We start from the raw sequence: 288,358 nt of genomic DNA on the forward strand, positions 1-288,358 counted from the left end.
TTTGGAGAAAATGAGGGCTTGGAGGATCCTGGTTAGTGTCTTTTCCTCCGCAGCTTGTGTCCCTAGCTGTGATTGAACTCTGTCCTCGAATGATGTGCCTCTTCATCCAGGCCTTGTGTCCCTAGCTGGGATCGACCTCTGTGCTCGACTGCTGCGCCTCTTCATCCTGGCCTTGTGTTCCCACAAGTGTTTTAACTCCGTTGCTGTGCCCGTTCCTGCAGGCCTTGTGTTCCTCTGGGGATAGGGAAATACATACAGTAACTGAGTGTAAGCAAGTATGATTTGCATTGAATACAAGAATGTCAGTATATAAAAATGACAAATAAATATAAAAATAAATGAAGTGCTATAAACTTTTAAAAAAAAGAATATAAATCCATAAAAAAAAAATTGTACTATCCGAGTATCAGTGTTCATCCATGTTCCTACTGGTGTTTTAACTCCATTGCTGTGCCTGCCTGTTCATCCAGGCCTTGTGTTCCCACAGGTGTTTTAACTCAGTGGCGGTGCCTGTTCATCCAGGCCTTGTGTTCCTCTGGGGATAGGGAAATACCTACAGTACCTGAGTGTAATCAAGTATGACGTGCTAGAAACGTTTTCGAATAAGAATATAAATACATTAAAAAAACACATAATTACTATCTGAGTATCCGTGTTCATCCAGGCCTTGTGTTCCCACAGGTGTTTTAACTCAGTTGCTGTGCCCATTCTTCCGGGCCTTGTGTTCCCACAGGTGTTTTAACTCAGTGGCGGTGCCTGTTCATCCAGGCCTTGTGTTCCCACAAGTGTTTTAACCTGGTTGCTGTGCCTGTTCATGCAGGCCTTGTGTCCCTAGCTGGAATTGACCTCTGTCCTCGAATGATGTACCTGTTCATCCAGGCCTTGTGTTCCCACACGTATTCTTATTTGTGAGAGATCCTAGGCTCCAATTCGTTTGTCATCAGCTGAAGTGCGTAAGTACAGTCTGAATTCACTAGACGCCAACGGAATTCACTAGACGCCAACGATATTCACTAGACGCCAACGATATTCACTGGACGCCAATGAAAACACCGGGTACACACAACTCTAGGGGTGGACCCGTTCCAGGGAGTCCTTCCCTGAACAAGCATGAGGGTGGAGGTGGGCTTTACTGCACACCCACCTGACGGACCATGCCCATACCGCTGCCAATATTCTAGCATGCATCAGAAAGATGCTGGCGAGCTACCAGTGTTTTAACCTAGTTCCTGTGCCTGTTCATGCAGGCCTTGTGTCCCTAGCTGGGATTGACCTCTGTCCTCGAAGGAAGTGCCTGTTCATCCAGGCCTTGTGTTCCTACTGCTGTTTTAACTCCATTGCTGTGCCTGCCTGTTCATCCAGACCTTGTGTTCCCACACGTATTCTTATTTCTGAGAGATCCTCCAATTCCTTTGTCATCTGCTGAAGTGCGTAAGTACCGTCTGAATTCACTAGACGCCAACGATATTCACTGGACGCCAATGTAAACACCGGGTACACACAACTCTAGGGGTGGACCCTTTCCAGGGAGTACTTCCCTGCACAAAGGAAAGGGAACTCTCTCCTGGGCCAATTGATAAGAAAACCACAATTCTGCAGCCAAAAATAGGCTGGAAATCCTTCCCCCATTGACTTTAATGGGCGACATATGTACATATACCCAACTCATTAGATTTTTTTTATGTCCATATTGGCCGCAAGTGGGACCCCCTTTCGGACATAAGAAATATGAACATAAAATTTTGCTCTGCACATCCCTACTAACCATCTCTATGACTCTATTATTCCCCATTCTGAATACATATAGGAATATCTCATTTATGTAAAAAGATCTTATCCTTGCTATTTTAATCATTATAAATTCTATCTAATATCTCAAGATAAAAATTATCAATTATAAAAAAGTTTACATTCTTACCTGAACTCTCTCCCACCTTATCATCAAGGAGCGAGTCAGAAAAATCACTGGGTTCAATGTTGAGTCATGGCTAAATCCTTCAGCTTCAATTGTAAACACAATTCATGTTTCTCAAACCCATATATTCACCTAAAATATTTATATACAAAAAATCTCATCATCCCACTATACCCAACCGCCTTCATTCCTGCTATTTTAATTGTCAATTATCTTGGCTCACAAACAACACTTTATTGCAGCTGACGACTAATTAAACCTATCCCACATAACTACTTACTGACAAGACCAATCTCTTTGACTGTGTCGGACTACTTGTAAAATACTCCTGATATCGCGAACGCTCTCCAATAGAGCTATGAATCACACATGAACGATGAGTTTGAAGATGACCTGTAAAACTAATATTATACCATAAACCTAAGACACATGATACTTACTTCTAATGCCCACTAAAAAACCCCCAATCTTTAATACAGCCAGTCAACATCCTCATACCTCAGAACTGGACACAAAATGTTTCGGATAATTGATGAGTGACAAGGCTCAAAGCTTCCAACTAACGCTCTTTCCATCAGCCATCCTGGTCAGCCGCCAGAATGCTTACTCTTTTAATATGCTCTATAACAAACCAAAAAAAATCCATCACCACCTTATATCAACATTCAATAAAGAAAAAGAAAAAGAACAAACTGGCTACTGACTCTCACTTGTCCTCTTTTGTCCCAGGACTTCCATCTTATGAAGATTAAAACACTTACCCCAAGCATGTTTCTTTCAGCATTCACTGGTTTAAAAAAAGTTTTTCCACATTGAGGCTCTCTCCCTGAAGCCATCCAAATTTAAATAGCTCCTATTACCTCATCAACATCCAATCAAATGTAGTCTCCTGTTGAACACCCAATCAAACACTACCTGAATTCATCTCTGTCTTAAACCACTCCTTCATCACTCCCCCTCCGTATCTGCAATACTCAGGCTGCTTACTATTTATTTATTTATTTATTTATTTATTTATTTATTTAAAACATTTTATATACCGGCATTCGTTGTGGACATCATGTCGGTTTACAGTCAACAAGTTAAGTTTGGAAAATTACATTTTAACAGGGAAGTTCAAACTGGGAGGGGGGGTAACGATAGGCAGCTAAGAAAAGACAGGGTAAACAAAACAAGGATCCTCGCGGTGAGGAGATGGATTATAACAAAACATAGTTCCTCAATATGAGAAAAAGGGAGTAGACGTATTGTGGTCTACATTGGCACGGGTTGATGACTTTTTATTCTGGGTAAGCTTGGTTGAACAACCATGTTTTCAATTTCTTTTTGAAGTTGTTAATACAGGGTTCAAGGTGTATGTCAGGCGGTAGTGTGTTCCAGTGGGTGGGACCTAACTAACCCTCTAGCGGTACATACAGGGAGGTGCTACTGTAGGATCACTGTCTAGCGATGTCATACAGGGAGCTGATGTGTGAGCTTACAGATACCAGCTGTTATGTACCGCTAGACAGTGATCCTACAGTAGTACTTCAAAAAATATAGCACAGGTACTGGAGGAGGGTTTGCTTCAAAGACTGATTACCATTAAGGAAAAACAGTTTTTGTTTGAACCATTTCCCAACACTCCTATTTTTTATGCGCTCCCCAAAATACTTAAGTTCTTGATATCACCACCTGGGCACCCAATAGTTTTTGGGATCCATTCAATGTTGGAACCACTGTCAAAATATGTTGATTCTTTTTTGAATCCGTTGGTAAAGCATTGAATCCGTTGGTAAAGCATTGAATCTGTTGGTAAAGCATTTTTACATCACCATGTCCAGTAAAAAGAAACACATGGTGAGTGGGTTCAAGGACTGTATTTGTGGAAGGAGAATATCCATTATTTATTTATTTATTTATTTTTATGTACCGGTGTTTGGAATTACTGTCACATTGGTTTACAGCAATGTACGTGGAATACACATTGACAGCAATAATATAAAAAAACACACAGACACAGGGAGAGCGCGATCGGGTGTGAGACTAGAGGTCCAATGGAGCAAGAAGGACCAGAACAGTGTAGGTGATGACAAGGCAAGGAACAGAGCAAGAATCTAGAAATGAAGTCAGATGAGCAAAGGTCAGAGTCCAGAGGTCAGTCCGTGGAATGGTCAACAAGGCAGAGGTCAGATACCGGAGGTCAGACGAGGTCACAGGCAGGCAGCAGGCAGGCAGGCAGGTCAAGGGACAAGCTGAGGTCTTGAGGCAGGCGACAGGCAGATAGGTAGGTCAAGGAACAAGCTGAGGTCTTGAGGCAGGCGGCAGGCAGGCAGGTCAAAGAACAAACTGAGGTTTTGAGGCAGGCTGCAGGCAGGCAGGCAGGTCAAGGAACAAGCTGAGGTCAGTACCAGTTAGACAGTCCAGAGGTACTACCTGGGATAACGTACAGACAAACACAGGAACAAGACAAGCAGGAACTAGGATGCAGGAACAAGGCAGGAACAGGACTGGAACAGAAGGATCCTGGAACGAGACTTGGAACAAGACAAGAACAGGAACAAATGCAGAGGCAATCTAGCATACCAGCCGACCTGATTGCCAAGGCAAGGAAGCACAGACAGGAACTTCCTTATATCGGGGGATCAATCAGGGTGCCCCATGGAGCTAAGGCCCACCCTTGGCCCTACAAGAGACTGGGCGGTCTGCGTGTGCACGCGTAGGAGTGTGGCCAACATCGCTGAGAATGCCGAGCCTTGGCGTGAGGCCTGGCGCGCAGAGGAAGACCCAGCGACCTCCGCCACAGGAAACCAGGGCCTAGAGGAGCTGGCAACTACTGCTAGGGAGGCCGACCTGGGACCTGTCATGGGACCGTGAAGGTGAGCAGGCTCATGCTCGGGACGGTCGCGGATGGGGCGCATAACACACTCCAGGTCACAAGTACCTGGCAAGATTCCTAAGTTTAATCGATTCTTTGCTTCTTATCCCTTGTAAAAGCAGTGGACTTCTCCATTTCACAGTGGTTTATGGACTTTTCTTCCAGGAATTTGTCCAAACCTTTCTTAAACCCATTTACACTAACAGTTTTTATCACATCCTCTGGCAATGAATTCCAGAATTTAATTATGTGTTGAGTAAAAAAGTATTTTCTTCTACAACTGGATGGTGCTCTGTACTCACCTCAAATCTATATCAAAGGTAATATCAGCTTTCCATATTAATGAAGCCATTGTGTTCTCTATGTTGTTTTCAAAGCCAAATTCAAATGAAGATGAGACAGGCCTGTAAAAGAGCATTGGCTTACTATAAAAGAAGGACTCAGCAACATTATCAGGCTTCACAAATATTCATCTTTTACGACCTAACAGACAGGGCATAGCAGTGGCCAAACACACATTGTCCAGCAGACTGGACAATTTGTGGACTGCAGTGCACATTGCATATATTAGCAGGCCTACAAATAACAGACACCATTAAGTTAGAGCCATGGCTACATCAGTGACTCATCTGCAAATCTGTAACATGGTTGTCAACACAAATTTTATGTCCCATTACTGTCTGGACAATCTTTCCAAAAGCATCAGTGAATATGGACAAACAGTTTTGTGTAGTCTGTTCACCCAATAGTCTACACTCCACAGTGGGTTTCGGGTTGCTTATTCAGTAAACGCTCTGCTGCAACCCTTAGCTTAGGATTTCTCACATGTAATGGCTAATTTAACCTTGCTTATTGATGGAAAAAACAAATTTGATTACCGTAAACAGTGGATTCCATAGAGAGCAGGATCAATTAGCTATAATAAATACCTGCCTGCCTCCCTGGAAAGTTGACTAGCTAGATAAAATTAGCTTATATATCAACTGAGGGGGCTCACAAGGTAATGCCTGAGCAGGAATTTCCTCATATGCTCAGCAGAGTAAAAGCTGTACTAGCTAAGGAGGTAATTTTAAAAGGAGTTACACATGTAAGCATAAAATACTATCATAGCAATTTTAAAAAGCCATTTATCCATTTAAAGTGAACTTGTACATGAATATCCTATGGGCAATTCAATGGCATATACTGCAGTAATTTTCAAAAGCTCACTTTTTGTTGTGATTGTGGACCCTTTCTCCGTGACATTATAAAGTTTGTCTCAAGGGAAAAGCCCCTGAGAATTTGTCAGCGGAAGGCAGTGCAAGCAAAGAAAACTAAACAGAATATTAGTTCTTACCAATCCACGTTCCCCTGAGACTGTCCTTAGAAATTGGGAACGTTAGCGAAAAGTTGTTGACACATGGAAAATATTGGATCTGGAACAGGCTGAATCAGAAACAGACTGAAGTTGGATCTAGCTGAAGCAGGATCTGGACGAAACAGGATCTCGCTGAAGCAGTTTCTGAATGAAGCAGGAACAAGCTTCAGCTGGTTCTGAACGAAGCAGGAACAAGCTGAATTTAAAGAAAACTGAAGCTGGAGCAAACTAGCAGACTTCACTCACCCTCAGCTGTTGCCAGGACAAAGGAACACCAGACCCTTGCAATTTTAAATAAACTTCTAATCTTCCAATGCTAGTTCTAAACCTCGAGCCTGTTGCTGCCTCTTTAAGACATCAATGACGTCATTAGTACGTACGTGCGCGTCCCAGAGAGGGGCGTCCGCGACGATCCCAAAAACAGCGATCCGAGCCTGCGATCGGCCCGCAGCCCTCAGCGAGTGCGGCCGACCCCCGAGGCCAAAAACAGACTCTCCAGACCCACCAGAGCAGGTAGGAAGGCCCGGCTGTGGCGAATCGTGGCCGGGTTTTCTAACACTTTTACATAGAAACATAGAAATGACTGCAGAAAAGGACCAAAGTCTGCCCAACAAGCGAATGGTACCATATGCCGCACCCTACGGGTCACCCCCATGCTTAATCAGTTTCTCAGACTGTAAAAGTCAGGGACTTTGTTTATTGCTATCTGAGTCCAATTTACCATTATCTCTTGCTTTGAAGCAGAGAGCAATGTTGGAGTTACATCAAAAGTATCAGACTTATTGGTTAAGGTTAGTATCAGCCGCATTAGCAAGTTACCCCCATGCTTATTAGTTTCTCCAGACTGTAAAAGTCAGGGTCCTTGTTGGTTGTGTCTGAATCCAATTCCCCTTTTCTTCTTTTTCCCCTGCTGTTGAAGCAGAGAGCAATGATGGAGTTGCATCAACAGTATGAAGGCTTATTGGTTAAGCGTAGTAACCACCACACCAGCAAGTTACCCTCATGCATTCTTTTCTTCATTTCCATCCTCTAGCCTTTAGGGATCCACAGTATTTATCCCATGCCCCTTTGAATTATTTCATTGTTTTTATCTTCACTACCTTCTTTGGAAGGGCATTCTAGGCATCCACCATCCTCTCCTCTCCTCTTTCCTGACGTTGGTTCTGAGTTCTCTCCCTGGAGTTTCATTTTGTGACCCCCCCTAGTTCTACTGATTTTTTTCCAACAGAAAAGGTTTGTTGATTGTGCATCATTAAAACCTTTCAGGTATTGAAGGTCTGTATCATATTTCCCCTTCATCTCCTCTCATCCAGGGTATACATATTTAGGTCCTTCAACCTCTCCTCATAAGCCATTTGATGGAGAACTCCCACATTTTGGTCACCCATCTTTGGACTGCCTCCATCCTGTCTCTATCCTTTTTGAGATACGGTCTCCAGAACTGAACACAGTGCTCCTGGTGAGGCCTCAGCAAGGATCTGTATAAGGGGATTATCACCTCTTTTATCTTACTGGTAATTCCGCTCTCTATGCAGACTAGCCCTTCTTCTGGTTTTTAGCCAAAAAAGCATCCATCAAAAATTGGAAGATACATTCATCTGAAGAAAATAGGATAAAGCATAAACATTGTCAAGTTAAGTGTAAGATATTGATAAGACAGGCGAAGATAGAATTTGAAATGAATTTGGCCGCAGAAGCAAAAACTCTTGATAAAAGCTTTTTAAAATATATCCGAAGCAAGAAACCTGTGAGGGAGTCGGTTGGACTGTTAGATGACCAAGGGGTTAAAGGAGCTCCTAGGGAAGATAAGGATGAAATAAAGAATAGATGCCTGTAGTCTAAAATCAATCCTTTATTGAAGTGGAGACACAAGGGTAGCCCGACTCTGGCCGAGTTTCGCTGTTTCAAATGGCTGCCTCAGGGGCTAAAAACACAAATAAAAACTTTAAGAATAAGAATGAAAATACTAAAAGTGACATCATCAATAAATATATAGTTAATTAAAATAAATCAACTACATTGGTGAATCAACAATTTGAAAACTAGATAAAAAAAGGGATAATAAACTCATGGTGACATAAAGAGGGTATGTACACTAAAAAAACTTATAGCAAACCAAGTGAATTTATAATAAGCCTCACGGTTGAATGAACTACATAAAAACTAAATTCAAAATATTGGTAAAAATGTCAACATTACCTTACAACAGTCTTCTTGAATTCATTAGTTATGTATGAACTAAGAATGTAGGGTGATCATATAGAGAGCTGTATGATCTCTTATACTGCTCCGTCTGTAATGATGCAGAAATAGATGGCAACATAACATGATGTATTATGCACTATGATTAAAAATGGATCTAAATAATCAGAACAATAACTGTACATAGCAATATATCTCTATTAATATTTTTCAATATATCACTTTCTATTGTATGCCTTATGTGATTGATCTGTGTTATAATAAAAGAAATATAAAATGTAAAGTATGTATATTGCAGATGTTTATATGTAAAGTATGAAACATTAAGACGTTAAAAAATAAAAAAGGTGAATGAATAAGTAAAAGATATAAAAAGCAATAAAAAATTAAAAACTGTGTGTGTGTTGTTAGAATCTATATACTATATGGGAATATGTGATGTGTGTGTGTGTAAAATCTAAAAATAGTGAATAATGAAAATACTACTGTATGTGAGTATAAATGAAAACACTTATTGTGAACAATCCAAACTTGAGAAAAAACTCCTCATAAGCATGTGAATACAACAAAGTGAACCATGTGCACAAGATGTACCTATTGGAAAACCTGCTAAAAAATGCTACTTCACTATGACATAGAAACTTATAAAGCATGAGTGCTACAATGATGAAATCCGATCAAAAAATAAAACCATTACATCCCTTTTTTTGAAATAACTCCAAAAAACAAAAATGTGATCCTGGCGAGCAATACTAAAACATATCAAATACAAAGGCCATTACAGAAAGACTAAATTAATTCTTTGCTTCTGTGTTTACTAATGAGGATGTTGGGGAGATACCAGTTCCGGAGATGGTTTTCAAGGGTGATGAGTCAGATGAACTGAACCAAATTACTGTGAACCTGGAAGATGTAGTAGGCCAGAATGACAAACTAAAGAGTAGCAAATCACCTGGTATGCATCCTAGGGTACTAAAGGAACTAAAAAATGAAATTTATGATCTATTAGTTAAAATTTGGAACCTATCATTAAAGTCATCCATTGTACCTGAAGACTGGAGGGTGGCCAATGTAACCCCAATATTTAAAAAGGGCTCCAGGGGTGATCCGGGAAACTATAGATCAGTGAGCCTGACTTCAGTGCCGGGAAAATAGTGGAAACTATTCTAAAGATCATATAAAGCATGTAGAAAGACATGGTTTAATGGAACACAGTCAACATGGATTTACTCAAGGGAAGTCTTGCCTAACAAATCTGCTTCATTTTTTTGAAGAGGTTAATAAACATGTGGATAAAGGTGAACCGGTAGATGTAGTGTATTTAGATTTTCAGAAGGTGTTTGACAAAGTCCCTCATGAGAGGCTTCTAAGAAAACTAAAATGTCTTGGGATAGGAGGCGATGTCCTTTCATGGATTACAAACTGGTTAATGTTATGTTCTGTGTGTCTTGAACTAGTAGTGGGCCCTTGGGTCGTGGTGAGTGAAGACTCCACCCACAGGGAGGAGCCCTGTGGGCCCTTACCACAACAGGCAAAGTCTCAGCAGTGATGGACAACAGAGGAAATAACTTTATTATACAGCAATGTAGATCCGAAGAGCGAAGTAAAAGAGTCAGTACTGTAGCTGGTCAGTCCACTAGTAATCCACAGCGCGGAGTGGTCCGGCGAATGCCTTCTCTAGGCTTAGCTTGTGCTGGCAATCCCAGTAGTGGTCTGCAGTGCGGGGTAGGCCGGAAGCCGCTGGTATAGTTGCACAAAACAAGAGGGTTCTGGAAGTGGCCTGCAAGCGGGGTAACCCGAGAATCCATGCCACGAAGGTAGTGTACTCAGTACAGTACTCGGTACTGTTCTCGGTACTGTAGAAGCAGAAGGAGAACAGAAACATAGAAACATAGAAATGACCAAAACGGCCCATCCAGTCTGCCCAGCAAGCTTCGCACTTTTTTTTTTCTCATACTTATCTGTTACACTTGGCTCTTAGTAACCCTTTGGTTCTATTTCCCTTCCACCCCCACCATTAATGCAAAGAGCAGTGTTGGAGCTGCATCTAAGTGTAATATCTAGCTTAATTAGTTAGGGGTAGTAACCACTGCAATAAGCAAGCTACACCCATGCCCATTTGTCTACCCAGACTATGGGGCGGATTTTCAGACTCCGCGAATAGGCCTACTTTTGTTTGCGCTCCAGGCGTAAACAAAAGTACGCTGGATTTTAGTAGATACGCGCGGAGCCGTGCGTATCTGCTAAAAACCTGGATCGGCGCGCGCAAGGCTATCGATTTTGTATAGCCGGCGCACGCCGAGCCGCGCAGCCTACCCCTGTTCCCTCCAAGGCCCTCCGAAATCGGAGCGGCCTTGGAGGGAATCCTCTAACGCCCTCCCCTCACCTTCCCCTCCCTTCCTCTACCTAACCCACCCGCCCGGCCCTGTCTACACCCCCCCCTTACCTTTCTCCGGGGATTTACGCCTCCCGGAGGGAGAAGTAAATCCCCGCGCGCGAGCGGGCCTCCTGCGCGCCGGGCCGCGACCTGGGGGCGGGTACGGAGGGCGCGGCCACGCCTCTGGACCGCCCCGGGCCGTAGCCATGCCCCCGTACCCGCCCCCAAAACGCTGCCGACACGCCCCCGAAACGCCGCGACGACCGGGCCCGCCCCCGACACGCCCCCTCCGAAAACCCCGGGACTTACGCGAGTCCCGGGGTCTGCGCGCGCCGGTAGGCCTCTTTGAATGTAGGCATACCGGCGCGCAGGGCCCTGCTCGCCTAAATCCGCCCGGTTTTGGGCGGATTTAGGCGAGCAGGGCTCTGAAAATCCGCCCCTATGTGACTCAGTCCCTGTTGGTTGTTGTCTGTATATAGATCCACTTTTCTTCATTCCCCCTGCTGTTGAAGCAGAGAGCTAAGCTGGATTTGCACGAAGTATCAGACTTTTTCCCCTGCCATTGAAGCAGAGAGCTATGCTGGATATGCGCGTAGTATCAGACTTTCTCCCCTGCCGTTGAAGCAGAGAGCTCTGCTGTATATGCACATAGTATCAGACTTTCTCCCCTGCCGTTGAAGCAGAGAGCTTTGCTGGATATGCACATAGTATCAGACTTTCTCCCCTGCCGTAGAAGCAGAGAGTTATGCTGGATATGCACGTAGTATCAGACTTTCTCCCCTGCCGTTGAAGCAGAGAGCTATGCTGGATATGCACGTAGTATCAGACTTTCTCCCCTGCTGTTGAAGCAGAGAGCTATGCTGGATATGCACGTAGTATCAGAATTTCTCCCCTGCCGTTGAAGCAGAGAGCTATGCTGGATATGCACATAATATCAGACTTCCTCCCCTGCCGTTGAAGCAGAGAGCCATGCTGGTTATGCATTGAAAGTGAACTATCAAGCTTATTTGGTTTGAGGTAGTAACCACCGTAACAAGCAAGCTACTCCCCGCTTTTTGTGAATGCAAATCTTTTTCCACATTTCCTCTTGCCGTTGAAGCTTGGAGCAATGTTGGAGTCGCATTAATCATGTGTATGTTTATTGAATAACGGTATTATCTCCAGGTAGTAGCTGTCATTCCCGCGAGCCACCTGCTCTTCATTCATGTCCTCTAGACTTTATGGATCCACAGTGTTTATCCCACGCCCCTTTGAAGTCCTTCACAGTTCTGGTCTTCACCACTTCCTCCGGAAGGGCATTCCAGGCATCCACCACCCTCTCCGTGAAGAAATACTTCCTGACATTAGTTCTGAGTCTTCCTCCCTGGAGCTTCAAATCGTGACCCCTGGTTCTGCTGATTTTTTTCCGACGGAAAAGGTTTGTCGTTGTTTTTGGATCGTTGAAACCTTTCAAGTATCTGAAAGTCTGTATCATACCACCTCTGCTCCTCCTTTCCTCCAGGGTGTACATATTTAGATTCTTCAATCTCTCCTCATAAGTCATTCGATGAAGACCCTCCACCTTTTTGGTCGCCCTTCTCTGGACTGCCTCCATCCTGTCTCTGTCCAGGCACCAAGGATGACTGGAACAGGAACAGCCGGAGTGAGGACAAAGCAGGAACTCACTGAAACAGAGAGTGACAGAGAATGGCTCTCCAAGGAGCAGATAGCCCTGAGTGCAGCAAGGCCCTCGAGGAGTGGGTACCTAGGTCACCCAGAAGTCAGTGAGGCGAAGTCCCAGAGAGGTGGAACTAGCAGGATGAGATTCCTTGCTAACTCGTCTTCCAAGAAGTCAGATGAGTTTAAGTATGGTAGGCAGATCATGTTATACATTGGGGATGCCTCCGAGGTTCCCATCATGACCCGTTTAAGAAGGGGGCAGGCACATGCGCACGTGCCTTAGGTAACCCCGGATGTAAGATGGCTGCCGGGAGCGCTCACGCCGTCCCAGGCAAGCCATGAGAGTTGGCGTGTGGAAGCGGAGGCTGCCATTCTGCCCAGCTTCGGAGCTGCATAGAGAAAGGAGGTGAGCAGCAAAGGTCGCAGCTGCCTGCGACCGACGGGTGCAACAGTTAAATGACAGGAAACAGAGAGTAGGATTAAATGGTCAATATTCTCAGTAGAAAAGGGTAAACAGTGGAGTGCCTCAGGGATCTGTACTTGGACTGGTGCTTTTCAATATATTTATAAATCATTTATTTATTTAACACTTTTATATACTGATATTCATGTAAGAAATTACATATCACTTCTGTTTAATCATCTGGAAAGGAATACGACGAGTGAGGTTATCAAGTTTGTGGATGATACAAAATTATTCAGAGTAGTTAAATTACAAGCCGATTGTGATATATTACAGGAGGATCTTGCAAGACGGGAAGATTGGGCATCCAAATGGTAGATGAAATTTAATGTGGACAAGTGCAAGGTGTTGCATATAGGGAAAAATAACCCTTGCTGTAGTTACATGATGTTAGGTTCCATATTAGGAGCTACCACCCAGGAAAAAGATCTAGGCATCATAGTGGATAATACTTTGAAATCTCCAGCTCAGTGTGCTGCAGCAGTAAAAAAGCAAACAGGAATTATTAGGAAGGGAATGGTTAATAAAACGGAAAATATCATAATGCCTCTGTATCACTCCATGGTGAGACCGCACCTTGAATACTGTGTACAATTCTGGTTGCCACATGTCAAAAAAGATATAGTTGCGATGGAGAAGATATAGAGAAAGGCAACCAAAATGATAAAGGGGATGGAACAGCTCACCTATGAGGACAGGCTGAAGATGTTAGGGCTGTTAAGCTTGGAGAAGAGACAGCTGAGGGGGGATATGATAGAAGTCTTTAAGGTCATGAAAGTTCTTGAATGAGTAGATGTGAAATTGTTATTTACACTTTTGGATAATAGAAAAACTAGGGTGCATTCCATGAAGTTAGTAAGTAGCACATTTAAGACTAATCGTAGAAAATTCTTTTTCATTCAATGCACAATTAAGCTCTGGAATTTTTTGCCAGATGATGTGGTTAATTGCATCAGTGGCATGAGATGTTCTTGGTGTTTGGGTACTTGCCAGGTTCTTGTGGCCTGGTTTGGCCTCTGTTGGAAACAGGATGCTTGGCTTGATGGACCCTTTGTCTGACCCAGCATGGCAATTTCTTATGTTCTTATGTTCTTGACACATTGCTTCATCATCTTCAGATCGCTAGAGACTACCACCTTAAGGTCCCTCTCTTTGTCCGTGCACAACAGCCTTTCACCCCCCATCACATACAGCTATTTGGATTACCGCAACCTGGATGCATGACTCTGCATTTCTTGGTACTGAATTCCAGCTGCCATATTTTCAACCACTGTTCAAGCTTCCTTAAATCACATCTCATTATCTCTATTCCTTCTGATGTGTCTATTCTGTTTCTGTCTGGTGTGTCTATTCTGCTGTGTCTATTCTGTTGCAAATCTTAGTGTCATTTGCAAACAGACAAACTTTACCATCTATCTCTTCTGCAATGTCGCTCACAAAGATATTGAACGGACCCTTTCCCGACACTGTTCTGTGTGGCACTCCACTTAACACTGTTCTCTCTTCAGAGTAGGTTCCATTTACCATTACATGCCGTCTTCTATCCCTCAATCAGTTTGTAATCCATGCCACCACCCTGGCACTCACTCCCAGGCTTTTCATTTTATTCACAAGTCTCCTATGTGAGACCATATCAAAAGCTTTGCTGCAATCCAAGTAGATCACATCGAGCACTCTTCCTCGATTCAATTCTTTAGGCACCTAATAAAAAAAAATCAATCAGATTTGTTGGCAGGAATTTCCCTTGATGAATCCATGCTGTCTTGGATCCAACAATCCTCCTGACTGTAGATAGTTCACTATCCTTTCCTTCAGGAGAGTCTCCATTAATTGACACTGAAGTGAGGCTATCTGGCCTGTAGTTTTCAGCTTCCTCTCTGCTACCACTCTTGTGAAGTGGATCACCACCACTCTTCTCCAATCACTCAGCACCACTCCTGTTTCCAGGGATCTATTGAACAGCTTATGCAGTGGACACACCAGCACTTCTCTGAGCTACCTCAGTATCCTGAGATAAATCTCATCGGCCCCATGTCCTTGTCCACTTTCAGTTTTCCTAGCTCTTATCATACATTCTCTTCTGTAAATAGTTTCATCTATCCCATCTCCAACTTCAGTCTTGTCAACCAGCAATGGTTCTTCTCTAAGGTCTTCTTTAGTGAACACTGAACTGAAGTACTTGTTTAATATTTCCATCCTTTCTTCATCTCTCTCCATACAGTGCTTGTTATCACCTTTCAATCTCACTAGACCACTGCAGGCCTCCTTTCTTTCTCTAATATATCCAAAAAAATGTTTTGTTTCCTCTCTTTACCTCTTTGGCAATCCTTTCTTCTGGTTGACTTTTTGCTTTCCTGATTTTTTTCTTCGTTTCCCTCAGTTTTAACAGATATTCATCCTTGTGATCTTTTTTTTGGGGGGGATCCTTTATACTACTTAAATTCTTTTTGCCTTAATTTTTTCAGCCACCTCCTTTGAGAACCAGATCAGTTTCTTTTTCCTCTTATGCTTCTTTACTTTCCTAACATATAGATTTGTTGCCTTTGTAATAGCTCCTTTTAATTTGGCCCACTGTTGGTGCACCTCACATGTTTTCTCCCAGTCTTCTAGTTCTTCTTCCAGGTATCTCCCCATTTTGACAGTCTGTATTTGTGAAGTTCAAACTCGGGTTTTTTGTATGACATCTCTGTATCCTATTTGAGATATCCAACCATACCGTCTGATGATCACTAGTTCTCAGGTGAGCCCCTAGCCAAACATCAGAGACATTATCCCCATTAGTAAGCACTAGATCGAGGATCACACCCTCCCTTGTGGGTTCCATTACCATTTATTTGAGTAGAGCATCTTGAAGGGCATCCAATATCTCTCTACTTTTTGTAGATTCCGCAGAAGGGATGCTCTAATCCACATCCGTAAGATTAAAATTTCCAACGAGCAACAATTCTCCCTTCTTTCACACCTTGTGGATGTCATCGATCAGGTCTCTATTCAGTTCATCCATTGGGTTGGAGGCTTATAGATCACACCAATTAAAATGGAAGCACTATCTTCTCTTTTTAGGATGGTCCATAATGCTTCTTCTTTACCCCACGACCCTTGCAATTCAGTTGCTTGTATATTGTTTTTGACATAAAGAGCTACACCTTCCCCTTTTCTGTCCTCTCTGTTCTTCCTTAACAAGTTATAGCCTGGGATGCCACATATCAATCATGAGACTCAGTGAACCATATCTCTGTAACAGCAACAATGTCCAATTCTACCTCTACCATTAGGGACTGCAGGTCTGGGATTTTATTGCTCAAACTATGAGCATTTGTGGTTATAGCTTTCCAGTTGCTCTTCCTAGTTGCCTTTTCTGGTTCATTAACTGATTCATTTTGTTACTTTCTCTTCTCACTTCCTGTATTGCTAGGGTTGACATTCTAATTTCACTGGCCATCTCCTGCCACCCAAACTCCCTAATTTAAATGCCTGTTAAAGAATGATTTAAATTTTTCACTTAGCATCCTCTTTCCTGCCACAGACAAATGTAGGTCATCCTTACCATATAATCTTTTATTGCTCCATATATGGCCCCAACCTCCAATATATTCAAAACCATTTTTCTTACACCAGGTTTTGAGCCAGACATTGAAATTATCTATATGGCATAACCTTTCCTTTCCCTTTCCATGAACAGGTAATACTTCTGAAAAGGCAATAGTCTTTGGCATGTGTCTAATCTTCTCCCCTAGATTTTGGAAATCTTCCTGTACCTTGTGGACACCGTTTATTGTAAGGTCATTGGTTCTCAGATGGATGATAACATTGATATCAGTGCTCTTACTTCTTCTATAATTGCATTGACCATTTGGTTTGGGTTTCTATTATTTGAGCATCCTGGAATGTATTTAACTATAGTATCCCCATCAGACTGAATTCCCAAATTGGTTTGTCTGATGACCAAGTCTCCCAGAAGAAGCAGCTTTCTTTTATGACATGTTTTGTCAAAGGGTTTCTGGGTACATTGGATGTCTACTTCCCTTTCAGATATCACTTCATGTTCTGCTGCTGGGGCTTCTTCATTTTCCAAAGCAGAAAAAGCATTATGTAGGGGCTAACAGTTGTGAGTGGTGTCTCTTCATCATAGGCCTTATTCTGTCAGAGATGATTGTAATCCAGTTATTACAGGGATTCTGAATGTTGGATGTCTTACTTCTCTGCAGAAGTGAGGTTGGGTATTCAGGATGCTGTCCAGTTAGGGAGATTGGGTGTCTTATAGTCACATGTCTTGTTCTACCATATCCCACGGGTAAAGAGCTTTTTAAAATCAGGCCCTAAGAGAACAAGCTTCATTTGTTCTCATCCTCTAGTTTTTTGCTTTCCTTTTATTTCCAGGCTACTCTAGCCCCCAAGTTCTATCTCCCTGTTATATGTAACTACGCTTCGGCCTTCCTGTTATTTGGTTATGTTTAGTTAGCCCCTAAGTTCCATGTAAACCAGTCTGATATGAATCTTGCCATGAAGTTCGGTATAGAAAAATGTTAAATAAATAAATAAATTTGGTGCTGCCAGATGTCTTCACCCACATTTAATAAATGGTTAATTCATCTTGTAAACAAACTTTCTTTCTGAGTAGAAACATCTAGGATATAAATAAAACTTGTGTATCCTGGGGGGAGGGAAGGGGAAGGAAAAGAGGTGAGGCATTGGTTGTGGATGGGAAAGGAGGTAGAGTGGAGTCTGGCAAAAAGAACCCCAGTTTGTTGCAAACAGCTATATTCTTGCAAATGTATTTTGGAGAGTTTGGAAAGAGCATCCCTTTTTACGACGACAGATATTTGGGAAAACTTGATAATTGCCTCCTGGAGGCCAAAAAACTGGAGATGAATTGTCCTGCAAATTTTATTTAATGCTATGCCAAAATGTTTGTACTAAAGGTAAAAAATGTGAAAACTCTGAATTATTAGTGAATTATTAGTGAACAATAATTTCTTTTTTATACCACACTCAATAAAATGAAAACTTAACTCGCATAAATATTTGCAGGCGATGAGCAGTTGGAAAAGTAATGAAAATTTCTCAGAGGCAGATTCAAACTCTCTTATGTAAAACATATTTCATCACTGCCATCTAGGAGATGGTCATTTTACATCAATAACCATATACTGATTTACGAAACATGAAAATGTGCTTTTTTTTGGTCATTAATTTTTGTTTTGCATTTTGGTAAGGTGTGTTTAGTTTCTTTTCCCATTTAGAATCTGCTTCAGTCTGTCCAGTCTGCTAAATATACCTGTGGCAACATTCCTTTCCCATTAGCAGAACTCCCCCACCCCTTATCTCTGTTCATCTTAATATCTCTTCATCATAAAATGAAGCTTAGATCATGTTTCATCATGCCAACAGAGCTTATTTTAAGCAAAATGACTTCTCATTTTCTGTAATGAGTAGTTACTGACAGCAAGGCTATTAAGAAGGCTCTTGTTTTTATGAAGGGAAGGGATTAGTTCCTTTTTAGGGTTTATTTTTAGGACTCTTGTCTAAAATGTATTTTGAGGCCCTTGCATTTATGCTGTGTAACATGAATAGTGTAAATCATTGACCACAAATGAAAAATAAGTATGTTAAAACCGCAACTCTCGGATATTAACTATGTGGAACAGTGACTTCTACTTTTTACAGACTGAGAGGCTATGCAAAAGGATGCTAACTCTGCCCTATGATATGAAACAGGTTAATCCAGGCCTTTCCATACCCCATGCTTGGATTTGTTGTTCTGATCTTCCCACTGATTTCCCTAAGAAAATTAGAACTACAAATCCATACATGCAATAAAAACCGGGACTGGATGAGTCTGTTTCTTATGACATGGCGCTGGATGACAGCCCTAGCTGTACACCTCACAGAGAGAACATGTTTTGCAGTTGAGGAAGGATGAAGGTGTAAGAGCTCAACTAATAAGTTTGTAGTCCATAATTACTGACATATTTTGCAGAGCTTTTAGTTTCTGTCAACCATTTCAGATCATAGTATCATACTCTGTAGTAATGCTGCCCTGGTTTATGTTGTGTAGCCACAGGCGGAAGCGCTAGGGGGTGCTCCCGATTCTGGGAAGATGGGCCCAGTTCTACTTAGGGCCATTGTCAACTGGTGCAGATGAGAAAAGTGTGCTCCTGCAGTGAGACAGACCTTGTCTTGGAGGCTGGAACAGGCAATGAAAGTTCTTGAAGACTTGGAGAAGGTGAGGAAAGTCCTTGAAGATTTGGAACAAGTGAGGAAAGTCCTTGATGACTTGGAGAAGATGAGGAAAGTCCTTGAAGACTTGCAGTAGACAAGGAAAGTCCTTGAAGACTTGGAGCATAGACATAGGCACAGAGGGGGAGAGCACGACCCTCAAGCGCCCTACACAGCCCTGAGGTTGGTCATGGACATGCTGTCCCCGACATGCCCTACTCAGCGGATGGCTGGTCTTGGACAATGTGGGGAGCGGGACAGGCTCGAGAAGTCTTATAGCACAGGAGTAAAACAGTCCCTTGGATTGTCCGGAGTCGGGACTGGATTCAGGAGCAGATAAAACATGGAACTTGGAACTCGGATTAAAAGCAAGGAATCTCCGGAGGCACGGGTTGTTCAGGACCTGGAGCATCAGGACCAGGGCGGGACATCAGACATCAAGACTGGAACGGAACACCGAGACATCAGGACTAGAACAGAATATGAAGACATCTGGACTGGAGCGGAACATGGACCAGGCAGGAGCGGAGACGAGAAGTCCACAGGAGCCCAACTCAGGGAAAGCTAGCTCCAGCAAGGAACTTGCTCCTTGCCAAGGCCCTGAGGAATGGCTGAAGAGCCCTTTTATAGGGCAGGAGAGGCAACTTCCTGGGGGAGCTTGCAAGTGGGGCCAGAGGGACCGCTCTCTACTGGCCCTTTAAATCTGGAGAGAAACCGCAGGTTCACCCCTAAGGGGAAGCTGGGCAGGACCTTGGACAGCGGCCATGCTGCCGCTGTGACAGAGGAGCAAGGGATGCCGGAGGAGGGCCGCAGAACAAGCCCTGACGTCATTGGCGGCGTCCTGCCGTGAAGAGAAGGTCTGGGGGTGGCACAGCTGCAGCAGAGGTCCTGGCTTCGGCGGCCACTGGGCCACAAAGTGAACACAGTCCCAGCAACCTCTTGCCACATTGGAGAAGCACGGCTCCTGCTGTGCCGGCAAGATGGCGGTTGGGCCGCGGGGATTCATGGCATCAGTTGGCCAGCTGGAGAGGTCCCGTGCTCCTGCGACCTCTGGGCCATAGAGGTACGTGCCTCCCGTGGCACCAGCTATGGAAGGAACACAACAGTTTAGATGCCTGGGTTCTAAAGCCTAGAGATTTCTATACATTTTAAAATCAATCTAGATCTCAAGGTCTGCATGGTGTAACCCTTCACCTTTTAGTCAAAAACTGCACCTCTAAACAGTGACAGTGTTTCCAATTATTTTTTTTCAATAAATGTTGGTAGCAATTGTAGTAAAACAATATAGCAAACAGTTCAAGCACAATCCTATGAAGTTCAGCTAAACTGATCTATTTCATCTGATGAATTGGACACTGGAGGTTCTGGATTTCAGCTTTCTACCTAAAATCCTAAATTTGGCTTCCAGAACCTCTCTCCCATATTTTCCTATGTCATTGGTGCCCACATGTACCATGATAGCCAGCTCCTCCCCAGCACTGTTTATAATCATATCTAGGTGACGTGTGAGATCTGCCACCTTTGCACCAGGCAGACAAGTTGCCAGGCTGTCCTCACGTCCACCAGCTACCCTGCTATCTACATTTATAACAATTGAATAACCAACTATGATGGCCAGCCTAACCCTTCTGTCCTGGGCAGTAGCCCTGGGAGACTTGTCCTCGGTGCGAGAGGACAATACATCACCTGGAGAGCAGGTACTTGCTTTAGGATCATTTTCTCAACATGAAGGTGATGTTCTTCAACTGGGAGACCTTTCTGATCCAAGGCAGCACTGGGACTGCCAGACTGAATTTGGGACTTGGCTACTAAGTCCCTGAAGGTCTCATCAATGTACCTCTCTGTCTGCCTCAGCTTCTCCAAGTTTGCCACTCTAGCTTCCAGAGATCGGACTCGTTCCCTGAGAGCCAAGAGCTCTTTGCACACCGAGTGCACACATACAATCTCTCACTGGTGGGTAAAAAATCATACATGTGACACTCAATGCAAAAGACTGGAAAACCCCCCTCTTGCTGCTGGACTGCTGCCTTCATCTTAATTTTGTTGAGGTCCTAGTAAAGTTTAGGATACTAAGGGAGTTGGAATTAGAGTACTTTAAATTTACAGATGTATTTACTAATTAATCTGCTAGTTAAGTTTAGGATACTAAAGGAGTTGGAATTAGAGTACTTTAAATTTACAGGTGAATTTATTAATTAATCAGCTAGTGTCCTACAAGGGGATGATTAAACTTTTTCAATAAGGGCTGGTACAATAATATGATTTATATAAGAGCCTTATTGATTTTTAATGAGAAAGTGGCAGACACTAGAATTAACTATTTCTGGCTTGCTTATTATCTCAGACACACACAAACTAAAGACTATATCCCACTATTTCACCTTTCTGGAGCTCATAAGGTTTAATATGCACAGACAACATATCAAGGTACACTTGCAAGTTCTTTTTAATCAAACCAGTATCATTCAATACACTTGGGACTATTTCTGATTCTTTCTGTCACATTTTCTTGATTGTTGCATTTCTTGGTACTTGATGATCTTCTGTCTCTCCATACATTGTACAAGTAGTTGCTTGGTACTGGCTCTTCTATTAGTAACGGAAGGAGTGTAACAGTGTTTAGAGCAGGAGCCTGCAAACCAGGGAAGCCAGGGTTCTAAATCCCACTGCTGCTCCTTGCGATCCTGCGCAAGTCACTTTGCCCAATATTGCCTTAGGTACGAACATACTGGGTATTGGGTTTTACCCCATTGCATGTTAAAATTTATTGTGATTTTCCTATTGCATTCCCTAGGAAAAGCAATTCAGTAAACACCTGCATGCAGGTCAGTAAAAGCAGGACTGGATCAACCTGTCCTGAAAATCTGGAGCCAGTTGGCAATCCTAATCAAGCTGTGGTAATGCTCTAATGTGCATATCACAATTTGCACAATAATTTGCATGGTCTTGCCCAGGTTCTCTCCCTTACTAAAATGTCAAGATTTGCATGCATGAATAATGAAGATCACTAATAGGCAATTCTGTGTTAATATTTTATTGTGACTGATTGAAAAAAATGTTCAGCCATGATAAAATAGCATCTCCTGACAGTATGATAAATGTAAAACTACTCAAAAGATCCATGACTCTATAATTATGGTATCCAGGTGGTAATCAATCAATGAGATCACCTAAAGTATGGTAACTATTACACCCCAAAATTCACATGTAGACTATGATATCTTCTTTTTAAATGACCATCATACTGGGCGTCATCATAAGTGAAAACAACTTGCTCAACTCTGCCATTCTTTATAATCATCCGTCATTTTTTTATATTCTCATTCCTTTGTGCTAAAGTGTCTCAACATTGCAATCTTCCTTGATTACTTAAAGTCATAATCTTCCCTAATAATGAAATTGCTTCATATATATAAATTTCCTTCACTTATACTTCAACAGTATTTTTTGCTCGATATCAGATCAAATCAGTCTTTTGACGAGTCTTATTCATACTTTTAAGCTTAAGTAACAATACACTTAGCTGTATGAAGACGTGCTTATTCCATCAACAAAAGTGGTTGTGGTGGTCTTCACCCGAATCCACTTCAAAATGCCATCAATCAAAATGCCCAAAATGCCGTCAATCAAAATGTCCGGCACGGTCCGTGTTTTGGAGAGTCTTCTTTTGTCATGGGGCAAAACGAATATCTGTGAATGTACCACTAACATATCAATGCATAATCTAACCTATATGAAATTTGTAAGCAGAACGGAGATAGGAAGTTACTGCAACATATCAACCTTTTTGGCTCATCTACTTCAGTTTCTAGTCACATCTACCGCAAACAATTGTCATTGGTTGAATTTAAAGCCCTCTTAAACTGTCAATCAACAGAAGTGTGTGTGTCTCATATAATTGAATACCACTCAATAGCCAAATTCAATCCTTCAGGATGCATACTATTCAACTTGTAAATCCATTCTTGTTAAGTTCAATAAAAATTGAGGATTTCAGACCCATAGTAACTACTATAGGTTCTTTGCTAGAACCATTCTTCATGGATCAGTTTTTAGAGCCATTGATCCCAAAGATTTTGTCTTATGTAAAAGACGGTTTTTGGATTGGATTGGATTGGATTGGATGAACTCTTTCCAACAAATTAATTTTTTGGATATTCTCATCAAAAAAGACGGGGACAAACTTGTTATGACCATTTACAGAAAAACTAGTGATAGAAATGTTTTACTGCATTTTCAAACTTTCATCCTTATCATCTAAAAAAGAATTTGTGGTCTGGCAATTCCTACAACTTTGTCGATTGTGTTCCACAAAAGAAGAATTCGTGATACAAGCAAATTTTTATTCCATAGGTTATTCCATCGTGGATACCCTTTTAAAGTTATCAAGAAAGTGTATAAGAGGACCAGTAATGCAGAACGCCAATGGCTTCTTTTAGAAAAATCTAAGATGATATCTCCAGTTCCATTAGTTTGTTCATTATGTTACTCTTTGAGAGCAACGCAAGGTGCCAAATTACTTCGACAATATTGGCCTATACTTAAAGTACACCCTGTTTTCGAAGAACAGCTTCTGATTGCTTACAGCTGGGGTGAAAACCTCCGTGATATTTTGGTTCATTCCTTTTTGACAGCAGAGTCATCTTTAGAATCCGACCTCCCGTTAGGCCATTGGCTGTGTCAGAAATTCTCTATGTGCCAACAGACACTTTCTGGATGATCTTAGTGTGATCATGCTGGTTTTTCCTATCAGGGAAGAGCATATTCAGATTGCCCCACCACACACGTTATTTACATGATTGTATATCCATGTGATACATACTACATCGGTAGAACTAAACGATCGATTTGTACACGATTGATTGAACATCATAGCTGCTTATCGACAGCTAAACTACAAGCCCCTATAGTGGCTCATTGTATCCAGCATTCTCATAGTTTTCAGGATCTCAAGTGAAGGGTGATTGATAAGATAACAATTAATGCAAGGGGGGAGATCTTCAATTTATATTGAACTTATAAGAACAAGAATGGACTTACAAGTTGAATAGAGTGCATCCTGAAGGACTGAATTAGGCTATTGAGTGGAATTCAATTACATGACACACACACACTTCTGTTGATTGACAGTTTAAGATGGCTTTAAATACAACCAATGACACTGCTTCTGGTAGACGTGACCGGAAACTGATGTAGATGAGCCGAAAAGGTTGTGTTGCATCTGTTGGTCTCAGATGGCTTCGACCTCTGTACCTTACCTTTCTTCCTTCTTTCTCCACAAGCCTTGGGAAAATGGCTGCTGCCACGTCATCATGCCACTCTCTCCGGTGTCCCCGGAATGGCTACTGTGACGGTGTTCACCATGTTTCTCCTGAGGGCCTCCTAGGATACACGCACACATGCCACCCACGTCTTTAGCTACGTCATGGTGGGAACCTCAGGGGCGGCCCTTTGTTTGCTAACAAACTGAGTTAGCAAGGATTGGATTTGCCTCTGGTGTAAGCTGCTCTGCCGCTTCCTTGCTGCCGCTGGAATTTCTCTCTGCCCTCCGGGGCCATTCACCTCTAACCTGGGTACCCGCTCCTCGGGGACCCTATGCTTTCTTTCAGGTGCCTATTTGGGATACCGGGTACTCGCTCCTCGAGAGTCTGTTTTCCCTGCCTTGGTGCCTGCAAACCAACTACTTCTGCCTGCCAGGATCATCATCATATACAGCTATCTATTCAGTGAGTAAACTAACATTGTCAGCTTGTCTCACCTTCAGCTTCAGTGCTGCGAGTCTACATCCAGGACTCTTTCTTCTACCCAGCACAGCCTACCATCATTGGATTGTGGGACAGGTCTCCTCTGCTGAGGACCCCTGGACTACTCTACTGGGTTACCTCACTGCTGCCACCCCCTGGGCAGTACCACCAAGCTGTATAATAAACACAAATTCTCTGTGTCTGTGTGTATAGAATCTAGCCTAGTACTGTGGTTCCTCATGGGGCTCCTCCCCATGGGATTGGTCATCTCCACAGTACCCAAGAATCCACTCAAACACCTCGAAACCATAACAGATTGCTAACTCCATGGATTTGGCTCAGCTCACCACTTTGCAGGCCATTCCGGGCCTGGCCCAGTGAATCTCCGAACAACATAATTTGTTGGATTACCTGACTGTTGCCTTTAACAAGCTACAGGTACAGATGAATACACTGACTTCTGTAGGTAAAGAAGTTACACCGCCTGAAGTGACGGTCAAGACTACAGTGCCTCTATCTGCTGCAACACACTTCTCGGGTGAAGTGTGGAAATGTAGAGGATTTATCAATCAATGTTGCATGCACTTTTCTCTGCAACCTAATCATTTCCCTACAGCGTATTGTATATATATTACCTGACTGTGCAAATGGCGCTTCTCTGCTACAGGACACAAGGATACCACAAGGAATTTAATTGAGGCAAATATAAATTTTTTATTGCATATCCTTGGGAGATACAGACTGTCAGACCTTCAATACAGAGAAAGCTCTACAGCCTGTGTCTCTCAGTATCTTGTAAGAGCTGTTATTTTATAGGTTTAAACCATACAGAAAATACTTGTGACGAGGATCACTTACGCAATATGACAGTGTAATAAGCTGACCTTCTCTAGCCTGAGAAATCTCCTCCCACCTTAAAAGTTCCTTTGCTTAGCATTGCTTTGATGTGCTCTGTTTCTTCTGAACTTCTTTATTCTGTCGATAGATCAATCATTTCATCTCCAAGGGGCAGGGAGAAACTCTGATTTCAGTTGAAATCTCTTGGAGCCAGATAAGTAAAAGAATGCAGTTTCAGCCATCTGCCATCGATAACCTCCTGACCTTTAATTATAGGCTTTGCAGAGCCTACAGGTCTTCCAGATATCTTCCAAATTCTTGAGTCTGAGGTCAGTGAAAGGTTCACTGTATACCAGCAGGTTCAGTTAAGGCAGACAGCAAAGGACTCTGGGATAAGCTGAGTGAGCCAAAGGCCTGAACAAAGTCTTATGTTACGCTGACATATATCATTATGCCAAGACCACCTATATCCTTTCGTATCTAGACGGAAGAGTGCTGGCTTGGGCCTCACCGCTGTGGGAGCACAATGACCCTATCCTGAATGATCTTGCCGGGTTTCTTGAACTGTTCAAATCAGTATTCTATGACCCTGCCCGGTATACTACAGCAGGATCCACTTTCGTTCATCTGAAACAAGGTAATAAACCTTTACCAGACTTTGCCATAGAATACAAGACGTTGACTTCTGAATTACATTGGGACCCTAAATGTCTAAAGACCCTCTTCTTTGAAGGTCTGAACTCCCGCTTGAAGGATGAGCTTGCAGCTCGAGAGATGCCCAAGACCTTATGAGAACTGATGAAGTTGGCAAAAAGGATTGATCGCCGGCTTCACGACAAGGTTCAAGAAGTCAAGAGCCCCAGAAGACCACCTCAGGGAGAGACACGAGTCAAGTCTGTACCCAGGCCTATACCTCCAGGTCCTGTTGCTGGCGAAAAAGAACCAATGCAATTGGGCCACAATCCTTTGACTTCTAAAGAGAGACGAACTCAAAGAAGATTGGGACTATGCATGTATTGTGGACAAGCTGGTCATGTTATTCAAACATGCCCTATATGTCCAGGAAACTGGCAGACCTAAGTCCTGTGGGAGGACTCTTCTTAGGTCTAACTGCACCCTCTCCTCCACTCTCTCTTCCAGTATCCTTAATCTGTGGACCTCTAGAATACCAAACCCTTGCCTTAGTGGACTCTGGGGCAGGGGGAAACTTCATTTTGAAACATCTAGTGGACTTAGTTTTTGGGTACTTGCCAGGTTCTTATGGCCTGGATTGGCCACTGTTGGAAACAGGATGCTGGGCTTGATGGACCCTTGGTCTGACCCAGTATGGCATTTTTTATGTTCTTATGTTTATGTTCTAACATTTGCGGATCCCCATCACTACCATGACGTCTCCTCTACTCCTGTCCTCTGTTTATGGAGAGCCCTTACTGGGTGAAGTAACCCTGCTTACAGAACCAGTAAGCCTTCGTACTGGTGCTCTTCATACAGAGACTATTTCCTTCTTTGTGCTAGAGAAGGCCATGCACCCTTTGGTACTTGGGTTACCTTGGCTGCAGAAACATGTGCCACAATTCAACTGGGGCCACTTTGGAGCTTTCACATTGGGGTCCAGATTGTCACAGCAAATGCCTGATGGAAGTTTCTCCTATACCATGCATGCCAACTATCCCGTTGTTGCCTGGGTTGCTGCCTCAATATGCATCTTTTCAAGATGTGTTTTCTAAAGAAGCCGCTGCTGTATTACCTCCACACAGATCCTATGACTGCACCATCAATTTGAAGCCTAATACAGAACCACTCAAAGGAAGGGTTTATCCTCTCTCTGTTGTAGAGAATAAAGCGATGTCAGAGTACATCCAGGAGAATCTCCAGAAAGGCTTCATAAGACCTTCCAAGTCTCCTGCCAGTGCAGGCTTCTTCTTCTTGGGGAAGAAGGACAGAACATTACATCCATGCATTGATTACAGAGGCCTGAATGAGAACACTGTAAAGAATCGCTATCCCTTACCACTCATCTCGGAGCTATTCGACAGGTTACAGGGAGTCAAGATATTCTCCAAGCTTGACCTCAAAGGAGCATATAACTTAGTTAGCATCTGCTCTGGCAATGAATGGAAGTCAGTTTTTGATACCCGGGATGGGCACTTTGAATACTTGGTGATGCCCTTCAGCTTGTGCAATGCCACGGCCGTCTTCCAAAACACGATGAACGACATTCTGCATGATCTACTCTACCAATGTGTCGTTGTCTACTTAGGTGACATCTTGATATTCTCACAGGACCTGCAATCCAACCAGGATGATGTCAAAAGAGTTCTGCAGAGATTTCGTGAGAACCGCTTATATGCCAAGTTGACTAAATGCGAATTCCACAAGGAATCCGTGCCCTTCTTAGGGTACATTCTCTCAAACAAAGGTTTCCAGATGGACCCTCAGAAACTTTAGAGTATTCAAAAATCGACACAACCCACTGGCCTAAAAGCTCTAAGATGATTTTTGGGATTTACAAATTACTACAGGACCTTCATCAAAGATTACTCTTCATTGACTATTCCATTAACAGCGATGACTAAGAAGGGGGCCAACGTTGCCATTTGGTTTACGGAAGCTGTGACAGCATTTCAGAAGTTAAAAGACGCCTTCTCAAAGCAAACCATGTCTCTGCCATCTGGACCCTACAAGACCCTTCATTGTGGAGGTCGATGCCTCTGACATTGGTGTAGGAGCCGTGCTAAGCCAGACCAGTGAATCTAAGATCTTGCAACCCTGTTCATTCTTTTCCTGATGCATCTCACCAGCAGAGAAGAACTACGGCATTGGGGATAAAGAATTGCTGGCAATAAAGATGGCATTTGAAGAATGGTGCCCCTGGCTTGAAGGTACACAACATCAGATCATTGTCTTTACAGATCATAAATATCTGGAGTACCTCCCTCATGCTCAATGCCTTAAGCATAGACAGGTGAGATGGTCCCTGTTCTTCAACAGATTTGACTTTGTGCTGAAATATCGCCCTGGTGATAAGAATGTCAGAGTGGGTGCATTATCTCGCTCGAAGAGGTCTAGAACGGGTAGATGTGAATTGGTTATTTACTCTTTCGGATAGTAGAAAGACTAGGGGCTCGCCATGAAGTTAGCATGGGGCACATTTAAAACTAATCGGAGAAAGTTCTTTTTTACTCAACGCACAATTAAGCTCTGGAATTTGTTGCCAGAGGATGTGGTTAGTGCAGTTAGTATAGCTGTGTTTAAAAAAGGATTGGATAAGTTCTTGGAGGAGAAGTCCATTACCTGCTATTAAGTTCACCTAGAGAATAGCCACTGCCATTAGCAATGGTAACATGGAATAGACTTAGTTTTTGGGTACTTGCCAGGTTCTTGTGGCCTGGATTGGCCACTGTTGGAAGCAGGATGCTGGGCTTGATGGACCCTTGGTCTGACCCAGTATGGAATTTTCTTATGTTCTTATGTTCTCTTTGAAGACATACCTGATGAACCCCAGCATATCATCGACCCAAAGAGAGTTATGCTGACAGCTACACATCCGGTATCCGCAGGCAAGACATTTGTTTCCCACAATTTAAGGAAGAAATTGCTAGCATGGGCTCACGAAACCGGCCAGACACCCTGATCAACGGTGAACACTGGCTAACCAACAGAAGTACTATTGGTGGCCCACCATGAAGGAAGACACTCTTGCGTTCATAGTTTCCTGTTCCAATTGTGTCAGACAGAAAGCTCCACCTGGACATCCTTGGGGCCTGCTTCAATCCTTGCCAGTACCAGACGAGCCCTGGACCCACATTGCTACAGACTTTGTGTTGGACTTGCCACTTTCCTGTGTTAACAATACCATCTGGGTAACAGTGGATCGATTCTCGAAGATGGCTCACTTTGTGGCTCTCCCTGGCTTGCCTTCAGCCATGGAACTTGCTAAACTATTCATCAGTCGCATCTTTCGCCTACACGGCATGCCAAAACACATTGTTTCTGACAGAGGAGCTCAATTTACAGCCAAGTTCTGGAAAGCCTTGTGTAAGAAATTCGACATCACACTTGACTTCATCTCTGCGTACCATCCTCAGTCAAATGGCCAAACTGAGAGAATGAATAGAACTCTCAAACAGTTCCTCCATGCCTATGTTGGTACACAACAGAATGATTGGGCTGAACTGTTGCCCTGGGCTGAATTCGCCATCAATTCGCATTCAGCATCATCTACTGGATCTACCCCTTTCAAAGTGGTCTACAGATGACAACCCTTACTACCTTTACCACTTCCACTTTCAGTATCGTTCCTGACAGCTCAATCTACTGCCAAAGATATACAGCAACTCTGGAGAGAGACTAAAGAGATGCTCCAAAAAGCAGGACAAAGAGCAAAGAAAGGCTATGATGCTCACCATTGCAAAGCTCCTGAATTTCAGCCTGGTGACAAAGTATGGCTGTCTACCAAACATCTAAGACTCAAGCTTCCATCTGCTCGATTTGCTCCACACTTTGTCGGATCATTTCCCATCCTCTGAAGATTGGGCTCACTTACCTACAGTCTGAAACTTCCTCTAGCTATGAAGATTCATAATGCGTTCCATGTTTCGCTGCTGAAACCACTTGTTCTTAGTGGGTTTTCCACCAAGATACCTGAACCTACTCCTGTTTATGCAGAAGACATTGAGTACAAGGTTGATGCCATCCTTGATGTGAGAAATAGAGGCAGAGTTTGGGAATACCTCTTGTCATGGGAGGGATACAGACCAGAAGAAAACTCTTGGGAACCATTGGCTAATACCATGGACAAAGAGATGCTTCATCAATTTCATCGATTGCATCCTCAAAAACCAAGACCAGGTAGGGGGGAACTGTTGCATCTGTCGGTCTCAGACGGCTTTGACCTCTGTGCCTCACCTTTCTTCCTTCTCTCTCCACAAGCCTTGGGAAGATGGCTGCTGCCGTGTCATCATGCTGCTCTCTCCGGCATCCTCGGAACGGCTATGGCGACGGTGTTTGCCATATTTCTCCTGAGGGCCTCCTAGGGTGCACGTGCGCACGCACGCCACCCACGTCTTTATCCACATCATGACGGGAACCTCGGGGGCGGCCCCTCTGAGTGATGTCATGCCATCCGGGTTTTTAGCCTGCCCTTCGTTTGCTAACAAACTGACTTAGCAAGGATTGGATTTGCCTCCGGTCTAAGCTGTTCTGCCACTTCCTTGTTGCTGCTGGAAGTTCTCTCTGCCCTCTGGGGCCATTCACCTCTAACCTGGGTACCCGCTCCTTGGGGGCCCTATGCTTTCTTTCAGGTGCCTACCTGGGATATTGGGTACTTGCTCCTCGAGGGCCTGCTCTCCCTGCCTTGGTGCCTGCAAACCAACTACTTCTGCCTGCCAGGATCATCATCATATACAGCTTGTCTCACCTTCAGCTTCAGCACTGCGAGTCTACATCTGGGACTCTCTCCTCTACCCAGCGCAGCCTACCATCATTGGAGTGTGGGACGGGTCTCCTCTGCCGAGGACCCCTGGACTACTCTACTGGGTTACCTCACTGCTGCCACCCACTAGGCAGTACCACCAAGCTGTATAATAAACACAAATTCTCTGTGTCTGCGTGTATAGAGTCTAGCCTAGTACTGTGGTTCCTCACGGGGCTCCTCCCCGTGGGAGTGGCCATCTCCGCAGTACCCAAGAATCCACTCAAACACCTCGAAACCATAACAGCTTGTCATGTTGCTGTAAGTTCCTATCTCCGTTTTGCTTACAAATTTCATATAGGATTGATTTTGCATTGATATGTTAGTGGTACATTCACAGATATTCGTTTTGCCCTATGATGAAGGAAGACTCTCCGAAACACGAACCGTGTTGGGCATTTTGACTGATGGCATTTTGGGCATTTTGACTGATGGCATTTTCAAGTGGATTTGAGTGAAGACCACCACAGCCAGTTTTGTTGATGGAATAAGCACGTCTTCATACAACTAAGTGGATTGTAACTTAAGCTTAAAAGTATGAATAAGACTTGTCAAAAGACTGATTTGATTTGATATTGAGCAAAAAATATTTTTGAAGTATAAGTGAAGGAAATTTATATATATGAAACAATTTCACTATTAGGGAAGATTATAACTTTAAGTACTCAAGGAAGGTACACTATATTACACTATAATACACTATATTATAATATTACTATGTTCAATTGGCATTCTGTTCTATTGTTCCTTGTAAAGCCCCTACCCCTTTTTTGGGCATTTCATTGTTTTATGTAAACCGGAGTGATTTCTATTTCTTACAAGAACATCGGTATATAAAAATTAAAAATAAAATAAAATAAGATTGCAATTTTGGGACACTTTAGCACAAAAGAATGATAATATAAAAAATGACCGATGATTATAAAGATCGGCAGAGTTGAGCAAGTGGTTTTTATTTATGATGATTCCCAATTTGATGGTCATTTATAAAGAAGATATCATAAACCATACTACATGTGAATTTTGGAGTGTGATAGTTACCATTGCTTAGGTGAGTTTGATAAATGTAATCTGGGAGTACCCTGAACATTAATGCAGGTCCTGAGGCTCCCGCATTACATTTAAAGGTCCATGCAAAGGTAAAAAAAAATTGCCGTGGCAAAAAAAAAAAAAAAAGGTTGAGCAGAGATCAGGGATGATCTCCAGTTCAACTTGGGGCCACCACTCGAAGCAGCCCTGTCTCCTCAAAGTAAAAAACAAAATATCCAGTTCACTTGTGACAACAGCTACCTCCCCACAAAGGTAACAATAAAAGTGTTCAGGGTGATCTCCCCAATTCCCCCATTGCAAAGGTAAAAGAACCATATTGTAGTATAATGCCCCCCCCCCTTATCTACTGCCCTCCCAAAGGTATAAGTAAAATCTTTGGGGATCAGGGGGTACCCCCTTCTCCCTCCATCTCCCCTTCCCCAAATGCAAAAAAACCCCCCTTGGTGTTCAAGGAGCCCCCCTCTCAGGCACCCCCTGACCTCCCTTCCACACCCCCTTAACCTTAAAAATAAGATGAAGTTCCTGCAGTGGGGCCGGGGCAACCCCTAGCACCCAACCTAGTCAATACCATTTTTCAAAATGGTGCTGATCTGACCTTGTCCCTGGTCCTGACCCCTGTCTTATCCTTTTTTTTTTCTGTGGCAATTTTTTGTTTTTTGGCCCCAGCCTTCTAAGATGATAGCAGTTCCTTGAGGTTGAGGCTGCCATTGCTCCTAAAAAGCCGCTAGCTTCATTCTTTTTGCCTGCGGTGTTTGGCTGCAAGACAAAAGAATGTGCCTGGGAGGCGCTATTTGTTTGGAGGGGAGGGGCCCTGCTATTGCAGCAACATCCCCCCCCCCCCGCAGTAGTGGGCCGGGCCCCTTCTCATGAAGAAACATTGCAGATTAATGCCTCTAGGTGTTAGTTTGTAAGCCCTCTGGGAGTAAGGAAATACCTACAGTATTTGAATGTAATCGACTTTGAAGAGCTAAAATCAGAATATATAGCTAATAAATGACATCAGGCTGTTGTTATGATTTTTCTCCTTTACCACCACTGCATGTCTGGTTTTCTAGCATCACGCTGTTTATGGCTTGAAATGGGAATATTCTGAGTACACATTCAGTCTCTTACACCTCTTTTTGAAGGGTTTGTGTTTTGTATATTTTAGTAGAGTTTCCTTAGCTGTTTCCATACTCTCAGGGGGCACTTTTCAATCTGTTTGCATTAGGCAAAATCTTTGGGTACTTTTTACGTACAGACTTTGCACCAGTTTGTTTGTTTTTTTTAAAAGAAAGATCATGCATAATTTCACTTTGAAACCTGTTACAGGTAAAAACTACCAGTGGATGGAGGCCGAGAGGAGAAGGAATAGAGATTTCCTGTGACATTTCCTGAGAAGCTGCTCACCGGGGATGAGTTGAGATGCCCTGATGGAGATTGACATCAGCAGCTGGTTTTTTTTTCACGCTGGAGACTGCTATCGGAGGCGGGACCCAGAAGTGGAATATAAATCGCAGCATCTTGCTGCGCGTAGCAGAGCCGGCGCGTCGCTAAAGTTGTGTGCGCTTAAGGGGCGCGCGGTAAAGCGGGCTTTGCCGGGCTTCGCCGGACTTTGACGGATTGGAGCTGTTTATCTTATTAAGAATTGAGTTTTGATTCATCTGAGTCTTTGATTGCTCGCCTGACTGACGTTTCAGGTAGGAAAGTTTCTTTAAAGATATCCCTCTCCTGAAAAGCCTCTCCAAAGTAAAATCTTCACAGTATAATATTATCTCTCAGACATAACCTTGCCTGGTTATTTCCTAAAGTTCTGACCTTCCTTATAAGATGCCGCACACCAAAAGGAAGGCTAAACTTAGGCCTCCAGCTGGTGTGGCAGTACTAGAAATAGGTCAAAGGACTGTGTCTGAGTGGCTGACTCCTCAAACTACTCCCCTATAGGACAGATCGCTGCAGGAGGGGCAGCGGAGCAGAATTCCCCTCCTTTGATCGAGGAGACATCTTTAAGTCCAGGGGCACCGGTAACCCCACCACCACCTGGTAGTGAAGGAGGTGTAACTCCCAAGAAACCAGAGAATGAGCCTGAAGGGATAGTAAGATCTCCAGACTTGTCAATAGATGAAAATCCAAAAGAAACAGATATGAATACATCTAAGCAAGTAGATCAAGGTTTATTACACTTGAGCATACTGGAGAGAATGTAGATGTCTCTTCCAGAGGAACTAGTACCCCGAAGTCAAGTATCCCCGATAATGGGATACAGAATGAAGTTGATATAATAATTAAAACAGATAATGTACCAAAAAACCTGTTAATATAACCTTGGAAAATGTGTGGAATTATCTGGTTAAATTAGATCTATCAATTAACAAATTGACAAATGAGGTAATGGAAACCACTAATTCTTCCTTTCAGAATACTGCAAAAGTTGAAGAACAAAGGAAAGAAATTCTTAAGATAGACAAACGGGTTTCACAAATTGAGAAAGTACAAACTTACCAAATGGATGTTGAACAGGAAACAAGTAAAAGAATAGAAAATCTTGAAAACTCGATTAGATCTCTGAACTTAGGGTCAACAATTTTCCTATTATTAAAAAAAATGGAGTCAACAGAGTTATTTAGAGACTATTTGAAACAGGTTCTGAAGATCCCAGATAAGTGTTTACCTGTGATCGTTAAATCTTTTTATTTGGGATTGGGAAATAGGGGAAAGAAACAAGATCAATTGGATAAAGAGATGAAGGAAGATGATAAAGAGTCATTAGAACAAAATGTAATACAAGGTGAATCATTGGAGTTATCTGATTTATTGCAGAAGTCTCAGGATGAATTGGTGGTTAAAACACGTGGAACCTTGCTGGTCCAATTTGCATTTGTTATAGACAGAGAAAATGTAATGAGATTATTCCTTCGTAATCGCATTGAAAAATATTATGGGGATAAGGTATGGATATTTCCTGACCTTGCTAAAAACACCCAGTTAAAAAGAAAGAAATTCTTATTATATAGAAAAGGGGTTATTGACAAAGGATATGGATATGCTCAAATATCCATATAGATGTATCATAAAATTAGATGGGAAAAACTACATATTCACAAATCCTGAAGATCTCAAAGCCCTTATAGAGGTAAAAGATAAATATTGAAGAGAGGGTCCTAGATAATGATTGATTATTATTTAATTACCTAATTTATCGCTCATAGAAATTTGAAGATTTTACTTTGTAATTTGCCTAATATTAGTGGCTGATTGAGAAAATTATACATTCAGATGGTAATTTTATGTTAAATTTTAGTTATTTCTTGAATTTTTTTTCTTTCTATGTATAAAATATCAATCAGAAGCCATGACATTGTAACAGATAATTATTTGTTGTTTATAATTTGGAAAGCAATAAATAAAGAATTGAAAAAAAATAAACTACCAGTGGACAGTTGTACCTGCTGTTTCTATCTGTACGTTTTCTATGGAAAATAATCACAGAGTTGAAAATGTAATTTATGTATGGAAGCAGCAGCAGGAGATCATCTTGCTACTCTCCCCCATAGTTACTCCAGATGTACAGTGACACAGACAGGACAATCTGTGAACTTTCCAGGTGACCCAAAGCTGGGTCAGACTCTCAATGTTCCCAGTTAGATGCTGGAAAGCAGGAGGTTTATGGAACTCTGACAATCGGGCTGCCAGTTTCTGCTGACCATTGGCCTCACTTACCTGACATCCAAATACCAGCTACTTGGCAACTTTAGCCCAGACTGATTTACTTCAGATCAAAGGTTCCAGAACATTGTTTCTTCAGAAAAAGTGTTGTGCAGGAGTCGCAGACAAAGAGTTTTGTCTTCAGATAACTAGATAACCTTGGAAGTTTAACTTAGATATTTATATGTACTGAATAGCCCCCTTATCTGGGAAGACTGACTCATGTCTTATTCATGGTAATTCATGGTAATTCATGGTAATTAATATCTCTACCGCATAATTAATATCCCTACCTCACAAGGACAATTCATTAATGCTTTAAGCACATTGACTGGCATTTACGTTCTCTCTATTTAATCCCCAGCTTCTTTTCTATGCTCCAAGTTGTATTACTCCCTTGTTTTATTGTAATTGCATACCTTAACCTTCTCTTGTTTAATGTTTTTATCATTATTATTACTACAACTATTATTATTATTATTATTAAGATAAATGTTAGTTTTTTACCTTGTTTGTTACCTATCCACTTGTTAATTGTAAACCGACATGATGCGATATCTATTGCGAATGCCGGTATAGAAAAACTTAAAATAAATAAAATAAAAATAAATAAATGTCTATTGCTGGCAAAGCCATTATTAAGATGAAAAGCTGCTTTCTAATCAATATTATGTGCTTTTTCACTATGTTTATCAAGTTAAGCCTTTAACATAGTGTATCCTTGAAGAAGGGTTTTAATTACAGAAGAACTATTGTGAAAACAAATAGGACATTGTCAGTTTTGTTACTGAGTTGGTCCTGCACCTGCCACTGCATTATCACAAACATATAACCAAGGACCCTGGTCTCCCATAATTCCATAGCCATGGTAAGGGCTGCAAAATCTGGCCCTTGCTCTGGAACTCCCTAGACCCTGCAGAATCACAGCAGATTTCTGGGAAACCAGGAGGGGGGTTGCAGCTGGCTAGTGTTCCCCTCTTCTCCCTGTATGGGGATCCAGTGGTAGGAGTAGAAGGAAAGCAGCACCACAGCACTATAGTATCTTATGTGGCGAAACTGTGAGTCTGGCCCAACAGCAGATATGGTATGAAGCACCACTTTCCTCCTCCCGCCAGGCAGAGGAGAAGATGAAGGCAAAGACAATGGAAAATTGTAGCTCAAGAGAGATAGAGAGGTTGAGGTTGGGGACTTAGGTGAAAGAGAAAGAGAGGATGAGACAGTAGTAAGGAGACAGAATTGAGGGAGGAAAAGAATGAGAAAGAGGATTGGCAGGGAAAGGATGCAGGAGAAAGAGGATATGAAGGATGGAGAGAAATGATAGGGAGAGGGAACGGAAGAGAAATGCTAGGGAAAGAGATAGAGGGATGAGAAGTTGGGTGATGAGGCCACAAGTAAAGGCAGGGGGTGGAACTGGGAGAGAGAGGGATGAGAGACTGGAGGGAAGAAAAACTACAGAAGGGATCAAATTAGACAGAGGCGAAGGAAGATGGTCTGTGAAGAAGAGAAAAAATAGAAGAGTGGTGGAGGCAGGCAAGATAAAAGGCACCATTAATAGAGAAAATGGCATGCTGTAGTGAGAGGTGTGAAAGGACAAGACAGAAGAAATCAGAGAAAGCAATGGACAATAAAGATAAAAAGAATGAACAGAAAGCAGAAAGATTGCAAAATTAGTGTATTTTTCTAATGTAAAATACATTTACATCTTTGTACATTTTTCTTTCTAAAACATACAAATCAAACTGCATTAAAGTAAGAATTTGTTTCAGCTATTATGAAGGATTAAGAGGAAACACTAGGGATGCATGACTCTATTAATGTAGTTGCTTGCTGAAATTTTATTCACAGTTAATGAAAAGAGTCATTTTCTTCAGAGCTAATATTAGACTTCTAGAGATGATATACAAAATCTGACAATATTGTTTAGAATCATACAAGATTTAACCTTGCATCTGCTGTTAATGCAGTAAAAGAGAAGGCTGCCTCTTCTGCTTGATCATGCAATGTTTTTGTGGGCCACTCATTATAACAGAATACATAAATTAGATATAATATTGTGAGATAATTTGTCTCCTGTGTTATCACACAGATAAATAGCTAAATAAGCACAGGTTTGAAACTTGTAGGCACTTAGGAACCTACTAGGTATTTATGTAACTCATGCTTTCTGTTTGCAATGGCCCAGGGGCACATAGGGTTCTTGTAGCCAATTATCCAAACTCCAATCTCTCTCTCATAAGTCTCTCAGTCCCAGGGCCAGGTTCTTTTACTGGCGGAGCAGGTAGGGGAGGAATTTCTCCTCCAAGATCCTGGGCAACAGAAGTGAAACTGTCTCTTTTTACCTGGGAGAGGTATAAGTTCCTTTTCTACTTTGAGGATATGAGTACCAATAACCCACACAGGAAGACTCTGGGTGAGTGTCCAAAAATATAAAACATTACTGTAGAAATCTTGCTTGAATCAATGGCACAGCTCACATCAGTTCTTTACTTGACAGATGATATACAGTCCTCACTCTTTCCTCTATCTGTACAAGGGTCCATCTCTCTTCCAGGTCATGGGAAAAACTCACCCTTGGATATAGGAAAATGAGGATCCCAAGTGGCCAAAGGTCAGTCGCGTACTAATGGGGGGGGTGAAGGGGTGGTCTGCCCTGGGTGACAGCCAGGATGAAGGTGCCATCGACTGTTTCCTCAAACCTGTGTGTGTGTGTGACTGCGCACAACTTTTGTTGCACCTGTGCAGGAAGATCAGTGGGGCTATAGTGGAGCTCATCCCACCATGGCCCAAAGAAAACATTAAATCTCCAGGTACTCCTTCTCCTTCCTGCCCGCATGGCCCCATAAGAAAACATTGCAGAGCCGGTCAGCCCATGTACAGAAGTGGAACTGCGTCTGTGGCAGGGCTGTTGCAGATCCCACCTTGCAGGAGCACGAGAAGAGGAGGCCCAGTAGCAAGGCTTCTGCAAATCCCATCTTGTGGAAGCTGAGAAGATCAGGGCCACTGCAGAGCCCATCCTGCAATGACCTGAAAAGAGAAGGCCCAGAGGTGAGACGGAGGCTAACGCCCTGTAGAGAGTGTGTGTGTCTGTCTATGTGTGTGCGTGTGTGAGAGTGATTTGAAAGAGTGAGTTGAGAGACTGTGTGTGGGAGTGAGAGCCTGTATGTTGTGAGAAACAGAGAGACAGCATGTGAGAGCCTCTGTGTTTGTCTGAGAGAGCATTTGAGAGTGAGAACCCATGTGTGAGATAGCATGTGAGAGTGAGAGCCTGTGTGAGAGTGAGACAGCATGTGAAAGAGAGATCCAGTGTGTATGTATGAGAGAGAAATAGCATGTGAGAATGAGAGCCTGAGTGTATGGGTGTGTGTGTGAGAAACAGCGTGTGAGAATGAGAGCCTGATTGTGTTTGTGAGAGAGTGTGCAAATGAGAGCTTGAGTGTATGTGTGTGAGAGAGACATCATGTGAGAATGAGAGCCTGAGTGTGTGTTTGAGGGAGGAAGAGAAGAAGACAGGTGGAGAGAGAAGAATCAGAAAGAAAAATATAGACTCTGTAAAAGGAAATGGGAAAAGATCAAGAAAGGGAATGTGGAAAAAATAGCCTAGGACCAACCAATTAGAAAAGTAAAATCAGATAGCAAAGGTAAAAAAAAAAAAATAAAAAAATTGGAATTTTTATGTTTGGCATATGTTATCTTTGGGAGTATTTTGTATTTTGTTCTTTTGGGCTTTCCATATTATTTTTGTCTGCATGTTTCTGTTTCTAATTTGTAGTTCCTTATTCTGTATTAGCTATGGGACTGTCTGTTTTCTGTGTGTGTAACTGCTGGCATGTAGTTTTTCTGTAAGGCTTTGTAGCTGTACGGCTTATTCTGTTTACCCCAGTAGGTGGTGTATTAGAGTTCTAAGGCATGGTATAATATTTGCATTGCTGCCATGTCATAGATAATAGGGATGTGCAGAGCAAAATTTTATGTTCATATTTTTTATGTCCGAAAGGGGGTCCCACTTGCGGCCAATATGGACATAAAAAAAATCCAATGAGTTGGGTATATGTACATATGTGCAAAAAAAAAATTAAACCCCCTCACCCTCCTTAATCCCCCCCCCAGACTTACCACAACTCCCTGGTGATCGAGCGAGGAGTGAGGACGTCATTTGTGCAATCCTTGCCGGGAATCACGTGACGTCGCGTCTGAGTGACGCGGCGCCACGTGATTCCCGGCTCGTTCGCGCCGGACGGCTCGTTCGGCCCAAAAAGAACTTTTGGCCAGCTTGGGGGGGTCAGGAGGCCCCCCCAAGCTGGCCAAAAGTTCTTTTTGGGCCGAACGAGCCGTCCGGCGCGAACGAGCCGGGAATCACGTGACGCCGGCGTCACTCGACGTGCCGCCGACGTCACATGCTTCTCGCCAAGGATTGCAGAAATGGCATCCTCACTCCTCGCTCCATCACCAGGGAGTTGTGGTAAGTCGGGGGGGGGGGGGGATTAAGGAGGTTGAGGGGGTTTATATTTTTATTTTGGCTCAACAATCGCGATTTCCAACATATCGAACATATCTATGTTCGATATGTGGGAAATCCGATCGTTTATGTCGAATCAATTTTTTAAGTAAAAAAAAAATATGAGTTGCGTTTTACTAATGCGGTCAATCCGAATGCACACCCCTAATAGATAAGTCTGCTGCTGTTTGAGTCCTGAGATAGTGCTGGTATGGTATGGTATGGCAAGGTCCTAGGTGTCTTTTTTTTTTGTTTGCAAAGGTTTTGGTTCTCAAAGTGTTTGGCAGTGAAGCGTTTGCAGATGCATCAAACCCTGTGGTGGTCATGTGTTCAGTATGTCACACATCTGTCAGGTGTGTCCCAACAGAAAAAAGGTTGACAAACATTGCTCTAAGCTGTGAGCATGCACAACTTTTTTCGGGATCGGATCAGGCAAACCAAACCTTGTCCGATCCAGTCAGTGGCATCACACCTCCCTACATCCCTTCCCAAGCAGCAGGAGTCATGTTTATCCAAACATTATCTCCTGCTGCAGTGGGGCCAATCTCGCAGCTCTTACCAAGAGATTAGCCCTGCAGTAACAGGAGATGATGTTTGGGTAAGTGTGACTCCTGCTGCCTTCCACCCCACAACTCGACAGGTCATCGAAAAGAGAAAGAGGTAGAAGAAATGGAGGAAACCAGTGGACCCCATCCCATTGGCAGCTGAAGAGAGGATAATGATGTGATGGCCGCTAGTGGACTCCATCCCACTGTCAGCCTAAGAGAGGAGGAGGATGTGAATGCTGCCAGCAAACCCCATCCTGCTGGTGGCTGAAGACGAGGCCCAGACCCTGTGTGCGTGTGTATGCGTGTGTCTATATATATATATGGCTGGGTGAGAGCTTAGATGGTGGCATGGTGACTGCTTGCGTATGTGTGAAGATGAGTACGTTATTGTCAGGGTAAGAGCCAGGCTGTGTGTGTGAGAGAGAGAGAGAGAGAGAAAGCCGGTATGGTGGATTGTGTGTGTGTGTGTGTGTGTGTGTGTGCAAGAGAGAGAGAAAGGGAGCCTGTGTGAGGGTGTGTGTGTGTGTGTGTGTGTATGTGTGTGTGTGAGAGAGAGAAAGAGCCTGTATGATGTATTGTGTGTGTGTGCAAGAGAGAGAGAGACAAAGTCTGTGTAAGGGTGTGTATGTGTGTGAGATAGAAAGAGCTTTTATGATAGATTGTGTGTTTGTGCAAGAGAGAAAAAGGGAGCCTGAGTGTATGTGTGTGTGTGTGTGTGTGAGATAGAGAGAAAGAGTCTGTATGATGGGTTGTGTGTGTGTGTGTGCAAGAGAGAGAGAGTTGGAGTCTGTGTAAGGGTGTGTGTGTGAGAGAGAGAAAGAGCCTGTATGATGGGTTATGTGTGTGTGTGCAAGAGAGAGAAAGAGAGATAGAGAGAGAGTTGGAGTCTGTGTAAGGGTGTGTATGTGTGTGAGATAGAAAGAGCTTGTATGATGGGTTGTGTGTGTGTGTATGCAAGAGAGAGAGATGGAGTCTGTGTAAGGGTGTGTATGTGTGTGAGATAGAAATAGCTTGTATGATGGGTTGTGTGTGTGTGTGTGCAAAAGAGAGAGAGAGAGACAAAGTCTGTGTAAGGGTGTGTATGTGTGTGAGATAGAAAGAGCTTGTATGATGGGTTGTTTGTGTGTGTGCAAGAGAGAGAGAAAGGGAGCCTATGTGAGGGTGTGTGTGTATGTGGGTGTGTGTGTGTGTGAGATAGAGAGACAGAGCCTGTATGATGGGTTGTGTGTGTGTGCAAGAGAGAGCGAGAGAGATATGGAGCCTGTGTGAGGGTGTGTGTGTATGTGGGTGTGTGTGTGTGTGTGTGAGATAGAGAGACAGAGCCTCTATGATGGGTTGTGTGTGTGTGCAAGAGAGAGCGAGAGAGAGATGGAGTCTGTGTGAGGGTGTGTGTGTGTGAGAGAGAAAGAGCCTTTATGATGGGTTATGTCTGTGTGTGCAAGAGAGAGAGAGAGCGAGAGAGAGAGAGAAGAAGTCTGTGTAAGGGTGTGTATGTGTGTGAGAGAGAAAGAGCTTGTATGATAGGTTGTATGTGTATGCAAGAGAGAGAGAAAGGGAGCCTGTTTGAGTGAGATTACTGGAGGGGGGGGAGGGGGGAGAATGGAGGAGTGAACATTGAGTGGGCATGGAGGTGCCAAAGTAAATATCTGCCCCAGGTGCCAAATACTTTAGGTACGCCACTGCCAAAGGTATCTTTGGGCAGGAAACCATCTCCAAAATGGTGAAAAAAAAATGGTAAAGTTCAAACTCTGCACAGAGTCTCAACTCACAGTTCCCCAGGATGAAGACTCCTGATGAGGGTTCACAGAAAATCTCAGAATGATCTTACTCACAGTTCTCCAGAATGTCTCTGTCACTCAGGATCCATCGCTGGAAAAAGGATGCAACCAGTAACCCCACAGCTCTTTCAATGTTCCTCCTTCAGGACGGGAAAGAAGCTGCCAAATCATCCTCCCCCATCTTCTAATACAAAAATCTCTTTCCTCCCCAAAATCTGAGTCCAAACACCGGAATACACTTGCATCGGGTCACCGCCATGCCATCACCCTCAGATTGAGGAAAAAGGGGGCAGAGTGTTCCCTATCCTGGCCCCCTCCCTTCCTCCCAGGGAAATAATTCTTTATTTTAATAATTATGATTGTATTTTGTATTGTTTTATTTAATAATGGATGTAGTATCATTGTTTTAATTATGTTGTGATCCACCTAGCATGAGTATCCATTATAAGTGGAATATAAATTGTTTTAATAAATCAATAAATAATCTCTCTCCAGGCCAAAAACCAGGGGATCTCACAAGGATTCCTATCATTAAAATGGAAAAGTCCCCAAAACAACCCGGAAGGCAAGCCCAGCCAGCCAAAGAGTGGACTGGAAAGGTAGCTTCCAGACGTTTTCTCCAGGAACTACAGGCAGTGTGTGAGAAGCAGGCCCAAAAACCAACTGAGGCAAAAAAACTCCCGACTCCTCTAACTCCAAAATCAAACTGCACTGCCCCACTCTCTCAGGGAGAGAGCTGCTTTTATACTACAAGGGGATGGCTATCACAGCACCCCCAAAAGGAAGGACTGTACAGAATGGTGCCTCCCCTTTCATCTACTAGCACTGCCTTTTCTAACTCAAGGAGTTAACTGGGGCCTTACTGGTAAAGAACCTGGTTTGGCCCATTGTCAGAGACAGGATGCCAGGCTTGATGGATCTTTGGTCTGTCACGGTGTGCATTTCATGAGTTTTCATGTAACACCAATTTCAAAACGTCTGTCCTTGTTCTTGTACCGTCACTCTGACACCTTTCAGAAATATCACGTCTTCCACTTTTCTCTCTATCTTGTTCCTTTCAACAGGATTTTAGAAAGAGAAAAGGTTCAGGAAAGAAAGGGGAAGGCTTAATAACGATAAGTCTCTTTCTCTGCAGTGGTGTACGCAAATCCATAGCTTTAAGCTGCAGCTCTAGTGCCTGAATTCAAAGAGTTAAATGGAGTCATCTAGACAGGGTGGAGGAAGGTCAGGGGAAGATAAATGTACACACTGAAACAGGAGCTCGGTTTGGCAAATGGCTGTATTTTCAATGGAAAACCACATATGGGGTGTCCCTTTGAAAATGAACTGGCAGGCTCAAGGGGATAATGTCACCACATGCCTGCAAGCCCCATGGCTAATCTCAAAATTAACCGCCAAATTAGGATTATTTTGTTCCTATGTGCATCATCTTACACTTGTCCACATTACGTTTTGTCTGCTAAGTCCTTCTACAATTCCTCACAGTCTACTTATGTTTTAACTGCTGATGACCTACAGTTGCTTTTGGGTTTTTTTTTTTTAACCTTAAATGGAAATCCAAATGCTGCCCTTAATTGTATTTTTGTGAGTATTCAGTTGATTAATAATTGGATGAAAGAAAATCATTTAATACTGAATATGTATAAGACTGAAACAATTTGCTTGTCACATGATTCTGACTATTTGGCTAAATGCATCTTGAGTAAGCATGTAATAATAGGAACCATGGTCCATTTTAAAGACTCAGTGTGGAATTTAGGTTTTATATTTGATTTGAGACTTTCTTTTAAGAATCAAGTGTAATATATTTTAAAGTCTGGCTATTATAAACTTAGATTACTGAGACATTTAAAGCATGTTTTAGATAGGACTGACTTTTGGACAGTGATCCAAGCTGTCAGTTGTCAATTACTGTAACTCTTTGCTTGTTGGATTACCAGTAGTCACTCTACGAGCAGTTCAGGTTCTGCAGAACTCAGCTGCTTGCTTGGTACTGGGAGGGCAGTGTTGGGAACACATATCTCGATGACTGCGAGAACTACATAGGCTCCCGGTAAAACATTGTATAGAGTTTAAAATCTTAATTCTGGTGTTCAGGGTTTTAAAATTGGATGGACCCTCCTGTTTTTGAAAATATTGATGCAATACGTCACCACTCATATATTGTGCTCAGGAGATAAGAATTTATTGGTAATTCCTACAGTTAAGACAGCATGATTGCAGGAGACATGTTCAAGGCTTTTTTTTGTAATGGGATCAACATTATGGAACTCCCTGACTAAAGGTTTGCATACCAACAATGTTATCAGCTCTTACAGAACTCAATTAAAGGCCTACTTGTTTAAGCAAGCTTTTAATTTATAGGTAAATGTTCTGCTCTTTGGTGTGACCAGTCCTTTAAGATGTTCTGAGTGAGTTTCTTATACACTTCCTCACATACCCTCCCCCTCAGCTCGGCCTTGTCAGGTCGAGCATCCAGCCATGCCCGGGCTAACTCCCGACTCTTCCTCTGTATCTCAATCTGTGGACAAGCTGTCCTCTAGGATGTCCTCCCACTGGGTGGACTGCCCTGAATACCCATGAGCTGGCCCCACAGGGTTGCAAACTGGGAACAATCACATTCCAAAATGACAGGATATGGGAGTTCGGGAAGGTCTCCCACTTCCATAATGGCTTGTCCTACTGGGGTTGTCAGCAAGTCCTGACTGGTTGGATACTTCGGTTTGTCCCCATATTTACAGCTAAGTGTCTCTTTCCGCTTATGGTCGATGTGTTCTTTTTGGAGCAGGTTCTCACAAATTAGAGTCTTGCCAGAACTTGAATAAATCAAACCTTGGGTGCAAACTTCATCCACTTCCACCTGGATCACAAACTCAAGCCCTGAATAAGGAATGTCCACAAAGTTGCAGCTTTGGAGATTTGAAAAAGTTTATGCTGCCACTCCTCATCTTCTCACCATGGTCAATCTTGACGATGTGCTCTTTTGCTCCACTGTGAGAACATGCTTTTGGCTCCTGCAGATGCCGACAAAGAATTGTCAGTCTCTCCTCTCCTATAAGGGTAACCCTCCTCCTCAAGTCCATTTTCTGCACAAAGGGAACAGAAGGAGAAAGTATCTGTATGCTTGTTCCTGGGTTGTGCTAGTGTCTCTGACGCTCATTTTCGCCTTCAGTTTTAGGTGCATCCTGCTTTGGAGATTTACTTTTATGCAGGTTGACTTTATCCACTAAGCTGATGTTCATAACTTTGCTTCCCTCATATTGACAATACCTTGCCAAATGGCCTCACCTTCCACAGTTAAAGCAAGTGGGAGAGGCTGTACTCAGTGGCCTGGGTAGAGATGATGAGCTATGTGCCTCAGAGGATCATTGCTGGGGTCTTCCACTCTTAGCAGACTGTGATACATTACAGGAGGACCTTGCAAGACTGGAAGATTGGGCATCCAAATGGCAGATGAAATTTAATGTGGACAAGTGCAAGGTGTTGCATATAGGGAAAAATAACCGTTGCTGTAGTTACACGATGTTAGGTTCCATATTAGGAGCTACCACCCAGGAAAAAGATCTAGGCATCATAGTGGATAATACTTTAAAATCGTCGGCTCAGTGTGCTGCAGCAGTCAAAAAAGCAAACAGAATGTTAGGAATTATTAGGAAGGGAATGGTTAATAGAACAGAAAATGTCATAATGCCTCCATATCGCTCCATGGCGAGAGCACACCTTGAATACTGTGTACAATTCTGGGCGCCGCATCTCAAAAAAGATATAGTTATTTTATTTATTTATTTATTATTTTTACTATACCGGCTTTCATGACATGGATCACATCAAACCGGTTTACATTTAACAAAGTGTGCAAGATAAGAAATAACTCAAACAACTGTAACAAGAGCTTTGTAAGGAGAGTGACAGTTACAATAAAACAGGGAAATAAATAACTGGGAGTTGGAGGTGAGAAGAGGGGGATTTAACTGACAGCAACTTATTTACAATGTAACAAGATTGAGTCCGATAAAATGTGATTTGTATAGTATTTGTATAGTATTTGTATAGTTCGATAAAATGTGATTAGTATAGCAGATGATAAAGATAACAATGTGGAGGTGATGACAGCGATTGACATAGTTTGTTATTTAAATCCATTTTTGATAATGTGATTGAGATGTCGGGTGTAGGTCTCAGTCCGTGATTGGAAAGGCTTTTTTAAAAAGTCAAGTCTTTAGCCTTTTCCTAAATGTTGGTAGGCAGGGTTCTTGTCTCAGGTCCGCTGGGATGGAGTTCCATAAAGGTGGACCTGCGGTTGAGAATGCTCTGGCACTGAGAGACTTATGATGAATGGTTTTTGCGTGAGGCACCTGGAGAGATTCTTTGTAAGATTCCCTGATGGGTCTGGCGGATGTGTATTTTTTGAAGGGAATTTGTAAGTTTGCGGATGATACAAAATTATTCAGAGTAGTTAAATCACAGGCAGACTGTGATACATTACAGGAGGACCTTGCAAGACTGGAAGATTGGGCATCCAAATGGCAGATGAAATTTAATGTGGACAAGTGCAAGGTGATGCATATAGGGAAAAATAACCCTTGCTGTAGTTACACGATGTTAGGTTCCATGTTAGGAGCTACCACCCAGGAAAAAGATCTAGGCATCATAGTGGATAATACTTTAAAATCGTCGGCTCAGTGTGCTGCAGCAGTCAAAAAAGCAAATAGAATGTTAGGAATTATTAGGAAGGGAATGGTTAATAGAACGGAAAATGTCATAATGCCTCTGTATCGCTCCATGGTGAGACCGCACCTTGAATACTGTGTACAATTCTGGTCGCCACATCTCAAAAAAGATATAGTTGCGATGGAGAAGGTACAGAGAAGGGCAACCAAAATGATAAAGGGAATGGAACAGCTCCCCTATGAGGAAAGGCTGAAGAGGTTAGGGCTGTTCAGCTTGGAGAAGAGACGGCTGAGGGGGGATATGATAGAGGTCTTTAAGATCATGAGAGGTCTTGAACGAGTAGATGTGACTCGGTTATTTACACTTTCGAATAATAGAAGGATTAGGGGGCATTCCATGAAGTTAGCAAGTAACACATTTAAGACTAATCGGAGAAAATTCTTTTTCACTCAACGCACAATAAAGCTCTGGAATTGGTTGCCAGAGAAGGTAATTAGTGCAGTTAGTGTAGCTGGGTTCAAAAAAGGTTTGGATAAGTTCTTGGAGGAGAAGTCCATTGATGGCTATTAATCAATTATACTTAGGGAATAGCCACTGCTATTAATTGCATCAGTAGCATGGGTTCTTCTTAGTGTTTGGGTAATTGCCAGGTTCTTGTGGCCTGGTTTTTGGCCTCTGTTGGAAACAGGATGCTGGGCTTGATGGACCCTTGGTCTGTCCCAGCATGGCAATTTCTTATGTTCTTATGTTCTTATGTTCTTATGATCCGGGCTTGTTGGTGAATGACTTTGTAGATGGTGGTGATGGATTTGTAGATGATTCTGTAGTGGATCAGTAACCAGTGAAGGTCCTTGAGGATTGGGGTGATGTGGTCCATTCTCCTAGAGTTCGTCAGGATTCTGGCAGCTGTATTCTGCACCATTTGTAGAGGTTTGGTATGGGAAGCTGGGAGCCCCAGTAGTAGCGAGTTACAATAATCTAGCTTGGAGAAGATTATTGCTTGAAGAATTGTTCTGAAGTCCTGTGAGTGGAATAAAGGTTTTATTCTTTTTAGGATATGTAATTTGTGAAAGCAATCTTTGGTGGTTTGGTTGTTGAATGATTTTAAGTTGAGACGGTTATCCATGATGGATCCTAGGTCTCTTACGTGAGAGGTTTGAAGGAGAGATGGTGGCTTTGAAAGGGTATTGTTGTTTTCCGGGGAAATAAGCAGAATTTCCGTTTTCGAGGCATTAAGAATTAGGTTTAGACTGGTGAGGAGGTGGTTGATTTCTGTTAGGCAGCTATTCCAAAATTCTAATGTTTTTGAAATGGATTCTTTTACTTGGATCACGATCTGGACATCGTCTGCAAAAAGGAAGTGTTTCAGGTTTAGTTTCGTTAGCAGTAGGCAGAGAGGGAGCAGGTAAACATTGAAGAGTGTGGGTGAAAGGGAGGAGCCCTGCGGTACCCCTTGAGAGGAAGGAAAGTAATGTGATTCTTTATTATGAATTTTGACCTTGTATCCTCTGTTGTCCAAGAAAGTTTTGAACCAGGTCAGTGCTATGTCTTTCACTCCTATGTTTGCCAGTTGTTTTATGAGGAGCTGGTGGTTGACTGTATCGAAGGCAGCCGAAAGGTCGAGGAGGATTAATAGGTAAGCGTGACCTTTATCTATGCCGGAGAGGAGGAAGTCCATGAGGGAGAGAAGGAGTGTTTCGGTGCTTGATTCTTTGTGAAATCCATATTGATTCGGGGAGAGAATCTTGTGATCCTCGATGTAATTTGATAATTGAGTGTTTACTAGTTTTTCCATAACTTTGGCTATAAATGGAAGGTTGGAGATGGGGCGGTAATTGTTAGGATCGCTTGCATTTAGGTTAGGTTTTTTTAGGAGTGGTTTGATTGTTGTTTTAAGGTCGTCTGGGTAGATACCCTGGGACAAGGAACAATTTATGATGTCGGCTAGAGATTTCGATATAGTATCCAGGATTAGTAGAAGTAATTTGGACGGGATTTGATCAAACAGGTGAGATGACGGTTTCATTTTCTTCAGAACCGATTGAATCTCTGAAATGGTGATGGGTTCGAAGGTGTTTAGGTGAAAGTCTTTGTTTGGGAGAAGATATGTACTATCGGATGTGCCCTTGTTTGGTGACAGTTGTTTGAGGAGGTCAGAGATTTTTTTACTGAAATGAAGAGCCAGTTTGTCTGCTTTTGTCTGGGATAATTCGGTTGGAATATCTGGAGTGATAGCTTTTGTGAGATTGGAGACGTAGGTGAAAAGAGCTTTAGAGTCGAAGATGAGGTGGTGGATCTTGCTGGCATAGTAGTCTCTTTTGGTTTTCAAGGTCATGTTTTTGTATAAGTGGAGGGAACATTTGTAATAAGATAGTGAGGAAGGAGAGGGAGCTTTACGCCATTTTCTTTGTTTCTGACGAAGTAGGTGTTTGAGTTTTCGCAGCTCATCATTAAACCACAGTTGTCTTTTGGATGCATTTTGTTGTATTTTTTGTATTTTTTTTGTAAGCCGCTGACAGCGGCTTACAAAAAAAATACAAAAAATACGGAACATGCGGGATGAAATAATTTTTTTAAGCAAATAACTAATGCAATCGGAGTTCCGTGCAGCATCGTTCATGCAAAAAGAAGGGCTGAATGCAGTTTGAAAGCGGGTTAGTATATATGGAGGTCGTCCATGGTGCAGGACTAACACCAGGTAGAGGGTAGGCGGTAAACTAACAGGTTAAGGACGCGGCAAAATAGCGGGTTACAAAGGAGATAATCGGAGCGCGCATCACAGTATCAGAGGGAATAGCTAATTCCTTCATTAAATAGCTAATTCGTTCATTTACATATGATATACATGCTGGGTGCGGAAAGGGTTATGCGTCGGTTTCAAGAAGCGCTAAGGATGCGTGAAACTGGAGACTGTATCGCAGGATCGCTTTATGCATCCCAATTGTGCGCCCACAGCGAGCTGCAGATGGGGAATCTCCAACCGCACTTTACAGTATAGACCTGACAGAAAGCTATGCAAAATTTACATGAACAGTTCACCCAGCAAGAGGAGATGCTGGCACAGATTGCTCAGGCCATGCAAGCTGCCACAACCCAGATGAATCCGTTACCTCAAGTCCTGTTTAAGATGAAGGCAGGGGAGGACCCTGAGATCTTCCTGAAAATCTTTGAAAGGACCATCCACCTGTCGGGTTGGCCAGATGTAAACTAGAAATGTACCTGGCAAATTTGCTCATAAGCAAAAGCCAAGCTGCCTTTCAAGTGGCCAATCTAGATGGAAGGGCCACCTATGTGGGTATAACTCAGAAACATACCACCAGCAGTTCTGGTGGAGCAACCTACAGCCCAGGGAAAGCCCCTGAAATCTGTTCCATCGTCTGGAAGATGCTAACTGGAAATGACTGCAGCCAGATGCAAAGACTGGCCTCTAGATAACCAAACAGATGCTTCTAAAACTGTTCCTAAATGGGCTTGATAGGCCCATGCGGAAGTGGATCTGATGGCACCCAGGGTTTACTTTGGAAAAAGTGCTAGAAGTAATGGACAACTTCCACCAGGCACGATTTATGCGTGACATAATACAGAGGCTAGAAAGACAGCCCACACAGCTTCCTTTTAGCAGCAATGAACATAAGAACATAAGAAATTGCCATGCTGGGTCAAACCAAGGGGCCATCAAGCCCAGCATCCTGTTTCCAACAGAGGCCAAACCAGGCCACAAGAACCTGGCAATTATCCAAACACGAAGAAGATCCCATGTCACTGATGCAATTAATAGCAGTGGCTATTCCCTAAGTAAACTTGATTAATAGCCGTTAATGGATTTCTCCTCCAACAACTTATCCAAACCTTTTTTGAACCCAGCTACACTAACTGCACTAACCACATCCTCTGGCAACAAATTCCAGAGCTTTATTGTGCTTGAGTGAAAAAGAATTTTCTCCGATTAGTCTTAAATGTGCTACTTGCTAACTTCATGGAATGCCCCCTAATCCTTCTATTATTCGAAAGTGTAAATAACCGCGTCACATCTACTCATTCAAGACCTCTCATTATCTTAAAGACCTCTATCATATCCCCCCTCAACCGTCTCTTCTTCAAGCTGAACAGCCCTAACCTCTTCAGCCTTTCCTCATAGGGGAGCTGTTCCATCCCCTTTATCATTTTGGTTGCCCTTCTCTGTACCTTCTCCATCGCAACTATTGTGCGTGGAGCCCCCAATGGGCTCCACGCCGACAGTGAGGCTTCTCCCTCCGGCCCTCCGCCTCTCTGGGCCCAACTTACCCTCGCGTCCCAGCAGCCAACCACAAATCCGGTGCAGCGGTGACATCATCGACGGGCGTCGCCGAGGGGCTTAAAAAATCTTCTCTCCTCCCAGCAGCTCTCTCTTCGCCGGCGGACATTGAGGGGAACCGGTGGCTCAGGCATGCGTGATCGGCGCTGCAAGCCCGTCGGGGTAAGGCCTTTTGATCTCACCCTTCCCCCCAACGGGCTCCACACCGATCGCGAGGCTTCTCCCTCCGGCCCTCCGCCTCTCCGGACCCAACTTACCCTCACGTCCCAGCAGCCAACCACAAATCCTGGATAAACGCGCGCCCACCCGCCCGCCGGCGCCTGGATAAACGCGCGCCCACCCGCCCGCCGCCGCCTCCCGCCGCCGCCTGGATAAACGCGCACCCTCCCGCCGTCGCCTGGATGAACGGGCGCCCACCCGCCCGCCACCTCCCGCCGCCGCCTGGATAAACGCGCGCCCTCCCGCCCACCGCCTCCCGCCGCCGCCTGGATGAACGGGCACCCACCCGCCCGCCGGCTCCCGCCGCCACCTGGATAAACGCGCGTGGAGATGGGGGATTCAGAAAGTGACATCTAGGTATTTATATATCTATCTATATATATATATATATATATATATATATATATGTAAATAACAACTTTTGTTTTAGTTTTGGTTGTTTTAGTTTTGATGGTTTCCCCCCTCCCACCTTGCTTCGGGAGGGGGGAAACCATCCACTTCCTGGTACCTGTCATTTCAAATGTCAGTTGAAATGACATTTGAAATGACAGGTACCAGCGCACCCAGGATACTGTATAGGCGCTGTATTAAGCGTCTATATAGTAAAATGGGTTGCGCATGCCTAACGCTTCACCTAACGCTTCGCAGACACGGCTTGCATTTGCAAGCAATTTGAATAGAGTATTGAGCGATATGTGAAGAGAACTGTGCGTGCGGGGAACGAGGGTGCGCCCTTTCTAACGCGGCATAACTGTATCGACCTGTGTATCTGCTGCTGGCCCTCTGCCAGGACATGTACAAGTTGCTCCATGCTCCTTGCTCCCCCACCTATGCAAGCCGCAAGCTTGGTGAGTCTCCAAGGAAGGAGAGTTACAGAAAAATTTAAAAAAACCCTTTCTGGCCTGTCTGGCCCTTACTAACTGGTTATTTCCGTAGCTACTTCAGGTAGAGCTTTTCCCCGTGGCATGATATAACATAGTGCTTTGCTATCCCTGTGGTCAGGCCCAGGAAAAGAGAAAAATGTTTTTTCTTCTTCTGTCTGTTGGGAAACAGCCAGGTGTACAAAAAGGAGGCCAACTGGTTCCTGTTGAATGGTGGAGAATGCAGGGCATTGCAAGGTATGGTATTATTACTTAGAGAGATAAGGCTGAGCATGAAGTGATGAAGTGAACTCCCTGAGAGATATGAGTCTCGGGTATTGATTTGAATTCCCCGAGAGCTATAGGCTTCGGGTAATAATTCTGTGAACTCCCTGAGAGATATGCACTTCAGGTAATGAGCAATGTTTAGTAACTCCTGGTAAGATGCAGATGAGATTGAGGTAAGCACAATCAAATGGTTTGAATCATACCTCACAAACAGATCCTACAACATAAAGATAAACACATCAGAATCCTCCCAAGTACCACTTACACACGGTGTCCCACAAGGATCTTCCCTATCCTCAACCCTATTCAATATATACCTCCTCCCACTCTGCAAATTCCTCTCAGAATCAAACCTCACTTATTTCGTATACGCCGACGACATACAAATATTACTCCCCATTAACAAATCCATCGAATACACTCTGGACAGATGGAATAATCTTAGCTCGAATATAAATCAACTGCTGTCGCAACTATCACTCTGCCTCAACCACTCCAAAACAGAAATCCTTCATATCCCCGATGACCGCCTCTCTACACCTCTCAGCAACAACACCACAAAAAACCCAGGAATACAACTCACAACATCAACAAGAAACCTAGGTGTGACTATTGACAACCAACTCAATCTCAAACACCACATCTCCAACATGATAAAAGACGGATTCTTCAAACTGCAAACACTGAAAAAACTCAAACCCCTTCTTCACGCTCAGGATTTTCGAACAGTACTACAATCAATAATCTTTTCAAAACTCGACTACTGCAACACACTATTTCTGGGCCTCCCTGAATCCTACATCAAACCTCTTCAAGTTCTGCTGCCACAACAATCACAAACATAAAACAATGCAATCACATAACACCCACACTAAAAGAACTTCACTGGCTGCCCATTAAACCGAGGATCCAATATAAAACCCTCTCCCTCATCCACAAAAAATTAAACAACATCGAAATGAACTGGCTAAATACCGCAGTACTCCCACACTCCACACAGAGAAACCTCAGGTCCTCAGAAATTGGCCTCCTGTCCATTCCCAACTCCAGAACAGCACACCACACTTCCACCCGCAAACGAGCCATATCAGTAGCGGGCCCAACACTGTGGAACTCACTCCCACCCCCTCTCAGAAATGAACCTTCCACCCAAGCGTTCAAAAAACAACTCAAAACATGGCTATTCAGAAAAGCCTTCCCACCAGATACGTAACCCACTCCCTGAGCTCAACACTTCCCTAAAAAAAGGAAACCTCCCCGCCAGACACTTAGCTCCCTCCCCAGTATCAACCCTTACGCCTTATTAATTCTCCCTCCCTGCCTTCACCCACTCCGGCACACCCATTCACACTGGCCCACACCCCACCTAGGTAACCCCCCACTACCTCTCTTCATTTGCCCCTCCCCACCCCTGCTTCCCCCAGCTAACCTCCTGAAGTCTCTACCAAATCTCCCAGCCAATCCTTCTCTCCCAAGCAATGTCATCATATCAATTTTAAATGTTTCTCTCGAGCCCTGATATAAGTTACCTCATTACTATGTAAAATGTTATGTTATATAAATGACCTCGCTACAATGTATATAAGTATTATATGTTATTTAAGTGACCTTGTTACAATGTAAAATGTTATAAGATACAAATTACCTCATTACAAAGTAATATTAATGTTATTTTAAATGCTATCCCCTTAATATATCATATTTGTTACTATTTCCACCCATTTCTTTAGATAATAGATAAGTTACCTTGTTACAATGTAAAATAGGGCAGACCTTGCCCTATTCACTCAGTTTTATGTAAACCGATGTGATATCTCGATCGAATGTCGGTATATAAACGTAAATAAATAAATAAGCAACAAAACTGAAGAAATAGGGGTAAAAATAGGGGTAAAAATTGCAGAATTAGTTGAGGTACAGGGTCCGTCTAATCAAGACCTAATGGAGCCACGTTCACAATTAGGCACCATGTGAGGTGCATGGTCCACGTGAGTATTTTTCCTTTATATATGTGAGTATTTTTTTTTTAAATTTATATTGTATTAATTTTCACATTTTACAATTTATGAAAACAAAGAAAAAAGTAGTATATGTATTACATTTCATACAATAAAATAAATAAAATAAGAAAATACACCATACACTTCCACAATTACTTATATTTAGGAGGGGACAAAGAAAAACTAATACTTTAGTAACCAAATACCAATCTTTAGAAAAAAAACAGAGAGAGAGTATTTAATTTTCTATATGGCCTCTGTCTCTGATACAGAAGTTGGATGTTTATCTGATAAGAAAGTCTCTAACTGCATTGGATCCAAAAAAACATATTTTCTTCCATTATAATTCAGCAAACATAAACATGGAAATTTTAGGAAAAAAGTAGCACCTAGTGCCACAACTCTAGGTTTTAAAGTCAAGAAAGTTCTCCTCCTGGCCTGAGTGGCCCTAGCCACATCAGGATAAATTTGAACACGGTGTCCACAGAATAAAATATCTTTAACCGAGAAATATTTTTTAAATAACTTCTTCTTATCCTGTTTGGATACACACAATATTAACAGAGTAGCTCTCTTATTTATCAGGTCTACCGAATCTTCTAAAAATGTCGATAGGCCTGGAGAGAAAGGTTCTTCCCTAACCTCATGCCCTCTAGAACCTCTAGAGGTTTTATAAGGTAAATAGAAAATTTTTGACAATTTAGGGATTTCATCCTCCTCATATAAGAGGTTCTCTTTAAGATATTTCTTAAATAATTCCCAAGGAGATAGGAGCCTAGTCATTGGAAAATGTGTTAGTCTTAAGTGTTTTACTCTGATTAAATTTTCCATATATTCAATATCTTTATGAATGATCAAACTATCTTTGATAAAAGCATTTTCTGATGCCCGTATCAATTGTATCTTATTGGTGACCATTACCATATCCTTTTCACATTTATCAATTTTCTTCTCATGATTTTCTATAGACATCTTATTTTCTTTAATAGTAGCCAATAATGAATTATTCATCCTAATGATATTACAATCCAACTTCATTATCATTTTTCCCAGGTCTTCCAAGGTTAGCTTCCCCTGGGTTCCCCCAAAGGTTCCTCCAGAGGATAAACTAGCCTTCATACCAGTAGAAATAGACTGCTCTAAAAGAGAGGAGATACTTTTCTCAGTCCAATTGGCTTCAGCCTGATTACTCAGGCTATCGTCCTTTTGGACCAATCCTACCGGTACTTCAGCTGGTTCCGATGGTACTACTCCAGCTGGCTGCAGGGGAGACTTCGGGCCATCGCCAGGACTCAGGGATGCATAAGACTCTGCTCCCCCACTGTCCTCTGTTGGCTGTTCCACCATCCTTACCACGTGGTGGTTCATGGGTCCAATGCGTGTTAGTTGACTAGGTGAGGAGGTTATAATCCTAGCCTTCCTTTTTCTCCCCATAGAAGGTAATTAAAGTACCAAACACAAAACCGGCAGCACCTTCAGCCGGTACCCCGGTCTTCCCCGGTCTAAGCCGGTCAAAGCCGCGCGCCCCTTCAGCACGCGTGGCTTAGGCGTGGCGCCGGCGGCAGCGGGGCGCCACCCCTCCAAAGCTTTTATAGCGAGGGGGGGGGGGGTGGGATGGGCGTCGGACTGACGTCACCTCCCAGCGACTCGGTCCTCCGCGATTGATTCTCACCAGCTGATGCACGTCTCAGAAGGAGCGGACACCTCTCTCTCCTTCACGCCTCCTCCTGGCTCAGTGCTCTCCCTCCAAAGATTTTATAATGAGGGGGGGTGGGATGGGCGTCGGACTGACATCACCTCCCAGCGACTCGGTCCTCCGCGATTGATTCTCACCAGCTGATGCACGTCTCAGAAGGAGCGGACACCTCTCTCTCCTTCACGCCTCCTCCTGGCTCAGTGCTCTCCCTCCAAAGATTTTATAGCGAGGGGGGAGGGTGGGATAGGTGTCGGACTGACGTCACCTCCCAGTGACTCGGTCCTCCGCGATTGATTCTCACCAGCTGATGCACATCTCAGAAGGAGCGGACACCTCTCTCTCCTTCACGCCTCCTCCTCATATGTGAGTATTTTTATTTATATTTATTGTAGCTTAAAGTTGGCATTTGTTTTTTCTACGGCATTCTAAGTTTAAATTTATTATGTCACAAGGTACAGGATCCCCCAGTCCCCTAGCATCAGAGTTCAGGAACCACGCTGTATGCGCTCTTCCTTTCCAAGTAGATTGTGTTTCTTTCAGGATGTAAACATAACCAATTACAAAAAAAAAAATATTCTGCTTCTCGTGCAATGCCATTTATTTATTGTTTTAAATTTGCATTACCCTTTTATACATTGATAAACATGGCTCACATAATTTTCCCTCCTCCCTTCGCTCATCGCTTACGTCAGCTGGTAACTTTCCCTTCATGCGCATCTCAGATGTCACACATTCTGCTCACGCAGCGCTTTCTCTTGTTTTTATAACTTTATCTCACATTTTGTCCCTGCACTCCCATGCTGTTCCCAGCCTTCAGCCGTTCTGTCTCCGGGCTGACAATAACATTTTACTAACAAGTTCATTTGTTTCTCTTCAGGCCTTTTTTATTTCAGTTACTAGTCAACATGGGGCAATTTTTTTAAAGCAGTAATTTCACCTAATTCTTCATTCCACAGAAACAAACTCTTTATTTATAAGGAAAAAAAACAAAATACAGCATAGACGCTGCTTACCTCAGCAGTCTCACAGCAGTCAAGTATAATAGTTATTGCATAGGCTGGCTTCCTGCCTTCGCTGTGGGGTCTCCCCAGCCTTCTGGGCCTTCCCGGCCTTGCATTCTTATCCAAGGCTACTGGGATCCTCCTTGTCCCAGAATTCCTTGCTTGGTTGGCTCTTAAGGAGGACTGGGCCTTTAAGATATTCTGAGGGAATCACTCCCTCACAGTAACATTTATGTGATATGCACTTCTCTAATCTGTTTTTTAAACATAGGATCTTATTCTTTTAGTGCACTTACATTTTCATTTTGTCTGTCCATCCATCTATAACACTGATGTCACAGGCAACAAGTAGTAGTGGGCAAGTGGACAAAGCATGAAGATAAGTTATGATGGGAAAAAGACTAATGCTGTAGTGATTCGGTGGCAGATGAGGTATTGCTGGTAGCAGAGCAGTGGGACTGGCGAGTAGTTCTACCAGTAGATGTTGAGAAGAAGATGACTCTCAAACTTTGTCGGTACAAGATGAGAAGAAGATGCCAGAACATAAGGGCCATTGGAGTTCCCCAGGCCTCACCAGCTGAAGATGAGGCAGTGCCAGTGGTCAAGTACCTTGGTGGAAGAATTACAGTCTCCAGAGCCAGATCCTGCCCTGAGCCTTCTGCTGTTTCTACACACACACAGACATATACCCTCCATCCCAACCATACACACCACAATCCCCATTCCCTACCCCACACTAACCATACAGGCCCACCTACACCCCCCCACACAGACATATATATACAATCCATATCACCACTCTACTAAATAGTCACACACCACTCACAAACACATACCCTCATCTACCTCCTTCACCTACCCCCCACTTCCACATCCATACCATCTCTCATTCCCCACATACAGACGTTCCCTCCTCATACCCCCTTTATGTGCCACTCCCACACACCCCCCCCCCCCCCCCATTGAAGCAACAGCAGGTTGTGGTGGCATAAAACACACTCTTATGTTGCCATGCAATTCTAAACTTGTCCTTTTATTTAACTTGTAAATATCTTTCTGGTATAATTTTAGTACACTGAAGTTAGTTTTCTCATTTATGCTACCAAAATCAAAAGTGCTAAAGTTCTAAAAACAATTAACTCCATGATTCACTTGAAATTATAAACAGATACAAATACTACAATTATTTGGATATTGAAATCAAGCACAGCCTATGATGAGGCACCTAATTATCAGCTGTTTATACAAAAATTTCTGCATTCCTTAGCAGATTTGAAAGTAGATCTCAATCTGTTGATGAAGCACCATTACCTTATCTTTGCATTTTTGTGTATTTGCTTCCCCAGTCTTCTCTAAAACATTCCCTGGATTCCAACATCTCATTGTCTTTTAGTATAATGTCAAGGTTGTTTCATCCTCCCATCAGAATTGATAATGGTCGAATATTTCTTTCTTATTAGTAGCTACTGACAGGAAGGATAATTGTAGTGAGATAGAATGCTAAAGATTTGATGATTCACAGTGGTTAGGGAACAGGAGTCCATATGACAATTGCACAGAGTTCCCTGGAAATAGTTTTGAACCTGTACAGGAGTGAGCTGGAATATTTTTAGAATTAGGTTGCCAAGATACTCTTTAGCACTTTAGAGACAGATTTTATGCATAAAGGTACATTTTCCATTGTTGCAAAGTACATGCACGCCTGAAACATGCACACTTTGCAGCCAGTTTTCAAAGGGGAGACTATGTGTGTAATTTCTCTTTAAATATGAGCTGGTGTAGAGTATATACATATAAAGAATTCACACATTTTGCACCTAGTGTTTGTGTGGGCAGCTGATTGGAGATTAAATAGCCCAGGAACATTTGAAAATCAAATGTTTGCACTGTTTTCCTACCTCACTTCCTCGTGCCTGCCACCATACCTGCCGCCCCAACTGCTTGGCCCCTCAGTTTTGCCACCCTCTTCCCCTTCCCCCGCCCTTCCCTGATGTCTTGCTTTTCTTCTTCCTCCTCCTCCCTAATTTCTTTGCTGTCCTCGCACCTTACTAAACCAGACTCACTTTGTGGCATCGGGGGCGCAATTCCACCCGAGGTTGCTGCTTTCGGCTACTCTGTCTCCCCTTCTGCTACTCCTGCTGCCAATGCTCCTGGATTCGCCTGTGCCATTGACGCAGTCACCTCAGGCACCCACCGTCCACTCCACTGATTCGGCTCGCCACTCTGCAAAATAGATGGAGACACTGCAGGACCAGGAACAGCACCAGGATATCTTCCCTGTGGGTAGCCCCAGTAGCATAGATCCCCAGCGGGGAATCCTCCGCCATAAAGGTGAACTCTTGGCTAGTAAAAACCTTGCTTTGAGTCTGGATAAGGTGCTATGTAATTCCAAGTGACCCTACAGCTGGTAATTATTAGCTAAAATTAAAATATCCTCCCAGAACTTCCGAGGGACTATTGGCTGTTTTTTTTTTACTTCTGTAGGGCCTGTTCCTTCTATTGTATAAGGTAATTCATGATCTACTTCAAAATAGAAATAACTTAATTTATCTGTTTTATTCAGTATTTTCCATTCTTTGACAGCAACTTGATCAAATACATGCTTCAAATTATCATCTTTTTCCTGCTCCTTCAAAAGCTGGGAAATTGGCAAATTATCTCCTGTAGAGATCTCCCTTTCCTTCTGGAAATAGGGATGTGAATCGTGTCCTCGATCGTCTTAACGATCGATTTCGGCTGGGAGGGGGAGGGAATCGTATTGTTGCCGTTTGGGGGGGTAAAATATCGTGAAAAATCGTTAAAAATCGTTAAAAATCGAAAAATCGAAAAACCGGCACATTAAAACCCCCTAAAACCCACCCCCGACCCTTTAAATTAAATCCCCCACCCTCCCGAACCCCCCCCAAATAACTTAAATAACCTGCGGGTCCAGCGGCGGTCCGGAACGGCAGCGGTCCGGAACGGGCTCCTGCTCCTGAATCTTGTCGTCTTCAGCCGGCGCCATTTTCCAAAATGGCGCCGAAAAATGGCGGCGGCCATAGACGAAAAAGATTGGACGGCAGGAGGTCCTTCCGGACCCCCGCTGGACTTTTGGCAAGTCTCGTGGGGGTCAGGAGGCCCCCCACAAGCTGGCCAAAAGTTCCTGGAGGTCCAGCGGGGGTCAGGGAGCGATTTCCCGCCGTGAATCGTTTTCGTACGGAAAATGGCGCCGGCAGGAGATCGACTGCAGGAGGTCGTTCAGCGAGGCGCCGGAACCCTCGCTGAACGACCTCCTGCAGTCGATCTCCTGCCGGCGCCATTTTCCGTACGAAAACAATTCGCGGCGGGAAATCGCTCCCTGACCCCCGCTGGACCTCCAGGAACGTTTGGCCAGCTTGTGGGGGGCCTCCTGACCCCCACGAGACTTGCCAAAAGTCCAGCGGGGGTCCGGAAGGACCTCCTGCCGTCCAATCTTTTTCGTCTATGGCCGCCGCCATTTTTCGGCGCCATTTTGGAAAATGGCGCCGGCTGAAGACGACAAGATTCAGGAGCAGGAGCCCGTTCCGGACCGCTGCCGTTCCGGACCGCCGCTGGACCCGCAGGTTATTTAAGTTATTGGGGGGGGGGGTTCGGGAGGGGGGGGGATTTAATTTAAAGGGTTGGGGGGGGGGTTTAGGGGGTTTTAGTGTGCCGGCTCACGATTCTAACGATTTATAACGATAAATCGTTAGAATCTGTATTGTATTGTGTTCCATAACGGTTTAAGACGATATTAAAATTATCGGACGATAATTTTAATCGTCCTAAAACGATTCACATCCCTATCTGGAAACATATAATTAATTCTGATCCAGGATTGCCTTATCTTATCCCTTTTCCTTTGAGCTGAAGGCCTCCTAGCATCTCCTGGGTGCCCTACTACCTCTGGTCCTTTGAAAGGGAAGACCGTACCCAATGGCTGTGGATCAGACTCCTGTACCTCTTTAAGCTGGGAACGGGTACTCACCAACATGTCTGAGCCTCCTCACAGCTCTATCATTCCTGGAGAATCTTAGCCAATTACTACCACAAAGGGGAGATTTTAGCCATGTCTATGTTCACTGTACCTGTCTACCCTTCTACAGAGATCTCTGCCTCCTGTGTCAGGGATTCTTTCAAATCTCCATGTATATACCGCACAGATATTTGATGACATGGATATAATTTTTCTCCCTCCCTACTACCTAGTCCCTACACTTCAGCTATGCTCTCAGACATTAGGCTTACATTAACCCCAGTGTCTAAGAGGCTTATCATGGACATTTGTGTTATCAAATTGATACATAGAGATGTTTGATTACCCCCTGCTAGGTCTCTTTTTTCCCCATGTGCACACTCCTTGTGTGGGCATTCCCTATAGAAATGACAAACCTCCCCACAATTATAGCATTTCCTGGGTGGATATTCTTTAGAATAGTCTCTATGAGTTCTATCTTCCACTATGGGTCTCTGACCTTCAGGAAATGAGGAATGTCTATATTCTAGAAACCTTTTACTCTAATCAGTGGCCAATTCTTCTTGTTTCTCATGCCTAATCCTAAACTTTTGGGGACCTTCTTTCCTAAAATTACCTTTTACATGACCCCTGATTCCCATATAGAGTGGCAAAGATTCCTGAAAGTGTTTAGTTAAGTTTATAGCTTTGACGAGAGTACTCATCCTTTGTTTCACCACCCAATCTTGAATATCCTTCAGTAGGCCATATATATATTGTTCTAGCACTTGATTACTGCCTCTACTGTTTTCCCTTCTGACACTAATCACTTATGTACAATGACAGTAACTTTCAGTCGGGCGCACATGTGCACATATATGCGTGTGCAACTGCGCCATCTTTTGTAACCCTCTTTTCAGGGATTGCCCACAATACAGGAGTACATTGAGTCCTGGTACTACACTTTACTATCGCATTTCACAACAGATCCCCAGGGGCCAGATTCTTTCTGGCAAGAAGGAGGATTCAATCTCCAGGGCCCAACATGCACAGGGTGATATTATGTCTCAACTAATCTCTCCAACTTTCTCTCTGTAGTATTCAAAGTTAGTTACCTTGCTAAGAGATGCAGCTCCAGAACCCCAACACACACACAGGACTAGTTGCTGTGGTGTTCCAATTCAAAACATTTACTGTATCCAAGTCTCAAAAACAGAAAACAATCACCAGTCAGCATCCAAAAAAAAAAAAAAAATCAAAAGTCTCTCTGTCATAGGCCTGCTCCTCTACATTTAAATAGCAGACTCTTGGGCAATCCTTCCTTTCAAGGGGTGTAGGATAGGCTCTAGGAGGGGAAATGGGTTCTCCTTACTGATGTTACAGGATCTCTCAGGTAGAGAATCCCAACATGCACAGACTTTTTATACCTCCTCTGGGCAAGGATGGTGGACACAAAAATCCCTCCCAACCAAAATCAGGAATAAAAAAGTTTTCCAATAGCCCAAATACTTCTGAGAGTCAGGACATTGCAGTCCTCTTTGTATGCTTGGCAGGAACACACAACTCTTTTCCTCTGTGTACCTCCTGGAAGGGAAAGTCCTCCTGGCTGCTGGGCACAGAGTCTTTCCAAAATAAAAACCCAACACACAAAAAAAAAAATCTTCCTCTCCTCTCTCTCAAAACAAATCCTTTCCAGACCATGGGGTGCTAGAATGCCTCTTACCCTCTCTCAAATCTCAGGCCGTGAAGCCCAAAAATTGTTAGAGACTGCAAACTCCAAAAACTCTCCTTCTCCAAAATGAACTGAAAATGGCTGCACCTACTCACTCCTGTGCCAATCCTTGCAGCCTGGAAAAAGTTGCTGAGAATGCTTGGCCTACCCATTACTCACTCTCTACACTGACTCTATTAGGGACAATAGCGTATAGGGGCCTAGAGGGTCCCTTATACTATATTATCTCTGTACTAAAAGGAAATCTATGATATGAAGTCAGGACAAACATTACAAATACAGTAACATTTCTCTCTATTGCTTCAATAACTGCCTGTTAAGGACATAACATTTCAAGACTGAATGTTGTTATATGGCATTATACAGATAATGTTAAATGTGTTTGGCAGCTGACTTACCAAGCTATCTTGAGGAAGTAAAAAACTGCTTCTAATGAAGACATAAGCTTTTCAAAAATAAAAGGATCAGAAAAACTCCTTAGGTCAGTACCTATAAATGTAATCTAGAATGAATAGCGATTAATATCAGGCTACAATCCTAATTCAGCAATATGTCAAACTGCTGGTACTGTCTGCAGCTTTTACACCATGTGATTGATAATACAACTGAATTAAAATCACAACCAAGTGGAAGTGCAGTACAAAGGTAAGAATTAGGACCAATAAAAAAGGGAAATTTCTGCATGAAAATCATACATGAAAATCATATTTGTTCTTAGGAAAAGTGTCTATTTCTACAAGTATGCTTGAATAACATATTTTGAGTTTTATAGCAATAGGGATTAATTTTTTTTGTACCAGACTTTACCTAAAGCAAAACTGCTAAACTTCTTAAAAGTGGAAAAAAAAACCCCCAAGTAATAACACTTTGCATCAGACTCTCAGAAGAGCCAAACTGTGCTGAACAGGGTGAAGTAGGACTTTCCTGCAGGCTGGGAAGCTTGCAGTTTCAGTTAAACAAAGGCTATTTTAAATCACGTTCCTTCTGCGTGTGCCTGTGTGTCTAAGAGAGCCAGCGTGCTGTAGAAAGAAGCAGCAGCCTTCTCATGGCCAGGTGGGGATAGGAAGTTGCCTCATACCATGCAAAAAAAACCGGACCATCCGAGTCCAGATTGGGACTCAGCCTGGTTACTACTTGCATGCAGCCTGTCTCTTGGTACACTTGTGCTTTAATGGGATTACCTTCACTCTTCAGTCTTGACTTTGGAAACAATATATTCTAAAGAGTGGGAGTGTCTTTCGCCTGCTTTGCTTCCCAAAAGTGAAGGCGTACTGCAGAGAAACTTTTGTCACAATGAAGGGACTGGAAAAAACTTACTTGGTGAGTGAAAGAGCCATCAAGATGTACTCCTTAACTCAGATCAGGTAATACCACCATTTGTATGTTTTGTCCATGTTGTGAATTTTAGAGGCCTATTTGACTTGCAAGTGTAAATACATAGTTGGCAACATTAAGGTTCTGATATATTGTATTAACACTTTGGTTAATACATCTTCCAGGTACATGGAATGTAACAAAGTATAGTTTAATAAGGGTTCACATTATATCAGTTAAATTCATCCTTTCTTTAATAAGTCTAGCTTTTGATGTCTTTCTATTCTTCAATATTCACTATAGTTTGCGAGTCACATTCTGTCCACTCATGACAGTATTTAGTTTGCAAACTATAAAGGGAATGATTTTTTTTTTAACTTTAAAATTTGTTTTTCTCAAATAAGTATTTAAATATGTTTTCTCTAATGCCGGTAACATTTAAAACTAATGATAAGTTATATTAAATCAATGTAAGGCAATTATACAGTATTCTGAAATATAACCACAAAAGACTAATTGTTATAAGATGCGTTCGTTATGTGCTCAGCAGTTTTTATCCTCTAAAATCTCTCCTCACTTATCTCTCCGTTCTTTGCTGCTTTTCCATGCTCTCATCCCTCACGTCCTCTCTCTCTTTCGCTTCTGCTTCTGCTTTTCTTCTGAATACTGTGTAATGTACAATTTTACAGGCAGCTATCTAAATTTGTATCTTGACTTTGGGCTCAATAACTTTTATGCTATAAAAAGCCACCTCGTTTATTATCAGTGGAAGCATTCTCTCTCCTGGTAATTAAAAAGCACTATTTTATGAGGAAGCAGTGACTAAGGAAGTGCATCGACATTTTATATTAACAGGATTCCAGTTTATAGTTACTTGCAAACTAAAGCCATAGCGCTCAGTCTTCCTCAGACTTTGATATTGTTGTTATAATGATCTATTACAAACCTATAAAAAAGAAAAAATTGGTTCCCATTCCATATGGTATTGTAAGGGGAAAGCAGCATTTCAAAGTAGATCTGCAGCTGAGTCAATGATTAACAGGTATGTGCAGGGATAAAAATGTTTTTTTTTATTTTTGGTGGGGTGAAGGGGTTATTTGGATTTTGGTTTGTTTAATCTTGATTTCAGTTTGTTTCATTTGCTGATCCAAAGGAAAGGTTAAAGAAAAAAAAAAAAAGACATTTGTAGTCCCTCTACTACCGCAAACCATACTGAGCCCTTCTGTTGAGGTCTCTGATGAAGAAAGGGACAAGCATGATCGCTTATCACTCCTACCACAGGGGCTTTGGGTTGAAAATGGGGCTGGTACCAGCATCATTTTGTTGTATGGTCATATCGCATATATCCATACAACAAAATGGTGATGTTGCCATTTTTTGACCCAGAGCTGGTGGGACAGGAGCAACAGATGATCATTCTTCTTGTGGTTCAGAGGGGAAGGGTCTTATGGAAAGTGGTAGTGGTGATGGCATTTTGTGCCTATATTTTTTTTTTTAATTGATTTTCTTAAATTAAAGTCAACAACAAAAAAAGAATTTCAGGGGTTTTTCATTTAATTTTAAAATGAATCGAAACACAAGTGTTTCATCTTGTTTTTCATTTTGTTTAAAAACAAATGTGCATCTGGGTTGGTTAACTTCATATATAAAATAAAGGCAGGAAAATAATTTATCATTCATTGTGAAGCACGTGTGTCTAAGAGAGCCAGCGTGCTGTAGAAAGAAGCAGTAGACAGGTAGGGATGGAACGGCTGCCCTATAAGGAAAGGCTAAAGAAGTTAGGGAAGTTCAGTTTGGAGAAGAGACGACTGAGGGGGGATATGATAGAGGTCTACAAAATCATGAAAGGACTTGAACAAGTTAATATAAATTGGTTATTTACTCTCTCAGATAATAGAATGATCAGGGGCACTCCATGAAGTTAGCAAATAGTTCATTTAAAACAAATCAAAGACATTCTTTTTCACTCAGCATATAGTTAAGCTCTGGAATTCATTGCCAGAGGATGTGGTTACGGCAGTTAGTGTAACTGGGTTTAAAAAAGGTTTGGATAAGTTCCTGGAAGAGAAGTCCATAAAATGCCATGATGGTAATTAATAAGAAATAGTAGCTTGTGATCTACCTAATGCTTGGGTACTTGCCAGGTACTTGCGACTTGGATTGGCCACGGTTGGAAACAGAATACTGGTCTTGATAGACCCTTGGTCTGACCCAGTATGGCATATCTTATGTTCTTATGTTATGTACCAGCACTTTCATCTCAGTTACATGCAATAAACAGTTAAGGGAGGGCAATACTCAAAAGTTTTAATATGGGTAAATATTAGGGATGTGCAGAAGGAAAAAACATTTTTGGTTCATCCATTTGTTTTGTGGGCACTAAATTTTTTTCTTTAGTTTCAAAACAAAAAAATAATTTGTTCATTCGTTTTATTAGTTCATTTGTATGCCATTAAAATCAATGGGGGAAGCATTGCAGCCTATTATGGGCTTCAGAATTTTGGTTTCCTCATCGATTCTCATGAAACTTGCGGGAAGAAATTGTCAGAAGGGGAAAGAATTTCAAGGTAGCTAGACTGTGGGAAAATGGCACCAAAAGTGGCATGAATAGCCTAAGGCTCTGTAAAGGGGCAAAAGGGTACCAGCAGTGGCAGTTTTCCAGGGCATTGTCAGCAGAGCAAAGAAACAGCAAAAAGGGGAAGAACATCCCAAGGATCCAAAAGAGGGCAACAAAAACAGTGGCAAGAACCCTTGAAGGCAGCATAAGAGGCAACACGAGTGGCATCAGCATCTTAAGACAGAATGAAGGGTGAACAAAGCAAAAAAGGTGGCATAAAAAACCTCAAGGCATTGATAAAGGGCCAAGCAGCACAAAAGTTGGCATCAACACACCAAAGCAACATGAAGTCCAAAGAAGCCCCCCAGAGTGGTAGGAACATCCCAAGGTAGAGCATGAGAGCTATAGCAGCAACAATGAGTAGCATGGGAGATACCTGTCCTTCTGTGGAAGTTCTTGCCATTTGTCAAATTTAATGCAATGGAAAGATCTGACAGCAGTATAATTTTTGTGACATGAACTTTTATTTCATTTTCTAATTGAGCTTGATCTTGCTACTGGGTGGACTTATAGTTTTTTTTGTGACTTGGTATTTTTAAATGAAACTTTTATCTCATTTAGTACATGTAATGGTTTCAGTTTTTAATAATTGTGGTTTTCCTGGTAAGTTCTGAGGTTTGCTTTATTAAGAAAGCTTTTCACATATTCTGTAGCTGATCTCAAGTTGTTTCATTTTTTTATTTTCAGGTTTTGCATGAATTTTCTCTCCTTACTGAAGCTTTTACAACATTTCAAATGTTAAAATGATTTCTCCATAAGAACATAAGATATGCCATACTGGGTCAGACCAAGGGTCCATCAAGCCCAGTATCCTGACTCCAACAGAGTCCAATCGAAGACACAAGTACCTGGCAAGTACCCAAACATTTAATAGATCCCATGCTACTAATGTCAGCAACAAGCAGTGGCTATTGCTTATTGATTAATAGCAGTTTATGGACTTCTCCATGAACTTATCCAAACCATTTTTAAACTCAGCTATACTAGCTGCCTGTTATACATGCTGCCTGTGGCAGCCTCATGGTGTGGCCCTCTCACCTTTTCACATGGACTCCAGCTCCTGGCTCCTCGTCGCTGGCAGTGGTGGGCCACTAGCTCTGACCTCGGGTTCCCTCTGGTGCCTCCAGCCCTGTCATGCTACCCAGTGTTGCCAGCCAAGGTGTTCCTGTTTGTCAGGCCTCTCCACATGGCCCGTGGAAGACACCGCCATCAGCCCTGCGCCCCTCCCTAGGCGCACACATGTGCATCATTAGTTCTTTTAAAGGGCCCATGGCGGGAACCTGGCCACAGACCCGGATGCTGACGTCAGACTCTTCAGCATATAAAAGTTCAGGCCTCATTCCTTAGAGTTTCCTTTGAAACAGGTCTCCACGTACTCTGAGTACTCGTTGATGATCCTAGAATCGTCTCATCGTTGTGTTCCTGTTTGCTGTGGTTCCCAGTTCCTGTTCTCCTTGTTCCTGTTTTGTCTATGTGTTGGACTGACTTTGGATTTGACCACCACTAGGCCTGACTACTCTTCAGCTTCTCTCCAGCCCCGAACCTCTGCTACACCCTGACCACGCTTGCCTTCTCCATGCACTGACCATTGCCTTGATTGACTATGCCTGCCTTCCCCGTGCGCTGACCATTGCCTTGATTGACTATGCCTGCCTTCTCCATGTGCTGACCATTGCCTTGATTGACTATGCCTGCCTTCTCCGTGCCCTGACCCTTGCTTTGAACGACTACGCTACAGACTTTCCTGTGTTCAGAGTTCTACATTGCTTGCCACAACTTCCACTTGCTACCGGCTCTGATCCTAGCCTGTCGGTGATGCCTCCTCTTGCCTATCCTCTGGACGTGGACTTACAAGGCTTAGGCCTTCCTTTGCTGAGTGTCTCCAGTTACTCATTGTTCCTTTGGCGCCTGAGTTCCAGTCCCGAATCCAGTCCAGGGTAGGACTATGCCATCTACTGGCTGCTGTCTCTGTGCTGACTCACTTCTCCTCTCTAGTTAACCTCGAGGCCCACCTAAGTCCTGCCGGCCCCGGTACCCTAAGGCTCAACCTGAGGGGAACGAGGGCTGGTATAGGTGAAGCTCCAGCAACCTCTAGCTTCAGCCCACTCCACCTGCTGACAGTGGTAACCCATAGGTCCTTGCCTACGGGTTGTGTCAACCCCACCTCAGCCCAAGGGTCCTCCTCTGACACAACACTGCCTTAACCATATCCTCTGGCAATGAATTCCAGAGCCTAATTGTGTCTGTATTCCTTCCTTCTAACTGAGGATTTTTGTGGACAAACCACCCCAGTATAATCAACAAACAAATAGTGGGAAAACAAGGCTGGGATTGTGGAGGTTTTGAAGAAAGGAAGGAACTATAAAACAGTTGCTGTGATAGGAGAAACTTGTATTTTTTTTTTACTTTTTCACATTTTTATTGTGGGGGACAAAACACCCCAGTATAATAAACAAAGAAGAAAGTGAAAAGAACACCCAAAGACTTCAAAAGAAGGCACCAAAAGCAGTGGCATGAACCCTTGAAGGCATCACAAGAAGCAAGTGACACCAAAGGTATCATTAGCATCCTAAGGCACCATGCAGAGGGAACAGCTTTTTAGATTTTTTTTTGTCAGTTTTATATAAGCTTTAGGTTCTTTATCCCCTCAAATATTTGTACCCAGTCTCTGACTTTAGAACTATAGTGCAAGTGTGCAATTTGCTATTTGCAGGATTGCTGAATTATATGATAGGTTTCCTTTAATTAATACAAAATGCAGCTACCCACTTAATTTACTTCCTGTCCTATGTGGGAGCATATTTCACCTGTGTTGTTCCAACATTACTGCCTTCCTGTTAAATACAGAATTCAATTTAAACTTTTGATCCTTGTACACAAATGGGCGGATTTTAAAAGCCTTGCTCGCGTAAATCCGCCCGGATTTACGCGAGCAGGGCCTTGCGCGCCTATTTTCCATAGGCCGCTGGCGCGCGTAGGCCCCGGGGTTTTTGGAAGGGGGCGTGTCGGGGGCGGGACCCGATGACGCTGCGTTTCGGGGGCGGGGCACGGCATTTTGGGGGTGGGACCGGGGGCGTGGCGCTGGCCCGGGGGCATGGTCCAGGCCTCCGGACCAGCCCCCGGGTCGGAGGACGGCGCGCCAGCAGTCTGCTTCTCGCAGGCGTAAATCTACGGACAAAGGTAACGGGGGCGGGGAGGTAGGTTAGGTAGAGGAAGGGAGGGGAAGGTGAGGGGAGGGGAGGGAACGGAGGCAGGCTGTGCGGCTCGGCGCGTGCCGGCTGCCCAAAATCGGCAGCCTTGCGCGCGCTGATCCAGGATTTTAGACGATACGCGCGGCTATGCGCGTATCTTATAAAATCCAGCGTACTTTTGTTTGCGCCTGCTGCGCAAACAAAAGTACGCAATCACGCTGTTTTTAAAAATCTACCCCAAAGTTCTTTATTCTGTTGGCCCCGTTTTTTTGGCTAATAATCTTGTGAAGCATTCTTCACCATGGTCCTTAAGGTCTGCAGATAAGGGTTTTCTTCTTATCCCTTCTGTTAAAACCTACCATTGTCAGACTGTTCACTCCAGGCCATTTGCTGTATCTGGAACCAGGTTGTGGAATGAGTTACCCATTGACTTGAGAACTCTTTCTGACTATAAATCTTTCAGAAAACAACTGAAAGTGTACCTTTTTCATATGGCTTTTATTTGATGTTGTATTATGATGAGTTTTTATTTTGTGTATTGTTTTGTTTTAATATGATAATGTATTATTTCAAATTTTTGTTAACTGCTTAGTGCAGATTTTTCTGCTATAGGTGCTATAGAAAAGCCTGCAAATAAATAAAAAAAAAAATAAACAAAGCAGAAAAGTTGGCAAGAAAAACTCCAAGGCACCAAAGGGGCCAAGCAGCACAAACTGTTGGATTCGTGGACCCTTGGGCCGATCGGAGCCGGAGGAAGAACTGCTGTAGGTGATTGCAGCAGCGACCCCGACCGGGAGGCGGCAAGGACAGACTGGTAACTGGCCGAAGGTGGAACTCTGGAAGCCCTATGCGACCAAGAGCTCTGGCGAGGAAGGACGTGCTGGTGGTGCTGGCACTGTGTTGAGAGAAGCTTCGCCCTGGAAGCCGATCCTCCCCCGAGAGGAGCTCGTAGGAGTTCGGCCGCTGGGACTTAGGAGATTCACCCTGGAAGCCGGAGTCCCCCCAGGAGGAGCCCGTAGGGACCCGGCCGCTGGGACTTAGGAGGACCCGCGGGGGTCTGGTCAGTTGTGGTCCAAGGTTGAGTGCCAAAGGGTCGTAGCTCGCCAGTCCAGAGTCAGGAACCAAAGGATCTGTGAACGCCAGTCCGTAGTCAGAAGCCAGAGGGTCAACGAAAGCCGGTCCGAGGTCAGAAGCCAGGGGATCAACGCAAGCCGGTCCGAGGTCAGAGGCCAGAGAGTACCAAAGCCAGTCCGAGGTCAGAAGCCAAGAGTAAACGTAAGCCGATCCGGGGTCAGAAGACAGGAGAAGACAATCAAGGAGAACGTAGCAACTGGAGACAGGAAGAAACCTGGGAACCTCGTTGCAAGGCGATGTCCTGGTCCAGCTGCAGGGCTTAAGTGCCCTGCAGCGTCTGACGTCATCAGGAGGCATCCCTGAGGTTTTCCCGCGCTGGCCCCTTTAAATTCTAGCCTTAGACGCGCGCGTCTAGGGGGCGGGGCCTAGCACCGCGAGGCGCCGGCTGCTCCGGCGAAGCAGGGAGGCAGGAGCAGAGGCAGCTGCAGGCCCGGGCGAGCTGGGGAGACGCCGGGCCTGCGGCAGCCGAGGTCCCCGGTGGCCCGGGGAGCGCGGGACCCGCGCCAACACGCGACCAGGTGGGTGGCGATTCCGGGGGCGACCCCGAATCGCAACAGTACCCCCCCCTCCTACGCCCCCTCCCGGGGGGCCGCGGTTTATCCGGATGTGCCATATGAAATTGATGAAGGAGCGCCTTGTCGAGAATGTGGGCGGAGGGCTCCCACGAGTTCTCCTCAGGCCCGTACCCTGCCCAAGAGAGGAGATACTCCCAGCGATGACGACGGAACCGAACGTCCAGGACGTCTTCCACCGTGTAGGTGGCCCCGGGATCAGACGCGACCTCGGAGGGCTCCGGAGGCAGAGGTCGGAAGCGAGAGAGGACCACCGGTTTGAGGAGAGAAACATTTATTTATTTATTTATTTTATTATTTTCTATACCGGCTTTCACGACCAGAGGTTGCATCAAGTCGGTTTACATTTAACAAGTTGTGCATTGAACATAGAACTAGAGGTATTGAACTGGTGCGGAAAATAATAGTTACAATGAACGGGGAAAATAATAGTTACAATGAACGGGGAAGTTAACAACTGGGATAGGAGGAAAAGAGAGAGGGACAGGAATATTTACATAGTAAAAATGCATTTACAGTTAATATTTACATAGTATGCTATAATGGATCTGTGCCTCGAGGACGTCGAGGGCTAAATGAAATCAAAGAAGTGGTAGACTATTGGTGAGGAGGGGTTTACACTAGGATGAGGGAAGAGGAAGGTTGGAAGACATGGAAGACATCGTGTATCCGAAGGGTAGATGGAAGACGTAAGCGGTAGGATACCGCGCCGACACGTTCGGCTACCCGGAAGGGCCCGATGTAGCGAGGAGCCAACCTCATGGAGGGGATCCTGAGTTGGATGTTCCTGGTAGAGAGCCAAACCCTGGAACCAGGCTGAAATACTGGAGCGGGTCGTCGAGCCTTGTCTGCGTAGGCTTTTAACTGTGCGACCGTACGATGGAGCTTTTCTTGTGTGGCGTGCCACAGCTGATGAATCTGCCTGGCCGTCAGTTGCGCTGCTGGTGACGAGGTGATCACTGGCAGAGGTAGAGGGGGTCTGGGGACCTTCCCATAAACCAACCGGAAGGGGGATTGGAGCGTGGCGGAGTGTCGATGGCGATTGTAGGAAAACTCGGCCCAGGGAAGAAGCGTGACCCAGTTGTCTTGTTGTTCATTGACAAAAGTCCGGAGGAACGCCTTCAGGGTACGGTTTGTGCGTTCAACCTGGCCGTTGCCCTGGGGGTGGAATGCTGTGGTTAGGTCTAGCTGAACCCCAAACTTCCTGCAGAGGGCCCGCCAGTATTTGGCCGTGAACTGAGGCCCTCGATCCGAGGCGATATGTTGAGGCAACCCATGCAGCCGGAAGATATGCTGAATGAATAGTTCAGCCAACTCGGGGGCTGTAGGCAACTTGGCAAGCGGGACAAAATGGGCCATTTTTGAGAAGCGGTCGATGGTAACCCAAACCACAGTCTTCCCTTGAGACAGGGGCAACTCTATGATGAAGTCCGTGGAGATGTGGGTCCAGGGCTCCGAGGGTACAGGGAGTGGCTGGAGGAGTCCCCAGGGGCGACCAGGCGGGGGTTTTTGCTGCGCACATGTAGGACAGGATTGTACGTATAGACGAACGTCCTCCTTGACCCGTGGCCACCAGTAGAACTCCGTCAGTAATTGAAGAGTTCGGGCGATCCCGGGATGACCACCCGTCAGGGAGTCGTGGGCCCATGCTAGGGCCCTCCTTCTAGCATGGACCGGAACTACCGTCTTCCCCGCCGGAGCGAGTTCAGTGGCTGCCAGTTGGACCTTAGCTGGATCCAAAATGTATTGCGGGGTCTCGGAATCGTCCTCAGCCTCCGTCGTGCACGAGAGGGCATCAGCCCTGGTATTTTTGGCCGCCGGTAGGTACCGAAGGGTAAAGTCGAACCGACTAAAGAAGAGGGACCAGCGTGCCTGTCTGGGGTTGAGCCTTTGCGCCTGGGACAAGTATTCCAAATTCTTGTGGTCCGTGTAAACCACTATGGGATGTTGGGCCCCCTCCAACCACTGGTGCCATGCTTCAAAGGCCAGCTTAATGGCCAATAACTCCTTGTCCCCGATGCCGTAGTTCTTCTCGGCAGGGGAAAACGTCCGGGAGAAGTAGGAGCATGGCCGAAGTTTGCCGTCCTTAGAGACCTGGGACAGGACGGCCCCCACGGCTATGTTGGACGCATCTACCTCTACAATAAATGGGCACAAGGGGTCCGGGTGTCGAAGGCAGGTGTCCTGAAGGAAGGCCCCTTTGAGATCCTGGAAGGCCTGTACGGCCGTGGACGGCCAATCTCGTGCATCCGCTCCCTTGCGTGTGAGCGCCGTTAACGGCGCCACAAACGAGGAATAACGTGGGATAAAGTGACGATAAAAGTTAGCGAACCCTAGGAACCGTTGGAGTGCCTTTACTCCCACAGGCTGTGGCCACTTCCGGATGGCGGCGACCTTCTCAGGGTCCATACGGAAGCCGGTGGAAGAGACGATGTAGCCCAGGAAGGGCAACGACTCCTCCTCGAATTGGCATTTCTCCAGCTTAGCGTATAATTGGTTCTCTCTTAGTCGAAGCAAAACTTGGCGTACATGTTGCCGGTGTTCTTCAAGGTTCCGGGAAAAGATTAATACGTCGTCGAGGTAGACGATAACCGAGGTGTATAGAAGGTCACGGAGGACCTCATTCATTAAGTTTTGGAATACCGCTGGAGCATTGCATAGACCGAAAGGCATGACGAGGTATTCGTAATGGCCGTCCCTGGTGTTAAAGGCGGTCTTCCACTCGTCGCCGGGTCGGATTCGCACGAGGTTGTACTCCCCTCTAAGGTCCAGCTTGGTAAAAACGCGAGCTCCCTGTAGGCGATCCAGAAGCTCCGGAATCAGAGGCAAGGGATAGCGGTCTCGTCGGGTAATCTGGTTCAGGCCCCGGTAATCAATACAGGGCCGAAGAGACCCATCCTTTTTGGCCACAAAGAAGAAACTGGCCCCAGCCGGAGAGTTTAACGGTCTTATGAACCCTCGGTCCAGGTTCTCCTTAATGTAGGCGGACATAGCCTTGGTCTCCGGTAAGGACAGAGGATACACTCTCCCACGAGGGGGTGTAGTGCCCGGAAGTAAGTCGATTGCACAATCGAACGGGCGATGCTCTGGGAGTAGCTCTGCCTTCTCTTTAGAAAAGACATCCTGGAACATCTGGTACTGGGGTGGAACTGTCAGAGGAGTAGTCAGGAGCGGAAGCATCTTTAGCGGGCGAGCAGGAAGACAATGGCGGGCGCAGTCTGGACCCCACGACGTGATCTGGAACGAGGAGCAGTCGATCACTGGAGAGTGTTTTCTTAGCCAGGGCAGGCCAAGGATGAGCGGATGAATGGATTTCTCCAGGATGAGAAAAGAGATCTCCTCCTTATGAAGGAGCCCGACTTGCAGCTGGAGTGGACTCGTACGAGTAGTGATGGAGCCTGGAAGGGGAACCCCTTGAATGGATGATACTCGCAACGGGGGTTCCTGAGGCAAGACTTTGAGGTGCAATTGTTGTACCAGGTCCCGGAGGATAAAATTCCCCCCAGCGCCAGAGTCTAATAGTGCCAGGGTATCGAACCCTCCTCCCGAGAGAGAGAGTTTGGCGGGAACCGTACATGGGGAGTCCGGCGAGATACTACCCAGAGTCAACTCCCCCCTCGGCTCTAGGTTCTGGCGTTTCCCGGGCGCTCGATGCAGCGAGCCAGGAAATGCCCCGTACCACCGCAGTAGAAACATAGTCCCTGTGAGCGTCGACGCCTTCGCTCTTCGGCCGAGAGGGGGCCCCGGCCCAACTGCATGGGTTCCTCGGGTGGACTGGCAGCTGCCGCGGATGGAGATGCTCGAACCCGAGGAGGCGTGGTTCGACGGGCGGGAGGCCCCTGGACGGACCTTCGCTCTCGGAAACGACGCTGGATACGCCGATCCACTCGTCCAGCCAGTTCAATGAGTTCCTGTAAATCGTCTGGAAGGTCCCGGGCCGCGAGTTCATCTTGAAGTCGAGGAGACAGACCCTCAAGAAAAATCCCATGCAAGCTATCTTCGCCCCAGGCCAGCTCGGTAGCCAGGGTCTGGAATTCCATCGCGAATTCCTCTAGGGGGCGATTACCTTGCTTCAACTGGAGAAGCTCAGAGGCGGCGGTGGAGGCCCGGGATGGTTCGTCAAAGATCCTCCGGAATGCTTTGACAAATTGCACGAGGTTATTTAAACGGGAATCTTGGCGCTCCCAAAGGGAGGAAGCCCAAGTCAAAGGTTTCCCATCCAGAAGGGAAATGATGTAGGTCGTCTTTGCCCAGTCCGAGGTGAATTGCGCAGGCAGGAGGTCAAAACGGATGTAACAGTGATTGAGGAACCCCCGACATGCCTTCGGATTCCCTGAGTACCTAGGAGGTGCTGGCATCTGTACCGGGACAGGGGAACCCGAGTAGACGGGAGACGTGGAGGCCGCGGGGTGAGCTGCGGAGGTCCCATCTACGCGATCCGCCAGGCGTTGTACAGCAGACATCAAGGTATCCAGGCAGGACTGCTGTTGCTGCAGCTTCTGGGCAATACCCGGAATGGCCTTCAGGCCGGCAAGGTCCGCCGGGTCCATGGCCTTGCAATCTGTTGGATTCGTGGACCCTTGGGCCGATCGGAGCCGGAGGAAGAACTGCTGTAGGTGATTGCAGCAGCGACCCCGACCGGGAGGCGGCAAGGACAGACTGGTAACTGGCCGAAGGTGGAACTCTGGAAGCCCTATGCGACCAAGAGCTCTGGCGAGGAAGGACGTGCTGGTGGTGCTGGCACTGTGTTGAGAGAAGCTTCGCCCTGGAAGCCGATCCTCCCCCGAGAGGAGCTCGTAGGAGTTCGGCCGCTGGGACTTAGGAGATTCACCCTGGAAGCCGGAGTCCCCCCAGGAGGAGCCCGTAGGGACCCGGCCGCTGGGATTTAGGAGGACCCACGGGGGTCTGGTCAGTTGTGGTCCAAGGTTGAGTGCCAAAGGGTCGTAGCTCGCCAGTCCAGAGTCAGGAACCAAAGGATCTCTGAACGCCAGTCCGTAGTCAGAAGCCAGAGGGTCAACGAAAGCCGGTCTGAGGTCAGAAGCCAGGGGATCAACGCAAGCCAGTCCGAGGTCAGAGGCCAGAGAGTACCAAAGCCAGTCCGAGGTCAGAAGCCAAGAGTAAACGTAAGCCGATCTGGGGTCAGAAGACAGGAGAAGACAATCAAGGAGAACGTAGCAACTGGAGACAGGAAGAAACCTGGGAACCTCGTTGCAAGGCGATGTCCTGGTCCAGCTGCAGGGCTTAAGTACCCTGCAGCGTCTGACGTCATCAGGAGGCGTCCCTGAGGTTTTCCCGCGCTGGCCCCTTTAAATTCTAGCCTTAGACGCGCACGTCTAGGGGGCGGGGCCTAGCACCGCGAGGCGCCGGCTGCTCCGGCGAAGCAGGGAGGCAGGAGCAGAGGCAGCTGCAGGCCCGGGCGAGCTGGGGAGACGCCGGGCCTGCGGCAGCCGAGGTCCCCGGTGGCCCAGGGAGCGCGGGACCCGCGCCAACACGCGACCAGGTGGGTGGCGATTCCGGGGGCGACCCCGAATCGCAACACAAACTGTGGCATCAATGCACCAAAGCAACATGAGAAGAGCAAAACAGCCCCCCCCCCCCCCCACCAATGTTAGGACACTTCAAAGTGTAATGTCTAGGATATGGCAGCAAGGTGCATAAGAACATACGAATTGTCATACTGGGTCAGACAAAAGGTCCATCAAGCCCAGTATCATGTTACCAATAGTGGCCAATCAAGGTCACAAATATCTGGATTAATCCCAATGGGTATAAAGATTACATGCTTCTCATCCCAGGGATAAGCAGTGGATTTCTGCAACTTCCCCTTAATAAAGGTTTATGGACTGTTCCTCCAGGAACTTTTCCAAATCTTTTCTTAAAGATAGCTTTCACCACATCCTCTGGCAATGAATACCAGAGCTTAATTATATGTTGAGTAAAAAAATATTTTCTCTTATTAAGTTTAAATGTCACCTAGTAACTTCATTGTGTATCCCCTAATCTTTGTACTCTTTGAAAAAGTAAACAGCTAACGTTTACTCATTTACACCACTCTTTATTAGAGAGACCTCTATCATATCTCCACTCAGCCATCTCTTCTTCAAGCTGAAGAATCCTAACCTCTTTAGCCTTTCTTCTTAGGGTAATCGTTCCATCCCCTTTATCATTTTGGTCACCCTTCTCTCTAGCTTTTCTAATTCTGCTTTTTTTTTTTTTGAGATGTGGTAGCCAGAATGGCACACAATACTCATGATGAGGTTACACTATGGAGCGATTATAGAGGCATTAGATATTATCTGTTTTATTCTGCATTCCTTTCCTAATAATTCTTAGCATTCTGTTTGCTTTTTTGGCAACTGCTGCACACTGAACAGAAGATTTCAACATATTATCAATGATGACCCTAGATCAGTGGTTCTCAACCTTTCTAATGCCGTGACCCCGCAATACAGTTCCTCATGTTGCGGTGACCCCTCGCCCCGCCCTCGCCCCGTGAGGGTGGGGTGAGGGCGGGGCTTTGGTCATATGGGGGCGGGGTTATGGATGGGGTTGGATTTTAGTGCACACTTATCATTTAATTATGACATTTATAATGTGAATGTAACTCAACTCACCATAGGTTCTCACATGCATGGCACACTGACCCATGATCGTCACGGGGCTAGATGTAAAAGTACAGTTTGTATCCACAGGAACCCCCCTGACCCACAATAATGGATGTAAAGCAGAATTATGACATTCCCCATACAACTCACCCTACAAAAAAGATATTCTGGTTCTAGTGACATCTCAGTAACAGCAACTCAAACTCCTTCTATTTCCAGGCTCAATAGCCCTACTTATGAAAAGACAGCAGTTTACCACCAATGCATGTCCTCTGAGAAAACACAACAAATAAGACCGATACAAACGCTTACATGCTAGCAAAATATCTCATCTCGGTAACAGACACAGAACCGACCTAACATACTCCCAGGATCTGTAGTAATGCACATAAACTAATCCGCACACAGTTACACCTGTATTATGGAATACACTCAAACAGGAGCAACCCTATCTATGAAAAGGCAACACTACAAATATTAAATCAGGTCCTAAAAACCAATACACCTCTTATTAGGAAAACAGAACTAGCAAGCAGCTATAGATCCCCACACAGAAATAATTGTAAAACTATACTAATAAGCAGAATAAATGTTTTCAAAACAGCTATGAACATCCAACAATTAAAAACGCATAAAAACTATTAAACATTCTCCAAACACCAATAAAATATTTCAAAAAAGCAGACATCACACAATTAAAATGGCAGTCAAGAAAAATAAACTTAAAAAGCCACCTTTACTTACCCCCCTCCAGCAGCTCTCCTACTCCCCTTCCCTGCAGGCCGTGGCACTCACCAGAAGCAGCAGTAGAAGCTAAGCTCTATACTTATGGTCCTCTTCCTTAGTGCCCATGTCTCTCACACACACACACCATACCAGTCATGCCCCCATGACCAGTTTCTGTCTCTCACACACCAATCATCTCCCAAACAGTCTTTGGCACACACACACCAGTCACCTTCCTGAACAGTTTCTCTCATGCCATACACACACACACACACACACACAGGCTTCCCACTCCCGTGTTCTACTTACATATATGGGCTTCTCACTCTCATAATCACTTTCTCTGTCTCTCTCTCTCACACACACACACACACACACACCCACACACACTCACTCACTCACTCACCAGTCTCTCACTCCCATGCTTGTTCTCTCCACATGCACAGGCTTTTCATTCCCATAATCACTTTCTCTCTGTTACACACACACCAGTCTCTCTCATTTCCATGCTCACTCTCCACGTGCACAGGCTTCTCATTCCCTGAATCACATTCTCTCATATTCACACACACACACACCAGTCTTTTTCTCTCACACACACCATCACCTTACCAAGCAGTCTCTCTCTCTCATGCATGCACACTGACCCTGGTTTCTCACTCCCATGCTTTCTTTCACCCCCACAACACCAGGCTTCTTACGCCCATGTTTTCTCACATACCCAGACTTCTCACTTCCATGCTTTTTCTCTCTCTCACACACACACATCAGTCACCTCCCTGACTAATGTCTCACACTCTCACATACACATCAGTCATCTCCCTGAGCAATCACTTTCATTGTCTCTCACATACACACACACATCAGCTCTCTGACCAGTCAATCACACACAGGCTGGCTGGCTGCTTCTCTCTCTTTCTCTCACTCACTTCCTCTTCTCCCCCGAGCACAAATGGGAGCTGCAGCAGCCTCCGCTGGCCAAGAAAGAAGAATCCCATCGGCCGCGGGAGGCTCATGCTGCTGTCTCCTTTCTCCATTACCGGCTGCTTCTATTGCTCGGGGACCGATGCTGCAGCCACTGCTGCTACTTTTTCGCGCGGCGCGGCTCTCTCTCCTTCCCGCGCACCACGATTCACTTCCTGTTCCGGGTCACGGGAGGGGGGGGGCAGGCGCAGGAAGAAGAAAAGGCCCAGCCGCGGGTGCAGAGCTTCTTCTAGCGCCGCTGCCGTTCCCGCTGGGCTTGAACGTGCTGACAGCCCGGCGGCAACGGCAGCGGGAGAGACCGGGAGCGCGCGACCCCTGTGTTTTGGGCATTCGATCCCCGCCGGGGTCGCGACCCATAGGTTGAGAACTGCTGCCCTAGATCCTTTCTTAGAATGATGACTCGTAATGTGGTACCTTGCATTTTGTGGTTATAATTTGGATTACTCTTCCTTAAGTGCATCACTTTGCACTTGTCCACATTAAATTTCATTTGCCATTTGCATGCCATCTCCCAGTTTTGCAAGGTCCTCTTGCAATTTCTCATAATCCTCTTGTGATTTAACAACTTTGAATAATTTTGTGTCATTTGCAAATTTGATCACCTCACTCATTGTCCCATTTCCAGGACATTTATAAATATATTTAAAGCAGTGGTCGCAGAACTTATCCATGGGGCACTCTATTATTTACCTTCCTCCTTTGGGAAAATTTACCATTTAGCCCTACTCTCTCTTTTTTATCTTTTAACTAGCTGCCAATGCACAATAGGACACTGCCCCTATCCCATGACTATTTAATGTCCTAAGAAATGTCTCATGAAGGACTTTGTCAAATGCTTTCTAGAAATCCAGATAGATTATATGAACTGGCTCACCTTTATCCACATATTTATTTACGCCCTCATAAAATGTAATAGATTGGTAAGGCAGGACTTCCCTGGGCTAAATCCATATTGGCTTACTCCCATTAAACTATGTCTATCTATATGTTCAGTTATTTTTTCCTTTATGACAGTTTCTATCATTTTGCCTGGCACAGATGTTGGACTCTCTGATCTGTAGTTTCCTGGATCACCCCTTAACCCCTATTTAAATATTGCTGTTACATTGGCAGCCCTCCAGTCTTCAGGTGCCATAGATGATTTTAATTGCAGATTTGCAATTTCATTTTTCAGTTCTTTCAGTTGTATGTCATCTGGTCCAGGTGATTTACTATTCTTTAGTTTGTCAATTTTCCCTATTACATCTTCCAGGTCACCAAGATTTGTTTCAGTTCTGCTGAATCATCACCTTTGAACATTATCTTTGGCGTGGCTCTCTCTCTTACATCGTCTTCAGTGAAGACTGAAGCAAATTCATTTAGTCTCTCTGCTAAAGCTCTATAATCCCTAACTGCCCATTTTACCCCTTGATCATCTAGTAGTCCAATTGACTCCCTCATATGTTTTTTTTATTTCAAATGTACCAGAAAAATGTATTTATGTTTTTTCTTCTTTTCAAGTTCTCTCTTTGCCATTCTTATCAATGCTTTGCATCTAACTTGCCAGTGTTTATGCTATTTCCTGTTTTCTTCATTTGGATCCCTTTTCCATTTTTTGAAAGATATACTTTTAGCTATTATAGCCATTCTCACCTCATCTTTTATTCATGCTGGTAGCCATTTAGCCTTCCTTTCAACTTTTTTTAATGCATGGAATACATCTGGTCTGGGCTTTCAAGATGGTAGTTTTAAATAATGTATTACTCCCAGTAGAAGACCCAAATGTGTAACAATGAATTCTGAGACCTCTCAAATGTTGTACAAAGACTACAGCAAAATAAGTCCCGGTCATAAAATTTAATAATATAAAAATCCATGAGGATAGCTTGGTAACTTCACTGCCTGGTGTGAAAGTGTTGGACCTCATGCATCACATAGATACGATTTTAGATAGTGCTGGGGAAGGAGCCTACTGTCTTGGTATATGTGGGCACCAATGACATAGGAAAGTGCAGGAGGGAAATTCTGGAAGCCAAATTTAGATTTTAAGTAGAAAGATGAAATCCAAAACCTCCAGGGTAGCATTCTCAGAAATGTTCTCCATGCCACATGCAAGACCCAGCTATCTAGCTTCCTAATAATCAAATCACCAACTAAAATGGCCAATTTAACCCTTCCCTCCTAGATACATACCCCTGAAAGCATATTCTTGATGCAAGAGGATACTACATCTCCTTGAGAGCATGCCTTAGCTGCAGGATTGCTTCCTGCCTTACCAAGGTTTGCTTTCCTTCCAGATGACCTTTCTTCTCCAAGACAGCACATGACTTCCAGATTGGAGATGGGACTGCTCTATTATGTTTCCGAAGGTCTCCTCTTTATACCTATGTGTTTCCCATAGGTCCTCCAAGTCTGCCACTCTAGCCTCCAGAGATCGGACCTCCTCTCTGTTGTCTAGGAGCTCTTTGCACATAGTGTACACATACAAGCTCTCACTAGCTGGGAGACAATAATGTATGTAAATTGGAAAGCCTCCCTCTTGCTGATGGACTACTACCTGAATCTTAATTTTGTTGATTTGTTATTGAGTTAAAGTTTCTAAGGGAGTAGGGATATAAGGATAATCTAAAGTACTTTTAGTCTATTGATTTATTTTATATTTGTCAATTACCGTCTTGTTACTACAGTTAATCTACTTATATCTACCTAGTTACCCACCTTAATAACTTTTGTTTTGAATTAAATTACTTCTGTATAAAATCTGTAGTAAATAGAGTAGCAGAAAGAACCCTGAGGTGGAAAGTCTGATATGTCATATAGACTCCAAATGTATAGCATGAAGGGTATAGGATAGAGGTGTGCATCCATTTTCCATGTATTTGTAATCCACAACTTATTTTTTGCTATCTGTTAAATACGTGGGGAGGCGAAACGCATCGCGACTCCCCTCGTATTAAACAGATTTCTGTTTTATTCGGCCTAAATACAAAATTTAAACCCCCCCACCCTCCTGACCCCCCCAAGACTTACCAAAACTCCCTGGTGGTCCAGCGGTGGGGTCCGGGAACTCACTCAGACCCTCGGTGCTAGTTTCAAAATTGCACCGATAGCCTTTGTCACAGGGGCTACGGTGCCATCTTGTGCTCCTACCATGTGACAGGGGCTGACCAATGGCACCGGTAGCCCCTGTGACATAGTATGGGCAAAGGCTATCGGCGCCATTTTGAGTCCTGGCGTCGGACGGCAGGTCGCTCCGGGACCCCCGTTGGACCCACAGGGACTTTTGGCCAGCTTGGGGAGGCCTCCTGACCCCAACAAGACTTGTCAAAAGTCCAGCGGGGGTCCGGGAGCGACCTCCTTTCACGTCTTCCGTCCGATCCCAATACTCAAAATGGTGCCGATCGCCTTTGCCCTCACTAAGACGGCGATCGGCGCCATTTTGAGTATTGGCGGGATGGCGATTTTGAGTCTCAAAATGGCGCCGATCGCCATCATAGTGAGGGCAAAGGTGATCGGCGCCATTTTGAGTATTGGGATCGGACGGACGGCGTGAAAGGAGGTCGCTCCCGGACCCCTGCTGGACTTTTGGCAAGTCTTGTGGGGGTCAGGAGGCCCCCCCAACTGGCCAAAAGTCCCTGTGGGTCCAACGGGGGTCCCGGAGCGACCTGCCGTCCGACGCCAGGACTCAAAATGGCGCCGATAGCCTTTGCCCATACTATGTCACAGGGGCTACCGGTGCCATTGGTCAGCCCCTGTCACATGGTAGGAGCACAAGATGGCGCCGATGGCCATGTGACAGGGGCTGACCAATGGCACCGTAGCCCCTGTGACAAAGGTTATCGGCGCCATTATGAAACTAGCACCGAGGGTCTGAGTGAGTTCTCAGACCCCACCGCTGGACCACTAGGGAGTTTTGGTAAGTCTTGGGGGGGTCAGGAGGGTGGGGGGGTTGTAGTTAATTTAGTAGTAACGTATTTACAGATAGACAACTTATTGAATTCTCCATACTTCCGCATGAAACGGAATTGACCCCCCACGAATACAGATCGCGCACGCAACGAAAACATTTTGCCTGCACATCCCTAGTATAGGAGCAAGATAGAGTGTCATGGGAGATGTCAGTCATTCTGTTGAAGCACTTGCCACATTTAGTACAAAATAATTAACTGTGATAAATATTTTCATGAAATACATTTTTACTACATTCCCTACTTTAACTTGATCTTGGTACTTGGTGAAATTATATGAGTTTGTTGTGAAATGGGTTTACCAACTGATTTTATTTTACCACAGTCAGAACATGTAAATAGTTTCACTTTTAAATTAGTGTGTTCTTTTTGGTAAGTTGTGAGGTTTGCTTTATTAAGAAAGTTTCCCATATTCTGTGGCTTAACTCAGGCTATTCCATTTCTTGATTTTCTTGTTTTGCCTGAATTCTCTTTCCCTACTGAATCTTTTGCCATATTCTAAACATCAAAATGGTTTCTTCTCATCATCTTTTCTCTTGTTGCCTATATTTATTCCTTCTGACTGAGGTTTTTTGTGGGGTTTTTCCATATTCTATAGTTTAACTCAGGTTTTCAAATTCTTGATTTTCTGGTTTTCTTGATTTTGGGGGGTATTGCAGCTAGACATGTGGTAGATAGTCCCTTATGGTAGTATTAGGGGTATGATAGGTAGGCATAGGGCAGCAAGTCCCCTTTGGTGGTATTAGTAGTATGGTAGGTAACAGCATTCTCCAAAGACAATGTCTGCAGATTAAATGCACAGTATATCTCATGCTTAGTCTTCAAGGTCAGTGTCACTGAATCTTCAGAGCAGTGAAAGGCTGTGATATATTGTCTCTATGCTATGGTGTTCTTGACAACAGTTCACAGCCTCACACAGAGATTCACTGGGAAGGGCTGGCACCTAACTTGCTATACAGTTACAATTACTAACACCTACTCCCCATTGATTTCAGTGGCTCATAGATTTCAATGACCGATAGAAATTATTGGGGAACAAAACAAGTGGGACAAAAAAAGGATATGTTTCATTCATAGGATGATCCTAATTCATTTTGAGGACCCAATGAATGAAACAAAATGGACCCATTCATAGATGACACATTTGTTTTAAACAAATTCACATCCCTAGTGCATGTAAAAACACAGTTTGAATATTGTGCCTTTCCCTTACAGCAGGTAAAAGTATGCACACTGTTTCACAATGTACATAGTTTGACTTGTGTAAAATGGAGGGAGGTGTTAGGTCAGGAAAGGGAAAGTATTCACAAGGATGTAATTTTTAAATCACTATTCATATGTTTGGATGCATACTTTTCACCTGTGGGGAGTTTTCCTTTGAAAATGATCCTGCAGGTCTTCAGGCACACAGTAAATGTGGTTAGTCATCATAAGGGGTAGATGAGATAAGTGGCCACTTGGGGATGCCAGACTAAGGGGGCACCAAGGCACCCTCCCAGTGCCCTCTCTTTCCCAGCCTAGCACCAGAGCTAACTTCTGTCATGCTAGACCTTCCCCAGTGTAATGACAGTGGCAGAAGAAAGCTCTGGCATAGTCTTTTCCATGGAACTAGTACATCATTGGAATGGGATCTTTCCACTCTGACTATGTTATTGAAAGGGGACCACCTTCCCAGCTGTGACATCAAAAGGGGATGTGAATCAATCTGACTCCCTGGGGCACTGTTTAATCTTGTGATGGTTCTCCTTTGGAAGTTTGGTTATCATCCCCCATCCCAAACAATTTTCAAAGTAATTTTTGCAGGAAAAAGCATTTTACCATGTCAATCAACTATCTGAAAATTGTTCTCCTTCAAGATGGCTACAAATCTGAGCAATGTTCCACAACACATGGACATTTAGCTACATTGAGAGGAGATATTCCTGAAAGGGAGGGGAGCTGTTTAGGTCAGGGAGTAAAAGTATACACACAGATGCCATTTTTAAATCTTTCTGGTTGATTTTAAAAGTGCGCCGAAGCCAGGAGATACGTGAGTAAATCAGTGTGGCGTGCGCTGCATGGCTTTTAAAACCCACATGGGTACGCATGTATCTCCCAGTATACACAAAAATAATTTTCACCAGAAGGGGCAGGGTGTGGTCTGGGCAGGGCATGGGCAGGCAGGAACTGCACAATGAAGTCTGCGCATAAATCTTTATGTGCACAAGTGTGCATCGGGGACTCCTATCATGTAAGTTTACTTCTGCTGTGGGAAGCGTGTAAGTTGTAAAATAAAGAAAAGTAGGGTAGTCAGCAGGGTTTTAAGGCTCAGGCCTAATAGGGGAAAAAGGAGGCTAGTTAGCTAGGGGGGTGTAGGAAGTCCTCTCCTTTGCTGGGGTAAACTGGGGACAAACTGGGAATAGAGATAATTGCATTGGCACACGTATCTAGTAAAATCCCCCCAACTTACTCAAGCAAGGTGGCATTTGTGGGCGCATGCGTGCATCAATCTGAAATCATGAACACACGTATGCATGAATAACCAATTTTAAAACACACATGCATATATGTGCATATAGGCGCATATGTTTTTAAATTACCACATCCATGTGCCTGCGCCGGCCAACGTGCACCCATGTGCCCCTGCATGTATCTCTTAAAATCTACTGTTTTGTGTGTACTTTTGTAGCAAAAATCAACTTCACAAAAAAACAGGTGCAAGTGATCATGCATACTTTGTATTTGTGGGAAGTGTACATTTGCTTTGAAAGTTTAGCCCATGGATAAAGCAGAGTAGCTTACCTGTAACAGGTATTCTCTGAGGTCAGCAGGATGGTAATCCTCACATGTGGGTGACATCATCAGATGGAAAACTTATGTCAAAGTTTCTAGAACTTTGACTGAGCCTCATTGGGCATGCTCAGCATGCATTATACCACACGTCCATGTGGGGGTTCCCTTCAGTCTTATTATATAGAATTCAAGGATAAAATTAAAAAGTAGAAGAAACTCACATAGCGGAAATCCAACTCTGTAGGGTGGTGGGTAGGTTTTGTAAGGGCTAACACAAGCCCAGATGGCAGCAGGTGATACTGTAAGTGCTGCTTTCCCAATATGAATTGGAGATACTTCCAGTGACTTGGGGAGATCTCAAAGTGAGTGTACGCAGCCTTCAGATCAAAGGAGCATAGCTAGTCCCCTTTCTACAAGAAGACGATCAAAGTGCCCAGGGAAACCATCCTGAATGTTTCTTTTTTGACAAATTTGTTTAAGGCCATTAGATCTAGGATAGAATGGAGTCCTCCTCTTTTTTGGTATCAGGAAGTACCTGGAGTAAAATCCCGCCTTTTTTGCCCTGGTGGAATGGGTTTGTCCAGTCTGACCATTAAGAAGGAGGGGAGCTCCATGTGCATTGGGTCCCAAAATGGGCTCAGGAGGCAATGAGATGGAGCATCCAATAGATTCAATTGGTACCCTTGGCAGATGATGGACAAAACCCACTGGTCTGAAGTTATACTGGGACACCGGTTCATAAAGAACTGCAGCCTGCCCCCAACCGACATCTCCATAGCCCCAGATATGGGTGAATGGGCAATGCTCCCTATGATCCAGTCAAAACCCCATCTCTGGAGTTGACTGAGGCACTGGCTGGGGTTTCAGGGCTCTTTGCTGCCTATACAACCACAAGATATCTGGTGTTGTTGATGGAAGTGAGAGGATGACGTATATTACCTTCTCGGGCAGAAGAATGACTTCCTTGGCCCTGATCTTGTTGACCTCCTAGATGAGGAAGACAGGTCCAGAGTGCTGGTGGAGAGCTGCTGAAGGGTTGCAGGTTGGTCCCGGATTTGGGCCACCAAGTCCTTGACCTTATCTCTGAAGAGATTCTCTCAAATGCACAGCACGTCAGCAAGTTGCTTCTACACCTCTAGTCTGAGATACAAGGCCCAGAACCATGCAAGTCTGCGGGTGCCAATTCCCACTGCAGAGATCTTCAGTGCTTCCACAATCCAGGCCCTTATGCAATAGTGACAGGAGTGTGTCTTACTGCTGCTGAGGCAGTTGCTCGGCAACATCCTGCACCTGTTTCCAAATGTCCTGCTTATACTGGCTCATATAGCATTGGTAGGCACTAATACAGGCAATAAGCATAGCCCAAGAATGCTTGGCCTTCTTGAGAACAGATTCGACTACCACTGATTGGTGGGGCAGCTGATGCTTGTCGAATACGAGAGCCTTCTGAATGAGATAAACTGTGTCTGCCTTCAGGTTAATGGAAGGCACTGTGAGGGGGGTGTTCCTACATCCTCAACAGTAACTCCATAAAGACCTTGTATACTGGAACTGCCATGATCTCCTTGAGAGGCTCCACAAACTGGAGGATATTGAGCATTTTGTGCCTCAAATCCTCATTAGTCATTAAATGAAAGAGGATGACTTTGCTATCAACCTGACAAAACCTGCGAAGGAGAGGTCCTTTGATGGGGACTTCCTTTGCTCCTCTGGAAGAGATAGATGGATCATCAGAAGCATCATTGGAGAGCCCTGATGAGTCATCCCCCCATGAGTCATAGGTATCCTCATACCCACTGTCATCGACTGGAGATAGGGACTTGGACATTTGGCTTTTGCCCAGCAGTGCAGGTACCAATGGAAATGGATGTGGGGGTCATAGACCTTGGTGCCTTTGCTAGTCTGGGGGGAGCTTTCTCCTCTGAGGAACCAGCAATAACTATCAGATCAGCAGTGGGTTGCAGTGGCACCCCGCAGGGCATCAATGTCATTCCGGGAACCAGTGCCAGCTGGGTTGGAAACTTGCCAATGAGCGCATGCAGGGATTCCAGCAACAGCTTGAGGAGTGACAGAGATGGCACTGGTGCTATTGGGGCCACAACGCCAATGCCATGCATCATCTTTTCAATGGCCAGCTGCACACACCTTTCTAGTTCTTTCTTGAACATCAATGATGCCAATACAGGCTGGGATTGAGGAGGTGTGATCAGATCCTCTTCGGAAGTGAGAGAAGAATTGGTGGTTGGTATTGGGATTGATGGTGTCTGTGGCGTACCTCCGGCATCGATGGAGGACTGGATCTTCTTGCCACGGGGTCGCTCGGGGGCATCACAGCAGAAGCTGGTGCATCCCCATGCCTGGCACTGTGCATTGATGGAGCCCAATGCTGATGCATCTTTGGCTTCCCTCGATGCTTGGCATGGTCCTTCCCTGGTGCTGAGGTTGATGCAACATCTGTGACCTGAAGGAGTCGGATGATGGCTGGTCTCCAGCATCCCTTCCAGTCATTGGCATCGATAGAACCGATGGTCCCGCTGATGTAGATAGCTTGGTGTCCATTGGTGCGGCTCCAAGGTCCCTTGATGCTATTGCCTCCAGTTCTGATGCCAATGGCTTGGTCTTCTCTGGCTTGAAGAGACACTCCATCTTATTGAGCCAGATCTTTCATTCCTTTGGGGTCATCCTGGTGCAGTTGATGCAACCCCAGACATCATGTAATGTCTCAAGGCAGAGGACACATCTATCATAGAGAATTGTGATGGACATGGTTCTCATGCACCGAGGCATTGCTTAAATCCTGAGGTTGTCATGGCATGAAATAATAGGAATGCAAGATTGAAATTGATGGCTGCGGTCGTCGATGGCCATTGGGCATCAAACATATAGCTGTGCCGGAGGTAGTGATGTGCAAATCCTCTGTAGGACACTAAAAGGAGAACTGGGGGGGGGGGGGGGGGGGGGGGAATCCTTGCCTCGACTACTCAATGCAGGAAAGAAAAATTATCAAGAAAATGACGTCTTCCCAAAAAAGTTGAGAATACTGAGGCTCTCACCCAACTGCAAAATGACTGGCTCTGCGGAAAAGAAGAGACTGTAAGAAGAGACTGAATTGGATCCCGTGTGACATTCATGGTATAATGCATGTTGAGCATGCCCAATGATGCTCAGTCAATATTCTAGAAACTTTGACATGTTTTCAATGCCAGGCTCCATCTGATGATGTCACTTATATGTGAGGACTACCATCCTGCTTGTCCTTGGAGAAAAAGTATTTTTCCCAATATGGACATTTTCAAAGTTGCTCCATCATATCTACTCTCCTATCAGAAAATGGTAAAACTGTATCATTTTAATATTAGCTTATTATATGACAGCTTGATAATGTAAATCATGAATTAACACTTCCTTTTTTCCTGACTCTGAGCTGTGGCAATGCACCAGAACAGAATAAATCAAATGAAGAGAAACTCCATGAAGAAGACGTTTTTAAGAGCAATGGGCTCTACCACTGCCATAACAACACCAAGGCTCATGAAGCCAGGAAGATGGAACAGGGCCAAGCCAAGCAAAAGCTTTACATAGCTGCAACAATTTGCTTTACTTTTATGATTGCTGAAATTGCAGGTCAGTAATATTTGATAAAGGGGATCAAAGATGGTACTTTGATTTATAACTTAGTTTGGAGAAACCTTGAATACCTGTTTTCAGTTCCAATTAATTGTTTCTCAATACCTTGTTCATAAACATTCTGATACATCTATGACAAAGTGCTTGCTAATTTTTAGTTGATGCAATATAATCTACACCCAGCACTTCCTAATTATTTCTATTGTGGGAATTTCATCTTATGACATTCTCTAGATATAAAAGTTTCCTTCTTTTAGCCTTGCAATCACATCAGAAAAAGGGATCTATGTAATTTTGGAAGTTCATGTGCTAAACATGTAATTTATTCATTCTACAAGAGGATTTACAGCCTACATAGAAAAAGAAGAAACAGTATAGTGGCTATCATTTCTTCTTTGATGATCTAGACATCTTCCCTACAGCTATAGCTAATCTTACCATTCCTACTACTATCCTAAGCTTATTTAACATTCATTCTCATTCTATTAATTTCATTCTGTCTCTGTTTACCTCAGTATCCTTTTCCTTTTTACTAACCCCTCGAACTCATACTGCTGGTCATTACTCTTAATTTACAAATTCTATTTCACTGTCAATTATTTCCACATACCTTTTTCAGGCCATTCTATTATTTATTTCAGAGATTCTCAACCCAGTCCTGAGGATCAAGGGTGTTGTAGATACTAGGGATGTGAATCATTTTTGAACGATTAAAATTATCGTCAGATAATTTTAAAATCGTTCTAAATCGTTAGAGTGCACGATACAATACAAATGCCCCCGATTTATCGTCAGGGGCATTTGTATTGTATCGTTAAATAGGGCACGGGAATTATTTGGGGGAGGGCAGGAAAACCGGCACACCAAAACAACCCCTAAACCCACCCCGACCCTTTAAAACCAATTCCTTACCCTCCCCCACCCTCCCGAACCCCCCCAAAATGTTAAGTTACCTGGTGGTCCAGTGGGGGGGGGGGGGGGGGGCCCGGCGTGATCTCCCACTCTCGGGCCATCGGCGCCATTTTGGCTGCCACTAATTAAAATGGCACCAATGGCCCGATAAAAAAAAACCCCACCCGACCCTTTAAATCGACCCCCCTTAGCCTCCCCCACCCTCCCGACCCTTTTTTTAAGAGAGGCCCGCGCTGCTAAAAAAAACAACCCACCCGACCCTATAAATCGACCCCCCCCCTCCCAACCCCCCCAAAACCTTTTAAAATTACCTGGTGGTCCAGGGGGGCCTCGGGGGGCCTCGGGGAGAGATCCAGGGGGGCCTCGGGGAGAGGAGACATCCAGGGGGGCCTCGGGGAGAGATTTCCCGTTCCCAGGCATCTGCTGTTCTAAAAAAAAAATGGCGCCGATGCCCCTTTGCCCTTACCATGTGACAGGGTATCCGTGCCATTGGCCGGCCCCTGTCACATGGTAGGAGCACTGGATGGCCGGCGCCGACCCCCCTGGATCTCTCCTCTCCCCGAGGCCCCCCTGGATCTCTCCCTGAGTCCCCCCGAGGCCCCCCTGGACCACCAGGTAATTTTAAAAGGTTTTGGGGGGGGTCGATTTAAAGGGTCGGGTGGGGTTTTTTTTTTTTTAGCGGCGCGGGCCTCCCTAAAAAAAAAATTAGCGATGTGAATTGGAATCGGAAACAGTGAGTACAGAAACCAGCTCTTTCCACAGTGCTGCTTCACTGGAACCAGGTACTCGCTCCTCGAGGGCCTGCTCTCTGCTCCGGTGCCAGATCTCTCGTCTAGTGGAATCTCTGTTACTGCTAAGTGAGTACAACGCTACTGAGTCTCTCTGCTCTAAGGGATCAGGTACTTGCTCCTTGAAGGCCTGCTCTCCCTGCCTCGGAGCTTCTCCTATTTCTACATTGGGACTCTGAATGTTATTCTTATTGTGGGCTCATATCTCTCAGTCTCTTTCCACTACAGCACTGCCTTGCAGAGGATCCTCTGTTCCAACATTCTGTGTGAGACGCGCCCAGCCGGGCTCTATACCACTACTCACTACCGGCACCTCTGGTGGTCAAACCAACTGTTTAATAAAAGATTCAAATCTGTGTTTGTGTGTCCCGAGTCTAGCCTGACACTGTGGTCCCTCATGGGACTGCCCCCCGTGGGTGTCGTCAGCTGCCACAGTGTCCAAGGATCCACCCAAACACCATTAACTATAACAATCACACAGCCACTTACATTCAGTCTTTGGGTTTCAGAACTGTAGAGATTTAAAATTGTGCTGTCTTTAATTCAATACGGAAAACAAATTGGCAATGAATCTTCTGAAAAAAGTGAATTGCAATTTCAATATAGTAAATCTTCCATACCAATACAGCACTAACTGCCAGCAGTTAGTGCTGTATTGCCCTACCAATGAAAAGGCAAAAAAAGATCAGCATTCAAGATATACAAAGGATCCCAAAAAGAGGAAGACAGGGAAGAATATTTAGTGAATGTGAAGGCGAAGAAGAAAGAAATCAGGAAAGCAAAAAGTCAGGTAGAAGAAAGGACTGCCAAAGAAATAAAGCGATATGACAAAACATTTTTTTAGGTATATCAAAGAAAGGAGGATGTCTTGAAATGGTATAGAGAAAGTGATGAAAAGCAGTATGTGGTGAAAGATGAGGAAATCAGCGAAATATTAAACAAATACTTCAGTTCTGTGTTCCATAAAAAATCCCTGGAGATGGACCATTGCAGGTTGACAAAACCATGGATGGCAGTGGGATAAATGCAACTCTGTTTACAGAAGAAAATGTATGGGATGAGCTAAGAAAACTGAAAGTGGCCAAGGCCATAGGGCCAGATGAAGTAGATCCCAGGGTACTAAGGGAGCTCAGAGATGTGCTGGCGGGTCCGTTGAAAGACCTGTTCAATAGATCTCTGGAAACAAGAGTGGTGCCGCAAGATTGGAGAAGAGCGGTGGTGATCCCACTTCACAAGATGGCAGCAGAGAGGCGACTGGAAATTACAGGCTGAATAGCCTCAATTCAGTGGTGGGAAAATCAATGGAGATTCTGCTGAAAGAAAGGATAGTGAACTTTCTAGATTCTGGCGGGTTTCTGGACCTGAAGCAGCAAGAATTTACCAGGAGAATGTCCTATCAGACAAATCTTATTTTGTTGATTGGGTGACTAGAGAATTGGATCAAGGAAGAGTGTTCAATGTGATTTACTTGGATTTCAGCAAAGCTTTTGATACGGATCCGCATAGGAGGCTTGTAAATAAAATGAGAAGTTTGGGAGTGGGCGCCAAGGTGGTGGAGTGGATTACAAACTAGTTGTCTGACAGGCGACAGCATACAATGGTAAATGGAACCTCTTCTGAAGAGAAAATAGTGTTAAATGGAGTGCCACAGGGATCTTTGTGATCGACATTGCGGAAGGGATAGAAGGTAAAGTTTGTCTATTTGTGGATGTTATAAGATCTGCAACAGAGTGGACATGCACGAAGGAGCAGAGAGAATGAAAAGTGATTTAAGAAAACTTGAAGAGTTGTTGAAGATTTGGCAACTGGGATTCAATGCCAAGAAGTGCAGATTCATGCATCTGGGGTGCGGTAATCCAAAAGGGATGTATGATGGGGGGTGAATGGCTAATCTGCCCATGTTATAATAGCTTCTGGCAATCTGAAAGCAGTGAAGCAATATGACAAGGTGATAGCTAAAGCCAGAAGAATGCTGAGCTGCAAATAGAGTGGAATAACTAGCAGGTAAAAGGAGGTGATAAAGTTCTGGTACAGGTCCTTGGTGAGGCCTCACCTGGAGTACTGTGTTCAGTTCTGGAGCTCGTATCTCAAAAAGCATAAGGACAGGACAGAGGCTGTCCAGGGAGGGGCAATAAAATTGGTGTGGGGGTCTGTATCATAAGACTTATAAGTAGAGGCTAAAGGATCTAAATATGTATACGCTAGAAGAGAGGAGGTGCAGGGGAGATATGATACAGACCATCAGGTATCTGAAAGATTTTAACAATGCACAATCTTTGAACCTTTTCTGGTGGAAAGGGAACTGCAGAACTATGGGGTCAAGAAATTAAACTCCAGAGTATTGTGGGAGTGGACCCTTGCACTGAGGTGGAGTTGGCGCAACCTCCAGGGAGGAGCCCTGTAGGTCCCCACCATCGGCAGACAGAGTTGGCTGAAGCAGAGGCCCAACTGGAACTTCACCAATACCAGCCCTCATTCCCCCAGGTTGAGACCTTGGGTGCCGGGGCTGGCTGGACTTAGGTGCGGGCTTCTGTGGAGGTAAAGATCCATGGCATAGAAGACGTTGCATGCCAGCATGGAGAAGACAAAAGAGTCAGGACAAGCAGCAGTCAGGGCAGGCATAAGACAAAGCAAGGTCAGGATCAAGATGTGGTCAGAGGCAAGTGGAGTTCATTTGGTGTCATGGTTCAGGCAATGTTCGGGACAGGCAGAGTTCAGTCGGTAACAGTAAACAGATAGTGGTCAGTGGCAGGCGGGGGACAAGCAGCATCAAGGTCCAGTCCAAGGTCAAGCCAGAGGAGCAATCCAAGATCAAAGCCAGAAGTCCAATCTGATGAGATGAGGAAGGAAGAGGAGGAAGAAGAAAGATGAGGGGCCACAGAAGCAAGATGAGATGCAGGAGACAGAAGAAGGGGAGTCTGGCTATGAAGACAAGAACTCAGAACAAAAACCAGAATTCCAAGGAACCAGGAATGGGACAACAGAACTTAGGAGCAACACACAGCGGAATCAGGAACCAGGAACCGGGGGGGAGGGGAGTTGAGCTGCTGTTGCAAGCGCTATTGGGAGTGGGGTAGAACTGTTGCTGGAAGGAAGTAGAGGGGAGAGGGAATCTCCTGTTGCTGCTGAGCACTCTAGGGTACGGGATGGGGTGGAACTGGTGCTGGGTTACATAATTATAGTGATAGGGCTACAATTTGGTCAATCAAATTGTTTATAACTGTTGCGGTCCCGGTCGCAGCGCTTTCGACCGGGACCTTACCTTGTCCTCCTGGGCTCTGGGGCCAGGAGCCCCGCTCCAGTTCGCCGCTCCATGGGCCTGGTCCCCGACAGCAACCTCCATGTCCGGGCGGGCCGACACGGCCTGTTCAGCGGCGGCGTCTCCACGAGGGAGACGCCGCCGAATCGCTGAGCTCAGCCCCTCCCCTCCTAGGTGCACACGCGCACAAGGAGGGTGAATTTAAAGGGCTTTTACCGCTGGACCACGGGTCACCCCTTTCTGTGACGTCAGACGCTGGCAGGTACTTAAGGCTGGCGTCTGATTCTATCAAATGCCTTGCAACGAGGTTACCTTCCAGTACCTAGTTGCTGTGTGCTCCTGGCGCTTGCCTGCTTCCTCGTTGGTATCTTGTTCCTGTTGCTCCAGTTCCAGTTCCAGGTTCGGGTTTTCTTCGCCAGCTCCAGTCCGGATCTTCCTCTCCTGTTCCAGCACCTGCTTCAGTTCCAGTCCCGGTACCTTGTCTTCGAGTTCTTGTTCCTGCTTTTGTTCTGGTTCCGGATCTTCCCTGCCTGTCCTGGTATTGCTGCTCTGGTTCCAACTTCAGCCTATCTCCGACTCTTCAAGTTAGCCGCCTGCCTCGACCTCGGATCGTCTTCTGGTTTTGCTGTTCGCCTAAGTCCCAGCGGTCTGGGCTCCTACGGGCTCCTCCCGGGGGAGTCTCGGACTTCCAGGGTGAAGTCATCTTCTTCGGTCACCTAAGTCCCAGCAGCTTGGATCCTCAAGGGCTTCTCCCAGGGGGATTCCAGCTTCCAGGGTGAAGATCGTTCTCCTCGCTCTGCTAGTATCCGCCTCCCGGCCTGTGTTCCCTCCACGGAGACTTCTCTTCTCATCATCTTCACTCTCCATCAGGCCGGCCCAAGGGTCCACCGAAACACTCACAACATATAACATCAGAGACAAATTAATGTAAAGATGTTAGAAGTAATGAAGAGCAGAGTTAATACTGAAACGTGGGTGTTTTTTTTTTTTTTTTAATGACAAACCTGTCTATAATTTGCAATATTTATACTAAAGATAATGGACATTCTATACTGAAATTTTATGATCATCTTTAGGTCAATCTTCCAATATCTTACAAAATCACAAAAAAAATTGGAATCCTAGGGAATTACACAAAATTGTGGTACAACTCATGAGAGAAAGAAAATCATAGCATAATGCCCCAAAACATTAATTTCATGACTTTTATGATGTGAAAAGTATACAACCCCTATAATTGTTTAGCTCCTGTCTTACAAATGTACTGCAATAAATACAGCTACTTATCCAATGCTAATATAACTAGCAAAAACTTTAAGAAGTACAACAGTAGATGTAAAGCACTGCTTTCCCAGCCCTATATGTTCTATAAATATTCTTTGCATAACTGCTGCATGGTTGTAGCACTATGAAGGGATGGCTTGTCGCTACAGATTCACTGTTAAGGTGTTGCTATTTCAGTTTCTCTTAGATAGGTTAATTATCAACAGGAAGCCAATATTTATTAACACTGCATGATGCCAGTGCTGTCCAGTAATGGATGAAGATGGAGAGAAGGTTATAGATGCACACCTCACTGACAGCTGAATCTTTGGCTCAAAGATAATCATTCTGAAAACGTGCACACCAAATCCTATAACTATACCTCCTGTTGTCAGGGTTGCTATAGTAACTAGTAACTTGATTACTTTTCCAAGTAACAGATTACTTCAGGGAATTAGATTTGGAAAAGTAACCTAACAAATAGATCAAATCTTCAAAATTTCAGAGCCATATAAATGATTAAACATTTTGAGATATTCAGCCTGGGGCATTTTCTTATATTGCGTACACATTTAGGATAATTTGGAGGAATATTTAATTCTGTCCTGTGGAGACTCCCTCTGAATCATAATTTGTTACTGATTACTTCTCAAAAGAAATATTAACTACTCTATCCATTGTAAACTGTAGACCCATTACTGTGGCACTTCAGCCAGTATAATTAGAGTTACCCTTATTGTTCAGTTATTTAAGGCACTGTGCATTAGATAAATAAATGAAAACTTAATGATACAAGTTCATTAGCTATCGGGTCAGTGGCTAGCTTTGCATGCTACCAAATAAATCCAAGTTTGATTTTTGCCTTGCAGCTGGGCTGAGAACATTTATTAAAATGGAGGAAGGCTGAATGCATTCCTACTGGCTCACAGCATGCCAAAATAAAGGATCTTGAGGCCAGATTAAAACTTTCTATGATTGTGTATCGACTACTACTGTTGCTACTATTTATCATTTCTACAGCACCACTAGATGTGCTCAGCACTCTACAGATACACATAAAAGACAATTCCTGTTACATAGCGCTTACCATCTAGTCAAGACAAATATACATGACAAGGGTTTGCGGGAAATGTTTTTATTCCCAAGAAATGGTTAAATGTAAAAGCTGCTTAAAAAAAAATTAATTTTTAGACTGGATTTGAATATTGCCAGAGGGGGGAGCATGGCGCACCAACTTAGAAAGTCTATTCCTGTCTAGAATATATTCGAAATGATAAACTTGATGATATACCAACCTGCGGTATATCATCCTCTACTGGTGGTGTAAAAGGTTTGAATCACGCCAGGGTGTAATTGCTCTGCTGTCTGTGACTTTGGTACTTATAATTAGGTTGTTTGACATATATATATATAGCTAATCTCCCTTTTTCTGTAGGTGGGTACATTGCAGGAAGTCTGGCTGTAATAACTGATGCAGCGCATCTCTTGGTTGATCTGACAAGCTTCCTGATCAGCCTTGGCTCTCTCTGGGTGTCTTCCAAAACTGCTACGAAAAGACTGACGTTTGGGTGGCATAGAGCAGGTACAAATTCTGCCTTTAAATAGCAGTGGTAATAACATTAAGTGCAAAAATGGGATAGTTAATTCATTATAAATACCATGAAAAGAATGTGAAGAATGGCCTTCTAAAATGTAAGAACTACACTTCTCATGCTCTGAACTCTTACTAAGTCAGAACACAAACCTCAGTTGTAAATCACAACAAGATATAATTCAATTACAGGTTTTACCCGATGAACAAATGTTTTAGCAAGTAGTGAATGTCATAGTGTTAATCTGTCATAACAGAAATGTCTTCCCACCCTTTAGTGAATGCAGATTTCAGGCTCAACTCACTCCTTTCTAGGGTGTAGAAAGCTTTCTTGCAACATGTTATTATTCACGAAGTCTTGTGGCTGAAATATTTGTATACTACATTTAAAAAAAGACAAAAAGAGACCCTGTGTATACCTCCTTTGAACAAGATTTTACGGCAGCCCTCCTCTCTAACATTCTCAACTGCTTCGTTATTTCTTTTAAGAAATGGAAAGTTGCTCCTCTGACATCACCAACATCTGGAATAGGGCAAAAAAAGAAAAAGAAACCAGAGCATGGCGTGCTCAAGCTGTGACATCAGCATTAACTAAGGACAAGAGGTTCTTGCCCTCACTTTAATCACTATACTGTCTCCTTTAAACATGGTCTCAAACACTTATTCATCCCTGCGCCATAAAATCAATAGAAAAAATAAGAGGCATACAAGGGGATAATCAAAGCTGATCCTCTAAGTAAAACTATCACCTATTGGTGGCAGCAAGGCAGATGCCAGCAAGGCCCTGGAAGTCTTTTAGGAACTGAGGGGGGATATGATAGAGGTCTTTAAGATCAGGAGAGGTCTTGAACGAGTAGATGTGAAACGGTTATTTACACTTTCAAATAATAGAAGGACTAGGGGGCACTCCATGAAGTTAGCAAGTAGCACATTTAAGACTAATTGGAGAAAATTATTTTTCACTCAATGCACAATTAAGCTCTGGAATTTGTTGCCAGAGGATGTGGTTAGTGCAGTTAGTGTAGCTGGGTTAAAAAAAGGTTTGCATAAGTTCTAGGAGAAGTCCATTAACGGCTATTAATCAAGTTTACTTAGGGAATAGCCACTGCTATTAATTTCATCAGTAGCATGGGATCTTCTTGGTGTTTGGGTAATTGCCAAGTTCTTGCGGCCTGGTTTGGCCTCTGTTGGAAACCGGATGCTGGGCTTGATGGACCCTTGGTCTGACCCAGCATGGCAATTTCTTATGTTCTTATGTTCTTAACATAAAATGATACGAACTTAAGAAATACCATTCTGTATCAGACCAATGTTTCATAGAGCTCAACATCATGTCTCCAACAATGACCAATCTAGATTGTTTGGAAGAGTGCCTAGCAGATAGCAGATCCAAAAGGGGAGATCCATTCCCTGTTGTTCATTCCCAGAAATAAGAGATTGTATTCCCCAAGTCTATCTGGTTAATAGTTACTAATGGACTTAGCTTCCAGAAACTTGTCCAAACATTTTTTTAAATTCAGCGATATTACTGACCTTGAGCACATCCTTTGCCAACAGTTACATGGCCTTTGCTTCCTGGGAAATCTCAATAGTACAATTCTGTGGTTTAATTTTGCTATTTCTGGTTTATGAAACAATTGATTAGCTTTAACGAATAGTATATTTTAAAACAACCCTTCCCCTAATTTCCCATATTCTTAAGCGAAGACATTACCAGGAGATGTGCGCAGATAAGAGACAATGGTATCCATGGTTATTTACAGGAAAAGAGATTTCAGATTATCACCAAGCTGAGTTATTGTTAGTCAGCTCAGTAAATTTAGAAATTGAATTGAAGATTCATCAGAGGACAGTGAATCTTCTAATGTACTCTTGCTGGAGACAACAGAATGATTGTATAGTCCTGTCCTGATCAAGTAAGAGTTATGTTGATGTATTATTTCAAAATAGAAACGAATTAGAGATGCCAGGCTTACAGGGATCTATACATTGTTTGATTTGTGTCTGTAGGACTGAATGACTGTATTTTGGGGTACTCTTTTTTATTATATATAGTATAAATAACTAAAATAAGTTTTGTTTCCTCTCTCAATACTGAGTGGGACTTTTCTCCAAATGTGATAACAGATATAATTTTATTTTAGATGTCTTGCACCTTTATTCACAAAGGGGTAGATTTTAAAAGGGTGCGCGCGCTACCCGGCGCGCACACATGTATACCTGATTTTATAACTTGCGTGTACAGGGATTTGCGCGCATAGGGCTTTTAAAATCCAGCCCAAGATGTGCTACATCTTCCATTCCTATTCACAAAGGTGTGAAAATGCATGTTATTTATTGCAGGTCTAGTAACTTGTGTTTTCCACATTAAAACAGTAACACACCTTTATGAAGAGGGTATTTGTGTGTTTTTTGTTTTGGTTTGTTTTGGGGGTGGGGGGTTTTGTCAGCAAACTCGTAAGCTGATTTTTTTTCCTGATAAAATTAATAAACAAAGGCCAGGCTTCATCATTCCGTGCGGAATGATGAAGCCTGCATTAAAGGGCGGTGCAATTTTGCCTGCTGCGGTGCGGCTGGCTGCAGGCTATTGTGGGCACAGCGCCACCGTAAAAGTTGGTGCTATTCCCTGAGCTACTGCCAGCGATAATGTTCGAAACATTATCGCCGGCAGCGGTGCCACTGCCAACTCCTCCCTAACTCCGCCCCGACTCCTTCCCTCCCCCTATTTTAAATCTTTCCACCGTGAAAAGGCCCTTTTCACATGCACTAAGTGTTTAGAAAATAACCCCCAAAGTTTGGAGCCAATTCCTCCAGCCTGGGCACAGTTGGGCTTTGTTTTGTGCCTTTGACAGGACTGGGAATCCTGCTGACATGCAGGCTTGCATGCCAGTACCTCCTCTGCAGCAGTTGGCTTCATAAATATGTTCATGTTCTTTCTATCTAGAAGAGTCCTGGAGACAGAATCTGTCTAAAGACACTAGGTTTTAATACACGTCAGGCAAGAAGTGAAAGTAAGTGAAGTGGGTCATCATAGGAGAAGAAATGATTGGTTTTAGGATTACATCAATGTATTCTGGTCAATCCTTTCCTGGTATTTCTGTGAGCTAGGTCTCTTATAAGAAGACATGTCACTTATTTATTTTGAAGTTGTCTAACCTTTTAATTTCTCTTTGTAGCTCTTGCAGGGATTTATACTCAAGATTTGGTTGATCCTTTTTTGGCTTTCATCCTTAAAATGCCACTATTTGCTCTGTAGCCTGGAAACATTTATGCTTTGTTTTGTTTTTAAAAGAGGTAAATCAGTATACTATGGCAGCAATACATATGTCTGCCCTAGATTAAACCTTGCGAAGCTTCAAGTTAGCATCTTAATATTAAACTAATTTCACAAGTATATAGGGAGCTGTATAACCACTGAGTCACATGACAGAAGGGTCTCCGAGTCTCCTGTACCCGACATGTGATCTTTACTGGACAGCCCCTGCAACTGGTTAGCCAATCAGAGAAGTACAGGGCAAAACATATATACGGAACATTAGAACAAGAAAGAAAACTAATCAGTGTTTCCTTCTACAAGTGAAAATAACATTTATACAGGAATAGGCTTTTCAAATGTATATTATACAATTCAGATGTGGTGTATTAACAACGATTCCTCTGTGTTTAATTGCTTTCGTTCTCAGAAATCCTGGGTGCTTTGCTGTCAATGATCATAATCTGGGTGGTGACAGGGGTATTGGTGTACCTGGCCTCTGAAAGGGTACTACACCCGGATTATAAGATTGAAGGAAATATTATGCTCATTACATCTGTCTGTGCGCTCATAGCCAACATTATGTAAGTTATCTTTTTATATAACAGTACAGTATTTATGTGAAAGCCAGAGGCAGAATAAAGGTGGGGTAAGAGAGGCCCCCATTCTGGATGCTTCTCTGAAGGGAGAGGGCACCGAATGGAAGCAAATATATTTTTGTTTCTCATATCTGTCCATTTATAAAACCGTAGTTATCATATCTTGTAAATTTGTTTTGTACAAACAGTTAATGTTGGCAAATTTGAAACTTTTTTTTTTTTTTTAAATTCAGTGTATTATTAGGAGGGATGGGGCATCAGACTGACATCCTGCCTTGTGGAAAGCATATATTAAAAAGTGGAGATCAATATTATGGAATTTACATACTGGATGTGTCTTGTTTGAAGAACAGTACCTTTAATTGTAAGGACATTCCTGATAACATGGCTTTTGCAGATTAGGCTTGATCCTTCACCAGAGAGGACATGGACACAGCCACGGAACAGCATCCAATGAACATAGTCCATCATCTGAGCACAGGCTTCAGGCTAACGCCAGTGTTCGGGCAGCTTTCATACACACCATTGGAGACTTATTTCAGAGCATCAGCGTGCTGATCAGTGCACTTATAATATTCTTTAAGGTCAGTTTCATTGTTTCCTCATTTTCCAAAGCATGGGAGCAGGGAGGCATTGTGAAAAGCACCCATGTAGTTTTGGATGGCCTACACGTTGGAAAATACACATGTACATTTAAAAATTCAATATTCGTGTATACTCCTCCATCCCTACTCTCACTTTCCCCTGCCTTCTGAAATGCTTATTTTTGGAGCAGCTGCTAAATGGAGGTAGATTTTCACTCCAACAGATCTAGCTACCTAGAACTGTTGGCTCTAAGAGGGCCATTATATTCATAGTATAACATCATTAGGTGCTATCTTGCCTTCCTAGCTAGATATTGATTGGATATTTTTTAACTTGCCACTGTGAATGACATTTTTAAGAAAAGGTTGGTTACTGCCAAATAACATAAGGAACTGAACATGTTTTGAATTGAGTGTTCTGGCTGTTCACAAGATGTAAGTAAGTGTGAACAACTAATGAAGAATTGTACCTGTATTTAAAAATATTTAAAAAGGGATAGATGTTATAAGAGACCTATGAAGATAAATTTTCCCACAGTATAAAGCATTGTGGAGTTTCAATATTTGTCAGTCTCTTATAAATGTATTTGTGGATATTTAATGTTTTGTAATCCGTTTTGTAATTCTGTTTTTATTTATCCATTTTGTAATTGTTATCTGATTTTGTATTGCTGGTAGCGCCATTTTTTGTAGACATGTTATAGAGGATATTACTTTCATTTTCTCCTCCCAATATATTAATATTTTCTTTGTCAAAGAGAGACGTGGTCTAGTAATTGGAGTGTAGAACTGAGTCTGGCAAGCTCCTGGAATAATATAGTAACACAGTAATGATGGCAGAAAAAGACCAATTAGCCCAAGCAATCTATCCAGCCAGTTTCTTAATATAGTAACTGCTGCTCTATGCATGTTGACCCCATGCCTTCTGTTTATTTATTTATTTGTTGAGTTTTATATACCGTCATTCGGTAGAGCCATCATAACGGTTAACAAAATATACAATTTCTTAACAGTTTTGCAAAAAGTATAACAAAGTGAATATTAAACAGAAGTTAAACATTTCAAGTCCAGAAAGTATTATTAAGTGGGATGAGGAGGGTATGTAGGTTCTGGTTGGAGAGAAGTTATTCTGAGGTTTTTGGATGAAAGTTCAATTGTGAGTTGGGATGATCAGAAGTATGAAGGTCAGTGTAGCATTTGCAAAACATTAATGTTTTTAGGTCTTTTTTGAACGTTTTTAGGTTGTGCTGGGTTCTCAGATCTTTAGGTAGGGAGTTCCAAAGTTTAGGGGAGGCAATGGAAAAGGCTCTCTCTCTTGTTGTTGCCAGATGTGCATCTCTGATGGGGGGGGGGGGATGTTTAAGTATCTTGAGTTATTAGAGCGTAGGTTTCTTGGAGGATTCTGGGGGATTATGTTAAAGGTATTTAGTCCTTGATGATCATTGTTTAGAATTTTGTGAATGATGGTCATAGATTTGTATGCAATACATACTTTAATTGGGAGCCAATGAAGTGATGTCAATATGGGCGTTATGTGTTCATTTCTTTTTGTTCCTGTTAGGACTCTGGCAGCTGAGTTCTGCAGTATCTGGAGTGGTTTGAGGGTTGAATAAGGTATTCCAATTAGTAAGGAGTTGCAGTAATCGAAGGTGGAGAAAATAAGTAGTTGTAGGACAGTTCTGAAATCATAAGGGTTGAGAAATGGTTTTAGATGTCTTAGGGTTAGGAGTCTGTGATATCCTTCTTTAGTTTTATTTGATATGTGGATCTTGAATGAAAGTTCTTTATCGATGATAATTCCGAGGTTCCTAGTGTGGGTGGTGGGGAGTATAGATTTCATTTGTTTGTCTAGAATTGGCAGGGGTGGCGGAGTTGAATTGGGTTTTTTGTCCATGAGTATTATTTCAGTTTTGTCAAAATTGATTATGAGTTTCAGAGAATTTAGGAGATGTTTAATTGAAATAAGTAGATCTGAGGTTTTCTTGTAGGTGACTTTGATCAAATTTTGTATGGGAATTAGAAGCTGAATGTCGTCAGCATAGATGAAGTGTGTGATTCCATATTCTTTTAGTAGTTGGCAAATGGGGAGAAGGTATGTGTTGAAAAGGGTTGCAGATAGCGCTGATCCTTGGGGGACTCCAGGGTTGAGGTTGATCATTTTTTTATGGGTTGTTATTGATTAAAACTTAGTATGTTCTATCAGATAAATAGGAAGAGAACCATTGTAAGGTGGTGTCAGTTAAGCCGATTTGAGTTAGTCGTTCCAACAGTATTTTGTGGTTTACTGTGTTGAAGGCGGCTGAAAAGTCAAGGAGGATGAGCAGGTATTTTTCACCTTTGTCAAAGCCTCTTATTATAATGTCATTTAGGGAGATGAGGAGAGATTCTGTGTTTAGGTTTTTTCTGAATCCATATTGGGTTGGAGGTAGGATGTTGTTTGTCTCAAGATAGTCGTCAAGTTGAGTGTGAACAACTTTTTCAATGGATTTGGCTATGAACGATAGGTTTGACATGGGGCGGTAGTTAGCAAGGATTTCAGGATCTAGATTGCTCTTTTTAAGGATTGGTTTTATAACAGCAGATTTGAGGCATTTGGGGTAATTGCCTTCGGTCAGTGATAAATTGACGATTTTGGCGATGGTGTTACATATGGTGGGTTCAATTGTTTTGAGGGTTGTTATTGGGATGTTGTCTATTGGATGGCTGGCGGGGTTCATTTTACTTATAATAGATTGTATTTCAAGAGTGGAGGCGGTATCAAAGTTTGACCATGATGAGGTTATCTTGGTGTTAAGTTTGGTGTTCTGGTTGTTGTTGGTTATGTTGGATTGGATTAGATGAGATATTTTGTTGTTGAAGAAATCAGGAAAGTCATCGCTTCCATGTTTGGTACATGTGGACTCTTGGATGGTTTTAGTAAGTTTCTGAACTATTGTGAACAACATTCTGGGGTTATGATGAAATTTGGAGAATTTGTTGGAGAAAAATTCCTTTTTTGTATTGTTGATGATATTTTTGTATTGTGCTAAGTTGTTCCGATAATTATTTAGTGTGGTTGTATTTTTGTTTTTCCTCCATTCTCTTTCTTTTTTCCTGAGTAAACGTTTGTCAGTTCTGATGTTTTCATTATACCATTGGTTGTTGGGTTTGGATTGTTGTTTTGTCTTTGTAATAATGGGGTTGATGGAATCTGCTACTTTTTTTGTAATATTTATCCATGATGAAGTTGCAACCTCAGAATTTGCTAGATTTATGTTGCTTAGTTCTACTTGAAGAGTTTTTTGAAGAAGTTCAGTGTTGAATGGCGGACAGTAGGAGATTTTGTTTGGAGTGATTTGAGGTGTTTTAAGGTTGAAGTTGATGTATAGTTTAGGGTAGTATCTGCTGCTCCATGTTTGTTACTCCCAAGGCTCATGTTACAGGTAGTAATATTTACATTCAAAACCAAGTACCTGTCAAATCCATAACAAAATTACTGCTAACAACATTTTTATAGGGTGAGCAACCTTCTTGATAATTTAGACAATGTTGCTTGAATGTGCTTTGCTATAGAAGCAGTCCTATGCTTTTTCCCTAATGTCTGATATTAGTACCTTAGACCATAACTGTCAGGGCTCATTGATGACTGTCTCTAGATCCAATTCTCCTTCCCCCAACCACTTCTGCTGCCAAAGCAAAGAGCAATATCACCTTCTGTTAAGGGTAGTGGCAACTGCCCCTCCATACAGGCTACCCCCAGGCCTTCTGTTAAGGGTAGTAGCAATTGCCGCCCTGTGTAGGCGCCCCCCCCCCCCCCAAGCCTATTTGTAAACTATATGTGTAGCAGAAAGGTTATCTCAATTCTTTTATTTCCATTCTCAAGCCAGCAAAATCCTCTGTGTTAGTCTCACGCCTTTTTGTATTCCATTGCCATTCTTTTCTTCAACTCCTTCTTCCGGGAGGGCATTTCATGCATCCATCACTCTTTCTGTGAAGAAATATTTCCTGAGATTGTTCCTGAGTCTTCCCCTTTGAAGTTTCATATCATGACCTCTAGTTTTGCAGCTTCCTTTCCATTGGAAGATATTTGTTTTTTGCACATTTTTATTTCCTTTCAGGTATTTAAAGATCTGCATCATATCTTCCCTGTCTCTTCTCTCTTCCAAGGTATACATATTAAGGTCCTTCAGTCTCATCTCATAAGACTTTTCATGCAGACCCCAGACCATTTTGTTTGCCTTTCTCTGGATCGCTATTATTCTGTCCTTATACTTTTTAAGATGAGGTCTCCAGAACTAAATGCAGTGTTCTGAGGCCTCACCAACGATCTGATCTTTTTCCTGCTAGTTTTATCTCTCTCTCTCTATGTAGCCTACTATCTCTCTGGTCTTAGCAGCCACCTTATCACATTACTTTGCCACTTTCAAATCATCAGACACTATTACCCCAAAGTTTCCCCTAAGTCAGTTCACAATAGTCTTTCACCCTCACCATTTATGGCTCCTTATTTTATTTTATTTATTTATTTAACAGCTTTTTTTATACTGACATTAGATGGCACATCATATCGGTTTACATCTGAACAAAAGGTGGAAAATACAAAAAACAGGGAGGGGGGAAGGGGAGCAACAAGAGTAACAATTTGCAACAGAGGTGCTGCAGCTAGAAGGAGGCTCTATATGTGAGCCTGAAAAGTTGAAACTAAAGGGTTAAAGATATTTACATATTAACATATTAACATAGTGCTTAGGGCATTCCAGAGAGTGGGGCCAGCGATTGATAGGGCACAGTCCCTTGTTGATATGAGGCGGGCTTTTTTGAGGGGTGGGATGTGTAGTGTACCTTTATGGTTTGTTCTGGTTGGGCGGGAGGAGTGTGTGAATCTGAAGGGTTCGCTGAGCCAGAAGGAGTTGCTTTTGTGGATGGATTTGTGTATGATGGTGAGGGTCTTGAATAGGATACGTGATGGGATGGGGAGCCAGTGGAGGTCTTTTAGGAGGGGGGTTATGTGGTCTGATTTGCGTGCGTTCATGATTATTCTGGCGGTGGCGTTCTGTAACATTTGAAGGGGTTTGATAGAGGAGTAGGGGAGGCCTAGGTACAGTGAGTTGCAGTAGTCCAGTTTGGAAACTAGGGTGGCTTGGATGACTGTTTTAAGGTCGTGAGTATGGAGTAGGGGGTTTGAGCTTTTTTAAGACGTTGAGCTTATAGAAGCCTTCTTTTAGGACAGAGTTGATGTGTTTTTTTAGGTTTAGGTGTGGATCAATTAGAATACAGGTTTCGTACTGAAAGCTGTGAGGCGAAGGTACTGGCAGCAGAGTCGTTGGGAGATGGGAGCTTGTGAGTTTGGTGGTTGTGGATGAGGAGGAGTTCAGTTTTTGAGGAATTAAGGGCAAGGTGTAAATTGGTGAGTAGGGAATTGATGGATGTGAGGCATGTCTCCCAGAATTTTAGCATTTTGGATATGGATTCTTGTATAGGTATGATGATTTGAACATCATCTGCATAGAGGTAGAATTTGAGGCTGAGTTCAGATAGTAACTGACAGAGTGGCAGGAGGTAAATGTTAAATAGGGTGGAAGAGAGGGAGGAGCCTTGGGGGACTCCTTGTGTGAGGGGGAAGTGTGTGGATTCTGAGTTGCCTAGTTTGACTGAGAAGTGTTTGTTAGCCAGGTAGGATTTGAACCAGAGGAGAGCTGTGCCGGAAATGCCAGTGTCAATTAGATGGGAGATGAGCAGGTTGTGGCTAATCGTGTCGAAGGCTGCGGATATGTCAAGGAAGGCAATGATGAAGCTATGACCTTGTTCCAGGTCCATGAGGAGGGCGTCAGTGAGGGAGAGTAGTAGTGTTTCGGTGCTCAAGTTCCTGCGAAAGCCAAATTGAGATGGGTGGAGGATGTTGTTTTCTTCAAGGTAGTCCATGAGTTGGGAGTTCACCACCTTTTCCATGATTTTGGCAATGAGGGGGAGATTTGAATTGGGCAGGTAGTTGGCCAGATCTTTGGGATCTAGAGAGGGTTTTTTGATCAGGGGTTTGACAACTGCGTGTTTTAAGGAATCAGGGACTGTAGCAGTGGAGAGGGAGGAGTTAATGATGTCTGCTAGGGATTTGGCAATGGTGTTGGGAATGGTTAGAAGGGTTTTAGTGGGGATAGTATCAGAGGTGTGAAGCTGGCTTGAATTTTTGGAGAATAGACTCGATTTCCTTGGAGGATGTGAGGTCGATAGAGTCTAGTGTGGTGTTGGGAGTGGTAATGTAGTTAGGAGACATGGGGGGGGGGGGGGGGTGAGGGTGAATCTGAGGAGGATGTTTGTTATTTTGTTATGGAAAAAGAGGGCAAGTTCCTCACATTTGAATTGCCTTTGAATTGCCATGCCCCAAATGCAAGACTCTGCACTTCTTGGCATTGAATCCCAATTGCCAAACCTTCAACCACTTCTCGAGCTTTCCTAGGTTACTTCTCATTCTATCTACTCCTTCAGATCCACTCTGTTGCAGATCTTAGTGTCATCTGCAAAAAGACAAATTTTACTTTCTAATTCCTCTGCCATATCACTCAGAAAGATAATTAAACAGAACCAATCCCAGAACAGATCCTTGAGGAACTCCACTTATCATTCTTCATTCTTTGGAATAGGTTCCATTTATTACTACTCGCTGGCATCTGTTAGTCAACCAATTTGTAATCCATTCCACCACCTTGGGACCCACTCCCAGGTTTCTACTTGTATTTATGTGCCTGGGAATTTTGAATCCTGCTCTTCCATCTACCATCTCTATGATCTAGGTCGTTAGTTTAATTGACTATAGCGCGGTTTACTCAACTGCCATTGAGTAATCAGTTATTTCTTTGCCTCTTTGGAGGTTGTCATGAAGATAAATCACATAAACCTTCTGTTTTAGAATAAATCACATAAACCTTCTGTTTTAGAATGGGTTTGTGCTCAGTATGTTTAAAGATGTACAAAAAGTAACCCAGGGTCTAGTGGTTGCAGCTGAAGAACACGATTCAAGAGAAGCTTTGGAGATAGGAGCTAACAGGATAACATAGTAGATAAAGAACAATTTGGCCCATTCAACCTGTCCATTTATTCTGGTCTACACTGCTAAGGATATATCCTAGCTGCCATCAACAGAAACTAGACCAATGGAAGAATATCACTCTTTATCTAATTCAGGTTTCTTGTATTCCACTTTGGTTCTCTACCATTCTACATAAATGAGCATACAAGTTCCCAAACTTAGTCCAACACCTCAGCCCTCTCACTCTCTAAGTCTTACTATAAGTTTTGAAATAATTTAAACAGCTACAAAATTATTGTTATTGTTGCCCTAACATCTGGCTTCCAATGTTCCCATGGCCTTACTGAACAGTACCTTGCCATCATCAATTTGCCAACATCAATCTAGTTGATTTATGGAGAGTTGTGGACTGCTGGTTCCCACCTGGCTGTCCTGTAGCCTGCAGAGTGATTAACTCATTCTTCTTTTGTTAACAAGGGGAACTCTTTCCATCCCCAAGGACTTGATCCACAGTTGCCCCCTCCCTCTCCTCAAGACCTTGATTCCCCACTGAGCCTCATGACCACCTCCTCTTCCCAAGTTTGATGGTTATCTTTCCACTGCTGTCTGATTTGAATGCTCTCTTTTCCTGGCTCTGCATTGGCCAAGTAGTACCATGGTGCATTCCTCCTCCCACCAATTCTCTGTCCTATACTGGATGATGATCTAGGTCCTGATTTTAATGCATTTCTCTTCTAGCAAAGTCACCAAGGAAAAGGGCATTTTTTTGAAATTTTTTTTTAATATTTGTGATTATTTTCCTCTCTATATGTCTCTCCCCTCCCTTCCTGTTTGCATCTGCTCCTCTCTCTCCCCTCTGTCATGAATCTCTGCTTTTTTCTTTCCTATACTTCCTTTTGTGTCTCTGCTCTTCTCTCTAATCTTTCCTCTTTTGTGGATCTCTCTTCTCTCCCTCCCGTCAATATCTCCTGTTTGTCTCTCTGCTCTTCTCCCTCACTTCCTTTTATATCTCTCTCGTTCTGTCTGTGCTCTTCTTTTCCATCCTTCCCATGTATGTTGCTAAATAATAAGATGTGATTACTACCAGTTTCCATTATGTTTTTATTTCACTGAAATCCTGTGCAGTTTGAGATGTAACAAGTAATCACATCCCTTACCCCATCTTGCTTGTAAATAGCGAAACGGGATTCTCGATTTTCTGCTTCGCCATAAAAAGTTCCGCAATGCCCTCGCCAAACTCCGCAGGTCTCTGTATTTAATCACTAAGGGCAGATTTTGAAACAAATACAGCTATTTGGGGAAGATGATCATCTTATATAAGTTAATACAACCCATCAGAGATAGGGGGAGAGACCTCCACGCCTCTAGGTGGGTCACCGATGCAGCAAGCATGTGAAGTATATTTAAGTCATAAAGCTTCCTGAGTTGGGAGGGGATATATATACCCAGGTATTTAAGCTTAGAATCTACCCAAGCCAGTGGGAAGGGTTCCCCCCAGTTATCCCATAGGGAGCCAGGGAAGGCCAAGGCCTCCGATTTCTCTTTGTTTAATTTAAGCCCGGAAAACTCCCCAAATTCCTGAAATAACTGTAAAAGAGCTTGTAAAGATTGCTGGGGGTTTGTCAAAAAGACTAGAATATCATCTGCAAATGCAGCATATTTGAAGGTTTCTGTGCGGAACCTTACCCCTTTGATCCTTCGTGTGTCCTGAATTGCTAAAAGAAGAGGCTCTAACTGCAGGAGAAACAGCATCTGAGACAGGAGGCAGCCCTGTCTGATACCTCAATGGACTGGCAATGGCTCAGATTGGGAGTTATTGGCTACAATAATTGCCAAGGGGGTCATGATATAGCAACTTAACCACGTTAAAAAAGATCCCCATAATTCCTATGGATTGCAAATATGGAAAAGATAATCCCACTCCACCTGGTCGAATGCTTTTCAGCATCAAAGCTAACCGTTAAATATGGTTCCCCCACTTGCTGACAGAGAGCCATAGCTGCCAATACTTTCCAAATATTCATAAGTGCATATCGCTTTCTTACAAACCCCTCATGACAAGGTTTAATTAGAGAAGGCATCAGCACTGCTAAGCAGTCCGCCAAAATCTTAGCCAAAAATATTTGGTCTATGTTTAACAAAGAAATTGGACAGTAAGATTCCGGGAACAGTGGATCCTTCCTGGGTTTTGGTATCAAGTACCCGTTAGCAGAGCTGAGATGGAATCAATCAAGCATTTGTAAAACTCAGCGGTATAGCCATCTGGGCCTGGGGTCTTAAATCATTTAGCCTGTTTAATAATCAAGCGGACTTCATCCTCTGTAACTGGACCATTTAACCAGTCTTGCTGATCACTAGTTTAGTGAGGAAGGTTCAATTGTGCACAGAATTGCTCGCAGACCTGCAAATTGTTATGTTCAGCCATGAACAGTCGAGCATAAAATGCCTGAAAGCTGGTTAGTATAGCAGAAGTGTCATGGACTACTCTATCCGGGGTTGTATATACAGCCGATATATGACGAGGAACTCTATTGGACCTTATCAAGTTTGCCATCATTTTGCCTGATTTATTTCCAAATTGGAAAAGTTTATATTGGTAATAGAACATACTCTTCTTGGCCCATTGATGCAGCAGCGTATTAATGGTGCTTTGAAGGGTAAAGTAATACTACCTATTGGCGCTAGTTTGAGAATGTTGGAGAGCGCACCTAGCACTCCGTAATTGGGTGCTTAAGGAGAGTAATTGCTTGTCAAGAAGTTTCTGTCGCCGAGATGTGTAGGATATAATCTCTCCCCTAAGAACTGCCTTGGCAGCATACCAAAACAATAATGGGTCAGTTAAGTGTTCGCCATTAAACTGCAGGTACTCGTCCCACTTAGTGCCTAAATAATCATGAAAATGAGCATCCTCAGCCAGATAGTATGGATAGCGCCATATACGACATTTTGGAGATGGGTAGGTCCAGTTCATCTCAATCCAGGTGGGGACATGATCTGAGATGATCACATCCTCAATATCGGCAGCACAAATCTTAGAGAAAATACATGTACTGACTAAAATATAATCTATTCTGGATTGAGATAAATGAGCTAGCGAGATATGCGTGAAAACCTTAGCTGTAGGATGTAGGATACGCCAGTCATCCACCAGCTGCAGTCAGTGTTCTAAGAAATGAATACCCTTCCCCAGAGCACTATCTCGGTTGTGGGCACTCGTCCTATATAGCTGAGGATCGCGAATACTATTGAAATCCCCTCCAATAATTATATTCTGATCCATGTAAGGAGCAAGTTGACTATATAAGCCTTAAAAAAAGTCTAAACATGCATTATTAGGGGCGTATATATTGCAGAGGATTACCGGAATCTGATGAAGCTCAGCAACAAGGATTACATAACACTTTTGAGGATCTTTTATTTTTTTATGAATTTGGAGTGGGATTTGCTTATTTACCTATATGGCAACACCAGCCGACCGAGTAGTTGCAGAGGCAAAGTAAACTGCTCCCACCCAGTTCCGACTCAATTTTAGATGTTCCAAATCGTTGAGGTATGTTTCTTGTAAAAAGGCTAGATCAGCAGACTGTTTCTTTAGTACCGACAAAATCTTAGATCGTTTGATGGGGGAGTTGATACCACACACATTCCAAGAAAACAATCGCAATCCTCGATTAGCCATCAATTTCTAACCCCAGAAGTCTGAGAAAAACAAAGGAACTAACTTGGTATTGCTGTATGGAGGCCCTCCCAGCCAAGGCCCCCATTCCAGATTCACAACATGAGTTGAGGAGGTTCCATAACAGAGAAAAAGCTCAACATCACATTTCCCCACAAGTAAGCCTTAGGAGATTATCCCTTTCAGCATCCCATTCCCTTCCCCCTCCCCCCATCCCTCCTCTTCCCAAAGTAATTTTACCCAGCCCAAACACATCCCAAAGGGATTCATGGAGATCACTGCAGAGCTAAGCGGCCCACCTGCCCAGCCCCATCCACACAACAGACAGATATTTCAACATAGTAGCATGCCGCCGGCCCACCTCCGACCGCAAGCGCCCCTGGAGCAAATCCAGCCTAAGCCGCACCTCTCTCCACAAGAGGCCGCCCCTTCGGTGACATCAACCCGGTGACTCACCTATATTAAAAGTAAGACCACGTCTCCTGGACCTCCCTTTCGATGCCCGCTCGTCCAACTCACACCGGCTTCGATCCACGTGTCCGGCATGGACCCATCGGGGTCAGGAGCATGCCGCCAGCCCACCTCCAACTGCAAGTGCCCCCGGAGCAACGCCAGCCTAGGCCGCACCTCTCTCCATGAGAGGGCCGCCCCTTCGGTGACGTCAACCCGGCGACTCACCTACCTTAAAAGTAAGACCGCAACTCCCGGACCTCCCTTTTGACGCCCACTCGTCCAACTCACACTGGGTTCACTCCACGCATCTGGCATGGACCCATTGGGGTCAGGAGCCCACCATTGGCCCACCTCCAACCGCAAGCACCCCCAGAGCAATGCCAGCCTAGGCCACACCTCTCTTCACGAGAGGGGCACCCGTTCGGTGACGTCAACCCGGTGACATCACCTACCTTAAAAGTAAGACTGCGATCGTAGGTGTCGTGCGCCTGGTGTCACATGCCTAAGGAGCACAACCAAAGGGGCAGCACCTTTGAGCCTCAGCCAGCATACACAACCTCTCCAACAACCAATAATCAGCTGCCATGATGCTACAACATGGCTATCTCTATCCAGCTAAAGACCACTCCCTCAACTACCAAGCCCTGTTCGGAGAGACACCAAGCCCTGATACATGTACCCATCAATAACTCCTGGAAAAACACGATCTTCCTAGTTTTCTTACTTATCAATGCCCAATCACTAAGAAAAAACTATTCCAGAGCCAGTTAGTAAGTAGTAATGAAAATGCTTCAAAACAACAAAAGGAAAACAACTCCGGAAGGGAAATAACTGGCAGATATGTCCAATAATACCGTTTGTCTCTCATGACTAGTGACTCTCAAAAAGAAAGAAAACAAAAACTATGCGCCGAATCATGTAATAGAAAAATCTGTCCTCCATTTAGAGACTGCAAGCACTCTTGTCTCCCGACAAACAATTACAGATGAATCTTGGGGCCGGCCGGCCCTGGTCATGAGACTCCAACAGATGACGGGTGATTGGCTTCCTGCTTGGAGATATAGCCCTGAGCTGCCTCTGGATCTGCGAACTATCGAGTCCCTGTTGGGGTGATCACCCGAAGCCGTGCTGGATAAACCAATGTCGCTTTCTCTCCCAAAGAATGCAATTTTGTTCAAAACAGCGCCATTGCTTGGCGCTGCTGTGCCACGCTTGCAGAGAAGTCCTGAAAAACAAGGACCTTCTGATTTTCATATGACAACGTTTTACCCGAATGAAGCGCAGTCAAAATTCTGGCCTAATGAGCATAATTAAGGATCTTGGCAATCACAACTCAGGGATGGGCGTCCTTTCCACGTTTTAGGCCCAGGCGATGGGCAAGCTGGATGCTCAGCGGGCCGAGGGTCTGGGCCAGCTCAAGTGTACATGTCAGCCACGACTCCAGGAACCCTGCCAGCTCTTTCTAACCAGTAGATTCAGACAGTCCCACAAAACGTAGATTTGATCTGCGGGATCTGTTCTCCAGATCCTCGAGGCATTCCGTCTATTTGACCAGCGTGGTTTTAAGGGAGGCGATATCCTGTTGCATCGCGTGGTGGCCATCTTGTAAATCAGAGACATGCCATTCTACATCTGCAAAACAAGTTTCAAAAGTATTTATGGAAGCAGAAAGCTCTGTTAATTTAGAGGAGATGAGAAGCAATTCCGGATGTATAGTTTCCTGAACAGCTGCCTTAATATTGGCAAGCGCCGCCGTCTGCATAGGTTTGGGGGCCCTCTCTTCTTCGTCGGCATATTGTTCAGGAGGCAGTGCCTTATCCCTGACTTTATCCTTATCTTTTTTTAGCTGGCAGGATGCCATCTCACCTCAGGGGAGACTGGATGATGTCCACAATCAGTGCTGGAGGTAAGAGGAATGGCACTTTAACTGCAGCGGATGGGGCTAGATGCGGAACGAGGGCTCCGAGAAGGGAGAGATGCGTCTGCTCCCTTCACTGCATCATGTGATCTCCTGGTCGCATGTTTTTTATGCGCTTGATATTGCATCGGCCTGATTGTGATTATACTTCTCCCCTCCCTTTCTAAGCTGCCTTAAATAAACCATGAAACAGAATATGACAGCAGACGACGTTAAAAAGGTCATCTTCCCTGCCCAGTTTCTGTCGCAATAGAATGGACACGTCTTGATCTCTACATTTACATCTTGATCTCTACAAAGTTCCTCATGAGAGGTTTCTAGGAAAAGTAAAAAGTCATGGGATAGGTGGCGATGTCCTTTCGTGGATTGCAAACTGGCTAAAAGACAGGAAACAGAGAGTAGGATTAAATGGGCAATTTTCTCAGTGGAAGGGAGTGGACAGTGGAGTGCCTCAGGGATCTGTATTGGGACCCTTACTGTTCAATATATTTATAAATGATCTGGAAAGAAATACGACGAGTGAGATAATCAAATTTGCAGATGACACAAAATTGTTCAGAGTAGTTAAATCACAAGCAGATTGTGATAAATTGCAGGAAGACCTTGTGAAACTGGAAAATTGGGCATCCAAATGGCAGATGAAATTTAATGTGGATAAGTGCAAGGTGATGCATATAGGGAAAAATAACCCATGCTATAATTACACAATGTTGGGTTCCATATTAGGTGCTACAACCCAAGAAAGAGATCTAGGTGTCATAGTGGATAACACACTGAAATCGTCGGAGCAGTGTGCTGCGGCAGTCAAAAAAGCAAACAGAATGTTGGGAATTATTAGAAAAGGAATGGTGAATAAAACGGAAAATGTCATAATGCCTCTGTATCGCTCCATGGTGAGACCGCACCTTGAATACTATGTACAATTCTGGTCGCCGCATCTCAAAAAAGATATAATTGCGATGGAGAAGGTACAGAGAAGGGCTACCAAAATGATAAGGGGAATGGAACAACTCCCCTATGAGGAAAGACTAAAGAGGTTAGGACTTTTCAGCTTGGAGAAGAGACGACTGAGGGGGGATATGATAGAGGTGTTTAAAATCATGAGAGGTCTAGAACGGGTAGATGTGAATCGGTTATTTACTCTTTCGGATAGTAGAAAGACTAGGGGGCACTCCATGAAGTTAGCATGGGGCACATTTAAAACTAATCGGAGAAAGTTCTTTTTTACTCAACGCACAATTAAACTCTGGAATTTGTTGCCAGAGAATGTGGTTAGTGCAGTTAGTATAGCTGTGTTTAAAAAAGGATTGGATAAGTTCTTGGAGGAGAAGTCCATTACCTGCTATTAAGTTGACTTAGAGAATAGCCACTGCCATTAGCAATGGTTACATGGAATAGACTTAGTTTTTGGGTACTTGCCAGGTTCTTATGGCCTGGATTGGCCACTGTTGGAAACAGGATGCTGGGCTTGATGGACCCTTGGTCTGACCCAGTATGGCATTTTCTTATGTTCTTATGTTCTTACCCTCACTTCCTTACAGCTAACAATCCCTGTGCTTGTCTCACACTTTCTTGAATCCTTATACTGTTTTTTCAAGGATTCCTATGGGAAAATAAAACATATTTCAGTGTGAAATGTTATTCAGGTTGGAGGTTTCTCCTGCCTCTGGTAAATATGAGCTGAATAAAAATAACTTGTTTTCCTTTCCCAGCTGCTTCTGTTTTACTTTTGCTATAAGAGTGCATGTCAGGTTAACTTATCTGACAGCTGTTTTCTGCTTGGTTTATTTCTCTGTGCGCCTGCAGTAGACTTTCTGTTTGCTTTGCACACAGATATGCAAGACCTTCCATTACAAACAAGAAGGCTACTTTCCAGAGCCAGTTTAAGAGTTTGGCGTCCATAGGCAGGGTTGGAGAGTGAGGGCTGGGGGATCCTGGAGATTGTAAAGTGGTGGATGTCTGTTCCCCTCATCATCTCCTAAAGTCTCAGAGTGCTCTAGCAGTGCCCCTTTGAAGTGGACTGCTGGAACAGGCTCCTCCTTGGCACAGTTGCACTCCTGTTTGGCTTGGGTATTTGGTACCTTCAAAATTTGATGCCCAAAGCAATTGCCTATTTTGCTTATGTCTAAATCAGAACTTGCTACTTTCTCTCTTCTTCTTTCATACACAGGGAAACCTCCTAAACTCTTAATACCTCTGCTATTTGCCCCCCTTGGGGAAGGGGGTATCACCCAGACTAAAGGAATAGGCTGTCAACTCAAGTTATTCATTAATGGGTTTTCATTATTTCTCCTTTCTCACCACTATTTCTTATTTAATCTAATCTTAGATTTCTATACTGCTCTCTAGTCCCAAAGGACCACCTGTCACCTGACGTGATTTACAATATACCAAAAATTCAGTTTCATAAATATAAGAATACTAAAGCATAGTTCATAAATACACAATACAAAATAATTTCAAATAATTCATAAACAATCAGTAAATAAAAATAAAAATAATCCTAACATCTAAATAACTCTCACACGCTGCTACTCACAAGGAAGTCAGCGAATGTAAAATATCAACATAACAGAAATCTAAAAAACTAACCTCCCCAAAGAACCAAAAGCATCATAAATACCCTCACCAAAAAGAAAAAAAAGCAGCATAAAGCATACACCCCCCAGAGCTACTTTTACAAGGGCCCAATTGCTCCTAATCTGCTCCCTGAAGAGCTACGAACTATAATCATCCTAGCATCACTTTCACCCTATCTCACATCACAGTAAGGAAGCACTGAAATTCCTTTCGGAATGAAAATTGGTGCATCACAGGAATGCAAATCATTACTAAGCTGAAAGACTCTGAGCAATGAAATACTCCGGAAATGAGAGTCCCAGCAAGGATTGCACTGCCATCAAAAGCAAAACTTTAGTGAAGAAATGAAAGATACCAGTAGCATTCCAAGCATGAGGATCACAAACCGTAAAGTAGAGATTGAAGTAAATGTATGCTGGGCATGGATTCATGTTTAGATAGTAATTCAGTTTTAAGTAATATGGTTGCCCTGTTAGTCCACTTGAGTACATAGATATAAGGATTGACAAGCAAACAAAATATATATATCTAGTATGATACTTTTTGAACTTGAGCACTGGAGTGCCAACTCCCAAAAATTACTCAACAGATATATTATTAGTCTAACTAAAAGATATCACCTTTTTATTTCGTCAATCCTTATTTATTTGAATTTAGTTTTAAGAATCAGAAAAACTGGAACTCAATAAAACGGAGCCCTTAGGGATGTTTAAACCCAGTTTTATAGACTGTTAAAATCTAACCGCCAACTGTAATCTAAGGACCTCATATACTAAAGCCTTTTCCCCATTTTGAGGTCCATATTTGAAAGGCATTTAGGTTGATAGTCAAAAGGCCACTACCTGGACCAATGATATGCCGTACACAGTAACATGTATCTTAAATGTAAAGTGATTTTATTGTGTTAGTCTTACTGTATTGTGGATGTAATTCTGTTACCTGCCACGAACTTTGGATCATGTGGGCCACAAATAAGTTGAAATAAATAAATAAATCAATTAATTAATACAATTTTGGTTAGATTCAGCTGAATATTCCCCTAAAAATAGCTGGGGGGGGGGGGGGTGCAGTTTTCAAAACCCAGCAGCTTTTTGAAAATTGTTCTGGGAGTAGGGGTTATGCACTAAAAATAATTCCATTTTCTGTTGTTTTTTTTTGCTTTGTATTTTTGGTGTGGGGAAGGGTCCATTTCAGTTGATCATTTCTGTTCATTTAATTTATTTGAAACAAAATAAACATCAAAATGAACAGGAAATATGGGGGGAAACCACTAAAGAACAGCAAAAGGTTTCTAAAGGGCCAGGTTCCCCTTTCCCTACTGAAACAAAACTCCCATCATTGAAATTTAATAGCTGAGCTGCCACCCCCAGAGGCCTCATGGGATCTCTGAAGCCCAAATGGGGCAGGAGAAATCCCGTTACTCCTGTCTTGCCTGGTCCAGATTTGAAAAGGGTTTCAGCCTCAGAGCTGGTTGGCACCATTTCCAAATTGGGACGAGGCAGGGCAGAAGCTACTGGAGATGGTTTCTGCTCAATTTGAGCTTTGATTTCCAACCCTCTCCTGGAAGTATGCCATAATGAATATGCATGAGATTGTTTTGCATACATTGGAGACCCAGGGTGGGTGCCTGGAATCCCCTTCTGGAGGACGTGGTGAAGACGAAAAAATGTGAAAGAATTCAAAGGGGCATGGGATCAACATTGTGGATCCCTAAAGGCTAAAGGATGGAATTGAAGAAAAGAATGCGTGGGGGTAACTTGCTTTTGTGGCGGTTACTACCTTAACCAATAAGCCTTCATATACTCTTGATGCAACTCCATCATGGCTCTCTGCTTCAATGTCAGGGGAAAAAGGGGAATTGGATTTGAACAGCAACTATCAAGGGCCCTGACTTTTCCAGTCTGGGAAACAGATAAGCATGGGGGTACCCTTCATGGTGGAGCAGATACTACCATAAGCTTGCTGGGCAGAATGGATGGCACATTTGGTCCTTTTCTGCCTTCATTTCTATGTTTCTACCCAGTTAGGTGTGCCTCCAGCAGAGGTTTGGGAAACACTGATTTAGAGACTCACAGAAGGGTTAAGAGCAGGGCTTCCCAAACCTGTCCTGGGGACCCCACAGCAGGTCGAGTTTTCAGAATATCCACAATGAATATGCATGAGATAAATTAGCAAATGAGTCTCCATGGTATGCAAACATATCTCATGCATATTCATTGTGGATATCCTGAAAACCTGACTGGCTGTGGGGTCCCCAGGACAGGTTTGGAAAACCCTGGTTAAGAGGCATTTAGTGTGGGGAAGGCATAGGGCAGTGGTTCCCAACACTGTCCTGGGGACCCCCCCAGCCAGTCAGGTTTTCAGGATATCCACAATGAATATGCATGAGAGAAAATTTGCATGTTTTAGAGGCAGTGCATACAAATTTTCTCTCATGCATATTCATTGTGGAAAACCTGAAATCCGACTGGCTGGGGGGTCCCCAGGACAGGGTTGGGAACCACTAGCCTAGGGGAACACCTAAGAGGGTGTTTACATTTTTAAATTTCAGTAACACTGAGTTTTTGCTGGGACAGCAGAAAACTGGGCAGGTGCCTGATATTTGTGAAATGAAATGAAAAACTCAATGAATCTCATTGGGGGCTTGGTTTCATTTTGAAATGACAAGTAACAAAAACAGGTTGTTTTTCTGCATTTTTCATGTCATTTCACTTTACATTCTGTACTGATTTCTCAACTAGTAGAACATCTTTTCAGTTTTTTAGTGTTGAAAGGTATTGGTTTTGATAGAATCTGACAAAATTAAGAACTCACAGTAATTAAGTGACATATTTATTCTAGCCAGAATACAAACTTGCTGACCCAATCTGCACATTTGTGTTCTCTGCTTTTGTTCTGGCAACTACAGTCACCACCTTGAGGGATATCTTGATTGTGTTGATGGAAGGTAAGGTCCACTTTGGAGCTATTTTTACAATTTGTGTTTTATGTATGCAAACTATTTATCTTTATTGTCATGTAATATTCCTACAAATCCTCTGTTATTTAATTACTAGAGAAGAAAAAGATAATTCCATGCTCAGTATCTTTAAATGTCACTGATGGCTCTTGGAGTCCTATGTATTAATGTCTTAATGCTTGGGTTAAATATGCATTAATGTGGATGTTAGCAATTGGTCATGTATGAAGTACATTAATATGCATTATTTGCATGTGCACTAGTGTTACTCTGATGATGCTAACATCCATATATATATAATCGACTCACTAGGTATTAAGGCTAAATGTATTAACCAGCGTTAATATCTAACCTAGTTAATGCAGATTACTTAAAGCAGGAAAGTTAAGTATGCCTCAGGAGGTTAATATGCACTACATAACATCCCTTCAAACACAAATATGGATATAGTTGCCTTCCCTGAAACTCCAGAACAACAATGGGCCTCCACAATTTTCATCCCTCCAATCCCTGTATTTTACTTTTTAAACACAACAATGGCCATCCAGGGCTTTCCACCCACTACAAAGACATATAAGGCTGTCTGGGGCTTTCTCTACCCACCCCCATTCAATCTCCAAAGAGTTCCCTGGGCCCATGAAATTTCCACCCTCAGACCCTCTCTCATGTTGCAAAAAGCACTCTATTCTTCATTAGCAAGTGGAAGCTAATTTCTCTCCTCTCATACCACCTGTGGCATCAAATTGAATGGAAACTTGTGCCTCTTACACTGTGACCTGCTTATGCTGTATTCATAGAGGGTCATTTTCAACAGTGTACATAAGCCAACAAATATGTGCATAAGTCGGTATGTCTAAAGTTAAAGCAGTATTTTATAAAATATGATTATCTCCACCTTCAAAGTTACATGCATATGTTCAAAAGAATGTGCTTTCATTTTATACACGGTAAACATTTGTGTGTCCTTTCTGCGTTTATTGTTTTTGCTTCTATAAGCACAGGATCATTGGCAAAATGCAAAGAGGGCCTAACTTCATGGATTGAGACAAGAACCAAATCACTCAGCTCATCATCACTGAGAGTAAGCTGTTCCCCATCTGTGGGGGATAGGAAAAATGCCTAAAGGATGTCCGTGGCCTGGCAGGCCCTCCAAAGAGCATTTACCTGGAGAGCATCCTAACTAGAAGGAAAAGATATAGGAAGCTATGGGGAACAAGCTCAATATGTTTTCCATAATTATAAAAGAATGGCAGGATTTGCATAGGAAAATTCAAGTGAAGCTGCAATATATGCCAAGGGTCTTCAGATCCACTATACTATTGAATGCAAGGTACCAAGTACCCTCTATGAAACAAAACTGGCAGGTATGATATCTTTTTATCAAAGGACACAAGGCCAATTCTACCAGTTCGCTTTCTTGCTTTCTGGCTTAAACATATAAAGATAAAAAAAATGATGGCAATAATCACACTGAGAGGAATGTGGTTTCCAATTCCTTTATTGATAGTTGATCAATTGACTGAACATTCTTTTCAGCACTTAATGTCTCAATAATGAAGAATAAAGATTAATAAAATTGTGACCTAACTCTTCTAGTAAAATGTGCATTTATGGAAGTCAATTCTCTAACAATTTATCTCCTTCTCCATTTCAATTACTTAGATTGAAGAAAGTATAATCCTTCTTCCAAATCACAAATTTATCTGAAGCTGCTCCCCACTGGAGAATGGTTAGAATTTAGACCCAATTAATTATCAGAATATACAAGTCCCAATTCTTATACCTCTCCTGAGGTCTTCTTAAATATCTTAGCTGTCCTTCTGGAAGCACCAAGTTAGCACTGGTATTGGAAGGTATTGTTCAAGGGTTATTTTTATGCTGACTCAAGTACAACACACTTGAGTCAGCAGAAAAATGACCCTTGAGCAATACTTTCAACTCCTTCCCTCTAGTGATGGACAGGAATCAATTTCTCTTTTGATGAAATCTGTTCTCAGGCTGTTCTTAAGTGAAAGACACCTCTTTCCCAATAGTTTGGAAACTGGGTCCCTGGTACCAAAGGCACACAGACGCAACAGGGAAGGTTTCAAAAAATGGATCAAAAAGAGAAAATAAGCCAAAATAGGTCATCAAAACCTACCTATAAAGGGGCAATTCGGGAGAAATCTGTTTAATAAATTAGAAAAAATAATTAACAGGAGGTTAGTACAACCTGCCTGTTGGAAAGGTGGACCCTTGAGCCGAGAAAAGGTTGTTGCTACCTCCAGGACGAGGCCCTTGGAGATTTTCATCATCGGGCGGTGGTTCTAGGAGAGTAGACCTGACAGGACCTTTACCAGCCCTCGTTCCCCACAGATTGAGCCCTTGGGTACCGGGGCCGGCAGGACTTAGGAGGGGGGTCTTTCCAATCGAGGAACCAGTAGGCAAGAATAGAGGCAGTGTCAGAGGAGTCCAGGTGTGGAGGTAGGCGGCAATCAAGCAGAGTCAAGTACCAGGCAAGGAGTCAGAGCAGGCAGAGATCAAGCAGAGTCAAGTACCAGGCAAGGAGTCAGAACCAAGAAACCAATCCAAGGGACGAGGAGCTAGACAGGGACTGGAGGCAAGGAACAGGAACACTGGACCCAGGGATCAGGAACAAAGCAAGGAAGAGACAGGACTGCAGGGAGCGGGAATGCAGACAACTCACACTCTCTGAAGAGCAAGACTCATTGCTGAGACGAATTGGAAGCAGGGAGGCAGGGTTTAAATAGCTGCTTAGTCTGTCTTCATCAGCCTGGGCCGCGAGGAACTTTCCTGCCGCTGGCCCTTTAAATCCCATGACTTGGGAGCATGTGCACACGTAGAGAGGAGACCACGAGGAGCTGGAGTCGGTGGTGTTCGGGGTGCCGCAAGAGCAGGCCGTGGGTGGAGTCAGCAGCTGGGAGCAGTGGTGGCAGAGCCAGGCCTCCAACTGGCGCAGGTGAGGGGACCCAGTCGCAGTCCAGCATGCCCGGGGTTCCTAACACTGCCTTCTAAAAGATTAACCAATAATCCACAACAGAAATCAATGCTCTAAAATGGTGATAGAGCTCACCATCTGCAGCTCCTACTTGGGGAGCTCCTCTGTTCACTAAATCTCTCCAAACTTCCCCAGCTTGATAGTACATTCCTTTCGTAAGAAAACCAGAGATTCCTTACAACAGTGTTCCAAATGAGGTCTTATCAAGGATTTATATAGGTGCAATATCAATTTATTTTTTCTGCTGACCATTCCTTTCCCTATGCACCCAAGCATCTTTCTGGCTTTGGTTGTTGCCTTATCCACTTGTTTGGCACCTTGAGATCATCAGTTATGATCACTCCCAGCTCCTGCTCTTGTTTCATTGCACAGAAGAATTTCACCTCTATATTGTATCACTCTCTTGAGTGTTTGCAGCTAAAAATCATTACTACATTTTTTTTAGTATTAAATATTAATTGTCAGAGTCTAGAGCATTCCTCAAGTTTCGCTAAATCCCTCTTCATGTTTTTCATATCCTCCTGATTTTGATATCATTCAGAAAAAGACAAACCTCTGCCCATAGTTCTTCCACAATATCGCTTATGAAAATGTTGAAATGAACCAATCCAAGGACTGATCCTTGTAGAACACTACTAGTAATGCCCCCTCTCCTTGGAGTTAACTCCATTTACCACTATCCTTTGTCACCTCCCACTTAAATAGTTTCTAACCTAATCAGTTATTTTAGTACCTATACCAAAGGGCGCTCAGTTATTTTTATATGGAACTGTGTCAAAGGCCTCTCTGAAATCCAAATCTTCCCCGATTTCAAATCTTTGGCCATCCAGTCAAAGAAATTGATCAGATTTGTCTGACAACCAACCTCTGGCAAAAACATGCTGCCTCGGATCTTATAATCCATTGGATTCCAGAAACTACATTATCTTCTGTTTTAGCAGCAATTCCATTCATTTACTCACCTCAGAGGTCAGACTACAACCTGTAGTTTCCAACCTCCTCCTTAACATAAGAACATAAGAAATTGCCATGCTGGGTCAGACCAAGGGTCCATCAAGCCCAGCATCCTGTTTCCAACAGAGGCCAAACCAGGCCACAAGAACCTGACAATTACCCAAACACTAAGAAGATCCCATGCTACTGATGCAATTAATAGCAGTGGCTATTCCCTAAGTAAACTTGATTAATTGCTAACTTCATGGAATGCCCCCTAGTCCTTCTAATATTCGAAAGTATAAATAACCACTTCACATCTACTCGTTCAAAACCTCTCAGTCACCCACATATACACATGCTTTTTCTCTCACTTATATAGGTTCTTAATTACACATTTACACACATGCTGCTGTTTATCTTTTCACGCTTACACACACAGGCTTTCAATCAACACATACATGCTGTCTTTTTCTCTCACACACAGTCTCATTCACATGCTTACAAACATGCTCTCTCTCTTTCTCTCATTTACACACAGGCTCTCAATCACATACTCACATGCTCCCTCACCTAAACCAGCTCTTAATCACACACAGACACACATGCTCTCTCTCTTATACACACAGGCTCTTAATCATACATACACATGATCTCTCTCATACACAAAGGATCTCAATCATACACACATACTCTTTCACACAAACAGGTTTTCAATCACAAACTTACACATACAGGTTCCCAATCGTAAACTTACATTCATGCTCTCTCTCTCACAGGCAGGTTCTCAATCACAGACATACTCTCTTTCACATATACAGGCTCTCACTCACACACACACACAGGATCTCAAACACACATGCTTGCTCATTCACTCTCTCTCCCTCCCCTCCTCCCCCCCCCCCCCGGAACTAGCAGCAGCAGCAGCCTCCTCACAACCCTAACCTCCTTCACTTTCAGCCCTCGCGGAGGAGGAGTCCCATCGGCCGCGGGGGTTGACGCTCTTCTTCATTTTCCTCCGAGCCGCGCTGCACATTCTTCAGACCTCGTCTCTCTTCTGTTCTTCGTGCCGATTCTGACCACACTAGCATGGTCTCTTCTTCCTGTGCACGTACCCAATGCTCACCACTTCCTCTTCCGGGCCATGAGGGTGGGGGCGGCGGGAAGAAGAGACCATGCCGATGCTGCTGACTCCAGCTGTCCTGCCGCGTTCCGCCCGGGCTGACAGCATTTTAAGCCCGGGCGGAGGAGGACTGGGGAGCAGCTGGGTCAGCGGGGGACCGGGAAGTGTGGCGACACACCTGCGTGTTCTTGGCGACACACTGGTGTGTTGCAACACACTGGTTGAGAACCACTGCCCTAGGATGTGAAGAGGAATCACATCTGACTATCGCCAATCCTTCAGGACCATTCCTGACTCTAAAGAAGCATTGAAAAGGTCAGCCAGCAGAGCTGCCAAAATCTCACTAAGCTCCCTTGAAACCCTTGTGGAATTGCATCTGGCCCCATTGCTTTATCTACATTTAGTTTAGCTAGCAATTTATGAACACAGTCTCCTGGCCCTTTCTCAGTGAATACCAAACAGAATATTTGTTAAGCAATTCTGTTTTTTTTCTCGTCAGATGCTACATTTTCCAGCCCCTCAACTCTGTCTCACAATGCCACTTTTGCACTTTCTCCTATTATTAACATATCTAAAAAAGGGTCTTGTCCCCTCCCCCCTTGTTATCATATTTGCTATGTTTTCTTCCATTTGCATCTTCACTCTCCTAACTGCTTTTCTGGTTTCTCTTAGCTTTTCCATATATTGTTGCCTGTCTTCCTCCTTCTGTGATCTCTTGTGGTATATGAATGCTAGTCTTGTTTCACTTACCTTTATTTACTTTCCTAATAAAAGCTACAATATCTCCTGTAATGCCCACTACTCATCTACTTCCCTATATTTTCCCTTCTAGCTAACAACTCTTTGAGGGACGTCCTCATTTTAACAAAGTTAGTTTTCCTGAAGTCTAGGACCCTCATCATCACATGCGCTCTAATACTGAACCACACTATCCAGTGATTATTGTGTCCCAGATGATCATCTACTACAACATCATAAACACTGTCCTAATTGGTAAGCACCAGGTCCAGTATTGCGCCCTCCCATGTGGATTCCATTACCAGTTGATAGAACGGATCAGCCTGCTTCTAGAAGACACTGCCACTGCGATATCCCAATGACAAATAATTACAGAGGTTCTTGTCCATCATCCCTGATATATCAATTCAGTGTTTAAACAATGACTCCTCTGTCCTTCTACCCTGTATTTCGACTATAATATGGCCTTAGTATTTACCTTTACAGTCAATCTGCTCCCGCGCAATACCTAAATATTATTAACTAATAGTTTTTTGTTAATGAAGTTAGCATTTATTATGTAAAGACCTCTCTGTTTAATCGTTTACTATGTTTGATCTGTTGTATGTAAAGCTGGTTGCTAAGTTATTGTTTCACTGTAAACCGAGGTGAAGTATTGCTATACGTACCTCGGTATAAAAGAACCCATAAATAAATAAATAAATAAATAAATAAACAAACAAACAAACAATTGCAGAGGCACTTGTTCCCCATCCCGGTTGTCAAACTCATTCAACATATATTTTGCAGTTCACCCAGATCTGCAGGAAAAATTCACTAAACGTCTACCAGTGGATCTAGATAGAATTCTAAGGAAATTATTTAAAAAAAAAAAAAAAAGCCACTGTAGATTTTTACAAATTACAAAAGAGATCAAATGACCAATGAAATCTGTTTCATTAGTTTTATGAAAATCCAATACAGATTTTTGGATATAGAAACATAGAAACATAGAAATGACGGCAGAAGAAGACCAAACGGCCCATCCAGTCTGCCCAGCAAGCCATGCACTCCTCTTTTTTTTTTTTTCTTCTCACTTGTTACGCTTGGCTCTTAGTACCCTTTAGTTCTATTTCCCCTCCACCCCACTATTAACGCAGAGGGCAGTGCCGGAACTGCATCTAATTGAATATGTAGCTTAGTTAGGGGTAGTAACCGCCTCAACAAGCAAGCTACCCTTCAGAATTTTAAGATTTTCCTTGAAAAAAATAGTTTAGATAGGCCGGCCTGATGTGCTTTGCACTGCTACATGGATGGTCCCCAGTTTGATTTCTGGATTGGGTTTTCCACTACCTGGGACATCTGGAGCTTGGGATACTACCCCTGCACCTGGAAGGGAGGGGGGGGGGGCTCATAGTCATCATTAAGAACAACACCTGGTAGCTGGATTTAAAGCCCATGATACAGAGTTCTGGAAGGAGCCCTGGTACAAGGCCTCTGGCCTCAGAACTGTTGCTGCAATGACCAGACTAGGGTGACTCTATTAAAAGAGGAAAATAATCCCTGGGTAGTTGTGAAAGAAAGCTCATGGTACTAGGATCCAGCTCTGGTTCTGAAGAAAAACAAGAGAGAAAAACTAATGGGCTAAAGAAAAAAGAGTTTTGACATACAAGTCAATGAAACTTCAGAAGTTGTACAAGTTTATCAAATTCCCTTCCAAGGACAATATGCACTATAAAGGGCAAAGGGTAGTGGGAGGAGTAGCCTAGTGGTTAGAGCAGTGGACTATAAACCAGGAAACCAGGATTCAAGTCTTACTGTTGCTCCTTGTGACCTTGGGCAAGTCACTTTACCCTCCATTGCCACAGGTACAAACTTAGGCCTGGATTTATCAAAATGCGGTAAGTACTGCATGTGATAGCAAAAGGGGTGTGTTTTATGCTAATGTAGCATTTATCACAATGTGCACTAATTACCTGTGCGAAGAGCTAAGTTAGTGCAAATTGCAATACCATTTCATATTCTGCAATAAGTGCCAGACTCTTGTATTTCCTGCAGTCAACCACTGGGGGACTGGTGTTGAGAGAGAGATCTCACTCCACGATGATCATGTTACCCAGGTAGAGAGTCCATCAAGCTAGGTTGAGAGAACCTTGCCCAAATCTCATCTTGGAGTGAGTTTCCTCACTCCGAAGGCCAGCAAATCTTCACAAGAGACCACTGTTCTGTTCGTAGGTGTCACGTAGAATGTCAAAGTGGCCCCTAACCCCCTACACTCTTACCTAATCCCCACCTCGAGTTACTAGGTGGGCCTATCATAGGGATACAAATACCTGCCTATGGGACATGCTATTATGGCACAGTCTCTCTCTCTCTCTCTCTCTCTCTCTCTCTCTCTCTCTCTCTCCCTCCCTCCCTCCCCCTCCCCCCAGGGCCCTGGAGCCTTCAAATCTGAAATAAGCCTTACAGGACACATCACAAATGGTGATAAAACCTTACCACATGGTCACAGCTGCTAACACATTTCAAAAAGGCGTAGTTAAAATCTGCATTATGGCTGTGCAATAGCTCTTCACAGAGAGGCTAACCCAGCCCACACTCCTCCCATTTTGGAATTTGCATCTCACCATACGATATGGTGCGATCGCATGCGGTAAACACGTTTTTGCATGCGTTAAAGGCCTATCGCATGCGAAAACACCTTACCGCATTTTGAAAAATGACCCCCTTAGATTGTAAGCTCTCTGGGAAATACAGTACCTGAATTTGAAGCACTGAAAAAAAGTGCAAGAAGCAGAATATGAATCTAAATAATCAGAATCTCTGGATAACTTAAATACTTCATTTTCCACTGTAATATGTCTTGGATATCTTTCCAGTTGTATTTTTCTTTTTTTCAGTTTCTGCTCTGCTTCCAGCCTCTGATTTTATAGATAGAAGCACATGTTTGGATTTGCCTGTCTCTGTGCATGAGAGCAGAATGACCAACTAGAGTGCAGATCACTTAAAGCTGTAGTTTTTCATGACTTCCATAAGAAGAAACCTAAGTGCAAGGGAAAGCTACATTCTCTTGAAAACCAAGAACTGAAAAGAAACATACTGTTGGTAAAATGACAAAAGATTCTCCAGCGTTTGGATTTCCTTCTATTATTTAGGTTTTCTGTCCATTTAATGAAATAAATTTAGATTTTATTTGATCAAACATTTTTTTTTCTTCTTACTGTCTAGGAACACCACGGGGTATTAATTATAACGCTTTGAAACAGAAGATCTTAGCTGTCGATGGAGTTAACTCAGTGCACTGCCTTCATCTCTGGGCTTTAACAATGAATCAAGTGATTCTGTCTGCTCATGTTGCCACAGGTCAGTGAATGTATGTGACCAGAGAACAAAAGACCAATTGTGACATCTGGCAATCAGTTCTTCCCAGCTTTGATATAACTGCTAACCCATAGTCTGCTGCGTGCCCAGGCAAATACTTCAATTTTCTAAGAAAAAAAGAGATCTTTTTTAAAAACTGTCAAACAGAGTACTGCTTGTACTGCAGAACCTTACTTACAATTGTGTCAAGTCAGCCAAATTCTTTGTGATCTTTGGAGGATGAATAGTGGAATAAGCCCAGATAGCAGCTATAGTACAACATATATTCAGGAGAAATTCAGAAAAAAATACATAAAATACTGGTCATGGCCTGAAAATAGATATTCATATACATATGAGGAGAAGACACCTTGGGTATTTGATTAACAGTCTCCACTCAACCCATAGACATTCACCAACATACACACGCACAGTATTCTATGACATTAAAGTAAGCCAAAGAGATGCCATTATTTAGAAATTCCAACTATATTATCCCTTACTGAACTAAGGTCAATTACAAGATTTCAAAATAGCACTTAATGGATGTTACTACTCTATATTACAAAATGGTAGAAAGTGTCTCGACAGTAGGAGTGACTGCCAAAGGTTCAACCCCATGTTCATATCCCATTAAAAGGACACCTTCAGTAGAATTTGCAGTCACTTTCTTCTCTACCCATGGACTTTTATTATTCTGATAAATATCACGATGTCTTTATTGTCATTAGGGATGTGAATCGTTTTTTGACGATTTAAAACAATCGTCAGATATATTTTAAATCGTCAAAAATCGTTGAGTCACGATACAATAGAAATTCCTCCGATTTATCGTGAAAAATCGGGGGAGGGGGGAGGGCGGGGAAAACCGGCACACCAAAAAAAACCCTAAACCCACCCCGACCCTATAAAACGAATCCCTTACCTTCCCCCACCCTCCCAACCCCCCCAAAACTTTTACGAGTACCTGGTGGTCCAGTGGGGGCGCGGGGACCGATCTCCCGCTCTCGGTCCATCGGCGCCATTTTGGCTGCCACTCAAAAATGGCGCCGATGGCCCGACAAAAAAAAAAACCCACCCGACCCTTTGAAAATGACCCCTTAGCTTCCCCCCCCTCCCGATCCCCCCAAAACATTTTAAAATTACCTGGTGGTCTACTGGTGGTCCCGGGAATGATCTCCCGTTCTCAGGCCGTCGGCTGCCACTCATAAAGATGGCGCCGATGGCTCTTTGCCCTTACCATATGACATGGTATCCGTGCCATTGGCCAGCCCCTGTCACATGGTAGGAGCACTGGCTGGCCGGCGCCATCTTTAAAGATGGCCGCCACCATTGTAAAGATGGCCACCACCATATTTAAAAATGGCCGCCGCCATCGTAAAGATGGCACCGGCCATCCAGTGCTCCTACCATGTGACAGGAGCCGGCCAATGGCACGGATACCCTGTCACATGGTAAGGGCAAAGGGCCATCGGCGCCATTTTTGAGTGGCAGCCAAAATAGCGCCGATGGCCCGAGAGTGGGAGATCGGTCCCCGCGCCCCCACTGGACCACCAGGTAATCGTAAAATGTTTTGGGGGGGTTCGGGAGGGTGGGGGAAGGCAAGGGGTTAATTTTAAAGGGTCGGGCCTCACTAAAAAAAAAAAATAACGATGTGAATCGGAACCAATTCCGATTCACATCACCCACATCACCCACGATCAGATTTTTTCCCCCCTCTATCCGAACCCGATCGTTAAGACGATCGGGCACACGATTCACATCTCTAATTGTCATTACTGAAAGTCATAAAACAAAAGCAAAAAAGGGAAACCTCCAACAAACCCAACCCGCCAAAACAGAGGGTGCACACAGGTGTCTAGAATGCTAAACACCAAACTATTTTGCAATCACCAAATTTTTGATCACATGATACCTGAATCATATCAAACAAATTTTCCTAATATTTTTAAATATGGAATCATGCCAAAAAGCTGGCTACAGGATTAAAAAGTAGTGCTAACAAGTTGTTATCATATCTGTACTTTAGAACTTTTATCAATAATTTTAAAAACTTTTTAAAAAGTAAGAGTATGAAAAATATTAAGTTCTCCCAAACTTTGAAGAAATATATTTGTGTGTGTGTGTGTATGTGTGTGTGTGTGTGTAAAACATAGAAACAAGATGACAGAAAAACACTGTATGGCCCATCTAGACTGCCCATCGACCCAATTCATTTAGCATTATAATTCCCATCACTTCGTTAGAGATCCTCTGTATTTATTGTATGCTTATTCAGATAGGGGTCGATTTTCAAAGAAGTGCACGGCTGTCCATGTGCACGTGGTCATAACATGAGTGCAATGCCACTTTTGTACTTCCTTCTATCACTAAAATATATAAAATGGTCTTGTCCCCATGTTTTACCATATTTACTGTTATTTTGTTCTATTTGAATTTTTGCATTCCTGACTACTTTCCCAGCTTCTCTTAATTTTTCTAGATATTGTCACCTGTCTTATTCTGTCTGCAATCTCTTGTAGTTTATGAATGCTAATCCTTTTTTCCCTTTATATATACATAAGCAATGGAAAAAACATATTAACCAGGGTAGCTACACAGTCAGACAGTGTATGGGCATCATTTCAGAGAAAACTCTCATACCTTAAGAGCCCAGATCTTCATCTTACTCAGTTTTAAACTTTCAAAAGTTCACTTTCTTTCAGATTGATATGCTAAAATTTCTTTGTGCTAGCCATCTTCAAAATCAAAACAGAAAAGAACATTAAATTGAATTTAAAAAGAACCTGACATAAATAATCCTACCTAACTTTCTGGTTGACCATATCACCTTCAGCTGTCAGTCTCTAGCTTAATTGCCTTTACAGTCATGTTAAACCTTTTTCCTAACTTGAGATGCTAGAGGACTCATTTCTTAAATACCAAATGACATTTATTAGAATGATGAAGCATTTTAATACTCCTTGTTAATGGCAAGACCAAGAATAGCAGTACAGACAGCAGTGTCTAGCTCAACTAATATGAGCCTCTGGAAGCCAGGTAGTCAGAGGGAAATGAACTGCTGCTGTAGTTGAAGCTGGAGATACTAGTGAATAGGATAGTTGAATAGGAGTAGGAGAATAGGAACGGGTGAAAAGCAATGCTTCTTAGTAGCTTGTAGAGAAGGATTCAGGATGAGCTGTTAGCTTGTCAAGAGCCCTTTTACAGAAAGTCTCTCCAGGCAGCAAACAGTCTCAGCATGCCACAGGTCAAGAACTAATAGCAAGAGGAGAAAGAGAGAGACACTCCTAATGAGCTAGTATTATTGGAATGAATGATGTTGAAAACTATTGTTAATTTATAATTAATTCTGGATTGCACTGGTAACCAATGCAGTGAGATCAGCCAGGGTGTAATGTGATCATATTTCCTGGATCCTAATAGGAGTTTTGTTGCAGCATTTTGTAATAGTTGTAGTAGTTTTAAGTGACATGCTGGAAGACCTAGTAGTAAGAAGTTGCAGTAGTCTAGGTTTGAGGATATTAGTTTGCAATACAGTACAGAAGTCTTCCATTGTTAATTATGATTTCAACCGATATAGTATCCGCAATGTAACTTGTTTTGATTAGTTTACTGATGTGCTTTTTCATTGTTAGGTTCTCATCTAATTGTATTCCTAAATCCCATTCTTGATCTGAGGGATTTATTTAAAAATTGCCCAGGCCCATGACAGTTGGTTTATCTATTGAAGTGTTTTTACTCAGCCAGATGATTTCAGTTTTTTGGGGGTTTAATATTAATTTAAGTTGTAAAAGTATCAAGGTTGTATTTTCATATGATTTGAAGAGTGGTATGTAAAACTATGTCCTCAGCATACAAGAAGAAGGATATTCCTAGATTTGTTAGTAGTTTACATAGAGGGAGCATGTAAATATTAAAGTGTTGCTGAGAGGGCTAAGCCTTGAGGGACACACCTGTATCACACTGGAAAGTGTCTGATATATGTTTTCCCAGTTTGACTTGGAATGTTCTGTTAGAAATGAATGGAGCCATCTGAGAATCTTGTCTTCTATCCCAATGTTTTTCATCTGATGGCATAGCAGGTTAAGGTCCACTGAGTCAAAGGCTGCTGTTAAGTTGATTAGTACAAGGCAGTAACATTCATCTACGTCTTGCCCTTATAGAACCAAGTCCATTAGTGAGAGGAGTAATGTCTCAGTTGAGTTATGTTTACTAAATCCGAATTGATTTGGGAATAGAATATTTTGATCTTCCAGGTGATTATCAAGTGTTACAGTTCCTCCTGTAGCTGCGCCACAGGAGGCATCTCACCTTTTCTGGAGGCTGATCCGAAGCCAGGGCCTCGCCTGAGCATGTGTCCGGATCCTGCTCCACGGCCTGAGAGGCCTTCAGTATTCGGGGCTTACACGAGGCCTGCTCCACTGCAGCCTGTATGCTCTTGTGTGGGCCACGCCCTTCTCCTAAGGGGCGGGCCTGCGGCTCCTATCCACTCTTATAGAGCCAGCGAGGGACGGCCCATCTGGACTCCTCCCAGGGAGTTGCCTGCTTCTGGGCTATAAAAGCCTTGCTCCAGCACTCATGCTTTTGCCTTGCATTGGAGTTACACCTCTCTGGATGTCTCCTCTTCCAGCACGCCGTCAGGCCTCCATTTCTGTTTCAGCTTGGTGTCCCGTGTCTTGCATGCCCTGTTGTTTCATGATGTCCCTTGATGTTTGTTGCTGACCCTGATGTGTTAATCTTGCTTTTGACTGCCAGGAGTGCAGTACCTTCCCTGGACTGCTTATGCAGTGCTTTTCCTTTCCTGTGCGAGTCCCGCTCCTGCGGGTGTAGGACAGGGTGGTCCGTGACCAGACCAGTGGTACTGGCTGTGTAGGGCGCCCTGCGGGACCGTGCCAATGTCTCAACCTCCCTGCTTGTTTCAGCGTCTACATCTACAGTATCCTGCTTTAGAGTCTACGTCTACAGTACCTTGCTTTACAGTCTATGTCTACAGTCTGTGGTTCCCGAGTCTTCATCGTCTGTTTTTGAACCTTCGTCTGCCCACGCCCTGAGTTCAGCCTGCTGCCTCTTGCCATTCTAGCGGCAGGTCTGAAAGGGCCGGGAACGGTTGGAGGACTGTTCATCACCAACACTCCACATGTTGGTTCCAGAGGCATGCAGGTCTGGTTGGGGGTCGGGCCCATGCTACATCTATCCTTGGTGCAGGATCGTGCCAGGGGCCCAAGGGCAAACTCCCTCTAATGGGGACCGCTCTCCTAGCGCTTCCCCGGTAACATCAAGTATGTTTTATTCTTTTCCTGTAATTTTTTATTTTAAAATTTTAAGATAGTAAGAGTGGAGATATAGTCATTTGGAAACGTTGTTTGTTTTTACTTTGGATATTTGTAAAATTGTAAACTGTTATGATGGTTATATCCAAATAGTGGTATATAAATGTTTTTAAATAAATAAAAATCAAGTTGGGATAACATTCCTTTCTCAAGAACTTTTGCTAGAAACAGTAAGTTGGATATTGGATGGTAGTTGTCCCAATTGTCCATTCTACAGACTTGTTTTTTTATGATCAGCTTTATCACCACTTGTTTTAGTTTGCTTGGGACAGATCCTTCTGAGAGAGACAAGTTAATTAATGTTGTGATTGAGTGATGATCCAGTATATTTGTTTCAGGAAGCTGGCTGGGATTGGGTCACATGGGCGAGTGACAGGTTTAATTTATCAATGATTTGACTACTTTCCAGCTTTGATACTCTGCCAAATATGGACCATTTGACTATGCTTCTTGATTCCTCAGGTATTTTTATTGTGGTACAGTTATGGAATTCAGCTTTCAGCTTATTGATTTTATTTGAGTGGGTTTGCATTTTTGTTGCAGGCAGTCTTTGTGTAGTTGACGTTTCTAGAGATGGAAGATGTTGGGTCTTTAAATGTTTAACAACATCAAAGAGCAGTTTAGAGTTGAATATGACCCCATGAATTTGTTTGGCATAGGAATTGTTTTTTGCTTTATTGGTTAGTGTATAGTATTTTGTAAGGAAGGATTTATATTTTCTTAGAGATTCAGCAGTTGGGCATTTCCGCCATTGTTTCTCTAATTTTCTAAGGTTCTTTTTAGTGCTTCTTAATTCATCATTGTGCCAGGGTTTCTTATGTTTAGTGTTCTTCCTATCTTTGGCCTAGATTCATCATTCTGCTACATTTATATTTATCAATCACCAACCCAACTTCTGTTTCCTTCTACTATCAACAGCCAACCATAAAGGAAGCTCCCTGATGCATTGTAATGTGCGGTTGCTGTATCTGAGGGATCCCTTTGTGATGCCCTCTTCGACCTTATAGAAGCACAGGAGTTTGGGCAGAACCGATAAGTATTCATATGATAGAGCGGGAACGCTGAATAAGGTTATGTTGACCGCCAGGGGGAGGACATTTACTTAAATGAAAGCTACAGACACGGTTCATTGTTGAACAAATACCGGATTGCATTATTAAAAAATTAAGAAAAGAATAATAATAAAAAAAAACCAATTTGAAGAATAAAGCCGGTAGCTATTAAAAGAAGGGATCACAAAGGGTTCCCTCAGATATAGCAACTGCACATTACAACACATCAGGGAGTTTCCTTGATGGTTGGTTGTTGACATTTATATTTATAGCAGAATGATGAGCCATGTGAAAAAAAAAGGGTGGGGGTGACATTGTTAAGCCGGCCACATTGTGGCGGTTCGTTTTCACCTGCCTTGGTTGCGGCTGAGCCGCACAGTTTCGCACTCATAATGCCACGGGAAAAGGTGTAGTTAGTTATTCCCGTAGTGCTGCCAGGTCATAACTCGTCCAAATCCCATCCACATTCCTCCACTTCCCCTAATTTGCATTGTACCACTGCAATGCAGCAGGTATCGCACGTGGTACCTGCTGCATTGCAGTTTGATGAATAACCTGGTTTGTTAATAATTTTTGTCTGGATAGGACTAAGTTTTTCCTCTATGTCATTGACTATCTTATCCCAGGATTCAAATGCTGAAGTGGGGTTGATTTGATTGAGTTCATGTAGCTTATTTTCTATTACTTCAGTGAGTTCTTCCATTTCTATTTTTTTCCTGAAGGTAAAAGTATGTTCATTCTCTATTCTATTATAGTTTTGGATGGTAAAAGTTATTTATGCTTTTATTAACTGGTGATCAGACCAGGGCAATATTGTGTGCAAAGTGTTGATTAGGAAATTGTTGGTGTTAGCAAATATTAGGTCTAGAGTGTGGCCCTCTTTATGGGTGGCTTTTGAGACCAATTGTGACCATCCCAGGGCTTCCATTGCATCTAAAAACATTTCACAGTCTAATGTTCTCAGAGTTTTGTCTACATGGAGGTTAAAGTCTCCTACAATTAATGTAGATTCTGGTAATGGAAACACCTTAGTGAATAATTTGATCAGTGGCAAGCAATAGAGATGTGAATCGTGTGCCAGATCGTCTTAACGATCAGGTTCGGCTGGGGGGGGGGGGGAGTGGGGGGAATCTGATCGTTAAGATATGTGAATTGGAATCGTTTCCGATTCCAATTCACATCGCTAATTTTTTTTTTTAGGGAGGCCCGCGCCGCTAAAAAAAACCCCACCCGACCCTTTAAATCGACCCCCCCTTAGCCACCCCCACCCTCCCGACCCCCCCCAAAACCTTTTAACATTACCTGGTAGTCCAGGGGGGCCTCGGGGGATGATTTCCCGTTCCCAGGCATTAGCTGCGCTAAAATAAAATGGCGCCGATGCCCCTTTGCCCTTACCATGTGACAGGGTATCCGTGCCATTGGCCGGCCCCTGTCACATGGTAGGAGCACTGGATGGCCGGCCATCTTTACTCATCAGCCCCTATTATACTATACTCTATAATAGGGGCTGATGAGTAATGATGGCCGGCGCCATCTTTAAAGATGGCGCCGGCCATCCAGTGCTCTTGCCATGTGACAGGGGCCGGCCAATGGCACGGATACCCTGTCACATGGTAAGGGCAAAGGGGCATCGGCGCCATTTTTTTTTAGTGCAGCTGATGCCTGGGAACGGGAAATCGTCCCCCGAGGCCCCCCTGGACCACCAGGTAATGTTAAAAGGTTTTGGGGGGGTCGGGAGGGTGGGGGAGGCTAAGGGGGTCGATTTAAAGGGTCGGTGGGGGTTTTTTTTATCAGGCCATCGGCGCCATTTTAATTAGTGGCAGCCAAAATGGTGCCGATGGCCCGAGAGCAGGAGATCGTGCCGGGACCCCCCCATTGGACCACCAGGTAATTTAACATTTTGGGGGGGGGTTCGGGAGGGTGGGGGAGGGTAAGGAATTGGTTTTAAAGGGTCGGGGTGGGTTTAGGGGTTGTTTTGGTGTGCCGGTTTTCCCGCCCTCCCCCAAATAATTTCCCTGCCCTATTTAACGATTTAGGACGATTTATGACGATAAATCGGGGGCATTTGTATTGTATCGTGCACTCTGACGATTTATGACGATTTTAAAATTATCTGATGATAATTTTAATCATTCAAAAACGATTCACATCCCTAGCAAGCAATCTTTTGGAGTATGCCTAGGGGACAGTAGACCAATCCTATGTTTAGTTGAGGAGATTTTAGAATTGCAATCTCATATGGTGGGTGAATCTCTACCTTGTAAGGTATTAGCTTGAGTTCTTTTTTACTGATTATTAATAACCCCCCACCTTTTTGTTTGGGTCTTGGAAAGTGAAATATATTTGGCTTAATAGCATATTGTCTTTGTCAATCAGCCAGGTTTCAATTATGCAGCAGATTGATGGGTTGAAGTCCTCTAGCAAATTGTTAATTAGTGGGATTTTTTTTGATAGCTATTGAGCATTCAATAGGAGCATAGTAAACATGAAGCAGGAAGAGAGTAAGGAAGAGTTGTTACTTATTGTGGAGAGGATCATCTTTGTGTTCCTTCTATGTTTCTTTTTTTGGGCTTTCCTTCTTAACTCTCCATATTGACCCTGTCCTCATGTAAGATCAATATGGCATATTTGTTCCATTATGGTAGTAAAACCAGCCAGGGGTCAGTAAGTAATAGTTTAATCACTTTAGGCTTTCACTTTAAGCGTGCATGAAGGAGCGAGGTTTTCAGATCCATCTGGTTCTTCATCCTGTGTGCACCCAGTTGACCCAGACCCTGTCCTCTAAGCCATACAACTCGAGATCTATAGACTTGCACTTCATGAGGAGTAGCAGTAAGGTACTGCGGATATATTGCATATGCACACTGTAGGTGTTGCGCTGGAGGTGGACCCTTGGATTGGTGCAGGATTGGTACGGCCCTCTGGTCAGACCCAGAGAGCTCCTGCCACCAGGAGGCGGAGCACACAAGGAGACAGAGGCAAACTGGAGCTTCACCAATAACAGTCTGGGGTTTCCGGAGGTTGAGCCCTTGGGTACCCGGACCACCTGGACTTAGGTGGGCCTCTGGTGGTCTCCCGGAGAGGTGGCGAAGGGGTGTGCCCACCACAAGTAAGGGTGTGCAGATAATGCAGAATGGATGGACTAGACCTGAACTGGAAGCTCCGGAGACCTCAGGGAAGTAACAGTTCAGGAAGGTTCTCTGGGCGAGACAAGCAGTGCTTGCGGATCTAGTCAAGCCGCGGTCAGTTTCCAAGCAGGTTGATCTGGTAGTCACAGTAGGCCAGAAGAGTGTCCAAGTGAAGCACAAGGGTCAGAGCCAGAGTATCAGTCCAGGAGTAGTCAGCCAAAGCGGGGGTCAATACCAGAGTCAGTTAGAGCGTAGTCAAGGCAAGAGAGGGTCGGTTCCAAGTGGCAGACAAGAGAATGGTCAGTTCCAGGTGGCAGAGAGAAGAATGGTCAAGCAGGCAGAGGTCAGTTTCAGATGGCAGACAGAAGAATGGTCAGGCAGGCAGAGGTCAGTACCAGAGGTCAGTCCGAAGAGCTACTAACTGAGAAGGATACAGGAACACACAGACACTGGTAACGAGGAGACGCTGGAACGAGGAGACGCTGGAACGAGGCAACGCTGGAACGAGAGAACACTGGAATACAAAGAGGCAAACTAGTACACCAACGGTATCGACCCGATTGCCAAGGCGGGGATCAAGGGACTGAGCCCTGTCTTTTATACAGGGCTCAGGTGATGTCATGGTGCGCCATGGAGAAGTTTCCCGCACTTGGCCCTTTAAATGTCTGGGAGTTCCGCGCACGCTTAGGGGTGGACCCAATGCCAGCATGGATGCCCAGGCTCGGCGTGAGGAGCCCAAAGAGGTAGAGGGCCTTGAAGGCCTGGGAGAAGCCGCAGGACGCTGCGGACATTGGGAGCTAGCGGCGGCGGCAAGGCCAGAGCTCATGGAGGGTTGCACGAGGTGAGCAGGTCCGGCCGCTTTGGCATGGCGGCCAAAGCGCGCAACAGTAGGTTTTATTTTCAAAACTCAGAGTTACACGCATAAGTCTTGGCCCCACCTTGGAACACCATGCCCCATCCCTTTTGTATCCCCTGATTTCTCACGTGCACACGGGTACATACGCACATAATTTGTGGCTTTTAAAAGTCCATGTTGTTTGCATGCGGTCCAATACACACGCAAGTGGGCATTTTTGTATGAGCAATGTTTTTAAAATCGACCTGTAAGTGGATAAATAGGCTTTTAAAAATTGCTATGACAGTATGATATATTTACATGCTTAATTCCTTTGAAAATTATCTCCCATATCTCTACCTGAAGCAATGGAGGGTGAAGTGACTTACCCAAAGTCACTTGAAGCATCTTTGGGGTTTGAACCCTGGTTTCCTTGGCTCTCAGCCCACTGCTATAACCAGTAGGCTACTCCTTTATTCCAAAAGCTTGGTAAGGAGTCATTTACAAATGTTTGTTAAATGGATTTCAGCTGCCTTGCCAAGGAAAAGTTTAGTTCAACTTGGGAGGTGTAGTTAACCGATAGCATGCTGACCTGTCTTGGTGTGAGGGAGTCTACAAGAAACTCCCTCAGACCACCTTAAGGGACCAGCCAGAGCTATCTAAACCAGTCCTCCCTAATTCCCAAAACAGCAAGGGATTCTGGGCCCAGGGAGTATCCCTTCAGCCTAGCATAAGAAGACAGGGCCCAGAAGGGTGTTATTTGTGATAGTTGTGGGTGGATCCTTGGGTCGGTGGAAGATGACCACGCCCAAGGGGGAAGATCCCGAGAGGGACCACCAGTCAGGCTCAGAGTTGGGAGACAGACACACATAAGCTCTTTTATTAAACAGTTCTTGAGAACCACCAGAGGTGGCAGTAGTGAGCTGGAAGGGCCCGGCTGGGCTGTAGTCCCTCAGGCACTGGAACAGCGATCCTAGAAAGGCTGAGCTGTAGAGAAACTGCGATAGTGAGTAGGCAGAGAATGCAGAGTTCAGGAATAGAACCTTGATGGTAACACTCACACTGTAGTCTCTGAGAACTGCCCAGGAGCTGGAATGAAGTAGGCCCTCGGAGCGAGTACCTGGTTCCAGGGAAAGCTCTGAGAGAGAGATGGTAACTCACTGGAGTTGTAGGAAGCAGTGACTTCCTGGCAGAAGTTGTATTCAGTAGCAGGTCCGGGAACGTGGGCCCTCGAGAAGCGAGTACTGGTTCCAGACTGCGACCTGAAAAGTAAGAGAGAACGAGGCCCCCGAGGAGCGGGTACCCCTGGTAAAGTCCAAGGAGGCAGAGTAGCAAGGCATGCGGAGAGCGAATCCCATTAGCAGCGATACCTGGAGGCAACTAGGTATGTATCCCTTTGCTAACTCGATTAGTTAGCGAAATGAAAGACCTTTAAATATCTGAAGTCACAGTAGGCCAGAAGGCCCCTGAGGTTCACACCACTGCTGCTACTTGAGTCGGGGCCACGCCGTGTACTCGCCCTTAGGCCTCAGGAGAACATGGCGGAGGGCAGCATCTAGCTGGTCTGGGGACGCCGGAGGAGGTCGGCAAGATGACGCTGCGGCAGCCAAACTTCCATCAACCCAGGAGGAAGTCGCCAAAGAGGTAAGGAGGGCGGAGTGGAGACGTCGGGCAGCGACGGTTGCAACAAAGGGTTACACAGGACCCAGGAAGCAGGCAGCGACCCAGCCTACACAAAGACCTGCTATGTCTGAGGACTATGTGTTACTGAAGCTAAGGTGAGCTGTATTGTTTTTTAATTTTGTCTTTCTCACTGCACCTAAGAAAACAGCCAGAATCTGCTTTCTTATTTCTATTGGCTGTTTCCTAAGCCACGACTGACCATGTAACCACACTTGGCCTGTGCAGATCAAACTGCAGGGCAGCATTCACTAAATGACCAATAAAGCAACAGAAAGCAGATAGACTGCTTTCCTCATATTGTAGGTGATATGTTTTGATGGTTGAGGGAAGGTCAGGGACTTCCAGTTAGGGAGGTGAGGGGGCCTGGATGTCACAGGCAGGGATAATTGTATACCAGCAGGAGCTGTTGGATACTTGAGTGTATATGTGTGGAATCTGTTGAATACCAGGGAGCTTGGAGATAATAATAGGAGGACAAAATGTTGGGGATGGGAATGTCGGGGATGGGGAGTGACAGCCCTTGCACTGGTACTCCCTCCTCGTTTTTCCCATTGTGATGACTTGCAGTTCACATTTGCCAGGTCCACATTTCCAGGACAGTTAACACAGATTTATGTATTTATTTGAAAATATTTATATTCTGTATAATGATACACCATGCTAAGAGAATTATGACATACAATTAGATATATAACTGACTCCCCCTCCCAAGGGAGAGAGAATAAAGTGCAAGCTACCATTTAAGTGAACTGCAGCAGAGAAAAAAAGAGGACAATGCCGCTATTTAACATGAGCCGCCAGCCCAGGAAACCTAGACTGAAATTGAAAAGGTTGCCAGACCTCATACTGTGAAGGTGCTTAAATGACCATTGAATAGATGAGTCAGAGACTCAGGTAGGGGATTTGCATGTCACAGCCCCATGGACTACTGTTGGTAACTTGCAGTGAAATATCACTTTAAATCAAAGGATAGCAAAATCCTAAATTACAGAACTATGACTGGAAAATCCTACATTGGAGAATTCTGAATGAGAAGGATTGTTTGAGAAAAATATACTGAAAAACCATATTAGAAAGCAAACAGATTCTCACCCTGATTAACAAGGGAAGTCAGACCCTTGGATACCTAGTTTTCAGACAACAGAAAAAAGGCCAGGCAGGATGGAAGGATGTGCAAATATTCTCTTTCCATAGTCCTGCCTGGTTCCTGGCCTTTTGGCTGAGAGAAGGTAACCCATCCAGGCTAAGTATCAGTGAATGACAGGCCCTGAACTTAGTAGAGTTAAAATTACTGAATGTTGAGATTACGGAGGGCCTGAATCACTGAGCGCTAAACAAGGCACGAGCCTAGTTGAGCAGTAGACCCAAGCTAGGAAAAACCCTCTTACCAAGAGAGAAGAAATGAAGGACAGCAGCAGATCCTGAGGTGGAGCGGTCCCCCAGAGGAAGAGGACCCCAGCAGCAGATTGGGAGGTGACCTTAGGTCCTTCTTGAGCAAGGGGACAACAGTGGCAGATTAAGTGGACCCAAGAGGGTTTGGACTCTAGTGACAGGTTGAGCAGTTCCCCTGGAGAGTATAGACTCCAGCAGCAAATCTAGTGGTCCCCCAGGAGGAGGGGGACCCTAGTAGCAGGTCCAGAGGTGCAGTTGGATTCTCCAGGAGGGCATGGACCCCAGAAGCATTCCAGGAGGTGGAGTCAGGTCCCTCAGGAGGGTATAGACCCTAGTGTTGGCACAGACCTTTCAGTGGAGTGGAAGCAACACTGAGGAGATGGCATCAGTTTAGATACAATGGACTCCCCAGGCCAACACTGCCCACCAGCCCACCTTTTCACATGGGTAAGACCTGGGGAAAAAGGGGGGAGGATAATAATAACACTTGATTAAGCAGAAACGCAAGAGGTCCCTTCTATTCTGTATGGTGGTATACTATGGGGGCCAACAACCCTAAATTGGCAAATATTAAATTTTCTTGCTACCTTGTAGAAATGTATATAGTGGTGTGTCCTGGGACTATTAACCATGTGTAGATAAGCGTGCTGTTTGACATCCTATTAGTGATGCACTTAGTAATGTAGAAATGTATATGCTTATACTTATAGGGCCTGATTTTCAGAAGCATTTGCTTGCTTAAAACTGAGTGTTACACATGTAAATGTGCTTTACCTGCGTATGTGGGCTTCTGAAAATTGCTACAATCTAGGCCATTGAATTGTCCATAAGATTCACCAGCCTTAAGTGCACTTACGTGAGTAAATGGCTTTTGAAAATTGCTACCATAGTACATTACATTTACATGCATAACTCCTTTGAAAATTCACCTGATAGTCTAATAAACCTGTATATATTTGTATATACTGCCAGCCTTGTTCACAGTCCCATTTATTTTCCTGGGGTGAAGGGAGGGAGATCCCAGCCATTAAATACCTTCTTCCCCAGGTGGAGGCACCAGGTACCAAGAATGTGAGGACCAATGAAGTTTGCCCTGAGGGGCTTTCACCAGGTCAGTCCCAGACCCAGGAAGGTAAGCGGTCTAGGAGGAGTTACATAACATAAAATTACAATAAAATGTTCTACTCAAGATAAAACAAAAAATAACAAACACAAAACAATAAAATAATAAAATAAATATTTAGTCTGCCCTTAATCTAGTAGCACAGGGGAAAACATGGATCACTGCCATGTTAAAATGTTCGTGTTCACTTTAATACAGCCATTAACTGCATCTTATCAGCTTTGTGAATTCCATAAAAACCTGCATTTTAACACAGTAATGTAAACAGGCCCCTTGGTGTAATTTTTATTTGATGGTTCAGATGTCGGCATGTATACAGAATGTGTGGACTGTCTGGTTGTGGGTGTGAGGTATTTTTGGATGACTTTCTTAAAGCAGGATATAAAGTTCAATAAACTAAACTATTATATGGAGTTTTACAAAGGATTCTTAAACAGGGATATTGAAGAGGAAGGTGTGTGTATGTGTGTGAAGAAGTGAGAGAAATTGTCTTTAGAATGGTACATTGAAGGGTATGGCATAAATGACAGCAAATATGATGGCCGAAGGGAGAGACAACAGCAAGGGATACATTTTCAGTATTTTCCTGTCCACAGAATACCACAATCTCAAAACCAATCAATTTTCCAGTAACATATTAATGATGGGGGAAAAAAGACTAAATAGTCCATCCATTCTGCCCAGCAAGTTTTTTGTATCAATTTTAGGGTCGAAGCTGCTGCTCCATGCAGGTTACACCGCTGTGTCTTCTGTCAAGAGTAGTAATTGCCATTCCATGCAGGTTATCCCCCATGTCTTCTGTTAAGGGTAGTAACTGTCACTCCATGCAGGTTACTCCAGTTAATACAAGTTACCCCTTTTCTTCATTTCCATCCTTTAGCCATTAGGGATCCTCTGTATTTATCAGCCCTTTTGAATTTCATGTCTTCACTAACTCTTCCAGGAGGGCATTCCAATCATCCACAACCCTTTCCGAGATGAAATTTTTCCTGATGTTGCTCCTGAATCTATCCACTTGGAGTTTTATATTATGTCCCATAGGTCTACAGCTTTTTTTCCACTGAAAAAGGCTTGATTCCTATGCATCATTAATACCCTTCAGGTATTTAAAAGCCTGTACCATATTCCCCCTGTACTGCCTCTCCTTTAAGGAATTCACATTTAGATCTTTCAGTTTCATCTAGTAAGTCTTTTGGTGTAGACTCCATGCCATTTTGGTCACTTTTCTGAGAACCACTTAGATCCAGTCTCTATCCTTTTTGAGATACAGTCTTCAGAAATGAAGCCTCACAGGAAAATTACTACATTCTTTTTCATGCTGATTATGCCTCTATTAGGGATGTGCAGAGCAAAAGTTTAAGTTCATATGTCCATAAGTCGAAAGGGCATTTGCGGTCAATATGGACATATGGAGAATTCCATAAGTTGAGTCTATGTCCATATGTGCAAATAAAAATTTAAACCCCTCACCCTCCTTAATCCCCCACCCCCCAAGACTTACCAAAACTCCCTGGTGGTCCAGCGGGGTCAGGACGCCATTTCTGACCAACTTTGCAAGGAGCACGTGACGTCGGCGTCACGTCGGAGTGACGCGGCGTCACGTGATTCCCCGCGGGGTTGCTTCCGGGATCCTCGTTCGGCCCAAAAGGAACTTTTGGCCAGCTTAGGGGTGTCAGGAGGCTTGGGGGTGTCAGATCAGCACAGAATTGTAACATGTGTGGATTTGGTGGGGCAGAAGGAAAGCACCCATGAAAGGACACCTTCCTCAACCTGGCTGATTGTGTGGTTGGGCAGATTGATAATGTTGGTGCAGTTTGGGGTATCCATTGTGAGTCAAATTTGCATAGTTGAATTAAATAAGAGATGCTTACATGAAGTAGGGCTACCTACTGTTATGAGTGATTCCCCGCGGGGAATCACGTGACGTCGGCACCACGTCGGAGTGACGCGGCGTCACGTGATTCCCCGCGGGTTCCCTCCGGCACCCTCGTTCGACCCAAAAGGAACTTTTGGCCAGCTTGGGGGGGCCTCCTGACACCCCCAAGCTGGCCAAAAGTTCTTTTTGGGCCGAACGAGGATCCCGGAAGCGACCCCGCGGGGAATCACGTGACGTCGGCGCCACGTCGGAGTGACGCGGCGTCACGTGATTCCCCGCGGGTTCCCTCCGGCACCCTCGTTCGACCCAAAAGGAACTTTTGGCCAGCTTGGGGGGGCCTCCTGACACCCCCAAGCTGGCCAAAAGTTCTTTTTGGGCCGAACGAGGATCCCGGAAGCGACCCCGCGGGGAATCACGTGACGTCGGCGCCACGTCGGAGTGACGCGGCATCACGTGATTCCCCGCGGGTTCCCTCCGGGCTTCTTATTTTCTTCATGAGCCTCCTATGTGGGACAGTGCTAAAAGCTTTGCTGAAATCCAGATAAATCACATTGAGTGCTCATCCTTGATCTCATTCTCTAGTTGCCCAATCAAAAAAGTCAGTCAGATTTGTTTGACACAAATTTCCTCTGATAAAACCAGGTTGCCTCATATCCTGAAACCTATCAGATTGTAGATATTTGACTATTCCTTCCTTCAGCAATGTCTCCATTAATTTTCCCACCACTGAGGTAAAGCTAAATGATCTGTAATTTCAAGATTCTTCTCTGCTCCCTCTTTTGAGAAGTGGGACCACCAGCACCCTTCTCCAATCTTGTGACACCACACCTGTTTCCAGAGATCAATTGAATAAATCTTTCAGCGGACCTGCCAGCATCTCTCTGTGCTGTTTTAGTATCCTTGGATGTATCTTATCAGGCCTCATGGCCTTAGCCACCTTCAGTTTTGCTAGTTGCATTCAAACACGCTCTTCTGTAATGGGCTGGTATCTATCCCACCGCCATCTTCACACTTGTCAACTAGGAATGATCCTCTTCCAAGTTCTTCTTTAGGGAACACAAAACTGAAGTATTTGTTTAATATTTATGCTTTTTCTTCATCTTTCTCCACACAATGAACCATGTGTAAACCTCTGTCCACTGGGGGAGGGGGAGGGGTCACCTTCTCCAATTTGGGGAGCCTGGGGTAACTCTTCCAAAGTGAGGAAATTAATCTCAGTTGGGTCATGGGCTGGGGGGCAGCTAAACTGCAAGGCCAAACTGGGTGCAAGGCACACACATGTGCACTTCCAAAAAGCCACTGTCCATATCAAAAATTGTGCTCCAAATTAAATGATAGTTTATTAGAAGTATCTTGAGTTACTATAGAGGAGTATAACTTTCAACTTCCAGCAAACCCAGTATGACTTTTCTCTCAGCCTTCCAGAAAGCCTCAAGCAATTTATATTACAGTCTATATACACAACTCTTCAACCTTTACTAGGCCACGCTGTCCATATTCTGTTTTTAAACACAACAACTAGTCTGTCTGTCAAGAAATTCAGGACCACCCCTTGACCAGCAGATAACCTTTTCTTAGCTAGAACTTTCCCTGTTCTTTTGTCCTCTCTAGTTCTTCCCATAAAGGGAAATCACATTAACTACAATACTCTCTCTGCACATTACACTGTGCAGTCCTTTCTGTGGTACACAGGGGCCACACTTGTATCCTTTTCATCTTACAATACCACCTCTGGCCCTCCTCCATTCCTTGATGTATCTGAAAATGTTTTGTCATCTCGCTTTACCTCTTTGGTGAACTTTTCTTCCTCTAGAGCTTTTGCTAGCCTGATTTCTTTCCTCATCTCTTCCAGTTTCACCTGATATTCCTCCTTCTCTTCCTTTTGAGTTCCTTTGTTCTTTTTGAATGCTGATCTTTTTGCCTTTATTTTTTCACCGCCTCTTTGGAGAATCATATCAGTTTCCTTTTCCTCTTACTTTTATTTACTTTTTTTACTTAAAACTTTATTACCTTAATAATAGCTCCTTTTAATTTGGCCCACTGTTGTTCCACCTCACCCAATTTCACCCAGTCTTCTAGTTTTTCCTCAAGGCATCTCCCCATTATAACAAAGTCTGTATGCTTGAAATCCTGGACTTTGATCTTCATGTGACGTCTCTCCAATTTGGGCACTATATCAACCCATACCATCAGATTTGCACCTACCCGAACATTAGAGATACTATCTTCATTCATGAGCACCAGGTCCAGTATCGCTCCTCCCCTCATGGGTTCCATCACCATTTTTCTAAGCGGAACATTTTGAAGAGCATCAACAATCTTTCTACTTCTTATAAATTCTGCAGCAAGGATACTCCAATTCACATTTGGCAAATTATAATCTCCCACAAGCAACACTTCCCCCTTCTTTCTCACCTTTTGGATGCCTTTGACCAATTCCCTGTCCAGTTCTTCTAGACCTTTTGGATGTCTTTAGCCAATTCCCTGTCCAGTTTTTCTAGACCAGTTCTTCTAGATCACTCTAGTGTAAATGGAAGTGCCATCATCTTTTTTTAAAGAAAGTCCACAGCGCTTCTTCCTTTTTACCACGCCTCCTACATTTCAGTTACTAGGATATTGTTTTTGACATATAGAGTTACTCTTCCCCTTTTTTGTCCTCTCTATCTTTCCTCAACAGGTTATAGTCTGGGATGGTGATATCCCGTTCATGAGACTCACTGAATCACATCAATATCCAAGTCTGCCTCCACTATTAAGGCCTTCTGATCTAGAACTTTGCATCTGAGACTACGAACATTATACACATCACTTTCCAGGGCTTTTCCCTTGGCATACTGCTATTCCTGAGCACATTTTCTTCTCTTTTGCTTAAGAGTGGACCAATTTTATTCATTTCACCATTCATTTTCTGTATTTCTATGTATTGGGGGTGACATTCCAAGTTCATTGACTTCCTTCTGCCACCCCTGTCCTCTAGTTTAAACCCCTATTGATATATGTTCTGAGTTTCTCACTTAGGATCCTTTTTCCTGCCACAAACAGATGTAAGCCATTTTTACCATACAGTCATCTATTATTCCATATATGGCTCCAGCTCCCAGTATATCTAAATCCTTCTTCATTACACCAGGTTTTGAGCCATGTATTAAAGTCATCTACATGGCTCAGCGTTTCCCTTTCCTTTCCATGAACAGGTAACACTTCTGAAAAGGCAATGGCCTTTTGTACTACTTGGATGCTGTTTCTAGTGAGGTCATTGGTCCCCAGATGGATGATAATTGACCAAGAAGGCCAGGTTGCCTTTCATCTAAATAAATGCATGCACCTTCATCCACAGCAAAACAGGGCCTCAAGTTCTGCATGTCAATTACATACACAGCTTTTGAAAACTCAGGGGCAATTTTTAAAATGATTTACATGCTTAAAACTGGGTTTTACATGTGTAAATGCATGTGTAATTCAATGCTTTTGAAAATTGCTGCAATATATTCCATTAAATTGTCAATAGGTTTTACATGTGTAAGTGAACTTTAAGCATGTAAATGGGCTTCTGAAAATTGCTACAAAAGTATGTTACATTTACATGCATAACTCCTTTGATAATTACCTCCTCGGGTTATGCATGTTAATTTTTAACATGCTCCCAAAATGTCCCTTGGAATGCTCCTTTTACACACTGGTAAATTTAAGAATGAAATGAATTTATGCACATATTTTTATGTGGCTCAAAATCCATATTGAGCTCATAGGACCAAGCTATTTATTTATTTTATTTATTTAACAGTTTTTATATACCGATGATCATTGGAACATCTCATCGGTTGACAATGAACAAAATGCAGCAACAAACTTTACAGAGAACATAGAACTGAAAATGGGGGGGGGGGGGGGGGGGGTTATGGAGTAGGGGTAGGGTGAATTGGAGGAATAAATTAAATGATAACAGTTAACAAGGCATAGAGATGAGGATAAAGCTATTTACAGGAGGGAATAAAATAAGATTTGCAGAGGTGTGGAATGAAGGGGGAACAACTGAGAGATTGATTCACCTTGGGGCTAAGACATTGATTACATTGCATCACACCAAAAGAAGTGAGTTAATTAAGGGAAAAAAGCAAAAGGGGGGCTGAACCGTGGCAGGGGAAGATGGTGGAGGGAACTTTGCGGTGATGCAGTGAGTGCGTGTGTGTAGTCATGTATATGTCTGCTTGAAGAGCCAGGTCTTCAGGTTTTGCTTTAATTTTTTCGGGCAAGGTTCTTGGCGAAGGGTAGTTTGTTCCAAAGGTGGGCCCTGCCAGGGAGAATGCCCAGTCTTTAGTGGAGCAATGCTTAGTGAGATTGGGGGAAGGGGTGTGTAGCATTGCTAGGTGTTGTTTTCTGGTGGGTCTGTTGGTATTTCGGAAGGTGAGGTGTTCCTTGAACCATTGCATGTTTTGGTTATGGAGGAATTTGTGGATGAGAGTGAGGGATTTGTAGGCAATTCTTGAGGTAACTGGTAGCCAATGTAAGTGTTTAAGGACAGGCGTGATGTGGTGGTTTTTGTGGGTGTTAGTAAGGATACGGGCTGCTGCATTTTGGAGTAATTGGAGGGGTTGAGTTGAACTTTTAGGAAGGCCCAGAAGCAATGCATTGCAGTAGTCAATTTTGGATAGGACGATTGCTTGGAGTATGGTACGAAAATCATTGAGGTGTAGAATGGGTTTGAGTTTTCTTAGGGTGTGTAATTTGAAAAAGCAGTCTTTAAGGGTGGTGTTAATGAATTTTTTGAGGTTGAAATGATTGTCGATAGTAATGCCGAGGCTGCGCACGTGATGGGAGAAGGTGATGCTGGAAGGGGATGAGTTGATGAGAGGTAGGTGTGGCTTGATGTTGTGGGGGGAGATAAGTAGGAGCTCTGTTTTTGCGGTGTTATACATAGAAAACTTTATTTTAGATGCCTAAGTCCAAACTAAGAGGAGTAGTGTAGGAAAGAGGAAGAGAGAACAAGCAGGTGACAGGATGAGTGGTAGAGAGAAAAGGAAGGGCATGATACAGTACATATCCTGTAGGAAAAATACCCATCAAGATCAGGAATGGAATTCAAAAGGACATGGGATCAACACAAAAATCCCTTGTGGCTAAAGGATGGAAATGAAAAAAGCCATAACCTATGCTAAATGGGGTAACCAGAACAGAGGGCATAGGAGTAACCTACGTGGAGTGGCAGTTACTATCTTTATAAAAAAAAAAAATTGCTGGGCATTCTGGATGAACCACTTGGGTCTTTTTCTGCCAACATTTGCTATCTTACTATATTTCCCAATGTCTACCCACATATACAGATCCCAAACTTGGCAGAATCTGTTGTCTAATAAATACTTGCTTGGGTCTCCTGAGTCCTGATTTTGCAGTTAGAGTTTAGATTTGATTACTCATTTCTCCAAATCAAGCTCAAGGTGAGTTATAAATTTAGGTATAGTTGGTTGGTCCTGGCCCCAGAGAGCATACAGTCTAAGTTAAATGCTCCTGCGCACTATGGGGGTCATTTTCAAAGGAGTTACGCATGTAAATGTGACATACTATCGTAGCAATTTTCAAAAGCTATTTACTCGAGTAAAGTGCACTTACTTGAGTAAATCCTATGGACAATTCAATGGCATATATTGTAGCAATTTTGAAAAGCCCACTTACTTGAGTAAAGTGTATTTACTCGAGCAAAAACCAGTTTTGCTCGAGTAAATGCTTTTTAAAATCTACCCCTATATGAGCTGGTGTTGACAGCTGTACCTGCTTCTTTTTTTCTTTATTCTGAGAAAACTGCAATTCCTTTCAAAATGTGGATTTTTATACTTTTGGGGGGCCGATATTCAGCCACAGAGTGGCTAGTTAAGTTATCTGGATACACCTATTTGTTGAATATACCTAGCTATATTAAATCTAGTTACGTTAGCTATGTTAGGGTTAACCCTACAGCGCGGCCAGTGTTAAGCAGCTAATTCAAATATTCGGAGTCAGCCAAATAATCTATCCAGCCAACTCTGCTCCTCCCCGGAATGTCTACCTCCTGTCCCAGGAATGCCCCTGACTTATCCGGCTAAATTCTAGCCAGATAACTCATTATCTTCCTAATCAGTGGCTGTCTGACAGATTTCTTTTCTGACAAGGTTCACATCTTGAGTTTTCCATCATACTCCCTCCACTTCTTCCACTGATTCTTTCCTATCCCTTTATCTTCTTCTAACTTTTTCATCCTTTGCTGAAGTCATAGAGAAGGAACTGCTCATCTTCATTCCTACTCCAATGGAGGCAGTGCATACAAATATACCTCATACATATTCACTGCGGATATACTGAAAAAACAGACTTGTTGGTGACATTCCAGGACAGGAGTTGCCTACACACATTCTAACATTTCCTACTGCAACTGTTCCTGCTACCTTCAAACATGCTGTTATTACATCTTTCCTCAAAAATTCTTCATTTGTCTTACTAAGGATCATCCTCTGTCTCTCCTGTCATTTACGTCCAAATTAGTTGAACATGCTGTCTGCTCCAATTTGGCTTCTGCTCTTCCCATTCCACTGAGATAGGTTTTGCCAAAGTTTCTAGTGATCTCTTCAAGACCAAGGCCAGAAACTACTATTCAGTCCTCATCCTTCTTTATTTATTCACTGCTTTTGACACTATTAATTACTGTTTACTCCTTAACATACTGTGCTCACTTGTGCCCCTCCTTTTAAAAGCCCAGTGCATGTAAAAACCAGGGGATACGCTCGAGGCCCGGTTCATGCGTGCCTTGCGCATTTTAAAAACAGCCCGGCCACACGCATATCTTCTAATATGCATAGAAGTGATGGGCTTGATCAAAGGGGCGGGCCAGGGGGTGGAGTCTGGGTGGGGAGGGGTGGGATGGGGTGGGGTAGGATGGAGACTGGCCAGGACAGCGGCCATTAGACCTTGTCCCTGGGAAGCACGCGCTGAACTGGGAGGGAACAGGGGAAGCCCTAGTCGCATTGCTGCGTGTTGTCTTTTAAAATGTATCCCCCAGTGCACGGAGGACGCCTCCCGCCCTCACATGCATGTGCAGATGTTAAAATTCACTGCGCATGTGCGCACAGATATCTTATTTTATAACACATATGCGCGTCCATGTGCGTGCGCATATGGATGCACACACATTTTTAAAAAAAATCTACCACTTGGATTCCAGGACTCTGTTCAATCTAACTTCTCCTCTTATTTCTCCCATAGCATCTTTAGTGTTTCTCATGAGGGATCCTCATTCACAGCTATCTTGTTATTAGTTGACATGCTATAAGGTTCTGTTCTGGGCCCTCTTTTCTCTTTCTTGGTGATTTGATCTCCTCCTATGACGTTCCATGCCATCTTTATGCCAATGACTCTCAGCTCTATCTTTCTACCGACACCCATTCTCAGATCTTGGTATATTTATCTAACAGAGATGCCTACATGCCCCACAGCCACATTAAAATTAACATGGCCAAGACTGACCTTCTGATCTTTCTTCTACAATTCACTTTTCCCCTTTCAAACTATTTTTATTTCAGTGGATAAAACCATCATCCTCACTGTCCCTTCAGCCTGCAGCCTTGGAATCATCTTTAACTCCCCTCTCTTTTTTTCTATGCACATCCAAAACACCACTAAAACTTATTTCTTTCTGTATAATATCAATAAAATCCACTCTTTCCTTTCTGAGCATACCACCAAAACCATTCTCCACTCTCTCATCATTTCCTGCTTGGACAACTGCACCCTTCTCCTCACTGAACCATCTTTCTCTGCTACAGTCTGTTAAACATTCAGCTGTATGGATTATCTTCCTTCAGTGTCATTATGACCATGTTACCCCTTTTCTTATGGCTCTGTATTGGCTCCTTATTTGCTTCCACATTCAGTTCAAACTGCTTATCACCTAAAAGTTCATTCACTCTGCAATGCCACACTATCTCTTCTCTTATCGCCCCCTATATCCCTCCTTCTGACCTTTGTTAGTCGGACAAGCTGCTCTTATCTGTGCCCTTCTCCTCCATTGCTTATTCAAATCTAAAGGTCTAAACACTTTTTGTCTTGTGGCACTGTGTCTCAGGAACAGCCTTCCTGAGTTGGTGCATCTTGCTCCTCAACTGGCCACTTAAAGACTCTTTGAGAGTCTAGAAAATTGACCTATTTGTGTGTCTCCATTAGATTGTAAGTTCCATGGAGCAGGGGCTATCTCTTTTATGTATATGTATAGCACTGTGCTTGCCTAGTAGCATTACAAAAATGTCAACTAGTAATAGTAAAGTAGTAGGAGCAAAGCTGCTGATTTACACAGGTTCTAAAGAACCTTTCCTGCCAGAATCTCTTTAAGTGAATTTCTTTAGTTTCTAGGATTTCCCTTTTGTAAGCCACAGAGAAGCAGTGAAATGCTACCAATTCCTTAACAAGGGGTCCTTGCCACTGCTTGGAAAGGTATAATTGTTTTTAAAAATATGTATCCAATGGCTGTCAGGAACTCCCCTCCCCTGCAGAACTCCCTGCAGCAGATGACTTCAGATAAGACTTATAACCAAGTCTAGAACAGATTAGGATACCTTTGTATCCATGCCCTGTAGAAGGATACTAGTGAATTTTTATGTAGTTAAATCTGGTACATTTATAGCTTTACCCATAAGGGGTAATAGCGCGTTGAAAAAGCATGTCCAAATGCGGGTTAACAGTGCGCTCCGCCGGAGCACATTGTACTGTATCGGCCTGTAAGTAAATAAATGTACCTACCAGATTTACCTACATAAAAATTCACTAAAGATGATTCAGTAAGGGGTAATAGCGGGTCGAAAACGCGTGTCCAACCCCCCGAAACTAATAGCGCCCACAACATGCAAATGCATGTTGATGGCCCTATTAGTTATTCCCCCGTGATACAGAAAATAACGCCTGCCCAAAGGCTGGCATTAATTTCTGCCAGCACTGGGGAAAGTGTACAGAAAAGCAGAAAAAAATGCTTTTCTGTACACCCTCTGACTTAATATCATAGTGATATTAAGTCGGAGGCCCCAAAAGTAAAAAAAAAGTAAAAATTGGCCCGCGGGCCGGAAGATGGACGCTCAATTATGCCGGCGTCCGTTTTCCGAACCCGTGGCTGTCAGCGGGTTTGAGAACAGACGCCGGCAAAATTGAGTGTCGGCTGGCAAACCCACTGACAGCCTCCGCTCCTGTCAAAAAGGAGGCGCTAGGGACGCCTTTTACTACAGGCCCTAATTTGCATAGGCCACCCTCCTGAATTGCGCGCCCAGGAGAGTGGCCTGTGCACGCACCGGGAGAGCGGGCGCTCGCCTGCTCTCCCACGCATTTTTCTGAATCGGCCTGTTAGTTCGTTTTCTTGTCCATTGTAGTGAAATAGCTCAAGATGCAACACAGTCTAAAAAAACCCATCAAACTATCTTAAAACAAAATCCAAAAATAACTAAATCCCTGGTGATCTCCACCCATACAATAAAATCTTAATCATTCAGGTCAACATAAATCCCTCCCCAAATCCCAACCCCATACTAGTTGCAAGATTCACAACCAGTACATCTTCAGTTCCAACAAACAATGATACTCCGTTCAATCTCATCAGAATCTATATTTAGAATGGACCAAGTAGCATAAGAATTTTAAATTTTGAGAAACAAAATCCTACTAGCTAATAGGCGAAGCCACATAAAATGCCAAGTAATGTCTTGAGAATTTCTTCAGAACCTAATTATTTAGAAACATCTCACGCCTGTTCAGCAAAAACTTAATGGACTTGCCTCGTCTGTATAAAATGCTGTTTCTGTGTAATTAAAGTTTCAACTAGACAGTGGAATTAATTAGAGGATTAATGTTTCTGCCTCTGTATCAGTAATCACGGCTGCTCAAGAGAAATCCAGAGGGTGTCTGCATGTGCGTGGAGTGAACATAGTCTAAAACCATTATAGTGGATAACTATCCCATGCCACACATTGAATGACTAATTTGCGAAACTCAGAGGAGCAACAATGCTTTCTACAGTTCATGTGGCTTGCACTTCTCATCAAGTGCCCTACAGGAAGACAGCATTTATTACTAATGATGTGCTTTATCTATTGCTGTTGATACCCTCTGGGTTGGTATCTGTGCTGGCAGCCTTTCAGGAAATGAGTTTTAAGTGGGGGACAAGAATTTGCTTGGATGATATTATTGTTTAAGGCACTGTTGTTGCTAAATGCAATACACGTTTGAATGGTGTACTGCTTCGGTTCAGACAAGTAGGACTGAAACATAATCATTCAATGTTACTTTTTTCATCAGCAAACCATGTGTTTTCCTGAGCACCCTATTTTCTGAATGAAGCGGCCTGTTAGATTCCCCACGAAATAATAGGGCTATGTATTTATCATTCCATTTGGATTTTCATTTTCTGTTTTACTTTTTTTTTAGTATCTTTTTGTTGAGGGGAAAGGGGGGTTTTGTTTCAGAAATGAAACGACAGTAATTTCAAATGAATGCACTTCCTTATTAGATGTATCCCCTTCAAAAAGGACATATTTGGGCCTAGTAAGTAAGTGGTATGGTCCATTTTGTAAGAGCTCCCCTTTCAGAGGTTGCCTTAATGGATTGTGCCTGTGAAGGTATATAACAAATTAACTCCAGTCCTCGTGTGCCACAAGTCAATTAATTGCAATTTCAGGACATCCAGACTGAATATTCATAGGATGCATTTGCATTCACTGTTTCCTCTGTATGCTAATAGATATTCATTGTAGATATCCTGAAAATGCAACCAGTTTGCAATACTCAAGGACTGGAGATGCCTCTGCCTTTTATAAAGAGCCCTCAGAGTTTCTAGAAGTCAGTTGAGTGATGTAATGAAAATTAGGGAGAGACTCGTACAAAACAGGAGCTGTTGTGTGCAGAGGAACAGCTGTAGTCTTAAGAAAGGGGTCTGTAGGCTCTTTCCTCTCTCCCAAAATATTTGAAGAAGGGAAAACAAGTAGAAAACTTTCCATTCCTATTTGCTTTAAGGTTCTAGAGAGGAGTGAGATTTTCCCAGGTAATTGAACATAAGAACATAAGAAATTGCCATGCTGGGTCAGACTGATGGTCCATCAAGCCCAGAATCCTGTTTCCAACAGAGGCCAAACCAGGCCACAAGAACCTGGCAATCACCCAAACACCAAGAAGATCCCATGCTACTGATGCAATTAATAGCAGTGGCTATTCCCTAAGTAAACTTGATTAATAGCAGTTAATGGACTTCTCCAAGAACTTATCCAAACCTTTTTTAAACCCAGCTACATTAACTGCACTAACCACATCCTCTGGCAACAAATTCCAGAGCTTAATTGTGCATTGAGTGAAAAAGAATTTTCTCTGATTAGTCTTAGTCTTGCTAACTTCATGTAATGCCCCTTAGTCCTTCTATTATCCGAAAGTATAAATAACCAATTCATATCTACTCATTCAAGACCTTTCATGATCTTAAAGACCTCTATCATATCCCTCCTCAGCTGTCTCTTCTCCAAGATGAACAGCCCTAACCTCTTCAGCCTTTCCTCATAGGGGAGCTGTTACACCCCCTTTATCATTTTGGTTGCCCTTCTCTGTACCTTCTCCATCGCAACTATATCTTTTTTGAGATACCGTGACCAGAATTGTACACAGTATTCAAGGATTTCTAGCCAGTCTGCAATAATGCTTACAGCATTATTAGTAATACACGTACAAGTCCCTACCCCAAACAATTTACAATCTAAATGGGTAGCTGAGGCAATGGAAGATAAAGTTAATGTCCCAAGATAACAAAAAATGTAAGTAGGAGTTGAATCTTGGTTTCCCTAATTCTCAACTCATTGAGGTGACCAGTAGTCCACTCAGTTTACTCCAAACAAGATAGCTCTCACTCAGAATTTTCTAGAGGAAGGAGAGAGTACAGCAATCTGCTGTGTTTTCTTCAGACAGAAGGCACTTTATCCTGAATTCCTATGTCAGTTTAATCTAGTGCCCAAAAGATACTTCACAACTGTGGAGAACCAGGATGAGTTTGCACCAAACAGATTCAGGATGGAAAAGGAGATGAGAGTATCTTCCTATGGAGCAGAACAGATCAGAGCTAGTGGATTTTGGGCACCGGGCTCGTGAGTGGCATAGGAACTCCCACAGTCTGTCTGGTAAGAGATTCTGTTTGTGTGGTTTGTGAACATGTGAATGTAAAATACAGATTTCATAGTAACATAGTAATGATAGCAGAAAAAGACCAAATGGTCCATCCAGTCTGCCCAGCAAACATCTTATGGTAGTAACTGCCACTTTGTGCAGGTTACCCCCATGTTTCTATTAGGGATGTGAATCGTTTTTTGATGATTTAAAATATCGTCCGATATATTTTAAATCGTCAAAAAATCGTTAGGGCCACGATACAATACCAATTCCCCCGATTTATCGTTAAAAAATCGTAAATCGGGGGAAGGGGGAGGGCAGGAAAACCGGCACACTAAAACCCCCTAAAACCCACCCCCGACCCTTTAAATTAAATCCCCCCCAATGCTTTAAATTACCTGGGGATCCGGCGGTGGTCCAGAACGGCGGCGGTCCAGAACGGCCCCCTCAATAGAATCGTGTTGTCTTCAGCCGGCGCCATTTTTCAAAATGGCCGCCGCAAAATGGCGGCGGCCATAGACAAAAACGATTCGACGCAGGAGGTCGTTCCGGACCCCCGCTGGACTTTTGGCAAGTCTTGTGGGGGTCAGGAGGCCCCCCCAAGCTGGCCAAAAGTTTCCTGGGAGTCCAGCGGGGTTCCGGGAGCGATTTCTTGCCGCGAATCGTTTTCGTACGGAAAATGGCGCCGGCAGGAGATCGACTGCAGGAGGTCGACTGCAGGAGGTCGTTCAGCGGGGGTTCCGGACCGCCGCTGTTTTGAATGTGTGGGTCTGAAATCAGACCGCAATAGAGAGAATGGATGCAAAATAGCCAGTTAAAAGAAATTTGCTGAAGGAACAGATTGGAAATCTCACTGATGGATAAGAGTAAAATTTTGAGAATACATTTCCGGTTCAAAACACGATCGTGTCGGGACTTTGGACTTCTAGCCAATATTTTCAGATGAGTATTCTTTTTGAAATGTATTGAAATGAATTAAGTTTTGGATTGAGATTCAGGACTTTTTTGAGGTTTGTCAAATGAAGTATGTTCCTATGATTCATGCAGCTTGAAGTTCATCAACATGTCAGGAGACCCTTGGCTTATGTTTATTAAATCACACTCCTTGACAAGATACCTCCCATTAAGAAATGTCAGGGAATACTATGCACTTCCACTCCCTCTGAGATTGTATATCCAATGATTTCGAAAACTCTGATGTATATACTGAGAGATACTTTGGTGACACTTACGTGCGTATGTGCTTTGAAAATTGTCCCAACACACAAGTTACACCTGCTAAAAGTTCCACACAAATGTCCCATGAAAATTTAAGGGCATAAAGTTTAGAGCCAACAGCATGCATGGAAGTGCAAACCTTCCTCAACTCCAACCTCAGAAAAGTCTCTGCTCAGGCTGGGTATACTTACTGGTAATTCTACAAAACCTTTTGAAAATTGCCTTCTTAAGGGATAATTTTATATTAGCCTGCATAAATTGGTAGGCTGTTTTATGCCTAAGTTGCACCAATTTTCAAAGCATTCTTATGCGTGCACATTCGCTTCGAAAATTATACCACAATTAGCTACAGAAAATTAAACTTGCTCCTTTGTGTGAGGAAAGTTTTTAGGGAAATTTATATGCATATTTTTCAAAATGGAAAAGTAAAAGGTATGTACATAAATGTAAATTCTGCTCAGTCTCTGCAGCCTGGAACATTTCTCTCTGATGTGCTTAACATTACATACATACCTGGTGTGCATGTGTAATTTAAATGCATATTGGCCAAACAGTTTTCAAAAGGCCATTTCTGCCAGTAAAGCACTGTTTTGCTCACAGAAAACCTTTTGAAAAAAAACCTTTCTAAATGCTTGGCTCATAATATTAACCTAAGGAGAACAACTTTCTATAATCTGCCATTGACATACACACTCTAGAGCTAGTGCAAGTGTAACACCCTCCCCTCCCCTCGCTTTCATCCAGGGGTTGCCTTTCCTGCCTGGAGAACTTTGAGTTCACTGAAACAGATTGGAGGATTCACACTCTGGGTCTCATGGATTGAGAGCAGGTTACTACAAAGCCAAATGGGCAGAAGTTTTCTTGAAATAACTCAATGACCACACAAATAAATTGGTACGCCAAACAGAAATAGAAGTTTACTAAAATGTTTCAGTTTTATCAAAAAGAGTCCACAGCATAAATGATAAAAATCAGCAGAAAAAAAGTTTCAATATGAAAATACATAGTCCCAAGTTTCCTCTAGAATTATTCTCCACCTGTCAGAACTTACAGGCAGTAAGAATCTTTCCCCAGGTTCTCTGTTCACAGAAAGTTGAAAAAGTCTCTTTAGGGGTTTACAGAACTCACACTCTGATGATCCATAAGAATCCCCCCCTCATACCAGGCAGAAAGATGCTTCAGGTCTAAATCCTGAATATCCCAAAGAAAGAGTTCCATTCCTTTCCAGAGAAACTTCACATGAATGAAGAGGCAGGCCAGAAACCCTTTTTCTTGTAGTTGAGACCGCCTTAATAAACTCCTCAAAAACTTCTCTAGACCCCTTCTTATATCTATTGGGAGGCATATTTTATACCCCCAAAGTCCAATCACCTTTGAGGAATGAATCATTTTGCCACTCAATTAAGTATATACACATCCACTGAACTTCTCTTGAACCTCCTTTGCCAGAAAGTATCCCAATTTTAAAAAATAGCACAAGTTTTAGGATACCTACTAGGGATGTGAATCGTGTCCTCGATCGTCTTAACGATCGATTTCGGCTGGGAGGGGGAGGGAATCGTATTGTTGCCGTTTGGGGGGGTAAAATATCGTGAAAAATCGTGAAAAATCTAAAAATCGCAAAACCGGCACATTAAAACCCCCTAAAACCCACCCCCGACCCTTTAAATTAAATCCCCCACCCTCCCGAACCCCCCCCCAAATGAGTTAAATAACCTGCGGGTCCAGCGGCGGTCCGGAACGGCAGCGGTCCGGAACGGGCTCCTGCTCCTGAATCTTGTTGTCTTCAGCCGGCGCCATTTTCCAAAATGGCGCCGAAAAATGGCGGCGGCCATAGACGAACACGATTGGACGGCAGGAGGTCCTTCCGGACCCCCGCTGGACTTTTGGCAAGTCTCGTGGGGGTCAGGAGGCCCCCCACAAGCTGGCCAAAAGTTCCTGGAGGTCCAGCGGGGGTCAGGGAGCGATTTCCCGCCGCGAATCGTTTCCGTACGGAAAATGGCGCCGGCAGGAGATCGACTGCAGGAGGTCGTTCAGCGAGGGTTCCGGCGCTCGCTGAACAACCTCCTGCAGTCGATCTCCTGCCGGCGCCATTTTCCGTACGAAAACGATTCACGGCGGGAAATCGCTCCCTGACCCCGCTGGACCTCCAGGAACTTTTGGCCAGCTTGTGGGGGGCCTCCTGACCCCCACGAGACTTGCCAAAAGTCCAGCGGGGGTCCGGAAGGACCTCCTGCCATCCAATCGTGTTCGTCTATGGCCGCCGCCATTTTTCGGCGCCATTTTGGAAAATGGCGCCGGCTGAAGACAACAAGATTCAGGAGCAGGAGCCCGTTCCGGACCGCCGCTGGACCCGCAGGTTATTTAACTCATTTGGGGGGGGGTTCGGGAGGGTGGGGGATTTAATTTAAAGGGTCGGGGGTGGGTTTTAGGGGGTTTTAGTGTGCCGGCTCACGATTCTAACGATTTATAACGATAAATCGTTAGAATCTCTATTGTATTGTGTTCCATAACGGTTTAAGACGATATTAAAATTATCGGACGATAATTTTAATTGTCCTAAAACGATTCACATCCCTAATACCTACTCTCCTTTTAGTAAACCCTCTTTACAGTGTCCATAACGGTTTAAGACGATATTAAAATTATCGGACGATAATTTTAATTGTCCTAAAACGATTCACATCCCTAATACCTACTCTCCTTTTAGTAAACCCTCTTTACCAGAAGCGTCTACATTATAGACTAAGAATACAACATCATTCAGAATGCTTTTACCCTTTTTCTGAACCTTGCAGGCTGAAAGGTTCTGTTACCATCTAGGGGCCACATAAGGATACTAGGCTCTCTATGTGAGGTGCTTGCTTTGGCAACAACATATACATGTCTCCATAGGTGAATGTTATAGTCTTGTACCTCCTCACCTCCCCCACCTCCTAGTCACCTCCTCTCCATACACAATTAAAAATTAAGCATTAATAATATCAGATTTTACATTATAAAGGCTTTTCAAGGTAAAAATACCTCTTACAACATGTATATTATATTTACATACACCTCTGTGGTACCAACCAGAAAACCCTGCAAAAAAGGCACTTGGAACCCATATGGTATTAGGTATATTGCAACAAGAGGGTGTAGGCTGGACCCTTAGAAAATCATGAGTATACTGAATTACAATTACAATAAGTAAACTTCCCATAAAACATAGAAACATATTTAATTTATCTCCACAATTTGTAAATGATGATTCACCAATCTCAGCGGATTGCAGTCAACATACACAGTAAAGCATAAAAAACCTTATGCATCACAAAACATAAACTTGCCAAAACAACTGAAAAGCAGCATGGCTATACATTTCTAGATATAGAAATATGTGGGCAGAAAAAGTCCATATGGCCCATCTAGTCTGCCCATCCATCCAATTTATCTAACCCTTACAATTCTCATCACTCTCTCAGAGATTCCCTGTATTTATCCCATGCTTTCTTGAATTCAGATACCATTTTTGACTCTACTTCCTCCACTGGGAGGCCGTTCCATGCATCCACTACCCTCTCTGTAAAAATAAAAATGTCCTAAGATTACTCCTGAGTCTACCCCATTTCATCCATATCCCATGACCCCTTGTTCTAGACAATCCTTTCTGTTGAATAAGGCTAGTCTCTTGTGCATGGAAACCTTTGAGATATTTAAATGTCTCTATCATATCTCCACTATTTTATCTTTTCTCTAGAGTATGCATGTTTAGATCTTTAAGCCTAACCCCATATGCTTTAGAATGAAGACCACTGATCACAACACTAACTGCCAGCATTCAAACAGTAACAACCCCAAATATGAAAAGGCAACACTGCAAATATTACACCAGGCCCTAAAATACTAATACGTCTCCTATTAGGAAAACAGAACAAGACAGGCTGCTATAGATCCCTACACAGAAATTTCATAGTAGCAGAATATTTCACCTTGGTCAGACATGCAGAACATAGACCCTCACCAAATAAAGAATAAAGAAACCATAAAATACAAATAAAAATATCAAGAGAAAAACTGAACTGGAAACTGTAAGAAGTTAGATCCTGTATGCAACACAATTATGGAAAAACAGGGAAAACCATAAACATAAAACATCAAACAAAAAATCAAGAAATATAAATCATCAATAATAGTAAAACCATACTAATGAAAAGAGTAGATGTTCAAATCAGCTGATGAATAGAATAAAATTGAATACACCAATAACATATTTCAAAACAGCAGACACATCAAAATCACACCCAATAATTAAAAAAATAAAACTAAAAATATTCTCCAGCTCCCCATACCTGGGAAATTTTGTTTTCCAGATGTCCCAAGATTGTCATGGATTAAGAGGGGGAGAGGGGGATCAGGGACAACTTTTGGGGTATGCAACCTGTGCAGGTGCATAGGCCATCATGTATGAGAGGGCATTGCCATGCTGATACCCCCTCCACATACCCTTCCACGTCAGATAGGCAGAGGGAAAGAGAGAGGGGGGGTCAAGGGAATAATGGTCCTAGGCAAAGAGTGGGGAAGAAAAGGGGATGATGAGTAGGAGAGAGAGAAAGTGATACTCTATTGGAGCCACTGTCAGAACTGCAGAGCAGAGAGGTGACAGGGTGCTGGTTAGACTAGGGCCAGTCCTGGAGGAGATTGTTGTGCACAGAATTCTCCTCTCTCGCGCTCTCTCTCTCTCTCTCTTTCACACACACACACACACACACACAAACACACAAACACACATGCACATGCTTTGTCTCTCTTTCTTACACATGCTCGATTATACACACACACACACACATGCTCTCACCCTCACACACTCCTTTAGTCACTCACATTTCTCCCCCTTTGGAAGCACAAAAAGCAGCAACATCCTCCTTCAGCCCCTGTGGCTGATGGGACTTTTTTCAGGCCACTGGGGCTGATTCTGCTCTGCCTCCTGCTCCTTCTCCATTCTTCAACCTTGCGGACTGATGTAATCAGGCTCCACCTCTTGCTCCTTCTCCTTTTTCTTTGGCTGTGGGGTTTGACGCTGCTCTACCTACTGTTTCTTCCCACCACACAGCCTGCTCCTTTTAGTGGTGGCAATGACATTGGTATCTCCTTCTTTTTGCCTGTGCAGGGTCACATGACACCACTTCTTCATTCGGGCCACATAGCTGGGGAGAAGGAAATGCCATTACGATCCCACCTCCACCAGCAACACTCTGGATAATCATTGTTACACTAGTCACACTAGTTACACTGTTTTTAAAAGTATTTGAAAAAAGTCATATCAGAAGTTTTTATTTGGGCAAAGACATGCTTACCCATGTGAAAACAGGGTTTGAAAACTCCCCTGCCCTCAGAGCATGTAAAAGTATGTGTGCTCTTCATAACACATGCACATTTACCTGCAGGATAAGGTTGGGGAGGGAAATACACATGTGTACTTTGCAGCTGCTTCAAAGCAAGTGAAAAGTTCATTGGTAGAAAGTAACTGCATTCCTGGAATTTTTAAAGAACATAAGAACATAAGAACTTGCCATGCTGGGTCAGACCAAGGGTCCATCAAGACCAGCATCCTGTTTCCAACAGAGGCCAAACCAGGCCACAAAGACCTGGCAAGTACCCAAACACCGAGAAGATCTCATGCTACTGATGCAATTAATAGCAGTGGCTATTCCCTAAGTAAACTTGATTAATAGCTGTTAATGGACTTCTCCTCCAAAAACATATCCAAACCTTTTTTGAATCCAGCTACACTAACTGCACTAACCACATCCTCTGGCAACATGGCCTTATCTTCCCTAAGTGCCCCTTTAACCCCTCAATCATCTAACTGTCCAACCAACTCCCTCGCAGGATTTCTTCCTTGCAGTTTTGCCTCTATGGCCAACTGCTTTTCAAATTCTCTCTTAGCCTGTCTTATCAATGTCTTATATTTAACTTGCCAATGCTTATGCTTTATCCTATTTTCTTCTTATGGATCCTTCTTCCAATTTTTGAATGAAGATCTTTTGGTTAAAATAGATACTTTCATCTCACTGTTTAGCCATGCTGGCAATCATTTGACCTTCCTTCCACCTTTCTTATTTCCCTTTAAGCTGGCACTGACTAACATGCGTTATCTGGGAATCATTTTGGCCCATTCAGCTTCTGAATTATATAAGTTAAATATTGTGTCTACTTTAGAAAATTCAGGCTTTATTGAATAAATGGAAGTTCCTTCCTCTGTCCATTTTCAGTAGATCTGCACTAGTGAAAATAATGATCCTCCCAAAGATTTTGTATAAGATACAAATGCTTCCATTCTGGGTTAAGAGTCAGAATATTTAACTTTTTTGATCTCTGGTTTCCTCTTTTCTGTGCAGGTCCAAACCAGCCCATTTACGTTATATTTTGTTAATAAACAAAAATCATGGGGGCCTGAAATTATCCAATCTTCGCCTCTACAATGTTGTTGGGTTGTTCAAATTTATTCATGATTGGATTTCTGGTGGCCACAAGCCACAAGAAGGGTTATGAGAAAATTGAGTCTCCACTTATACACCTAATAATATATTGGATTGGCCAAAGTTGAGATGGTCTTTGCTCTTGCAGTCTAAATATTCTGGCTGGTAAATATACAAAGAACTTGGAGTGATGGAGACTTCATCTCGATTGGAATGATCTTGTTTCACCTTTTTTAAGAAAGGCAGGCAACTCAGTGGGGAATTTCCCTTTGAAAATAAGTTTGCAGGGTTGTTTAAAAATTCCCCCTATAGATATATATTGTATCAAAACTTAAAATAGGTAAACATTCAAATTCATTCTTGCAGGTCATTAGCTTTGCAATGTTTTTTATCAAATTGTTTTCTGAAGTCCATGCAGCATGTTAGGCCTAGCATGCATTTTGTTCACCTGATATTATTCCTCTGTTCATGATTCTCACTGTTATTGTGCATATCTCTTAAATCTGCTTGCTTGTCTTCAAGTTTTAAGTCTGTATTTGTTTCCCTGTGTTAAAGGTCCATTACTGATCTCCTTCTTCAATTCATTCACCAAATCAATGAGGTTGGACTTCACCACTCTGATCTCTCTTTCCACTTGCAACATCCAATTGCTTAAATCTGGATCTGTGAAAAGTACATAATGAAAAAATATGTTAATTAGCGGTTGCCTTGTAGGAAGTGGGTGCCAGAGAAGCTCATGATAGGGAATCTAAGAACATATATATAACATGACATAGTATTGACGGCAGATAAAGACCAAATGGTCCAGTCAGTCTGACCATCAAGCATTTTCTTCATCTTTGAAGATACAAGCATTGCCACAAAAGATCTGAATGGACAGTTGGCATCAGTGAGACACTGAGCTGGGAAGGATTCAATGCATTTGGCTGCAGAACACAGAACTTAAGTTGCCATCTCAGAGTGCTAATGGCACTTCTGCCCCAAGAATGTGTTTTTATACTTATTTTATTTATTTAAAACTTTTCTTTACTGACATTCACGGGAATATCACATCGGTTTACATTGAACAGGGGTAACCATTAACTTAAGGAATTAGAAATTACATATAACGAAAGGGAGCTAGAACTGGGGGTAAAAAGGGCTGGAGTAGCAGAAGATTGCGAAGATTCTTTTTCTAACTTTTTACAGAAATATTCATCAATATCTCTAATAGTCATTGACAAGTTATCAGGGAATTCTCTAGAAACCACAGAAAAAGAAAAGTTGTAGTCTTCTCTTATGGTCATAAGCATCATCATTAGAGTGAAATTAAGGATGGATTCTGATCCCTAATCATCCTTTTAAGTATAAATCTCATTTTTCACAGCTTGTAATTTACTTATAGAATAATAAACAATGACAGATGGTAGCTACCATCTTCTTGGAATGAGCACTCCATGAACATTAAATGAGTGATAAGAAAACCAGATGTTAAAATCCAGTCCATAGTGACCTCGGCCATAGCATTGAAGATTTCATTTTGAATCCCCTCTTATGGGCCTGGGGGGGGGGGGGGGGCCAGAATGATCATGCTACCAAGTTGGCATGTTCTTTCCTTGTATATGGGCTTGCAGGCTCATATGACAGGAAAACCACCTGCTAGATTCAGATAGGGTTTAGAGAAGAATTGTTTTTCCAGTCCTATAAGCCAGGCTACCAAATGCTATCTTAATTGATTTACTAGATTTAGTAAGACATTTATAAAGAAAAACAATGCCCTATTGACATCTGCAATGGCCCAACCTTAAACCTATAATCTTCCAATACTTGTAAGTCCTCGCTGGGTGAGGGCCTCATTGGGGGTGGGTGCTCAAACATGAAGCAGAAGATGAGGTGAGAGTGTAGGTTGCAAAGTCAAAGGAAGCAAGAATGATAGATGTTATCCAGAAATCAAATGAAATAATATTGCAAAACCTCATTATTTGTTTTGTTCTTTGCTTTCAACAGCAGACTCAATAGATCCCAAGCAAATCCTGAAAGACATCACTCATGTGGTTTATGACAGCTTTAACTTCCACTCAGTTACCATTCAAGTCGAACAGCAAGCAGAACAGAAGCCTGACTGTATCTCTTGTCAAGACCCAAGAGATTAAATTGTATAAGCCATAAAAAGCTACTATTTTTTACAGGTCATGTGTTAGATAATGGTTGCACATAACCTGCTGTAATAAAACTATTAATCATTAAATGAAATAAAAACCAGAAGAACAAAATGGTGCAGAGAGCATGCTATTGCCATTATTGTTTTCGACTATCTGCTATGATGTGAAGAAGCATGATGTGTATTTATTCGTCAATGGATTCAATAGGTTACAGAAAAATGTATCTTCATTTTTCCCTACTACAAAAGGACCAGAGTTGAAATACATACTAACTGTGTATGGGCTGCCTAAATCACAATATGCCAGGGACAATTCTACTTCAGTGTTCAGAATCTGTTATTGTGATTCCTCCCAGTATGATGGTCAGGGGGACTTTGGTTCCATTGTCATGGAATGGAGAAAGGAAACTAAAGATTCGATCGAGAACAGACCAAAGGAAAGGAAAAGAGATTCCTCATCATTGTGAAAGGGACATTTCCTCTACTCTGCCTAGTTCCAGGGCAGTTTATTGTTATATGTAAACCGGAGTGATTTGTAGTCTCTATAAGAACCTCGGTATATAAAAATTAAAAATAAATAAATAAAATAATATCTTGAAAATGGATCCCCAAAAAGCATATGTATCTACCAGTGATGTCTAATTTATTGTTTCCAAATAACAAGTTGCAGTATTAGTTTTGGTGGAGCACCAAACAAGATAATTCTGTGTGAATTATGATTGATCATTAAATTGTAGTAATAATGCATATGCAAAGTAGGAAGCAAACAAATAAATACTAGTTTCTTGTAGGGGTGTGCATTCGGATTGACCGCATTAGTAAAACGCAACTCATATTTTTTTTTTACTTAAAAAATTGATTCGACATAAACGATCGGATTTCCCACATATCGAACATAGATATGTTCGATATGTGGGAAATCGCGATTGTTGAGCCAAAATAAAAATATAAACCCCCTCACCCTCCTTAATCCCCCCCCCAGACTTACCACAACTCCCTGGTGATCGAGCGAGGAGTGAGGACGTCATTTCTGCAATCCTTGGCGAGAAGCATGTGACGTCGGCGGCCCGTCGAGTGACGCCGGCGTCACGTGATTCCCGGCTCGTTCGCGCCAGACGGCTCGTTCGGCCCAAAAAGAACTTTTGGCCAGCTTGGGGGGCCTCCTGACCCCCCCAAGCTGGCCAAAAGTTCTTTTTGGGCCGAACGAGCCGTCCGGCGCGAACGAGCCGGGAATCACGTGGCGCCGCGTCACTCAGACGCGACGTCACGTGATTCCCGGCAAGTTCGCGCTGGACGGCTCGTTCGGCGCGAACAAGCCGGGAATCACGTGACGCCGACGTCACGTGATTCCCGGCAAGTTCGCGCCGGACGGCTCGTTCGGCCCAAAAAGAACTTTTGGCCAGCTTGAGGGGGTCAGGAGGCCCCCCCAAGCTGGCCAAAAGTTCTTTTTGGGCCGAACGAGCCGTCCGGCGCGAACTTGCCGGGAATCACGTGACGTCGCGTCTGAGTGACGCGGCGCCACGTGATTCCCGGCTCGTTCGCGCCGGACGGCTCGTTCGGCCCAAAAAGAACTTTTGGCCAGCTTGGGGGGGTCAGGAGGCCCCCCCAAGCTGGCCAAAAGTTCTTTTTGGGCCGAACGAGCCGTCCGGCGCGAACGAGCCGGGAATCACGTGACGCCGCGTCACTCGACGTGCCACCGACGTCACATGCTTCTCGCCAAGGATTGCAGAAATGACGTCCTCACTCCTCGCTCGATCACCAGGGAGTTGTGGTAAGTCTGGGGGGGGGATTAAGGAGGGTGAGGGGGTTTAATTTTTTTTTTTGCACATATGTACATATACCCAACTCATTGGATTTTTTTTATGTCCATATTGGCCGCAAGTGGGACCCCCTTTCGGACATAAAAAATATGAACATAAAATTTTGCTCTGCACATCCCTAGTTTCTTGTGATCTATAAACAGAGATAAGCTAAAAAAGTCATGATTGAATACTCTGCTCCAGTTCAACATAATCTGAAAAAAAAAAGGAAATCTTGCCATTTTTACCACTGTTTTGACAGATCAGCTTAATCTGATCAGATATTGTGATCCTGCCCACAGAAAAATTCCTGGATTTGGGGCAGGGTTTTGACTCACGATCCATGATTACAAATTTTCAGCTCATCTCTAGCCAAACAGTTGCACTGCTACAGTGTTGTCTCACATATTATACAGACAAATAGCTTTTCTGAGACCCCAGCAAAATAGAAGATATGTGAGAATGTGAAACAAAGTAAATCTTTTTTGAAACATGAATTGCATTGTGGTCTAGAATGGTCTTCAACATGGCATCCTTGATAGGTTTTCTTCCAATTTATTTGGTGCAGCAATTCCCAGAGACCAGATTTATCAAAGTTTTGTTCCAGTGCAAAAATTGCTCCAGTTTTATTAATAAAAATATTCCAGTATTTCCAATAGGAAAACACTGGTGAAACTTGGGAACACATTTTTCACTGAAGCAATACTTGAATAAATTTCCCAAAAAGCTAGAAAGCAGTTTAATTCATAGCATATACAAAGATATCAGAATGTTTCTGATTTAACTCATAATAAAAAAGCATTCATGTACGAACAGTGATATTCCACCTTTTTATTTTTTCCCTCTGAGAGTCTCCAAGATACAACATTTTACATCCTTGATGAATAAAAGGCTCCATATGCAGTGATACTGCAATTAATACAAGAATGGCCACATAATGAACATAGAAATGGATGACTGACGAATAGTCTCTGAACTGTGAGCAGAACCTCTCACTATCAAAATGTATTCATGTCACGGTACACTTCTGCGCTATCTATATCTAACACAAATTTAATTATAAAGGTTTTTTTTTTCAATTAATTCTTACTGAGGTTTATATTGCATCTAATCACAATGCAGAACTGTGAAGCAGTACAGTGTGGTTTTCGTGCATCATGTTACAGCAGCAATTGGAGGATTTAAACATTTGATCATTTTTCATTAGATTATATATTTGTGATAATGTTGACCTACAAGTTTTTAACATTTGTTGGCATGGCAGATTTGTTAAGTATGTCCTTTCCCCCATCATAAGCTAAAGAGACGAAGTGCAAAGGATACAACCATATATCATTACAAAACAAATTAGAAGTGAATAAACCCCTGCATGGATCAATATATACATATCAGCTTTCTATTAGATAAAGATTCTCAATGATCATGGGTGAGAACAAACATTTCTGTAACTTTTTAGTGTCTGCATCACTCAGTAATAAAAGCATGTTTGCCCATCCCATCTCAGTATTGGACACCTTGGGGGTAATTCCGTAACACTGCACATAAGTTAGCTGGCATATCTGTACATATGTTACACTTTGAAAATTATCCCACCTGTGTAAGTTATACCTGTTAACAGGGGTGGTTCTATAATGAGGCTGGGTGAGGTGGTCACCTCAGGCAGCAAAATTTTGAGAGCGGCAGCAAGCATCCCCAAAATACCCATGCAGTGGCCACCTCACCCTCCCTTTATATTTAGGATACTACCACCAACGAGGTTCCCACACCCCACTAGCAGGAAGACCGCGACTCTGCAGGATGAGGTGCTGGTAAAGTTCCCAATCCCTGCCAGCAAAATACCCCGTGGGTGCCTCTGGATGACATGCACACACACATGTGTGTTCCCTTTCTCCACCAGCAAAAGACCCCATGGATGCTACTGGATTTGTGCTGGTGGTGTTCCCACACCCCACCAGCAAGACGATCGAGTGGATGTCCCTGGATGAAGTGCTGAGATCCCTATCCACAGGAGGACAACCCCACAGTGGATCTCATTTTGGTGTGGCAGAAGGTGAGATTGTGTATGTGAATGTGAGAAAGAGCCAGCCTGCATGTGTGGGGGGAGAGGCAGCTTGCTTGTGTGTATGTGTGTGTGTGTGTGTGGGAGGACAGACCGCTTGTTTGTCTGTGTGTGTAGGAGAGGCAGCTTGTATGTGTGTGTGTGTGTGAGAGAGAGAGAGGCAGCTTGTGTATGTGTGTGTGTGAGAAGCAGCTTTTGTGTGTGTGTGAGAGAGACAGAGAGAGAAACAACTTGTGTAAATATGTATGTGTGTGTGAGAGAGAAGCAATTTGCTTGTGAGTGAGGGGCAGCTTGCTTATGTGTGTGTGTGTGGGTGTGTCTGTGTGTGTAAGGAGCAACTTCCATGTGTGTGTATGTGTGAGAAAGAATCAGCTTGCTTGTGTGTGTATGTGAGGGGTGAGAGGCAGCTTTCTTGTGTGTGTATATGTGTGTGTGTGAGACAGGCAGCTTTCTTGTGTGTGTATGTAAAAAGAAGTTTGTGTGTGTGAATATGTATATGTGAGAGAGAGAGAGAGGGGCAGCTTTCTTGTATGTGAGAGAGCCTGTATGTGTATGAGAGAGTCCATGTGTGAGAGAGAGCTTATGTATATGTGTGTGAGAGCGTGTATGTGTGTGAGAGTAAGAGGATAATATTTTTGACCACCTTTCCCCCCAATCCACGACAATCTCAAGGTGATTGGAAATCAAAAGATCCCAGGATTGAAGCAGGGATTTATTTTTTTCTTATAGGTTTCATTGTTGGATGTTATTTGATATGTCTGTTTTGAAATATTTTATTGGGTTTTTGAAAACTTTTGAAAACTTTTTTGAGTTTAATTATTGGATAATGATCTATTCAGCAGCATTTTTTGAAATATTTCTTTCTTTTATAGTTTTACTATTATGATTGGAGTATTATATTTTGTGGTTTCATTATTGTTTTATGAGGTTAAATGGTGGTTTTGCTTGTCCATTGTTATACTGCAGTCTGGCTTCTTGTGGTTTCCAGTTCAATTTTTCTCTGCATGTTTGAATTCTGTATTTGGTGAGGGTCCGTCTGTGTTCTGCATGTGTGACCAAGATGAGGTATTCTGCTGGCATATAGTTTCTGAGTAGAGATCTATAACAGATTGGCTTAATTTTTTTTTTCTAATAGATGATCTATTAATATTTTAGGGCCTGGTGTAATATTTGCAGTTATCTTTTCATAGGCAAGTTTGTTACTGTTTTTCTGGCATTTAGTGCTGTTTTGGTATGGGAGTTTTATTAAACTGTAATTGTAATTTAGTTTTCATATGGCTTTCTGAAGGCCAAGCCCTCATCAAACACACTTTACAATAGGCTTCATACCATATGGCAGAGCTTTCCAAACTGTGTGTCGGGACACGTTAGTGTGTCTCCTGCAGTGTGCAGGTGTGTCGCGCAAGCCCGGTCAACTCTGATGCGAGTTTGGGCTTTTTTTTTTTCTAGAGATTCACTTTTTTTTTCAGTTTATGGGTTGCTTATTATTGGGTGATTTTTGCTGTCAATCGCGTTTTTTTGGGGGGCTTGGTGGGTGGAACAAGCCCAGCCATCCTTGCATTGGCTGCTGCTGCCGATGAGGCCTGGCCATGAGGAGTACTGACTGCAAGCAGCAGTGTCTGGTGATCATGGAAGGGAGTGAAGCACTTAACTGGCAACAATCAAAAAGACGAGGTACATGAGTGTGGGGGCCAGACATGTGCTGGGGGGGAGAGAGATGAGTGAGTGGGGGGCAAACGTGCTGGGGGGACAGACATGTGCTTGAGGGGGAGAGATATGAGTGTGTGGGGGCCAGACATGTGCTGGGGGGAGGAGAGAGATGAGTGTGTGGGGGACAGACAATTTGTTTTATTATTGTTTCTCATAAATTATAACAATAACATGATTCTTGGAATATATATTTTTAATATAAATTTAAGGTTTTCATGAGAGAGGTTGTGTCGTGAAACATTTTATTTATGTATATATTTAAGGAAACATACATAAATTGTCGAAATATGTTTCGTTCGTTTAACCTTTAACCTCTGGTTTACTAGTAGACTGAATTACCGTGTCGTGAAATTATGTTTGTCAAAAAAGTGTGTCACCAACATGAAAAGTTTGGAAAGCTCTGCCATATGGGTTCAGAATGTCTTTTTTGCAGTAATTTATGGTTGGTTCTTAGCAGTGCATATAAAAATAATATACATGTTGTTAGGATATTTCATCTCAGAAAACTATGAATGTCCTTTTTCATGTAAAATCTGTTATAAACGTGCAACTTTTTAATTATATATGGTGAGGGCTGGAAGTAAGGGGGCACAAGGAAGTCAAGTTCATCTAGGGCACCTAATACTCTTGCACCAATGTGGAGACTCTACAACACGCAGGGGCAAATGCTGGGGAAACAAATGGAGGTAGACCATAAGGATCCTGGGATTGTGAAACACTGACACTGCTTTTGAAAATCGTATGATTTTATTTCACTTTTTTTAAATAATGAAAAGTCCTCTTTTCTTTTCTCTACAGATTCAGCTTTTATAACTAAAATTTGTTATTCATAGGTAGGGTAATTTTAAAAGGAACTTCTGCAGGTGAAACAGTGTTTTATGCACAGAATTGCCTGCCAAATATGCAAGTGAACGTTGCGCATGTGTCATGTTCATGCATAAGCCTATCCAGACTGAGCCGAGGCGTTCTTGAAGTAGAGCTAGGGAAGAGGTTTAGACTTACATGGATTTCTTGGCTTTTAGAAAGTACCGTATACATGTAACTTTTCATAAAACATTTGTGCAGACATTTTAGCAGCTGCAAATTGGGTGGGTAGATTTGGTGGGATAATATTCAAAGTGGATTTATGTGTTAGGCTGCTTTGTAGCTTATGTGTATGTTTACCTACTTTTTAAAAAATTTGCGACATTACAAAATTACCGCCCAAAAGTGTAAGCAATAAATGATCATTTTAATTTAGGTGTAGGAAACTTTCAATATTACTGTGGTATATATGTCCTGTAGATTTCTTTATAACTGTCCAATTCCATAGACCTGTTGCAGTTTACTCCACTGTAATGTATGAATAGAACATTCCTACTCATGCTTATTTGCTTTGTATTATGCTGCTATAGATAATTCATTTTCCAAATCAACTGTTTATTTGTAAGCAATTTTCCCCAAATGTATGTGATAGCAACTGAACAGGTGCGTGATGGTATAAAAGCATTATGTGTTATATAATTTATATTCATGTATTTCTGTGTATAATACAGTAGGGATGTGAATCGTTTTTTGACGATTTAAAATATCGTCCGATATATTTTAAATCGTCAAAAATCTTTAGGGCCACGATACAATACCAATTCCCCCGATTTATCGTCAAAAAATCGTAAATCGGGGGAAGGGGGAGGGCAGGAAAACCGGCACACTAAAACCCCCTAAAACCCACCCCCGACCCTTTAAATTAAATCCCCCACCCTCCCGAACCCCCCCCAAATGCCTTAAATTACCTGGGGGTCCAGCGGCGGTCCGGAATGGCAGCGGTCCGGAACGGCCTCCTGCAATTGAATTGTGTTGTCTTCAGCCGGCGCCATTTTTCAAAATGGCGGCGCAAAATGGCGGCAGCCATAGACCAACACGATTCGACTGCAGGAGGTCGTTCCGGACCCCCGCTGGACTTTTGGCAAGTCTTGGGGGGGGGGGTCAGGAGGCCCCCCCAAGCTGGCCAAAAGTCCCTGGGGGTCCAGCGGGGGTCCGGAAAATGATCTCCTGCCGCAAATCGTTTTCCGTACGGAAAATGGCGTCGGCAGGAGATCGACTGCAGGAGGTTGTTCAGCGGGGGTTCCGGACCGCCGCTGAATGACCTCCTGCAGTCGATCTCCTGCCGGCGCCATTTTCCGTACGGAAAACGATTCGCGGCAGGAGATCGTTTTCCAGACCCCCGCTGGACCCCCAGGGACTTTTGGCCAGCTTGGGGGGGCCTCCTGACCCCCACAAGACTTGCCAAAAGTTCAGCGGGGGTCCGGAATGACCTCCTGCAGTCGAATCGTGTTGGTCTATGGCCGCCGCCATTTTGCGCCGCCATTTTGAAAAATGGCGCCGGCTGAAGACAACACAATTCAATTGCAGGAGGCCGTTCCAGACCGCTGCCGTTCTGGACCGCCGCTGGACCCCCAGGTAATTTAAGGCATTTGGGGGGGGGGGTTCGGGAGGGTGGGGGATTTAATTTAAAGGGTCGGGGGTGGGTTTTAGGGGGTTTTAGTGTGCCGGCTCACGATTTTCACGATTTTCACGATATTTCAAACACCCAAACGGCAACAATACGATTCCCTCCCCCTCCCAGCCGAAATCGATCGTTAAGACGATCGAGGACACGATTCACATCTCTGCAGTCAAGAGTTCATCTTGTTTGAAATGCATTTCCTGAGAAATGAAGCAAATAAAGTCAATATAAGTGCCTACCATATCATTATTGCCTTAATAAGGAAGGACTTTAGGGTTATATGAATAAATGTCATAATCTAATTGACAAACGCTGATCATATTAATTGTCAATAATATTACATCATCTTGTTCTTTCCAGTTTGATCCTAATCATTTTATAACTCCAGGCTGAAATACAGGCTATTATTATTATTATGATAAAATCTTAGGGGCTCGAAGCAATCATTGCATCACATCTGTGCATGTGCAACGTAATGACATCACCTAGAGCTGGGGGGGTGGTGGTGGCAATGTTTGTGTAGCATCGGTATCGTCCACAGAAAGGCTGGTTTTCCAGTCCCCAAACCAACAAAGAAAGAGGGGCAGAGGTGCGAACAGCAGAAGAGCTGAGGGAGGGGTTTCCTGAGCTCCCCAGCAAAAGGAAACAGCAACAACAACAAAATGGATTCACCGGCAGAAGAAGAGCTGGTGGAGTTCCCTGGGTCCCACCAATATAGGAGAAAGAGAAGCCACAGCAGACAGCAGAAGGGCTGTTGGAACTTCCCAGGCCCCACCAGCTGCACAAAGAGGATGTCAGAGCCCGAGGTGGGAGGAGTCAGGAAGGGGAGAAGAGTGAGTGAGTGAGAGGAGGGCCAGAGTAGGTGGAGGAATAGTAATGGGAGAATAAGGAAGAAGAGAGACTGGGCAGGTGAACAGCAATGTGAGAGAGGGGAGTTTAATGGGAAAGTGGGTGGGAAAGAAGAGTGAGGCAGGAGAGAGGGGGCTTCAGGGACAGAACAGTGGGTGAGTGAAGGAGAGAGAGAGAGCTGCAGGGGCAGACCTGTGGGTGAGTGAAGGGGAGGGAGCTGCAGGAAGAACCTGTAATAGAGAGGGGGATCATAGGAGCTTGAGAGGGGAGGGGAAGCAGTGGGAGAGTGAGAGGGGAGGGGCCTAGGGAGAGGGAGCAGTGGGAGTTGGAAGGAGAAGCAGTGGTAGCATGAGAAAGGAAGAAGTCTAGGAGAAGGGGCAGTGGGCTGAGAGGGGAAGAGCAGAAGGAGAGGGGCTAGAGGGGAAGTGCACAAATCCTGACATCCCCACCCCCACAATCTCCATTACACATACACCTATTCTCCCATACACACATACACATGCACTTCCCCAAACACAGCACCTCACACACATTCACCTCCACACATACATATGCACCCCTCCCCACACACCCCCATATCCACACATACAGGCACGCACCCCATTACTCATGCATGCACCTCCCATATATGCACCCTCCAAACACCCATGCAGTACCAAACACACACACACACATATAAGCACGCACAACACATACCCCACACACATTCACCCCACACACTCTCCCATGCACCAACAACCCATCACATCCTCCTCACACCATCACTCACATACATACTCCTCCACCCCCCACATCCCCATAGACACTCCCTCCACACACCTCGACACATACACACACACCTACCCTCACATGCACGCTCTCACCCCTTACACACATGCACACACCCCACACAGACCTACCCTTTAGAGATCATATCTATCTATATTAATTGTATAATACAGAAAAACAGTGTAATGTCTTGCCGTGGGATGCAAGTTGCATCATTTGTGTACCAGAGAATGACATTATTAAAAGATGTTTATTAAAATATTAAGTGTTTGATGATAGGATCCCAGGATTTGATCTGGGATGTTTACATTTTACTAGGATGTGCTATTTTTGTTAATATGTAAAGATGCAACTTCCTTATAATTATTAATGGAAAATTATCCCTACCCCCTAGTCACTGCAAGCATTCTTGCTGATGATTGATTAAATTGTCAATCATTTTAGCTAAAAAGAATGCAGAAAACTGGTGATTAATGTTCAGCCAAGCTCTAGCATGGCTTTATTAGCAAACTGATTACAAGTCAGTCATTTTTAAGGGATAGTTAGAGCCAAGCTCTGAAAATTAGGGGGTCCTGTAGACTGGTATATCTGTTGACAGAGCAGCACAAAGATCCAATGTACTAAGTCACGAATAGATTCTCAAATGTGTTTACATTTGCATTAAAATGGCAAAAGGTACATGAAATCGCATTTGCAAAATTTTACTGTATATGCACTATTTGATGTTTTAATATGCATAATTTTGCATTTACAAAGCTATTTGTAAAATCTATGTTAAATCACTGTGGGCTGAAACATCACACAAATCAGCTCATTAGCTATTCAGCTATAGAAAAATAATATGTGGAAAATTGTGCAAAGTTGCACTACACCTCAAGGAACTTTTCAGCCAGAAAATCATCATGGGAAATATTTGCATTTTATGCAAATGGCCTGGGACTACATGAAAAAAAAAACATGCAGATTTTCTCCTCCTAGTACATGCAGTAGAAACAGAAAGGCAGAAAAAAAACCATACAGCCGATCTAATCTCCCTATCCATACCAACTATTCAGCTTTACAATTTCTACCTTTCCTTTAGAGGTCCTCTGTATTTATCTTGTGCTTGCTTGAATTCAGATATTGTCCATATCTCTGCTACCTCCAAGGGAAGGCTGTTCCATGTAGCCAGTACCCTTTCTGTAATGAAATACTTCCTTACATGTGAATTTTCAAAGGAATTATGCATGTAAATGTAACATACTATTATAGCAATTTTCAAAAGCCATTTACTTGAGTAAAGTGCATTTACATGCGTAAATGCACTTAGGACATTCAATGGCCTATTTTGTAGCAATTTTCAAAAACCCACTTACTTGAGTAAAGTACATTTACTCGAGTATAACCCAGTTTTATGCATGTAAATGCTTTTTAACATCAAGCCCTTAGATTGTTCCTCATTTTATTCCCTTTTACTTTCATCTAATGACTCCTCATTCTAGATCCTCTTTTCTGTTAAAAGAGGTCTACTTCCTGTACATCGAAATGTCCTGTGCATGGAAATGTCTCTGTCATATCTTCTCTATCCCACCTTTCCTTTAAGGTATATGATATGGTTAAGTGTGTTTTGGTGGATCCTTGGGTGCTGTGGGAGATGACCACGCCCATGGGGAGGAGCCCCATGAGGAGCCACAGCACTGGGCTAGACTCATAATGCATAAAACACAGTTATTTCTTTATTAGACAGCTTGAAGAGAGCCACCAGAGGCGGCAGTAGTGAGGCAGTCTAGTAGTTGCAGTCTCAGGGACCTCGGCAGAGGAAGCCCTTCTCTCCTTGATGACATCAGGAGGTTCCGCAGCAGGTTTCCCAGCTAGGATATACTGTGGATGAGATAGACTGAGAGTTAGAGTACTCACTAGGTGTTTGCTGTTGGTATGCGATTCCACCAGGTATGTTGTGGAAGGTACAGGTACCGAGGCAGGGAGAGCAGGCCCTCGATGAGCGAGTACCTGTTCCCTGTAAGGCACCTGAAATAAAGCAGAGGGCCCCCGAGGAGCGGGTACCCAGGTTAGCAATTATCCCGAAGGGCAGAGAGAGAGCTTCCTGCGGCAGCACGGAAGCGGCAGAGTAGCAAAGACAGGAACGGATTCGAGTCCTTGCTAACTGGAATGGTTAGCAGTAGAAGGCAGCCTAAATACCCCACCAAAGTGAGGAACTTCTGGGGCTAGCCCAGTTCTTTCCTGCGCTGGCCCCTTTAAAAGAATAGGCTGACATAGCCGTGCGCTATGTCAGGGCTTTGGCAGCGACAGTAATCCTGCCTCGGAGGAAGGTTTCTCGGCGTCTCCACACTGCTGAGATGGCGGGTAAGTGCGGTCGGCCACAGCCTCCGTGGTCGACCGTCGTAACAGTATACATGTTTAGATCTTTATGTCTGACCATTTTAGTTGCCACCCTCTGCACCAACACAAGATGTGGTCTCCAGAACTGTACACAGTATTCTAAATGAGGTCTCACCAGGGACTTATGCAGGGAAAATATCACTTCCTTTTTTCTGCTGATCATTCCTCTCCATATGCATCCAAGCATCTTTCTGGCTTTTGCCATCAGCTTAGCCACCTCTTTGTCTACCTTAAGATCTGGTCCAGATTTAGGCATAGACAACATAGACAACTGCCTAGGGTGCCAAGTTCTGAAGGTGTCATATATCCAGGTAAAAGAGGAGCGTACGTCTACTTCCCTTAGGGCCATGTGTTAGCAAAGCTTTAAAGAGGGTGCCACCTTCACACTCAGCCTCTGGGACCACAAATCTTAAATCCGGCTCTGTTTAAGAGCATCATCCCCCAGATTCTGGTCTTCTTTTGAGATTGGAAGAGTTTCACCTCCTATACTGTACCTCCCCTTGGGTTTTGCAGCCTAAATGCATGGCCCCACATCTTTTTGCATTAAATCTTACCTGCCAGACTCTAAACCATTCCATGAGCTTCAATAGAACCCTCATGTTTTCTACACCTTGCTGACTGTCTACCCTATGGCAGATTTTGATTTCATCTGCAAAAAAGATTAAACTTTCCCAACAATCCTTCCACTATGTTGATAATGAAAATGTTGGAAAGAACTGGTCCCTGGACTGATCCGTGAGGCACTCTGCTAGTAAAACTTCCCTTCTCCTCCTTGGAGTGATCTCCATTTACCGCTATCCATTGTCGCCTCCCACTCAGCCTCATCGGCTTCCAGGTCTGCAAACATATTTGAGGTAGTTCACTGTAGTAGGAAAAGATTTAAAGTAACAGGAAAAAATTTCTTATCAGGAATTTGACAGCTACATGATTGTTTCATATTTATTTATTTAAAAGCCTTTTAGTCTGCTTTTTTTAAATAAATTTTGTCCAGTGTGGATAACAAGAATACATAAAATCAAAGAACAAACACAACAAACATTAAAATTGTAACACATAATATCATAAAACCATATTAATTAAAAGCTCCTTAAAAATAAAACGTTAATGCACTTCCTGAAGATCTTTATATCACTTTGTTCCCGCATATCAGTGTGGAAAGTTGAAACATAAGAACATAAGAAATTGCCATGCTGGGTCAGACCAAGGGTCCATCAAGCCCAGCATCCTGTTTCCAACAGAGGCCAAACCAGGCCACAAGAACCTGGCAATTACCCAAACACTAAGAAGATCCCATGCTACTGATGCAATTAATAGCAGTGGCTATTCCCTAAGTAAACTTGATTAATAGCCGTTAATGGACTTCTCCTCCAAAAACTAAAAAAGTTTTAAGGAAGAGGATCTAATAGCACCTCATGGAGTTTAATGCCTTTGGATTATCCTTGCTGAATGTTTTATGAGATTTTGAAGTTTATAGGCAAAGACTGTGGAAAAATAGACCCTCTTATGAAATAATGGGCAGCCCATAAAAAACAATTGGTTTACTCTGGCAGAGTTTCCCATTGAAAGTCATACTTAAGAAAGGGCTTTCATAGGAAACAATACATCTGATGAAATTGACTCTGTCTTTGAAAGCCTTTGCTTCAATAAATTGGTTAGTCTATAAGATGCCACCCGGCTCTTGTCATATTTAGGAAACAATGAGAATCCCTTAGAAATCAATAGATTGCTATATAAAATAACGGATGGCATGGACAATTATTTATTATATACTCATACATATGTAAACAGTGAAAAAAATATAAGAGAGATTATCTCCCTCAAGAAAAGCTGTGCTATTCCGCTCGGGGAAGAAGTGACAGGAGAGCAAATTTCAACCACCTCCACCCCTGTCCTCCACAGGAAGAGTAGGAGAGGGACCTGACAGTCTAAATAAGGAAGGGCAAAGAAAAGAAAAAAAAAAGATTACAAAGCACCTGGAGCCCAGTGCATGCTCTGGGAAAATAGGAGGTATATGCTCAGAAGAGAAAAAACTCAGTGCACATGAAGACTGAGGGAAGATGCATCAAGAAACTGTGAGGAATTGTAGAGCCTGAGGGGAGTGAGCCTGGTACAGGATAGGCTGCCTGAAGTTGCTGAGAGAGAGAAGGGCGTTGAGAGCCAAGCTGCACTGAGAGGACCAGATACAGTAAGAGGAGCCTGCTCCAGAGAGAAAGAGAGAGATGGAGCTTGCTAACCTTGCTCCAGAGATTGACACTCCCCAGATCAGATCTAGAGGTGAGAGCCAGTTGCAAAGACTCTCTGAAAAAGCTGCGAGAGGAGTCTCAAGCTGAAGAAATCCAAAAAGCAAGACCCCTGAACTGCCTGTGTGTGACAGAATAAGAGTGACTGTCAGGCTGGATTTCCATTGCTGGAGCCCATATGTAGTGTGGGGTTGGGGGGTGGCGAGCACCTCCCCCCCCTCCCGAATCCTGAGATGTGGGTGGCGGGTTAGTCTATCTTCCCTCTCTGTGGTTAGTTAATTCTTGTTATTTCGCTCATGTATACTCTATATCTCCTGATATCTCCTTAGAGAAAAAACGGATATGATTTCGCTATATGATATTTATTTATTTATTTATTTATTTATTTATTTATTTATTGTTTTTGTTATACCGAGTTTCATGATAGGCATCACATCAACCCGGTTTACAAATAACAAGGAGTGTAAAGCATAACGTAACGTAAAAAACAATATTTTCAATAAGAACCTTGAACTTTAAATACAGTGAATCAGAAAAAGGGAGGGGGAAAGTTACAAAAAACAAGGAAAATAAACTTGGGATGGAAGGGGAGAAATTGAACAGCACAATATTTACATTTCAGCCTATTGATACATTAGAATAGCAAGTGAAAAAATAAGACTATGAAACGGTACATAGGTAATCAAATGAATAAATATGACACAGTTGTGAATGGTAATAGTATGATAAATATTCAGCAGGAATTAGTGAGAGAGGGTTTGAGGTTGGTTGATTCGTGTTTACATTCCATTATTGCATACGAGTTAGTGCTAGTGAGAGGAGGTTTTATTCAAGGCTTGGAAATGCTTTTTTGAAAAGCCAAGTTTTTAGTCTTTTCCTAAATGTTAAAGAGCATGGCTCTTGTCTCAAATCAGGAGGGATCGAGTTCCAGAGAGCTGGACCTGCTGATGAGAAGGCTCTGAGACTCAAGGATTTATGTTGGTAGGTTTTGGCCTTTGGAATTTGGAGTGACTCTTTGTAGTGTTCCCTGATAGGCCTGGCGGAGGTGAATTTTTTAAGTGGTATTTGTAGGTCGAGTTGCGTGTGTTGGTTGATAGTTTTGTAAATGATGTTAATGGTTTTGTACATGATTCTATAGTGGATCGGAAGCCAATGGAGGTTTTTGAGAATAGGTATATGATATGTTAATGGTTACATCATATTGTGAATTAACAATATTTCTTTATCTTGTATACATTATAATATTTTTGTTATAATTTTTTGAAATGCGTAAATTAAAAAAAAAAAAAATAAATAACCAACCTGTAAGGTTCCAGTTGAGGTGAGGGAATACTCGCACAAAGTTAAGAAAATAAATTCACTGAAACAGAGAGTAGTTAGGATTTATTTTTTTTTTTTTTTCACCATTTGAGTTGTGTTAAGTCAGGGACACAGGTACCATCATGAGTCAAGAGATTGGAGAAGAGCAGGGAAGGACCTATGTTCTATTCAGAGGGAACAGGAATCATCAGAAGTGCCCCAATAAATCATGAGCTCACTATCTGCATCCTCATTTTGCTGGGCTATTGAATTCCAGAGCTCTGGTAGTAAGGTTAGCTTAAAACTGCCAAGAGTACTCTAGATATTTCTAACATGATTCAGAACTTTGAAAAGCACCACAAGATTGAATTGGTACTTATTGGACAGAGGTTGTTGATCTGAAAGGTATTTGGATAAGTTTCTTTACCTGTCTGAGAAATGTTTCTTGTGCTATTTCAGAAAGAGACACTAAAACATTGACACTGAAATCTTTTAGCTATGATTGCTGATTTACTATTATTCTCTAAACACAATTCTATTATTTTGTTTGTAGAAATTGTAAATAAAGATTGCATTTGTATTGTATCCATCTCAGCCTCTTATTCCTACTAAATTGTTGCCAGGCTGGATTAGCCCTTGTCCCAGTTACCTAGGATTGTGGGAAAGGGAGTGGGCCTTTTTCTCTGAGCCTTGTTAGTCCTCAGGTGAGAAAAGTCACCATTCCATTTTTTTCTAAAGGCCACCCCAGACACAGTGACAGGAGCGGAGATGTTCTTCATTGCCTGAAAGGGGCAGTAGGTTACATATATATCATTAATTTAGTAGCTGGCATTGAGAATAGGATAATAAATTAGTTTGTTTCGCTATTGAAGACAGGCTACTGTTGTGGAAGATTAAATTGGTGCACTTGGGAAAAGTCAGGGATTTATGAATCATAAGTTTTCTTATTTATAGTGATATGCCACCAGTTCCTTATCAAATGGCTCTCAGCAGCTCTGTTCCACTCAGTGAGACACTCTTTGTGTTCATAAAATAATTTAACATAGAGCTCCCAAGATCTCCCCCAGGATCTCCTCTCACACATCATTGCATATTCAGTTGTGTGTCAAAGTAGATGCTGATGTACTTTCTGGCCCGAGTTTGAGACACGTATTCATTCAGTGTTAATTAGTAAAGGAGCCCTGCTTGCTGTTAGCTAGAGCCCAGGTTCCTGCACTGTTGTTCCTGCATTGGTTCCCGCACCCTCAAGGAGAAAAGTCAGTTTAGGATGACTGGCCTTGATCATAACTGGAACAAAGGAGCATCTCAGAATGCTGCTCTCCATAAAGACCCAACAGCACACCCTTAACAGGAAAGTCTGAAAATGCTAGCAGGGTGAGGAGAAAGCAGATACAGAGTTCTATGCCTGAAAAACTGGAACTTCTGGTAATATCCAGACCACCCCTGTGAGTTACTTGTTCTGATACTTTTATGCTGCCAAGACGCTGTTTTTGTGCTATACTTATCTACAGCTAAAAATTGTTTTGTGTTTTGTTTTTCTGCAGCCAACCTGTATTGGATTACTACAGAGACCGTATGATTGTTTGGCCTTAATAAACCTTCCAAACCGTGGATCCTGTGGCTAAGTCTGATTGCTCTCCATGCAACCCCAGGTTCACTCCTCTAGAAGAGCATATATATCTTAAAAGCTAGGCACAAACGTATTTAGCTCAATAGCATTGCTGACAGAAGAATCTCTCCATGACTATTTCTGGATTGTAGCCTGGATTCTTCAAGATTGTGTAGGAATCATGTTTGCACCATTAGGTGGGGGCAGAGATATAATAGTAATCTTGTGGGTGCAGAGCTTCCCCAGGTGGAAACTGGTAATGAATAAGTTCTTCTGCTTTATAAAGGCAGATTACCATATTCGTGTTCAGATTCCTTAGTTTCTTTTGTAGATGCAGCATGTCCTGGCTTTCCTTTGATTTTTTTATTGTGTTAATGCCTCCATGGAGATCATTTGCTAGGGTGGTAGTTTCTTCTTTCTACCCTTCCAATCCAAACAATGTAATTATGTTTGAATTCCCATTAACTAGGGGCTCAATTAAGTTAAGTTATTTCTATGTTCTACCCTCAAATGGGGAGAAGGTCCCTTCATGAAAGAGGAATCTGAGATCATCAAGATCTAAGGAGAAGAATGACTCGTAGCCATCCATGTGAAGAAAAGGTGACTGAGGAGAAAAGGAGTTGAATTGGCGCATAGAAGGGCCAAGAACATTTTCTGACGATTTGGAGTAGAAGAGTTATAGGTATAATTCTGATATTGAAAAGGAGAGGAAGAGGACTAGTGCTCTGCAGGGGATTAAGGATTGCAAGGAGACAGTGTGGAAGAAGTAGGAGATAAATGATTGTATAACATGAATTCCATCTTTGATACTTTACCTGCATTTGGAAGGAAGCCATCAACTTGCTCTTTACCAAAAGGAAGAGGAGAAAACATCAACTTAAAGACTATATCAATTGGCTTTAAATAAGTTATAAATTTATTTAGAAGCTCTTGTACCACCTAAAAGTGAATCAATCAGCTATAAAGAAATGTATTCAATCATCTACAACCTATCAGCCATCTAAGCTTCTTGTGAGTTTCCTTGGTTAATGACTTCAATACTTATCTGTGTTGTTACCATCCATGCAGTAAACAAGAACTTTGAACTGGGAATTAAGAGTAACAATGCTAAGTGTCTTGAAAGTCATCTTTCCTCCCTGCTTAAGGAATCCTGCAATAACATCTTTTGATATTCTGGAAGTGTTCCATTTAAAAGATATAGCTTCTGGAATGGCATTCTGGGTTCAATTATCACAGAGGTCACAATTGGTTTGATTATGGCCTTCTTTAGTGAGAAAGTTATATCATTTATTAAAGCAGTTAGCCAAATAGGGGTTAAATCATGTCTTAAATCGCAGATTAATTTTGGGGGATATTGGATCCAGTGGGCAAGTGGATTGACTGATACACTGGAGAATTTTTTCTACCACTTTTTTATTCAGTTCTAGTTGTTTGGAAATCTTGCTTGGGGTACATAGTAAATGAGGCCCATAGATAATTTATACAATGTAGTAGTCAGACCATAAGATGAGGTTCATCACACTAAAGTGTGGAATATCAAATCAAGAGAATGTCCTCTTTTGTGAACGGGACTTCTAATATGTTGATCAAGGCCAAAATCATCCATCTTTCATTGGTAGCTGATGGTGTTACCTTTGAGAGGGACCTCAGCATGATAGTTAAAATCTCCAAGTACCAGAAGCCTGTGGGTAGTGATATTAGATAAGAGTTGGGCTGATTGATAGGCAGCAGATTAAAGTGAATTTAGTTCTGATATCATTTTAGAATGAGGCAGTTAGATTTGTAGTTCACAATGTTTCAGTATGCTGTGTGTGGGGGGGGGGGGGGGGGGGAAGAGAGAGAGAGAGAGAGAGAGAGAGAGAGAGAGAGAGAGAGAGACTTGCTATAGTGCCTCTTCCCTAGACAGGTATTTGTATCCCTATGGGAGGCCCACCTAGTAACTCGAGGTGGGGATTAGGTATGAGTGTAGGGGGTTGGGGGCCACTTTCACATTCAACATGAGACGTACGAACAGAACAGTGGTCTCCTGTGAAGATTTGCTGGCCTTCGGAGTGAGGAAACTCACTCCAAGATGAGATTTGGGCAATGTTCTCTCCACCTAGCTTGATGACAAGAGAACATTGCCCAAATCTCATCTTGGAGTGAGTTTCCTCACTCCGAAGGCCAGCAAATCTTCACAGGAGACCACTGTTCTGTTCGTACGTCTCATGTTGAATGTGAAAGTGGCCCCCAACCCCCTAGTCTCTCTCTCTCTCTCTTTCTCCCCCTCCATCATGAACCACGATAAGCCTCTAGTGCATAATGTAAGAGGTGTAGTTATTGGCCACACTAACACTGCAGCTGTTTCACAGCATATGATAAATCCTTCCTACTTTATATTTGCAGAATTATCACCCGTGGTAACTCCTTGGAAAATGACCCCCTAGGTCTCTTTGAGTCATAGGATGTGGAATTTAAATTCTTCAATTAAGATTTGTTGTTTATGGATCATGTATTGAATAAGCTGAGTAAAAAGACCTACTAAATTTGACCCTGTAGGGCACTGGGAGCCAGTGAAGTTTTAGAAGAGTGGGTGTAATGTGATCATGTCATTTATAGCTTGCACATAAAAATGTGTGCAAAATTGCTTCTGTGTGTAGTTTTAAAGCACAACCCCTGAGACAATTAAAAAAAAAAAAACCAACAACAACCTTTTATGTGCATAAGCATATAAAAGTTATCACCTTAGTCAGTAAACCATGAGTTAATTCATGACGGCATGCTAATGTAAAACAAAATCACCCACTCCAGATTACAGTATCTGTACTGGACTGTCCAATTCAAAACTGAGCAGTGGACAACTCTCGTGGGGAGCCAGGAAAAAGTTTACCCAGAGCCAGCTCTGTATGATCACATACTTAACTTGGGTTATTCTGGTACCTTGGAACAGGAACTGGAAGCTGTAAGTATGAAGTGAACACTTGAGGATAGTGGCACTTGGTCTTCAGGCGTCTTTAGTCTTAAACATAGGGATGGTCATTTTATGACAATCTGTACAGGGCTGAAGTCACTAGTAGAAAAGCACATGCGGACTTCAACCGAATTTTCAAAGCGGGCTTACATGTGTAAGTCCGCTTTGAAAATTACTGGATATACATGGAACTCTCATGACATGCACACACACACATTTATATGCATACTTTTGAAAATTAATAGTATGCACATAAATGGTTTCCCTTTCCCCAATTCCACCTCCAGGAATGCCTTTTTCAAGTACACATAAAAATGCACACAAAATCGCTTCCAACTGCACTTTTACGCACACAACCCAGCCACCTCTGGTCTGAGTTAATTTACTCAGATTAGATTATGGAAATGATACATAGAGGATATTTTCTTTTCTATGGCAAGGTATTGTGGATAATTTTTAAATCTCTAATTTTCAAAGGGAAACCACATGGGTACAGTCAGCTGAAGTAAGAAGAGGGTTTATTTAAAAAGGGTACCCTCTAACATATGTCAAGAAGGTTTATAAAAGATTTTTATATGCCAGATTTGCTGGGATTTGCTTTTGCAAACATCACAGAAAGAAGACATGAATGCATGAATCATCTGCGTCTTATCTTTTTCAGGGACAAGCCAAGAATGCAGGTAATATTGTTCACAAACATTGGTCTGTCCTGGGAATCTATAACATTTTTCACAAAGCACTTACTTTTGTCTATAAAAGATGTTGTCATTTGCAGGATCTTTCAGTGTCTTCTGCACTGCCTTTTTTTTGCTTTAGGCACAGATCTCCAAGGACACTATAAATATGAGAAATGTGCAGTCTGTTACCTTTCAGTGAAGATGAAGGGGTTTTTTTTTAACTCCATTTTTACTAAATGTCTGCAGAGAGATTAGCAGCAATAGTGAAAGCAAAACTACGTGGGTAGTATGCACTGAGCTTTGTGTCTGTGTCCTAAGTGGGTTGCTTTAGCATTGCAAACAGTACACATAGTTTTGAATAATCAAAGCTATGTGTGTTACACTACCTCCACCCTCTTTCCCTTCCTGGGACCACCTCTTACGTCCATGGGTAAAAGAACATGGGTTATTGAACAACGCATATACTTTTTCCCGAGGACAGGTTGAGCTATATTCAAGCCCCAATTTCTGTGAGTAAAATGTTTTGTTTTTTTTTGCACAGAAAGGGCTTTGAATCATGCCCTCCCCAGAATTATTCTTTTTAAGGTAAAGACGACATTTGGGAGAGTCTATCTATCTATCTATCTATTTATTTATTTAGAGGTTTTATATTCCATCGTTCCATGTGAAAATCACTAGATCGCCATGGTATTCAGCATTGACATTCACAAATTATATACCTCATTATATACAAATATATACAAATAGAGACATTCATCTGCTTCCAGATACTGTATAATTATTGTATTCTGAATGCCTCTTAAACCTGTATTTGTAGTATATTCAGCTTTTACAGTAGTTTTGATATCAGTTGATACTTATTTGTATGTAACCTCTCCCTTTTTTGATCACTTAGATTTTTTTCTCCTCTCTCCACTTCTTGTGTCTTGCTTTTGGCCAAGAGTATCTGCAGATAAAGTGCTAGGAGAAAAGAAGTGCCCTCAGACAACAGCCATCTCTGACTGCATATACCCTCCTCAAATAGCAAAGAGGGCAGAGTGATGCAGGTTATAGGATTCATGGCAGGACCCAGGGAGTTTGGCATTCCATTGAGATGTGCATATCAAGAGCATCCATTACTTTAAGAAAAGTCTGAATTCTCAATGAATTCCCATCTGAGGTCCTGCCTCAGATTTTGTCCTCAGATTAGAAAAATGATAAAATCCCTAAATTTGTCTTGGTAGTGCTTGTAGTACTTGGTTGAAGCAGCTAGAGAAAGTTAATTTCTTCATTCCACCAACTACTGCCACAGTGGACTGAAGAGACCAAGAGGTTAAGAAACCGAATGAGCTGAAGAGTTTGATAACACCATGTAGGGCTTGAGACCTGGCTGTCAGAAGATTAATACTATCTTTACTTTTCTCATTTAGGGGCCTCTTCATGAAAATGTGCTCAGATGCATTAACACATGTTGCAGGTTGTTAGTAATTAGGTCCCATTGAGATTAATGGGGGGCCTATTCACTAATGCACATTAACTCATTAAATGCACAGTGATGTAGAGAACCTAATGGATCTCTGCTAAAAGGAATGATCCATTTGTTATGGAGGAAAGTGAGTTAGCTTCAAAGTGGGATTAGCTCCCCCTTGTGGGGGCTTTGAACAGCGAGCTCCCAGCCCATATAAGCCCATGCCACCACTTTACATTGTGGAATCCTTAGTTGACCCTCTCATGGACAGCATGCTCTTTCGCTGTTCCCTTTTGGTTTTTTTTTCTAGGAAAGGACTCTAGGGTCTCAGGATTGAGACCTGGGCAAAAACAGGAGTAGGAGTACCTTCACCTGCTTTCTGCCATGGTTTTAGAAACCTTTCCTTGTGTGAGGAAGAAGATTTTCCACCCTTTCTGCCTCTTGTTTTGGTTTCTCCTTTTTGAGTTAGAATTCCCCTTTTGTGCTAACCAAGTACTCTAGAGCCCAGGGACTCAGATTATGTACCATCAGAGGAGGTGGTGTCCTCCACAAAGAAAGAACCATAGCAACAGTCAGGGGGATCACAACTATTTCAAGGAGATCAACAAAGAGGGAAAAGGATGCTGGATAGTACCCTTCAAGGACTGCAATATGGAAGAGAGGAGAAGAATTGCTGATCAATTGGTCCGAAAGGATGAAACTGGGACTTGGAAATGACATCTAAAATGGAATACACTCTTTCCATCATTAATTGGGAAGGAAGTTTAAAAACGATTTCATCTAAAGTAATGGAATAGGTTCAATGGATGACATTCATCCAGTCAGTGGTGTGCCGAGGGGGGCAAAGTTCCAAGCGCAGGGCCACAGGGGGGGTGCATGCAGCCACCAGTAGACCTCATCTTACTGGCGGCTGAGCAGGGAAGCATGATATTTCTATGCTGTGTTCCAGCCGTGCACAACAGGAAGATCATTGGGGCCATGGTGGAGCTCATCCCACCCGAAGAAAAAGTCACCTCCAAACCTCCAGGTGCTCCTTCTCCTTCCTGCCTGCTCAGCCCTGAAAGAAAAACGTTGCTGGAGCTGCACAGGCAGGAAGGAGGAGGAGCATCAGCTGCATGCAGAAGAGGAGCAGTGTTTGTGGCAGGGCCACTGCAGATCCCACCTTGCAGGGGCCCAAGAAGATCAGTGTCACCACAGAGCCCACCCCGCATTGACCCATGAAGAGGAGGCCCAGAGGTGAGAGGGAGACTGAGGCCCTGTAGAGTGTGTGTGTGTGTGTGTGTGTGTGTGTGAGAGTGAGTTGAGAGACTGTGTGTGTGAGTGAGAGCCTGTATGTTTGGAGAGACAGCATGTGAGAGCCTCTGTGTGTGTGTGAGAGAGACAGCATGTGAGAGTATGAAAATCTGTGTGTGCAAGAGTGAGCTGCATGTGAAGGAGAGAGATGGTATGTATGAGAAAGAGAGTCAGCATGTGATAATGAGAGCCTGAGTGTGTGTTTGAGGTAGGAAGGGAAGAAGACAGGTGGCGAAAGAAGAAACAGAAAAAAAAGAGACCCTGTAAAAGGAATTGGCAAATGACCAAGAAAGGGAATGTGGGAAAAAAAATCTTTGACAAACCAATTAGAAAACTAAGATCAGACAGCAAAGGGAAAAAATTTTTTTTTTGGAAATTTTAGTGGTTGGCATATATTATCTTTGAGAATGTACAAGAGTAGCAGATTCTCTATGCTAATTTCATGATGTTCGAGATCAGCAAGGAGGACCTGAAAGCCCCACAAATTTTTAATACATGGGGCCTGCAAGAGGAGGCAGTAGAATGGGTTTCAGCACCAGTAGCAGCATTCGGAGTCTCCCCAATAGCCATGCTGCAGCAATGACAGCGGCAGCAGAGAAACAAGAGAGGTTCCGAGGTTGCTGATAAAAGAGAAGAGAGGGGGCCTGCCTTCAGTGTGTGTATGTGTATTAATGGGTGCCTGCCTGTGTGTGTGAGTGAATGTGTGCATGCCTGGGGGGGGGGGGGGGGGGTGTGAGAATGAATGGGTGCCTACCTTGGGGTCTGTATGTGTGTATGTGTGTGTGAGAATGCCTTGTTGTGCTTGACAGGCCACAGAGCTCCGTGGCCGGCCTCACTCACCCGTCACTGCATTGCTGCTACCGGACCATTCCCGGGCTCTCTCGTGGCAGCGGGGACCCACCACCGATGCCGCACTCCCTCTTCACGGCAGGGAGCTACCATCCACACCACCAACTTCTGGCCCCCGCCGGAATCTCCTTAGACGCATGTGCACGCCTCTCTGCTTTATTTAAAGGGCCAGCGGTGGGAAAATCCCTGTGGCCCTCATCGATGACATCAATGTTTAGGTACTATTTAAGGCCAGACCCTGCCCTCAGTCCCTGCCTTAACAACAGGTCGAACTCCATGAGAGAGGCTGGTAGCCTGAATCCGTATTTCTGACTCCGTGCTCCTGACTCCTGTCCTTTGTCTCATCTTTCCCTGGATTGCTTCTTGGCCTTGACCTTGGACCTCCTCTGGACTTTGCTTGATCACCGCCTGCCTTGACCCTTGGCACGTCTTCTGGATTCCATCATTGGCTGCCTGCTCCGATACTTGGAATGTCTCGACACTGCTTTCGCCTGCCGTCCATCATGGGATTCCTCGTCATTGGAGGCCTGCGCCTGTCCAGTCGGCCCCGGCACTCAATGGCTCAACCTGCGGGGAACGAGGGCTGGTATTGGTAAAGGTCCTGTTGGGTCTCCGCAATGACCAATTCCACCTGCTGGTGACAAAGACCTGCAGGGCTCCCCATGTCATTAGTACAAAATAGATGGGGGGGGGAGGGGGGAGGGCACTGGAGAGATGCACAAATGCATTGGTCCCCCCAGGCACTGGAGACACTTGATACGCCATTACATCCAGTTAAATGATTTAGAAGGAGACTGTTAGGATCCCTGTCAGCAGCCGCCCGCAGCCGGGTCCTCTTACCTCTGCCGCAAGGCTTCCAGTCCTGGCTCTTCCTCGTTGCTGCTTGCTGCGGTCGCTGCTGACCGCCGCTGATGCGGCCTGCCCTTGCAGCGTGGCACGCTGCTGTCTCGGCCTCTGCACCCACCCTTCTAGGTGCGTGCATTCGCTGTCGCTCGCAAATTAAAGGGCCTGCGGCGGGAACGTTCCTCGTGGCCCATGAAGATGATGTCAGTCAGGGCGGGTATATATACCCAGCCCTGACTCCAGCACTTTGCCTCAGCAACGGGTCTTGCTCTGCTTCAGAGTGCAAGTTCTGCATTGTCTCCTGATCCTGCATTCCAGTTCTGATTCCTGATCCTGCATTCCTGCCTTGCTCCTTGCTTCCTGCTCCTAGCCCCTCCGGACTGACCTCCTGGTTTTGGACCTGCCTGGTACACCGACTCTGCCTGATCTCTGATTGCCTGACCTTTGCCTGGCAATCTGACTCTGCTTGACCTCCGCCTGCCCTGACCTCCAGCCTGTTTCTCCGTATTCGCCTGTTCGCCACCTGTCCTAACTTTTGGCCTGTTCCTGGTTCCATCTGTCTGCCACCTGCCTTAGCTTCTGCCTGCCCGATGCCACTTCGGCCGCCTCCTCTGGTTCCACACCTTGAGAGACCCGCACCTTAGTCCTGCCGGCCCCGGTGTCCAAGTGCTCAACCTGCGGGGAATGAGGGCTGGTAATGGTGAAGCTCCAGTTGGGTCTTCTCAGCCTGCACCGCCTCCCAGCGACGAGGACCAACAGGGTCCCTCTCCTGGTGGTAGCGCCAACCTTGTCTCAGCTCAAGGGTCCACATTCTCAACAGAGAAGAGTAAGAAATTTATTAAAACCTCAGTTGTGAAGCTGGACCATGTAAACAATACAAGCTGAGCCTGTAAGGAGACTTTATCAATTTCCATCATCCATCAATACAATTAAGTTGAAAACCACTCATTTCTTCCAGTGTGATTATTACGGCTGTTGTTCAAGAGAGGAGTTTAATATGTAAGTAAGATCTAAACCACACTGAGAGCCTAGGAAGAGATCTTCCTCCCACCTCCCTCCGCCCCTGTCAGTGAATTGTGGCCACTCAGATTTAACAATTGTAGGAATGAATTCTGACATTTAAAACTGGATTTGAAGGTTGGCTCTTGGAGTTTTCAAAGGGAACCCTAGCCTAGGGGTGACAATGATTTTTGAGCTTAGTCTGACCCTGTGAATAACTTCTGGAAATCTCAAGCAAGCCTTGTAGAATGATCCTGGGCCTAAAATCCCTGGCTCTGTGCTGCTTAGGGATGTGAATCGTTTTAGGACGATTAAAATTATCGTCTGATAATTTTAATATCGTCTTAAACCGTTATGGAACACAATACAATAGAGATTCTAACGATTTATCGTTATAAATCGTTAGAATCGTGAGCCGGCACACTAAAACCCCCTAAAACCCACCCCCGACCCTTTAAATTAAATCCCCCACCCTCCCGAACCCCCCCCCAAATGACTTAAATAACCTGCGGGTCCAGCGGCGGTCCGGAACGGCAGCGGTCCGGAACGGGCTCCTGCTACTGAATCTTGTTGTCTTCGGCCGGCGCCATTTTCCAAAATGGCGCCGAAAAATGGCGGCGGCCATAGACGAACACGATTGGACGGCAGGAGGTCCTTCCGGCCCCCCGCTGGACTTTTGGCAAGTCTTGTGGGGGTCAGGAGGCCTCCCCCAAGCTGGCCAAAAGTTCCTGGAGGTCCAGCGGGGGTCAGGGAGCGATTTCCCGCCGCGAATCGTTTTCGTACGGAAAATGGCGCCGGCAGGAGATCGACTGCAGGAGGTCGTTCAGCGAGGGTTCCGGCGCCTCGCTGAACGACCTCCTGCAGTCGATCTCCTGCCGGCGCCATTTTCCGTACGAAAACGATTCGCGGCGGGAAATCGCTCCCTGACCCCCGCTGGACCTCCAGGAACTTTTGGCCAGCTTGGGGGGGGCCTCCTGACCCCCACAAGACTTGCCAAAAGTCCAGCGGGGGTCCGGAAGGACCTCCTGCCGTCCAATCGTGTTCGTCTATGGCCGCCGCCATTTTTCGGCGCCATTTTGGAAAATGGCGCCGGCTGAAGACAACAAGATTCAGTAGCAGGAGCCCGTTCCGGACCGCTGCCGTTCCGGACCGCCGCTGGACCCGCAGGTTATTTAAGTCATTTGGGGGGGGGGGGTTCGGGAGGGTGGGGGATTTAATTTAAAGGGTCGGGGGTGGGTTTTAGGGGTTTTAATGTGCCGGTTTTGCGATTTTACGTTTTTTCGATTTTTCACGATTTTTCACGATATTTTACCCCCCCAAACGGCAACAATATGATTCCCTCCCCCTCCCAGCCGAAATCGATCGTTAAGACGATCGAGGACACGATTCACATCTCTAGTGCTGCTTGTGTGATCTCCAAGTTTACTACCCCTGTTGAATGTAACTTTGCCTTCCTGTTTTTTTACCAATGGTTTGTTACAGTTTCCCCCTTTCGATGTAAACCGATCTGATATGGTCCTAAACTATGAAGGTCGGTATAGAAAAGTGTTAAATAAATAAATAAATAAACCTCCAATGCACTAGCATTTGCTGTGGCCTCTTTCATATATTCCTTGCTGTTCCTTTCATTATTTCTGGTCTAGTCATTTCTTTCCCTGTCTTGCTGCAGCCAAAATATAATATCAAAATATAATATATTAGAGGCACAAAACAAAGTTGCTTTGTCAGGTGTGGTCTTTTTTGCTTGATGTAATCTGCCTTTCGTGCCATCTTTTTCCAGGTGCTGTGCTTTTTTCCACTTAGATCGTAAGATAAATATTTCGCAATTTATCACACTTCTTTACATTATCATAAGAATGTCTAATCAGCTCATCAATTGTCATTAACATATTTACATAGGGAACCATGATAAATGATATCATGACTGGAAATAAAAACATTTCTCATGTCTTATTAGGTACAATAAATGGTTAGTATATAGGGTAATGTGTTTACTGCTTCATAAACTTTGTTTTGAAACACACTTTATCAGGTTTAAGTAGAAATATTTTTCTTCAAAAAAAGGACTTAAAACCTGGTTATTTAAAGAAGCTTTTCCAGAGCCATAATCTATAAGCCCCCAGCAGAAATCCTATTATTTTTAAGGACAGTTTTATATGCTTTTCTAAGTCTTAAATTCATTTTAATAGATGCTCTTAGATGTTTTAGATGTTTTACTCTTATAAGAAATATTTCATCTTCTTATTGTTTTGACATGATAGTATTTTTATTTTAAATGTTTTATTAAGTATCTTATGTAATTTATTTTTCTTAGCTTTTTGGAAGACAAACGTTTCAATTACATTTGACGATACTTTGTAAACTGATGTGATGTCTATTTCGACTGTCCGTATAGAAAAATTAATAAATAATAAGTAAATAAATAGAAAATAGAAAATAAATTTACCATGTGATAAACCCATTATTGCACTTTACCCCTTTACTGCATCTACCTCTACATAAACCAGAAGTCTTCAGTCTTTGACACTCAATGAATCATGTTACCAGTGACTAAATTTGCAGTATCTAAATCTGTGAATTCTCAGCTATCATTGAAGCTTTAGAGACTAAGGGCCTGAATCACTTAAGACTATTACCAATCTGTGTCTATTGGGAAAAACCGTAGTGAATCAGGCCCTTAGAACCAGAATCAAGAACACTTTGTTCTAGCAGAAGTTGTGGAAGCCATGTCACTTTCAGAAAGTGGCATGAGCAACATAAAAGTGCAAAGAGACTTTGATTTCAGTCATCTCTCAGTAAATAAAGTTTCAGGTTTAGGTGAGAACTGTGAGATAATGTATAATACTGATGAAACCCCAACATGGAGAGCTGACTGCATTCCGATGAGGCCAAAAAAGTACTGCTTAGTCTCTTTGGGGCTGGGTCACCCCAGCTAGCATTTTACATAGTCTCTCCTTCTCCCAGGGTCGGGATTCTTTGTTGGCGAGGGGAAAGACTTACTTTCAGGGCCCGGAGTGACAGGGGTGACTTGTAAATTCCTTTCCCTGGGAGAAGGGGTGCGTTACCTTCCCCGTGTGTTCTCTGAGTGCCAAAATGCCACTGATTTAGTGTCCAAAGACAAAGTCTTTACTGATGGGTAATCAGGTGAAATAAGTTCTGTCTTCAGCCCCGCAGATTTACTCTTTGCTTACAGCCTTATACCTCGATCTGTACATGGGTCTCACTCTCCAGGGCTTGGCTTACTGGAGTCCCGGGGGGGGGGGGGGGGGAGGGGGGCAGGGTATCCTTTAGTTGGGCAGGAAAACTTCTTCCCAAAAGTGGTGAAAAATGATAATCACAGTCTTTGCACGGAGCCACAAACCTCTCCCTCTCTCTCCCCAGGGGTGAAGACTTCACAGTGAGTTGACAGTTTTGCTCTTTCTTTCACAGTTGAATCCCTGATGGGAGGGATCCCCTGAGGGAGAAGCAGCTCCAGATGTCCCTTGTTAGGGAAAGGAGGGGCAGCCAAAGTTCCTCCCTTTTCTTCTCAATAAAATTCTTTTTCCCTGAACTGAGGTAAAACATCAGAAGATCCTGGTACCGGGCCACTACCAGTCCTCTGTCCTCATGGAGGGGGGCAGAAGGGCAGATCTTCCCTAGCTTGGGGATCCTAGCGAGAGGGCTCCCTGTGTCCTCCCTCTAAGCAGTACCCAGGTGTCTCACCAGACTTCTTGCAAATTAAAATCTTCAAAAAATCCCAAAACGCAACCCGGGATACAAACCTTATCCAGCAGGGAGCAGATGGGCAGGGTAGATCCCCAACCTAACTCACAGACTTCAAGCTGGGTTTGCCTGAATCCTAAGAGTAGGAGCCAGAAAATCCAACTTGGGCAAAGCCCCTCACACATCCTAAAATTCCAAAAATTAACAACTCTGCCCACAGAGCTCTCAGGAGAGAGCTGCTTATAAAACCCACAGAGGGGGGATGGCCATTCCAGCACCCTCAAAGGGAGAGACTGTACCGAATGGCACCATCCCTCACCACTCCAATCTACACTGTCCCTGGCTAAAAGTTAACCCAGGCTATTGCTGGTTATGAGCCCAGAGAGGCCATTACATTGTGTAGCAAGCTACTATGAATCAGGTTCATCATGCCCCCATAAGCTTATTATGTATTGAAGCCTTACAATGTGGACCCAGCTGCATCTGGATCTGAGTGATGTGTTTTGGACCTGACAAAAAGGGGCTTTCAACCCTGCAGAGACTGCAAGCTGCCACAGCCATGGGAAAGGAATATAAAAATATGTAAAAAAGAAAACCCTGTGCCCTACTGTGAATGACAAATGTTCCTCAAGAACCAGCATCCAGCACTCACAGTGTTAACAAGTTGGAAAATGGCTGTACTATTTAGCCTGCCCAGAGAACAGCACTACATAGCCAGCAGAGGAAGAAGCCGAATGAAAGCTGGGAGACCATTTAAGATAGAAAAGGCACAATTTGGCTGGTTTTGTCTGTGTGTGGGGGGCGGGGATGGCCAGGAGTTGGATCCAGAGGAATGCATCTGGCAGCCCTGCACTTAATTCTTCTCCTCAAGAGCTAATAAACGGGCCGATTCAGTAAATTGTGCGGGAGAGCCAGCGCTCCGAGGAGAGCGCCTGCTCTCCCGATGCGTGCCCAGGCCACTTTCCTGGGTGCGCGATCAAGTATTCAAATGAGGGCCCGCGCTAATAAGGAGGCGCTAGGGACACTAGCGCGTCTCTAGCGCCTCCTTATAGGCAGAAGCAGCGGCTGTCAGCGGGTTTGACAGCTGACGCTTAATTTTACTGGTGTCAGTTGTTGAACCTGCTGACAGCCATGGGTTTGGAAAACGGACGCTGGCAAAATTGAGTGTCCGTCTTCCGACCCGCGAGCTGATTTTTTTTTGTTACAATTTTTTAATTTTTCTTATTTTTGGGGCCTCCAACTTAACATCGCTATGATATTAAGTCGGAGGGTGTACAGAAAAGCAGTTTTTTTCTGCTTTTCTGTTCACTTTCCCAGTGCCGGCCGAAATTAATGCCTGCCTTTGGGCAGATGGGGGCTAACAGTGCGCCCGGTCTGAGCGCACTGTGCTGAATCGGCCTGTATGAGAGGGAGAGACAGAAGTCTGTGCTCTGAGGAATTAGAAAGACAGCAGCTGTTCTTGCTTCATAGCTGAGTTACCTATGAAGTCCCAACAAGGGACAGAGGAGCCAGGAGCTGAGATACTTCCTTTCCAGAGATATCCAGGCCCAGGAGCACATGAATGGATCACCCTCCTAAGAGACTGAGTTAAGTAATCTAAATGTAACCAGAGGTTAAAATATGCAAATAAGAGGCTACAGATTTTTTTCTTTTTACTGATCTGAGTCCTGGGGCTGTAAGAAAGCATTGCTGGGATGTGGCCTGCTTTTACCATTTTACTTACTGAGTATTTTACTGCATGGGGGAGATGTGCAGGTAACTGCGAGAGCTCTTATTTCCCATTCTGGGCTAGAGGGAGGAACAGAGCTGATGAGATTTTACTTTCATTTTTGCAAAAGCAGCTCCACCATTTTGAGAGATGAGCAGCACTTGCAGAGAGAGACATGGGGCACAGCTCAGAGAAGGAGCTCAGAGCAGATACTCTTTCACAGAGTCTGTTTAAGTGCTTTTACTGGAAAAAGGACACTGAGGGGAAGGTGTAAGCACATTTAACATGTGTATGCGTGTGAAACTTATAATGGTTAAATATAAATTTGAAGACGTGAGAGTCAGCAGAATAGGATCAGATTGAAATAAATTTTAGCCAAGGACGCGGAATACTTTTTTGGCATTTGTTAGAAAAATTGGGAAAAGCTAAAGAATTCGAGAAGTGTGAGAGGTATTACTTTTGAAAAAATTATTCTCTTACCTGTGAGCTACAATGGTACCTTAGTCCATAATCATTATTTGGGACTAAAATACCTTTTAACTTCCTGGAAGGAATATTATTCTTGGATATTGTCATTATCTCCAGTAAAATCTCAGGTAAAATAAATGTGCTGTGTGAAGGGGTAAGGGAAGAGCCCAGCTCTGCTATAAATAAACACTCCTAATCTTAAAGCTGGGTTGTTGTTGGGAATGAGAGAGTAAGGTACTCTGACACAATATATATGACATCATTTATTAATGTGACATCATGGTAATATACGTTATTTACAGAAAGTTATTTACATACCACATGATTGCATATGCCATCCAGAACCCTTCGTATCATCAGCCTTGTATTGAGGAGTCGTCAGGTCAGCAAAGGCGAGAAGGGGGTTTTCAGTGTCCAGCACTCTATACGTCTATGGAGGCAATATCTCCTACTCCCGCCGGACACTGGAAAGTCCTGCTCGTTTATACCATGCCATAAACAAGTGTGCGTGCGAGAGAGAACTGATTGATCACTATCCCCCCATGTTATGTATCAACAGTTGTTATTACCCAGTCGGACTCATCCTGTCCCTGGCATGTAGGCGGTTGATCAGACCACTGTATTCCTGACAGGGAGCCAGAAAGCTGAGCTGCACAACCTGTTTAACAAGAACATGTTTATCCTACACTCCACCCTTGATCAATCATTCTCCAATGCAGGCACCCCTGCATACGAAGCCATTGTAGTGGTATATTTACTTTGACGTGCTATTTTATGCACTCGATAGGTAAGATAACATGTACACACTAGGCATAGGAGGCATACACACATTACAATAAGGATAGGATGAAAAAATCCAATTCAGAGTTATTGTAGCAGTAGAGGAACGTCCGAAAAACACATCCCACCAAGAATGAGAGGTGTCTTTTATCAATTGTTGTTGTAAATGTAGTAGGCGTTCCTTGGCAAAGTCCGCTCGAAGCAGGGCACCAGTTACAGCAATGTCCACATGTCTCAGGGTCTGTTTCAATGAATCTGAGGTATTCAATACCTTTTGCAATTTAGTCAAATCCAACAATGGTATCTTAAAGAATGATAAGTTCAACTTTACCCCCAATTGCGCAACAGCGATGTCCATTGGTGGTAAATAATATTGTCGAGAACCAAAAGTAAAACAAGTAACATTATACAGGCATCCTGTAAAAGTCAAATTATATACACATACAGTTTCAGGGAATGGCATTATGAAACCAGTTACATTATCAGTTAATATTAGAAGGCTACAGTGTGCCAAAGGTTGCTGCAACGAGCAATCATCGGGTAATGTGGAATACATTAAAGGGCAAGCCAATCCCATTAGTGTAGGGGTACATATTGTATTGTCAATAGTGTGATTATTGGTGGTCCGTATCCAATTGTTAGTATGCAAAACTTGTATTAGCACACTTCCTCTTTCAGGAAGATAGACTGGGAAAGGAAGTGATGTAAATTTACATACAGTATCTGTTAATGTATTGAAGGCGTTATAAAACGTGATTCGGCCTGTACACCAATTTGTGTCACATATCGTATACTGTGGCTGTGGCAGCCAGCCTACAGGATATTGGTATGGTACATATGATTGGAACAATTCCTTCCAAATAGGAGAAATACTCATGTATAGTTTGGTTTGTATCATCTCTATCTGTTGTTGTAGATACAAAGCTTGCATATGGGATTGTGTCTAATTAACAAATGCAGTCAGATTATGTCCCATTTCCCAAGTGGCATTCCACCCTTCTATAACCAAAATGGATTCAAAATGGAATCATTTTGAATCCATGTGTGAGACCAGCAGGTCCAGATGACAAATGGATTTTGAATTTATGCGAGAGACCTAAGGGTCCCGACGTTGAAACACTATTTGTGAAGACGAAGTGCTGAAAAAAGCAGCACAGTTATATTCTTTCACCAGAGACGGAATGTTTGGATTATTTCCCTTTAGTTTATTGTGTTAAAAATTGGCTCCTGAAGAAGCTGGCATCAGCGAAACTTCGGCCGCAGTTGAGCCGAACATAAAAAATACACACACCGTCTATACTATAAGAGGTGTCTGCATCAGCTCATTACGATTAGAACTTTAACAGTTCAACATTGAAATAGACCGCTGAATTGTTTAAATCTAAGTGACTGCAAATGATTGAGAGGACCGGGCGCTCGCCTTTAAGGTTTCTGGTGAGACGCCGTCTGGCTTGCTGATGCGGTTCACTTTTACATTATAAAATTTGTCGTCTTCAAACAAAGAAGAAAAAATTATAAAAATTTAAAAATAAAAAACTAATAATAAAAAATAATAAATAAATAAAAAATAGATATACACTCAATTTTGAATAATTACACGTGAGCAATTAATACAAGTGAAGAATTGCTTCCCTCTTTTCTTTTGCTATGTTAAATTTCAACACATGTTTTGTAACATATGGTATAAAAGGAATGCATATCTCGGGGAATCGGACTACCAGCTGGGAATGACTAGTAACTTCTTTTATAGGTAGCATCGTCCAAAAGTACCCAAAGCGGGTCTGATTTGTAATTACAGTAGCATGTTCACATACTAGCACCCAGTCATTAATACTAGTAAGTGTCATAGTGAGTGATTGGATTAGGGTGGAATTGCATATCTTCTCCTTCCACATAGCTCGGGTGTATTGTAGACAAGGAGCCGAATAGTTACAACACTGTATGGCGGTGTAACTGGCTATAGAAAACTGATCCCCGATGTGATACTTGATGAGTAATCTAGTGATTTTGTCCTGTGTTGTCTTTGCTTTCACTACTTTTGCAGTTGTGGTGATGTTCCAAACTACACAAGCATCGTATGCTTTACATGTGAAATTATCCTGCGTCCGAGAGGAGGTGCTGTTCTTCCACTTGATAGTCCCCCGTCCAGAGGTTACTTCTACAGGCTGATATAGGGTGTGCACCACACCAATGATGGCAAAGAGGTTGATCGCCATAAACGGGAGGTGCAAGCCAACCTGTAGCGAGAGAACACATCGTTAGTTATTCCCTTAGTTTACATCGGATACTGGGTACCTGTATCCAATGTTTATCTCCTTCTGGTAGTACAGCCAGTACTGCATCTTTGCCAACAGCTAAAATTTCACCTTTCCTAGGTTCTCTATGAGGTGTGAAGATCCATATTTTAGCTCCTGGATGTAGTTTACTTGGATTGGAGGTGCTTCCAAAGGCACCTTGTCCTCGTGGAGTGGAATTGGGAATTCCCCATACCATTTGGTCTGTTACATAGGGAATAATAATCAATTGTACCATTTTGGTTTGAGCAGGAACGTAAATTTCTTTATTCGTCAAGTTGTGAAACAGTACATATATGGGACCACGGAAGTCAGAATCAATGATTCCCCCCAATACAGTTATGCCTTGTTTTGCCCAACTAGATCGAATACACAGCCATCCGAAATGTTGCTTAGGGATGCTGCACCCAATCTGTAAATCATACAATAAAGATTCATGGGGGGGTATCACTATAGCGGTGGGATTGGTTACATCATATCCCGCAGCTTCATAACTATTTTGACATTTCCCGAAGCCGTGGCCCAGCAAATGATATTTCGGATCTGAGTAGAAACGGGTTCCTGATTATATAACTTCTGGCAAGGAGTCTTTCCGTCCTTTTTTAAAGGTCTACTATTTAGCAGCTGTAGAGCTGTGGACAATACAGATTTCCACCCCTTCATGGTGGCAGATTTTGTAAGAGAGCATAACATATTTTTTAATAACCCATTCATATGCTCAATAAGGCCGGCAGCTTGTGGATAATATGGTATGTGAAAGATCCATTCAATGTAGTTGTCTCTAGCATATTGCTGCACTAAGTTACCAGTAAAGTGAGTCCCTCTATCGCTCTGAACTTGTTTTGGTATTCCATAATACTGACTCATTTCATTTAACGTAGCTTTCTGATTAGCCTCTGGTGCAGGCACAGCCATCATGATTCTACTAAATGTATCTACTGCCGTACATAAATATACATCTCCTCCACATTTTCGTAAAGGGCCTATAAAATCTATTTGCCAAATAGTGGCAGGACTTAAACCACGATGGATATGTCCCTGCTCAATAGCTTGTGGTGATCTTGGATGTGTCAACTGACAATATTCACATTGTGTGAGTATGTTTTGAAAATCAGTGAGGGAGGGAGGGATCCTGGTGGCTTGGGCCCACCTGTGAGTAGCTTCTGCCCCCAAGTGGCCACTTTTTTCGTGTGCCCATTTCCATAGCCCCTGCCCACCTGTGAGTAGCTTCTGCCCCCAAGTGGCCACTTTTTTCGTGTGCCCATTTCCATAGCCCCTGCTCGTTTGTGGTCGTGACACTGGCTCGGATTTTTGTGTGTTTATCTGCAATGGAATCGTACAGATTAGATAAAGAAACATCTTTCACATGTGCGACTACATGGAACACTGTAACATGCTTTTTGTGACACTCAGCCCAGATTTTTTGCCAAATGTCAGCACCCCATACCGGGCAGTGAGGTATCTTCCATTGATCTTTATGCCATTTTGGCATCCACTGAGTCATTCCTTTCATGACTGCCCAACTGACGCAGATATGGGCAAAACAATTCTCAAAGCAGGCACGTCTTAATGCTGCAAAGTCAACAAAGATGAACTGTCCGCCTAACTTCTTTACTGTCTTGAGCACACTACTTGGTGAAAATAGGATAAAGCATAAACATTGGCAAGTTAAATGTAAGACATTGATGAGACAGGCTAAGAGAGAATTTGAAAAGAAGTTGGCGGTAGAGGCAAAAACTCACAGTAAAAACGTTTTTACATATATCCGAAGCAGAAAGCCTGTGAGGGAGTCAGTTGGACCGTTAGATGATCGAGGGGTTAAAGGGGCACTTGGAGAAGATAAGGCCATCGCGGAAAGATTAAATGATTTCTTTGCTTCGGTGTTTAGTGAAGAGGATGTTGGGGAGGTACCCGTAATGGAGAAGATTTTCATGGGTAATGATTCAGATGGACTGAATCAAATCACAGTGAACCTAGAAGATGTGGTAGGCCTGATTGACAAACTGAAGAGTAGTAAATCACCTGGACCGGATGGTATACACCCCAGAGTTCTGAAGGAACTAAAAAATGAAATTTCAGACCTATTAGTAAAAATTTGTAACTTATCATTAAAATCATCCATTGTACCTGAAGACTGGAGGATAGCAAATGTAACCCCAATATTTAAGAAGGGCTCCAGGGGCGATCCGGGAAACTACAGACCGGTTAGCCTGACTTCAGTGCCAGGAAAAATAGTGGAAAGTGTTCTAAACATCAAAATCACAGAACATATAGAAAGACATGGTTTAATGGAACAAAGTCAGCATGGCTTTACCCAGGGCAAGTCTTGCCTCACAAATCTGCTTCACTTTTTTGAAGGAGTTAATAAACATGTGGATAAAGGTGAACCAGTAGATATAGTATACTTGGATTTTCAGAAGGCGTTTGACAAAATTCCTCATGAGAGGCTTCTAGGAAAAGTAAAAAGTCATGGGATAGGTGGCGATGTCCTTTCGTGGATTGCAAACTGGCTAAAAGACAGGAAACAGAGAGTAGGATTAAATGGGCAATTTTCTCAGTGGAAGGGAGTGGACAGTGGAGTGCCTCAGGGATCTGTATTGGGACCCTTACTTTTCAATATATTTATAAATGATCTGGAAAGAAATACGACGAGTGAGATAATCAAATTTGCAGATGACACAAAATTGTTCAGAGTAGTTAAATCACAAGCAGATTGTGATAACTTGCAGGAAGACCTTGTGAGATTGGAAAATTGGGCATCCAAATGGCAGATGAAATTTAATGTGGATAAGTGCAAGGTGATGCATATAGGGAAAAATAACCCATGCTATAATTACACAATGTTGGGTTCCATATTAGGTGCTACAACCCAAGAAAGAGATCTAGGTGTCATAGAGGATAACACATTGAAATCGTTTGGTACAGTGTGCTGCGGCATTCAAAAAAGCAAACAGAATGTTGGGAATTATTAGAAAGGGAATGGTGAATAAAACGGAAAATGTCATAATGCCTCTGTATCGCTCCATGGTGAGACCGCACCTTGAATACTGTGTACAATTCTGGTCGCCGCATCTCAAAAAAGATATAGTTGCGATGGAGAAGGTACAGAGAAAAGCTACCAAAATGATAAGGGGAATGGAACAACTCCCCTATGAGGAAAGACTAAAGAGGTTAGGACTTTTCAGCTTGGAGAAGAGACGACTGAGGGGGGATATGATAGAGGTGTTTAAAATCATGAGAGGTCTAGAACGGGTAGATGTGAATCGGTTATTTACTCTTTCGGATAGTAGAAAGACTAGGGGGCACTCCATGAAGTTTGCATGGGGCACATTTAAAACTAATCGGAGAAAGTTTTTTTTTACTCAACGCACAATTAAACTCTGGAATTTGTTGCCAGAGGATGTGGTTAGTGCAGTTAGTATAGCTGTGTTTAAAAAAGGATTGGATAAGTTCTTGGAGGAGAAGTCCATTACCTGCTATTAAGTTCACTTAGAGAATAGCCACTGCTATTAGCAATGGTTACATGGAATAGACTTAGTTTTTGGGTACTTGCCAGGTTCTTATGGCCTGGATTGGCCACTGTTGGAAACAGGATGCTGGGCTTGATGCACCTTTGGTCTGACCCAGTATGGCATTTTCTTATATTCTTATGTTCTTACTTCAACTCATCATTGGGACAAGATCAGGGACTTGCCCTCAATATATCAGCTGCTTATTTATGGAAAAAGAGCAAATTTGCTTCCTCTAAATGGTATTTTCTGTAGATAGCAGATGAATTAGCCATGCTAACCCTCCTGCCTCCCTGGATAGTTGGTTACTACTTTCAGTTGCTTGGCTATGGACTGAGGAGAATGGGGGATTCGGGGGAGGATCCAAGCAGGCACACAACACTGAAAGACTCTGTATTCTAAGCGAGCTGTGCCACCTAGCCACCCGGAGGACGTCCCAGACAGCATGGCTAATTCATCTGCTATCTATGGAAATGATGGGGGAGAGGGAACAGGAGAAAGGAGGGACTGAAACACTAGGGAAAATAAGGGCGGGGAGTAAATGAGGAGGGTCGGGGAGGGTTTACCAAACTGACCTTCTCATTTATTCCCCTCCCTTATTTTCCTTCTGTGTTTCAATCCCTCCTTTCTCCTGTTCCCTCTCCCCCTTTCTTTCATTCACCTCTCCCATCATTCCCTTGCCCTGCTTTCTCCTCACTTGACTCCCCTAGTCTTCCCTCTCACTCACTCCCCTCTCCTTACATACTCCTATCGCTCCTCTACTTCACTCACATTCAAACCCCTCACTCTGTCAAGCTCTCCTTTCCCTTCACTTCTCTCTCGTTCAATCCCCTGTCCCCTTCCTTCTTTTTCCCTTCTGTCTCTCAACCCTTCCTCTCCCTTCACTCTTATCCACTCTTCTCTCTTTACTTCTCTAAACCCCTCTCTCTCTTACCCCTCCCACCTTGGTGTCTTCTTTATTTCCCCCTGCTCTTCTGCTGGTGGAATCTGGCCTCTCCTTATTGGTTTTGGGTCCTGTCTTCTCTTCTCTCTCTGGCAAGGTCTAGCCACCCTTCCAGAAGCTCTGCATTTTGCCACATTTCCCAGCTCCTCTTTGCCTACTAGTGGGACCTTGGAAATCCTACCAGCAGCTCTGTCTTTTGTCTTGGGTCTCCCCCCGCCCCCCCCCCCCCTACTCTTCTCCCACTGGCAGGGCCTGGGAAACTGTTATCCTTTCTGACACTACTGTGCATGAAGGGGAAAAAACTTCCTTCGGGAGGCAGGAAGCTGAGGGAGCTTGAAAAATAAGCTCCATGGCTTGGGTCCAGCTCTTGGGTCATAGTTTGGTATCCTCTGCTCTATGGCCTAATGAGATGTGGATGAGTCCCTTTGGTGAAGGTAAATAAATGCAAAATGTTCTTTGTTACAATACCTGAAGATGTTTTCAAATGCATGAGACCAATTCATTCACTTCATTGATTCTGTATACTGTTCAAACAGGCCAGCCTAGTAATAGCAACCCATTACTATCCACAATGTGTTTCTGGAAAATTAGCCTTAAGGCACTAATGCTGGTAATTTGGCAGCCGAATGATGTACATACAGGTGTTTGATGAAACTAATTTGATGAAATATGTGTTTATGCACTGCCCTGAAAACAGTTTACTTGCTAAGTTAAGCAGAAACATCATTGATATTCATTTGTCAACATTCCCATTTTGCATTGCTTTGATAACAGTTTTCATTATCTCAATTCCTTATGTTAACACATGCAAACAACTCTCTCACTCATCCCCACATTGCAGATTTTAGATATCTAAAAATTATTCTAAACATTTTAAGGTGTTATAGTGGAAGGCTAACAGCTTTAACATTTAGGCCTGATTCACAAACGCTTTCTTCCCTTGGTGCAGTAAATTTGCAAAGGCTTAAGATTATTTTAGATCAATGAACATAGAGCATAAATCAGCCAAACCAAGGTAAGTGGATATTTAACTACCAGAAAGTATATGTATACTTTTGGCCACATAGAAAAGAGAGGTACCAGGATGGCATCTTAGAGATGAGGTTGGAAACTAGGGATGTATTCACTAATTTTTTTGTCTTCATTTCATATCTGTTTTCCAGAGATTTTTGTTTGATTTTCTTTTTCAAGGTTTTTCTTTTTTTGTTTGTGTTTTTTTGTTTGTGTTTTTTTGTTTTGGGGAAATAGTGCACACTAGCACTATTAGCAAATAGCATGTTCTATTTCCAAATTGCATGCACTATTTCCCCAAAATGAAAACCCAAAAAATTTCATTTAAAAATTTGTCAATTTATTTGAAACAAAACAAAAATGAATCATTTATCCCAGTTTACACTTTTATAGAAAATAAATGCACATCCCTATTGGAAACTACACATATACTTTTTTCATTCTAAACAATTAGGGAAAGCATGCAGAGGCATACCTTCAGAAATACTTTACAACATAGATTAATAGAAGGTGGAGTGTGTGAGGGATTGGATGGAATTGTGTGTAAGGGGCTGTATCTCTGTGCATAAGTGGATGGGATGCCATTTTCATGAAGAGGCACAGCATCGTCAATTTTCCAGTCCCATGGGACTACTCCTATTTCTGAAGATCTATTGAACAGATTATTCAATGGGCATGTCAGAACCAAACTGAGCTCCCTTAACCTATTATGTCCAAATTTGTTAAGAAGCTGTGCTCTAAATAGGTCACTGGGACATAATGGATTAACAGCCTAGGATGGATTCCATCCAGCCTCATAGCTTTGTCTACTTTCAGTTCGGTTAGTTCTGCATCATTCCATTTCTTCTAGTTCTTCACCATTTCACTTCTGCTATGTCTCACAGCACACATAGTGCAGAGGGTTTGTGCAAATTGGAGAAGTGAAATTAGACTCCAAGAGAGGGGCTGTGGAAGGAGGAGGGTTGGAGCTGGGTCCCCTAAATTTGGCATGGGGGTGGAAGGGGAATCAGATCTCAGATCTTTGGCTCCAGGGGAAAGAAGGGAGGATTGGGACACAGGGCCCCATTACACTTTTGGTGGAGTGGGAATCCCCCATGATAACCAGCCCTGACAGTTTGGTCCAGTTTGCATGGTGGATTTCAGCCAATAGCTAACAGGCATGGCATATTGCATTTAGATTTCTTGCCCATTATTATTGTTTGTAACAATTTAACATACACAGTGTTACGATCCCGGTCACTGGCTTAGTGACCGGGCCCTTACCTGCTCCCCGAGCGCCGCGAAACGCCGGATCCTGGGCCTCCCGAGCCGCGTGGCAGCGGCGTCTCCACGAGGGAGACATCGCCGAAGACTCCTCCCCTCTGCAGGGGAACGCGCGCGCACGAGGGCTGACCTTTTGAGGCATCAGCACCCGGATGTGCTGACCCGCCCCCGACTGATGTCAGACACCGGCGGGGGATTTAAACAAGCTCCTACGCTCTCTACTTTGCCTTGCAACGTGGTCACTCACCCGAGTTTCTAGTTGCCGTTCCTGCCTGCCTGGTTCCTGACTTCTGCCTGTTTGTTTCTGGATTTTGCCTGCCTGCCTGCTTGACGTCTGACTCCTGCCTGCCTGCTTGGTTCCTTGAATTTCGCCTGCCTGCTTGACTTCCGACTTCTGCCTGCCTGTCTGACCTCCGTTCTCTGCCTGCCTCGACCCTGGTCCGTGACTCTACTTCTGCCTGCCTGCCGCCAGCCTTGACTCCGGTCCGTGACTCCACTTCTGCCTGCCTGCCGCCTGCCTTGACTCCGGTCCGTGACTCCACTTCTGCCTGCCACCTGCCTTGACTCCGGTCCGTGACTCCTCTTCTGCCTGCCTGCCGCCAGCCTTGTTTCCGGTTCGTGTCTTCACTTCTGGGGTTCTTCAGATCCTTCTCCTAAGTCCCAGCGGTCCGGGTCCCTATGGGCTCCTCCTGGGGGGACCTCGGGCTTCCAGGGCGAAGACTCCTAAGTCCTAGTGACCCGGGCTCTCACAGCTCCTCTGGGGGGGTCACGGGTTTCCAGGTGAAGTTCGCGTCCTTCCAGTGGGTGTTCTGCCTCCCGACCGTCCTCCTGCGTCGGTCGGCCCAAGGATCCACTTCCGGATTTCAGCAGTCACAACACACAGGGTAAAGTATAATGCATACCATATTAGGAGGGCAATAACAAAAAGCTATTTATGGTCAAAATGCTGTTTTACCAACGGAAATGTACTCTTTGATTATTACTCGCCCTCTGAGAGCATGCGCATGTTGACATGTGTATCTTTGTAGGCATTCCCAAGGTGAGGGTTAGTTTTTCTAAAAAATGAACTCAAAAGGCAGATACTAAATTTAAGGAAGTACTTTTGAGGTGGGCAATAATCAAAGCAAAACTTTAATTATTGCGGTAAAACCCAAAGATAAAAACCATCTGCAAAGTTTGCAAGACCGAGGGTAGTTTGATTATATTCCTCCCTAAAAAGGTAATTTTAAAAAAGCAGTTTACCTGGGTAAAGAGGGTGTCTGAAAATGACTTACCCTTTAGTCAGGTAAAAGTACATGGGAGGATCAACAATGTGCCTACTTTCATCCACAGAAGGCCAATGTTTGCTGGATGCACCCAATTATTATCATCAGCAGCTAAAAAAGGAATGGAAATGTATGGAATGTCTGCCATCAGTGGCTGCGATGCCATTTTTAGTGGCCCGGCAATGGTGGTATGGCACTGAATAGAGCTGAGTGGAAATTCCAGTCATTGTTGCAGCTACCAATGCAGGAAGCAGGCAGCTCGGGGTTGCAGTACTCCCCTTGTCCCTCCCGCGCCGGCAGCAGGAGTCAATTTTAAAGAAACGTCACCTCCTGCTACCACAGAGTCAGTCTCACAGCTGTTATCGTGAGACCAGCCCCGCAGCAGCAGGAGATGACATTTTGTAACGTGATTCCTGCTGCCACCCACCCCATGATCTAACAGGCCGCAGCAGAGCCCATCTCACGGGCTGCAGAAGAAAGAGAGGACCCGATGGCCGCCAGCAGATGTCAACCAGCTAGTGGCTTTAGGCTGAGAGAGGCCTGGCAGGCTGCTATGGAGCCCATCCTGGGGCAGCCTAAGATAGAGGGACAAGTGAGATAGAGCGTATGTATGTGAAATGTACATGGGAGTGAGAGTCCGCATATGTATGTGATTGCATGTGATAGTGAGCATATGTGTGAATGGAAGTGGGAACTAGAGAGGGGATGCATGTGTGATTGCATGTGAAAGAGAGAGAGTGTATGTGTGTGATTACATGTGGGGGAGAGAGAGAGAGAGTGTGTAAGTAAAAGAAAGACGAGAAATTTGTATTCACCCTCCCCACCCCAACTAATTTATGGCAATCTTAGGTTGAATAGAAATATAAAGTTCACAGGTATGTAGAGCAGGGTTTTTTTATCCTTAGATGTTTTAATTCTTGGGAGTTATTTGATATGTCTGCTGTTTGGAAATATTTTATTGGCGTTTGCAAAATTTTAAAAAATTTGTATATGAAGTTTTCAATTATTGGATGATATTCTATTCTTCAGCTATTTTGAAATATGTATTCTTTTTATTTGTATGGTCTTACTATTATGATATTTTATTTACTATTAATATGCTTTAAATTTTATAATTTTGATGTTTGATGTTTTATGAGGCATGGTAATGTTTCTGTTTAATCATTGTTGTACTACATATAGAGTTTGGATTGATGCAATTTCCAGTTCAGTTTTGGTCTGCATATATTTATTTATTGTTATGCCTGTCGGTTGCAGACAGCTGCCACCACTAATGCTCACCTCTTTCTTTGCTGCCTTGTCATCTCTTGACCGAATGGTGGCCTCCGCCAACCTCCGCTAACCAGCCTGGCATTCCCAGGATGGCGTGGGTGCTGCCGACCACCATCTTGGTTCAGGAATCACCTAGGTGCACACGCAGGGGCCACCTTTGTACACATCATGGCGGGAACCTCAAGGGCGCCCCCTCCGGATGATGTCCTCCACCTCTTGTACTTAAGCTGGCTGGCCCTTCACTTTGATGAGTTAGCAAGGAGTTTCCTTGTTGCTGAATTCCACTCCTTCCTTGGACTTCCGGTTCCAGATCCTACGCTTGGCATGAGACACTCTGGGTACCCGCTCCTCAGGGGCCCTGTTCCGTCTCTGACTATCCGCTTCTCGGAGGACCTTTCTGTCTTGGACTTCTATCTGTCCCGCTCCCCGGGACCTCTCCTGGTACTACCTCCTGTGAGTACCTATTTCTACGGACTTCAACTATTTTCAAACCTTGTTGTGGGATCCTCTTCGGTATACCCCATGCCTCGGGCCACTACCGCTTGAACCCAGAAGGAACCACTCTGGAATATCCTGCCTTGCAGGTCATCACCGTACCATCGCTACAGGAACCTCATCGGGGTTCCTGCACCTCAGACTACCAGCTCATTACCACTACTGAAAGATCTCTCTGGTGTACCCCGCTCCGTGAGCCACTACCGGATCTACACATCTGAGGTATTTCTACACTACTGCTAGATTTCCTGACGTACCCCGCTCCACAGGCCACTACCAGATCTTCACATCTGAGGTATCACCTTGGGGTATACCCCTCTGCTCTAAACTTTACTTATACTGCATTCCCTGCTCTGTGGGTTGTGCCTGTCTCTTCTCCTAATAAAGACTCTAATCCTCAACTGTGTCTGACATCACTGAGACCATGCCTACCAACGGTGAGGCTCACAGGGCTCCTCCCTGTGGGTGGAGACATCTCTCACCTTGGCCCAGGGTTCACACTCTTACAAGACATAACAGATTGCTAACTCCATGGACCCGGCTCAGGTCTCAACCATCTAGGGCATCCCTGGCCTGGCCCAACGGATCTCAGAGCAACAACTTGGGCAAATGCCATCAATCAGTTAAGCTCTCAGCCGGAGTCTGCCTTGACTCCTGTCAAGCCCACCTCCACTTCACAGACGCTGCCTGTATGGTTTTCTGTGCCCTTGCCAGCACCTTCTCGTTTTACAGGTGATCCCCTATTATGTAGGGGCTTTCTGAATCAATGCTGTATGCACTTTTCGCTGCAACCTACTTACTTTCCAGACATAGTGTCTAAAACTACATACATCTTGTCCCTTTTGGATGGTAAAGCCCTGGCCTGGGCATTGCCTCTTTGGGAGAGAATGGATCCAATCCTCAATGATTTGACAGGTTTCCTTGCCCTATTTCGTTCTGTATTTGACAACCCCGCTCGCAAGACTGTCGCTAGATCTGCCCTCCTGCATTTACAACAAGGTACCAGACCCTTAACTGAGTACGTGATTGAGTTTAAAACCCTGTCCTCTGAACTACATTGGGATCTGTGATGCCTGCATGCTATATTCCTGGAAGGTCTCAATTCACGCATTAAAGACAAATTAGCTGCACGTGAACTGCCCGAGACTCTGGACTCTCTCATCAACCTCGCTGGTTGCATTGACCGTCACTTGCGTGAGCGATCCCAGGAGACTAAGGGACCCAAGAAGTTGTCCTCGGGGGTTCCGTGCTCTCGTCCGGCACCGGTCACTCAGACTACTCCCACACCCAGTACCGAGGAGGAAGAATCCATGCAAATGGGCCGTAGTCACCTATCTATTAAAGAGAGACGTCACCGGCAAAGATTAGGCCTCTGCATGTACTGTGGTCAGCCAGGGCACGCTGTGCCCTCTTGCCCTATCTGTCTGGGAAAATCTTTGACCTAGGAGGACCTAGGAGGACTCATCCTAGGTCTCACCTCTCCTTCTCCTCCACTAACACTTCCAGTCTCAATTAACTCGGATACTCTTGAGTTTCATACTTTAGCCCTGGTGGACTCCGGTGCTGGTGGGAACTTTATACTCAGACAACTCGTGGAGCACTTACGAATCCCCATCATTCAGACACCTACACCTCTGCTATTATCATCAATTCATGGCGAGCCATTACCTGGCGAAGTCATCTATTCCATGCAACCTATCAGACTCCGCACTGGATCTTTGCACATGGAGACAATTTCCTTCTTGGTCTTAGAAAAGGCAATGCACCCGATGGTACTTGGACTGCCATGGTTACAAATGCACACACCCCAATTCGATTGGACTACCCTCAATTGTCCCAATGGGGCAAGTCTTGCCATGGAAAATGCCTAGAGACTGTGACTCCTATGCCTTGCCTGACCACCACCACCACATCTCATGGGTTTACCTCTGCAGTACTCCTCTTATCAAGACATATTCTCTAAGAAAGCGGTGGACACTTTACCACCTCACAGATCTTTTGACTGGCCATAAACTTATTACCCGACACCGAACCCCCCCCCCCCCCCCCACCACCAGAGGAAGGGTGTACCCACTTTCTCTGACGGAAACCAAGGCGATGTCCGATTATATTCAAGAGAATTTGGCAAAGGGTTTCATTCAGCCTTCCAAGTCTCCTGCTGGAGCCGGGTCCTTTTTTGTGGGAAAGAAGGATGGATCCCTTTGCCCGAGCATAGACTAGCGTGGCTTAAATGAGATTACTATGAAGGACCGCTATCCATTGCCATTGATCTCTGAACTTTTTGATAGGCTCCAAGGGGCCAAAATATTCACTAAATTGGACCCCAGAGGGGTGTACAACTCAGTCCAGATACGCCAGGGAGACAAATGGAAGACCAAATTTAATACCCGCGACGGCCATTTTAAATATTTAGTCATGCCCTTTGGCTTTTGCAATGTCCCGGCCGTTTTTCAAAACATGATGAATGAAATCTTCAAGGACATGCTTTACAGCGCTGTAGTAGCATACCTAGACCACATACTGGTCTTCTCTCAAGACCTCCAGAGTCATCAACTGGACGTCATTAACATTCTGCAGAGACTATGAGACAATCACGTATATGCCAAATTGGAATAATGCTCTTTCCACCAGGAGTTTGTCCCCTTTTTAGGCTATGTGGTATCCAGCAAAGGGTTCCAGATGGATCTGCAAAAAAACAAGAGTATTCAGGACTGGCCACAACACACTGGCCTTAAGGCTCTGTGAAGATTCCTAGGGTTCACTAACTACTACAGATCATTCATTCACCATTATTCTACGTTGACTGCGCCTCTTACAGCCATGACTCAAAAGGGAGCCAATCGTTCTCAATGGTCTCCAGAAGCCGTAACCGCCTTTCAGGAACTTAAAGAGGCATTTCTTTAAGAGCCGTGCTTATGCCACCCAGATCCTCCATGACACTTCATCGTAGAGGTAGATGCTTCTGACGTAGGGGTTGGTGCCATCCTCAGCCAACATAATGACAACCACACCTTACATCCCTGCTTGTTTTTTCTTGACGCTTCTCCCCTACTGAGCAAAACTATGGGATGGGATTGGAGATAAAGAGTTATTGGCGATTAAATTGGCATTCGAGGAATGGTGTCCATGGCTCGAGGGTGCACAACATCAAATCACGGTTTATACTAACCACAAAATTCTTGAATACTTATGTCATGCGCAACGCCTGAACCACAGGTAGGCCTGTTGGTCTTTATTTTTTTATTGCTTCGACTTCCTCTTGTGATACAGTCCCACAGACAAGAATACCCACGCAGACGCACTCTCCCGTTCCTTTTCCACGGAAGATGTACCTGATACTCCACGTCACATCATTGACCCTACAAGAGTATTCCTCTCTGCTACCACACAGTTCTGGCTGGGAAGATAGTGGTTCCCAAAACACTCAGAAAAAAGATCCTCAGATGGGTGCATGACTCTCTGCTCACAAGTCATCTTGGACAAGCCAGAACACTTGCCACGCTACAAAGATTTTACTGGTGGCCCACCATGAAGAAAGATGTCCAGGCCTTTGTAGATCCGTGTCCTATATGCGCTCGACAAAAACCACTGGTTGGTCATCCCTGGGGACCTTATTCAGCCACTCCCCGCACCTAGCGAAACATGGACTCATATAGCCACGGATTTCATTGTTGACTTACCCATATCCAACAGCAACAATACCATCTGGTCACTGTGGACCGCATTTCAAAGATGGCTCATTTCATGGCACTATCCGGATTACCTTCAGCTCCTAAATTAGCGAAGCTTTTTATCTGCCATGTCTTTCGACTTCATGGCCTGCCAAGACACATCCTCTCCGACCGAGGGGCCCAATTTACAGCAAAATTCTGGAGATCCCTATGCAAAAAAATTGACATTTCCCTGGATCTCACATCAGCTTACCATCTGCAGGCTAATGGACAGACTGAGAGGATGAACTGTATGCTAAAACAGTTTCTCCAGGCATACGTTAATTCCAGACAGATCGACTGTCCGAATTGCTTCTCTGGGCCGAATTTGCGTTAAATTCACACCAGGTCCACTTCAATCGGATCTTCACCTTTCCAAATCGTCTACGGATGTCAACCTTTACCTCCTCTCCCAATGCCTTTCTCGGTATCGTCTCCCGCAGCACAGGCCTCGGCACAAGAACTGCACCAACTCTGGGAGCATACCAAGCAACTCCTCCAAAAGGCTGGGCAAAAGGCTAAGAAGTTCTATGACACTCACCATCATGCAGCGCAGCAGTTGCATCCCGGAGACAAGGTGTGCCTCAACACCCACTTCATCTGCTTAAAGCTGCCCTCTGCTCAATTTGCACCCAGATACATTGGACCTTTCTCTGAACTTTGCCGCCTGGGTCTAGTCACTTACAACCTTCAGTTGCCCTCCTCGCTTAGAATCCACAATGCCTTCCGCATCTCCCTTCTAAAACCACTCATTCTGTCGGAATTCTCGAAGAGAACACCTGAACCTCAACCTCTTACTGCAGAAGAGGACATCACTTATCAGGTTGAGGATATACTGGATGTAAGAAAACATGGAAAGTGCTGGGAGTATCTCATCTTGCCATGCCACAGATCAGATGTAAGCTTCTAGTACCCACCATCGCTTTAGTTGTAATTAGTTACTGAGTTTTTCTTTCCCCCTCTGCTTATCACCTTCCCAGTTACATCCCCCTGTTTTATTGTAACTTTCCGCTCCTTCTGGTTATGGTTAACGTTATAATGCTTCTGTTCCCTGTAAACCGATTTGATTTGATCTGTATCATGAAAGTCGGTATAGAAAAGCTTTAAATAAATAAATAAATAAATAAATAAATAAATAAATACAATCTCATGGGAAGGATTTGGTCCCGAGGAGAATAGTTGGGAACCTGCAAGCAACGTCCTCGACAAGTATTTGATCAGACAATTCCACATTTCTCATCCTAGGAAACCAAAACCCCTGGGGAGGGGCCCTAAGAAGGGGGGTACTGTTACGCCCGTTGGTTGCAGATGGCAGCAACCACTAATGCTCACCTTTTTCTTTGCTGCCTTGTCATCTCTTGGCCAAATGACGGCCTCCGCCAACCACTGCTGACCAGCCTGGCATTCCCGGGACGGCGTGGATGTTGCCGACCGCCATCTTGGTTCAGGAATCACCTAGGCGTGGTCGTGCCTGCGCATGGGCCACCTTTGAACACATCATGGCGGGAACCTTGGGGGCGTCCCCTCTGGATGACTTCATCCACCTCTTCACCTTAAGCTGGCTGGCCCTTCACTTTGATGAGTTAGCAAGGAGTTTCCTCGTTGCTGAATTCCACTCCTTCCTTGGACCTCCAGTTCCAGATCCTACGCTTGGCGTGATACACTCTGGGTACCCGGTCCTCAGGGACCCTGCTCCATCTCTGACTATCCAATTCTCCGAGGACCTTTCTGCCTTAGACTTCTATCTGTCCCACTCCCTGGGACCTCGCCTGGAACTACCTCCTGTGAGTACCTATTTCTACTGACTTCAACTATTTTTAAACCTCATTGTGGGATCATCTTTGGTATACCCTGTGCCTCGGGCCACTACTGCTTCAACCCAGATGGAACCACTCCGGGATATCCTGCCTTGCAGGTCATCACCATACCATCACTATAGGAACTTCATCGGGGTTCCTGCACCTTGGACTATCAGCTCATTACCACTACTGAGAGACCTCTCCGGTGTACCCTGCTCTGCAGGCCACTACTGGATCTACATGTCTGAGGTATTTCTACACTACTGCAAGCCTTCCTGGTGTACCCCGCTCCGCGGGCCACTACCAGATCTTCACATCTGAGGTATCACCTTGGGGTGTACCCCTTTGCTCTGAACTTTACTTATACTGCATTCTCCGCTCCGTGGGTTGTGTCCTTCTCTTCTCCTAATAAAGACTCTAATCCTCAACTATGTCTGACGTCACTGAAACTGTGCCTACCAATGGTGAGGCTCACAGGGCTCCTCCCTGTGGGCGGAGACATGGCTCACCTCAGCCCAGGGTTCACATTCTTACAAGACATAACATTTATACTTTTAAATGGTCACTTTATTCTGTATTTGGTGAGGTTCTGCATATATGACTGAGGTGAGGTATTCTGCTAGCTAGCCTGTAGTTTCTGTATAGGTATCTATAACAGCCTGGCCTGTTCTGTTTTCCTAAGGGGGGTGTACTGCCAAGGATGGGGGAGGGAGAGACATTTATCTTTTCTCCTTTTTGTAATTTTTTGTTTTTACGTTAGGAAAAGTATATCAGATCCATTCATATTTTACACAACCTTTGAATATTTTAACTGAAAAATAATGTCAATTAAAATTAATATTCAAGAGTTGTGTGAAAGGAATCTGGCGGATCAAGGTGCCGACCAGCTTGTGGCACTCAAGGGCCAGAGTTATCTACACCGATTTAAATCTTGGCACACCACTTCAAAAAAAGTTGCCTACTCCTGAACTAAAGACTCATGTATTTAAACAAGGCCTGGCGAACATGTTAGTTACTTGAATCTGACTCCAATAGCAAACATGCTATTACCTACTAACACCAAGGTTATTCATACAGATTGTCAATATTTATTTTTTATTTCATATAGTATTGACTCGTATTGTCTGTAATTTTATGTAATTATTGGTATTTTTATGAATGATTTTACTGTATGCCACTTAGGACATTGGATAATGCGGCTAACAAATTTTAAAATCAATAATTAGGCTCAGAGGTAGGGTTATGTCTCGGGAGCCAGCAATGCATGTGATTGTGCATTTTCAAAGCTCTAAGCTATGTTTTTCAGGGATAAAGTATCTACAGATAAAGCAGGTGAAAATCTCTGCAGATACTTTCTCCCTAGGTAATTTTCAAAGGGAAAGAAGTTCCTAATTTCCCTGTCAGAGCTGGTGCAAAGACCATGGACAGAAGTACCCACAGACTTTGCACCTACCTGCAGAGTTTTGAAAATTGCCAACTATGTGATGCTCTTCCATGCACCTTAACTTTTTAGCAGTTCACAGATTAAAAGCAGGATAGTCGGAACTTTATTGCCCAGGTGACTATGAGTAAATAATAGTAATAATTATAGTAAACTTTTTTTTTTTCACAAAATCATATTATCTTTAATAGCTCTCCTTACAGATATATTGAACACTGGTGGGTGTTTTATTGAGTTACTGGCACATCAGTGCAGATTGAATACTGCTTACCCACATCAGTAGCACGTTTACCTTCTATCCCACTTTTTGTCTTTTAGTCTTTGCACTTCATGAAATATGTGTTAAAATTCCTATTAGACGAATATTTCAATTGAGATTGTTTTGTTGATATCCTGAAAAATGGACAATATGTATTGTTCCTGTTCTTGGGTTTAGTTCATGGGCAACTGAGCAAGTAACAACAGTAAATATACTGTGATTCACTGCACAGCGAATAGAAACTGATTGATAACTTACCTGTGCCCAAGAAATGTTCCTAGTTAAATATTAAAACTGGAACAAAACATCAAAAACAGAAACTTGTTTAACCCAGTAATTAATTTACCAGAAATGTTTCTGTGATTGTAACCAGCTTCTTTAGTAAACAGTTGCAAAGCCTATTGTAATAAAATAAATCACAAATTACAATGACATTTACATTTCCAAAACAAATTAAATATCTTAATTTTAGTTTTCAAAAATGGGTAAAGAATTGCCAAGACAGGCTGTGCTTTAACAACAGGTCAAGAGACATGTTGGTCAATAAATAATATTCACAGTAATGTACTTCCTGTAAAGCATGTCACTAAAAACGTTTGAGGTCATGTGTACTAGGGATGTGCATTCGTTCAGGACGAATTAGGCAATTTCAACGATCAAATTTGCTGATGACACAAAATTATTCACACTAACTTCTTATTAGCTGCCTTACTGACTGACTATTTAAAAATAAACACTCTAACTTCTGTTTATTAGCTGCCATACTGATTATTAAAGGCACAAACACACTAAATAATATATACCAATAGTTTCCTTCTACCCCAATAAAAAAAAAAAATATTTACTAAGCAAAACTTACTGATTCCTTTCAGCCACCAGCAAGGTAATCCTCTCCTCTCAGTGCTCCAGGGGCAATTTGGGAAACTATAGACCAGTGAGCCTGACTTCAGTGCCAGAAAAAATAGTGTAAAGTATTCTAAAGATCAAAATCATAGAGCATATAGAAAGACATGGTTTAATGAAACACAGTCAACATGGATTTACCCAAAGGAAAGTATTTCCTCACAAATCTGCTTCATTTTTTGAAGGGATTTATAAACATGTGGATAAAGGTGAACTGGTAGATGTAGTGTACTTGGATTTTCAGAAGGCATTTGACAAAGTCCCCCATGAGATGCTTCTAAGAAAACTAAAACGTCATGGGATAGGAGGCGATGTCCTTTAATGGATTACAAACTGGTTAAGGGACAGGAAACAGAGAGTAGGATTGAATGGTCAATTTTCTCAGTTGGAAAGGGTAAACAGTGGAGTGCCTCAGGGATCTGTACTTGGATCCGTGATTTCCAATATATTTATAAATGATCTGGAAAGGAATACGACGAGTGAGGTTATCAAATATGCAGGTGATACAAAATTATTCAGAGTAGTTAAATCACAAGCGGATTGTGATACATTGCAGGAGGACCTTGCGAGACTGGAAGATTGGGCATCCAAATGGCAGATGAAATTTAATGTGGACAAGTGCAAGGTGTTGCATATAGGGAAAAATAACTCTTGATGTAGTTACACAATGTTAGGTTCCAGATTAGGAGCTAACACCCAGGAAAAAGATCTAGGCGTCATAGTGGATAATACTTTGAAACCATTGGCTCAATATGCTGCAGCAGTCAAAATAGCAAACAGAATGTTAGGAATTATTAGGAAGTGAATGGTTAATAAAGTGGAAAATGCCATAATGCCTCTGTCTTGCTCAATGGTGAAACTGCACCTTGAATACTGTGTACAATTCAGGTCGCCACATCTCAAAAAAGATATAGTTGCGATGGAGAAGGTACAGAGAAGAGTGACAAAAATGATAAAAGGGATGGAACAGCTTCCCTATGGGGAAGGGCTGAAGAAGTTAGGGCTGTTCAGCTTGGAGAAGAGATGGCTGAGGGGGGAAATGATAGAGGTCTTTAAAATCATGAGAGGTCTTGAACGAATAGATGTGAATCAGTTTTTTATACTTTCGGATAATGGAAGAACTAGGGGACACTCCATGAAGTTAGCAAGTAGCACATTTAAGATTAATCATAGGAAATTCTTTTTCACTCAATGCACAATTAAGCTCTGGAATTTGTTTCCAGAGGATGTGGTTAGTGCAGTTAGTGTAGTTGGCTTTAAAAAAGGTTTGGATAAGTTCTTGGAGAAGAAGTCCATTAACTGCTATTAATCAAGTTCACTTAAGGAATGGCCTCTGCTATTACTGGCATCAGTAGCATGGGATCTTCTTAGTGTTTAAGTACTTGCCAGGTTCTTGTGAACTGGTTTGGCCACTGTTGGAAACAGGATGCTGGGCTTGATGGACCCTTGGTCTGACCCAGCATGGCAATTTCTTATGTTCTTAGAACAGGGTCCTGCATGGGAAAAGGAAATTTAAGAACATGGGGAATTTGGTACGATGAGGCATTTTGGCATGTATTTAGGAGGAAGGTACAATTCTGGACTTTTTGCCTTTTTAGGATTCAGCAGGGTGTGGAGGTGGGGCCAGGGCCAGAGCTGAGCATCAGTAAGCAGGTTAGCATGCAGTACTCAGCACAAACAGTTAATTGCAGCTCTTAAACTGTAGTTAACGTTTGCTCATTAGCAGGATTAATGCAGTTTACGCAAGCTCTGTTAACATGTTCATTAGCATGATTTTGCATGGAAAGCAGCATTTAGGTCACGTTAATACTAAAATTGATTTTACTAGACACTGTTAGTGCTTCTTAAGGTGTGTTAAAGCCTGCAGCAGAAGTAACAGTTTGGTAAATAAACTCCTAAGCCTTTTAAACTCCTGCCACTCGTTTATAAAATAAAGCTACTATTTTGAATAATTTTATAATAGTTTTCATGTCTTCTTGAAACCCTTGCTCTCTGCAATATTTTGATGTATGACTTGTCAAGTTTAACCGGGAAATCACTTTAACTTCAGCAACCGAAAGTTTTACCTCAGAGAGCTGACATTTTTTTTCCCTAATGTAAAAAATGGAGAGCTGCATCTGCTGTCCTTTATTTAAAAATCTCTATACTCCTTAGATATGAAAATATAAAAAATAAAATCCCTAAAAAACATATATGAAAGCCAAAGCTAAGTATTAATAAGGGGGAAAAGTAAGTTTTGATTTAGTCTGCATGATATAGGTTAGTGTCTATGGGAGCTGTTAGCTATAGGAGCTCCGACTACATTAGGGTATTTGAAACTATTTCAAAAAGAAAACACCAAGCACAGCTAGCTGAGGGCTTGAGAATAAGCCCTTGCACAGCTCTGTAGGCTAAACAGGACCAGAGTGACAGTGGGGATTGAAAATTCAAAAGAGCTTCTCCTTCCTTTTGACTCTGGAAGTGCACTCACCATCTTGCCTGGCTCCCTTAACTTGGCTGTCATTGTTATGCAGATGACTCTGGGCTTTTATTCTCTCAGGATGGCATATGCTATCCCTCAGTCATCTCTGGATGTCACTCATCTTCCTCTCAACAGATGATATTCATTACTCCAGCAGCATGTTCACTGCTCTCCGACTTTCAGTCCTCCAACATATAATCACATCGATCCTCCCAACAGGTTGAATTTTCAATCCCAAATATACATCACTTTCTGCCTTATTTATTTAAAAGCATTTATAACCTGCAGGTCGAAGCCACTTGCTCTCTGCGAGGAGCATCAAAACAGTCATAATATTCAGACAAACATGCACTCTAAACAGAATGCAGTTTTCAGAGAGTCAGAGTGGAAGTTTCTGGATATCCTTTTGTCTGCAATAATGGCAAACTGAAGTACAGCTAAAAGAAGAGATGTAATGGAAGGAATAGCAGTGTGTACATATCTATTTCATGCATGTTCAATATGGCAATCCTGAAAACTCGACTAGCTAGATGTGCCTCCAGGAGAAGATTGGGAAGCACTGGCCTGAAAAGTTAGCCAATATGTATAACAGCTCTGCTATAGGCTGTGACAGAGTGCTTGCAGGAGTCAGATGTATGAAGGCAGCACCATCTCTTTTACAGATAACACCTGGGGATGCAGAGATAGGACACTGCACCTATCCTGGACTGCTGTCAGAGAACCCAAAAACAAAGAAGCAACCAGGCAAACTTGCAGAAGCAGTGTCCTTTATTTTTCTATCACTTCACAGATAACAACATAGTCCTTTCCTTGAGACAGTAGCATTGCAACACATTAAAGACCTGACTTTTAAAAACATTGACATGCTTAAGTTTTTACATGTGTAAATGCATTTTATCTGTGTAAGTAGGCTTTTGAAAATTGCTACATTTCCTAGCGTGTAGCAGATGGACTCAGAACCAATGGGTATAGTGTACTCGTGCTAGCAGTTGGAGACGGATCAGATTTCTAGAGGTGTGCATCCGTTTTCCACGTATTTGTAATCCGCAACTTATTTTTTGCTATCTGTTAAATACGAGGGGAGGCGAAACGCATCGCGACTTCCCACGTATTAAACAGATATCTGTTTTATTCGGCCTAAATAAAAATGTAACCCCCCCCACCCTCCTGACCCCCCCAAGACTTACCAAAACTCCCTGGTGGTCCAGCGGTGGGGTCCGGGAACTCACTCAGACCCTCGGTGCTAGTTTCATCATGGCGCCGATAGCCTTTGTCACAGGGGCTACCGGTGCCATTGGTCAGCCCCTGTCACATGGCCATCGGCGCCATCTTGTGCTCCTACCATGTGACAGGGGCTGACCAATGGCACCGGTAGCCCCTGTGACATAGTATGGGCAAAGGCTATCGGCGCCATTTTGAGTCCTGGCGTCGGACGGCAGGTCGCTCTGGGACCCCCGTTGGACCCACAGGGACTTTTGGCCAGCTTGGGGGGGCCTCCTGACCCCCACAAGACTTGCCAAAAGTCCAGCGGGGGTCCGGGAGCGACCTCCTTTCACGCCGGCCGTCCGATCCCAATACTCAAAATGGCGCCGATCGCCTTTGCCCTCACTATGACGGCGATCGGCGCCATTTTGAGACTCAAAATCGCCGTCCCGCCAATACTCAAAATGGCGCCGATCGCCTTTGCCCTCACTATGACTATGGAAATTTATTTCCTGCTATTCTGTTTAATGTAAACCGGTATGATTTAAATCGGATGTAAGAATGTCGGTATATAAAAATAAAAAATAAATAAATAAAATAAATATCAAACAGAGATATTAGAGCTGGCTCTTATAATTTTATCTTAATGGCTGGTAATCAGCATGTTTGTCCGTTTTTAAAAAGTATATGTTAATAATTAGCAATGTATTTGTTTTTAAATGATTATGCATGTTACGTTGCAAGCCGCCATAGTCTGTGGAGTGTGCGGCTAAGGAATTCTAAATAAATAAATAAATACATGCATAAAAATAATAAATTGTTTAACAAATATTTCTGCTTGGTGTTCACTGAGGAAGGGCCAGAAATGTGACCTCCAGAAAATGCACACAATAGGATAGGAAGTGAGGTAAACCTCAAACGATTTTCACAAGACTGTGTTCATGTGGAGCTAGCTAAACTAAAAGTAGATATAGGGATGGGGCTGGACATCTGAGGGAATATGCATGAGGGAAATTTGCCTGCACTGCCTCCATTTCATGCATATCTATCTCATCCATATTCACTGATATACTGAAAATCTGACTGGCTGGGGGTCACCCAGGACAAGTTTGGGAACCATTGGTCTGGGGAAGGTTCTGGGATGCTGCATGGAGACTCATCACCTTCACACAGGAGGGTGTTGTGGCTACTTTCAAAACTCTTAAACCAGGGGCATAGCTAAAAGGGAATTTTTTTTGGTGGGGCCCAAGGTTAACATGGGTGGGCACTGTGGTCAACCCCTATCCTGCCCTATTCCCATCCATTACACCATACTCTATGAGTTTTCATGGCAGTAGCTACAAAACCTATTTAATTATTGGCAACACTGTTTCTCCTGTCTCTTTGCTATCTCCCTGGCCTGTCTCTGCTGTTTCTCCCTCTCCCTCTGTGATTAAAGGAACTACTTTATAGATGTGTTAATATCTCAGGCTGCTGAAAAGCAATTATGTAAATAGGCTTCCACTCATCTCAGGCATTCCTGAATTTTGAAGGGACTGAGAGAAGGGAGGATAAATAATTACCTGCCAAAAGCAAACCTAGAAACATATAGAAACATAGAAATGACGGCAGAAGAAGACCAAACGGCCCATCCAGATGTTGGTAGTTTCATACTTTTATATGCCTATCCCAAGGGCAGTGGTGTTTCCCATTCAAGATAATCTCTTTAAAGACACAGAGGATCATGGACTGGCAGTGATTCCATTTTCACCAGACTCTCTAACTCCTGCAATTTTAAGGGGGTTGAATCAGATGGGACATGATACTGCTAGTAAGTATGGGTGGGAGTCTGAGCCAAACGTGGGAGGGCACAGACCCTACCCCAAGGCCCACTCATGGCTAAGCCTCTGCCTTAGACATTATCAAAGATTAATGCTGCTAAATTTTTATATACGTGTATTTATTCCTTATTCATTAGCTTCTTACTTTAAAAAAAATAGCTTTTCAGGTAAATCTTATATGTTGATTGTATGGAGTTTATGCCATTCTTTGTAAAAGTTAGAAGCATGTTATAGTAAGGAAACTTTTGGGCCAACTGATAACTCTTGTTTCATTTGTACTTCCTGCTTACTTTAAAGTAAAGCACCTCTTAATAAGAAATTGGCAGTATTTCATTGCACCTAGTCATTTACATTTTTCATTAATTTGCTAACTGACATTAGACGTATTCTTTTAAAGTCACCTATCAATGTTTTCTCTGTTGAAATCTAGCAATTAACATTCTTCTCAAGGTTACATTCCATGGACTAGACTTACTGGAGCTGTGTCAGCTAAATTTCTCAAATTACCATTCTGCCTGACTCTTGGCTACAATACTGGGGCGGATTTTCAAACACTATGCGTGCGGGTACTTTTGTTCGCTCCAGCGGCGCGAACAAAAGTACACCAGATTTTATAAGATACGCGCGAAGCCATGCGTATCTTATAAAATCTGGGGTCGGCACGCGCAAGGGGGTGCACATTTGTGCAACCTGCGCGCGCCGAGCCCAGCGCGGCCTGCCTGTTCCCTCCGAGGCCGCTCCGATTTCGGAGCGGCCTCGGAGGGAACTTTTATTCGCCCTCCCCCCACCTTCCCCTCCCTAACCGGCCCTATCTAAACCCCCCCCTTACCTTTGTCGGCAAAGTTACGCTGCTGAAAGCAGGCATAACTTTGCGCGCGTCGCCGGCAGCCCTGCTCCGTCCTCCGGTCCCGGGGGTGTGGTCCGGAGGCCTCGACCACGCCCCGGGCCGGCGCCACGCCCCCGGGCATGCCCCCGAAACGCCGCGGCACGCCCCCGAAATGCCGTGTCGTTTCGGGAACGCCCCCGGACACGCCCCCTCCCTCCCCGTTTCGAAAGCCCCGGGACTTACGCGCGTCCCGGGGCTTTACGCGCGCCGGCAGCCTATGCAAAATAGGCTGCCGGCGAGCGCAGGGGTTTTAAAATCCGCCCCACTTTGCTTTTGGCTCTTTGTTCTCATTAAATAATTTATATAGATGTTTGGAATTAAAAGGTATGTATTTTTCATTACTGCCAACACACCCCTTTTTTATTTTTAAAATTGTTTTTCTTGAGTTTGCGCTCCAGTTGTGTTATATTCATGTTTTACAGAAGTGTCCAAACTTTTTGCATGAGGGGCCACACTGGGATATTTTTCTCACTCATAGTGCCAGGAATGGAACGCCTCCCCTATGAACATGTTCACTCAGCATGTTAGGTCTCTAGAGCTTAGAGAAACGATGGCTGAGGAGAGATTTGATAGAGATCTATGAAATCATTGAGTGGAGTGGAATGGGTAAATGCAATTTTATTTTTTTTTATTTTATTTATTATTTTTTTTATATACCGACATTCGATCTCAATTGAGATATCACACCGGTTTACATTCAGGTACTGTAGGTATTTCCCTATCCCCAGAGGGCTTACAATTTGGTTGTTTACTCTTTCAAAATATACAAAGACTAGGGGACATTCCATGAAAATTTGGTAAAGGTTTGGACAATTAACTAGGTAGACTTGGGAAATGCCATATCTTAGCCCTGGGCTTAAGCATCATGAAATCTATCTACTGTTTGGGATCCTACCAGGTACTTGCAACTTGGATTGGCAATTGTTGGAAACAGGATACTGGGCTTGACGGACTTTGTTCTAACCCAGTATGGAAGTTCTTTTGAGCAAATTTCAGAATGATAAGGCATTAGAAATGTATCTATTTAATAAAACAACAAAATATTACGGTTTTATGAACAAGCTTTAAGCATTTTTCTCTTTCTGATCATGTCTTTACCACAAGTCAGTGACTGAGATGCACAGTAGAATTCACAGATTCATAGGAACGTGACAGGAGCCATAGGTTGAACACTTCTGCTATGGCCCCTGGAACCAGACTGAGGCTCTGTAAGGCTTTGATCATTCTCTTCAGCTACCCAGTCAACAAGTGCGTCCAGGTCCTCCTGCTTTCCCCTCTGTCCCTGAGGTAACAGGCAGCACAAGCAGGAGAACAGGAGCAGCAGCTGTATATGCTGAAAGAGGAAAAAAGGCAGGAGAATCAATGGCAACTCCAATCTGGCCCCTATTGATCCCAAGCTTTATATATGTCAGATTTGTAAGAGGGGGAAAAAAAAGAAGAGTGGCTGAGAACCCAACCACCGAGAAGCTGGTGAATGGGCATCAGAATGAAAATCATTTAGTTGCCTCCTTATCCCTGCCCGCAGACAGAGAGAACAAACAGGGAACAAATTCTGGCTCCTCTCAACCAAACCCTGGCTCAGCCAAGACTCCAATTTCTCTTCTTTCTTCTCGGGTTGAGCCGGCACTGGCCTCTCTAGCAAAATACTTATGCTAAGTGGGAGACTGGAAGTTTTTCATCCACATTTGCCCATGCAACAGTGGTAGAGATGGTGGAAAGGTTGGGTAAATGATATTGGGGGACAGAGGAGAATGATGTTGGGTGCAAAACCCAGCATTATATTCACTCCCTTCCTGTCATCCTGTCTGCCACAGGCTCTTCACACAGTAACATAGTAAATGATGGCACTCAGTCTGTCCAGTTGCCTTCCTCTATTAGTTCTCTTCCATTTGGATATAAATAAAAAAATAAATAAATGAGCATAAGGGACAGAAATGCAGCGAGGAAGGCAGAAGGGGACAATGGAGGTGACTTAATGGAGATCGCCAGTTTAATCTTGTGAACTTTATCATGGAAGCAGTTATCCATAGTCTAGCAGAGAGTGAAGAGGATTTTAGAAGAGGAGGCAGTTTGAAGAGAAAGTTGAGTCTGGCAAAGATACAGCGAGGGATCGAGGCAAGGGAATTTGTCAGACTGACATTTTAGTTTTGCTTGGCAAGTGCAGTAGCAGACTGGAAGAAGGCCAGCATGAATTTCAAATGTATGAAGGTGGCAGATATGCTTTGCAGAGTGAACATAGGAATCTAGGGAGCAAATTCTGGAGGTGAGCCTAAGCTGGGGCTTGTGACATCTTAAAGGCCAGGGGAGGGGAGGAGCAAGAGTGTCCAAAGCAGAGGAGAGTATAGTGATATAAGAAGAAATTGCCTCATCAACAGACTTTCACAACATAGTAGAGGAGACAGTGGTAAAAAGGATGCACGGTCAGTTACATGGAGATTCTTAAATGTGTTGGTGACTGGATGATACTGTGGAGGAGGTTGGTTAAGTGTGAAAGGAATCAAATGATGGTCAGAGAAAAGAAGAAATAAGGTGGAGAGAGCAGTTGGAGGAAAATACTAGATTAGTTTAGTGGCCATGCTGATGAGCAAGGGCAGTAGATCATAGCTAAATGTCAAATGAGGAGGTTAAAGCCAGGAGCTATGAGGCATAAGAGTCAGAGGTGTCATTGGTGTGCCCTATGCCACAGAGTCTATAGGAGTTAACAGTAGGGATGTGAATCGTTTTTTGATGATTTAAAATATCATCCGATATATTTTAAATCATCAAAAATCGTTAGAGGCGATATATAATAGGAATTCCCCCGATTTATCGTCAAAAATCGTAAATCGGGGGAAGGGGGAGGGGAAGGGGGAGGGCGGGAAAACCGGCACACTAAAACAACCCTAAAACCCACCCCGACCATTTAAAATAAATCCCCCACCCTCCTGAACCCCCCCAAAATGTCTTAAATTACCTGGGGTCCAGTGGGGGGGGGGGGTCCCGGTGTGATCTTCTACTCTCAGGCCATGGGTGCGTTAATAGAAATGGCGCTGGCGCTACCTTTGCCCTGTCATATGACAGGGCAAAGGTACCGCCTCCTGACCCCCACAAGACTTGCCAAAAGTCCAGCGGGGGTCCAGGAACGACCTCCTGCACTCGAATCGTGTTGCCGTATTGCAAAATGGTGCTGGCCATATGGCCGGCGCCATTTTGCAATACGGCAATACGGCCATACGGCCAGCGCCATTTTGCAATATGGCAACACGATTCGATTGCAGGAGGTCATTCCCGGACCCCCGCTGGACTTTTGGCAAGTCTTGTGGGGGTCAGGAGGCTCCCCCGAGCTGGCCAAAAGTCCCTGGGGGTCCAGCGGGGGTCCGGGAGCGATCTCCTACGCTCGTGACGTCGGGGGACAGGAACCAAAATGGCGCCGGCGCTACCTTTGCCCTGTCATATGACAGGATGCAATACTTGTGGCAATTTATCTAATATATCACACAACAACAATATTCAATAATACATAGTGACATATAAATATGTTTCCCAATCTTTATTGATGAAAAAAGTATTAAAAAAAATCCCAACCAATTTCCTTTTAAACATACCCCGGATCACCACATTTAAAAATTCATCAAACTCTTTCACATCCCACTCATTCAACGCATTCACACATCAATTTGTGCAAAAGACAATTTGTGCAAAAATTTTTTTTGAAATTCACATTAGATATACAACAGATATTCCATATTTCTTTGATAAGCAGAAAGAGTCCAATTTCACCAAGATTCTTCTTTGTTCCCAGAACATCAACTCCTTCAATATATCTTTATCCTCTCGACATGTTTCGCCTCTCTTCAGGCTTCTTCAGGAGAGCTCTTATAAAGTCTCCTACTGCTTATATCCTCGTCCTCAATTGTTATCCAAAGGAATAGTTTTTCTGAACGTCCCAGCTAATCCCTCTCGGACGTGCAGCAAATATCCCCGACTCTTATTTCACTTCATTTTTAAATGCATCTCACTTCACCTGACTCACTCGGTTTTGACTCACTCGGTTTAAATGCATCTCACTTCCGCTGACTCACTCGGTTTTGACGTTTTCTGAAGGTTTGGTCACGGCGTTTTTTGCTGAAACAAAGAAAAGGTGAAGTGAGATGCATTTAAAAATGATGTGAAATAAGAGTCGGGGATATTTGCTGCACGTCCGAGAGGGATTAGCTGGGACGTTCAGAAAAACTATTCTTTTGGATAACAATTGAGGACGAGGATATAAGCAGTAGGAGACTTTATAAGAGCTCTCCTGAAGAAGCCTGAAGAGAGGCGAAACATGTCGAGAGGATAAAGATATATTGAAGGAGTTGATGTTCTGGGAACAAAGAAGAATCTTGGTGAAATTGGACTCTTTCTGCTTATCAAAGAAATATGGAATATCTGTTGTATATCTAATGTGAATTTCAAAAATTTTTTTTTGCACAAATTGTCTTTTGCACAAATTGATGTGTGAATGCATTGAATGAGTGGGATGTGAAAGAGTTTGATGAATTTTTAAATGTGGTGATCCGGGGTATGTTTAAAAGGAAATTGGTTGGGATTTTTTTTAATACTTTTTTCATCAATAAAGATTGGGAAACATATTTATATGTCACTATGTATTATTGAATACTGTCATATGACAGGGCAAAGGTAGCGCCGGCGCCATTTCTATTAATGCACCCGTGGCCCGAGAGTGGAAGATCACACTGGGACCCCCCCACTGGACCCCAGGTAATTTAAGACATTTTGGGAGGGTTCGGGAGGGTGGGGGATTTATTTTAAAGGGTTGGGGTGGGTTTTAGGGTTGTTTTAGTGTGCCGGTTTTCCCGCCCTCCCCTGATTTACGATTTACACGATATTTAAAAAAACAAAACCGCGACAATCCGATTCCCTCCTCCCCCAGCCAAAATCGATCGTTAAGATGATCGATCATACGATTCACATCTCTAGTTAACAGTGCTATCAGGTTTTATGTTGAAATAAAGGTTCCCCCCTTATGGGAACCCTGAATGGTCTCAAAGAGTATGTAACAACTTCTGGAAGTGCACAGGATGTTGAGAGGGCAAGAGGTTATCTTGGAGCCAGTGTAGGAATATTCCAGAGCTCTGGGCCATTTATGTGAGAGAAGATGTTACCTACCCTTCTTGACAGACAAGGGAGTGCATTCCCTAGGGGCTTGGTGACTGAGCAGAAATGATAAAACCCCTGACTTTGCTGAGTCTGGGGCTGCTGCAGATTGCAAGAGATTGGATGAAGCTGTGATCTCCCAAGATTACAGAATAGAGCAGCAGGAGTGAGGCAGGGGTTTTCCTCTAAAAATCCTCAGAGGCCTGAGGAGAAGAAGCAGAGGGTTCAATACAGCCTGGAAGTGTTAAGCCTACCGGCCATGGGACGACTCCCTGACACTCCTCTTCCGCTCCTGGCCCCTGGGTCGCGGCGCCTGGATTCCCCCAGCAGGGCCGACGCTCTCCCCGTGCTGCCGGGTTTGCTCCGAGTCAGCCACGATCAGGGACGCCGCCAACTTGGCCTCTTCGCCCCACCCCCTAGGTGCGCGCATGCATGGCCTACGGGAATTTAAAGGGCCCACGGCGGGGAGATGCTGCCGGCTCCTCCTGATGACGTCGGGTCCTGCCCCTATTTAGCTCCAGTGGTGACCTCTGCCTGACGGCTTGGCAACAGGTCTTCTTACCTTGGGTACCTGCCTGGTGTTCCTCGCTCAGTGTTCTTCTGCATTCCTGATACTTGCCTGTCTGTTCCTGACCTCTTCCACCTGCCTGTTTCCAATCTCCTGTTCCTTCTTCCTGCCCGCTTGTCCCATCCTCACTCTGCATCCCCTCTGGATGGATCTCCTCATTACCTGACCTCGGACCGGACCTCACGTTGCCTGATTGCCACCTGTCACTGACCACTGGACTGGACCTCATATTGCCTGATTGCCGCCTGCCACAGACCACTGCACTGGACCTCACATTGCCTGATTACCACCTGCCACTGACCATTGGACAGGACCTTTCATTGCCTGCTTCCCACGCCTTCACCACTTTTCTCCACAGGGGCCCTCCTAAGACCAGCTGGCCCTGGTACCCAAGGCTTCAATCTGTGGGGAACCCTCGTTGGTAGTGGTGAAACTCCCGTTGGACCCTGCATCACTCCAGCCTCACCTCTCGACGGTGGAGACCGGGAGGGCTTACCCCTTCAGGTAGCACCAACGCCACCTCGGCCTAAGGGTCCAGGACCTCGGCCTAAGGGTCCTCTCCACTGGGTCATTGCCAAGTCCAATGACCTGGTGGAGGCCTCTGCCTTGCAGGCTATTTCCGATCTGTATCAGAAAATTCTCGAGCAACAGAGGGCACTGGAAACTCTGGCCTCAGTGGTGGAACGGCTCAGTTCCCACCTGGATTCCTCACTTCCTGTGGCTCCTTGAGTTTCTCCTGCACCGGGAATCGTGGCGGCCATGCCTGTGAACCAGCTGGTTCTCCCTCTCCCGGTTCCTCCATGCTTCTCAGGGAACCTGGTGTCTTGTCGAGGATTCTTGAACCAGTTCAGTATGCACTTTTGTCTTCAGTCCACTCTCTTTCCTGTGACCTTACCAAGACCACCTCCATCCTCTCTTTGCTGGATGGCAAAGCTCTGGCGTGGGCCTCCTCCCTGTGGGAGCGGAAAGATCCCATACTCCGGGACCTATCCGGCTTCCTTGTTTGGTTCCGCAACATCTTCGAAGATCCAGGACGATAGGCCACCTCTGGCTCCTTGTTCCTACACCTATGCCAGGGTTCCCGGCCTCTGGCCGTCTATGTCACCGAGTTCTGGACTCTGGCCATGGAGATTCACTGGGTTAAGAATTGCCTCCGTTCCATATTCATGGATGGCCTTGCAACTCACATAAAAGACGAGTTGGCGGTTCGAGAGCTCCCGACCTCCCTTGATGCTCTCATTGATTTAACCAGCCGCATCGACCACCATCTTCAGGAGTGGGCTCGAGAACAACAACCTTCCAGGAGACCTTCTTCCACTTTTCCATGTCCGCAGTGATCACCATCTCCTGGACGGGCCACCCCTCCACCCAAATCCCCTCCAGAAGAACCATGCAGCTAGGTCGAGGCAAGTTAACTCCGAAAGAAATGCCACCAACCCCTCTGTTCGGGGCTGTGTCTCTACTGTGGAGAGGCCAGACACGTCTTGTCCCTATGCCAGGTGCACCCAGGAAAGTCCCAGGCCTAGGTCGCAGAGGGGGATTGCTCCTAGGCCTGATGCATCCTGCCCCCTCGTTCACACTTCCGGTGACCATTCGGATGCCTGACCAGGACTTCCATACTTGGCCCTAGTAGACTCCGGGGCTGGTGGTAATTTTATAATGAAACAACTGGTCACACACCTTCAGATATCTACCTACTCCATTCCAGTCCTGCTCATCATTTCGTCTATCCAAGGGGAACCCTTGCCGGGGCGAGTCTCCCATACCACCGGTCCAGTAAGGCTCCACACGGGCGCCCTACATGAGGAGAATCTGACCTTTCACAGTATCGATAAGGCTGTTCATCCCATAGACCTGGTCGTTCCCTGGCTCCAACGGCACTCTCCCCAGTTTGATTGGACGGCCCTACAACTCTCCCAATGGGGGGACTCCTGTTATAAATCCTGTTTGAGACCAACGCTCCAGCAGTCCTGTCTTGTTACTGCTCTTCTCCCTCTAGGGCTTCCACCTCAATATGCAACCTTCTTAGATATATTTTCAAAGGAGGGCACCGATACTCTACTTCCCCATCGTCAGTATGACTGCACCATAAATGTACTACCCGGCACCGAGCCACACCGGGGTCAGGTCTACCCTTTGTCTTGAACCGAAACAAAAGCCATGTCTGACTACGTCCAAGAAAACCTGGCCAAAGGTTTCATCTGGCCCTCTGACTCTCCCGCAGGGGTGGGATTCTTTTTTGTGGCAAAGAAAGATGGGGTGCTCCGCCCGTGTATCGATTATCACAGGCTAAATGCCATCACCTGAAAGGATCGCTATCCTTTGCCACTTATCACAGAACTCTTTGACCACCTACAAGGAGCCTGCATCTTCTCCAAGTTAGATCTCCAGAGGGCGTATAATTTGATTCGCATCTGGAGCAGCGATGAATGGAAGACTGCATTCATACCACAGACGAGTATCTCATCATGCCCTTTAGACTCTGTAATGCGCAAGCGGTTTTTCAAAACATGATGAACGAATCTTTCAAGACATGCTCTGTGAATGCGTAGTCATCTACCTCGACAACATCTTGATTTTTTCCCCAAGATCTTGCCACCCATCACCAAGATGTTGCCCGAGTGCTCCAACGCATCAGAGACCATCAATGTTTTGCGAAACTGGAGAAGTGTATGTTCGAATGGGAAAGCCTGCCCTTCTTGGGCTACATAGTCTCAAAACAGGGCTTTTCTATGGATCCGGAGAAACTCGCCAGTATTCAGCATTGGCCACAACCAATTGGTCTCAAGACCTACAAAGATTTCTTGGTTTCACCAACTACTATCGGAGTTTTATTCACAACTTCACTAGTTTAACCACACCTCTTATGGCCATGACTCAGAAAGGAGCTAATCCCAAGCGATGGCCCCCGGAAGCCCAGGCGACCTTCCAGCCCTTAACGGCAACCTTCCTCAACAAACCCTATCTCTAGCACCCGGACCCCCAAAAACCCTTCATCATGGAGATAGATGCCTCCTCCGAAGGGCTGTTCTAAGCCAACATTCCTCCATTGGCACGTTACATCCCTTTTCTTTCCTTTCAAGATGATTCTCACCAGCCGAAAAGAATTACGGAATCGAGGACAAGGAGTTGCTAGACATCAAACTTGCCTTTGAGGAGCGGCGGCTCTGACTAGAAAGTACGTAGCATTGCATCACCGTATACTCTGACCACAAAAATCTAGAGTATCTGAACCAAGCCCAGTGCCTGAACCCGCGACAGGCTCGATGGGCCCTCTTCTTCACACGATTCAATTTTGTGCTTCGATACCAACCCACAATCAAGAACATCTAAGCAGATGCCTTGTCTCGCTCATTAATCCCTGATGACACTCTGGAGCCACAACGCCATATCATCGATCCTGCTCACGTGCTGCTCACAACCGTTGCCTCCGTACCGCTGGGAAGACACCCAGCGACTACTTGAGGAGGCTAGCTGCCTAGCAAAACGAAACTCGGATGCACATCGAAGGCCAGCTCCCCAACTTCGGCCTGGTGACAAAGTTTGGCTCAGCAAGTGCTTCATCTGCTTGAAGCTCCCATCCATGCGATTGGCCCCTCGCTACATCGGGCCCTTCCCGGTGCTCCACTGTAGAGGACCCGTGACCTACTAACTACAGTTATCAGCGTCACTAAGGATCCACAACTCTTTCCATGTCTCCCTCCTGAAGCCAGTAGTACTCTCCTGGCCCACCAAGAGACCTCCAGAACCTCAGCCTCTAGCCTCGGAGGATGACACCATCTACCAAGTACATGATGTGTTGGACATTAGGAAGAGAGGTGGGAGGTGGGAGGTGGGAGTATCTACTCGCCTGGGAGGGGTTTGGCCGAGAGGAAAACTCCTGGGAACCTGCCACCAACATCTTAGATAGAACCCTCCTGCAGGAATTTCATGCTTCTCATCCCAAAGCCTAATCCTCCTGGGAAGGGGCCTAGAAGTGGGGATACTGTTAGACCTACTGGCCTCGGGACGACTCCCCGACTTCTTCCGCTCTTGGCCCCCGGGTTGCGGCACTTGGATTCCCCTGGCAGGGCTGACACTCTCCCCATGCCGCCGGTGCCACTCTGAGTCAGCTGCGAGCAGGGATGCCGCCGACTCGGCCTCTTTGGCCCCGCCCCCTAGGCATGTGCGTGCACGGCCTGTGGGAATTTAAAGGGCCCACGGTGGGGAGACGCCACTGGCTCCTCCTAATGACGTCAGGTCCTGCCCCTATTTATCTCCAGCGGCGACCTCTGCCCGATGACTTGGCAACAGGTCTTCTTGCCTCTGGTACCTGTCTGGCGTTCCTCCCTCAGTGTTCTTCTGCATTCCTGATCCCTGCCTGCCTGTTCCTGATCTCTTCCACCTGCCTGTTTCCAGTCTCCTGCTCCTTCTTCTAGCTCGCTTGACTCATCCTCGCTCCACTTCCCCTCTGGACGGATCTCCTCGTTGCCTGACCTCGGTCTGAACCTCACATTGCCTGATTGCCACCTGCCACTGAACTGGACCTTTCATTGCCTGCTTCCCACGCCTTCACCACTTTTCTCCACAGGGGCCCTCCTAAGACCAGCCAGCCCTGGTACCCAAGGGCTCAACCTGTGGGGAACGAGGACTGTTAGTGGAGAAGCTCCCGTTGGCCCCTGCATCGCTCCAGCCTCGCCTCTACGGTAGAGACCGGGAGGGGCTTATCCCTTCAGGTAGCACCAACACCACTTCGGGCTAAGGGTCGACCATCATCACCAGATTCTCGTAACAGGAAGTTAAAAGATAAAGCCTGTGTTTAACTAAGGCAAGAGCCTATCTGGAGCAGGAAGCCAAACTGTGGCAAAGGAAACTTGTTTTGGGGCTCAGAGGATCATGATGCTGTACCAGAAGGATTTTTCCTTGAGCTGAGCAGGACATTCTTGTGAGTAACTATTTTGCTAACTGAGGAGATTAAAGAGAGGACCAGGCTAGGTTGTGGAAAAGACTGAGGAGAGAGAAGAAATAGAAGTTTGCCCCTTATGGGAACGGAAATCCTGTGTTACTGTAAAAAGAAACGTATTTAAGGAGAGGAGCTACAAGGAGAAGAGTTAAAGATTTTCTGGAACTGTAATTGTTTAATTTCTGCAGCTACCTGAACTGTCATTATGTTTGATTTGGCACATTCTTCAGTAAACTGTTTTTTGGAGCACAATTCGAGTATGGACAGTGATTTGTTTATGTGGAGTGTTCTCAGCAAGGTACTGGCCCTGCAGGTTATCATGTCCCCAGCTCACGGCTCCAGAAATTTAATTCCCCACCTCAGGATGGTAAACCTAATGCTCCCTGAGGCTGGCAAGTTGACCCCAAGCGTACAGCGGGTTACATTGATATGGAGGTTAAAGCCACCAGGAATGAGGGAAGAGGAAAATATTTCAAGGAAAAAGGAAAACCTGGAACTGAAGTTGTTGAAAAAGGAGGAGGGAGACTTAGCAGGGGGGGGTCAATAAATGACCCATAGAAATAGTGGGGTGAATAGGTGGATGGAAGTAATTTCAAAAATAAGAAAAAGACTGAGACTGAGGTGGATGAAACCTATTGGAGGGGGAGAGTAGCAGCCTGACACCACCATCAGAGCTAAGCAAAGTATATAAGAGAAAGGGTAACCTTCATGACAGACAGCAACAACTGAGGGAGAGTCCTCAGGGAAAAGCGAAATTTCAATTGAAGCGAGCAGGTTGTCAATGACGTATGCATGCTTACTGGCAGCAGAGTGGGCATTCCACAGGGAACACGAGAAAGGGAAAGATGATGGAGGAAGGAGAGGGATAGGGAGAAGATTGGAGGGGTAACGATGGGGCAGTTGCCTTGGAGGGCCAAGATTGGAATTAATATCCCAAGCTGAGAGGAAAAGGAGAAGCAGGAGAATATGGAGAAGGGGAGATATTTTAACTAGGAATGTGCTGTCATTTAAATGAAATAGGAAGTTTATTTATTTATTTATTTATTTATTTATTTATTTATTTAAGTCTTTTCTCTACCGTCGTTTAGTAGTTTCCGTCACAACGGTTTACAAATAGGCACAAACAAATAATGATGCTGAAACGTTACTTTACACAAGTGCCATATCGGTCCGGTACATAGTTTTTTAACATAAGAAAAATGTAGTGTGATAAGATACTGTACAGTTTTTGTTTTTTTCGGAATTAAAAGCAATGCTAATTTTATCAGTGTCACTTTGCCTTCTAGTGATGGATGATCAGACAAAGTAATAAAAATAAATAAAATACAGCTACACGCGTCTTGCTTTTGTTCCTATCTCGCACTTTACCGGCTTCACTATTCACCTACTCTCTTTGATAGGCCTTCTTAAATAACCAGGTTTTTAGGTTTTTTCGAAAGGATTTGTTGTCGCTTTGTAACCTTAATTCTAAAGGCATGGTGTTCCATAGTATGGGTCCTGCCAGCGATAGAGCTCTTTCTCTTACTTGTGTGAGTCTTGCTGTTTTTATTGATGGAATTGTAAGAAGTGCTTTGTTAGCTGACCTTAGATTTCTGATTGGTACGTGAACGCGGAGGGCTATGTTGAGCCACTCTGCTTTTTCATTGTGTATTCATTTATGTATGGTGCAAAGTGTTTTGTATTGAACTCTTTGTTCAATTGGGAGCCAGTGTAACTCAGCTAGTGTTTCTGTGATGTGGTCTTTTTTACTTTTTCCTGTCAAAATTCTTGCTGCAGTGTTTTGTAGAATTTGCAATGGTCTAAGTGATGTGTATGGTAGACCTAGTAGTAAGGTATTGCAGTAGTCGGTGCTTGCAAAAATCAATGCTTGTAGCACTGAACGAAAGTTTATAGTTGTTAGCAGTGGTTTGAGTCTTCTGAGAACCATGAGTTTGGAGTATCCCTCTCTCACTTTTAATGATATATGTTGTTTTAGGCTTAGTTCAGAATTGATAATAACTCCTAGGTTCCGTACTTTCTCTGCTAGTTCTATTTTTTGGTTGTTTTTGATTGTGAATGTCTTTTGGATGATCTCATTCTTTTTGCGTTCTAAGTGTAGGAATTCTGTTTTTTCAATATTGATTACTAGCTCCATTTGGTTTAGTAGTTGTTTTATGATGTCGAGGTACATATTGGCTAAGTGTAGTGTTTTTTCAATAGTTTCATCTATTGGTAGTAGTAGCTGAATGTCGTCAGCATATATATAGTGTGTTATTCCTAGACCGGCTAGCAGGTGGCACAATGGTAGTAGGTATATGTTGAAGAGGGTAGCAGTTGAACATTGCTAGAGTGCAGTCGATAAATGTGTGCTAAAAGCCGGTATCTGCTAGAGCTATTGACACTTAGTATTATTAAGCAGAGCAAGAAGAGGGAAGAGCCTCTTCTCTTCCCATCCTGCATTGGGAAGAGTTTTAGGGATTCAAGGGTGGAAGTGGGGATGATTTGCATTCACACATTTTTAAAGGTAGAAGATGGGGAAGGGAGAATTGGACCTCTGGGCAGTATGACTTTTTTTTTTACAGTATTTTGTGTGGTATCTGGGTGGGGGAAATCACTCGGTCCAGGCTACATTTTTTGTAATCCTGATGGGTGGGAGGGAACAGGGATCAGCCACTGATATGCCCCCTACTTTTTTTTTTTTTCAAGTTATCTGCTTAACTTTAGGACAGACATTTTTCTTACCAGAGTTAGCTGGATAACTTTGTCTGGCAAGTTCTGATGTCCAACATTAGCTGGATAAACTTAAAAGCCATTCTCCCAAATGCTCCTGTGCCCACTCTTTCCTATCTGGATAAGTTTTAGGGAAGAAACGTCTTAGCCAGTTAAATCTTATCTGTTCAGCAGTCCAAGAAATTCAAAACTTGTGGATGTTTGTCTAACTCCCAAGGTTAATTGTACAAACTTGCACATTGAGCTCTGATTCCCAAACACATAACTAAAGGGGTCATTTATTAAGATGTGGTATTTTTCTTGGGGGTATTTACCTTCTTACCCTTCCACAATATCACTCACACTGATATTGAACAGAACTGACCCTGGAACCAATCCTTCCTTTTAAAGTCCTCAGGTAATTGGCTGATTGCAAACACAAATTACCTAGCACAAAGTTGCACCTGCAGGGCATAACATGTGATGGGTAATTTATGCACATACTTTTTTAATTCAAAAAATATGTGTGTAAGTCACATCTGTACCCCAACTTTGCCCCTGCATAACATCCCCCTCCCCTTGCCGGATGATTTTCAAATTCTGATTTAGAACCATAAACTGGGAATTTCCTCCTTTGAACTGTGTTAACTAGAAATGTGCATCGCCCGAACCTTTTGGTTTGGGCTTCGTTTTTGGCCTGCCACAGGAAATTTTGTTTTTCCCATGGTTTGGGCTTTTGTTTTTCGTGGGGACCCAAAATTTCGGGTTAGTGCGCACTGACTCCCATTAGTGCACGCTAACATTTTAAAGTTAGCACGCACTAACTCTAAAACCGAATTTTCCCGAAATTTCAGGAAAAATTCCTTCGTTGAAATTGCCTAATTCATCCAAAACGATTGCACATCCCTAGTGTTAACCCTTTCTTTGTAGGTGTGAATGAGTATATGTGTCTATCTCACTGTTTCCTAAACCTCTCTTGGAGGGTTTTCAGGATATCCATAGTCAATATGCATGAGATAGATTTGCACACATTGGAGACCCAGGGTATATTCATTGTAGCAATCCTGAAAATTCGACAGGCTAGGTGTGCCTCCAGGAGAGGATTCGGAAATGGTAGTCTACCTTACAAGGCAAGAGGCAGTGATCTACTGTTGACTGTCTTAAAGAAAAGCCAGGAACTAGAACTAGCTCACGGAAGAGTTCCTCTCTTCACAGGGTAAGAGCCCAGGAGAAGGATGGCTCAGAGGGGGCACAGCGGTAGGGAGAGGGAAGTCAGAAATGAAGAGCAGAGAAACCCCTGCTGTAAATATGCCTTGGAAGGAAAAGTTCACATCACATAGCTAGGTAACTTTGGCTTGGACCCTGAGACACTCTTAGGGAATCTTTTTGTGCTGATTTGGGTTACTTTCTGCATGTGAACTGTAATCTTAAGTGTTGATGCTCTAGGCAAACAGCATCTCTGGCTATTGTTTCAAAAGCAAGCCTACATCCAGGCCCTATGATGTCTAGTCTGCCAGCCAGCATTACCACAGTAGGATTATGTTGGAAGCCCTAAATCATTCAGATACCTCAAAGGCATACATTACACACAAAAACAAGCATTTTTCAGTGGAAAGGAAATTCTAGAACAAGAAGTCATGGAATGGGGCTGAGAGGGGTAGACAGAGGAGCAGCATAAGGAATGAATTGTAAATACCTGGGGCATCCTCATAATAGGAGTTTCAGAAGTAAAGAGAGCAAGGAACTTAAAGAAAATGAAGGTTAAATTGGGTTTGTGGTATTGCAATTGGAAGGGAAATGAGCTGATTGGACGGACCTTGTGCTCTTGATCTGCCATCATATTCTCTGTTTTCTGTCTTTAGACTAGGTTTGTTTTAGCGGCCAAATGACCCATCTGAGAAATATTACCAGTAGTTTTGCTTTAAACCAGCTTGAGCCCCTGTGTTTCAAACATGTCTAATTCTATCCACAGATCAGATAGCTGCAGGCAGAGAAAATAGATGAATTCAGCATTATTTATTACTTTTTATTATTTTTATTGCAAATCCGTGCAGCAATCTTATCTATAGCTCATCTGTGTTGTGTCTGTGCATCCTTGGCCTGGGGTGAGATTGGCTCTACCTGCAGAGAACATAAGAAACATAAGAAATTGCCATAATGGGACAGATCAGGGGTCCATCAAGCCCAGCATCCTGTTTCCAACAGTGGCCAATCCAGGCTACAAGTACCTGGCAAGAACCAAAACACTAAGTAAATCCCATGGTACTGATGCCAGTAATAGCAGTGGCTACTCCCTAAGTCAACTTGATTAATAGCAGTTAATGGACTTCTCCTCCAAGAACTTAGCCAAACATTTTTTAAACCCAGCTACACTAACTGCACTAACCACATCCTCTGGCAACAAATTCCAGAGCTTAATTGTGCATTGAGTGAAAAAGAAATGTCCCTGATTAGTTTTAAATGTGTTACATGCCCCCTAGTCCTTCTATTATCCAAAAGAGTAAATCATCAATTCACATTTATCCGTTCTAGACCTCTCATGATTTTAAAGACCTCTATCATATCCCCCCTCAGCAGTCTCTTCTTCAAGCTGAACACCCCTAACCTCTTTAGCCTTGTCTGCCATCCCTTTATCATTTTGATCACCCTTCTCTGTTCCTTCGCCATCACAACTATATGTTTTTTGAGATGCGGCGACCAGAATTGTACACAGTACTCAAGGTGCGGTCTCACCATGGAGCGATACAGAGGCATTATGACATTTTCTGTTTTATTCACCATTCCCTTCCTAATAATTCCTAACATTCTGTTTGCTTTTTTGACTGCCACAGGTGCAGGTCCTCTCCACCAGCAGGTGGACCCAGGTGAAGCAGAAACCGGTCAGGGGCTTCACCTTTACCAACCCATGTTCCCCTCGAGTTGAATCTTTGGGTGCTGGGGCTGGCAGGATTCTAGATGAAGGTCTCTGCTGCAGACTAAGGATGTGGTCCAAAGGCAGGCTATGATCAGGGGCAGGCAGCATACAGACGAGTCGGGAGTCCAGGCAAGGGTCAACGCAGGCAGATTTCAGGCGAGTCAAGAGTACAGGCAATGGTCAAGGCAAACAGCATTCAGGCAAGTCAAAAGTCCAAGCAAGGGTCAAGGCCAGGTATTCGTCCGAGGGAGAGGAAGAAGGATGGATAGGCGAAGACAGGCTAAGCAGGCAAGGCTAGAACAGACTGTGCAGACAAAGGCTGGAACAGGTGGGCAGGCAAAGGCTGGAAGCAACATGCACTACAAAATAGTTGGACCTGTTTCTGAGGCAGAGAGCATCTGGGGAGCTGCCCTTATATAGGGCAATGATGGTGATGTCAGCAGTAGGAGCCACGGAGACTTTCCCACCATGGACCCTTTAAAAGACCTGACAAGAGCTCGCACACCTAAAGGAAGCAGTGGGGTCAGAAGCAGGTGGCTTCCTGGCGCATGGCACCCAGTGGCCTCCGGCCAGGGGACGTATCGGCGGCATCCTGTCGTGTGGAGGAAATGCGCATCCAGCTCAGCCGTGGAGGTAAGAGCAGTAGCTTGCAGGAGCAGCCCGCGAGCCCTCGAACACAGCAATCTGATGTTAGGGTTAACATTGATGAAACCTTTGAAAGTGAATTTCAGAATCACAGCTAAATCTGACAGAACCCCCCAAAACAAATGCTTTTAAGCCAAATGAAATTCTGCTTGTGCACCACTGATGAGCAAGACTTAACCAGGTTACAAGAGGTTTCATGTAAAAGGTAGCTGCTTTGTCACCTGCTTCCAGACCTTGACAATATACAGGGATGAATCAATGTACCACCTGCTCCTTTTTATTCCTTTTTTCCCATTCAGTGGAAGGCATAAATGGTGCAAATTTGGTCGGAGCCCACAAGAATTCTTAACACAGGAGCACTGCAGCTCTCTTTCATCTTTTTCTGTTTTCCTTCAGCTGCTGCTGTGACAGCTGTCGCTGTTGACTGTTCACTGTTGGAGCTTTCCCAACCCTGTCATACAGACAAACAAGGATTTGATGACACCTGGCAACAGGTATCCATGTTTCTGCTCTGCTTCCCTCTCACTCTATTTTCATTTCCATGCTATGTCTTCAACTCAAAGCATATTCATGGTGGAGATCCTGCAAACCAGACCTGTTTGTGGCATTCGAAGGATGGAGAGGCCTACCCCTGAGGTATTCTTTTGAACTGAACATTCTTCGTACATTGTACAGCTTGAATAAATTACCAGCAAGCATAAAGTGATAGATTGTTACAAGAAGAGATGTTATACTGTTTGTCCTAAAATACAAACAAGGGTGTATGCCCACCACCTAGAATACAAAAGAAAAAGTGATGCTAACACAATTCAAGAGATAAAACCCTTCAAAACAGTGTATTAATTATCTGTGTAGTAAAAACTAGAACACTCACCTAGCCCCACTGCTACTAGAGCAGGCAGTATTCACTTTCATTACTGGCAGTGATCTTTAGTTCCACAAAATACCTCCACCCTACCTTATAACACATGATTGATAATACTCCACATGAAGTGACAATTTAAACCAATATCGTTACTAAAATATATCTAAACAGTTTTTCTATTCTGCCAGAACTGTGTGTGTTCAGTTCTGGAGGCTGAATCTCGAAATGGATAGAGATAAGTTAGAAGCAGTCCAGAGAAAGGCAACCAAAATGGTGTGGGTTCTGTACTGAAAGATATATAAGATGAGACTTGAGGACCCAATTATAAATACCCTAGAGGAAAGGAGAGTCAGGGGGATATGATACAGACTTTTAAATACTTGAAAGGCATAACTAATGCACAGGAATCAAACCCTTTCCAATAGAAAGGTGGCTGTAAGACTGGGGGTCATGTAAGGAAGCGTCAGGCGGGTAGACTCAGGAAAAATGTTGGGAAATGGCCTCCCAGAAGAAATGGTGAGGACAAGAATGAAATGTAATTCAAAAGGATTTGGGATAAAGACAAAAGATGAGGAAGGGAATGAAGTACCCAGATAATCTGTGGTAGTTTTAATGTAACAGTTCTGCTTAGGAGGTTCCTGCATGGAGCGGGAGTTACAACCCTAAACACGTCTCTGGGCAGACTGCCTTCATTTACTAGCGGGCCGATTCAGTAAAGTCCGATTCATTGCGCACAGGCCACTCTCCTGTGCGCAATTCTGTATTTAAATTAGGCCTGGCGGTAAAAACAGGCAAAAGGAGGCGCTAGGGACACTAGCGCATCCCTAGCGCCTCCTTTTGGACCGGAGCGGCGGCTGTCAGCGGATTTGACAACCAACGCTCAATTTTGCCGGCGTCGGTTCTCGAGCCCGCTGACAGCCACGGGCTCAGAAACTGGACACCGGCAAAATTGAGCATTTGGTTTTCGACCCTACAGCCGCCGGCCGACTTCAAATTTTTTTTTATTTTTTTTTTTACTTTTGGAAAGTTTCGGGACCTCCGACTTAATATCGCCATGATATTAAGTCGGAGGGTGCACAGAAAAGCAGTTTTTACTGCTTTACTGTGCACTTTCCCGGTGCCCAGTGCTTGGCTGCACATTTTACTTTCTGTATAGCACGGGAATACCTAATAGGGCCATCAACATGCATTTGCATGTTGCGGGCGCTATTAGGTTCGGCGGATTGGACGCGCGTTTTCTGCCCCTTACTGAATAAGGGGTAAGGGAAGACAGGCGTCCAGTGGCGGGTTAACAGTGCGCTCCGTCGGCGCGCACTGTACTGTATCGGCCTGTGTGTTACTATGCACTGTACTCTTCAGATAGTAATAAAAAAAAAAGTATGAAACATGCAATAATTTGTCACAGTAGCTGGTGAACATGTAATTCTGAAAAAAAAATGTATTATTTAAACACATATTTCTATTTTTTCAAATGCACTAATACTGACTTTTGGCATCTTAAGCAGCACTTTTCATGCATTAAAAAACAGACCAATAAGAGCTTGCTTTTGCGCCTATTTTGATTTATTGCCTCTGTCAGTGAAGAGACCAATCCCACATTCAGCCCTTACTGACCGGGAAGCAGCCAAGCCCCATTCAGTACTGAGCTCTGAATAGGGCGAGTAAATTAATACTAAGTGCCGGCAACTGTCAGAGCTATCCACACTTGTTATTCAGTGGAGCGGGAGGAGATAAAAGCCTTTCCTCCTCCTGCTCTACTTTGGGGACACCTTTGAGGGTATGGGGTGGAAGCGGGGTTATTTATTTAATTATTTAAAAGAATTTATAAATCGCTTTTACAACTAGAAAGTCAGGCAAAACGGTTTACAAATAAATATACATAATAAAAGTCACATAAAAGCAAACAGTAAAACGAGGCAAACCAAAATGTAAGGGATAAGGAGGAAGAGAAATTATAAAAGGGAAGAGGCTCCAGAGATAGTGATTTGCGAGCAGTAGTCAGCTTATTAAAGCGTCGGGAGGGGATTAAAGGCTGAAGCAAAGAGGAATAAGAACATAAGAACATAAAAAATTGCCATGCTGGGTCAGACCAAGGGTCAATCAAGCCCAGCATCCTGTTTCCAATAGAGGCCAAACCAGGCCATAAGAACCTGGCAATTACCCAAACACTAAGAAGATCCCATGCTACTGATGCAATTAATAGCAGTGGCTATTCCCTAAGTAAACTTGATTAATAGCAGTTAATGGACTTCTCCAAGAACTTATCCAAACCTTTTCTGAACCCAGCTACATTAACTGCACTAACCACATCCTCTGGCAACAAATTCCAGAGCTTAACTGTGCGTTGAAGTTTTTAATTTTTCTTAAAGACTGTGCGTGATGATATTTGTCTTAGGTGGTCTGGGAGGGTGTTCCAAAGTGAGGGGCAGGCAACCGAGAAGGCACGTCATCTGGTGATATCTAATCTAGCTGGACAGATGGTATCTCCAGAAGATTTTTGTGTAATGAGCGGAGCTGCTTATTGGGTTGATAAATTCGAAGTAGAGTGCATCGCCAGGTTGAAGAGTCATTGTGAAATAGATTGTGCATGATAGACAGAATTTTATATTGGAAATTTATAGCTACAATTTTTTAAAGGTAGGAGACTGAGATAGGTGGGGATTAGTGCCGCAGCTTGACCATTAGTCCCCACCCACCTAATATAGTGGGGGGGGGGGGCAAGAGAATGAGGGATTTGCAGTCAGTGCTTGGCTGTTAGTTGTTTTTTATTTTTTAATATTAGTAAGCCAATGAGAAACAAAGTTACCCAGATAATTTAATCCATGTAACTTTAGCTGAGGATATTTAGTGGAACACTCACTTGAATAAGTTTCTCTGAATATTTGACTACAGTTATCCAGATAACTTTATCCATACAATTTCTCCTCTCACTGGCGTACTAAATATTGACCTAGCATCATTTTTTCCATAAATGCATAAACATATCCAGCCCTAAAATTGCTGAAGGCTGCCGTTAGAAATTCTGTGATGATGCAATTGCTTTGACAAAGCCTGTAAAAATAAATAGATATGCAAGGCAAATTGATGTTCTTCGATAACAAAATTAAAAGTTTACTGGCTCCTCTGGCAACTTCCAACCCTTCTTCAAATACCCTACCACCACCTAGCCTTAATTACTCCCCTACTATCCACGTACAGAAACTAGAATTCTTCAAACCCACATCATCCTTGGAAATCGAATCAATAATCAAGAATATGAAGCCTTCATCACACCCATTGGACCAAATACCTACCAAACTCCTTCTCACCGTGCCCAATACCATTGCTAAATCTCTGGCCGACATCATTAATTGCTCCCTCATTCAAGGTACTATCCCTGACTCATTAAATATTGCTTCCCTGAAGCCTCTATTGAAGAAACCCAACCTGGACCCAGCCAACCCTGGAAATTTCCACCCCATTGCAAACTTACCTTTCATAGCCAAGCTAATGGAAAAGCTAATTAACATCAGACTCACAGACTACCTTGACTCTCACAATATTCTCTACCCTTCTCAATTCAGATTCAGGAAACGCCTAAACACAGAATCTCTCCTTCTCTCATTAACAGACATTGGTAGCCAGTGTAGGATTTTTAGAATTGGTGTGCACAGGATGTTTCCTGATGGGCCTTGACAAAGGCCAATCTTACCTTCTAGCTCTCCTCGACATCTCAGCTGCATTTGACACGGTAAATCATCCAATTCTCATCAACCGTCTAAAGGAAATAGGCATTCCCGGCTCTTCACTTCTCTGGTTCAAATCCTTTCTTTCCAACAGGCACTACAAAGTTAAAATAAATGACAAAGAATCCCACCCAGTCCCGTCTAATCAAGGAGTACCACAAGGCTCATCACTCTCTCCTACCCTGTTTAATATTTATCTACTTCCGTTATGCCAATTACTCAATACCCTCAACCTCACCCACTACATATATGCTGATGATGTGCAGATACTAATCCCAATCTCGGACCCCATCTCCACTACACTAAACTTTTGGAACAATTGTCTGCATTCCATCAATCTCCTGCTATCGAGTCTCAACCTGGTTCTCAATATGTCTAAAACAGAACTCCTTGTCATGTCCCCCAGCAACAACAACCCCGTAGCCAATAACACAACTATACCACTAGCCAGCCAGGTGAGAAACCTAGACTCCAGATTGAACTTCAAAAAGTTCATCAATACCACAACAAAAGAATATTTCTTTAAGCTACAAGTCCTAAAACAGCTAAGACCACTCCTACACTTCCATGATTTCTGTTCAGTTCTTCAAGCCATACTGTTTTCAAAGATTGACTACTGCAATGCATTACTACTCGGTCTACCCACCTCTTCTACTAAACCTCTACAGATGCTGCAAAATGGAGCAGCCAGGATTCTTACTAACTCGCGTCGTAAAGACCACATCACACCAATTCTAAAAATCCTACACTGGCTACCAATTCACTATAGAATACTCTTCAAGACTCTTACTATCATTCACAAATCTGTCTACCAGCAATCCTCACTTCAACTCTCCATCCCCCTCGAACTTCATGCTTCCCACAAGGCCGATCAGATCCACATACAAAAGCTCTCTCTAGGCTCCCCCAAGCAAACTCTTGGTCCACAACTCCATCCATAAACGAGCACTTTCGACAGTGGGTCCGCTCCATTGGAATTCTCTCCCCCCAGATTTACGTCAGGAACAATGCCATCTATCTTTCAGAAAGAAACTGAAAACTTGGCTGTTCGTCGAAGCTTACGGTTGATAGAGCCTCTATCAACCAATATTGTCTTTTTCACCTTCCTACCTATTCCTTTCTCCTCCCTCCCTCCCTCCCGTCCCATTCCCTGCCCTGCCACACAACCCCCCCGCATATCTCACCTGTTCCTCCCTTTCACAGGAAATTTATTCCTAATAATTGCCTATGATAAATCACCAGCCGAATTCTGTAACCTTTTGTTAACCTTTATTTATCTCGCTACTTAATTGTTTTCGTTGATGATTACGTTCAGTACTCTCCAGTTATAATATTTTGATATCTTTCCTGTCTTCCAAAGCCCATGTTTTTTGCTCCCTGTTTAATGTAACTTTATCTTCTATACAGTTGTTAAATGGTTTCCCCTTGTTCCATTGTAAACCGGTACGATAAGACTAGGTCTTGAGCATCGGTATATTAAAAGAACTTAAATAAAGAAATAAATGTTATATAAAAAGCCCACAAGTAGTACAAAACAGGGAATGGTATAATATTCATTCACTTTTGAGACTAGGACTATAGCATAGACGGTCCAGATTTTAATGTATTTTTGTAACAAGACGAGAGACTTGCTTCTTTTTACTAGAGTCTACATTATTCTGTAACATGCCACAATTAATGATTATAATATAATGTGCACAGACTATAGAGAGAGATGCAATGCAGCGGGGGAGAAAAACTCCTTAGCAGTTGACAGTGAGAGTCTGTTTTTCTTAATTTGACCTTAGGATGTGTAACTCTGGCTGGGCAAATGGTGCTAGTGTGCAATCTGTTATAGTTCTAAGTGACTATAAAAGTTGCAAGTACTGTGAATGATGATGACTCTGATCCGTATGATGCACTTATAATGTCCTATGATAAAAATGAGCTATTGATCCCAGGAGATTTTAATTTAGATTAGTTTCCCTGCAAAGAAAAAAATTGAAATGCACTCTGTAGAGCTTGTTTTTTCAAGAAATATCCCTTACTCCACCCCCATTCTTGGGTACCTAGTATTTCAGACTGTAGTTTTAACTGTTAACGTCTATGTTTACAGAATACAAATTTGCAAGGAATTTGACCAAATTTGCAAGTATTGTATCTTGAATTATTGTATTATTTGTTTTTATCTAATAATCGGTTGAGCAATAAGGAACATTAACATTACAAGTCATCATGGTACCTAAGGTACTCAGCAAATACTTAGAATCTTGTTTTATAAAAAAGTTTTGCCAAAAGGATTCATAATGGGAAGAAACCATATAAAAAGATGAGTTCATGTTTTTAAGAAATGTATGTTTTCAGTGGTGGAAAAAGATTATTCAAATTAAGGGTATGGAAAACACAAAATGCATCTATGACAGCAGATGGCCACCTCTGTTAGCATATTCCAATTTTCTTGAATCCAAAATAAACTGTGAATTTACATTAAGGTAAGTAGTTTTTAACAAGGAGATCACTGTTCTCCAACTTTATAGTATTTCTCTTTTCTTTTCTTTTTTTTAATTTTTTTTTCATGTTCCTTTCTGGCAAAATTTGAGTTATGCTATGGTAAAAATGATACTATAAATGATGACAGATATGCCAGGGAAGTCATAGTATCCACATTACAAATGAGCTTTCCAGGATATGAAAGCACTACACAAAGCCAGCACTACAATGAAGTGAGATTATCCTCAACTAATCAAGATTTAAATACCGGGCAAACATTGAATGACCAAGCTGAGGGAAAAACTGAAGCAACAAAATCTGAAGGGGACATCTCTAACCACCAATTGGCAGACACTATCCGAGTAAAGAGAAAGGTGGAAATGCAGCAACATTTAAATCAGACTTCCTTAATGACCATAGGGCAATCTGTGATGAAGTGGAGGAGTAGTGGGCTATGAACCAGCGATGTCCTGGTTCCAATCCCACTGCCACTCCTTGTGACCATAGGCAAGTCACTTTACCCTCTGTTATCTCAGGTACAAATTAGATTGTAAGCTCTCTGGGGATAGGGACATGCTTACAGTACCTTAATGTAATCTGCTTTGAAGTGCTGAAAAGCAGAATATAAAATAAATAAGTGGCACAACTCTGAGTGAGTAACAGGATGCCTATCAGAAGCATCTTGACTCTTGAGGAATGGAAGAAACCAAAGTATGCTTGAAGGCTAAGCTTCAGAAAGTGAGCAGCCTTGTGCTGAACTCATTGAAGGGATTGTCCAGCTAGCAAAGGAATTGGAGGCTGTAAAGATAGCTAAAAGATATTTTGGACACAAGTGCCACCCAGCGGGAGCAGCAGACACAGTATTAACAGGAACTGGCTGAGTTGAAGAAGAAGCACAAAGCTCAAATCCAAGAAATGAGGATTTAACTGGCAAGGTTGGAGACCAAATCTCACACCACAGAGGATGCAATGGACATATAGGCCATGAAGGTCCAAGTTGATAGAGATCTGTAGCTTCAAGAGGAGTGGAATGAGGAAGAAAGGATGTTTTTAAAATAGATGAGAGAATCTGAATTAACCAGGAAGAAAAGATAAGAAAACTGATGGAAGAACTTCAGAAGATTGCAGTGGAGTTGTCTCAGTTGGAGAGGGAGGTTACACAACTACCTGGAGAGGTCACCACATTAAAGGCTGAGTAAAAGAAGTCTCAAAAGAAGGAGAAGACCTGAACCTATAGTGGGCTAAAAGAGGCAAAGTGTTGCTTGCAGCAAGACAAAAATTATGATGACAAATATAGAGGGTGAACACCAGCTCACTGCAGAATTGAGAAGAGAGCAGGAACAAACTATCCAAAGGCCAGTAGAAGAAAGCAATATCTCTATAAGTTACTCTGATGGTTAGGACTGTGTGCAGGTAGAAGTAATGTAAAATTAGGCCAGAAATCAGTTTCTGAGGCAAGTATTGGAGAAGGGCACAGAGAAGCAGGAAAGGTTACAGATACAGGATGAGAGAGGTCTGCAGTATCATGAACTTAGGTCAAAGGGAAAGGGACAGATTCACAGGGAAATACAAGTCCTAACATTAGCATATAATCATAGTTGAGGCAACTAAAGCAGGACTAGGAAGTCTGGAAGACATAAGGCCTTTCTACAGATATCTAGAAGGAAGCATAGTAGGAGAGATGAAGCAGCTGATTATAACATAGCCCTTATGCCCACCAGTAAACGAATATTTGGAAAGACCAAGGTTGGTGGACCTTTAAAAAGTCTGAGAAAAGATACATGCTGGGGCTCAGAAGACATGGGGGAAGAAAGATAAATAAGTCAACCACTTATTCTGTGAATAGCCATCAAAAAAGTTCTAAAAAGAGAGGGATTTTTTGCGGGATTAAAAGTAAGAAAGTCAAGCGCTCCTCAATGGAATGTGGAGCTGTGGGAAAGGTATGTAAGAGATAAAGGGCACAGGAAAATACCCTTAACAGAAATTAGTTGGGTCTACAATAAACAGACTCATTGGGAGAGCTCTATAGTTGAAAACAGACTGGGAGGAAGAAGGAAGTGTAACAGCCTAGAGGCAGATGGGAAGAAGCCTACGAGTCCTACAACAAGGAACTAAGAGAGCTAGGAATCCTAATAGGAGAAACCAACCAGAGAAGGCCCTAGACCTGGTAGGAAAGGCTGCTAGCTAAAGTAAACCAGTAACTTGAATTGCTTTCTTTCTGTAAATCTCTTATGTTCATGAGAGATAGACTATCACCCTCTGAAGGTAAACAGAGAAAACAAATGGAAAATAAACCCGTGTTAAGGTGAAGTCTGTTGCCTGAGGAGTTTTTGTAAAAGAAGCAACCTTAATAGTAGTAAGCAAAAGGGAGAGCCTGACATGGATTCCCATAGAAGGGTAGTAAAACTTCCCTATCTGGAAAACAAAAGGTTCTTAAAAAGACATGTTAAAGTTAGGTAAAGGCATCCTTTCTATTTTTTCATACTCAGATCTCATCCTTAAGAGGTGCTTTCCTAAGAAAACTAAACAAAACAGGAGCGATTGTAAGCCCCCTCTTCAGGGACTTCCTGGAATGCAGGGGCACATTGTAGTCCCTGTGGCCACTTTCTCACCAAACTCCCTTTTCCCACCACAGTCACAGTTCACTGGATGCCATGATTTATTCCTGTGGTGAGGAGGGCAAACCTCCAAAGCATTGGACTCATGGGGGTGGGGACCCACACACAGTTTCTCACTTCCTTTAAATTCTCTTAATCCACAGTATTCAAGCTTGGAATGTCCTTGCTGTAGGGCTCCTCTAAATTTTAATGAAGACACTGGAAACTCTGGTTGAGTATTTAACAAATATTTACTATAATAAAAAATGTGCTGTGCTGCTCTGGGGCCCAAAACTGGGGAGAACTCCAAATATGCAACTAAAAATATCAAAATCCAACTCAAAATGCCACATCAACCCACGTTCAGAACTGCCTTTAATGGGAAACCACTGATCAATCCAGATAATCCTCTGTAGAGGTGCGTGCAGGGATGGTCTACAAACTCTCTCTCTCTACTGAAATTCCTAACTTAGGGTTTAAGCTAATAGTGGAATAGTTTAGACCTAGGGGTCTCTACACAAGCATGGTAACTTCTGTCCCTGCAAGGGATAACTATGAAGTCCACACCCTGGCATATTCTGGGGTCTTAACCATATAGTTTCCCACATGGGGGAGCTATAACCCACAACTTCACTACTCCTATTTCTCTGTGAACAATGGAAGAATCCTATTTAGTAGAGATCCTTTAGGCTTTCTACACTTTGAAACAATAATCAACACCTCTCTCACAAAGAGTCACATGCCCGAAAGCCTAAAAAAGACAATCAGGCCAGTGTTAAAGAAACCTAATCTGGACTCAGATGTCCTGAGCAACGACCTCCCAGTCTCCAATCTTCCCTTCCTAAGTATAATTATCGAGAAGGCTGACCTACTACAACTACCTAAATTTCTACAGACCATAAATGCCCTTAATCTATACCAGTCAAATTTCAGATTGCACCACAACACAAAAGCTATTTTGTTAAGCCCTTGTAGATGAATTAAGACTCTGCTTGGATTAAGGACAATCTTCCCTACTGCCCTACTAGTCCTCTTTATACCTTTCTTCAGCATTTGATATGGTAGATTATGAAGTCCTTATTAGCTGCTTAATGGACCTAGGACTAAGGGACTCAGCACTCAACAAATTTAAATCTTACCTTCAGATTGCTCCCAGATTGTCTCGCTGGAACCCCACCCATTCCTATGTGGAGTAACACAAGAATCTGTGCTATCTCCCACACTCATCAATATCTGCATGGCCTCCTTACCAAAGTCAGCAGAGACCATCATATCACCTGAAAATTTTTTTAAAAATAAATTAAAATAAAATCACCTCCCATTCTTATGCAGATGACATTCAGCTGGTGATCTCACTTGGCCCTGACCCAGCTAAATCAATCAACAAACTCAACAAATGCTTGGAAATAATGTGTACCTTGCTTTGGTTAAATAAACTGAAACTCAGCCTACAAAAGACAGAAGTACTGTGAGTTGAGAACGAGGATCTCTGCCACTTAAGCTTAAAGGTTACCCAGAAGATATAGCCCTCCCCTTCAGCCATAAAGTTCGAAGCCTAGGATTTTTCTTGGATTCTGAACTCACCACTGAAGCCTAAGTCCAAGCAATGACTAAAGCAGCTTCCTTCAACTAGGCCAACTATGATATATTCAATCACTCCTTGAAGACTCTACTTTCACAACAGTCATCCAGGCCTGTATGATCTTCCACACTGTATATTGGGGTGACCTCCAAGGTACAACTTATTCAAAATATTCCAGCTCAAAAGCTGACAAATGGCATAAAGTGACAAGATCACACCAACCTTAAAGGCCTTCTACTGGCTGCCAACACTTTATCGTGCCATATTTAAAACTTTAACTATAGCTTACAAAGCCTTTGTAGGCAACACACCACTGACCCTCAGCTGTCATTTCATGCTTTACATGCCTTCCAATTCTCTGCATTTGCTATCACTAGCCTGCTTAGTTGTCCCAGAACTCAAGGAAGTATTTGTCATAATCACTAGCAAAAGGCCCTTCAGAGATGCTGCCCCAATCCTATGGAACTTGCTATCACTATCAATTAGACAAACGCTGACCTACTAGCTTTTAGCTTCTGTTCTCCATAACCAAGCTATAAGACCACTAAGAATCTCCCTGATACCAAGTTTTTCTTTAGCTCTAATTGTGAATGTATAATAGCCTTTACCTTATAAGTTTCTAACTTTTATTAAGTGTATAGCTTCCATTTTCCTTGAACCCTGTGAATGCAAATTGTATCCTGCTATGAATAGAAACATTAGCCATGACCTTGTAAATCTTTAATTTTACTTTCTATTCTGTGATAAGTATTTCTGTTACTTCTACAACCCTGAAAATGTGAAATTCTACCATACTGCAAATGCAAACATTAGCTACCCCTTGTAAACTGTAACCCCTATTAATATACTCCAGTAAACTTTGCATTGTATAACTTTGTTTAATTATTTATATATATTTAACTTTCCATTAACAGTACAATTCTGTAAATTATGAATTTGTAACCTCCTATAACTGGAAAAGCATGAAAGAAATAAAGGATGATGATAATAAAGAGGTCACAGCAGACAACTCATCATATAATTCATATTACAGGGTCAGAGCGATTAGCATATAGCATTTGATGCAGACAAATATCACATTTAGCCAAAAAAAAAGTAAATAAATCCCATAAAAACAAACAAAAAATCCACTAACCAATCAATAAGTACATAAAATTTACAAAACGTATAGCACAATATCCAAAATAAATCACATGAATAGTTCAGAGGTGCTAAGGGGCCATTTCCCGCTATAAACATAGTATAGCCAGCAATGAAAAGCACAAGACTGCTGTTATAACAAATCAAATCCAAGTAAGGGACAAAAATGACAGGAAACTTTAACCCATACAGAGAAACGTGTCAGAAAAAGCAATCCAGTGCTCAGGAAAATGGTTATCAGATGCTAGATTAGATGATGCAGACAGTGTGAAACAGCTGTGATTTTTCCATATCATTAACAACATGACAGGGGCGAGATAAGTAATTCTTGCCAGGAAAAATAGACGCATGGTGCTTTGTTGCTGGGGTGTTGCCATGGTTGCAGTGGCCTGTGGTTCAAATACCAGTTACTGAAATGATGAAAAAGAAAATAAATGTGGTGTTAGCTCTGGAGAACCAATTAGTTTCTTGCAGATGGGCCTTCTGCATACTGTAAATTCTTGCCTTTCTCTATCTCTACTGACTTTGAAAGGTAAATAATAAAACAAAAGGGTCAAGCAAGCGAAAATATAATTGACCACACAGCAAATGAGAAGTCATTTTCTAGAAAATAGCTCCAAAAGATTACAAGGCCTTAAGTGAGGCTGGCAAATGTGGTTTTTGGTGAACTGGTGGTTGCAATTAACCATCCCAGTAACAATAGTGGGATTCTAGGGTAATTAATCCTTTCAGTTGGAGGTATCCCAGGGATATTATATTAATACGAAAGTTTAGGTGTCTAGTTCTAACCTTCATGTAAACTTGTAGATTGCAGATCCAAATCCCAGCAAAGTTGATGTAGTCATTAAACTTACCAAGGTAGATCACATAAGCATCAATACGATAAAATCTTCTTCAATTCACATTTAAAAATTGCATAATTTTATAAAGACAATAATTGTCTGACATGTCTCTTAAAAATTAAAATAATTACAAAACCATACAAATGCTACACCATACATTTTAAAAAAGTAACAACAGTTTATGACAATGACCCAATATGTCTCTCAAGAAACTGACTCTGCAAAAACAAAGAATTTAATTTTATTTACTAGTGTTTCCCAACCAGTGTACCATCAGTCCTGATCAGGAATGCCATGGAAAAGTCACCATTTACTGGTGCTCAGATCAAGGCCTGTACCTGAGTTCTGCTTTCAGCAAGAGACAATTACAGTGGTACTTAAATGTGCTGAAGCTCTTTTCTGAGCTCATGTGTATTCATGCTTGTTCCTCCTTCCTAGTTACAATTCGATCCCCAGAGTACTGGGGGATTTAATGGGCAGAAATCAGGGCAATGGTCCCTGGACCCTACTTTTTGCAGTACACACATTGCTCACAGCACCTCCTCCTTTTCTTCCCTCTCCTGAGCATCCTCCTTTCAGTTTTTCCAGTTTCTCTCTTATACGCAGGCTGAATGAGACTGGGAGAGCATACACTGAGCACTAGATGTGACTTACTTTAAGTGTTACGAGCAGCAGCAGAGGAGTTCTGACAACCAGCAGTAAGAACCATAAGAAGTTGCCATACTGGCTCCATCAAACTTAGCATCCTGTTTCCAACAGAGGCCTATACAATTACTCAAACATTAAATAGATCTCATGCTACTAATAAGCAGTGGCTGTTCCTTAAGTCAACTTGACTCTTAACAATTTATGGATTTCTCCTCCAGGAACTTGCCCAGACCTTTTTTAAACCCATCCAAGCTAAGTACCTTAACCATATTCTCTGGCAATGAGAGAGAGAGAAAGAATGAGAGTCAGAGAGACAGAGAGAGAGAGAGAGAGAACACCTCTGGGGAGGCCCTCACAGTGTGCAACTATTTTTTTGCTTATAGGAGGGTCATCTAACAGCTCAAAGTGGTGGTGGTTTAGGTTTTAGGGGCCAGTTTTTCATACAGAGTGAGACGTACGAACAGCACAGTACACCTCAGTGAAGATTTGACATCATTTGGATTGAGGAAAGTCTCACAAAGATGAAATTTCTACTATGTTCTCTCGCCCTAGCTTGATGGATTCTATAACAGGGTACCATCAAGCTAGAGCGAGATAACATAGTACAAAATGTCATCTTTGTGAGACTTTCCTCACTCCAAATGACGTCAAATCTTCACCGAGGTGTTCTGTGCTGTTTGTACGTCTCACTCTGCATGAAAAACTGGCCCCTAAACCTTCTCTCTCTTTCTCTCTCTCTCTCTCTCTCCTCCTTCCCCTCAACCAAAATGCAATTCCAAATATTTATCGCAAATTGCTGTTTCGGTCATATTGCACAGCTTAACACCAGGAAAAAATGTGTAGTTATTTCTGGATTTAAAACCATGTGATATTACCCCTCATTTTCATAAATTCCACCCAAACTCCTCCCTAATCCCCAACCTTTCCCAAAATTTACCATTATTATCTCATGCATTAACGCCATAACGCATTTTGATGTATAACCCTGTAAGTAGCTGCTCTCATAAGAATTACATACTGGGTCACACCGAGGGTCCATCAAGCGTAGTATCTTGTTTCCAGTAGTGGACATTCAGATCACAAGAACTTGGCAAGATCCAAAACAGTAGATGGATCTCATGTTGCTAATGCCAAGGGATAATTAGTGGCTTTCTCTAAGTCTATCTGGTTAATAACAGTTTATGAACTTCTCCAGGAACTTGTCCAAATCTTTTTTAAACCCAGCTTCCTTTACCATATCCTCCAGCAATGAATTGTAGAGCTTAATTATGCATTGAGTGAAAAAGAATTTTCTCTGATTTGTTTTAAATGTGCTACTTACTAACTTCATGGTGTCCCCTAGGTTTTGTATTTTTTGAAAGATTAAATAAATTCACATTTATATTCCATTATGATTATAGAGATCTCTATCAAAGCACCTCAGCTGTCTCTTCTCCAAGCTCAACAGTCCTAACCCCTAATCATGGATGTAACTTGCCTTCAGCTACAATGAAAAGAACACACAAAAATAAATAAATAAACAGATAAACTCTTTGGTCTTTCCTCATAGAGGAGCCATTCCATCCCCTTTAGCATTTTGATCACCTTCTCTGTACCTTTTCCAATTCAGTTATTTCTTTTTTCAGATGTGGCAATCAGAATTGCACACAATACTCTAGGTGCAGTCTCTCTGTAGAGTGATATTATAACATCTTCCATTTTATTCCCCATTCCTTTCCTAATGATTCCTAACATTCTGTTTGCTTTTTTGACTGCTGCTGCACACTTAGCCAAGGATTTTAAAGTATTGTCCATGATGATGCACATGGGGCTACTTTTCCCTAAATGCATAACTCTGCACTTGTCCATATTAAATTTTATCTGCCATTTGGATGCCCAGTCTCCCAACCTTGAAAGGTCTTCTTGCAATTTCTCACAATCCGCTAATGATTTCACATTTCTGAATAATTTTTGTCATTTGCATATTTGATCATATTTGATCCTTTTTCCGGATCATTTATAAATATATTAAAAAATACTTGTCCTAGAACATATCCCTGAGGTACTCCACTATTTTCCGTTTTCCACTGAACAAAATTGACCATTTATTCCTATTCTCTGTTTCCTATCATTTAAATAGTTTGTGATCCACAATAGAAAATTGCCTCCTTTCCATGACTTTTTATTTTTCTCAAAAGTTTCTTATGAGGGACTTTATCAAACGCCTTCTGAAAATCCAATTACACTATATTCACTGGCTCACCATTATTCACATGTTTATTAACTCTTTCAAATAATGTAGCAGATTGGTGAGGCAAGACTTTCCTTATGTAAATCCATGCTGGCTGTCTCTCATTAAAGTATGTCTTTCTATATGTTCTGTGAATTTATTCTTTAGAATAGTTTCTATGATTTTTTTCAGCACTTACATCAGGCTCACTGGTTTATAATTTCCCAGATCAACCCAGAGCTCTTTTTAAAGGTCATCATCACATTGGCCACCTTCCAATCTTCAGGTGCAATATGGGGTGGATTTTAAAAGGGTTACTCGCGTAATATATGCGCATTACCCTTTTAAACCCCTCCTGCACGCTCCGAGCGTATTTTGCATAGGCTCGGTGACACGCACAAGCCCCGGGTCGCGCGTATGTCCCGGGGCTTGAAAAAAGGGGTGGGGTGTGGGCGGTCTAGGGCGGAGTGGGGGCATGGCCAGAGGCCTCCGAAGGCCTGCTAGGCTGGGGGATCGCACGCTGGCACTCGGCCGGCACGCACAACCTACACCTGCCCGGAGGCAGGCGCAACTTAAATAATAAAGGTGGGGGGGGGGGTGGATTTAGGTAGGGCTGGGGGGGCGGGTTAAATAGGGAAAGGGAGGGGAAGGTGAGGGGGGACGACGAAAGGAATGTTCCCTCTGAGGTCGCTCCGATTTTGTAGCTGCACCTTTTAGTTTTTTTCTAATTTCCTCATTTTATCAAAGTCTCCCTTTTCAAATTTAAATGCTAGAGCAGTCTATTTACATAATGTCCTCCATTTATATATTTATTTATTTAAAATCATTTCTTAACCACCTAACTGATAAAATCTTTCTAAGCAATATACAACATAATAGAATATAATTCATTAATACATAATTACATAGTTTAAATACATATCAGCCATATAAAACAAAATAAAACATAAAATCAAAATTATATTTTACATACTACCCATAAGGCAAGTTTTTAAAGCCTTCCTGAATTTTAACAAATCTTTCTCATCTCTCAAACTTAATGGCAGGTTATTCCACAACTGAGGAACCATCCAAAAAAAGGATCTAGCTTTCAGGCGAGAATGATGAACTGCATTAACAATCTGTCCCATTAATAACTCCCCCTTCATTGATCTCAAATTTCCACTGGGCCTTTACCAGCTCAAATGATTTTCCAGCTGCTTTGAACCGATTCCTCTTAGCGTATTAAATGCCAAAGAAAGATTTTTAAATTTATATCTGGCATTTACTGGGAACCTGTCATGGTCCCTGCCCTCGGAGCTAACCCCTGCAAGCAGGCACTCAATCACCCCATGTTGCTTCTGCCTGACGCGGCTGGTGCTGTCAGAGTCGGGCCTTCAGTGTGGCCAGAGCCGCAGACTCGAGTTCACCACGTGGTCTGGTGGCCGCCCACTTCTGCCTTCTTCACCGCGGCCGGAGCCGTGGACTTTCAGCTACCTTCTTCGCGGCACGGAGCCGCTGCTGCCATCACCGTCCTCCTCTGGGGCTGCAGGCCACATCCCCAGGCTTGATTGGCAGCTGGAGCTGCTCCCGGGGCCTCCTGCAGCAGCTGGATCTGCTGCCATCTTCGGGCCTGCCTCCGGGCAGGTGTAGGCTGCTGTCTGCGGTCCTGCACAAGTTTCTGCTTCCCCTAGGTGCCGGCGCGCGCCTCTTCACAGAATTTAAAGGGCCAGCCACAGTAAGTGTGGCTGACCCCACCTATGGTCTGATTTCCTGCCTAGCCCTATAAAGGGTTGTCTTCACAGTACATCTTTGCCTTGCATCGGAGTTACTTCACCGTGGAGGCTCCTGCCTGCCAGAGCTCTGTCAGGTCTTCTTCGTGGAGCTCCTCATCATTTCATCTTCTCATCATGTCACGTCTTGATTGCCTGAGGTCCTCGTCCAGGTGTCCTGGTGTCTCGTCTTGATCCTCCGCTTCCTGTCCCAGGTTCCTTGGTGTCTTGTTCCTGTGTCTTCAGTGCTCTTGAGCCTTCCGTCCTGCCAGCCGTTGGATCTCCAGGTGACACTTCTTCGTCTTGGGAGATGCCGGCAGTGGACTCCGGTCCCTGTGCTCCTGAGCTTCATGACCTGCCAGCCTTTGTGGAGCTCTAGATGACATCTGGCTCCATCGTCAAAGTTCTGCCTCGGCTGGATTCTTCCCTGCGCTCGTCCCGTTCTCAGCATGGTCCGTGACCAGCCTCCTCGGGCTGTGTAGGGTGCGCAGTAGGACAGGGTGGTCCATGACCAGTCCTGCGGGTGGACTGTGTAGGGCACCCTGAGAGACAGTGCCAATGTCCTTCCACCCAATCTCTCATCTTGTCTGGACTTCGTCAAGTTCCTCGTCTTGTCCTGGATGCCGTTGTATCAGTCTTGGTATCATGTCAACGTCTTGTTCCTGATGTCATCGCAACGACCCTGGTCCAGGATACCGTCGCATCGACCATTGGTCCGTGATGTCTTCGCATCAGCCTTGGTGTCATGTCTTCAACTACCTTGGTGTCATGTCTTGTGCCAGCCCTCGTCTCTGATGCCGTCCGCATCAGCCTTGGTGTCATGTCTTCGTCTGTGATGCCATAGCATCGACCTTGGTGTTATGTCTTTATGTCAAGGCCCATCTGCCCTCATCCTCAGGCCAGGCCTGCTGCTCCATGCCGATCCAAGCGGCAGGTCCGAAAGGGCTCGGAATGGTCGGAGGACCATTCACATTCCAACATCATCCTGTTGTTGGCCTTGGGAGCTTGCAGGCCTGGCAGAGGGTAAGACCGTCTGCTATAGTGGAACACGCCGTCAACTCTCGGTTTGGTCCTGGATCCATCTGGGGTCTGGCTGAGGCCCAAGGGCACACTAAAACACTCCTCTCAAGTAACAGAATGCAAGGCCTTTCAAGGCCGTCCATGTAACAGAATGCAAGGCCTATCGAGGCCTACGTAACAGAACCAGTGAAGATCCATTAATAAAGGGCCAGCTGGAGACCTCCTATTACTCCCAGTCACAATGCTGGCCACTGTATTCTGAATCAATTGCAGTTTCCACAAATGTTTCACTGGAAGTCCAAAAAATAGAGCATTACAATAATCCCCATCCAGTCATTATCTCAGATTTGATTGCATTATGATCACTCTAACCAGGTGGCTTCACTACCGTAACCTCTTGCACCAAATCCTTCATTCCACTAAAAATTAGGTCTAAAATGGCTCCCATTCTCATTGGTTCTCTGACCATCTGCTCCATGAAGCAGTCATTTTTTTAATCTAGAAACTTACTTGTCTAGCATGTCCTGATGTGACATTTACCCAGTCAATAATAGGATAATTGAAATCTCCCATTATTACTGTGCTGCCCAATTTGTTAAATTCCTAAATTTTTTTTGTATTTCAATATCCATCTGTTCATTTTGGCCAAGTGGACAGTAGTATAGTCCCATCACACATGGATCTTCCACCTATTAAGATTCTATTGTGCATTTAGTCTCCTGCAGGATCTTTATTCCTTTGGACTCTATGCCCTCTCTAACATAAAATGCCACCGCCCACCAAGTTGATCCACCCTATCATTGCAATATAATTTGTAACCTGATATCACAGTGTCCCATTGGTTATCTTCCTTTCACCAGGTCTCTGAGATGCAGTTGAGTCTACCTTTTGTTTCAGTGCTATCCATTTTAACTCTCCCATCTTACTTTTTAGACTTCTGGCATTAACATACAGACATTTCAAGATACATGTTTTATTTGTATAAACAACCTTCTTAGCAGCTGACAGGGATCATTTGGAATTATTTAACTTAATATGTTCTTTACTTATAAGCACATGGGCTACTTCTGCTTTTATTAGAAACTCTATCAAGATGCCCTAACTCCCCTGTTATTTTAGAATCCTTTGAAGATACCACCCTCTGAAACATGCACTGCTAAGTGGCTATCAGCTTTCCCCCATGTTCTAGTTGAAAAGCTAAAGCCCTTTAAATTTATATGGTTATATAATGTTAATTTGACATAGGCCTCCAAGGGGACAATAATTAATCTAAAATAAATCACAGATTAATTTTTGGTGTAAAAATGTCTCTGGTTCTCTTGTTGTAAAGTGCTTTGAATGCTACTGGAATGGTGTATATAAATTTTTAAAATAAATAAATGGAATAAGAGACTACAAATCAAACAATGCTTAGGTGTGGGTGGGAAGGCATGAAGACATACTTGAAACTACCTACCTTTCTTGTCTTTTTATCAGGCAAATACACTTAAACTACTTACCTTTCCTTTTTAAGGAAGTATACAATCTCATTCTCTCCCAAACTTTAAGTCCCCAAATTACCAAATTTATTGATACTCTCTAACCCTCTTCAGCCACCAGCAAAATCGTCTTTTGCTCTTCAACCACCAGCAAGATCTTCTTTTGCTCTTAATGTTCCCTTGGGATTTCTGTTTTCTCCTACAACTAGAACTTGTTGGAGTCCGAAGTTTATTCACAGTGAGGAATTGAGAGGATAGAATAAAGAGAGGAAGAGTCCATGTGTAATGAGGAGCTGAGGTTAGGGAAGGAGCAGGAATCCACATGCAGTGAAGAGCAGAGGTTGCAGGACTATCTGAAGAGTGAGTAGTTGGGGAAAGTAAGATAGCTTAGTGCACAGACAATGAAGCAGAGAGTAGCAGGAATAGCCCCAAGGCAAGAATCCTTTTTTACATAGAAGGGCCAAACTATAGCTGAAGCCCAAGGAAGTGTTTGTGCCCTAATGCAGGCACATCTGAACTTGGATTCTAGATTTAATTACTTGCCTCTCCATGCTTGAGCTGAAGGCAAGTTAGATTCAGATACAGTAGGAATTTCCCTACCCCAGAGGGCTTACGATCTAAAAGGATTATTTAATAAAGGTTTTCTCCCATTTTGTATCTATGGGAAAAATGCTTAGTAAATGTCCAGTTGTGAGCCCTTAGGCTGTAGTATGGTTGATGCCGCTTAGTAGGCAAACTACTAGTCCCACACTGACAATTGGTAGGCACACCCTGGATGGAACAGAGCAGGAGTTTCAACTTTACCTGCCCCATTCCCCACATATTGAGCCCTTGGGTTCTAATGGCCAACAGGACTTAGGCAAGTGTCTCCTAAGGCGGTCAGAGAAAGAGACCAGATGTGGGCCAAAGTTAGGGCTGATAGAGAGCAGGGACAAACAGGTCAAGAACCAAGGCAGGCAGTGAGCAGAGGATGGTCGTAGTCTGTAGCAGAGGTGAGTACCAGGTGGGAGGCAGGAGAATGGTCCAGCTCCATAACACTCGCTTCACCCTCTTTACCGCTGTGGCGACTCCCTCCGGGCCTGATGGATGGCTTGCAGCCGTGGCGTCCTCCTACTGCTTCTCCTCGGGATCCCCGGGCTGGCCTGACGCTATGGATGTGCCGTGTTCCTAATGACATAAGGGCGCGCGCGCTCCAGACTTTGTTCCAGCAAGGGCGCGAACCTCGGGGGCGTCCCCTGTAGTGACGTCATCCGCTTCCAACATAAAAGGTCTTTGATTGCTACTACGAATCGAGTTAGCAAGGACTCGAATCATTCACTGCCCAAGCTACTCTGCTTTTGTATTTTCAGGAGAACCTGCTCCTCGGGAGCTCTGCTCTCTCGCTTCTTGATTTCAGATTGTTGGACGGGATCTGGCACTCGCTCCTCGAGGGCCTATGTTCCCGAATACTCAGAAGTCTCCTATTGCCTGGAAGCGATCGCAGACGTGAACACCATGAGTTATTACAGACAGGAACTGGTACTCGCTCCACGAGGGCCCAAGTTCTAATCTCTAAGACTTCCTTCTGTCTAAGACGTTATCGCAGGTTCGGAGATCGTGAGTTATTATTTCAGACTGCCTATTGGAACCAGTACTTGCCTGTGGCTCCTGTTCCTGAATACTGAAGACTCTCTGTTGCATAGGAAGACATTACAAATGGCTACAAATGTAAGTGTATCATCTACCACTGGTTATATGACCAGCAAACCTGTCTACGCACTACCTATAGTCTCTCTTTAAAGCTTAGCAACTCAAAGATCGTAATTCCAGTATCAGAGGGACTTCAGCCCTGCCGGGCACATCAGCTCACTACTGCCACCTCTGGTGGTTCTACTTCCAGACTAATAAAGAACTATCTGTGTTTGTCTCAATACTCCAGCCTAGCCGGTGGTCCCTCTCAGGATCTCCACTTGAGGGCGCTGTCATCTGCCATCGGCCCAGGGATTCACTATTTCTACTAACAGTTACTACTTATGCTATAGAGTGGTATTATATCAACTGCCACTCTGTGGGAGCCAAACCACATCAGATCACTAACTCCGCCTATGAAGTATCATAAATTGCTAGCTCCTCCCCTTGGGGGAGCAGCATTGAACAGATTGCTAACTCCATGAATCCGGCTAAATAGTATTGAGAAGATTTGGAGAGATTAACTTCATTGAATTCGGCTTTCAAGAAAAGCATTTGGAGAAGCAGTACTCCTGGAGATTCAGCTAAAGGTATTTGAGGTCTATAGCCATGGACCAGGCTCACCTTTCTGCTTTGCAGGTTATTCCGGGCCTGGCTCAACGCATCTTAGAACAGCAAGAAACCTTGAAGAAACTTACTGCAGTAGTTCATCAGCTTCAGGCACTGAAGATACAAGAAGGTCAGTTACAGGAGGGAACTTTAAAGTCAGCTGTACCACTGGCGGCACCTGTTCGATTCTCCAGAGAACTCCAGAAGACTCAAGCCTTCTTGAACCAGTGCAGCTTACATTTCACTTTACAACCTTCATTGTTTCCCACAGACCTCTCTACATTCTGTCTTACTTGGATGGGAGAGCCTTGTCGTGGGCTTCTACCTTGTGGGAACGCAAGGACCCTATCTTGCAGGACATAGAAGGATTTATGGACTTGTTTAAATCCGTTTTTGATGACCCTGCTCGGATGTCTGTTGCTGGATTTACTTTGGTGGATCTGAAGACAGGACTGCCACCTTAATATGCATCCTTCGGGGATGTATTCTCCAAAGAAGCTTCTGATATTCTTCCTCCACATAGATCCTATGACTGTGACATAAGACTGAAATTCAATGGCTGAATTTGTCATTGAATTTAAAACTCTAGCAACGGAGCTTCGCTGGGACCCCAGATGTCTGAAGACACTCTTTTGCAGAGGCCTGGACACCCGCATAAAGGATGAGCTGGCTGCTCATCCGACACCTGACTCGCTGGAAGAATTGATAGCCTTAGCTACTCGGATTGACTGGCGGCTCCGAGACAAGGTAAAGGAACTCCGGCGTAAGGTGTTACCTGGGTTGAAACTGGTTAGTTAGTCTGTCTTTCAGATGGGTCCAGCAATTTCTGCTGTAGATAAAGAGGAACTGATGCAACTTGGTCATGGTCACTTGATCTCTAAAGAAAGAAGACGTGGGGAAACAGGTGATCCGGGCTTGTACGGTGGCCAGCCCTGCCGTGATGTTTCTACTTTACTTGGAGGACGTGGGGATCCTAGCCTGGTGGGAGGACTGTTCTTGGGACTTACTGCCTCTACTCCTCTGCTTTCTCTTCCAGTCTCCCTGACCTATGGACCAGTCACGGTTCAGATTCCTGCTCTGGTGGATTCTGGGGCAGGAGGCAACTTCATTACCAGACGGTTAGTGGAACACTTAAGGATTCCTCTCATCAACCTAAAGAATCTACTGTTGTCCTCCATTCATGGAGAACCCCTGCCGGGCGATGTGACCTGCGAGACGGTTCCAGTTACACTTCGCACCAGAACACTTCATACGGAGATCATCTCATTCTTTGTGTTGGAGAGGGCGATGCACCCTGTTGTGCTGGGACTGCCTTGGCTGCAGCTGCATCAACCCCAATTTGACTGGGCATCCCAGGATCTCTCATGATGGGGCCCAGAATGTCATGGGAAATGCCTCAAGGAGGCCTCGTCTATCATTTGCATGCCTAAGACTCCAGTGATGCCAGGACTGCCGCCTGAATATGCATCCTTCGGGGATGTATTCTCCAAAGAAGTGGCTGATATTCTTCCTCCACATAGATCCTATGACTGTGCCATAAGACTGAAGCCCAATTCGGAGCTCTCAGCTCTTGAAAATAAGGCGATGTCGGAATACATTGTAGAGAATCTTCAGAAGGGCTTTATGCAACCATCTAAGTCTCCAGCTGGTGCAGGCTTTTTCTTCGTGGGGAAGAAGGACAGTACTCTACGTACATGTATCAATTACCGAGGTCTAAATGAAATAATGATCAAAGTCCGCTATCCCTTCCCGTTAATCTCGGAGCTATTCCATCGGCTGCAAGGGGCCAAGATATTTTCAAAACTTGATCTGAAGGGGACCTACAACCTTATTCGCATTCAAAGTGGCGATGAATGGAAAACGGCCTTTAACATGCGAGACGGCCATTTTGAATATCTTGTAATGCCATTCGGGTTGTGCAATGCACCTGCTACATTCCAGAATATGATGAATGAAATCCTACGGGACCTGCTTTACAAGAACATGGTCGTGTACCTGGATGACATATTAATCTTCTCTAAGGATTTGCAGACCCACATTGCAGATGTCAAACAAGTGCTTTCCCGTCTTCGCTAACATCGGCTCTACGCTAAACTTTCAAAGTGTGAATTTCATAAAGACTCAGTGCCTTTTTTAGGCTACATCGTGTCTAAGGAAGGTTTTCAAATGGACCCTCACAAACTCGAAAGTATCCAGAAGTGGTCTCAACCCACCAGTCTGAAGGCCTTAAGGAGATTCCTGGGGTTCACCAATTATTATCACAGTTTTATTAAGAACTATTCTGCTTTGATGGTACCCTTGACTGCGATGACTCGCAAGGGTGCCAACGCCTCAAAATGGTCAGCAGAGGCCATTTCCGCATTTGAAAGATTGAAGACTGCCTTCTCCACTGAACCGTGCTTGCGGCATCCGGACCCCAATAAGCCCTTTATTATAGAAGCGGATGCTTCAGATGTAAAGCCAAACAGGAGATTCGACAGTCTTACATCCCTGTTTGTTCTTCTCATGAAGATTCTCTCCAGCCGAAAAAAACTACAGGATTGGTGATAAGGCGCTTTTAGCTATAAAGCTCGCATTCGAGGAGTGGCGGCCTTGGCTCGAAGGCGCTCAACATCAAATAACCGTATTTACGGATCACAAAAACCTTGAGTATCTCTGCCACGCACAGTGTCTGAATTACAGGCAGGCCAGATGGACACTCTTTTTCAATCGATTTGACTTTGTGCTCAAGTACCATCCTGGAGAAAAAAATACCAGAGCAGATGCATTGTCTCGCTCTTTTCTTTCGGAAGACGTACCTGAGGAACCACAACATATAATAGATCCAAAGAGGATCTTATTAGCAACTAACCAGTCCATTTCCTTCTGCAATGCTTCCGTTCCCAGATACATCAACTGAAGAATCATCGATAGAAATGGATTGCGGACAGTCTCTTAAATCACCACTTCCACTGAATCCCTCAGTGACAACTACCACAGGCCCACCTTTGTCTATGGATATCAGCAATGACATTCTATCTGATTCTTCCAAATCTCAAGATCCATCCTTTGCTGAAGTCGAGGTTGAACTCAAGATCAAAAAGATTCTGGATGTTCGTACCAGAGGTAAAAACTTTGAATACCTTTCGGTTTGGGAAGGCTTCGGCCCCGATTTGATCACCTGGGAGCCCCAGACCAATATCTTGGATACAGAGATGCTTCGTCAGTTTCACCTCGCACATCCTTTGAAGCCTAAGCCTGGTACTCGAAGAGGAGATCGCCCTTTGAAGGGGATACTGTTGCATTTGTGCCTGTTTCTCACCTTCACTCCACCCTCTTTACCGCTGTGGCGGCTCCCTCTGGGCCTGTTGGATGGCTTGCAGCCGCCTCGTCCTCCTACTGCTTCTACTCGGGATCCCTGGGCTGGCCTGACACTATGGATCTGCCATGTTCCTGATGACGTAAGGGCGCGTGTGCTCCAGACTTTGTTCCAGCAAGGGCGCGAACCTCGGGGGCGTCCCCCTTAGTGATGTCATCCGCTTCCAACATAAAAGGTCTTTGATTGCTACTACGAATCGAGTTATCAAGGACTCGAATCATTCACTGCCAGTTTACGATTCTCCCAAGCTACTCTGCTTTTGTATTATCCTCGGGAGCTCTGCTCTCTCGCTTCTTGATTTCAGATTGTTGGACGGGATCTGGCACTCGCTCCTCGAGGGCCTATGTTCCCGAATACTCAGAAGTCTCCTATTGCCTGGAAGCGATCACAGACGTGAACACAGTGAGTTATTACAGACAGGAACTGGTACTCGCTCCACGAGGGCCCATGTTTCTAATCTCTAAGACTTCCTTCTGTTTAAGACGTTATCGCAGGTTCGGAGATCGTGCGTTATTATTTCAGACTGCCTATTGGAACCAGTACTTGCCTGCAGCTCCTGTTCCTGAATACTGAAGACTCTCTGTTGCATAGGAAGACGTTACAGATATCTATAAGTGTGAGTGTATCATCTACCACTGGTTATAAGACCAGCATACCTGTCTACTCACTACCTATAGTCTCTCTTTAAAGCTCAGCAACTTAGAGATCATAATTCCAGTATCAGAGGGACTTCAGCCCTGCCGGGCACATCAGCTCACTACTGCCACCTCTGGTGTTTCTACTTCCAGTCTAATAAAGAACTATCTGTGTTTGTCTCAATACTCCAGCGTAGCCGGTGGTCCCTCTCAGGATCTCTACTTGAGGGCGCTGTCATCTGCCATCGGCCCAGGGATTCACTATTTCTACTAAGTGTTACTACTTACGCTATAGAGTGGTATTATATCAACTGCCACTCTGTGGAAGCCAAACCACATCAGATCACTAACTCCGCCTATGGAGTATCATAAATTGCTAGCTCCTCCCCTTGGGGGAGCAGCATTGAACATGCTTCTGGAGGAAACATTGATGAAATTCCCTTACCAACCTAGGGGCTTAAAGATTAGGAGCAGGCTCCCATGGGTTCTCCTCGGGTCCAAAGTCTTTCCATGAGATGAGATATTGAAGTTGACCTCAACATTTTCTGGAATCAAGGATCTCTTGGACCTCGTAATCATTATGTACTTTCATTACCATTTCCATTGATTTGGGAGCTGCCCATTAGGGCCAGGACAGAAGCAAGGGCTTGAGGAGAGACAAATGGAATACGTCATGGACCTTGAGAGAGGGTGGAAGTTTTAGTCGGTAGGCCACCGGCTCCACTTGGTGAACCACAGGAAATGGTCCTACAAATTGTAGAGAAAACTTTATGGCAGGATTCTTGAGGCAGAGATTGCAAACTAGTATTCCAGGTTTGAACTGAGGGCCAGACGGTGTTGTTTGAATCTCTCAGTCACTAGAGTAAGGAGTCTGCATAGTTTTCTGCCGCAAGACTTCAAAATCTTGAGCCAGAGTGTTAACTGCTGGACAGAAGACTGGCACTGGAATAGGCAGTGGTACCCATCGGTGCCATCTAAATACAATCTGGAAGGGTGAGGATCTGGATGAACTAGCCACATGGTTTTAGAGGTAGAATTTTGCCTAGGGTAGGAGAGAGGCCCAGTTGTCATTGGCATCACAGTGGATAATACATTGAAATTGTAGGCTCGGTGTGCTGTGGCAATCAAAAAAGCAGACAGAATGTTAGGAATTATTAGGAAGGGAATGACAAATAAAAGGATGGATGTCATAATGCCTCTGTATCGCTCCATGGTCAGTCTGCATTTTGAATACTGTGTGCAATTCTGGTCACCACATCTAAAAAAAGATATAGTTGCACTGGAGAAAGTGCAGGGAAGGGCGACCAAAATGATAAGGGCATGGAATGGCTGCCCTGTGACGAAAGACTAAATTCTTAAGTTAGGGCTGTTCAGTTTGGAGAAGATAAGACTGAGAGGGGATATGATATAGGCCAAAAAAATCATGAAAAGACTTGAATAAGTTAATGTAAATTGGTTATTTAATCTCTCAGATAATAGAAGGACCAGGGGGCACTCCATGAAATTAGCAAATAGCTCATTTAAAACAAATCGAAGAAAATTCTTTTTCACTCAGTGCATAGTTAAGCTCTGGAATTCAATGCCAGAGATGTGGTTACAGCAGTTAGTGTAACTGGTTTTAAAAAAGCTTTGAATATATTCCTAGAGGAAAAATCCATAAACTGCTATTAATTAATAAACAATATTAGCTTGTGATTTATTTAATGTTTGGGTACTTGCCAGGTACTTGTGACTTGGATTGGCCACTGTTGGAAACAGGATATTGGGCTTGATGGACCCTTGGTCTGACCCAGTATGACATATCTTATGTTGTTATGTTCATTCATTTAACGTAGGCTCACAAGAATCCTTTAAGAATATGATTGATTCTTTGAGTCTGGCCGTTGTTTTGCGGATGTTAAGCAGAGGTGAAGTCCAAGGTAACCCTAAATTGTTTTATAGGGGTTCCTCCAAAACTAGGCTGTGACTTGCACCCCACGATATGAGAGAATATGAGAGTGTAATCTGTGCAGGTAAAAGATATGTTGAAGAGGTGTGCCAGTTCTGGTACAGTTAGAAGACTGGGAAGAGGAATGAAGTGACCCATCTTGGAAAACCAATCCACTACTACCCAAATGATAATGTAGCCATTAGAGAGGGGAAATTCAGTGACAAAATCAGTGGCCAAATGGGTCCAGGGTTTCTTGGGGGCTGGCAATGGCTGTAACAATCCCCAAAGGTGAGCGTAGGAGCTCTTATGCATAGCAGAATTGGGGCAGACTCCTCGTAATGCTGCACATCATTTTTTCACTTGACACCACCAGTAAAGATAAAGGATTAATTCCAAGGTCCTAGCGACTCCTGGGTGCCCGGCCAGGTGAAAGTTGTGGGCCTACTTGAGAACCCTTTCTTGTAGTCATTTGGGAACTTTTGTTTTCCCCAGTGGGATGGGCACTGCTGCTGTGAGCACAATGTTTGCTGAGTCAATAGTGTGCTGACAGGGTTCTGAGGAATCCTCAGTCTTGAAGGACCATAAAGGGCATTGGCCCATTGATACTTTTCTGCTGGATGTATAACAGTTCAAAGTTGAACAGATTAAAGAATAATGGCCATCTGGCCTGCCGACGGTTCAAATGCTAGGCCTGTGGTAGGTATTCCAAGTTCTTGTGGTTGGTATAGATTATGATTGGATGCCTAGCTCCTTCCAGCAGACGGTGCCATTCTTCCAGCACCAGTTTCACAGTCAGAAGCTCACAGTGTCTGATCATATAATTCTTTTCTGCAGGAGCAAACTTCTTAGAAAAGAAAATAGCATGATTAGAGGGTCCATTGGTCATTGTGTTGAGTGAAGACAGCTCCTGTCCCAACAGCCAAGGTATCTACTGCCACAATGATGGATTTTGATGGATCTGGAGGTTGGAGATGGGGGTCCCTTAGGAATTCCTTCTTGAGGTGGGCAAAGGCCTGAATGGATTCTTCTGTCCAGTGTCAGGTGACAGCACCCTTTTTGGTATGGCAATGAGGGGGGCCACCAAGGAGATGTACCCATACACAAACTGACGGTAATAATTGGTGAAGCTGAGGAAGTGTTGCAAGGCTTCGAGGCCAATAGTTGGGGCCACTCCTGGATGGCTTTACCTTCTCTGAGTCATGCATAACCTGTCCTGGGAAACAATGTAGCCCAAGAATGGCAGTTCCTGCTGTTCAAATGTACACTTTTCAAGCTTAGCATATAAGTGGTGTTCACAGAGTCTCTGTAGTACCCATTTCACATGCTTGCAATGTTGGGCCAGAGAGCATGAGAAGATGACAATGTCATCCAAGTAAACTACCATGTGTGAGTACAGGAGGTCCCAAAAGATCTCAATGACCATGTGTGGGCAGATGGTGGGGGCATTACAGAAGCCAAATGGCATGACCAGGTATTCATAATGTCTGTCCCGGGTGTTGAAGGCTGTCTTCCACTCATCTCCTTTCTGTGTGTGAGTAAGGTTGTAATCCTCATGGAGATCAAGCTTTGTGAAGATTTTCATCCCTTGTAGGCAATCAAATAACTCTGTTATGAGTGGTAGCGGGTAACAGCTCTTGTCCATAATCGCATTATGAACCGTTCTTCTTCCCCACAAAGAAGAAGGCCAGATGAACTCTCATTCCAGGTTCTCTTGGATATATTTAGTCCTGGCTTTGGTCTCAGGAGTGGAGCCATCTCTGGGGCAACTTCCTCGGTAGGTTGTTTATTGCTTACTGAATATGTGGGAGAGGGCCATATACTGAGGAGGAAGGCCCGATAGATCCTGAGTAGATGAGCGGCCCAAGATAAGCAGTGGCAGGAACCAGGATAGTCAATGTTCTTGGCAGGAGGATCCCCAGTGAGCATTTTGTAACATACTCCAATTTATGCTGGGGTGGTGGAGCTTGAGCCAAGGCAACCAGAGGATGATGGGATTGACAGTCCAGGACAAGACATAGAAGGAGATATTCTCCTGATAAAGAAGACCCATCTGGAGTGAGAGGGGGCAAGAAACCACAGTTAGGCAGCAGTTCTTTATATACTGATGACATAGCACTCGCCTTGGCCAGGGAAGTTGTATTGGTGAACAAGAAACTCCATGATGAAATTGTCTCTGGTTCCTGAGTCTAGAAAAGCCTCTGTTTGCACCACAGTGTCCCTGGAGGAGAAATGAACTGGCACCAGTAGTGCACTGTGGAGTTGTGTACTGTTTTGGACTTTATTTCTCCTGCCATTAGTTCAGTAAAGAATTTTTATTTTTGAACAACAGCACTGCTGTGTATAGTGTCTTCTTTGAGAGTGCCTCGACTGGTGAGCAGGAAGAGCCTTGAAAAGACTCTAGTGCCCTCCCACCCCCATGATGGAAACCCAGGCCTTGCATGATTCATGGCCCTCCCCCATGTGCCCAGCACCAGAATGGGTCAGGGGCTACATACACAAATATTCATTATCAGGAAATAGTAGGGATGTGCAGAGCAAAATTTTATGTTCATATTTTTTATGTCCGAAAGGGGGTCCCACTTGCGGCCAATATGGACATAAAAAAAATCCAATGAGTTGGGTATATGTACATATGTGCAAAAAAAAAATTTAAACCCCCTCACCCTCCTTAATCCCCCCCCCCAGACTTACCACAACTCCCTGGTGATCGAGCGAGGAGTGAGGACGTCATTTCTGCAATCCTTGGCGAGAAGCATGTGACGTCGGTGGCACGTCGAGTGACGAGGCGTCACGTGATTCCCGGCTCGTTCGCGCCGGACGGCTCGTTCGGCCCAAAAAGAACTTTTGGCCAGCTTGAGCCGTCCGGCGCGAACTTGCCGGGAATCACGTGACGTCGCGTCTGAGTGACGCGGCGCCACGTGATTCCCGGCTCGTTCGCGCCGGACGGCTCGTTCGGCCCAAAAAGAACTTTTGGCCAGCTTGGGGGGGTCAGGAGGCCCCCCCAAGCTGGCCAAAAGTTCTTTTTGGGCCGAACGAGCCGTCCGGCGCGAACGAGCCGGGAATCACGTGACGCCGGCGTCACTCGACGTGCCGCCGACGTCACATGCTTCTCGCCAAGGATTGCAGAAATGGCGTCCTCACTCCTCGCTCCATCACCAGGGAGTTGTGGTAAGTCGGGGGGGGGGATTAAGGAGGGTGAGGGGGTTTATATTTTTATTTTGGCTCAACAATCGCGATTTCCCACATATCGAACATATCTATGTTCGATATGTGGGAAATCCGATCGTTTATGTCGAATCAATTTTTTAAGTAAAAAAAAAATATGAGTTGCGTTTTACTAATGCGGTCAATCCGAATGCACACCCCTAGGAAATAGGGTTGCTATGCTAATAGGGAAAATGGTTTGTTGACCCTAGCCTCTTTTCTGTAAAAGATTCATATGTAAGAGAATCTTTGGTCTGTATGACCCTGCAAATAAAGAAACTTGCATAATAAGAAGGGCAACTTTCAAACACCGTTTACCTATCTAGATAGGTATTTACCTGGGTTAAAGGTCTTTTTGAAAATTACCTGCCCTGTACACATGTTTTTTCACTATGCACATTTTTATGGCAGAGTTCCTTGGGTGGGGTTAGGCCAGGTGGATGGGGAAGGCAACGCTGCACATAGTTTTGCATTTCTATGCACGTTGTTTTTGGCTGGACAGAGTGTCCACAGGAAAAGAACTTGCAAATCTCTGTGAGTTTATTTTCCTTGGGCAGTTTCCAAAGGGAGAGTATGCTCGCACTTTTCCCTTTGAGAACCGATGAAAAATCCACAGGTAAAAATACCCGTAGACTTAGATATTGCCCCCAAAAGAAGTAAATTTGTTTTTTAACTTTAGAACCCCTTTCCATGGCAATCTCTTGGGTGTGGCAACAGGAGCATCCCTTTCACTCTACAACACAATTACTATGCTGGGTTCAGAAGAAACATATATCATGATTTTTCATGGAAATAAATGCCTTTTTGATTAAGTCTCTGCTTAAAGTCAGCTGCATTTTTTATCTGCGGTTGAATTGTACTTAATTGTGTACAGAAGAGAAATCTGGGTCAGCTTTGTTTCTCCGAAATGTCATATCCAAATACAGCTGGTACCTCTGTTCTATGAAGCATGAGAAAGTACAAGTCTGAAGGAGGGAGCAGCTGCTAGAGTAGCTCTGTTATGCTCTTAATAAGGAATAATTACTATTCTGTTACGAAGCAATCTTTAATGAGGTTTTCCTTCCTCTCTCCATGCAGACTGTTTATCTATTGCTGAAAATGAGATATTGCCTCAGAAGGTTATTGTTGTGGTCGAGCTATTAATTTAATTAATAAATCAGCCCATACTATCAAAAAAAGTAGCTCTTTTCTTCCAAAAGACGGAATTTCAGTTTGCTTGCAACAACTTCTTTTCCACTAGGTCACGGAGAAGCTGGCTCACCTCTACCTATCAGCTCCATCATAAGCATGCCAAATGGTTTTACTCTGCTCTATTTCTGTTTATCTCATGCTTATTTCCATACACTTTTTTTCCCCCTTGGTACTCTGGTTCACTGGAACACGCTTCTACCACAGTCCATTATTATCTGGCCTTTTTCAAAACCCAGTTGGAAACACCACTTGTCTGCCACATCCTCTATCTCCTTTCCTCTCAGCACCAAACTGAACTGCTCGCTCATGAATTTACTTAATTTATGTGTTCTGCAACTTGAAATAAATTCCTGGAGGGCACATTGGATAAAGGTGCCAGTAATAAATAAAAGCTCGAAAGCCTGTTTTTAGCCTCCTTGTTAGAGGAAAAGAAGGTTTATGAGATCACTGTGTATATGAGTGGGTCTCTGTGTAGCTCCCTGCTAATTTTTGTGTTTGGTGTCCTATGCACACCAAACCTTCGGGGCATATCAGGGAAGACATGAGGATTGTGACAGGGGTGGGATTTTTTTTTGGATCCGCACTTTCGCGTGGACCGCTGAGGTGTGCATATGTATGTCCCAGAAAGCAGGCTCCTTTAGTCCCCGGGTGGGACTTCCTGTTTTCTACTGTGTACAGTTCCCAGTTGATGTCAAAAGGAGAAAGGTAATATAATCAGGAAAACGGGAAGGGTGGGGGGAGCAGTTTTTACTAAGATGCCTAACAGTATAGTACATAGGTACTTTTGTAGCGTGTAACTTTAGAGAATGATCTAAATGGTTGTTTCTCTTTTTGAAAATTCACTATCACGTGCATACAAATGTCCCCACATATTTTGACTCTGCTATAGATGTGGATAAGGGGACATTATGTGTATATATTTGAATATTCAAGATGTGCACCACTTTTTTCTCCTGGACAAGATACACCCCCAGGAATGCCTGTCTTTAGAGCAGCTAATTAATATGGTTGCTTAATTTCACTAGATAGCTTGAGCCATGCACTACGAAATTCAGATCTAACTTAAAGACTTGGCTCTTCAAACAAGCTTACCCTCAATAGCCCGGCTGCTTCCTCCTCTCCCCTGCTACTCCAGCAATTAACTGAAACTATGTACAAAGTTATGTTACAATTGTAGTTGCTGTTTACTAGTCTGCACTTGCTTCCAAGCAGCCTGTTGCATTTGTACTCTCTCGTTCATTGCTATTTCTCTGTTCCTATATAATCCGCCCCCCCCCTCTTCTTACCTGTTTATTGTAATTTCCATTCTGTAGTTGCGCTGTATATTGATATGATGTTGCCACTAATAACGGTATAGAAAAATTCTTAAATAAATAAATACTTAGCTGCTGTGTCTGAGACATTTTTCATCCTGGAGAATCTAGCTAGCTAGTTCCCCAGGATGAAGACTGCCCATTGCAGAACAGCTAAAACAGAGGCAGCTAATGAAAATAGATGGCTATATTGTAGCCCTCCTCCTCCTTGCACCCTAGCCCAAGGGCTGCAGGATCAATGGCATCAAAACCAAAATACTAGATAGGGGCCAATTCTCCCTCCCATCTGGTAGGTGCAGGAAATGCGGTATACAAAAAAACTGACTCCTCAATGTCACTCTGGTGCCCATACTGAGGATCAGACTTTGGATGGGTCCATGGCTCACCAGGAAAAGGCCTTTTCAGAGTTGTTTTGCCTGGGGGATGCAGCCTAAAATAGGTGGAATAATCCATCAAAGGCTAAATGCCCAACAAGACCAATAATAAGTACTATAAGGAAAATTGAAAAGAACGTTGAAGAAAGAGTCAAATAAGGCATGACACCTTTAGTGGTAAATGAATACGGTACATGCAGTATGGTCAGAGGATTAAAACTGGTGGCATGGTTGGTTAGTTGGTTTGAGATAATGGAATGCCTGTGTTGTATGTCACCAGTTCTGTTACCCAAGGCATTAAATAAGGGACAAAGCAGTAGGAGTGAAGTTAAAAATACCACAAGACACCAAGAGAGGCAAAGCAGCAGGAGCACTGGCAATAATACCCCAAAGCATAGGTGCAAAGCAAGGAAGCAAGGACTGCTACAAATGTCTTCCAGAGTCTCTTCTAGCTTCACCTTGCCCAGGGATAAGTTGACCATTTATCAGCTACTTGTAGTTTGATTAGTCTTTTGACCTACACCCAGGCCAGAGACCAAGTTACATGTCAGGACTGGTATGGATCTCCATAGTACACTGGGGAAATGTTGCCCTGGATGACCAGCCATTGCTGTTGGTTCACTTTGTCCCTCTTTTGGTACCTTTGGGCTTTATTTACGTATTAAAAAATGTATATACTGCTCCATTAACAAAACTATCGGAGTGGTTTAACATAAAAACATTCATAAAAAAAAAAAAAAAAACCCAACCAAAAAAACAATCACCCTCTTCACTGCTGATCTCTTTACCACTGCAACCCCACCCAGTCAATCATATTGGAACAGAAAAGTCTTAACATGTTTCCAGAGTTTTCATGCCACTATTGGGATAGTATTTGTAAACAGGGATGGGTATTCAGGAGAAATAAAATAGGAAATGAGATGAAATTTCCTATTTTGTTTTGGATCATTTTCAAAATGGAACAAGTTAAATTCCGTGGAAATTTTGTTGGAATCTCGTTTTGTTTTGAAAAAACATTAAAAAAAAAGATCGCCAGTTGGACCTAAGCCTAGTCTCAAAGCCAGGCCCTCACCTAGGGAATAGGTTGAAATCCAGAGTAGGGGCCTCAGCCTACACCTGAGTGGAACTCCAGTGCCTTGGCCTATGCTTAAGCCTGAAGCCTGGGCCTCACCTAGGCATAGACTGCAGCTCAACGAAGGGGCAATAGGGTAATGCCAGGGTCTAGGCCTAGGCTCTGGCCAAATGCCTGGCCCCCCACCATACTTACTGAATCTGAAGCCATTTCTTGGCCTGGTCTTGATACCTGGATGTTGGTTCCAGCTCAAGCCTGATGCCGCAGCCCAGCCCAGAGGCCAGGTCTCGATGCTGGGGCTACAGCCCAAATTTAGGCCCTACGCTGGGGGCCAGCCTGGAGGCCTGGTCCTGACATCTGGGTCTCGGCCCAGGGTCAGATCTAGACCCGGAGCCAGGCCTCAAAGCTCCTCTTTAGTATCTTCTTTCTTCTTGTCTTCTTCACAAACTAATACCATCCACCGGGGTCGTGCTGGAGTTAATTAACTCTGGCACAATCTCGCCAGTGGAAGCCATATTGATGTAGGCTGAGACCCCATTATCACACTTGGGTGTAGGCCACAGCCTCTTTGTTGGGCTGCAGCCAATGCCTAGGTGAATGCCCTGACTTCGGATATAGGCCTAGACCGAGTTAGCTGCCTTACACCAAAATGGCACCTTCTGCTATGGAGGGTGTGCCGGAATTAATTAACTCTGGTGTGACTCCAGCGAACGGCGTAAGTGTGCATAGAAGACAAGAAGAAAGAAGGTGCTGAAGATGAGCTCCAAGGTCTGGATCTGACCCTGGGCCAAGGCTCAGACATCGGGACCCGGCCTCCAGGCTTGGGCTGGGGCCTAGGTCTTGTCTGTAGATCTCCCCAGGACCAGATAAGTGGGGGCCAAAGAACATCCTGGCCCTGACATTTTTCTGGGTGGGAAGGATGGGTAGGGGACACAGGAGGTCTTGGGAGGCCCCATTTCTTTTTTTTTTTTTCATTTTTGGAGTTTTTATTTTTAAATGTTTATATCAGTGTTTTTAAACTAAAGAAACTAAATAAACATTACATGAAATGAAATTTGTGGGGAAAACTCCCCCCAAAAATGAACCAAAAAACAAAATGAAATTTTTAACCCTTCCTACCCCTATTAGTAAATAGGCCCCCCAAATTGCTGTATTGCTAAACAGAGTCCCAAATTTGCATACAATGGAGGTAATAATGCAAATATATCTCATGCATATTCATTGTCTGAAAAACAGACCTGATTGTGGCACTCCAGGATGGACTTTGCCTACCCCTGATTTAAACCATGGTTAATATATTTTTAATAGTCTCAAATATCTCCTTAATAGTTCTTTTTGCCACATTTTCTATTCAAGAAAATCCTAATATCTTCTGTTATGCATCCTAGGAAGGCTGAAACCTTCAGAGGTTAAAAGTCCTTGATGTCTCCAGTATTTTGCTTGCTCTGTATCCTGAATTCTTCACACATCTTTTAGCTAGAGTAAGGAAACAGAGAACGTTTCCACAGAAATGTAACACACAGTACATTTTGCATTATTGTTCAAGATAAATGACTACCATAGATTATAGTAACTGTGCAATACTGTGATATTATAATTCTAAAGACAAGCACTGTAGATTTATATTCCCTTTTCCCAAACACCATGGGGGTAGTTCCAAATTCAATTGCTCGCCAGTTCTACGAAGCAACAGGAGTTAAAGGGAATAATATCTTTCATCAGTCTTAGAACGATTTTTGAGTACCTTTAATCATCTCTTTTCATAAGAAGATCACAGATGCAACTCGGGAATCAACTTCTACACTGCTTGAATTCACAGGCAAGAAGGAAAGAGCTGGCAAAATTCTTTATCAACATGTAAATTTGCATGCAACCCACTTTGAATTCAGAATGTGAGCATTGAATTAAAAATGTGGAACCTAGAACAGAGCATTTGTGCTATGAAACATGGCATGCTTCATAATCAACAAAACCCATACAGTCTCTAAGGACTCTCAGCATTTCAAGCTATCTCCCACCTGCAAACCAAATGATATTGCTCAACAAATTAGAAATTTATAAGCAAAAATAAATGAAAGCATGCTTTGGTAGCAAAACCACAGTATGCTAGGATATTTGCCAGTTATTTTTTCCTGTGATGTGTGTCTCTCAGAGAAAAGTTGTAATTAAACTGAAATAAAATATAAAGCGGGCCACACATTTAAATCCTCAGCTCAGTGTGCAGCAATGGTCAGAAAAGCAACTAGATTATTAGAAACTATATGGAAAGAAATGGAGAATAAAATTGTGAATACCATTATGCCTCTGGATGGAACTATGGTGCAATAACCATATTGGGTGTAGTTCTGGTCACCCCATCTCAAAAAAGATAAGAGGGTAAATACAGAAGGTACAGAGAAGGACAACAGAAATGATGAAGGGGCTTGGAAAAAGTGGGATATCAAATGCATATAAATAAATAGAAAAATAGAAACAACTAAAAGATATAGCTACAAAGGTTAAGGGGTGAATTCCAAATGAGTTGCTTGCTTTAAAAGACCCATATGCACAAGTATCTGGGCCGATATCTTAAAATGGCCCAATTATACACCTATATGCATGTGGCAAGCAACCCAATGCGTGAAAAAAAGGGGTGGAGGGCATTCCAGGGCAAACCTAACATTTATGCACATAAATCTGTATTTTAAATCCAGTGGCCACAGCGCATGGCGAGCTATTAGCTGCGCATATTTACATCTGCATAAAACAACTGGGTGAGGAGTCCAAGTAAACTGGGGGGAGTGCAGGCTGATGAACCAGAGGATTCTGGATGGCTTCGAGATAGACTGAGCAATCTGGTAGACTGATTGGTAAATCTGGGAATATCCTTCATGCAAGCATGTTTTAAAATCCGCTTACCTGCGCGCGAGAAAAGCCAACAAAATCCTAAGGAAGATATGCGAACTATGCTTGCTCGTGTAACCACTTAAAATTAGGAGCACACATATGTGTGCATGCACGATTTCAAAGTCCTGCACATGTGTGCTCACATGCATATATGCACATTTACAGACACCCATGCACTTGTTTTAAAGTTTCCATCCCTGAATTTGCATCAGGTGTGAACATTAGAAGACTGGATCAAATGTATTCCATGCATTAAAAAAGGCAGAGGACCCAACAACAGCCAGCATGGTTAAAAGGTGAGATGAAAGAGGCTATAAGAGCCAAAAGAACTTCTTTCAAAAAATGGAAAGAGAATCCTAATAAAATAAATAGGAAAAAGCACAAGTACTGGAAAGTTAGATTGAAAACATTGATAAGGCAAGTAAAAAGAGAATTTGAAAAGAAGCTTACTGAAGAGGCAAGAACTTTTGATAAAAACATTTTCAAAATCATCCAAAACAGAAAGCCTATAAGGGAATTAGTTGGACCATTAGATGACTGAGGGGAAACAAGGTCATAGCTGAAACAGAAAATTAATTCTTTACTTCATTGTTTACAGAGGATATTGGGGAGATATTATATGAAACTCCCCAAGTCTCTTGACCTGTATGTTTCTCTTGATTAGATTGTAAGCTTTATTGAGCAGGGACTGTATCTTATGGGTTGTTTGTACAGTGCTGAATACATCAAGTAGTGATATAAAAATGTTAAGTAGTAGTAATAGTAGTATTAATAGATATCTGTGCCAGAAATGGTATTTAATTGGGTTGATTTAGAGGAAACAAAACAAATCACAGTGAACCTAGAACAGGTAATAGGACAAATTAAACAAACTAAAGAGCATCAAATTATCTGGACCAGATGATTTTACAGGCTCCAGTATTGAATGCAGTACTCCGGGTGAAGCCTCACCAAAAACCTTGCAAGGGCATCACTACCTCCTCTTCCTTACTGGCTATTCCTCTCTATCCAGCCCATTATTCTTCTGGTTTCAGCTATTGCCTTGTCACATTGCTTCGCTGCCTTCACATCACCAGACACTATCACCCCAAGGTCCCTCTCCCAGTCTGTTCACATTAGTCTTTCACCGCCCATCACATATAGCTCTTTTGGATTACCACACCCCAGATGCATGACTCTGCACTTCTTGGCATTAAATCCCAACTGCCAAATCCTTGACCAGTCTTCAAGCTTTCTTAAATCACTTTTCATTTTCACTACTCCTTCAGGAGTATCCACTCTGTTGCAGTTCTTAGTATCATCCTCAAATAGACAGACTTTTCCTACTATCCCTTCTGCATTGTCATTCACAAAGATATTGAACAGAGCTGGTCCCAAACGGATCCCTGTGGCATTCTACTTAACACCATTTTTTCTTCAGAGTAGGTTCCATTTACAATTACATTCTGTCTCCTGTCAGTCAACCAGTTTGTAATCCTTGTCACCCACTCACAAGCTTTTCATTTTGTTCATGAGTCTCCTTTGTGGAATGGTATCAAAAGCTTTACTGAAATTCAAGTAAATCACATCAAGTGTTCTTCCCTGATCCAATTCTTTAGTGACCCAATCAAAAATATCAATCAGATTTGTCCAACAGGACCTTCCTCTGGTGAATCTATGCTGCCTTGGGTTGAGCAACCTATTGGATTGTAGATGGTTCACTATCATTTCCTTCAGCTGAGATTCCATTAATTTTCCCACCACTGAGATGAGGCTAACTGTCCTGCAGTTTCCAGACTCCTCTCTGCTCCCACTCCTGTGAAGCTGGACCACCACTGCTCTTCTCCAGTCATGCAGTACCACTCCCGTTTCCAGGGATCTATTGAACAGGTTTTTCAGAGGACCTGCCACTGCCAGCACATCTCTGAGCTCCTTCAATATCCTGGGTTGTACCACATCCTGCCCCATAGCCTTGTCCATGTTCAGTTTTCCTAGCTCTTTCTATACATTCTCTTCTGTAAAGAAATTTTGTCTACTCCACCTCCATCTACAGTCTTGTTAACCAGCAACAGTCCTTCTCCAGGGTCTTCTTTAATGAACACTGAACTGGAGTATTTGCTTAATATTTCTGCCATTTCCTCATCTCTCTTCACACATTGATCTTTGTTGCATTTCAAATTCACTATACCACTTTGGATTTTCCTCCTTTCTCTGATATATCTGAAAAATGTTTTGTCGCTTTACCTCTTGGGCAATCCTTTCTTCCACCTGATCTTTTACTTTCCTGATTTCTCTCTTTGTCTCCCTCAGTTTCACCAGATATTCTTCCCTGTGTTTCTCTTTTTGGGATCCTTTATACTTCTTGAAAACTGTTCTTTTTGCCTTTATTTTTTTCAGGCCCCTCGTTTTAGAACCAGATCAGTTTCTTATTCCCCTTACTTTTGTTTACTTTTCTGACATATAGATTTGTTGCCTTTCCAATTGTTCTTTTTAATCTGGCCCACTTTTGTTCCACCGCTCCCATTTTCTCCCTGTCTTCTAGTTCTTCCTCCAGATATGTTTCAATTTTTAAATGGAACAGGTCCCTATGAACAGAGGCTAAAAAGGTTAGGGCCTGTCTGCTGGGAGAACAGACAACTGAGAGGGGTGGAATAAGTTATTAAGGAATCATTATTTATCCTTTGAAATAGTACAAGAACTAGAGAATAGTACATGAAATTAACTGCTAACCAGATTTAAAATAAATTTAAGGAGCAGCTGAAATAATGTAGCTGTTGCCAAGTTTCCTGCTGCAGAGCTACTTAAATTCTCTTAAATAGCATGTTTTCCTTTTCTTCAGCAGTCTGGAGATGGTGAAGTGCAAGGGGAAGACCCAGGAGTTCCTTTACTCACTGATCTCATGAATCAATATGTAGTGTGGTGGGAACCAGGCAATGAGTCCTTGGTGCTGCAGGACTTTCGATCAATTCCCGGGCTTCGGACCTGGAGATTTCTTGCAGCCCTCAAGAGTTTTCTCCCAGCCCAGTGATTCATGCCTGGGTGAGTGGAGATACTCCAGGAGATACAGTGTCACTGGTGCAGAGATCTTCTAGACAGTAGAGACTGGGGGTGAATTTGGGGTCCAAAGGAATATCAGCATTGCTGCTCGGGAGGAGTGCTTATTGGTGATACAAATCAAGTCAAGAGAGATTTTAGGACAAAAGGCATAGCAGAAAGAATCCCATACTTCTGAGCAGCTGCATTCATGAAATAACACCTGGCTCCAAGATGATGCTGGAGAGGATTTGGACTGCTATTCTACTTAAGGATACCTCTCTCATGGGTAGAATGAATGAATTTTGCTCCGATATATCTAATGTTGCAAGTTCAGTAAAGGGTCAACAAGGAATTTGATTGGGAGTTTGGAGGAACAAGTCCACAAAATTCAAGTCTATAATAATTCCTCGATTAAAGGCTACTTGGTTTTGCCTTGTAAGATGGAGCAAATTAATAATGCATTAAGAAGCAAAAGCTTGAAATGCATCAGTTTTCCCAAGTTTTGGCTTTTTTCAGCATCTGATATGCTGTCAGAAATTCTGAATATGTCAATTGAATCTCTTCTTTTGATTGGCTAATGCCTAGTATCTTCCTGGGTCTGGTAAAAAATCTCTTGGAAGAAGTGAGACACAAAGGGGAAGATTTTCTAAAAGTGCGCCTGTGTGTACTTTTGTTCGTGCACCAGGCGCAAACAAAAGTATGACAGATTTTATAAGATACGCGTGGCAAGGGGGATGCACATTTGTGCAACTTGCGCGCGCCAAGCCCTCTGCGCGCTCCCTGTTCCCTCCGAGGCCGCTCCGAAATTCTCGGAGGGAACTTTCCTTCGGCCTCCTCCCACCTTCCCCTCCCTAACCCACCCCCCCAAGCCCTATCTACACCCCCCCACCTTTGTTGAGAAAGTTACGCCTGCCTCTGACAGGCGTAACTCGCGCACACCAGCGGGCTGCTGGCGTGCCATCACCTGACCCGGGGGCTGTTCCAGAGGCCTCGGCCATGCCCCCGGAACGCCCCCGGCCGGCACCATGCCCCCAACATGCCCCAAACGTCATGCCGCTGCCCCCGGCACGCCCCCTAGCGATCCTTGTAATGCACCAGCGAGGAAGATGTTGGACCACTGTCATTGTTTACCTGGACAACATCTCTAGGAACAATACAACTGTCACCAAATTGTCAACCACTACTATTATTACTACTATTTATCATTTATAAAGTGCTACTAG

The 288,358-nt window shown here is 43.6% G+C and overlaps 1 protein-coding gene across 2 annotated transcripts; it reads left to right on the top strand.

The window, feature by feature from the left end:
* Positions 1–64,346: 64,346 nt before the first annotated feature.
* Positions 64,347–169,772, top strand: SLC30A8 (solute carrier family 30 member 8). 2 transcript variants are annotated; one of them, XM_029591926.1, is made up of 8 exons: positions 64,347–64,735; positions 90,658–90,857; positions 98,518–98,664; positions 102,357–102,510; positions 102,923–103,109; positions 121,581–121,686; positions 130,698–130,832; positions 169,061–169,772. In XM_029591926.1, the coding sequence occupies exons 1-8, from the start codon at positions 64,665–64,667 to the stop codon at positions 169,204–169,206; spliced, it is 1,146 nt and encodes a 381-aa protein (XP_029447786.1). In that variant the 5' UTR covers positions 64,347–64,664; the 3' UTR covers positions 169,207–169,772. The 2 variants fall into 2 exon arrangements, with proteins under 2 accessions (XP_029447786.1, XP_029447787.1); XM_029591927.1 differs by having other exon boundaries at positions 64,349–64,691.
* The last annotated feature ends 118,586 nt before the right edge of the window (positions 169,773–288,358 follow it).

Source organism: Rhinatrema bivittatum, chromosome 2 (genome assembly GCF_901001135.1).
Source record: "Rhinatrema bivittatum chromosome 2, aRhiBiv1.1, whole genome shotgun sequence".
Taxonomy (NCBI): Eukaryota; Metazoa; Chordata; class Amphibia; order Gymnophiona; family Rhinatrematidae; genus Rhinatrema; species Rhinatrema bivittatum.

What these genes read in the sequence shown, in the direction of transcription:
- SLC30A8 (XM_029591926.1), top strand. Translation starts at nt 64,665, where the DNA reads ATGAAGGGACTGGAAAAAACTTACTTGGTGAGTGAAAGAGCCATCAAG. An exon ending in TACTCCTTAACTCAGATCAG is followed by an intron (nt 64,736 to 90,657) that starts GTAATACCACCA and finishes CCTGACTCTGAG; the next exon opens with CTGTGGCAATGCACCAGAAC. An exon ending in GTCTGCTCATGTTGCCACAG is followed by an intron (nt 130,833 to 169,060) that starts GTCAGTGAATGT and finishes TGCTTTCAACAG; the next exon opens with CAGACTCAATAGATCCCAAG.